The sequence below is a fragment of the Blennius ocellaris genome (genome assembly GCF_963422515.1).
Source record: "Blennius ocellaris genome assembly, chromosome: 5".
NCBI classification, from domain to species: Eukaryota; Metazoa; Chordata; class Actinopteri; order Blenniiformes; family Blenniidae; genus Blennius; species Blennius ocellaris.
This window is the reverse complement of record NC_137654.1, coordinates 24,532,309-24,820,666: the sequence shown is the minus strand read 5'-3', so window position 1 is coordinate 24,820,666 and position 288,358 is coordinate 24,532,309. Positions and strand designations below refer to the sequence as shown.

General features: G+C 41.3%; 8 protein-coding genes across 23 annotated transcripts in view; 4 read left to right on the top strand and 4 right to left on the bottom strand.

The window, feature by feature from the left end:
* The window catches only part of bltp3a (bridge-like lipid transfer protein family member 3A), a gene marked incomplete at its 5' end in the record, with an annotated part of 17,388 nt that extends 721 nt beyond the window's left edge, over nt 1-16,667 (top strand). Inside the window, 20 exons of the mRNA XM_080497489.1 lie at nt 1,485-1,647; nt 2,923-2,961; nt 3,203-3,294; nt 3,387-3,576; nt 3,900-4,040; nt 4,139-4,309; nt 5,728-5,908; nt 6,070-6,156; nt 7,686-7,856; nt 8,533-8,678; nt 9,897-10,038; nt 10,339-10,532; nt 10,632-11,827; nt 11,940-12,124; nt 12,211-12,350; nt 13,187-13,337; nt 13,741-13,991; nt 14,276-14,384; nt 14,545-14,633; nt 15,379-16,667. Of these exons, the coding sequence (XP_080353615.1) occupies nt 1,485-1,647; nt 2,923-2,961; nt 3,203-3,294; nt 3,387-3,576; nt 3,900-4,040; nt 4,139-4,309; nt 5,728-5,908; nt 6,070-6,156; nt 7,686-7,856; nt 8,533-8,678; nt 9,897-10,038; nt 10,339-10,532; nt 10,632-11,827; nt 11,940-12,124; nt 12,211-12,350; nt 13,187-13,337; nt 13,741-13,991; nt 14,276-14,384; nt 14,545-14,633; nt 15,379-15,495 (3,955 nt within the window). The 3' untranslated portion in view covers nt 15,496-16,667. The remainder of the gene's footprint in view (nt 1-1,484; nt 1,648-2,922; nt 2,962-3,202; nt 3,295-3,386; nt 3,577-3,899; nt 4,041-4,138; nt 4,310-5,727; nt 5,909-6,069; nt 6,157-7,685; nt 7,857-8,532; nt 8,679-9,896; nt 10,039-10,338; nt 10,533-10,631; nt 11,828-11,939; nt 12,125-12,210; nt 12,351-13,186; nt 13,338-13,740; nt 13,992-14,275; nt 14,385-14,544; nt 14,634-15,378) is intronic.
* Nucleotides 16,668-18,373: 1,706 nt separating this feature from the next.
* On the bottom strand, nt 18,374-20,173 carry taf11 (TAF11 RNA polymerase II, TATA box binding protein (TBP)-associated factor). Its single transcript, XM_080497227.1, has 6 exons — nt 20,047-20,173; nt 19,648-19,844; nt 19,176-19,306; nt 19,007-19,094; nt 18,839-18,935; nt 18,374-18,727 (listed from the first exon to the last, which is right to left on the bottom strand). The coding sequence occupies exons 2-6, from the start codon at nt 19,813-19,815 to the stop codon at nt 18,597-18,599; spliced, it is 615 nt and encodes a 204-aa protein (XP_080353353.1). The 5' UTR covers nt 19,816-19,844; nt 20,047-20,173; the 3' UTR covers nt 18,374-18,596.
* A 2,349-nt stretch (nt 20,174-22,522) lies between these two features.
* LOC308130306 (ankyrin repeat and SAM domain-containing protein 1A) lies at nt 22,523-99,628 on the top strand. Of its 8 annotated transcripts, XM_080496582.1 has the most exons (28): nt 22,523-22,830; nt 35,963-36,043; nt 36,250-36,406; nt 37,293-37,355; nt 50,218-50,514; nt 51,761-51,836; nt 51,938-52,039; nt 52,132-52,218; nt 52,325-52,494; nt 52,727-52,789; nt 53,686-53,818; nt 54,741-54,784; nt 55,422-55,515; nt 61,048-61,523; nt 73,142-73,211; nt 76,965-77,077; nt 86,255-86,353; nt 87,588-87,734; nt 88,886-88,993; nt 89,200-89,370; nt 89,457-89,597; nt 89,679-89,750; nt 89,844-89,930; nt 90,691-90,828; nt 92,255-92,437; nt 93,852-93,950; nt 96,001-96,095; nt 97,917-99,628. In XM_080496582.1, exons 1-28 carry the CDS (start codon nt 22,661-22,663, stop codon nt 97,918-97,920), a joined length of 3,540 nt encoding a protein of 1,179 aa, XP_080352708.1. In that variant the 5' UTR covers nt 22,523-22,660; the 3' UTR covers nt 97,921-99,628. The 8 variants fall into 8 exon arrangements, with proteins under 8 accessions (XP_080352708.1, XP_080352712.1, XP_080352707.1 ...); XM_080496586.1 differs by lacking the exon at nt 93,852-93,950; XM_080496581.1 differs by lacking the exon at nt 97,917-99,628 and having other exon boundaries at nt 89,460-89,597; nt 96,001-97,045.
* A 4,182-nt stretch (nt 99,629-103,810) lies between these two features.
* Nucleotides 103,811-111,815, top strand: LOC308129983 (specifically androgen-regulated gene protein). 4 transcript variants are annotated; one of them, XM_080496140.1, is made up of 4 exons: nt 103,814-103,886; nt 107,851-108,042; nt 108,557-108,680; nt 109,401-111,815. In XM_080496140.1, the coding sequence occupies exons 2-4, from the start codon at nt 107,938-107,940 to the stop codon at nt 110,897-110,899; spliced, it is 1,728 nt and encodes a 575-aa protein (XP_080352266.1). In that variant the 5' UTR covers nt 103,814-103,886; nt 107,851-107,937; the 3' UTR covers nt 110,900-111,815. The 4 variants fall into 4 exon arrangements, with proteins under 4 accessions (XP_080352267.1, XP_080352266.1, XP_080352264.1 ...); XM_080496138.1 differs by having other exon boundaries at nt 108,557-108,719; XM_080496141.1 differs by lacking the exon at nt 107,851-108,042 and having other exon boundaries at nt 103,811-103,886; nt 108,557-108,719.
* A 7,480-nt stretch (nt 111,816-119,295) lies between these two features.
* scube3 (signal peptide, CUB domain, EGF-like 3) lies at nt 119,296-204,155 on the top strand. 3 transcript variants are annotated; one of them, XM_080496644.1, is made up of 23 exons: nt 119,296-119,681; nt 142,316-142,438; nt 146,701-146,826; nt 157,411-157,545; nt 169,161-169,307; nt 172,297-172,413; nt 177,793-177,840; nt 184,753-184,869; nt 186,324-186,446; nt 191,676-191,792; nt 196,850-196,972; nt 197,060-197,176; nt 197,265-197,360; nt 197,505-197,621; nt 198,948-199,109; nt 199,209-199,412; nt 200,115-200,276; nt 200,375-200,542; nt 200,648-200,809; nt 200,896-201,093; nt 201,239-201,391; nt 202,463-202,542; nt 202,877-204,155. In XM_080496644.1, the coding sequence occupies exons 1-23, from the start codon at nt 119,582-119,584 to the stop codon at nt 203,027-203,029; spliced, it is 3,048 nt and encodes a 1,015-aa protein (XP_080352770.1). In that variant the 5' UTR covers nt 119,296-119,581; the 3' UTR covers nt 203,030-204,155. The 3 variants fall into 3 exon arrangements, with proteins under 3 accessions (XP_080352770.1, XP_080352769.1, XP_080352771.1); XM_080496643.1 differs by having other exon boundaries at nt 197,505-197,630; XM_080496645.1 differs by lacking the exon at nt 177,793-177,840 and having other exon boundaries at nt 197,505-197,630.
* Nucleotides 204,156-204,995: 840 nt separating this feature from the next.
* LOC308130336 (complement receptor type 1-like) lies at nt 204,996-212,720 on the bottom strand. 2 transcript variants are annotated; one of them, XM_080496646.1, is made up of 11 exons: nt 212,611-212,720; nt 212,311-212,508; nt 211,069-211,168; nt 210,905-210,978; nt 209,901-210,125; nt 209,622-209,825; nt 208,915-209,011; nt 208,753-208,826; nt 208,025-208,204; nt 207,748-207,933; nt 204,996-207,034 (listed from the first exon to the last, which is right to left on the bottom strand). In XM_080496646.1, the coding sequence occupies exons 1-11, from the start codon at nt 212,663-212,665 to the stop codon at nt 207,012-207,014; spliced, it is 1,416 nt and encodes a 471-aa protein (XP_080352772.1). In that variant the 5' UTR covers nt 212,666-212,720; the 3' UTR covers nt 204,996-207,011. The 2 variants fall into 2 exon arrangements, with proteins under 2 accessions (XP_080352772.1, XP_080352773.1); XM_080496647.1 differs by having other exon boundaries at nt 209,622-209,813.
* Nucleotides 212,721-216,965: 4,245 nt separating this feature from the next.
* LOC308130245 (6-phosphofructo-2-kinase/fructose-2,6-bisphosphatase 2-like) lies at nt 216,966-230,328 on the bottom strand. Of its 3 annotated transcripts, XM_080496483.1 has the most exons (17): nt 230,220-230,328; nt 228,829-229,016; nt 227,854-227,979; nt 226,951-227,047; nt 226,641-226,707; nt 226,470-226,544; nt 225,700-225,756; nt 225,486-225,610; nt 224,838-225,045; nt 224,073-224,219; nt 223,887-223,991; nt 223,545-223,674; nt 220,565-220,627; nt 220,396-220,460; nt 219,201-219,401; nt 218,455-218,519; nt 218,004-218,135 (listed from the first exon to the last, which is right to left on the bottom strand). In XM_080496483.1, exons 2-16 carry the CDS (start codon nt 228,917-228,919, stop codon nt 218,499-218,501), a joined length of 1,578 nt encoding a protein of 525 aa, XP_080352609.1. In that variant the 5' UTR covers nt 228,920-229,016; nt 230,220-230,328; the 3' UTR covers nt 218,004-218,135; nt 218,455-218,498. The 3 variants fall into 3 exon arrangements, with proteins under 3 accessions (XP_080352608.1, XP_080352607.1, XP_080352609.1); XM_080496482.1 differs by lacking the exon at nt 218,455-218,519 and having other exon boundaries at nt 216,966-218,135; XM_080496481.1 differs by lacking the exon at nt 218,455-218,519 and having other exon boundaries at nt 216,966-218,135; nt 219,206-219,401.
* A 3,271-nt stretch (nt 230,329-233,599) lies between these two features.
* On the bottom strand, nt 233,600-254,910 carry dlgap4a (discs, large homolog-associated protein 4a; the record flags this gene model as incomplete). Its single annotated transcript, XM_080496475.1, has 11 exons — nt 233,600-236,093; nt 236,640-236,792; nt 237,451-237,542; nt 238,752-239,188; nt 240,255-240,352; nt 240,444-240,868; nt 249,498-249,717; nt 251,542-251,689; nt 252,261-252,338; nt 252,697-252,932; nt 253,702-254,910. 11 exons carry the CDS (start codon nt 254,908-254,910, stop codon nt 235,869-235,871), a joined length of 3,321 nt encoding a protein of 1,106 aa, XP_080352601.1. The 3' UTR covers nt 233,600-235,868.
* Between the last annotated feature and the right edge of the window lie 33,448 nt (nt 254,911-288,358).

Sequence of the window (288,358 nt, the reverse complement as noted above, 5' to 3'; positions counted from 1 at the left end):
CCTTGCATTTCTCTACACTTGATTGTTCCCCCTCTTCCGTTATTGACTCTGTTTCCTTACTTAAATTGTATTGTCAATAAATGTGTAGTAGTTTCTTGTGCTGACCTGTTTGGTACCGCTGACACTTGCTACAACGGTTGGAAGAGAAATGGTTCGATGTGCTCTAAATCCGTCTCTTACCTCCATTGAGTGGGTTAAAGGCCGAATATCGACCACGAGCCTGGACAATAGATGTCTGCTCCATCAGAAGCTTTTCTATTTGTGTGACTGTTATTACCCTCTTCTCTGTTGTCCTCTCTGTTGTCTCTGCCGCTGAATAATTAAAGCAAGGTTTTGCATCAGTAAGGACAGAGTGGACATGTACTTTTAAGGTGGACATGCTGCTGCGTCAGCATTGCTGCCTGAAGCTTGTTTTAATCTCTGAGCCATGCTGTCAAGTTCATTCATTGATGTAACAGGAAGGCCAGTTTGAGTAAAATGAGACAAGAGCAAATAGTATACCTGACCCAGATCACCCTGCCTTCATGCTGATTGTATAAATCATCACATATCTCAAGGTCATGTTTTTAGCTTCAGATGTTAAAATGGACATCTGACATCTGGACATCGATTTAGGAATTGCCAGATTAAAATGCATAATCATTGACTAACAATTTAGATTTTGTTTAATTGTAAAACCAAACAGTTGTGCGTTTGATCAAGCTTGTACAATGACCTCTTTATGATCTTTAGTAAGCTCCGGAATTTCTGTTTTCTTTAAATCATGCTAATCTTAGCGCCCGCCATGCATGGCTAGATGTTATGAATGTGGATTTGAACCAGAATGCCATTGATTCACTTATTCATGTGTGTGTTTGTTTGGGTTCCAATAGAAATACTGTCTTCCTCCCAGAGGGAAATTCTTGAACGCAAACTCACACAGGTTTGACTTGATGTGTACGGTTCATATTTGGAAAGTTGTGGACCTGGTTTTAACCACAGGGCCATGTCGTTGTTGCGCAACATTAAAAGGGAACTTGTGAAGGGCTCGTCGGGTTCATCAGAAGTAGCATGATATCACCCCTGATGACTTAAACTTCTACAGTTTAATTCATATGATTTCCACTGGGTCCTGTCACATTTCTCCTGCTTCAGCCATGTCTCGCTGACATGTGACAAGGGTTCTGTATGTGAAATTAAAATGGCCAGCTAATGCATTCGCTCGGCCCTCTGCTGCACTCGCCCTCTCTGAGAGGTTACCCATGATGGTGCAGCTATGTATCTCTAGTAAAGGAGGCTGCCACGGCCTCTCAGGATGACTCATTCAGCTGCACTACTTCGAAAACATCTTGCCTGCATAATTTAATCTCAAGTATTTCTGTCTCCCAGATCATCTGTGACGTACACTCGTGTTTCCCAGATAAACGCTCCATGAACCTCTTTCAGATTTAAGCCGTGAACAATCATCCGACTTTCTTTCTTTCTTTTTTTTTCTTAAATTGCAGGTTCACCAAGAATCTGTCCCCAGACAAGATCAATCTGAGCACGCTGAAGGGGGAGGGGCAGCTCTCCAACCTGGAGCTTGATGAAGAGGTCCTGCAGAACATGCTTGACTTGCCTACCTGGCTCGCAGTCACTCGGGTTTACTGCAACAAGGCCGCCATCAGGGTAAAGCTCCCATCGACTAGTCTAACCTGATTGTGTAGCGGTTGCAACAGAGAAGGCAGGCTCCCTTTTTTTTTTTGTAACGCCACTGAAACACTAAGCTGGGACATAAAATACGACATCAAGTTAATTGTCATGTGTGTTTTGCAACTGAACAAAAGTATCGCGTTTCTTGATGCTATTCGTGGAGTCATAGAGGAAATAAATGGCGGTACACACAGATAAGCAACGCTACAGGCAGTGCCGGGGACACTCTGATCCTTCAGACCAGCTCTGGTTGTTGATAATAGACGAGCGCGCCATGATTCAGAGGGACACAAAAAGCCAGAGGCTGGAGTGATCCTGAGATATACTGGCTGCTGTACAGTGAGCGGTCGTGACGGTTTGGTTGTGTTCACCAATACATCCAGGAAACCGTGGAACAAAAAGCTTTTCTAATAGTTGATGACAAATGACGATGTTTGAAATGTATTTTGTGTTTATTGAGCCTATAGGAGGAATTCCTGGTGCAAATGTGAAAAAATAAAAGTTTCTCTAATATTTTGGAGGATTTCCTTGTTGTAACACCATAACATAGTTTGTAATTATACATTTTTAAAAAAATATTTAAACTTTGACTGTAATTGTGTTTGTTAATATAAAGGAGTGTCTTCTCTATGTAATTATGGTGAATCTCTGACACGTTTTCACATGCACATAAATAGGCCAGCATTTTTTTTTTATACTTTGTGTTTTGGCTTTTATATTTGTTGACATTCCCACGATGAACTGCTACACAATGTAATTCAAATCTTTGTCGTGCATTAGGTGGCAGTGCTCGAAAAGTTGTCAAAGTTGTTTTTGAAAGGACTTTAGAACTATTGCTTTATCTCAATCTAATGTTCAATTTTACATTCAGCAAAAATATTTCAGCTTGAATGTGGTGGCAATTGTAGTTTTGTGATGGTTTTTAATGCGAACATCCATCTCAAAGTGGCATCTACAATCAGTTTGTAGTACAGAGCAGTAGTTTTTTATGTTTGGATTAGAAAAAACTGTTAAAACATAAAATACAATCATATAAAGAAGTGTAGTTTTTGCATCCTGTTACTGGATCAATAAACACAATTAATCTGTGTTGAAATGATTTTCTTAGTGTTTCTGCCGTTGCTGCTGTGTCATGTTTTGGAGGTCCTCCTCTCTCGGTCTCTTTGTGCCCACTGAATGATAAACAGGGCAGAATGCTGTGGCAAGAGTTTGCTGACTGACTCCTCTGACCTTGCTGTCCTCTCTTCACAGATACAATGGACAAAGTTGAAAACGAGCCCAATCTGCTTGGTAAGAGTGATGTTATTTCTGTCCTCCGCCGGCACTCTGGCACATTTCCGCTGTACACTTTCCCTTCGCCTTTCAACTGAAAATAACACCGCTTCGGACTGATTCCTGCCTTGTTTTGTTAGTTTACTGTTCAGTGTATCGGTTACTTTACTGTGCTCTTTCTCCACTTATCTTCGTAAATATTAGCCTACTTCTCTATTTCAATTCAAACTGTAGACCAGAAGTCTTTTCTTTTGTGTAGTTCCTGGATAAGGTGGAGGTTGAGATGAGGACGTGTGAAGAGCCCCGTCCGCCCAACGGCCCTTCTCCTATCGCTATCACCGCGGGCCAGAGGTGAGCCTCCGTGTATCTTGTGCAAACCCAGCATGTCTGGTGTCGGACGGCGTACTACCTCCTGTGTCGTGTGTGTGTTTGTGTGTTCACAGCGAGTACGGCTTTGCTGAGAAAGTGGTGGAGGGCATGTCGGTTCGGATCAACTCCATCACCATCAAGGTGCAGGCGCGCGCCTTCCACGCCTCCTTTGAGCTCTGGCAGCTCCAGGGCAACAGCCTCAACCCCAAATGGCAGCGCAGCGACCTCCGCTACACCCGCGTCACCGACCCAAAGAGAGGGGAGGTACGCCGTAGACACACGCAGCAGCTCAGTCACTTGTGGAAGTCATGTGATGTCCAGCCGAGTACACTGCCCCACCACAGCAGCCCTGTAGGCTCATTAGGACTGCAGTAAATCATTTAATCTCGTCAATCATTTGGGATTTATTAGTTGCAGAGACTACTTTCAGATTAACAGGATTTCACCATGAGTGCTGCAAAATCCATTTAAGAGTAAATGTGTCCGCTGCCTTGACTTGTTTAGTCACAGTTATTTCATTTAAATGTGGCAACGTGACGTTTTTCCGTCTCAATGGAGGTTTTTCGTATCTTTACCGTTAAATTCAGGTGTTGACGTTCAAAGAAATTAACTGGCAGAGTCTACGAATTGAAGCAGATGCCATTGAGGGCGACGACCAGGACCTCGGCAGCACGCCGTTGCGCCTCATCACCAACCAGGGTCGCATTCGCATCGCCCTGAAACGAAGAGTAAGTGTCGTCCACTTTTGTCTCATGACATCGAGAACAAACGAGAAGCCGTCTGAATCGCAAGTGTCGTGTCCCCGTGTCTTCATTGTTCCGTCCAGATAAAGGACTGTAATGTGCTGGCGTCCAAGCTGCTTTTTATTCTGGACGACTTGCTGTGGGTGCTGACCGACTCTCAGCTCAAAGCCATCATCCACTACGCCAAATCTCTCAGCGAGGCCATGGACAAGTCCGCCCAACAGAGGAAGAGCATGACGGCGGAATCCTTGCAGGTCTTAACATCCGTTTTCAATGCTTTCTTCAAAGTGCCAGTTATCCAGTTCCTTGAAATGAAAATACATTTCCCCAATTTTCGTCTGGTGTCTGTGGGCTATTTTTCCTTTTCATATCCCTTAAAAAGGAATGTGCTCACCTCATCTGCAGTTTTGGATTGAGGGACAATTTAGCATTTTTTTTTTTTTTTTTTATTGCTTCAAAATCGTGAAATTAATAGAATCAGCTCGGCAGCAACTGAACCCCGTTTGTGATCAGGTAACAACCCCATCATCACAAAGTGGCTGAAATGTCAGCGGTGTGGAAATATTTCAAAGTGCAACACTAATGCAGTCGAACGGCCCCTTACAATATCTAGAAAAGCAGTATTTTAAGTGGGGGAAGCAGATAATAACAACTCAGTTTGGACCACACATACTTCAATACATATAAATACAAGTTTAAAATCATACAGAATCCAATATTCCTTTGACTTTGTCGAGGAATGTTATAGCTTTGTTATTTATCTACTCATCTATATCTGATTCTAATAGTCTTATTTACTGTCCATAAAGTTTATTGTGCACAAGTTTTGATCATGTTTGGAAAATATGCTGGAATGTAAAATGACTCTCATTAATAGAAGTGTCAATTGCTTCCATCAACATGAGACAAATGCGTATTCAGTGTGACCATTATTTGAATTGAGCTTTTAACTTTGTACTACTGTGTACTAAATCATGTAGAAGACTTAACTTGCTCATCAATGAACAGACCACAGCTTTCCTCTTAATCTTTCCTTAAGCTAGATTAATTGTGGACACATTAGCGCTCCAGGGCAATATCCTGCTTTGTTGCACTATCTGAATAATTCACAAATATAGAGTTTAGAGAAGCAAGTTGCAAACAGTAGTTTGCCAGTAAATTTCCACTTAACCCGCAACGGTCCGTGCCAAAACAAACGTGTGGATCGTGTAATGAAAGGTGCTTAACTCTTATTTGCTACATTGCCTCAACAGCCAGCCACGTTGACAAAAGAAAATACGCGTTGGATAATTTGTTTGTTTTTGTTTTTGTTGCTTTAAACAAAACGGTTCGTTTTGCTTTGTCCCTTTTCGCCAAGGCAATCCATTGCAGCAAAACTATCGCATCAAAAATGTAAAGCGAAACCATTATCAACATGTGAATCTGTTTGAAAAGAAAATGAATACTTGACTATGTTTGCTTGTTTCTTGAGTTTCTTGTTTGGTGGCGGTCTTTTGTGAGTATGTAGTTTTAGATATTCACTTTGATACCACTACAGCAGTGTTTGCAAGTTGCTTTTCTTAACAACTGGCCACAATGGTTAGAAATATGTCGCTTTGTGGTCATGATTTCAGTGAGTTGATGAGTGCTGTACCTGTTAAATAATCTCTCATTTTCTGCCTCTGTGATTCAGACCGCTCCTCCATCCCCTGGCTTCCACAGCCTGTGGACAGAAGGACCATCGACTCCTGCAGGGACCGCCAGCAGCATGAATCAATACTTTGATCTCTATGATGTCAAGGAGTCTTCCTACCACACCTTCATATCACGCCTGGACCTGCACATATGCAACGACAGTTCTTCAGTGGATGAAGGTTAGCTGAAGTAACTCGCTGCGTGCTGTAATGATGTGATACTGCTGTTTCACACAAAGCTCAGACTGTGTCCTCAAAGTAACCGGCAAAAGACGGAAAAGTGTTTTAAGGATAATTGCCGTCAAGCTGCTTTCTAACAGCCGTCATGTGACACTGCACAGATGAACCTCCCCCACCGGGTTTGCAGGGCGCCATGCAGCTGACTTTCAGGAAGCTGGGCTTCGACTACTATCCCATCCACAGGCCTGGTGAGTGTGACCGTCTGGGCTTTATTTGACTGTAATTTAACTGCAGTTTAGCCTGAAGCACTTTACTGTACCCGCTGTAACCACAGCATTCATTCAGGACTAGCTTGTAAGAGGATTACCATTCAAGCAGACTAATGGCATGGGAGAGTGGACCCAGGGCCATTCGTCTTTAAGAAAAGGCTCCCAACAGCAAAGTCTCCCCCCCCCGTGGGGATCATTGTGGTTAATTAAACAACATAAAAATAAATGCTTGGGTTTGGTTTCCTCTTTAGCAATTCCAACTCTTTGAAGTCGATTTCAAAAGAAAAAGAAACATCTATATGAACAAAGTACAGGATCAACTCCAGTCTCGCCTCTCACAGTGAACATAAATACTGTGGTTGGATACTGTCTTTGTTTTTTTGTTGCGCTGTTACATTAATCTTTTGAAAAAGAAAAACTTTTCATGAGACTGACAAAGGTTCAGGCAAACAATGGCCAGTAATGCTTCATTTAGTGCTGGATCATAGCGAACTGTGGGTGAAAGCAGGGTACACTCTGGCCAGGTCACCAGACGACCACAAAGATTTGTAGTCACATTTGGAGCCATATAGCTCAACCACATGTTTGTTTTAGTTTTAGTTTTTAACTGTGGGAAGAAACCAGAGTAACTAGAGAAAATCCACACATTTGGACTCAAACCAGAGTTATTCTCATTGAGATACAAATTCATGAACCGCAGCAGCCTCTGTTTAGACATTCATAATCCCTCTCCATCCCTGGTTGACACTTTTGACCACGATTGCTCCTTGTGATGAGTTATATTCTCATTTATGATCATGGATACTCATATAGTTACATTATGAGGTCAAAAATGCATTTGCTCTTGGTTTTATGTCATTTCTATGACTCCATAGTTCAATATAAAATGTCTATTTTGGGGTTAGTGAGCAATCTGCATATAGATCATAATGGGCAGTTTGGTGTTGAATTGAGGGAGACAATGTTGAGATGGTTTGATGATGGCCTTGTCGGAAGAATGATGCTGAGCTGAAAGGCAAGCGGAGGAGAGGAAGGCCAATGAGGAGGTTTGTGAATGTAGTGCAGGACGATACAAGAGACAGGTTATTGCAAGAAGATGATCTTGATTCCTAAATAACTTGGAAGTGGGATTGGTTCCACTTTCCATTGAGGAACAAATACATGTGAGCTTTGTCAAGTTGTGAACTTCTCACTGTGACAGTGTGAGGTGTCTGAAAGGAGATGGTGCACGTCTCACTCGGTGTGCAAATAAGTTATTTTCCTATTAATTTTGCTCGTACCTATGGTAATAAAATGTGCTGCCCTTTTTTCGCTCCTTCAGTCAAATAGACTATAAAGCTTTTTAAGACCTGTAATGATTAGTAGATGCAATAAGAACAAAAAAAACAATTGATGGATTAAATACAATGTTATTACTGCTGAAGACTTGACAGTGAGATGCTCTCCAAAAAATAAGGTTTCAGAAAAAGTTTGTGAAGTATATTATCTTGTTTTTTGCTGCTGTACAGCTGATGGTTGTCGACACTGGGAGCGTCACAGTGGAGCCATGGAGGCTCAGGCCCAGTGGGCTGGGAAATTGCTGCAGGAGTACCAGAAAAGAGCCGAGGCGTCTGGGTTTCCTGTACCACCCAGTGAGACACCCCAGCCAGCCAAGGGCTCCCCAGCAAAGACGGTACAAGGTAAGAAAGAATATTATAAATCTTGGTTTCAAAGTTATTGTCTTAAAAGACAGTTGGATTTACTTGAGGTTTTGAACTTTAACCCAAAGAAAACCCAATGCTCAACTCGGCGTCTCTTTTCGGGGACATTGTGCTACTTCACACAGCACTTTATCAGCTGGGAGAGTTTACTCAGCTGTGGCAAAGATAAATCTGTTGACATGTTTATATTTAGGCTGCCACAGACCTCAATCCAAGAAGTGTTGTGAATCAACTATTCAGTCACAGCAACTCCCAACACAACCCAGCAAAGCCTTTTTCTGATGAAGCCAGTGTAATACGATCCGGGAGCAGGAAAGAAAAGTAGCATATGGATCTTTACCACAGATGTGAAACTATAGAGCACAAACATTGTGTCTTCACTACCAGCGGGCCAATTTGTAGGCGCTCTTCAACCACAATGATTTGACAAACCTATATTTTTGATATGTCCGTTCCTTAAATCTTAATGACCTTATTTTGACTCGAACTGACATAAAAACAACATCTTTTAGCGATACCGGCATATAGATAAAAATATTCCTCAGCACCTGGAGCTTATCATGATAAAGAATTGCGCTGTAAAAATGTCTTTGAAATCTGATGTTATGATCTTTGTTCTTGTAGCATTTAGCTGTTTAATCTCCATGTATCGCAGATGGACAGAACAGTCCCAAGCCCAACCCCTCCGACAAGGATCAGGCAGCCGGCAGGAACTCGTCGGCGCCCCCACCAGGGTCATCGCTGAAGAGGCTGCGATCGAGCTGCGTGGTGGTCAGGATGGATGACGTTGACATTCACCAGGCAAGCTTTATATCATCATCTGATATTGATCTGCTCAAACAGACGCGTGATGTTTCAGCCAGATGCAGCGAGCAATATCAATTTCTGTTTGTAAAAAAATATCGAGAGCTAAATATACATTGAAAAACACAATACCCAAACATCCCAGACAATGTTTGTGTGCGGTTTTCAGTTAACCTGTTTAGCATCAACTATTGCTGTATCAATCAGCACTTTATCCAATTCAGGGGGCGGGTATTGACTGATGAAGGCTGGTACACACTGGACAGGTCACCAGTTCACTGTCCGGGCAAACACAGAGTGAAAGACAATCACACACACATTCACACAGACAATTAATTTTGAGTCACCAGTTAATCTCACACATGTTTTTGGAGGTTGGAAGGAAACCAAAGAAGACACGTGCATGTATACCGTGCAACCTCTGCACAGAAATTCTCCCAACGTTGACCATCGTGCAAACTTTATACACTGGTTGAATGCTTACGGATCAGTGAGTTGTTTTCTGGTTCCAAGGTTGTCGGTTCAAACCTGTGTGTGTCTTGTTTAAATGAATGGGTGAAAATGAAGAATCATGAGAAGTATGTTGAGATTGCAATGTGCTTTATCTATAAGTGAGTTCATCTCTGGTAGTAGATATTAATTTACAGAAATTCCTAACTCGCACCAATAGTCCTGGATGAATTTGCATCACGAGCAATTGTCCTTTTGATATCGGCTATCTGATGTGTTTGATCAGAAGACAGATCTGATACTTTGATTACACCATGTGTTGAATTGCAGTTACAACAATGCAATCAATGGACATATGTCCGTAAAATAGCTAATTAAAAAACTAAATAATATCAGATATGCTTCTTCTGGTTCTTCTTCTTGAAATCAAATCAAAAGCCCTCGCACTTCAATTGAGCTGGTTCATATTTATTGTGAAGATGATGTCATTTCAGGGTTATTTTCGGATTAAAACTTTTGTAGTTCCCCATTTTATAGAGCAGGACATGCCCAGGGGAAATTATGTAGATGCATGGTTTTCACCTTCGGTTTGAGCTGAAATCGGTACAGTTCACACTTGGATGATTGAATTGAACACCTTTGTCTCTTAATGTGTTTTGAAAAATGGTAAAAAAAAAAAAAAATCTAAATTAATTAATTGTCATTCTCTTTTTTCTCTTTGTTCTGTCTTTCTCTTTTTTTTTGGCCCATGCTTCACTCATTCAGGTGTCTACGAGAGGCCGCCAAAACAAGAAGACTCAGTCTTTACTCTCCTGTAACCGCAAAGCTCTACGGTTGCCAGACAACGTGCCGGCAGTTCATCTGCAGTTTACTGAATACTACTTTCCAGACAACTCCAGTTTACCAGGTGCCTGTTAAATATACTTGAATGTATTTTTTTTTTTTTTACCATTTTGTTTTTGAAGCTTATATTTGTAAAAGAAATTCAAATCTATATCATGCACATATTGTCTTCCCAAATTTGCTTTGGGGGAGTATTTATGAGGAATGATCCAACAGAAGCCTTTGGTTCATCGTATCATTTTGAGCATTTACTGCAAAACTGTATTTATAAGGCTTTGTAATATATCCAATCAGCATTATAAAGTACAGCTGTGAATGATATTGTGTGTCTGTATCACTTATCGGTTTATTTTCATTCCTGCAGTGCCCACCTCCAACCTGTATGCTCAGTTAAACAGCCTCCAGCTGTGTGTGGACGCCGCCAGTGTGCTGTGGATCAACCTGTTTTCTCGAGGTCTCCTGCACACTCTGGACCAGGTCAAAGCTTTCTACCATTTGCAAGACAGTAATAAAGCTGAAGAACACATCGACATCCGCATGGATGCATCGCAACTCAAGGTGAATATGCACATTTTTTGCAAGTTCATTGTCAGTTTGAACTTCTTTTATGTAAATCTCAGCTCGTGAATTGTTTCTTTGTTGTTGTTTTTTTTACAGCTAATAATCCCTTTGGATTCTTCCATATTGGATCATCCAGAACGTCCGCAGTCCCTCTCCGTGACTGTACCCCAGATGGCGTTCAGCAACACTCGCCACTGCCCTCACGGCTCCAGAGCCGACCTCCGCAGTACCTGCACCAAGTTTTCCAGCAGCTCTTTCTTTCAGGCCACACCACCTTACTCTTACCCCAGAGACCTGAGTGCCTTTCACCCGGTCCCCTCCACCTTCCATCTGCACTCTCAAGAGGTGGACCTCCAACCTCTGGACAGAAAGCGGCTCCGGTCGCAGGACGTCTGGTCTCTCAGTCTGTCCCGCGTTGCACTCGGGTTTGATGGAGCGCGCCGATTCCCCAAAACCAAAACGCAGCCTTTTGTGGAGCCGTTTGCCGTGTCTGTGTGGATGTGTCAACCGTCTGCTTTCAAAAGCAGCTCACTGTCTTCCTCCTCCGGCCCCAGCAGAGCCCAGCAGCCTCCCGCGGAGCAGGAGCTCCATCAGCAAGAAGCTTCGTTCCACTTCTTGGCTCACACGATCACACCGGTGAAGTTGTGGCTTAACCACTACCAGTACGTCGCCCTGCTCAGGATGAAGGATGCCATGGCCCGTTTAGGGGCGGAGTTGGGCCGGGATGTACGAGACGTTAAGCAAGCTCGTGGCCAGAAGGTAAAGGCAACCACGGTATGTGTTGCCTTGCTGGTGGACTCGGTGGAAATGGGTCTACTTTTGCCGCCGGTCTCCACAGAGCCAGAGGAAGAGGTCCCCCACACTCCAGAAACAGACAGCCCCAGCTTGACAGATTCGGACATCTCCCCAAGTCACCACCCGTCTGATATCCCAGAGGACAGCGGCTTAGAAAATGGCTTGTCCTCCATCAACACGGCGGGTACCGCGTACGACCAGGACGAAGTGGTGGAGGAGGCGTGTGAGGCCGTGGAGGAGGGGCTAGGCGAAGAAGACCCCACCGTTCTCTCTCCTCCCCTCTCGCCGGAACAGTCTCCAGCCCTCTCCCGTGAACCGTCCACCTTCAGTTTGGAGGGAGAGCTGTCAAGCGCCATTAATGTCACGAAGGATGTGACCAAAGACGCCCTCAGTGCCTCGCTGGACCTGACCAAAGGGGCGTTTTCAATCACGAAAGATGCCTTCAGCATGCTGAGTCGTGGCTCGGGGATGAGCAAATTGTTCAGTCCACAGGCAAAGTAAGCACTGGATCTCTCCCGCTGGGCTGCTGGCAACTCAACAGCGTTACTGGAGCCCGCACTGTGTAGTCATGTTCTTGCTGGCTGCGTTAATGGTTGTGTGCGTTCACAGGGAGCAGGTTCAGCGTTCAGAGGAGTCCTCCCCCTCTCTGGCGTCCAGCCTGCGGCACCAATCCATGAAGCAGTCGCCTTCCCAGCATTCCTTCGATAGCGCCATCTTGGACGGCAGCCTCCCTGATGAGAATGTCTCAGTGGATAGTGATCTCAGTGATAACTTTATCACTTTCGTGGATTCAGGTGTTTAAAATGCTCCGATGTTCCCGAAATAGATTTCTCCGAACTGCTCCGGTGGCATCTGCTTTAAGTTCGCGTTCTATTCTCAGAATCGGGTTTGGAGTCGATGCGACCCAACAACACTCCTGTGGGCAGCAGAGGGAGTCCGGCTCCGGGGACAGAGGGGGGCTCCTCTGCTGATCTGAGCAGCTCCCTGTCCCAAAGCACCGATGATGTCTCACAAGATATGGTGAGTTCCTAACATCATTTAATAGATATTTTTCTGTGCAAAAAAAATCCATCAGTGAAACTTTATTTAGGTATATATTTTAAACCAAAAATGTAGCACGGAATGCTTTATAAATACAAGCACATGTTAAAAATCCTACAAGCATGCACCCAACCTCACCCTACAATTTAGGAATGTTTTATCGAGAATACGTAATATGTGGTGTCTATCCTAGTCATAAAGGCTGCCAGGGACTTGATTCATCCGTATGTCTTCCATACTGCTTTATTCAACTCAGGGTTTTGTGTGTTTATTGCCCATTCCAGGATCATATAGTCACACACACTCGCATTCATGTGTACTGGCAATTTTAGAATGACTAATTAACTCCAAATCCATATTTTGGGACTGTTGGAAGAAACCAAAGTATGAGAGAGAGTAATCAATCTCTTTCACCGTCCTTCATGTCAGGTTTATCGTTTTACCAGTAAATTTGACTGTACTGTATTTACAAAGCTTTAATCGGTGAATGAACATATCCAACATTTTCTGAAAACACAGAAAATACTTGAAAGTCTTGCTGGTAAATTTTTTATATTTTAGAAATGTTGATTTTAGAAATGGATAATTAATGTTGCCATCTTTAAAATGTTGTGAATTGAAGAACAAAACATTTAGTCTTGAAAATAATCATGGTATACGTGTTCATTTTAACAAGCCACTTGGCCTTAACATTGTCCTACATATTTACTCAAAACTTTGCATGTTTTTACTGCTGTGTGGTTATTTTAGAGTGACTGTTGTCTCCATTTTGAATCGTAAATGTTCCATGGTTTCAATGCTGTGCTGTTGTGCAGTCCTCTGTGTTGCTGCTGGTTCTGAGCGGAGCCGCTGCCACCGTGGAGGTAAACGGAGAGGACCAGGCCGTGGCTGTGGCGGCTCAAAATCTGGTTCCCGTACAGATGGGCAACATCAGGCTGTCAGACCTGCTGGCTGGTCTCGTACAAGGTAGAGTTGCTTGTTGCCAGGATGCGGAGAAACGGCATCAGGCCTCTACTGACGATGAGGGCAATTACTAACATTTGTTCACTAATCAGATGCTGCATTGTTTGTGGGTTGCTAATTATATGCAGGAGAGATCTTGATTTCGTTTGAGCTTCTGTAGTGGGTGGGCTTCAGGGAAAGGGCAACACGAGTCGGATAATTCTGATGATTGGATGTCTTTGGTTTCAAAACATAAATGGTTTTGAGTGCTGGCATCATTAAGGAAGCAGAGAATTGAAAACTATCATAAAAAAGCATTAAAGTTTATGTAGCATTTCTTCCACTGATCAAAGTTCAGAGAGTATATAGGATCTGAATACTTTGCAAAGTCGTCACATGGCTTCACAGAGGTGCCGCTTTCCTTCAGCTCCAGCAGAACCAGTCCAGAGTATCAGAGGCTCTCCTGTCCTCTGCATGAGGGCTGAATCGGGCCCATCGGCAGCCAGCCGCTCTGCTCAGCCTGAGTCGGTGGGTTGCCTGGACGTGAGGCTGCAAGACTGCCACACTCAGCTTTTGGCTTCTACGGTTGCAAACATCGGTCCTTTTCTGGAAGACGAATTCAGTGTCGATGGTCAGCCGGTGAAGATCCACATGAGGAACGTCACTGTCACTATGAAGGTATTTGACTGATTCTAGTAGTCTTCATCTTTGCAATTTTTTCAAAATGTCACAAAACACAAAATGTCTATTTAAGTGGAAAAACTGCTGTGAAGTATCCAGATGATTAACATTTTGAATCAAATGAGCCTGTACCATGTGCACCACGAACAACACAGCAGGACAACCTGACCTGTAAAAAGAATATACACTGTGAATATGAGTGTTTTCTTTGGATATAAGCCAATTTAAAATACTTTGAGACTTCACAAGAGTGACACTATGCTCCCCTTTTTTTTTTTAAGGACGATGGTCCCAGAATTTACCCAACAGCTCCTCAACCAGTCCCAGCCACGTTCATTGTAGATCGGCTGCTCCTGGAGCGCGGTGACGACGGCATCATGAGAGTCAAAGGTGAGCAAAAGAAACGTCTGCGTATCAAGATAATTCTACTGCTTTTGTTGGGGGGGGAATGCAGATATGAGCAGAAATGTGATGCTCTCAACCACTTTGCATCAGCTGTCAGATAAAGATGAACAGAAAGTGATCTTGACTGTTTCCTCTCTGGTTGCAGCTGAAGGCGCCGACCCCAAAGCCTCAGCAGGTGTTTCTACGCTCTGCTCAGACAAACTGAACGGTTTCTGCTCCAACCAACCGAATGAGGTGAGAACAAGCATGAAGGACTGTACTTGAGCTAGGAGAATATAGTTATGTGTTTCTATAGTGATGATTAAGCCACATAGATCTTTGTTCAGTTATAGAATTCCCAAATAAAAGAGCTATACTGAACCACATCACAGACAAAAGCAAAATACAAGGCCTCATTTTGGAAGAAAAAAAAAAAAGTTACTAATCGGTTTACTGCACACCTGCCCTGCACTTACATTCTGTCTAAATCTGTACATTGCACGTAGCAACAGGCTCTGAAAACGCCCCCGAAAATGTGAATCGCATGACCTCAGTGGTGTCTCTGTCCCCATTTGTATGCCAGTCACGGCGAAACACAACCAACTCTTTGTTCTGCACCGTGATGTGTTAAATTCGTATCAAACCAAATCAAGATAAGGCTGTCTAACCAATTTAGTGGCGTTAAACAGACTGTTATGCATTGTGCTGTCATTAATATATCCCGTAATGTAATGTGTCTTTTAAATGTTGCTTTTCACATTATATATGCAGCCTTGAGCTGGATTACCGTCACAGTAGCTGCTGATGTCTTAGGTGTATTAGATACAGCTGTAGTCCTGGTGCCTTGTTACTGAGTGTTGTGTAGCAGTGCTGTGGTTACATCTGCATCTGTCTGTTAAAATCTGATATCGGCCTTCATGGTGTGTGTGTGTGTGTGTATCTCTGAGCCAAAGTGTACATGAGCTGCAGTTAACCGGTCCAATGACCTCGCTTATTGCAGACACGAAACCTGGAGTCCCAGCTCGTTGATGCACAAGCGGCCCTCACTGAAGCCCTCGGAGAGCGGGAGCGCCTCCTTCTGGAAGTCTGGAAGTATGACCCCTCGTTTAGTCTCTGAGGGGCTCCAGCGTTTGACCTCTGACCCTGCTGCTGCATATTAAAAGTGATGGGATTTGTCACAGGTTGAGTATCAGAAAACCAGCTGGACTCCTTCAAAGCATGTGTGGACTATGTACATGTTTTTCTAAACAAAAACAAAAAAACTTAACTGAACTTAAGATCACTCTCCACTATGTCCCATACTGATGTGACTACGAAAAAGCCCTGATAACAATCGACTCAAATGGGGAAAGTAATGAACTAACTCGCAGGTCCAGATATTACTCACTGCTTTTACTAAACACCCATCCTCCTCCTGGTTATTTCTCATTATAGTCAGTGTAAACTCAGTGCGTGGTTTTCCCGTGTTTCTCACGTAGCATGCAACTCCACCAAGCTTTAATTCTCTCTAGGTACTTGTTTATGTGTTATGGAAATGTTGAGTCTAGTACACGCCAAAACCTCTTTTCTCACATGTACTCTCACTGCCGGTCCGTCAGTCTTTCACTCCACTACTATCAAGCATGCCTTGTCAAGTGTGCTCATTTACGTGTAGCACATTTACACATCTACAGTCTTTAGATGTAGATTACTTGAGCTAGAAACATTTGTTTCTTCTTTATTTAAAGGTATTGTAAGTGATTGAAAAATGTGCTGTGAAAGGTAAAGAAAACAATGCACTTTTTTTTTTTTACCAAGACAAAAAAAAAAGAAAAGAAAAAGACAGACGCCCTCTGCTTTCAAGCAGACTGATGCATCTCAATGTCCACCTCAGTAGTTTTCTCAAGTTCTCGGGTTGAATCATTCCCAGGTGTTATTTTTTATTTTTTTATTCTATTTTTTTTTTACTTCACGATTGTGAAGCATGGATTGTGTCTGTTGGTTAAATAACTGAAGATGGTACATTTTTCCATCGCTCCCTGGGCTGCAGGGAGCGGAATTGCACAGAACTTCCTGTTTTGTTTTTCATTTGAATTTTTAAGTTGAAATACTTGAGCTCTAAAAAAAAAAAAAAAAAAAGTTGTTATAGCTTGCCAGGGGACAGACGAGTTACATGTTTGTCATGTAGCGTTCCAACATCTTGAAGCTCATTCTGTAGATTATTTTATTTTATATTTATTTGGGTGTCTTTTTTTTAACACATTCATTGTACTAAAGCCATATCAATCAAATAAGGTGAAACAAAACAACAAACAATGGTACAGTACATTTACAGTAATGTACATAATATTACTGATCTCTATAAGTTTGACATTTATTTTTAAACTTTTGTCACTTTCCTTTATGTACACACTATACATGAAGGCAAAGATGAATTTGTTCATAAACCAGGTGTATTTTGTGAATGTCATTATGGAAGACGCTTCTCTGTAACATTTTATCTTTTATCTTCAGTCGGTTAATCGGTGGTTTGGTGTTTCGCCTTTGGCACACGGTATCTGTTTTAGTGGTTTCTGAAAGTGTTCAGCTTTGCTCAGATGTCATCTTTCACTTCCAGTCATGATGGATCCAGGGTACTTGGGAGACCTCTGGTGGTGATTGCCTGCCAGTGTTTGCTCCTTTTTTATTTTTTTTAAAAGTTGTATTCATCAGTGTTTTGTTTTGTTTTTTAAACTGTGGTTGCCTTGCAAGCTATGAATGACAGATTTGCATTCTTATTGAGGAATGTATTTATCCAAGCAATACAAACACACCTTTGGTTTCACCAAAAAGATGACAAAAAGGGTAACACTACTCATTTCTATGAGGTTTTTTTATTTAAGTGACCAATTACTTGTATATCACATGTTCCCTCCCTTGCATGCATACTGTTAACCCCCGTCAGCCTTTCAATATAACGCTGCAGAGATTCTGCCCTTTAACCTCACTATCGACTAGATGTTCCATTTTTCTTCGCTTAAGGTGTTTCCTGTTTTGCATGGCCCTTTCTAGAAAACATTCATTGGTACCAAATTGAGCGTGCCATGCAGGATGCCACATGTAGCTCTGTAGGTTTGCCCAGTCTCCCCGCTCTTCACTCGGACATCTGTGTCAAGTAGCATCTTTGCCTGGCTGACAAATCGGTGCCGAGGTGAATCTGCTCACATCCTGATAATCGACTTCCTCGGCACTCCGGAGCGGGCTGGAGTTTCCATGACAACACAACTCTTTACCCAGAGTGCCATGCCAAAAAAAAAAGATGAGTGAAATGAGATGCACTCCGAGGTGTGTTGTTCTCTCTTTACGTGCATGAACTAATGTTGTATTGTAAATGCCTCGTGGATTACTTGCACTCGTGAGGTAAATTCACTGGAAATTGCACTTGTTTTTGATGTAAATCACTTCGAAAAGATGGCATTTGTGAAATCTCTTTAAATGATGCAAATGTGGAAAGACTGTGGACAGTTTTTTTTTTGTCAGTTGTGAAGAATTTTGTTCAATTTCTAATGTTTTCATCACATCATTGAGACTAATCAATTGGTTCTGTGAACCAAAACTAGTGTGTAGAAAATATTTTAAGTGAAGAAAATAAATGACTAATTGCTCAACCGATTTTAATTTGTCTGCATTAACACAAAATGTTTTGTTTCCACAGAATATCCACTGCCTAATGGGTTCTTTCTTTCAAACTTTCAGTAGTGATATTGTTAGTTGAAAAAAGAAAAAAAAATTCAGGAATGAAAGACAATTTCTGAAGAATTGAATTTTCTTTAATTGTAGAGTTTTACACTTCAATGAAATTTGTCCTGATTTGTTTTCACCTTCATACAGACGAGTCACTATTCAGATGAAGTGAGTATAAATGAGTAACTTAAACTTTTTTAAATGCTCCATCCAGAATAAAAAAAGTGTAAACAATATATTTAACTTTTTGAACTGAAACAGAAGGGTTTCAATAAAATAAAAATACATACGAGTCAAACATGAAAAGGTTTAATGTATGACGTCTAAAACTTGAGGCGATTTCAGTCCAGAGGATGAACACATTCGAGCCGCATCATAACGTTCAACACAACAGTATGAGAGTTCCTAGAAATAAGTCTCTGCGTATTCAGCTGCAGCGTGAGTGCAGTAAATTTAAAGAAGGGCTTCAAACGTGATCCATCCATTTTCAAATCACCGGCGTCCACATTGGGTCTTTCACTGAAAGAGTATGTTCTTGTATTTGGTGTTGGGAATCTGATCTTTGCTCTTCAACCTCCTCACTGCTTCCCTCATGTGCTTTGGCTGAAGAGGTGGGGTGTCTCCCCACTTCTCACAAACATCTAATGCTGCAACAGAAAATAAAACTATTCAACCAGAAAAAAAACGGAGCATAAACTACAAAGGCACTTTGAAATTAGTTGTGTTTTATCTCGCTGATTTTTTTCCCCCCCACTCACCTTCTTCAACTATTTCACCAGCAAAAACTTTGGAAATGCCAGACATGGCAATCACCACATTCTGGGACACTGAGGATCCTGTTATAGACTGGATCAACTAAAATGAATGAAACATAACATCAGAATGACAGTTTGAAGAATTAAAAAGCGCTTTGACAGTTTCCTTACCCTTTTAATGGCAGCTTTAGGAAAGGCAGAACGTCTGTACATCTCGTATCGATTGAGCTGCTCTTCAGAAAATGATGATACCAAAACCCTAAAAGACACAAAAGGGTGAGACATTTTTGCATTATCTTAGAAATTATAATAATGATCTGTGATTATAAAAGTCCCTTACTGCATCTTTTGTATTTCATCTTCATCTACTTTGTGTCTTTTCTCCTTTTTCTTCTCTGGTTCGACTTTAAGTCTTTTGTTAGATGGCTGACCAGATGTTCCTTCTTCCTCGTCTTCTCCTGCTGCAGTTTCCTTCAGAAAGAAAGACAGAACTGTTTACTTCCACCACAAACAATAACATGCAGTTTGAAAACCACAACGTAGATACATAATATGTGATCTCGCAGTTTTTGGCACTCTTGCTTCACAGCGAGAAGGTCGTGGGATGAAATACCATCCAGGCCTTTCTGTGTGGAGTCTACATGTTCTCCCCCTGCTCCCGCTAAAAACAAGCATGCGAGGTTAACTGGTGGCACTACATTGACTATCACATGTGATTACTGCTAATAAACTATATATCTGATGTCGTATTTTGTTAAGACATCCAGCATAAAACCCCTCCAATGCAAGGCAGATAAAGCAGGGGGACTTACAGATTTTATCTCCTGCTTCGGCTGCTCTTGCGAGGATAATTCCGTGCTTCCATCGGCAGGTTTTTCTGTGACGGGCACATCTTCAGTTTTCTCTGATTTGGGATGGTCCTCTGCTGCAGCTGTCCTCTCCGGAGCGCTATTGGGTTTAATCCGTGCAGGGTCTGCCATGATCACCTGGGTCCACTTCGCTTCAGATTCTGCGGATATCAGTGATGACGTTAGTGAAATAGCTGAGTGGATCGTTTACCTGGGAAATATGGAGCCAAGTTTCTTATTGGGAAGATACGAGTTGTATCTCTGAGTTGGGTTCGAGTAAAAAATGGAAACAACTACAAACAGGCGGCAATTAACAAGACGCGCGTTAAATCCTGAATGACGGTAATCTACAACATGACATACCGATGTTTAAGATACAAAAACTTGCAAAACTTCTCACGTACTTGTTAAAAAAAAAGATAAAATCGCTACTTAAAGCAGGAAAAACAATAGCAACAAAAACGAATGTTGCTCATGGAGCACAGGAACTTCCGGTTCCGGTTTGTATAAACTTTATTAACACTATTGATGATGCGTTCACGTGAAGTCGCAATCTTAGAGATTGGAACGCATGAACATTAACTAAAATTAATAACATACCACACACAAAATTTTACCGTGATAAGGAAGCTTTTATGAAAGCTGCAAGTTGAATTAAAATTGTTTGGGGAAGTTGGTATTAGTGCAGGCAGCTCTGTCTGCACACAGTGGATTTTTCCGGTGACATTTTCTTTAAAAGTCGCCAACTGAAGCCCCTCGTATCTGGCTTTCATTGTATGCTCTGAAAATACAAGCACGTTGGTGTTGTTTGCACGTTTCGATTAAAGTGCACGTAAATGCACCAAAGTCAGAAGAGTGACTTAACAAATTATCAAACGCACCATCCGAAGAACACTTGAATGCAACATTGTACATTTAAATGACCCGTACACAGAACTTGGCAAGCATTACTTTCTTTTTTAAAACGTTTTCTTTTTATGAACTTTTAAAATGCCATGCTTAAAAACCTATTTGATAAATACAATGTAACTCTTATGTTTTATTTCAGCAAAGCCACCCTGCAAACATTGTAACATGTCCCATTCATTGATCAAGCATTTTACAAATAATTACATGTACAGATAATCTTGATTTAGGAAAGAAAAGTAATGTGAAATAGGGTAAGAAAACAACAAACAAGGCAAATATGTACAAAAAAACAGCACATTGTTATTAAACTTACATTTTATTATCTCTTTAATTGTTACATGCTTATAATTGTTTTGATCAAAACGGTAGATTTATTCAATTGACTGAGACTGTTACAGTTCATCTCTGGCAGCAGGTTGAATGCTTACAACGAACAATGTTTAGACAGCTCTTCCCACAGTTTACTGTCACACAGTGTCTGCTGTCTCCGGATGAGATGCTGTGAAATACTCTGATTCATACCCGTCAAAATGACACTTGAAGCTTGCAAAACTATCATGAAGTCATACAATGTGCAACTCATTACTCATAGTCACAGTCACTTCAACGGTTGTTAAATGTGAAGAATGACGAGCTCAGGTTTTTTTTTTTTTCACTGACTTCCTCTCACACAAATAATTGACTTCAGTTCACGAAGCTGTGAAAAGTTTACATCCAAAATACATGCCTGGCTTATAATTTTACTCATTCAGTTAGACCATCTGGAGCAAAGCTGCTTTCTCTTCTCACAGTCAGGACGAAATAAGCAGAAGCATATGTACCAAATATTTGGAGCAACCTCTCAACCCGAAATTCCTTTCAAATAAGGTTGAAGTTTTTGTCAATATTACAATCTATCTCTAACTCTTGTACTCTCATCTATCTTTTAGCACTTATTTTTCTCCTGACTTAAATTTTTAAGAATCCTTTTATGTTTTTATGGTAAAAATTGTAAATGGATTTGACCTATAGCGCTTTTCAGCTGGGTGAGCAGTGCTTTTACATCGTTAATCACCTTGGTTCAACTTCCCTTTGTTTGATGTACGTTTAAAATAGAAAAACCTTTTGGGATTTAGTGTGTTTTCTTCTCTAAATATTACACAACCCGTGTTGTTATTTCCCCTCAAATTTAAAACTTTATCAGTAGATCAGACTTCATTAATCCTGCTTGGGGAAGTTTGGTCAGCAGCTCCATAATGTACAATTACTTAAAAATAGTTGGGATAGTGACCCACAAGAGAATGTACTATATATAGCTAAGTAGATAATTAGATAAATATATATGCATATATACACATAGAAGTACAGAGACCAAAATGGAGGGAAAACACACATGGGAGCATTAATACTTACAATATTTATAGGATTATCTTCACCTTGTAGAATAATAATAGTAATAATAATACTAATAATAATAACAATAATGTTATTAGAGTCATGTTGATTATTTATAAACATGGATAATTGTCCAGGGGTTGTGATTTCATTGTAGATACGAGGGCAGATATAAAAAGCCCTGGATGTGTTTTTGAGCGTGGTCTCGCGCTGCTTCCTCCCATCCAGATGCTGTGTGGAGCAGCTCGGGCGGCGGTGTGAGCGCGCGTGTGTGTGCATCTGCGGGCTCTCGGATTGGAGATGAAGAAAGAAAGGGCAGTTTCGAGGAAGTGACGGGCGGCGCTCAGGGGGACTGGTCAGAGGAAGTTTGCTGTATGCTGGTGCGGTGCCGCCGAACCAAACTTTTCCCCCCCTCAAGCGGGCTGTAGCACCGGGGATTGGGACGGACGGATCCAGCGGCGGCGGAGGCGGATGAGGAGGAAGAGGAGGAGGAGGAGGAGGGAGCTTTTTGTTTCCTCGCCACAACACTCGCAGCTCTGAGGAATAACTCTACCTAACCGGGGGGCTCGCACGGGAGTTTCACTCCTATAACCTAAACCTCCCCTCCGTTTTTTTTTTTTTTAACCTCCTCGGCTCCCCGCGCCTCCTCTGATTTGTGTGGTGGGTTTTTTCCTCTCTCTCTCTGGGAGCCGCGATGGGGAAGGAGCAGGAGCTTCTGGAAGCGGCGCGCACGGGAAACCTGGCCGCGGTGGAGAAGCTTCTCTCCGGGAAGCGACAGTCCGCAGGCGGCGCGTCTGGAACCGGCGGAAGCGGCAACAGCGGCGGCCACGGCGCCACCTCTCACCCGCTCTCCAGTCTCCTCAGGTAGGTTGTGTGTATGTGTGCGTGTGTGTGGGAGGGGAAATAAATAAACAAAAAAATAAATAAATATGGGAATGTGTGCTACAACTAAATGAGAGACACCCAATAACACCGCCTCAACCAAACATGGTGTAATCCCTGATTGTAACATCTCCGAGCGGTTTGGACTGAACACACAGTTGCGCTTGTTTTTATTGTCAGTGCAGCGCAGCAGCAGCAGTGGCATGCTTCTTTGTTAGCTCCCACAGCTCCTGTCTTCCTGCCACTTCTACTGTAATCTGCACCAGCGGCCTGGGAGGCAAATTATGCAACTTGATGAGAGCAATGTGCAACAACGCAGCCGGCGATCTGCTCCCGTAAAAATCCTGCATGGATGTATTATTCATAGCTTACATTCAGTCTAGACCCGAGCACTCGTGGGAGGAGGTGGAGGTGAAAGGAGCCTATTGTCACAAGCAGGTTGTCATATCTGGACAGGATTGCGTCCTCACCTGTGCAAACCAGGAACCAGTGAAATAGACATTTGTGTGTGTTTAGAAGTTCTATCTAAGGTTACAGAAGTTTATTTTTCCCTTTTAACCATTTCGTCTTTTCTCCTCCACTTTTGCACCTCCAAAAAAATGCAATTCCCAGTTACCACACAGAATACCGACAATATTTGTTTATTAATGTATGATATGAACCAGCAGCGCTTCATCTAATGCCTCAGTTCATAATTACTTAATCTGTTGATTGGTTTCACAGTTCAGATCACTTGATTCTCTGCACACACTGTTTTGCATCTCATTTGAAGTGATGGTCCATCATGACAGGACTCATTACCTCTCTGGAGTCACAGCCCGATTTCATCTGTTAATATTAAAAGCAGCCACTTCTAATGAAGCATACCTTACTGCTCTGAGCAGATGCTGTGATGTCAAGTAAGCGGCTGAAGTATATTGAATCTGATAAGCTCAGTTTCATTTTGTCCTGCAGATGTAATCTGAATTACAGGCTTACTGGAGCAGGATTGTTGATTTTCCCTTTGTGATTAAACATATTGCTCTGTACCCCCTCCATCAGTTTTTTAAAGTCACCATTGTTGAGACGGCCATCTGCGCTGCACTACACAATCTTGGCACCTGCCATAAAAGAAAGGAACATCTTTGTTGTTGGGAAACGGCCAACTCTTTAAATATTCCTGTATCGGTCTGTCGCTCAATGGAGTGAAATATAGCTACTCCGCTTTACTAGATGCTGCATGTCACAGCTCATAAGTGGCATACCTACCTGTGTATGTTTTATGGATACTGACAGCAGGCAGATCGATAATCCCTCAATCAAAACATTGACCTGCTCCTCTTGGCCCTCCTCTCGTAGCCACCTCTAGCCTGAGTGTGTTAAGGTGAAGCTGGAAGTGATGCATCACTGTGTTACATAGTGCAGACTGCTCAATGTACTCAAGGTAATTACATTAAACCTTTCTAATCGGAAATCCAATTCAGAGATGTCATACAGTCGAAGTGGACTCCGTCACTCCCTCGCAGGTCTGTGGGCGGCACAGAAGAGCCCATTGTGTCATCCTGCGCCGTCTTGAGCAATCACTGTTTGGCAATGTTAGCTCTGGGAAATTATTGGCCAGGCCATGTAGGGAATGGAGATCAAGGAAAGTCCTGCTGCCTTTGGACACCTCAGCTCATAGGACGGGCTCTGAGAAAATGACAAGTCGTAAGAGTATTGACCAAAGGGCAGCTTGAGGGGAACTGTTGTTATTGTGCATGACGTTTGATTGAATTTGCATAATCAGAATGTCAATACCTTAAAGGGCATCACGGCGAACAGCTACAGTGATTCAGACTTTGGTTTTGTATGTGATTTTACCAGAGTCTCTCTGTTAGTTATTCATCATCCATTGTTAGAAAGTGGAGGCCTCTAATCCTGTCAGAGGAGATTCAGTTGTGGTGGGATAGATTTGAGGCTGTATTGGTTGTAAAGTCTGTGTGTTTTAAAAGTCAATATTATTCTTGCTATATCCCACATGCAATGACTTCCTCATAATTTAAGTTTTTGGGCCCAAGCGAATAAAACTCCATTCATTTTTAGAAATGCCTAAGTGTGCATCAAATAGTTCGGAATACTTTTTTTTTCTTTTTTAATTGTTATAGATTTTATATCAATGATCTGATTGGCTTCATTCCTGTTCTCTGAAGGTGTGTGTGTCTGCTCCCACTTGATTTCAGACGTTCTTTCTCTGGAATGGGATGCATGTTAAGACTTGTGGTGTTTTTGTAACCAGGCCGTTGTACAGCTCCACTCTGCGGAATGCCTGCTTTCCCAGGAGGCTTCGTCCCAGCCGTTGCCATGGGACAAACAGTGACCCCGGCGTGTTTTAACATCACTGCCGCCCCCCCAAACATTTGTTTGGTGGTGCTCCATTAACGCCAAAATGAGCTGGGAAGGGCTTCCTCAAGTGGTGGGGTCACGGTGTAACCTTGATAGGAGTGCATTGGATTTTCGATGACGCAGAATTAAGTTTGATGAATTGACGCTGTCAAAAGGCCCCCTCAGTGTCTATTTTAGCTCCTATTTACAGGCGATACACCAGCCGTGGTTTGTTCTCTGGGCCCCATGACCGCTTTTGATCCCAGAGGTGAACAGGAAGTCATAGTCACTAGCACTTCCTGGCCCAGGTTGTCCAAACACAGGCAGCTGCTGGAGTTGGACCGGAGGTAAGACAAGTCCCTGGCAGGGAAAGTGCCTTCCCACTGAGGGGAAATTAACAGAGGAATGCATGGAGGCCTGGACAGACGCTCTGAGAGCTTAGCCAGATGAGGTCTCGTCTCTCTGCTTCACAGCCATGTCCTTTGTCCCGCTGACAAAGCGCAGAATGGTGGCTTTTCATATTCATATCACTCCCAAAAGACTACTCTGGAGCTTTTCTCTACCTTTTAGATTTAAAAAGAAAATTGAGCTGTCATTTGGACAGAATTGGACCACCTATTAAGAAGAGTCTGCTCATTAAGGATGAGGATTTCCATTCCTGTAGCCCGAAACAAGTGGCGCCTTTGCAGTGTTTGGAGCTGAAGCTCAAGATACTCACAAAGGTCTCTTGAGATTTATTTTCTCTGTAACAGGAGAGTATTTTATCAGTTTGATGACTTGATCTGCATTTTAAGAGTCTTGGCACAACTCGAGATCATTCCATTCCATTTGCAATTTCTGGCTCATACCGAGACGACCCGAGCTGTCAGACCGGTGTCAGTTGAGACAATATCTGCCGCATGAGAACCATCACGCTCTGCCCTCTCAACAACGCAGCTCGCTCTTATTTTCCTTTTCATTAGGACCGGTGTGCGTGTATGTGATGAAGGTGCCCTGCAGGACTGGTGTGTGTACAAATGACAGGCTCACAGCAGGGGCTCTGACACTCTCAGCACCTCACTCTTCAACACAGAAACTGACTCACGCCAACTGTGTCTCCCTCCTCGCAGCTTGTGCAGATCAGTCGGTGTTAACACGCAGGTTTCTACTGTCTTTACTCTACTGCTCCCCCCCCCCCCCCCCAACGTCATTCCAGTAGTGGCTGAACGAGCTGGGTAAACAGGAGGCATGACAGTCACATTTCATCATTTGTCGACCTCTGAACTCTGAGGAACTGTAGCTGGTTCGACACAGGAGAGAGCAGGAGAAGCTGGGAAATCTAACACCACCGTGTTAGCATTCCCCGAGCATCTGAGTTGGGGATGCTCTGCTCAACGTTTTATGTTCACAGTTCACGTTTGTGTAGTCTGAGAAAGCCGACAGAAAGACATTCGGTAGTGATGAATTCCACGTGTGTGTGCCTGTGTGTGTGTCTTGGGAGGAGCTGAAACTGGCATCTACAGTGTCCTCTTCACTTAGTATCACTTTAAATTAATGGCACAGGACTAAAAATAGATTTCTTCCCAGTGGGCCAGGAAACTCTCTCTTAGTTTGTCACGGAAAAGGCTACTTTGAAGATCTCTGAATGATCAAATCTGTCGTGTCATGTGAGGACACCAAGCCTGTCTTGATGGCAATGCGTTTAATGGATGTTTTTAAAGTATTACATATTATGTTGAATAATTCTTGTTTGTCACCATTCAGACTGTACAAGTAGTAATTGAAGTTTCTATTTGGCTTCCCCAATTTTTACGGGCGTCACCACAGCAAATAGATTTGGCCGTTTGTTTTGGAGTGAAAACTGAAAAACCTTTGTTGCGTTTTGGGTGTCTGTTTGCACCACAATGGTGTTCGGAGCAACTGGAAACGCACCTTTTTGAAAATGGCTCCGAAGATTAAAAAATGCTCCATCTCCGTGGAAACAGGGAGGAGAAAAGCACAACTTTTCAAAACGTTTTGACTTTGCTTCTGTGAGCCGATGGACAATAACAGCAATAGCGGCCTCCAGAGTGTCATGACTCCCAGTCCATAGTCTCCTGGGACTTGGTAGTTTTTTTTAGTTAATGAGAATCACACACACATTACACGCACACACATTAAAAGAACATAGTTCTGAGTGCTGCTCCTGTTTCAGTGTCAACAAACATTGCTTTCAAAATGTTGAAATGAAAACACTAAAGTGAGGTGTTTTCACTGTCTAAACGGGGCCTGAACCAGGATTTGATCCCGGGTTGCAGGGGGCGCTGGAGCCAATCCTATTTTACAATGTGTGACAGCGAGATACGGTGAAGGTCAACTTTTCAATGTTGAAATGAAAAGTATTTTTATTCATACACAGAGCATTAAAATTCTTAGACCAATGAGTGTCAGGAGAGTCAGTTAAGGAAGCGTACAAACAAACACTGTGACTATTGACAGATGAAGTGAATAACTGATTATCTTTATTATTTTTCCTCTTAGGAGTTGATTGAAGCATAAATTGAGAATGCCTGTGGAGTTTGTCTGCGTTTCTGCAAGATCCTAATGTGAAAAAAGTACGAGTCTATTATTTTTTGTTTTTTTTCTTAAAGAACATAGCATGCTCCACGGTTTCCTCCTAAGAAACAGACGGCTGATATGAGAGAAACATTTACCGACTCGTACATCTGCTTATTTACGTGAACTCTGCTTCACCCCTCGCTCGAAAAAGACCTTATCGCTACAAATGGAGGAGATAAAGCTGCTGTGAGATTGTGGTGCTTGTTTTTCGTTTTTCTTTCTCTTTGTATGGTGTTAATTCGAAACCCATTTATAGGCCAAGAGGTACCACAGCGACTGTGTGATGTCAGTCATGGCCACTCGTCTCCCTCAGGCCTACATGTGTTGGCTGGCTGGCTGGTCCAAAGCAACCCCCCCCAACCCACCCACCCCAAACCCCAGACACTTTCAATCCGTCTGGCCTCTGCTGGCTGGCGTCGTCTCTTCTCTCCCACTCTGCTGCTCTCAGCAGTCTTGTTGCCCACCTGCTGTGCCCACAGCAACCTCTACTCCACCTTCAGACTTCAGATTTGTGGTATTTGGAGCCGGGGTATTGGCGCAGTCGGTGGGTTGAAACGGGAAACAAATTAGCCCAGTTCTTTTCAAGAAGAAAAAAACAAAAAACACCTTATTGTGTTGCGGTTTCTGAGCACCCATAAAAGAAACCTGACTGGAGTGGATTAGCATGAGCATGACTAAGCAGATCGGCAATGGAGTGTAACGGTGAAACACACCTACTTATATATTTATACCTGCAGCCTGTCATTAAACATTTTAGAGGAAGATAATATTAGTGGTCACAAGAAGGCAGAGACTTTTTTTTTGGAATATCCAACAAAATCAGCCATGAAAACTAGTTCACACAGAAACCCTATTTCCAGAAGTGGGTTGTCAGCATAACTGAAAATAACTGCCCCTCAATTCGGTGGGATTTTTACAGAAACTAAGCCCGCTCCTTCAATATAAAATGCCCGACAGACACCAGTGTGAACGCTCAGGATCTGTTGGATTGCGCTGTGGCATCTGCTGTGAAATCAGTGTGGGAAATGTTTGAAGGACAGGCTGGGATCGAAAGTGTTTTTCTCATGCATACACACCCACATCTCGTTTCCTCCTCTTATTTTTTTAAAAATTCTTTAAAAAAAAAAACCTAACTCATACCACTTTTTCAGCCTGCCGCCAGCATTTTTCATGCTTGTCATTCTGATTGTCCTGGATCCCTTGGGACCGCTCTGATCATGGTCTTGGGACGTATGTGGTTTATTCACACCTCCTGCTCTGGCGCAGATGCACTGTGAACCACTCACCATGGGGAATTTGTGAGGTCTGAAGACTCAATCAGGCTGTGTGGACGCCTAATGAGTGACTGTGTCTCTGCTGTTTGTTTCACTGGATCCTAACCACTTTTATTTGGACTTCTTAGCATGTATGCTTGTCACATGCTGCATTTCCGGTTGTCTGAAAGGGATGAATAATGATTTAACCCTTCATAACGCACTCTTAGAAGAACTATTAATTTTAAGGGTATTTATTCCAACACACAAAACCAATACAATTAGATATCATAAATTTTTTTTAGGAGTGAAATAAATCTTATCGTTTAACAATCTAATAGTGTCATCCTTTACGTTTTGCAAATGTTGCAGAAAAGCCCTTCCCAGAATATTGTTGTGTTTTGTAATTGTCATTAACTTCACTTATGACAACCAGCTAGTAAATATTGTATAAAATTGTGATATTCAATTTGTATGTTTACATTATGGACGAAAATAGACAAAATGTGCTTAGGCCCTTTTACACAACAACATTTCAAGTGAAAAGGAATCAAATTTGTGTTTTTGTTTCTGAAAGGTTTTTGCGTTCAGACGGAAACATCGTTTTGAAAATGATGTCAGTTTACACGGAAATGTCAGAAACGTTAAACAATGTTGTTGGCATACCAGGCCACGAGTTGGTGCTGTTGGTCGGTTTTGCAATGAAACCACACACATGCACGCAGAAAACAATATGCTATCAACAAAATAAATAAATAAATAAATAAAGGTGAGTACATGGACATCCATATGGACAGACAATGAAGTTGGATTATTATTTCAGTGACGAAGCTGGATTGTTATTTCAGTGACTGTCAACTATAGAACTTATTAGAAATTAAGAGCGGATCACATGATTCCAGAATGGAGCAGCTGACCTGCATTACTACAGCAGCACTTTCACTTTCCATTTTGTATTATTTAGACACTGAAAATAATTCTCAATATAATTCTTCTTGAGCCTTATCTGTCATCATTTCCAAATGCTTTTGTACTTTTTAATGACCAACCACCTGCAAAACTCATGCTGCCACAGATGAGCTGGGGGAAGTTGCAAAACAAACATGTTGCCACATTAATCAGTACATTGTGGAACTGTAACGCTCTGTTTCTCGTCAACAGTTGTGCTGCCTAATGCAATAAGAAGCGATAAGGAACTCTTGGAAATAAATAGCTTAAGCAGCCCCAAACGTAAAGCACATGATTCGGACGCTCTCTGAGATGAAGTATTTTGAAGACATGCCATTCGTTGACTTCCCGTCATGGTGCCATATTTCAACATGTGTTTCCTAATTTGTCTCTCTGTTATCTATCTGCATAAATGGCTCTAGATTTTGAGATTCCACTTTAATCTGGCCTGCAGCAGTTTATTTAATTTTAATTTTTATCAATATGTGCAACTTAATTACATGCATCAGTCCTGCCATGGTGTCTTCAGAGTTATTTTTCATATTATTATTAAATCAGGCTGGGGTAGACTTTTGGAAGTGTGGTGTCTGGCAGGTACTCCATCCTCTGCTGAGGAAAAGATGTTCAGGTTGGCTGTTTGGCGGCGGGGCATCTGGTTTCAGCGCCCGCCAGCAGTATGCATAATTAGGCACAATTTCCCTGACGGTGGCTGACATGCGCTAGTCACTGCTGGGCTCGGTGCCCCCGGGCCACACTAATCCCTGGCAGTGTGGTCGAAGCGCTAATAGGCTGCAGGACAAATCTGTTTATTTGACACCCGGTTCACAGTCACCTGGTTTTTTTTCAATTTTATTTGCTTGAAGCTACACACTCTCCATTTCCTCCAGGGACCCATAAATATACAAGCTTTTATTTGTTCATGGGTTTTTGACTAAGACCAGAATTTGTGGGTTTTCTTTGGGCAAAACCGCCATAAAAACTCGTAAATCTCATTATTTGTGATCATTACCCAAGAAAATGGCCAGTACGGTAAATGTTTGGAGTTTATAGCTTAATTTAACTTAGGTTTACAAAATATGGAATAAAATCCTAATACAAATGAAGATTGTCTACCTTTCAGACGACATCATCCAAATATCGTCTGTCACTGGCTTGTAATTTGGACCAATTGATCGGAGACATTTTTATTGGTGGACAGTCACACGAGTTGCAGCTGTGACTGTGGAAACATTATTCCTGGAGCACTTTCCTCAAGATTCAAGCTGTGATTCCTATTTTCTCATCCATCCATCATAAATACTGTCCTGTTCAGGGTCGGGGGAGTCGACTCCATCTGACAAAGGCAGAGAATTCAGGTCACGGTCATCAAACACATTCACTCTTGGAGACAATTACATAGTCATGAATCAACCTCAAACACTCTTATGCTCAGGTACAACATGCAAAGAATACATAGAAACCTGATTTATTGGACTCAAATCAGGGACTTTCACGTTGTGAAAAGATTACATTATGATTAAAGTCGTCCACACAATATTGCGTCGGACATTTTGAATTGCAGGATGATAAATCTTTACATATACCTGAATAGTTTCAGTTATGATGATGATGCACCACTGTTTGCATGAGGGATACTTTAAAGGCCCCATTTCGATAGAAAATCTCTGAGTTATAAATCATGTTGTTTGTCAGGATTATTTTTAGAGCATGCCCTGCGGACCACTCAAAAGGTCCCGGTGGGTTATCGGGTGCCCGAGGGTGCGATGGGTGCTTCCCCCAATGCAACACCACCATTCATCTAAATGCATCAGCTCATATGATTGAACTGGACAAATCCACTGGATGTGAGTTTAAAGGCTTTGGAATTCACGAGCTCATTGACATTTGAAACTTTTATGTTTCAATCTGCAAATTTGGCCTGTGAGACTCGACACAAAATCTCTTTAGCGCGTGTGACTAATATTAACAAAAACCTATGTAAACAATACTTGAAAGAGGGAACATGTCTTCCTCTCGTAATAGCCAGGCTTTGCACAACACCAGAATAACAGCCCCCCCAGAATCTCTTTCAAACTTCACCCTCATCCCGCTGATATTCCCTCGGGCAGATTGAGGATTAGCTCGGCCTTTTCAAACAGGAATTCCTCAGTCAGTTCCCATGAATGTACCCCCCCCCCCCCCCAAACCAAATCAACTCTGTTTTGCCCATCGCCGGGCTCCGGGGCCTAAGCCCCCGTCCCTCGGTTAGGTTGGTTGTGAGCCGTAGTAAGAGGATGAAGTGGATTGTCGAGCACCACTCTGACTCATGCCCTTGAGTGCCACGCTGCCAAAATGCTCAGAGGACGTAACACTTGTAAAGCTGCTACTGCAGGCAGCTCTGCTAATAGCAGGTTGAAACACTATGACAGCGCGCACGCATGCAAAAAAAAAAAAAAAAAAAAAAGTAGTAGGCAGACATCTTCATTTGGTCTGCAAGGAGGTGGTTTGATGGGATTAATGAAGAGCCATGTATCTAATTAGAGCTGTAACACTGAGGCGATAAAATAATGCTGCTTGTGATGATTTACTGTGGTGGATGTGGCACTATTGCAACGTCTCCGGGTGGCATTTTCAATACTATCGCTTCTGAAAATGACAAATGAGTTTCGATTAACGAGGGAGGGAATGTGCAAGTAACAGTGACTGTAAAGTATAGTAGGACGCATAATACCAATAATAGGAGTGATACTAGCTTAACTTGGTTAGCAAGACGGTGACAAATGGCCACTTTGTTATTTACATTTTTTTATTTTGTGAAAAGTAACATATTCTAACACTCTACAGCATAAAAAAAACTGTGGTCAACTGTAATAATCAAAGTTCTTCATGCAAGTTCCAGGTGTTAATAATATTTCATTCATGTTTGCATTATGCACATGTTTCTGAGTAATAGTAATGACAATTATCAACTGAAATAAACAAGTTATTAATTACTGATAACCTTTAATATACTGGCAAAATCTTTTTCTAGCACGAGTGTAAATTAATGGTAGTTAACCATGTGGTATTTCTGACTTGGAAGCTTATAACATATTACTGCCATTAGACCAAACACAATACAGTGATCACTTTTCTCTTGCAGCATGCAGCATGCAGCAAAGGTCAGCATGTTCTCCTGCATATGACAATCGCTGCAATAGCATCAAAACGACACATTAATCAGGTGAATGATCGTGCATTGCTCCGATCATCGTTACTGCCCGCTGGCTGATTGGAGAAATCCTCCAGTTATAGTGACTGCTCTGTTTGGGTTTATGTTAATTTGTATATGGTTTTTTTGGGTGTTTTTTTTCCCGCTCTAAGCAGTTACATAACTATTTTATCTGGGACAGCAACCAGAGGTCTGTTTCTCTCTTGCTTCTCACCCGTTTGATGTTTTCACCGGCCGTGCACAAGACACTTCTGCGGTGTTTTCCCCCGCTGAAAGAAACAATGAATCGGGAGCTATGTAAGTGTATATGGTGTGATGGTTTAAGAGCTGACATAATCGCAGCTCACACATTCCCCCTCCTTTGACAGAAAATTATCAGTCCCCAGCATTTCCTCCCATCACATTTTCCCGCTCAAGTGTTTCCTCCCAGCGTTGCTTTTGATGTCCCGTGACTGCATGGCTGCATGACTTGGTAAGATGAGACCCAGCAGGCCCGCTGTAAGAAATAAACAGCTTAGGTTATGAGTCGTAGCATGCTCTCATCCCCATGTGTGTGTGTGTCTGTGCTCTGTCAGGCCTATTGTTCTGCAGGCTACAGAGCCCTTCAAGACACTTATTTAATGAGACGGCTCTGACTGTGTAATTGCAGGCTGCTCCGAGAGCTATTGTGGGAGATGTATTTTAGGGGGACAAAACAGCCATTACTGCGACAAAATCGAGCTGCGCGCGCCGAGCAAAGTGACTCGGTAGCAGTGGAGCCGATATACGTGCATCTTAAGCATCCCGAAGCCTCACGTACAGTATCTCTTGCTGAATATGTTGTAGATCGGTTTATACTGTGTCGGACTCCTGGAGCCGGTGCTTGACTTAGTTTCAGCTCTAGAACAATAAAAAAAAAAACATGGTCTGTGCTGCTTTCTTTTCTCCAAAGGCTTCATTCATAGAAATGACTCTCTTGCATCAAATCTGACGGAGAAATAATTCATGAAGCTCTTCCAGCAGTCCAATCAGGATGGTGCTATGTTTGTTTAAAGAGTTTTCTATAATATATTACCAAGTGTTTTTTTTGGAAGAAAAAGACCAAAAGATGTACCCCAAACTCTGCCTCCATATATGATTGATTCTCTGAGAGACCCAGCTGTTTTGCTCTAATTCTCTTTCTGTATAGCAAATGACTCTGGTCTCAGATATTTGGTTCACCAGTGCTGGGATTTCCTTCTCGCATGATTTATTTAGGATGTGTTAAGGTCTTTCAGAGAGCCTTGCATCCCGCCCCGGCACTCAGTCTCACCGGACATGCTTCTTGAATTACTCGCCCCGTCCCTCTCTTTTCTCCTCACCACGCCGCTCTTTGCAATTTAAAAGAAACAAACCAATCCGAGCTGACGGACGAGTTCAGCCCGTATGAGTGAGAGGTCTGGACCGAGGCTGCTCGTCCCTTTCGGTGCCCTTTGGCTCCAGACCAGCGCTTTGTTTGTTGTGCATAACAAAAAGCCTTTTTTTTTTCCGGTCCCACAATAGGCAGGCTTTGGTTTCGCAGAGTTATTGTAAGATAAACACAATTAGCTCATCTTAGCTGCTGCTCGGCAGCGACAGTGCGCCGTTCTCCTCCTGGTTTCCTGCTCTGATGTGTTTCTCACTGCCGACATGTTTCTCTGGGAAAAAGTGCACTGGTCTGAACTCACCTACATACTTGCTGGGCTGTGATGTGAAGCAGCAGCTGTGTGAGAATAAAGGCCCCCGAGATAGCGATCACAGCGTAATCGGTCACACCCACAATTAAAGACTTTACAGGAGGGATCGGCTGTGTTTGTTTGGTGCGGCACACGTGTTTCGGTGTGAGGTGAACACACCACTTCATTTAGGTGCACAGTTTTCTGACTTAACTTTTCCTTTAAGTGGCCTTTCAAAATTGAAAATAAGTAATGTCACAATTATGTCTACTTACAACCCCTGTTCCACAAACTGTTGGGACGGTACGACAAATATCAAGAAAAATAGAATGCAATGATTTGCAAACGTTGGACAGTTTGGTGGGAAAATGAAACGGATGAGATGTTTTTGGTCTGTATGTAGGTCAGGAAAGCAGAGAAGACAAAAAGCAGTGAGAAGATTCATGAATACACTGAGGGAGGGACATGTTAAGATAATGGAAGAAGTTCCAATGTTGCAACTCCTCACTGAAGAGAATCGTTTGAAAATAGGATCAACCCATCTTTTATTCCCAATAGAGGAAAAGCCGCATATTAGATATCAGATCTGGCACCAAAAGAGGCATCCCTCTCAAATCTGCAGCAACTGATGTAGCACTACAATCATATTGAATATCAGCTGATGTTTTCAATGAAAATGCATTAATTTCAACAACATCTAAGATGTCTGTGTTTGTTTATGAGGTTTGACATCATTGCTTTATTTTTATATTTGTGCATGGAACAGCTTTTCAGTATTTTTTTGGGGTTGTTCATGTTTTATACATATAGTCCAAAAGTTTGAGAGAAGTACTTTGGCTTCCTCTAATGATCCAGAGACATGTGTTAAGTAATGGACGTCCCCAAGTTATTTGTTGATGTGTGTGTTTGAATTGAGTTCAGTAACATCGGATATGGCTTCTTACAAAAACAATCTTCTATATAGATAAATCAAATATCGGTCAATATGCCTGTCTGAACTCCCCTCACATAATTAAGCAAATTGAATTCCTATTTTGATTCTTTCATATATAAATACCTGTTTTTTCTACTTACTAGTCCTCTTTGTTTGTTTGTTTGTTGGAAGCTCTAACAATCCTTTCTATCCTCGACAGTATCTGGAGAGGACCTAATGTGAACTGTGTGGACAGCACTGGATACACCCCTCTCCATCACGCCGCCCTTAATGGACACAGGTAGATCCATGATAAATAACTTTGGGAATTGAGGGAAAAGCCTATTTCAGCTCTGGTCTTTATGCCCTACATTAAATGAGGTCTTCCCTCTCAGACAATTGGCCCTTGGGGAACACACATCTATTGATTGGCTGTTTGCTGAGGCCGTGTGTGTGTGTGTGTTTATGTGTATTTATTGTCCTGTTCTTTCATTCTTTCATCTTTAGCGACGTGGTGGAGGCGCTGCTACGAAATGAGGCCTTGACCAACATCGCAGACAACAAGGGCTGCTACCCCCTCCACCTGGCTGCGTGGAAGGGGGACGAGCATATTGTAAAACTTCTCATTCACCAGGGACCTTCCCACCCGAAACTCAATGAGCAGGTCTGGAACTGCATTCGATTCGTCCCAGTCAGCATGCGTGTGTTGTTTCTTTCTGGTTACACTTGCAGTTCTGGTTTGTTAGCTGTCACTGTCTTCAGGGAAGTTACTTGTAAGTTCACATTAGTTCTAAATTGAGTTGTTCCGCAATTTTCTGCAGACTTTGTCAACTTTTTTTTTTTAAATCTTTGTGGTATTGTCTTAGTCATCTTTTTATACCAGTGACTCAGATTTCTAACATTCGTTGGCCTCATCTAATGGTGTCGTAACAGTTTATTCAGCCGTCATCGGAAGATGAAAAAAAAAAGGTTACTTTTACAAAAAAAAATTTATGTCAAGAGGATCTTTTCGACAATTTCTAGTTCAGCATGGCATGATCGCTATTACAAGATGACTTCAAAAGAATGTGAGCGTGCGTTAACCTCAGTGCATCATGAGTCTGACTTCTCCTTTGATAATGTGACTCTTGGAAGTGCTTTGACGCCATGCTCGTGTGAAAAGTGCCTGTTTCCCCTAACCATTATAACTCCTATGTTTGACATGTTATTTGGTTGCTTACCGCACAGACCGTCCTCCAGACAGAATCCATCTCTGGCCTGTCCTGTTTGGAGTGAGGAGAAATGACCCATTATGAGCTTTGTAAACTCATAAAAGTGACACAGACCACTTTGAGATGTAACTTGTAAGGTCAATTACACGGCACAGTGTCTCATTTTGTGTCATTTCTTCCTGCCTGTTCATGACATCTGATTGTTCATTAACTCAAAGCTGATATATTTTTGTTTCTTTCTTCTTTTTATTCAGTTTGACTCATTTGTGATCGTCACTCATTCGTTCATTGCTTGTCTGAACCAAATCCATCGACCTATCTTCTCTTCCTCCCTCCCAGAGCTCTGTAGACCATAAAGAGTTCAAACGCTGTGGGCCCTTTGACCCATATATTAATGCCAAGGTGTGTACACAGTGCTGCAGAAAACCTTTCCCCCTCCTGACGTGCCTCTTTGCTGTTCTGCTGTGTTGGCTTGCTGTGCTTGGGTTCGGTCTGGCTGCTGCTTTAGGGGGCCATTCTGCTGAAGAGATGTGGGGAGGCTTTTAATTTCACTCACTATCAGTCGATCTCTGTTCTCTGCTCTTTCCACCCATGTTCACCTGAGATTTCCAGTTTCACTTGTATTGTTCACTCAGGTAAAACTCCCAGCTATCACGGACATTAATCTGTTTGCATGTTCCGGGACTGTTTGTATCAGCCTTTTTATCAGGGTCAGGAAACTTTTGTGCTTAAGATAGACTAAAGGTATCGGCATATGTTAAAATATATCAGCGTTGTGAGCAACCATACAGCAGGTTGTAGTGAAATATCTTCTCTTTTATGACACTTTTAAGATTGACATAGTTATCATGTTCTCCAAATGTTGATATATTCTGGCTACCATTTCAATAGAACCATTTGCAAAATGACCAAAAGTCTCACACCTTCCACCATTTCTATTCTTAAGTCCTTCCGAATGGGTGTTTATACATTATCAAGGATAATAAATGCCTTTTATCCAATTCATTAATCGAAAAGAAAATGACGTCCATCGCAATAATTTGCATTACCTCCCCCCCAATTCATCATTGTCAGTTTTGAAGAAAACATTTAGATACACACAGGTACAAGATTGTACTGTGACTAGGACTGCATGATGTTCTGCACATTTATTGTTATTGAGTGACTGAAGAGCAATGAATGATTTGTTTCCATGCATAAGGTTGTGTCTGGTTAAAATGTGAAAAGTAATCCTGGTGATGAATACAGGATTCTAAACTAATATTGTACAGCTCTTATTGTAACCAATTTCATGCATGTATTTAGATCCAACCTTGCAGTATTTGGCTCTAGGATGAAGTCTTTTTTCTTGACTTGCCATATAATTTCACGTTCTCTGATTAAAATGAACCCTCGTGTGACTGCGGCTTCAGTGCAGTCCGTTTGTGAAAGTGTGAACACTGCAATGTGAAACATGGTGTTCAACAAACAAGAGCAGTTTGAAAAGCAGGGCTCAGTTTGCTCAGAAATACTCAGTGGCTGCAATACAATTGAAGTCTGAATGCGGCACAGTCTAAAGAGCTCCACAGAGACCAAACACAGGATGCTTCAGAGGCACCGTGTCCTCGCAGTAGATTATATTTGATCTGCACAGTGGAGGAATTCCTGCTGGAGTTTTGACACATCCGTACATTTTCTAATCCGAGTTTTTTTGCAGGTTAATACGTCCTAGTGCAGCGGCATTACTGTGGAAGTGATATGGCAGAATGTCCAGCACAACCGTACAATGTTAAAACTGTTGTTGTGAATGCAAAGCAGACCAGACCAGGGCAAACCTTTTGAGTTCTTTCTTTTGGGAGCTTCAGTGTCTGTTGTGATGAGGACTGCACAATATACCGCAAATGTATCCACATACACAATATACAAATATTGCAAAAATACGTCATAAACTGTGCATTCATGCTCTACATGTCCGCGTATCAGAATATGCCCTACTGCTCTAAATGCTTGCCTTTAACATTGTAGACACATGTTATTTACAGGAATTAATGTTTTGTGTGCTTTTATTTTATATTGTTATTGTTTTGAATAATCTCTTTTGCATTTCTCTTATTCATCAAACTTTCAAAACTATATGTGTGTACAGGGTCAGAGGGATTCTGAATGTACTAAATGGAACTGAACTGAACCCTGACCCAGTCCTCAGTTCTTCACACACAACCAATGCCCCAGATAAAAGTTTTAACAACAAACAACAACAGCAACGACACAGAATTAACAAATGACCATGAGCTGATTGCAGACGTCCAAACATTCGGTTTTGTCAGATCCGCAGTAAAGAAAGTAGCTTCTAGTTGACCTAAAAGTACCTCAAAGTCAATGGTAATGTTCATGTAGTAGTAATTGATGCTGTAGCAGAGAGTTATAATATAATGGGTTTTTTTTTTTAACTCTGTCTTCAGATGACATGTTTTCTAAATGCCTCAGTGTACACAGGATAAATAACATTAACAATGACATATTGGGGAAGGCTGCTTTGGCCACTGACTCTACCTGATTTTAGCAGCGCTTCTCTAACAGATTGTACCTTTACTTCACCAGCATCAGCAGAGACTCATTTCTTACATCCACCAGATACTGATTGGGCCTATATTTGGACTTGAACTTTACCGCTTGAGCAATCCCATGATGCTGAGCAGCCACTGCACATGATCCATCACATTCACACAGACACACTCGTAGTGGGAGCGACCATTATGAACTTGAGGTTTGGTCCAATTTGAGGACAATGTGACTTGAGGGACAGGGTGAGCTGGGAGAGTCAAACCCACAACCTTTCAGTTGGAAGCCACACTGCTCTAATAACTCAATCAATCAATCAATCAACTTTATTTATAGAGCGCTTTTCAGCAGCCGCAGCTGAAACAAAGTGCTGTACATTGTAAATAAATAAAAATATAAGTCGCAAAATAAAAACATTTAAAACAATAAAAACAATAAGATGTTAAAACAATAAAAAAAACACAAGAGGTTAAAACAACAAGAAACGAAGGCACTAAAACCAGACCAGAGTCTCACGCCGGGGTAAAAGCCAAAGAATAAAAATGTGTTTTAAGACGAGCTTTAAAAACGGACAGTGAGGAGGCTTGTCTAACAGGGAAGGGGAGGGCATTCCAGAGGTGAGGACCGGCAGTGGAAAAGGCTCTTTAGCTCTTTAACTGACCTGCAACCTCTCAGTGAAGGACAAGGTAGTTAGTTGGTGGTTGACCGTTTGCGTCGTACTGTTCTCTGCACATGAGCGGAAGGTTGTATTATGTATGTATGTAGATAAAAATCATTGAAGTTATTAAGTTGGCAACTTTTCAAATGATGTTTAAATAGCATCTGCTTTACCTGCATCAGGTAGTCAGTGCAGCTCAAACTGTTGTGGGCGTCACATTTTTACCCTGGCCATTTTCGAAAAGATAAACTGTGGTTGACCACGAGCTCCATCAACCGAGTCTTCATTATTATTTTTTTAATATCTGAACATTTATTGATGGAAAGGTTATTTTGAAATTTTTTGTTATAAAAAGTGCATTTTGATATAAAATATTTTTCCAGACAAGTTGTATTTACATTCGTGTTTATATTTTGGCCTGAAAAATAGAAAATAAGATGACTTTAACTTTTGGTCTTGAGAGTTGCATTAATTACTTTTTCTATTTCACTCAATGTTTTGTGCAAAGCAGCTAATTTAACAAGCAAAGAGAAGTGGCACTCTTTTTTTTTTTTCTAGCTTATTCATGTTAAAGCATCACCTTTGGTGGTCTTCCAATCCCGAGGTTGGTGGCCAAGTGTCCTTGGACAAGTTACCGTGTCTCAAATTGCTCCAGGAGATCAAACGCCTTACATGGCGGTTCTGACCTCGGATGTGTGTGAATAGGTGAATGTGATTTGAGGTGTAAAGCTCTTTGAGACTGCTGGAGTTGAGAAATGCTCATTCAGCAAAAAAGTCCATTCAGCACAATCCTTTAAAATAGATTGTCACCAGGCAGCTGACATGACAGATCAGTGTTCTTATCATATCGCTCTAATGCTCATAAAATGGATTCATTACTGAAATTATTTCAGTGTCTATAATTTATGCAACCCATTCATATCAGGGACATAGTATTTTTTTTTTTTTCTCCACTGCAGCAGGAGCACATGACGGCTTTCTATGAAGCATCTGTTATTTTCCAGGAGGGAAGCCCCTGTTGCACCCTGTCTACATCGGCAGGATGGCGGAGCTGACAGTATCTCTGACAGTGTCGCCCTCACAGTGAGTGCGGCGAGCAGCGCGAACACGCTGGCCGCTCGCTGATTTGATTTTCTGCAGCCAGAGCTGGCAACCCACCCCGGGCCTGTAGATAAAGCTGCACACTATTTTTGTACATTGTCACATTTTCCCCCAGGACTAATCTTCTTAGCGTTTGGAATGGGGAAGGCTGGACTTCTTAAATGCTGCTGCTATGTGTCGGGTTTCAATTCTCCTGCAGTGGTTTTCATTCAATGTCCGTTCAGCCTCACTGATGAATTTCAGCTGGTCTCGTGTTTTGCAGAGATTTTGAACGGCGTCTTGAACTCTTTTCGGGTAGTTTGGGGGCGCTGCTACCTGGTCATGAGACTGAATAATTGATGCCGCGTTATGAATAAATCACAAACACGGATGCTGTGCGGATGACCCGGCCCCGGTTGTGGTCATGGTTGATGGCGTCATGTGACTCAGTGGGTGTGTCCTGCCTCACGTCTCATCACACTCCGGGACCAGAGCGCCATCTCATGAGGAGGAGGAGGAGGAGGGAGGAAGATAGGAGGTTTTCAGTGTACCCTTCAACTTGCATCAGCATCAAGGAGATATTGCCATGACACGCTTCTCTTCTGTATGTGTATGTGTGTGTGTGTAAATGGGTATATGCCCCCTCCTCCTCATCCTCCCACCTCCCAGAGCTTCCTCTGCTGAGGAGAGGAAGAGGTGGGACGTTGTCATAGTAACAGTGTCACGGTTTATTGGTCCTCCCCTGGTGCTGAGCGACCCAGTGGAGTGATGCTGTGTTTGTGCAGAGTAAGCGTGTGTGTGTGTGTGTGTTTGCGGTGAAGCTTTCCAGAGCTGGTGGAGGACGACAGTCTCACTGCTCCTTATCATGGACACGAGAGAAATCAGTTTGGACTGGATCCACTCCTCTGTCATCCTGGCGCAGGAAGAGAGCCAGACTGATGTTTATTCATTACACCTGTCTGCTCTATTTTGTACTGATGATGTCCTCTGTGGGTCGGTCACTTTGATGATGTTTGAAGCACCTCAGTAGGAGAGCGCTGACCGCTAACTGCGGGATCTGACCTGTCCTGACCCCAGCATTTGAATATTGAGGTTACACAAGGTCGGCACATCGCGCCCTTCAACAAGGCTCTTCGACTTTTCTCACTAGATTAGGCCTTTTTTTTTTTTTTTGTTCAACCTTGAAACAAATAAAATTTGTCTGTAGCTGTAACCTTCAAAATGAGGATAACACGGCTCATAAAGTTCTGAGTACAGTGCATGCCTCTGACAGATATAGGAAATCTGTATCTAAAGTTACATTTATGGTGTTTCATAATTACAATTTATAACTTTAGACATAAAATATTTAGCTGTTTTAGCTTTTGTACCCTTTTGAGTCCTGGTCCTCTTTTAAAAATATATTTTAGTTTTAACCATTTCATTATTCTATTAATTTCTTTCTCTTGTTACCCTTTCTGTTGATTTAAGATTTTTTAGCTATTGTGACTGTTTTAGCCATTTTGGACATTTCTGTCCAAAGGCTTCATTTGAAAAATTCAATCTGGCATGCAAATAAGGAACATCGACATGGGGTAAAAATATTTTTATATCATTGAAACTAAGAGGAGATTCAGATTCTTTTGAGGGGGGGGGGGGGGAGATATTTCCAGGCCCGAATATGAACAAAATAAGCGGATGCACTTTTATTTTACTTTCACTTACATTAGATAAAAGTCCAGTGATGAGCACGCTGTTTAAATCCAAAGTGAGCTGCAAGGCAGTGCTGCCTAACCCGGTGGAAAGGCTCCTCAAGTTGATGGAGATCAAGTCCATCAGTCACAGTATTTAAGTGTCTTTTCTTCAATATCGTGACTGATGGTATTAATAAAGAGCCACATGTAGCGCCAGAGACGCAGGTTGGAGACTCTTGCTCCGGAAATGTAGCTGAAAGTAATTCTACAATCTTAAGCTAAAATGTATGAATCGATCATCAGGAACGGATTAAAAATCACTTTGATCATTTCAATGTTGTCATATATCTGGGTGTCCATGATAAAAAAAAAACGTTTGTTTATATTTGAGAGGATAGGCTGATATATTTGTAGGTGATGGTTAATGATATCTGCAATATATGTTTAGTTAAACTATATTTAATGACCTGTGTCAACAGGAATATGTGATTCTGCCTATTCCCAAGATAACATTCATACATAAAAACATACATGTAAATGTACATGGTACATTTAGCTCAGTTGGATGGGTTTTTTTCTCTGAAGCATTGACTTTGTAGCCGGTTATTTGACTAGTAAAAAGCCCCTTTGTCATGCTCATGTTTTATGCCCAAAAGCCAATGTTTTTCTGCTTGTTTTTTTTTTTGTGTAGATGAGCAATAATAAATAGATCCATGACTAACCAGGCCTCATGCAGACATGGTCTTATTTTTAGTATAAAGTTGGTGAACCCTGTGATGTGTTCCTAAAGAATTGATGTCATAATTTAATAGTTCAGCTGCGCTTATTATGAACTTCAACCACCGAAGCGTTCACATATGTGACATAAAATATGGAAAAGCAGCTCCACATTGAATATCTAAATTATATCACATTTAAACCAGATTTTGTCTTCACACATTATATTTTTTTTACTCCACTCTGACATGATATGGGTAAGCCCAAACTATTGATTCCTCAGTTATAAATATGATTAGTCAACATAACCTTATAGAATTGTCTTTTGTCTTTTATTGTGTTTATAAAAGCTCTTCATAAATATTCATCAGCATAGTCATTAAATGCAGAGTTGATAGGAAGCCTGAACAGATGCATGTGGTCTTCATTGGACGATTCTCATCGCTGACCTCCTTTTCGTTAATTGCCATATCTTCTGTATAGTAATAAGTAGGGATATTGCCTTTGGTATTTGCCCAGACTCCGATCACGCTCCCTCTCACCCAGTCCTCATCTTCTTATATAGGTCACTCATCTAATACTAGATATTTCCGGGCTTAAACACATTGCACAGGATCCTGCACACAATCGGACACCATCAAAAAGCACAAGCATGAAAAAGGTGAAAGAAATTACAATTGGAAGGGATTTACAAACTGATGGAGTAGAAGAAGTGACAAAAAAAAAAGTCGTGACGCGGCAGTCTTTCGGGTCGGTGTGCAGCTTTTCAGAAAGCTGACAGGGAGACGTTTGTGATGGCAGCCACAGGGGTATATTTTTATATCTGGTCCGCTCGTTATCAAGTGGAGCAGAGTTTCCCTTCCCTCCTCTGGGCGCGATGTTTGCAGTCTGACAGCACACTCATTTATCCCCTCCGTCTGTCACCGTCCTCATCATCCTCCCTCCGCTTACCTCCTGCTCTTCACCCGTCCTCCAGCACTCCTTCTTGTCTCTGTCGTGCCAAGAAGTGCTTTCTTGAAGAGCCCTGGAGGAACTATTTTGTTATTTAACTCGAGGATCACAATTTTTCTCCACTGTCATTTTGCGCACGTGTTCTGTGTCTGTTTTACCGGAAGAAGAGAGATGCTATTTACTGTAACATCTTCATTGTTTATACATTCAGTAGTTGGGCATGTTTGCAGATTTTGTCCCATTTAATTAAGGGGATATGAAGGGGAAAATCAGGTTTCCTGTAAAAGTCAGGGGGGGTTAGTCCATTGCACAGAGAATTACAATCTATGGCAAGGAGCCAGTTACACACTCATTTCATTACAGAAAGCCCCTTTACAGTGCAGGGCATGACTGTTCACATAAATATCCACCATTAGAGCCAGCTTTTTACATTATTGCTGCTGTGCATTTATCAGAAATAATACCTTGTTTACTATGTCACACTTACAGATCAAATAAAGAAATATACTCTCCCTGCAACTCGCTTATTAAACTAAAATGGCAGGAAAACCTAAAAGAAGCATATTTAGTCAGTGTATGATTCAAGATAATTGAGAAAGGAAAATCTTAAGTCGGCAGTATCAAAATATGACTTTTATAGGAATTAGGGTGGCACAATATATTGTAAAGTCATCAAGTTTATTTGTGCTTTTTGTGTTGTTGAGGATCATGATGTTTTTATGCACTGTGATCTGCACGTCCACATTTTTGGCCAATCAGATGAAAGCCCTACTGCCCTAGATTGGCTGCTCATCGTATTTTACTGCATTATTTCATACCTGGTGGCAAAAATCAAGGAAAACTGACCAAAAACAACCAAGTCGGCAGACTGCTGTGCTCCTGAAAGTCTGCTGGTGAGAGCCTTCAGATGTGCTCTTGATTTGAAAATATCAAATAAATTAGATGCGGCACAGGTGCGTGGGGTTACAATTGGAAGCGCGTAGTAAAATAACCCATTTGGAAGTGCAAATCTCAAAGCACAAAGGCATCAACATCATATTCCTAAGTGTTTGTTTATTTCACATCGTGATCGGAATCCTTTAAACCATTATTCATATTGAGTGATTAACTAATATAGTGCAACCCTGAGTGTAACACATTTTATATACATAGAAAAGCTTTGCTTTGTATGTCATTTGTTTTTATATTGATTACAGAGCGAGAAGACATTGGAGGGTCAGAATCAAATTATAAAGGTATTCCTACAAAATGAAAATCGGAAAAATACCTTCTGACAAACTGAAAACCTTTTCCTGCTTCCTTATCCGAGATCTCTGGTTTTGAATGAATGCACATGGACGCTGGCTTACGTTGGCTGCGGGCAGCCCTTTGGCATACTCGCTGCAACAGCTGCTCGGCCCACCCCTCCACCACCACCGCCACTACCATCACCACCACCGGGGGCCAGGCTGACGTAACCGCTGCCTTGCTCGGCTGCCAGCCAGCGCGTCACGTGACGGGAGGTCGCTAGTCAAACCGCGTTACCGTCTCCCAGCCCCGGGTTGTGAGAATCATAACATCCTACTTTCTCTGTGTCACTCTGCGTCTCTTCCCCGTCCGTCTCGGGAGCGCAGGCAGCATGAAAACACAATGGGCCGTAATCTCCAGATGTTCTCGGTTAGGGCAAGGGTTTGTCAATCGAGAGCAGACAGCGGTGGAGATCTTAATCTCTTCATGTTTGACATGCGCCGAGGTTCTAAATCAGGATGAGGTTTTATGTCGTCTGCAGCTCTGCAGTGAAGATGGGATAAAAAAAAAACTAAAAAAAAACTCGAACTGTCCAGGAAGTCTTAGCTGTGCAGTATGAATCCTAATCTCTTTCCCAGCGAGGCTACGAGTCATCGGTGCCATTTTGTGAAATAGCTTTCAGATTTTTTTTTTCTCTCCTTCTTGTTGGTACATGATTGTTTGACTTCTCATGATGCCTGCACTAAGACGGAGAGGATAACACTGATCCTGGTTATTATGCAGTGAAATGTAATGTTAAAACCCTCCCATGGCTCCTTATATAATAATATGAGAGCAACTAAAAGGACAAATTAACTGAGGACACCAGTGTATTGAAATTTTGAGAAAAAAGGATTTCTTTGCCACAGGGCAGTAAGTCCACTAACATAGGATTTGGTACCCTTATCCAATTTATATATATATATATATATATATATATATATATATATTTTAAATTCTATTACTTTAATGGCATTATTCTTCCTATTGAATGTGGGCGTGAATCTTTCACTGCAAGACAATATCAGTCAAATACATAGAAGTGCAAAGAATGCATTTCATCTAGATATATCGCACCTCAGGAAAGGGAATGGATTATAAAAAGTGTAATTTCATCAATTTATTTCAGACACGCATCAAAATTACAGACAGAAAATACACACAGCACATAAACATTCAAGCATGCCAATGCTGCATGCACGTCGATCACAATAAGAGGTAAAACGCAAGTGTACGACATGATTTCCTCCTGGTTGAGTCGACTTTAATTTCCTGATAGATGCAAGTTGCATTAAAAGACGGAGCAGACGTGTTGAGGGTGTGTGTGGAAGGGAGCGTACCCTGCAGTGGACGGCCTCTGCGTGCACAACACGCTAAGCTCCGCTGACATCAGAGGAGGCAGAGCTCAGTGTGTCAGCGCTGCTCGCTTCCAATCAGTGAGTCAAACGGCTGGTCGGCCATGTTTAATGCGATCAGATGCCGGCTGACACATTGCTGCTGCGCACTGACCACAGCATTGGCACTCGGACACTCAGCGTTAACATGATCAGAAGCACTGAGGTCATAGCGACCGTCCACTCGCTGCACTTTGCAGCACTCCTGTTGGACGCCGTGAGGAAGCGGCTTCGCCTTTGATTGTTGTGATTCCTTTCGGGCCTGTTCTTAACAGCTCTTTGTGTGGCGTGTCTAACGCTCGACACACGACCCTCCTCAGACCTCTGGATGGAGCCACGTGTTGGAAGGGAGTGAATCATGTTAATGGAATCACATCATGTATGTCTGCGTGCTGAGGTCATCTTAATCCCTCCATAAAAAGCCGTGGCAAATGTGCGACGGTGCACCGCGGCCTTCTCTTTTCATGTGCAATCTGGTTTTGTGGAATTTGCATATGCGTGTACATCTCAGTCAGTATTTCGAATAAAAGTGAGAATCCAACTGATGAAGACACAGTGAAAACTGGTTTTTCTTTTTTCTTTTTTTTTTTGTGGAAATAAAGAGTCTTTAGAAATCCTTTTTTGCATGTGTTGTTTAGCTCGATTCACCCGAGAAGTTTTCATTTTCTTTTTTTTCCTGGGTGTTCCTCTGTGTCCCGTCTTTTGATAAGCAGGTGTCGTTTTGTTTCTCTTGGCTCCACCTCCTCTCTCTTTCTACTCAAGCTGTGACCTGCTTTGCCAGTGGAGTGCAATCCTCTCTCTCTCTCTCTCTCTCTCTCTCCCTCTCTCTCTCACATTGCAGGGGATACCTGCTGATCCCAGCTGGTGCCAGGTCTTTTGTCAAAGTATCAGTGAATAGAAGAGAGTGACACCTGTCTGAAACTGCCCCAGTGCCCCCTCCACACACCGTGTCCCGTCTTTAGCGGCACAGCTGGCATTGGTCCTCTGGGACTCACCCAAACTGGCATCATGCGTGTCCATGTGGGGGCTTCTCACACCAGCTGTCAGCCTTTTGTAGGTGGCTCTGATCGCCTGGAATGACCGACTCTCTGAGCATGTGGCTCCACAATAGCTGGTATTTTCTACCACACCCATCTGTACTCGGCAGTAGAGTTGAGTTCAAGAGCTCGTGTAGTTTCCTACCTTTCTTCTTCATGTGGCTGAAACACCTTGAAAGGCTGAGCACGGTGACATTGTTGCTGTTTGAAATAGTGTGATGACTGGCAGTGTACTCTGTGTGTAATAGAGATTTTGGTCAGCTCTGCTCTGCCAGTTCATATCCAGAGTTTCAGCAGGTTGCCCCCTGCTGGCTGCTCCCTGTACAGATCATTACCAATGCTGGAGCTTCTGTTGTCTATTAGACATTGATCTTGTTACTGCACAAGAGTCATTAGAGCCAATAAGCGGCACTTACCGAGTTTATGTTGTAATTACTGCTTTTAATTGCTGCTTTCTCCATTTGCCTGTGAGTGTTTTACTGCATTGCTGATTTTATTAAAGACATCACCAGCTGTTCAGTTTAATTCTGCGCATGAGAAATGAACATAATCTTAACTTAAATGGCACAAGTCTATTTCTGGCTGTATTTGAAGAATCCTTTTTCAACATGTTTCTTTTAGTTATATGTGCGACACATAAATATGGAGATTTGTTTATTTGCTGCTTGTTTTTGTTCGGAAACATACTTTTTATTATGTCTCATCTAACTTATTGTCAAACTACTTTATTCGAGTGATTCATTGATTATTCAATCACATTCATGGGGCTTTGAGTAATACGTGGTTAGTTATGAGGAGTGTCACACAACAAAATGTGATGTACAATTCCACAAACTCCAGTAAAAATGATCCCCAAAGGACTACTTTTCAGGACAGAAGTGCTCTTTTTGTCATAGTTGTCATAAACTTTTATCCGGTAACAGAATCAAACATATTTATCTTCACCTTTGTCTTTTCTAACATGTTGACTCTTAGGTTACAGTACTAAGTTATAGGCTCAAAAAGTTAATTTGGTACTTAGCTGCACAAAAATCACAGAAAATGTATATATGTAGATTAAAAAAAAAAAAAAAAAAATCCCATTATTTAAGTAAACAGCATTTTGTGCTTGAGGTTGCAGCAGTGAGTCATCTAAGCTCTCATCATAATTTTTTACTTTTCAATGCCACGTTGTCGTTATGAAGGCAGAACAGGTTGTACATTGAGTCAGTAACCCATCTTGGACACATTTCAAGACGAATGACAAAATGAGCCTGTTTCTATACGTTTTTAGACTGGCGGTTTTGGACCTTTTGAGCTGTTTGATGTAATCAGTGGGAAGGTAGCATTTTATGACAAAAACAGAGTTTCTCTTTTTTGTTAGATTCGTGAAATCTGCTTGGCTTAACACAGAAACAGCAGTCGGTTTTCCTGAATAACATGTAACTCCTTGTTCTAACCAATCGTAAATATTTTCTTTTATTTGCTGTTGAAAGTTGCTGATCATTGCTTCATCTTACATCCCCTGCCGAGTGAACAAAAATAGAAGTATTGCATATGTATCTCAATATTTGAAACTGCAACGCTGGTGAACTCTGACATCTTGTCAAAACAGCCCGTCTCTGATGCTCCCCTCTGCTTCCAACATGCCGCCCCTGAGTCCTAGTGCTGACAACAACACATGTATTTATTAGTTCATGCATGTTTGGTAGTCATCCTCCCAGACTCATCTCTTCCTCACTCTGCTCCCTACAGGCGTCACTACGGGCCTCTTGTGCACCTTTTAATCCTCTAATGTGGCGGGCTCTACGCACTGATTAATATACCTTCACTGTGTTCTTACCCATTAACACACTTGATTCAAAAATGTATTCAGTTTTTTCTTCTACTTGTAGCTTTACTATTTTTTATTTCTTTTATTTTATTGTATCTCCCGTGCTTCCTCTCACGTTCCTCAACTCTCTACAGAACAACGACAACGAGACGCCGCTGCACTGCGCCGCCCAGTACGGCCACTCGCAAGTGGTGCGACTGCTGCTGGAGGAACTGACGGACCCCACCATGAGGAACAACAAGTTTGAGACTCCACTGGACCTGGCCGCGCTCTACGGCCGGTTAGAAGTAGTCAAGCTGCTGCTCAGTGCCCACCCCAACCTGCTGTGCTGTAACACCAAGAAACACACGCCGCTGCATTTGGCGTCCCGGAACGGGCATCTGTCTGTAGTGGGCGTGCTGCTGGATGCTGGCATGGACATCAACTATGAGGTGTGTTTTTGTTTTCTGGATGTATGCATATGTATCCAGGCCATTCGGGTTTGCGCCAGTGTTTCTTAATGTACTGTCATGGCCCAAATCATGTTGGGTGTAAGTTAATCTGCTCTTGCAGCACTTCCACAGCCTGCCTCCCACTAAAGCGATGAGATTAAATGTAAAACTCTTAAGCCCTCAGTTTGCAAAAGGAACTGCTGTGTTATCAAAGCGGAGCTGGCCTTGCTCCCCCTGGTGGACCCTCGGGCTCTGACTGACTGGCTCTGATCAAACTGTGCCACCCATCTGTTTGGAGATACTCTTTCCCCGATTCCCTCTCAATTCAAGGTGTGGGGTCTGTTCGGCATCCTCCAGGCCTCTGCATCCTGCAGGTTTCAATTATCACGGCCCTGTGAGGTATAAAGTGGTCTGCTTTGATTCCACACCCACATAATTGTCAATAAAAGAAAGTGGCCCATGTGGCAGGCATTAAAGCAAATGGTGCTATATACTGTTTCTTTATTCAAGTGTGGCTACTGGGACGTGGCTCATTTAGGTAACCATGTTGCAGTCGGGACTCATCAGCAAGCACACAATAAGTATTCAGGAGCATTCGTTTACTTATATTGCCACACATGAATCTATGTAAACCTGCCTTCTTCTGCTGAAGAATGTAACCTAAAAATGTCTTTTACTGTCCTTCGCTGCCACCATGATTCATACTTAAAATATCCAAAACCGACTATTGCAACGGCATCCTCCAGATCATAATCCAAACTCCTCAATAAGCTGCAGCACATACTGAACTCTGCTCTCAACTCTCACCTGTCTGTTTCTTTGATCTCAAGAGCATCATCTGGCTCTCTGCCATGGGCATATTGCACTTAAAATGCTGTTCATCACCCCAAAGCCTGCCTCCTCCTGCTTTTCTAATCTTCACCACCTCATACGGGTGGATAATTACCCCAGGATTTGTCACTGGACCTCAGAGGACAGAGATTTTTGCCTCTTAGGCCGTCTCCTGAAACATTACCAGAGACTAGAATAGTTACATATCAGTCTGTCTTATCAACTGCTTTTAAGATCTTGTTTGTACGTAAATGCATGTGATTTGGGTGTGTTTTTATTCTTTGTATTTCTTCTTTAATCTTATTTAGCATCTTCTTTAGAGTTTTATGGAAAATTTTATCTTATATTATGTGCTTTTACAATTAATGTAGGATCTCTTTGCCTCATCTTTGCATGTTCTTGCTTTTGTGTGCAGACGGAAAAAGGCAGTGCGCTCCACGAAGCAGCGTTATTTGGCAAAATAGACGTGGTGCAGAAACTTCTCAGTGCAGGTAAGATCTCAAAGCCATGCCAGGCACAAATATGCCTTTTGGAGTTCATCAAAATCGCTTTGCTGCTGCCTGTACTGATTGATCCTGCTGTGATTTGTCAGGCATCGACGTGAACATCGTGGATCAGAAGGGACTGACGGCACTGGACACGGTCAAAGACATGCCATCTCAGAAGAGCAGGCAGATAGCTGCGCTAATCTTAGGTGACGACTCGGTGTGCTTGGAGAGCTTCGGTGTGAAATATCTCCTTTCAATCACATCAAAGAGCTGCGATACAATGTCCCCATTGTTACAGGTCACATGACTGGGAAACCCCCCGATATCGACCTCCCGCCTCCACCGATACCTCCACCTCAGGAGAGTCCCAGCCCGCGGAAAAAGGGTCAGATTCACCGGATGTTTATACCCTCGCCATTTTGTCATACTTTCCCGATGCGTTTTCAGGGCGGAACTGTTTGCGGCTGTGCTGATTTTGTTGTGTTTCACAGGAGACCTGGAGAGGGTGAGCGAGCTGATCTCGGGGCTGGCCCCGGGGCCCGAGGAGGAGAGTCCATATGAAGCTCTGTTTGAAGCCACCTCTTGCCACTCCTTGGACAGCCTCACCAGTGGAAAGTCATCTGACAGAGATTCAGGGCGGCCCGATAGCGAAGCCGGCAAGGTCAGCAGACATTTAGCTCGAATGCACACTCACACACAATTCGACAGGCAGCCACAGGTTTTAATAGGAGGTGGATCACAGAGTCCCCACTAGAGGGAGATGGTGGCCCTCTGTTGAGAAGACTGGGCTACAGAAACCTTTCAGAATAGCTCAGAGTGTGCCTCAGAGTGTGATTCCAGTCGTGTCTGAATTCAGATGTTTTATTAGATCTTAAATTTCTCAACGTTTACAGAAGGACCGCCTGCTCCACTCGTCACATCATGTACCTGGTCATGACGAGGAGGTGAGCTCAGAGGTGAGGAGCAAAGTTCTTAAAACTAGAAATATATTGATGTCGGATGACACAGGTTCTGTTTTTAGTAACTTGTGGGCCTTATGCTTTTTTTTAAAGTTAAATGAACTGACATTCTGCTCATGGTTTGTCAGAGTTGGAATATGATTATTTGTCACTTAGAACTTGTTTTTTTTGTTGTTGTTATGATTCTTTCTTCACAACTTCTACACTGTTCACTGGACTTACTGTGTGTCTATGATGTATCGCATTTAAGGTTGGATGAAAGGGAACTGGTTCTGCAGTTAGAATATTAAATCTTGTAGTTTAATGAAAATCAATAGTACATTAAAGAAAAATTTTGACTGAGATGGCAAAAAGAGTTCATGTCAACGTAAATAAAGTTTTGTGGATGTTTCTCATGAAGTACTTGACAAAGTCAGCCAATTTTCTTTCCAGCGAGTTTAATCTTGTAGTACAAGTTCACACCACAAGGGTGTATTGAGTCACTCAAAGAAGCTGTAGGAGGAATTATTAACACCGCAGTGGATGAAGCTCTTGGCTACAGCACAGTGATAAGCAGGTATAAACCGTTACTGAGCCCAATTAGAATTCATATCATAAAGCCAAAGACACAAAACTCTGAGAGCCATGTGAAGGACGGACTGACGGTAAAATGACTCAACGCCACCGCCAAGTTTACAATAGAGGCACGATTTCATACCTGCAGCCTCGGAACTTTTGCCTGGGAAAAGACACATTTGATTTTGTTTAGTTTGTTTATTTGCATATGCAAATTATGCATATGCATAATTTGCCATTTCATTTAATGGACCATTCTTAAATGGTCCATTAAATGAAATGTTGAATAAAATGTATGTTCTCGCCTTTAGCTTCTTCTTTTTTTTCTCTCCCTGCAGGCATTCTATACAAGAAGTAGTATTGATGAGAGAGGTGAGCCAGTGGAGCAGGAGGAGGATCATACATACGAGCTGTTGCTGACTGCGCAGACCAAACTCCCAGCGCCGAGCCCGGAGCCCCCATCCCACAGAGGTGACTGTGTGCCTTTAATTTAATCTATAAAGAGGAGCTAATTAGAAGGGAAAAGTGTAGTTTTTCGACAGTGCTTTGCTGAAAGAGGCTTTTCGAACAAAGAAGCACTGTAGAAGTGAACCTGCTGGTCACCCGGTTGCCTTAATACAAGCCAGTTTAGAAAAACAAGTTGGTTGCACATGTATCTGAGCTTTTATTGAAAGAAAGCAACAAAAGTAAAATAGACACAGTGAAATACTCCAAGCTGCAGGTTTACTCAGATTTTCAATTGATACAAACAAGCATATGAAGTTCAAACCTAACTCGTTGCAACAAATCAAAAAATGTCTTTGTGAAAATGAAAGATTGAATTTCTGATCAGCAGCTTGTGCACATGTACTTCCCTCGCCTTCACCAAATGTGCCGGACATAAGCACACCCAACCCGGTCGTGTCTCGTGAATGGCACCGCGTGTAATTGGATTTAATGGGATTAAATTAGGAAGCCATTCTGATCTGTAGCTGTTGATGTTTTAAAGCCGTCCCCTCAGGGCCTTCTAGCTCCGTCAGCTTCTCGAGCACTATTAGAAAACGTCACCGAGCTAAAGAGATGGAGCTCAGCCGCTGGTGTCGTCATGCCTCCGTAATTGGTAGTGTTAGAAAAATGAAACGACCTCTGTTTTTTTTTTTCTTCTTCTCCTCTTTAATCATCCGGAACTATTAAATTATATGTTTTTTCCCGCTGTGTGAAACTAAGGGAGATTAATCTGGAGTTAGTCTGACATGTAGACTGATAATGTCATCACGCGCTATACATGATTTTATTATATATCACTTTCACAATGTCTCTCCAGACAATCAGAAACTGGAATAGATCGTCTGTGACTGAGCGAATTGTGATAATCATTCATCTGGCCTGACTCTGATGTTCTCTATCTCCTCAGATGACAATAGAACGATCCAGTCGTCCAACAGCGTCCTACCTCAGGTATGGAAAACACACTCACACACACACAAAAAAAAATCGCGCTTCAAAAGAAATCCATCCAACTTTTGTTTTCAATGTTAAAGTTTTGATTGTCCCCAGCTGCATGTCTGACCATAATCACCATAGCAGGTTATATATTGAACCTAATTTTCTCTTCATAGTCCCAGATTGAGTTATATGTCTGCAGGAGGCGGAGATCATCTTGAACCAGCCTGCTTGACTGTGTGTCTATATAAACCTGTTTACTCTATTTATTGTGGCCATCTTATTTTATAGCCTTTTTATACTCCGCATCCAGTTAGCAGCTTTCTATTATTATTGCTGCCACCCACCTATGACCCCCACCTGCTGCCCACAATATCTGCAAACGTCCTTTACTTGTGGCGTCTATTGGATTAACGGTGCCTCTCAGCTGCCCAATCATAATAAATGTGCAGCACTGTGTCATCCGGGCTTTAATCTTCAGCCTCCTGAGCTCAGCCACTCGGCACCGTCTTTGCAATACATGCAATGAAAACACAGCTTTGGGTTGTTGTTTTTTTTGGTTCAGAACAGGTGGATAATTAGTTTGATTTATGAAATGGTAAGTAATTTGCATGCATATAGGAGTAAACTCAGCTCTTCTGTTCTTCTGTAGCGCAAACTCTCCACTCCCAACGACCTCAGAGCCCCGAGTAAGACGAAGGACAGTCTGCACCCGCCGGGACGGGCGGGCCACCGAGCGAGCGAAGGTGAGTAACATCACTGTCGTGAGACTTCAGCTACCTAATAAGGCCCAGCTGCTGCTGCTGGCAGCACTGCGAGGCGCTGAAGGAAAGATGAACTGGACACGTCAGACGAGAGAAATCACAAGCCAGGCGTGTCGGTGAAACGGGAGAAATGCATCCGAGTTTGATGCATTCGAGATGGGCCGGCTCGGATTAGCGCCGCCGCGGAATGCTTGATTGGCGTTCTCGAGGCAGCCGAGCGGATTTGGCTTGTTGGGGGCGGGCTGATTGACATTCTCTGGCAAGTGGGCAAAACTCGTTTCATTGCCAATATGAAACCGTATCCTTGATCAGATTGTGGCGTTCGCATCTCTGAAGCAAGGACCAGCTTAAAGCTGGATGTGCCACGTCATCCAGTCAAGCATGCAGCGGAGACGGGGAGTAAGGCCTCTGGGTTCTTGCTGACACACATACAGATATCTCCATTGAATAAATAGGTTTTTGGAGAATTTTATTGAAAGGAGCAGCATGTTGAGCTGGTTGATATTCTCACTTTACAGCAGGAACTGCCTGTTTTCAAAACAAATAGTTTTGTGGTGATTGCTCGTTTGCTTTGGGCGAAAGGATGTTTCTGATTTAAAAGAGAAACAATAATATTAGTGGTGATCTGTTTCATTTACATGCTCCCCACAAGACGCTGTCAATGATGAAATATTAAAAGACAAATAAAAACACAGGAGTTTGCAGCAGGCTGACATTCAGCTTGTTTTAAAAGATGAGTTTTGAGGTGGATTTAAAAGTGTCTGAAGGCTCTGGACCCCCCCCATGGTGATGCCAGCAGGCTGACAGGAAGGCACATCTGAAAGTTATTATGAAATAATAAGGTTAGCTGATGTAGCTTGACAAATGTATCAATCATCAAACAGTTTGAAATGAAAAAAGTAAAGATGGAGACACTCAAAGCAGAAGATAAATGTGTTCATTTGTACCAAACATGAGCCAATATGTCTTGAACATTCAAATAGAGATGGAATAGATTTGAATTTTTCTTCGTGTGTCTGTTTTCTGTAATTGAGTGAATGTTTGAGATAAAAAAGATTATATACAGCTGCCCTATTCACACTCATAATTTGACCAATAACTCATCCTTAAATCAGACACATTGTCAAACAGTTTGACAAACTCGCACGTCTGGATACGCAAACTAAAAAAAAAAATCATTTACATTTATATTCTTATTCAAATTCATTCTAAACCATTATTGAGCACCAGACTGAGAACATCCATTCTGTAATGCATAAATGCGTGACTGTGTGACTTGTCTGAAGAAAAATACCTCAAATCATCAGCTATTAAATTATAACCAACACCGACGTCCTTCCAGGATAATTGATAGGGAAGTGATAATGCTTCTGCTGCTCATGTTGGAACACGATCAACATTTCTTCTTTGATGATCCACATCAAGATCCGGCTGCTCTCTGGTCCTGCAGGCATTTAAAAATCTCACAGGACATAGTGGTACAAACGGCTGCACGCGACAGTGAGAAACTTTAGAAAAATACGAGCGAACGCTGCACCATTCCCATAAATATAACCTGGTTAAAGTTGTTCAATAACACTTTTGGTTTTGTCTTTCTTCTTCATATATATAAATGTGGCTGACAAAGCTTTGTTTTAAAGCCAACTTGCCGTTGAACGCGCAGATGGGTATTTGGAATGGAAAAAAGCTCCAGATTGTGAAAATGACAACTGAAGAACATTTGCAGAAACATTTGCACTGCACTTGTGGTCGGGCGTTCAAATGTGCACACAGCTTAGTTTTTGTAGAGTCATTATGAGCTGATACACGACCCCCCTGTGAACAGCCTGGCCGTCAGCTGGTGGACTGTAATGAGTTTAAACATTAAAATATTATTATTACCCAACAAGAGCAATATTCACATTAGTGAAATATGATTTGTCACAGGAACACATTCGGGAATTGACGAAAGGGAGTGAGAGATGTCTGAAATATGTCTGAAAATAGGGCAGCTCATTTCCTTTATCATCTGTGGTCACTGTTATATTCTCCTTTCCATCCTTTCTTAAAACCACACCTTTAAATTCTTCTTAGATTGTGTCTTTTGTTGTTGTTGCAATGTTAAAAGTGTTTTTCCCATAAACCCATGAAGTTGGCTGATCCTACATATTTCGCTTCACTCATGTGGATATATATACATTTGTGATCTGATGTGATTTTTTTTTTTTAAAGTGTGGTCCTGCACCTCAGTGTGGACACGCTCTGCAGCAGGTGGAGGATATATGCGCAGTCAGCAATATGGTCTCTTTTTATTACCTGTCACAAACGCATTGCAGCTCTCAGCAGGAATGTAGTGTTTCCCAGTGAATTCCTGCTGCTCTGTGGTGTTTTATGTGTTTTCCAAAAGAGCTTCCTTGCAACGAGAAACATCCCATAAATATCCACTAGATAGTATTAGGGGGGAAAAAAACACATTGGTTTTCTATTGTACACGGTTATGAGTGGCAATAGAGAAGCTTGAATATTATTGTGTGCTCGATGCTAATTTAATTAACAGTCAAGGTGTCGTTTCATCCGTTCTGTACTTTGCAGCCATTTTACAGTTTCTGATGCTGCTGGGTATTTAGTTTCAGAGATGTGTATTTCCTTGTGTTGCTGTTATGGAGTACAACACTCCAGAGGAGCTGCAACAGCTGGATGTCAAAGCGATCAAGACAGAAAGTACTTGTTCAATTGTGGCACAGTTGTACTACATGATCTTATTAGATGCTCAGCTGAAAATGATGTAAGTGGTTGATCATGTTGCACTGAGGACAGAGACAGCTGCTTTCTATTGACTGTTCAGTCGTAGTATTTGTTTTTATATAATTTGATGCACTTTGTTGGGGCATTTCTATTTACAGGTTATTATGTCCTGTTTTTTTGTTTTTTTTTTAACTAATGATTGTGCACTGATTATATCAGCTAAACAGTATTTTGATAAACAATTCAGTATAACGTGCTCTTTTTCTTTTAAGACCCAATTTTCTATGAGGACAAAACAGTACTGCATTCATTGTTTTTTTAATATTTTGTGCCAGTCACTTGTGGCCTTTTGTCATTAGGTATGGTGTAATGTTGAAGTGATAAAGTTAAATATGGCTCTATCTGATAAGCAGAGCAGAGTGTGCAGGCACAGTGTAGGGAAATGTTACAGCTCAGTTTTTTGGGAAATATACTGATATTGCAATGACAAAATGTATGGATTTGTCAAATGTAGTACTGACCAAATCGCAAATGCACATTACATGATTACATTGTTGTGTTAAATATCAAGATCAATGGTGCTGCTGATACGTTTTCCCTCTTATTTGGCGTCTTTCCCTTCCAGTCAGTCCGCCTGCTTAATGAAATCATAAGTGAAGCACACTTCAGCAAAGTGTTGTAAGCTAGTACAGTATAGTAGTTTGTATTTTTTTGTCTCATTATCCTTCAACTGAAATTCTACTGAATCTGTGTTGACATGAGTGTCGAGAAAAGCCCGGACTTTGTTGTTGCTGCTGTTCGAAGGCTAATGTAGCTTATAATGTGGTTTTAGGAGTCCTCCACTATGTTGCACAGTATCAATGAGCTGGAGTTGTGAAAACAGGCTGTAGAACAAATGAGGGCTGCGTCCTGTCACTACAGTTCCTCCTTTCACGTCTCAGTCAGAGACTTGCAGTGTCTCTTAAGGAAATAGAATAATGGAAAACTTCCTTGGGTCTGTGAACACAGATATTTGTCAAAGTGAAGTGAACAAAGTGGCAAAGTCTTTTGAGCTCTGCAGCCAGCAATGGCCATGAGTCTGCAAACCAAACATGACATCAGTAGTGAGAAATGAACCTGTCGCTGCCAAATGAAATGCACGTCACATCTGTAGTGACCTCATCCATCTGTAAGCCCTACGAGCACATCGGGCTGTTTTTGTAGAATTTCCTGCGGATTTTCCACCATAGTGTCGAATAAATGGGGCTGTCGTGGTCTCATGGGTTAACGCTCCATGTGCAATTGTTGGAACGACTCTGATGTGCTCATAGGGCGTTCACACTCCCTCGCTGCCAGGAGAGGGTGGGTGTTTGGCTGCAATCTTGCCATGTGTGTGCAGTACACTCACTCACCCCTCATAACACACACAAACACCCTCTCATGTACTTTATGTGTCCAAGTATTCACCAACTGGTGAAAATGGAGGTCAGGGCGTTGTTTGGCCCACACCCTCCGCTGCAAATGGTCCCTGAGAAGGTAATGAGGTAGTTTAGAGACCTCAGTAGAGATAGTGCACTCTCCCAAAGTACTCTTTTGAAGTTTTCTCCCCTTTAGGCGATAGCACAGCTGAGCATGTTCAACACAAAAACTGTTGCTTGTTGTGAAGGACAAACAAAGTGCTACGACAGGTCGCTACTTCCCTGTGGTGTCACTGCTCCAGATTCCCTGTCACCATACACCCCTGACCCTGTCACCCTGAAAGAGACAGAGACTGTCCCCACACGCATACACACACGCACGCACACGCACACGCACATGCACACGCAAGCGCGCGCACACACACACACACCGGACAAACTCCTGCACCATGTGTCACAGGACTAATTATCAGGAGTCTGCCTGCTGGAGGATAGGGTGATTCAAATTTCCATTCCTGAGCCACCATTACGATCCAGAATTAGAAGGCAGAAAACACTGAGGGTTGTTGGTCACACAGCAGACAACAGCACGCATCACAGCAGTGCAAAGAAAGAGGACTACACTAGTGGGCACAGACTGGTGGGAGTTTTTTCTCTCCCTCTCTTTTTTTCTTCCCTTAAAGCCAGAGTGTAGATGACTCCAGGCGCTGTCAAGCCGCGGCTGATTTGATTGCTGAAAAGAGGCTTAGGTGGCTGTAATTCCTTTGGGAGAGGGAGGAGGAAAATCTAATTGTTTTTAATTGCATTGCTGTTCAGTTTTATCAAGGAGTTGTTTTTCATTGGAGAAGGCACCCACGTGTAAGTTTCACTCCTTTTAGTATCATTTTTGTGATCAGTTTTGTTTTGCATGTTCTGCGCTGTCAGTTGTGTCGGTACTAGGTGATTGTGATTCATGTACATGTTTGTATGAGCGTTTGGTCTGCTTTGAGGGGTATCTTAGCTCAGAGAAAAAGAACAACAGGGCCCCTGAGGTGAAACTATGCACGAATTTGACTCGGTTCAACTCCTGTTACAACATACATGCAGCCAGGCCCCGGCAGATAGACGTCAGACGGCTGCAAGCTGTGTTTGGTATTCAGTTATTTCTCCAGCCAACGTACGCCTTCTCTTTGCTCAGTCTCGTCCCTCTCGCTGTTTTTCTCGCCGTCACTCCTGGTAGGAAACAATTACAGATCTGTTTCAAGGCTTGTGTGGGTGGCTTCTTATTAGCCCTGCTCTAAAGAGCAGCCCCTCAGTTAGAAGTCCACTTTTGCTGCCATTACAAGCTGATTTCCTTCTATCCGTGCTGACTTTTCCTCCTTTTTTTTGTTTTTCTCGTTCCTTTTCCCTCCAGAGAACACCCAGGCCAGCCAGGATCAAGGAGCAGGTGTCCCGGAGCAGTTCACCGGCCTCCTACACGGATCTTCTCCCGTCTTCGACTGCTGCGACGAGCCCTTCAGGCTTCCAGGTGTTGTGCCACCCAAACAGGGCCAGCCAGAATCCAAAAAACCTGCAAAGGTCAAAGAGGAAGTAGCAGCAGCGCCGCCACCTAACCGTCCCAGCATGGCCGCCATCCTGACAGACTGCGACCCCAAAGCAATATATGCCACTGTGAACAAGGAGCCCAGAGACTCTGGGGCTGGGAGGATGCGCCCGCCCGGGGACCTGAAGCTGGCACGCAGCCTATCCAAGTCGGACTCCGACTTGCTCGTGTCGCCTCCTAGCGAGGAGGAAGGCGGACTGGGAAACCGAAGCGAGTCTGTTTCTAACTGTAGCGCTGGCAAGAAGAGGCTGGAGAAATCTCCATCTTTCACGTCGGAATGGGACGAGGTAAGTGTTTGCACTCGTGATAAAGCACTTTCACTTCCCATCATGTTGGGGCTTTTGTGTTTATTAAGTATTACACTAAACTACAGGGCAATAATAACTGGGAAAAAAACTCAACATGGTTAAATTCAGCATCTTTCATCTGTCAAATTAGAGAAAATACAAGATGCAGTTATTCAACTTTGTTTCTTAGAATAATAATCGATTTAAAACCAAAGGAGGGACTAATATTATGGGAAACACATGACTAATGTGAACAGCTCATACACATAAATATGGTTCCTGTCATCTGGAGACATATTGCATAACCCAAATTGATGCCAGATGTTTGAGCACATTGTCTCAATTTTCGCTTCTGTGCAATATCTTTTTAAAAGAAATTAGTTTGAGCTGCAGGCAGAAGATATTTCACCTCAAAAACCATTGCATGAAAGCTGCAAACAGCTCTTGTTTACTGTAAATATTCATGTTCTCGTCCTGTTGGCTCAAAGCCCACCTGTCGCTGTTTAGTGGGAAACACTCAGTTTTAACTTCTCTTGCAAGCAAACTTTCAACAAACACAAAGATTAATAGGAAAAGTAGTTCAGATTAGGGACTTTTTGCTGCTCGTGGTGGTTGATACATGGCGCATGTTCACATTTGCACACACCGGTGTCGATGGCTGCTATGAAAAAGGTCATTTTAAGCTACTTGGTGTTGAATGTCTTGCTCATGGACAACTTGATGGCGCAAGATGTGAAATCAAACCACTAACCTCATTACATGAAGCTGAAATTACTTGGATGAATCCGTGAAGTTTTTGCTTTGGCCCGTTATTTTCAGTTCCTCTGGGGCATTTCATGTCTTTCGCCACAGTTTGGTTCTCATAACTAAATATATCAACACCTTCATTCAGTGCTGTAATGCTTTGTCTGGGATGCAGATAAAGAGCCAGCGAGAGCCGCAGTCAGGAGAGATTAGGGAGGACAAGAAGACGGGGATAAAACGACTGAGAGGCTGAAAGACTGGGACGAGATTTGGAACTTTAGATTCAGAGAGGAGTCGGGAGGCTGCCGTCTCTCTCCTCAGCTCATCCCTCCTCCTCCTCCTCCTCCTACTCCCTCCTCCTCTTCTAAAGCCTCCACATTAAAACCTGAGTCTCGGTCAAGGCGTGTACAATCTGTCACACAAACGGCACAGGAAGCACACGACTGAACAAACATTTTGGAGAAAACAAAATCTTATTCTGATGTACGTAGGCCGGCTTCTGGCACTCAAGTGAGCCCTTTAATATATAGCACTCATTGGTGTGATTTGTGAATTTAGGGTTTTCACCCTTAAAAGCTTTTTAAAGACTTGACTTTTTTTGTTAACAGTCAGTGTAAACAAACACCTACGAATGCCTGTTATATTAGAGAAAAAAATGTTTTGGGCGATGTTCTCCCAAACTCAGATTTCTTAACTTAAGTTGAAAAATTCTCAAATTCACACTCTTATTTTTACATCCCGTACACTACAAATTACTAGTGTCCTGCAAAAATACATGAATATTTGTAATTATCAATTATCCAACAAGGACTCTGCCTCGTTGAACTTTGAGTTTTACAGTCAAACAAGCCTGAGCAGCTGACCAGACTTTCTCTCTGTGTTTTCCTCCAACAATCATTTCATTGTTAGCAGAATTAAGAAATGTATGCTAAGCTTCTCAGCTATTTTTTTTTTTTTTTTTTTTTTTTTTTTTTTAAGCTAAGCTTCCCACAAGTGTCCCGGTAATTGTCCCTTTTATTGTTTCTGTTCTGCTCTGTCTCTCTTACCAAGAACATGCATTACACTACGTTACAGCTGCAGCCTCATCCACATGAGACGGCTCACATTTATTTAATTTTATTTTTTTATAATGCTTCCCCATCTGGAGCAAATCGTAGGCTCGGATAGCAGTAAAAATGCTTCCCTTTTCCACAGTGTGGAGATTGTATTGCTGCCTAGTGTTGCTTTACATGATCCCATCCGAGCAACCACAGAGAGCTGAGATAATAGCAGCCCTGAGGTCGATATCTTGGCTTCTGTGGGCCGGGGCTTTTACGCAGGTGGTCAGAGTCTGATATGCTGCTGACTTGTAACACTGATTGAATAATTAGATTTAGGTGAGCTGAGAGTCTCAAGCTTTTTTAAGGCTCTTTCTTTCCATCATGGTTTTTCATTGCGTTTCGACTGCACACAAGTAAATATGAATTATTCATCATCGTTGCAGCTTTTTTTTTTTTTTTGCTTTGCCCTATCGTGGATATAGCCTCCTCAGAAGACACAATATTGTGCCTGCTCCTCTAATTAGCTCATTTACTCATCGCTACTGCGAAAGTGGGACATCATTATTTGCCACGTGCGTCCATAAACTGCCAGATGTTGAGTCGATGCCGCAGCGGCTCCGTGGCTCTCTGACAGACGCTGATGACACCCGCCATCTCACAGCGAGGAGGCTGCAAGCCCAGGAAGAACGAGGCTTCGAGAGGCATTTATGTGCGGCTGCAAAATGACCTGATGTTTGCTCTGTCTGTAAATAGTCCTGTCAACACTTCCATCTTTAGTGTCTTTCTGATGCAGAGAGGCAGTAAAAGTTCAAACGTATGTGCAGCCCCAAAAGGGAATCACAGCGCTTTAGGAGCCTTGCTTACTCAATATTGTGTACAGACCGTGTAACCGTGTCTTTCATTAAAATGAGTGCTACATTTTTATTCTCGCTATATTACACTGTTTGCATGCATTAGTTTATAGTTTTTTTTTTTTCAACATCAGCCAAGGATACGCTTGGAAAATTGAAGATTTGACTAAATTACACACTGAAACCAACCCTCAGTACGTTTCTGTTTACAGTGAACAGTTACACACGGTGGTTCAATATCCACCTACAATAAACTGTATAACTGTTCATTCTTCAGGCTTTAGCCGTCATCCTGACAATACACGTGAAATGTTTGAATAAGCACTGTACTGCTTTGACATGAAAGGTTGCAGCTGAATATTCAGTACAGGCTAACATCCTGAGCTACTGAATCATATGTCTCCAATGTTGTGGTTGGTTCATTCAGCAAATCATATCCAGATGGTTGTTTATTGTCGAGAACTGATAAAGAAATGGCATACATATCAGAGGTAAAATGGAATATATCTCAATATATTGGCATGTTGTAAACAAGTCAGTATGTTGCAATATTCAAATTAAGGAAACACATTTATTACACATTAATGAAGGTTTTTGGGAAAATGGAAGAGTGAGATTTGAATCCAACGTCAAACAGTATCATACTCTGTGTGATTCAAAGGAATGCAGCTACTGTATAATATAAATATCATGAAGTATGCAACCAGAATAAATGAATGAAATTCCAAAATATAAGAAATGTCAAAACAGATGTGGAAGAAGAGAATAAAGCATGTTTAAAAAATGAAAAAAATAAGTTACAAGACAGACCAAAAAAAGTGCACATTGTGCCTGTTTAAAAAAATGTTAACATCCTCCAGCAGTTCCTTCGATAAACTTTGAGCATGACGTTGGAAAGCTGCCATATCATGAGGTTTTCTTCCTAACTTTTGAAATAAATAAAAGGCTGGTGTCACATGGCATATCTATTTTCATCTGTGAAAACCAAGCCTGATAATCAAATCAAGTGCAAATCATTATGACATTAATTCTTATCCTGAAACACACATGAAGCTAATGCATGATCTTAAAATATGTGTAATCTGAACTCTTCTTCTGGTCAACAGATGCATACAGATGATTTCTGGAGTAATGCGAGACCGGAGATAGTATTTTTGAGGGGACCATATAGCAGAGCTTTGCAGTAATCAGGACTGGAAACAAATGCATGCATCAGCTTCTCTGTGGTTATCCCAATTCTTTAGTGCATTTTAGGACCTTATCTTAAAGCGTACACATGTAAAAGAATTGACAATAACTGAAAAAAAATCATTAGATGATGTCCTCACTCGGCAGAATTTGTGTGCTTGAGCCGTTTAATCCCTCTTTTCAAAGTCTCTGGCTTCTGTTCGGTCATCGTACTGTGTAATTATCCAGTTTAATGACCACCTTTCCCCCTCTTCAGACTATACCTGACGGATGTGCCCATTGAGTATGTGACTGGATTAAGGCGGCCATGCCAATGCTTGTTTACAAGAAAAATTCCCAGCTATCCTCAGCAACTTTAAATCTACCTTGAGCGTCTCTGCTCTGGTGTCTTCTCCCGGGTGCTTCAGCACAGACGGAGTAAATAGCGCGAACATGAAAACCGATCTGGTGGGTAACGCTACATGCTTGTAGAGGAGGAGCTTCAACAGAAGGTATCGCTGTCCTTGTGCACCAGCGTGACCTCCCATGATGCTGCAGAGCAGGTTGCACCATCGGCTTCCAACCCAAAGAAATCTTATCAATGAAATGGAGCCGCACTTCAGGCAATGGCCTCATTTACAGTATGCACCACATAAGCGTATGTTACTGAGGGAACTGGGCAGTTTTAAGTTCATCCGAATGCCTAAAGGCTTCTTTGAAGTCTTTAAGTAGGCTGCTGGCAGATTGCACTGCAGTTGATTCTTAATTATTCATTCATCCCCACAGGAATGCATTTTATTTACTTTCCAGCCAGTGCTACACAATGACATTTTTTTGGAGTAAGAATAACAACACCATTGACCTTGAAAATATCAATTTTTTTCTTCTCTCTCTCTCTCTCTCTGGATATCAGTGTTATTGCAGAATAAAATACATTTGTGCCCCAAAGGAGGCTGTTATCCATAAGTCCTGCCTCCGAAGCCTCATATATATGCAGGTTTCTGCATGTTCCCTGTCGCTGCATATACAGTCCACTGTTTTTGGGTGTGAAGCAGACTGTCAACCAGACCAGCAGGATCTTGTATTCATGCTTGTCATTGAGAATGAATTTAAAATGTCGCAGCCTTGAGCAGAAATGTACAAACCCCAGGATTTGTGCCTCTAAAGAAGTGCTTTGAAAAACCTGCTTGCTGTGGTTAAATCTCCCTTCTCCAGTATTACAGTTGCCCTGTTGTGGTGCCATTGAACAACATGTAAATGAGACTGGATATTTTTCATTCAGTAGATACTGCTGTTTATCACATGCCTCAGTGAGCATTCAAGATTCCTGAAACAGATATTACTTTTGAAAGGTTTTGGGTTTTTTTTTGTTCCCGTCCAACTTCAGAGCCTTTCGTAATGTTAATGAACTTGGGAGGCTATTTCTTCTCACATGAATAGCGATTCAGATGTCTGGGAGTAGTGTGCTCTAAGCAAAAGCCACGAGCCACGAATCTTTTCTTCCCTATTTCCTTATTCGGGGAATATGCCTCCATTTGCTTGAAATGGAAATATTCACACCCCCGACATAAAGTGCATATCAAATGAGGTGTGTGTGTGTGTGTGTGTGTGTGTGTGTGTGTGTGTGTGTGTGTGTGAGCGCGTGCAAAGTGGTTAAAGTTTGATTGGGCATAACATAGCGCTTGCACTCTCTTTAATGATGTTGCGGGTGTCCTCTGGAAATTGAAATCTCTCTGCTCGCTTTGTTATTTCGGCCTTCTCTGTCCATCTGCGCAGTTCGGCTTCACCGTCACTTCTCCTGTTGCAGCCACCCTGCCGGTCACAACTGGCCACTCTGTGACAGAATGTGGCTGACGGGTCCCAGAACATCACCCGACACGGCCTCCTATCCATGCACGAACTCCCTTTCTCAAGACATCTTTTTCTTATTTTAATCCGGTTTGCTAAATATTCTCGTTCTCACCCCCTTCTCTTTTTTTTTTTTTTTCTGTATCTGGCTTTCTCTTTCTCCCCTCTCCTTTTGAGCCCCATACACCCTTGGATGCTCCGCTTCTGGTTTCAAGACAAGCAGATTTGACTTGCATGAGGTCTTGGCCTATGCCTCTCTCCATTTAAGGAGCTCTCGAGTGTGTGTGCATGTGTGTATTTGTTGCCTCCGTGTGTGTGTGTGTGTGTGCGTGTGTGTGCTGGTGTGTAAAGCGCATGCTAATGCAGGGCTGGTCTTGGTCCATACAATCGCACTGAAGATGACAATCCAGGGGGCACATTGTGTGGGCCAGCGCTCTGAGCTCCACAGATGGGAGGAGAGAAAAGGAGGCAGAGAGCTGTAGACTGAGACAGAAGGAGAGGCCCGCTGTCTACTTCCCCTCTTCTCCCCTCTTAACTTCATTTTCGAGTCGAGCTCCACAGATCCAATAGCCACTATGAAACCAGCTTTTGTGAGTATTGATTCACTTACAGGCAGCAGCTCTGCCTGATGCTCATTAATCTTGTCTACCTGCTATGAATGAATTGAATGGGAGAATAATTAATGCTTTCAAGGCTTTTTATGGATAATATACTTCTTGTTAAGCCTCTTTGGCTGTTATGCATAGATAACAGTGGTTTTATTTGCAAAGCAGTAGAACAGGCAAAACTTACGCTTCTTGATTTGCCCATTTCTTTTAGGTGTACGTTTTAAAAACGTTGATCCTTTTTGGTTTTGGAAACGCTTTATTACCCGTTCATAAGCTAATTGTAGGTTTGTTGTAGTATTTGGCATTTGTTAAGTGTGGCCTTTCTGTTTACTTGGGAGAACTGTTGTGTATTTATCCTGCTGAGATCAAACCAAAAACTGTGGGTGTGTGTCAAAGACCCGGTGCAGCCGGCAGGGGAAATCTATTCTCTAATCCCCACCAGGAGGAGAACACAGGAGCACCGGGGGGGCTGAGACATGCAGCTACCACTTAAAGTCTTACTACAGTCCACTGGAAGGAAGAAAAATGTTTCTTTGTTGTGTTTTTTTCAGCTTTTTGAAAAACACGAAGAGATATTAGACCTTTGGGAATGTGTTAAGCCTTTATAGGGCACATCCTGAAAGCCTCCGATGTGATCAGACATGATGAAATCTGTTTGAAATTTATTTACAGAATTTAAAGCTCAGCTACCCAACACTATGCTGTTATTTTAAAGCGCAAAGCAACAATCTCTTGCTTTGACTGTAAAGTAGGAGAAGTTTCCTCAAAGCAAAGAGTCACTGTTACTGTTGCTACTATAGTGTTTAAATATTTGTGTTTATTTTGTGAGATCCAAAGTGGTCTGCATCATCAAAATCTTCCCTGATTCTCAGGTCGCACCTGTCTATTAATATTCAAGCCGACCATTTCAGCACTTTAACCTGTTAATGTGCAGGTTAACGGATATATTAATTTGCTTTATTTTTATTGCAGTTTTGAGAAAACTGCTGTGTTTTTAAAAATGTCAGCATATGACATTGGGGCTATTTCAGGCCGATGTCGACGGTAATGCTGACAGGGCTTTGTCCCACTGTGGCATTGAGATGTTGGCACCTGCTACAAACGCTGGTGTGTTTGTGTTCCCCTTGATGCCATTCATAAGTCCACAGTTTTCATCCAAGCCTTGTTTTGGTGCCAGCTCGCCCATTTGGGGCCAGAGGTCTGGGCGCACTCCCCCTGCAGCAGCCTTTTGTTTCAGCCTGAACATGCTGTGCCAGGCATCCTTTAGCTCACCCAGCACCACTTGGTCTTATCTTCAGTTGGGTATTGTTTGAGGCGGTTAAAAACAAAAAAGACAAAAAAGTTTTTTTGTTTTTCAAATCCCGGCAAAAGTAGCAGTCTTGCTGTTTTGCCCAGTCGTCCAGGAGTAGCAGACCCGCTGTGAGAAGCGTTTATAAATGGTTTCATGTGCCTTTAATCTCATGCTGACCATCTCCCATCACCGCCAGCTCTTCAGCTGTCGACCTCCACCTCGCCGGTGACTTCTGACCCCGCTCTTTGTGTCTCCCTGCCGCTCTAACAATGGACGCCTCTCCATTTCAGCACTTGTATTGATTCGATTCTGCGACACAAAAACACATCCCATGCTAGCTTTTCTATTAATTCTCAGGGCGCTGAGTGTCTTAGTCTCTGTTCATGAAATTCAGAGGCTTTTTTTTTTCTTGTTTTGGATGTGAATTACCTTGAAGAAATCACTGGTGCCTATCCCCTGATAAGGATACATTTACCCAGCTACCTGCACTATATCACACCTGCCTTTCACGGTAGCTGCTTCTAAATCTCATTGGACCGGCTAGTATTCCCACTTCCATTATACAGGGCAAGTCGAGCCGATGCACCGAGATGGAGTGCAGCTGTGTGGTTTTTGTTCTCCATATGCAGACTTGCATTTTGTTCAAACAAAAAAAGCTTGCGGCTTACTTACAGTCTGACTCTGTTGGAAATGTAACCGGTTATTTTCAGCTCTTCCCTCTTGTCTGCAGCAGATTGAGGCGCACGGCAAGGCGTCCTGAGGTCGTTCCATATGCTACAGTCCAGGGGCAAAGTATTACAACCTCGGCAACGTCGTTTGAAAGCACACTGACACGTCTTATCTCCCGAGAGCAACCGAAATAAACTTGACAGCTCGATTGCATGTCAGAGCAAGATCTCTGCCCCTTATTGCCCCCCTTTTGCTCATTGCTGGAGAGTGATGCCACTGTCAGAAGCGTTATCCCCCCCTGTGCAGATCGCTGGTCACTTTATGAGACAATAGCTCTGCCTTGTTCTAATTAACTGTACCGCATTGTGTTTGAGTGCGTGTGATTTTACAGGTAAAACTCATGAAGCGCTCATGTGCGGCTTTATAGTCAACCTCTTTCTGCAGAATACTAAAAATATGGCATATGCGTTGGCTTAAATTTTGACTTTGAGTGTCAGGACACAGGCTTGAATCACGGTTTAGGCTGAAAGGGCATTTGGCCCTAAAAAATTTTTGCAAAAACAGTGCAGAGTTGCAAAGACTGGCTTTGGGGCCCCCTTGTCAAAATGGAGTGGCAGACATTCATCAGACAGACGTTCATCTTCATTACGAGAACTCATCATCGTATTGGAGCAAAAGTCACTGAGGACAACTTTAAAACATCATCTGCTGGATCCAGTAACTCGATAGAACTTCATATGGCTCATATTTATTTGATGGTTATTCTTTAAACACACATTTTAACCCATTGGAAATTCAGTGAATTGGATGTCAGAGTGAATTAAGTATAAGGGGAATTCCTGTAGAAACAAAAAAGAGGAGACACTTTGATTTGCTTTTTCGGATGCAGACAGGTGTGTTTTGTATCCACACCAGTTTGAGAAGATTCCTCACAATAGTAGGGATAAAGAAATTCTTTCTGAAGAGAACACTGTACATCTCGCTGTAGAAAAGTACAGAGCTTGCATTTTGGTGTAATTACTGTGATGATAGAAATCAGTGGAGGAACTGTTCTTCCTGGTGGTGTGGTAAGCTTTGACCTTGGTTCTAATTCAACTTATGACAGGAAGGACATCCAATGTAAACAAAATAAAAGACTACTAAAATAACATAAGAATATGTCCACTTGAATCCAGTTTTACTGTCTTGAATGAATGACTCAGGTCTTGATGCATGCAGAGACTGTTTTGTACAAACTGGCCGTCTAATTCAGCTGAGTCATGCTTGTTTTTTTTAGGGGGGGGGGGGGTTGCTAAGGTAGGAATGAGGGGTTGCCTGCTCTTCATTATCACTCCTCTTAGATGAATAATATGGTAAATGTGCAGCTCTGGATGGAGGCAAAGATTATTTGTGGGACTAATTTACCATCTGGTCAATATGCAGGAGTTTCTTCAATAGTGTGGAGAAGTTACATCAGGTGCAGGGATTGTAAAATTAATGTGATCAGCAAAATTCTCTTTGTCTCATGGTTCATCCTTTTTTTCCTTCTGCCAGCAGAATGAGGTTGTCTCAGAACATGAGAAGCTTATAAAGAATGCAATTTGTCAGTATTTTAATTCTCTCCCCATAATCTTCAAATCCACTAATTGTTTAACAATTTTAACCATACAAACAAATCTTCGGTTTTCCACTTTTTTTACTTCAATGTTTAATTCACCTGTGTAGTGAGTCTTTGGAAGGATAAATACTGAAATACCTGGCTGAGGGTAACAATCACATGAAAGGAAGACAAAACACAAAACCCTGAATTCTCTCCCAGCAGAAACCAACGACTTCTCCCGCCACAAAACAGCGAAGATCTAATTCCTTTGACAGCGTAAGACGGCCATCTTCATATGAATACCTCCTGGTCCTTTTGGGGTTTGACTCTGTCCTCTTCCGGGGAGTTCTTTGTAGAATTAGATGGGATCCTTTCAGGCTTTATGAACCATTTTGAAATGACATAATCTCACTGGTTATTCATTTCTTGTTTCCAAGCAAGTCCAGCAGCCTCACTTATGTTTCGGTATCCAGTTTGAAAGCAGCACACTGAAGCAGAACCGTCGTTTCTCAAGGTTAAATTTCTCTCTCTCCCTCAGTCAAACATTTTCCTTCCAATTACAAACAATTTTACTACTTAACGTCCACATGCTGATCGATGATGAACAAATGTAGTATTTGGGCTCCTGATGGCACTTTATTGCCATATATAATTATAGTAATGGGGGCATAAAACCTGTCTGGGGGGCCTTTTGAGCAGAAGCCAGAACAGTCACTTCGATGTAAAATAATTCCAATCAAGATGCCTCTTCACTCCACTTTGTTCATGTGGCCTCATCCTCAGGACAAGCTGCAGTGACGAGAGCATTTCTAATCTCTCCCTTCTTTATTTAATTCACTCACACTGTCCGTGCATATTCAGCCCCGGGCTGTCTGAAAGGGAGCGTCATGTTTCGGTTGTGTGACAGGTGTGATATTGCAGCTCCGCGGCTCACTGCTGCTTTATTTCCCCCATAAATGTTTCTCGAAAGAGGTGCAAGTTGTTCTGTTTGTACAAATCTGTATGTGTGCATGCGTGTGACACGTGGACGTCTGTGGATGCGCTTGAAAACGACATGCTGCCGATGTCCACATGCATAATGTAGTGATGCATGAAAGTATTGCAAGAAAGCATCAATATCTGGGGTTTTTCCAGCTCTTTCTTTTCAGTCTCTCTGTGCATTTAACTTCTTTTTTTATGCAACTCGAGAAATGTTTATATCAAAAGAATCTTGGTTGCCTTAAAATGATTGTTATTGTTATTGGAGTAAACCATGTTTTTTTTTTGTTTTTTTTGTTTTCTTTCTTGGACTTGATGTGTTAGAATGGAAGTACCAGAAGTAAACAAAAGGTGTCCTGAATAAATGGTGAGGGTCACATCGTGATCCGGCGTAAAACCAAAACAAACACGCTGATCGCAAACAGGTCGACCTCTGTGGCGACCCCTGGAGGGGAGCAGCCGTAAGACAAAGTGTCCGGCTGTAAGACTGCTGAAGCTGGATTCTATCGACTGCAAGCAGCAGCTCAAGCCAAGCACCAGTCACTCCTCAACTATGACACAAAAACAAAAACAAGGCTCAAAACTCATATTGAGGCCATAAATCAGACTCAAAAGCAATCAACCATTGTTTCTTAAGATACCCTTCAACATATTTATATCCTCATAAAGCCACATTGCTAGTCTCTCCTCTTGTTGAAATATGCTGTCATTAACCTCTGCAGGGTGACTGTGACGTCTGTTTCAAGCATGGGGGGGGGGCATCTGTCAGTTTGTTTGCTGGTGGAGGCTGAACTGCAGCGACTCCTCCAGTTTCTTATCTCTGTCCTCTGTTCCTGTCCTCAGATCGAGAAGATCATGACGCTGATTGGAGCAGGCATCGACTTTTCCAGAGATCAGCAATATGCTACACCAGGTACTACCTCATTGTTTTGTTTTGTTTTGTTTACTATTTATTTCAGAAAACTGTTAAGTTCAGGTTCATAAATTCAAATGAAAGAAGAATTCTCAAGAAAAGCTGAAAGTTTGATGTCAAATTTAGTCACTGCTGTTGGTGTGATTTATTCAGAGACTAATAAAGCATCGGGTCTTTAGGCTTTAAGCCGTTAACTCGTTTGCCTATTTGACTTCAGTCAGAGATTTTAAGACTGCAATACTTTACCTGCAATCCCCTGAAAGCCTCCATCAGCCTCTGTTAATTTAAGTGTGTGACTCATACAGGACCTGGAAATCTATCTACTATCGCAGAAAGGAGAAGACCCACTGGTGGAAGCGGGTTGCCGTAACGGAAAACGTAGACGATGGGGAGGGGAATGCATTTTTGAAATTCTTTAAAAAAACACTAGTATAGTAGAGGCTATTTAAAATAACAAAATAAGCTTCAGTGCAAAATCACAAGGTTAACCAGTACTACAGTTGCAGACTGTATATAAAAATTAACTACATGTTTCATATCAAAGTTGGGAACGGTATTGTCCATGGATCCCAAAAGCTGTTAACAATAATATGTTGTGAAGTGGAAACCATTACCAAATCCAACCAAAAACTACTACTTGGTTGGGGGGCAGCTGTCAGATAATGCGTTGACACTTCTTGTCTTGCTTCACCAGGGTCTTCAAAAATTACTACTTTGGAACTTTATTGATAATATACTAAAAACTATAAGAACATTATTGACAAATTTGCATTTGTCAAATATACCAAAACTAGGAAGAGATGTTCTCCACTGGAAGATTTTCAACGTAAGGCCACATAGATGGAGGCAGACAGAAAGATAAGCTGCTTACAGCTGACAACAAGGACTCTGTTGTCCTGTCTTGTACTGTTAATTTTACCAACAACGATGGAGAGAAAGCCTTTGCAGCAATCTTGTCTACACGAGAGGCATTATCATTATTATATGGATGTCATAAATGTTCTAGGAGCTGTGGTTATGAGAAATATGCATGCCAAATCCTGCCAGTGAGGACAAGATAGGAATATAAGGGTTGAAGTTTTGCTTTAAGCTTTGAAGGTATATGTCTAGTGCTTCATAGCAAATTAAATATTGCCTGGTATTCATGGTCCGTATAGGAAGCATATGATTACAAACTGTGATTCGGTGAACAGAGATTTGGATGCAGAAGGATAATCCAGGGAGACAGTTGGTCTGTTTTATTGGACTGATAAAGAAACGCATCCAAAATGATTCTTTTAAGTAGCTTTTGTCAGTCTGTGTTGTAAAGCTTATAGAGGAAGTCCTCTCCGTTTATCGTCTGAGTCTTTTGATGCTGTCTCGATGCAAACCAAGCACTTCTCTCTAAACCCTACCTCAGAAGGTGCCGGCATCTTCACTTATTCATTTAAAAGACCAGCGTGCCTGGGAGACTCTTCATTACGTGAGGTGTCGGCGGTGATGTTAAGAATTCTGCACCTGCTTTCCTGTTTTTCTTTTGGCTCCTCAAAAGCCTGTCGTCAGCGTTGATGGATGGTGCAGCAACACTCTGCTGTAACCCAAACAATTGACTCCTTCCCTTCAGATTTCCTCTCGCGCATTATTCAATATTCACCTTACGTTTATGCCCTGCCATAGCTGCCTATCAACATATTTAGCAGTGCGTCAGATTCTCAGGTCTTTAGCCGCACTAACTTGTCTTATTATTCCATCTCCCTTGTTTGTTATGGCCTGAACTGGAGTGAGCTGTTAAATTATTAACCACAACGTATGTCGGGGGCTGAGCTCATTTCGTTTTGGAGACTTGAGGAAAGCTGACACTACTGCAGTCAAGTAGTTGGCGCCCCTTCACAGGCTGGATCCGCCCGGGCTGAAGTTACCACAAGTCTGAATCCACTCTTTTGCGACTCGCAGCCTTTAAGCCACCGAACCCACTGCTCCGGCTCGATGAAGCTGCTGTCAGGAGGCCATCAGGAAACCGGCTGTCCGTTTGATGCAATATGAAAAGCCACATCGCTCCCTCCCCGCTCCTCATCTCTGTGATTTAGTCCAGTGTTTGCCGGTATTTGATTGGCTCTGTGCCAGCAGTCCCTTGTAATTTCACCACTTTCACTTATTAACTTCTGCATCAGATTGAGAGGCATGCAGGAAACCAAACAAGAGAGATACAGATGCTGCAAATGGAAGTAATGAGGGATTGGGGGTCTGTCGCTGAAATGGTAGCTCACACTGACAAAGAGCAGCCACCTGCAGTGTTTCAGAGAGGGAGAGAGAGAGAGAGAGAGAGAGAGTGGGGGGAGTGGAGAAATGTATGCAAGGAGGGGAGAGAAAGAGAGAGAGAGAGCCGGTGAGGAAGGGAGGGGAGAGGAATTGCAGGCAGCAGGATTGTGAACAGGCAGGACAATGACATGAAGGACGCTGCTTCGGATTAGGTGGTCTGCTCTTTAGCCTGGAGCAGATGAGACAAAGTCTTTATAGAAAGTGACTGCAGCTGGGCTTGACCACACCTCAAAAAAAGAAGGGAAAAAAAGAATCTTGGGACTCTTGTCTGCTGAAGAGTTCATTTGGGGAGCAAGCTTTCACTAACTGCATGCTTTGAAGTAGCTGATTGGATTCGTAACTGGACTTCTTTTTTTTTTTTCTCTCCCTGCCTGACATATTTCTCAAGCTTATGAGGAGAGGCTGAAATGGACTTTTAATGTGGAAATCTCATCTGGAACGAGACTGGCTCTGTAGCAGGTTGAGCAGATGATAAAAAGAAAGAAAGAAACTCTAAAATGTTTTATTTCAGCTCCTTGATATGTTCACTGCTCTAAGTTGTGAGCTTCCTTCATCAGAGTTTGTCCTCAAAGTAGAAGGATTAGTGTGTTTGTGATGCAGTTGTCAGATTGAATCAGACATTGAATTTAGAAAAAAGGCTGTAGCTGTGTTTTTCTTCTTTGTTTCACTCATGTCTGTGACATGTTCACAGCGACGGAGGCATTTGTCTGACTTTGCACAGGTTAGGCTGCTGCTGCTGCTGCTGACAGTTGTCAGTGTGGCGTCGGTGTGCGATCAATCTCAATTTATTGCAGTCGTGTCAGAGGATTTGCTTGACTCCTTCTGCTTTCACTTTGCATAAGAATTCAGGGATGTCTCCTGTAGATTCCTGGGTGGACAGCTTGCGGAGGGTTGCACCTGAAGTAGCCTGGATGTGTGAATTGTTGATGGATAAATTCACAAACTAACTGATGGGATAACTTTGCTCCTTGGCGAGATAAAGCACCTTTATCACATCACTGAAGAAAGAAAGTTATGAACTCTGCTTTTTCTCTGAGCTTAGATGAGTAAAAGTACAAAAACCTGGACCATAAAGAAATCAAGTCTTGATATTGAACACAACTTTTTTACATTTGCAGTTATAGCTTGAGACTATTTTGAATGTTTTTCTTTGTGCATTTCCTTCCTGTGTATCTTGTGATGATTAGCTGGTAATCTTCCAGCTCGTATCCCCCTCCTCGCCCCTCCAGTCAGGGGTAGTTAAGTTCATTCTGTGCGAGTGTGGTTCGGCCCCCGCTGCCCCGCGGGAGCCGACGCCCTGTGCCCGGAGGACACTGTCTCCCCCGCCGTCCTGTTGCTGGTGCGCTCGGCTCTGCTGGCCGAGAATGATGTGGCAGTGCCACGTCTCCTCCTCGGAGTGCCGCTGCTACCGGCTGAAAGGTTTCTCCCTCCTGAAGCGCTTCCCCCTGTCGGCAGGTGCTGCAGGCCGGCTGCTGGACCAGCCCGTGGGGGACTGGCTGGAGCACGTGGGGCTGCCGCAGTACGAGAGCAAACTTCTCCTGAATGGGTTTGATGACCTGCACTACATGGTGAGTTTTTCCAATTCCTTTTTTATTATGGTTCCCTCTTTGCTGCTACTTCCTGTTTTGTTTTGTTTTTGTTCAGGTTGTCCTTTACTCTCAGGGTTGTCTACAATTTCATTATATTATTCATTTCTGTTTCTATCTTTTTCACTTTTAAGAAACACGTTTTTTTCCCACATGCTACCACTTCACATCATCCCAGCTGATGTTACCCTCGATTAAAAGTGAGATGATCTCATTAGTTTCATCTGATGTTCAATTAGCTATAATCCCGTAACGACTTGGGTTTCAGCATTAACAAGATATTAATTTGGGAATCTTTTACTGTGAGTGGATTTACCCCCATAACTCAATTTTACAATCGAATCACATCTCCTCTAAGCATTCGCATTATTCAGTGTCATAGGTTTTCCTCCTGTTGATTTTACAGGCTTTTAAGCAGAGCATCTATTGATGTTTGCTGTAGCTCCACCATGAGCAGTTGGAGTTGATCCAATGTCAAATACTGAATTTCAATGTCATCACAGAGGCTGTGTGTGATCAAATGAGGTACATTCTACATCCCCAGTTTGTTTTCAACTCAAGAGGCCATGGGGCTTCAACACACACACACACACACACACACACACACACACACACACACACACACACACACACACACACACACACACACACACACACACACACACACACACACACACACACACACACACACACACACACACACACACACACACACACACACACACACACACACACACTCAGTCAGTCAGAGAACTAGTTGCCAAAAAAGCTCGGCCAGATCTCGGTGAGCAACGAGGCGCTGTTGCCAAACAGACAAGTTCATGACGCTCACCGGCTGCAGTGACACTCCAGGTTGGCTTTGCAGCTTTCTTTCAGTAATGAGTGCTGATAGAGGAGAGAATAAGGGACACAGTTAATGGGCCGAACTGTTGTGCAGGTTAGCAGGGGAACAACTATACTCGGTGTCAGGATAAGGCTCTTCACGCACCTTCTTTTTGAACACTTAAAAGAGATTCATCGGTAACAGGTTTTCATCCCACGAAAAGACAATGTCTGAATGTGCTACAATCCTTCTGCAATAAAACAACAGGCATTGTGTTGCATTGAGCCCAGCAAAATGTTTTGTTGTGGTAGTCACTTTGCAGAATATACATATAACAGCTGTCCAGCATGCTTTTTCAGCCCAGGCTCAAAATAATCAGACTACATAACAATCCACTTATTTCTTCTCCAGCTTTGGTCCAAAACCTGGTGACATGAATACAAAAAGGGTTGCATATGCACAGTAATATAAGTAAAAATACTTAAAAACATTTCAGTTAACAAATACTTCATAAATCATTACAAAATCATAAGTGTTTGAACTGGTAAAAACAGAAGGGATCAAATAAAAGAGAATTTCATTTATGTATCTTGTTTATGTTTTATGTTTTAGACACATTAACAAGCACAAAACAAATGAACCTCCCTATTTATCATCTTATCAGGACACATTAGAGATTGGTTTGTTTTGATCTTATTAAGGATACTTTGTTCTTTGAAAAATAAATAAAAGCTCTGTAAGGATAGAAAAGGAAAATGTAGGTGATTTCTTTCACTATTTGGAAGGTACCAAAAAATCTTTACTGCGTTCTGTTACACCAGTACGCAAAAGGCATTTTAAATCAGTAGTTTCTTTTGGAAGGATTTTAATAAACTGTGCTCGTGAAAACATGACATGGCATCAAATCTGTGTTTGAAGCACAAATTGTCAGATTGATAGGCATCAATAATTTGAGGATCTTAGAACTTAACTTTTTGATTTGGTCAGATAATGTTCCCCCTTTAAATGAAAAAAAAAAACCACATTATCTCTAAAAACTTAGAAGCTGTTACCCTGAGTTGGGATGTATCTGAGATCTCGGAGGCATTTCTGTGATACAACAAACATCACTTTGTCTGCTTTGAAAGATAAAACGTTGACCCAGAATTAAATGGCTTCTTTCATTAAATATTTACATGGATTCATGTGCAATTATTAAAATAGAGGAAAACAGTTAATGGCATGGAGTGGAGAGGATATGCACTGATTGAAAAGGTGGAATCCCAGAATAAGAACACCCAAGGTTTGTATGCAGATTGAGGGTTTTCTATTTGGCCTTTGTGTGAAGGGGGTGGTGTGGGATTTTCCCAGATAATCTGGAGTTTTGATTTGGAAAATCCATTATGTTGTTTCATTTTCATCAATTAAACCATCAATTCGACTACAACAAGACTGATAGCAGTCTGTATTAGTTGATTCTGCGCGTTTTCACTCCATGTGCAGTAATGACAATGATTGGAAAATTGGCCGATTGTCATTACAGCGAGGATTCTCCTGTGATCAGTGTCAGCTATTGTGAGATCATAGGGCCATAGAAGATAGATGGATGGATGTATCTATCCAGCACTTTGCTTCAATCAACACTTTAGTAATGCTTTAATGAGGTTCCATTGTATTACCCTCCCCTGAAGTTTGTGGTCCTTCTGTGAGAAGTTACTGCTGTGACAACATTATGTTTACGCTGTGCCAAATGAAGGTCAGTATTGATTGTCTAATGGTTTTAGTCATTAAGGCTTTTTAATTTGACAAAATTATTATAAATGAGAAAATTAGATTTGCTGGAGCCGAATTCCTTTTGTATGATGAATAGCACCACAATGCCAGAAAGTTCTCCCAGAATAAATATGAGAATAACTGTGATGTATATGCACCTCTTGCCATGGAAATGTATGCTAGAAGCAATGCTGGCTGACTAATTCCCCTGCACGATGATACTCACGTGAACAATCTTTTAGTCTACTTTACATAACCCCAGAATAGAGTATTCATCCACTTATCTGCCTTCTCCTTCCCACCCGGTGTAATCAACACTCGTGCTTAAGTCTGTGTTGAAGCCTCTGAAGTTACTCTCAGGGTTTAATCTTCCTACTGTCTTTTAGTCTTTCACACCCTTCTTCCTCAAGCTTTGAGCCCCCTTTTTTTTTTCCCAAAGCAGAGAGCTGGCAATATTTCTATCTTTAAACGCAGCTTACAGACCACCTGGCTTTCTTAAAATCACTGGAGGATTTAGTAAAAAGCTGTAACCTTTAAACGGCGTGTCCTCCTCACAGCAAACGACGACCTTTCAAGAGTTACAATTCGGTCTCAATTGGAAATGAGCATTACCCTCCGAGTCACCTTGTGCTTGCAAAACATCTTTAATTGTGTTGAATGTGTGTGCATTGTGCAATAGGAGGCCAGGTGTCATTGAGTGCTGAATTGCTTTAAGTCTGAATATGTACTGAAGCTCTGTGACGGTGAACATATGATGATGCTTTCAGCAATTCATATGAGGAACATTTCAGGAGTGGAGCACTTTGTTGGCTTTCTTGGTTTTTCTCATTTCTGGATATTTTTGTTTCTGACTTCTGCCCTGTTGGCCGCCAGATGATGAATAATTAAACATTTTTAATTAGTTTACAATTATTGGCTCGAATAGTGCCATAACATCTGTACAGATCTGGCGCATCCTATCATCAGACGTAAAATTCAGCATCAATTGAGAAGCAGAATCCTGACTTGTACTAGTCTGTTAAAACCTGACTTTTAATCTTAATGTAGATAGTAAAGAAAAGATAAACCATTAGGTGCAAGCCTGCTGTAGTCAGTGTGCAGTGAGATCACAAATTAAACAGTGTTTACTTTGCCACTCAGCCCACTGTGGTCTCTGTCTACCCTACAGGCTCGCTCCAGAAGTGGATCAATAACAGCAGTGATTGTATTGTGTTCAAGCAGCGTGGCAGAGACAAGCCTCTTCTGAAACCAATTAGATGCTTTTTATCGACTCTGGGCGCAAATGTCCCCGCGAAACAAGCTCTGTGCAGCCGTGCCGTTCTCCGCTGGCTCCGGCACTGACAAGTTCACGGAATGAAAACGCTCCCTTCCCTCTGTTCCCCTGCTTCTGAGTAAAGCTGCTGGTGGCTTCATCATCAACTGTGACAGTGTCGACCAACTCGGTTTGTATTCGAGGCAACTGTCTCATGGACGTGCTCCTGCAGGGCGTCTCTCTCTCTGTCCCACGTCTGCTTTGATATGGCCAGCTGAAGGAGAACAAATTTACTTTAGGATTCAAGGCAGCTGAGGTGACTCAGAGCTTCTTAGAGGCGTTAATTTCTCCAGGAAGACCTTGGCTGAACGCAAAAGTTGCTCACAGTTTAGGCCAACGTCATCTTGTTGTTCCTCAACGCTGTTTTAATTTTTACAACTTTCACCTGTTTTCAGCAAAGTGGTGAAGCTGCAGTGAGTCCTTGCAATCAAGCCCTCCTGGAAAATCCCGTAATAGCTCCATTCATTAGTGGCTCAAGGATTGGGAATGGATTAATTGATTTGTCTGCTGTGTCACAGTGATGGATTGTACATTTATGCAAACAATGCGGCCATCGCTTAGATCAAAAACACGTCTCATTGTCTTCTGAGGCTTCCTCCTCAGGACTGGTTGCTGTTATGGCAGCTGGTTTAGGAGGACAAACAATGATGTCCGGCACTGTTGGTTCACTGTCCTTTTCAATGGGTAGAGAGTGTGATCCCTGCCCCCGAGCAACGGCCTGAATTCAGAGTGGCTTCACACCAGAGGGACCGCTGCGGCTGTTTTCTGGGCAGGCCGAGCAGGGCCAGCATTTTAATGAGACGATGGGGGATAACAGAGACGGATGGGCTGCACAAGCAGAGACACAAAACCACCCAGCCTAAACTACTCGAGATGCGTTGTTGTGCTGACGTTGGGGTTTCTCCCAACAAATGTAGTCTCGCTCTTTTACACCCGTCGAGTCTGTGATGGAGAAAAAGTGGAACCAGATAAGTCCCCGCAGAGGTATCACCACCGCATCACTCTGTTTGTGTTTGGAAGGTCTTTGAATGGGGATAAATGTCTTGTCAGGACACGGCAGAGGTGAATCTAATATTTATAATGAAGACAATGAAATTTTTATTAACCTGGGTGCTTATCGAGCGTCTCTCTCTCTCCTTCTTAAGATTTACCACCCGGTGCTATAAGGGATGGAACTATATGAATCAGTTATTTCAGTTTTCTATTAATGTGGTCATTCGAGTGGATCAAAATGTCATGAATCAATAAATAAATATATAAAGCAATGTTAGCTCAGGCGTTCATGCTCATGCACAGGTTTCGCGTTGAGGTCTTACCCAGAACTTGAATTGCTTCATTGCTCTGTGAATTCTATGTTGCATGGTTTTCACACAGCGGTGCTCTTGTTCTTATTTTCATCCCTCAGTTTTGTAAACTAAAACTTTCCATTTTCCCGTCAAGCAAAGAGTCCTTGTTTATTCCATGTGTCATTCTGTTGCTGTCTTCAGCCACTTTCTACACAGGTGTTTGTTGTCTGATACGTCTCCCATGGCAGTATTATCAGTTTACCGGGAGCTGAAAGCACTTTCTCAGGTGCACCGAGAAAGGTTCAGTGTTGGATTATAAAACTACTGTGCTACTAAGTCAAATGCAATCTGTTCTATTTCCAATGAAAAATTGTTTCATTGTAACATGGGCATGTTTCAGATTTTCTCAACGTTTCCAAAAGCAAGTCCTACTAGATGTGTGTGTGAGACAAACCCTGCCAGTTCAAACGTTTATCTATACCCTGTGTGTCTGTTCCAAAGCTGCATGTGCACTTTTATTGGTTTCAAATTTAGTAAACGCCCTCCTGTGCACGTTGAGTCATAAGGAATTGAATCTACATTCAGCCAATAGACTCAAAAGGAAAATGTCAATTCACTGGGTCTCAAGTTATACAGGGGTAAAAAGCAGAAAAAAAGATGGGCCTTTTGTCAGTGCATTAGGTAGTTAACAGTTAATCGATATTGAAATGGTTGGCGATTGATTTCATTAAATTGACCAGTTGATTAACAAGCCGGCCGTTTCAGTCGTCTCCCACTAAACCACTGAACCCAGGCGACCTTTTATTGCTCTTTTGTTCTGTTAACATGATTACTTTATTTGTGGAACGACATCCAACATAACTGAACTTTTAAGATACAACCAGGTATGAAGGATGCCTGCTCACTACATGAAAATATAGGAGGCAACACAAGACAAACAAAGAAGCCTCACTGAGACTTTTCTACTTACCAGGAGAAAAATGCAGACAATAACCCAGAAAATGGATGCAGAGTGTTGAGCCAGTCTGTTCAAGCCGCATTTCCCCCTCCAGAGCCATTTATCAGTTAATCTCCAGTGGGACAGTAATGCAATGATCCATGCGCGGTGAAAGCACTATTATCCATCCAGCTCCCCAAATAGTTTCAGTCCTCGGCTGGAGAGGCAGCGATCAACGCGATGCTGCTCAGAGATAATATGCTTTAAGTAGTCAGTTTAGCGTGCACTAAAGGGATAGTGTTCAAGAGATGCATCATGGTATATTGCGTTAAATGCAGCATTTATAAAATATAACACCTTATTATCAGACTACTGACATCAGTAATGCAGTTATTGTTATTGTTACATTTGTCAGACATGAAAAAAGTTGCGGAGCTACTGTCTCTTTCGTTCCTGCTCATTGCATTTAGCTTTGCTTTTAGCGAATATTGAAAAACGGGTCCCGTTAAACTGGACAGAAAGTGACCTTATTTTGTAACTTTCTACTCAAATATCAATGTTAAATTGAATGAAATATAGAAAAAATAGGAGCAGTTGTATTAATCAACATATACGGTCATTTATTTCCATTTCCATACTTTTTAGCGTACAACCAATGAGTCAAGTCATATTTAGTATACTTTCATTGTGAATAGCAGTATGCATCAGGCATTATCCTCAAATGTTTAGAGACAGTCTTTAAAAACTTATGTCTATTATGATAATTTTTTACTCAGAAATGTGTATGTATGATACATATATGTATGATTTCATTCACATTTATGCCACTTTGCAAGAGATTTGATTGTAGATATGTATGTTCACTTTAGGGTTTGTAACCCTTTCAATAACCCCTCGATTTGAAATTCTCAATTTACACATAGTTCTTCATCTCAGAAACGGGTTCAAGTTCTTCATCACTGCAGAACGTTACCCTTTCTTATTCACTTCAGCACCTGCACTTGAAAAGAGCAGATTTTAATTTTTGTCTTATTGCCATTAGCAAAATGACAAGTGTGCACCAGTATTTCACGAATGAGTTGTTAGACTGACTCGCATGACGCTTACGGGTCAGGTAGTGGGTCACAGCACCAATCCAATAATCACTTTGTGCAACTGAAAAGTTTCAGGGAGCTGAAGTCTGAATAAAAAGTGAAGGCAGCGTACAAGGTCACCAGTCCATCTCAGGAACTGAGAGATGATCAATCACTCACATTCAGACTTCACATGCAGCCTCAAAACTGGATTCAAACCTGGGATGTTCTCACAGTGAAGCAAGAATGCATTAGCCAAACAGTGAATGGGAGCACACAGATTACTTTAACTTCAATGCTTTTGAAAGCAGAAACAAGCAACTGCAACCATCAGGCACTTTACTTCACTAGGCAAATGTGAGTAGTAGCTACTCACAAACCAACAAACCAACTTTCCCAAGCAGTTTTTGTGTTCCTTTCTAACTTTTTGTTTTCTCACCGTCAAACAAACCAAAATCCTAACAAAAAAGTCAGCGGTGGCCTCGAGGTTAGACAAGCTTACTTTGGCTCGAAAGTTTGAGTCGAGTAGAAATACATTTTTAATCCTAGAGCGGAATTCCTTTAAGCATTGCTACACATAGAATAGAAAACACAGAATAACTAGAAAAGAAAGTTGAATATCAAATAATGAAAAAATTATAGGGTATAAATTAAATAAGTAATATTAAATATCAACAAGACTTAGCATATTAATATTCATCCCACTGCTGACGAGTCGCCACTGTGGCTCCCTGAGCAAATCTGTCAACCCCGAAGGTGATCAATTAAGTATGCTTTCTTATTGTTTCTTCCGACAGACGTTACCTTCTCGTATGACATACAGGATCGATCAGGTCAAACTTTTTTGTCGTTGTCATACTCGGCAAAATTGCGAGGGACATTATAAATCTACGGGAAGCATTACACAGATTACTCTGCAGTTTTTAACTCACCGACAGCTCACTCCTGCCTTCAAACCTTTCCCCCTCACATCTTCAACAAAATCAGCCTGTGCAACAGACGACTTCTCCTCAATCCCGTTACCACTTTGTGTGTTTGTGTTGTGTTTGCACAGAAGTGGGAGCCATAGGATTAACTCCCGGTTTCTTATTGACGAGTCAGCCACATGGACCCTGAGCTGTCACAATTTGTTCCTGAGGCAGCAGTTCCCATGAAGCATTATGATACTCACACAGATGAGATTTAGTTGCTGACCCCGCCCGTCAAAGCAGCACCGCTTGCATTTATTACTCATGGATACCAAGCTGGAACCAGCAGCTCTCGCCAACTTCCTACTGGTCAATCTGAAGTAGTTTCGCTTTGTGAGAACTTGTTTCGAAGCGTGAAATCAGCCAACAAGATGCTAACATGAGGGATGTCCAGGGCAGAAATAGAGGTTTTCCTCTCGCATGGTGAAATGTTTTGATTTTCCCCTGTAGCCACAGGCTACAGTCGACTATTGACGCTCTCGTTTTCCACTCCTCCATCTCATATCGCTGACCACTCTGCAGCTCTGACATTGATTTATCGTGGCTTTCTCCATTATCCATTACCTGCCACACAGTCTCAAAGGTGATATTGTGTGTAACCAAAGCCTGTTTTGACCATCATTCACTGCATCCCTGTCGAACCCCCCCCCCCCCCCATCCACACATACACACACACTCAAGGCTCATTTAAGGGCTTATCGATGCCGCCCTCTCTTACAACAGTCTGTAGGCTGCCTTGTTGGGAAAGATCTCAGGAGTGTAACTGACCCTTTTCTGCAATGGCAGCATGCTTGTGATCAATATTTACTCTGCTTACACATGCTCTTCTCTTTTGAGGATTTCAGGTTTCATCAATGATTTCAATAACCTGTATATGCCTCTAACTGTGCGATTATGCAGCTTCGTTGCAGGATAAGTTGATTAATCCTAAAGCTTCTGAAGGACGCACGTATTTAAAAAGTCATGCAATGATTGACAATGATGATCTTTTCTATTTTGATTCTGCAGGGGAGTAACGTAATGGAGGACCAGGACTTGAGGGAGATTGGAATCACAGATCCAAGTCACAGAAAGAAGATCCTGCATGCAGCACGTTCATTTCCAAAGGTGATAAATCAATGGCCAGATTCTACAACTGTATTTTTTCCCAGTGGCAATTTGATTGCAATCAGCAGTCTTGAATGTTAATAATCCTTGATTTTATTGTTATTCATCTGACCTATTCCCACTTGAGGATTTTCAAGACAAAAGCTCATTAAATTTTTTTGCAAATGACGAGATGCCTTTCTTCCCTTTTGAAAAGTAAATATAAACATCTGTGGCATATTTTCTTTTGTGGAACAGAAATGTTATTCACACCACCAATCAGGGAATGAGTTCTGTGGGATTTTAGCAAAATGATAGTTCATATTCAAAAGAGGATCTAAAGATATGACCCACTAGTTAAAAATAAGTGATGTTTTCTTTCTTTTTTGCTTTTAAGCCCTTAAACCAGCCAGAGCACAAATCCTCTTTCCTCACATGTTATAAATGTGTCCATGTTCAGTTACATTTAATTCAAATACATTTGCTGATCATTAAATATACAATATATTAAAAGTTTAATATCAGATCAATACAACCTTAAAGAACAAGCAGAATGAGACAAAATGACAATCCAGTTGTCGTGTCATAGAAAATCTTGTGTTGGATTGTTAATGTATCTAACCAGCTGTCCAACTTGCTCCAGTCTGCCCAGTTGTGTAGTACAAGTTTGGACCACAAGATGGTAGATTGAGTCACTTAAACAACCAGCGGGTAGTAGGAATAATATACACAACAATGGCTGAAGTTGTAAGCTTCAGCACAGTGTCATCTTATGTTAATTTAACAAAGAAAAATATGCAACAGCAAAGGATAGACCGATGCTTACACTACCACCTGAAGTAGAGAATAAGCTTGACCTAAATTATATGTTGTGCCTCTTTTAAATACAGCAGAAGTTGGTTGCCAAGCCACATAGTTGAATCAAGCGTGTTTGAACAGAAGCAGGCCTATAAAGATCCACTGTAATCAGGATTCGAGATCAATGCTTGAAAAAGCATCTGACTTGATTCTGTGTCACTTGTCTTATTTTTTCACCATTTCCCCTTTTGAACGCGCCATTGAAGAGTTTCCACTGTGTTAGCATGTTTAGTTAGTCACATAACTAACGTTTTCTGCAGGCTTGCTTTAGTCATATACGTGTAAGGGGAAGTAAACAGATTCCTGTAGGGGGAATTGATTTAATGGCCATTGTCCTTCAAAGTGTCTGTGAATAATGAAGTCCCCCCCCCCCCCCCCCCCCCCCCCCCCCACACAGGTGAAGGCGCTGGGCTGTGACGGGAGCAGCTCACTGTCCTCCTGGCTGGAGAACCTGGGCCTGCATGAGTACTTGCACAACTTCCTGGCCAGTGGATACCACTCTCTGGACTGTGTGAAAAACCTGTGGGAGCTGGAGATCGTCAATGTGAGTCACAGCAACACACAAGGACGGCGAGAAGTTATTGGAGGGTGAAATTGGTTCTCAAGTTTGTCAGAGAAAATGTGGGACGGGGAATGAGCTTGACAGTCTGGCTTCGGTTTGGGTGGAAACTGTAAACAAAGACTTTGTTGGTAGATCCATGAATAGTTTTGATATTTGAACTTTATATCTTGACAGGCTGAAGAAAGCAACACATTTTCATGTTTCACTGCCTGAAAAAACTGTTAAAATGCCTTTTGATGTTTCATGAGGACAAATAAACGTGTTTACATTTAGAACTACTGAAGACTGCAATTTAAACATCAAAATTGTGTCTTGGGATGTATTCCTGTTTTGAAAGATATTTAAAATCTGTAGATATACAAATGTTCATCATGTAATGAACACCAGTATTTTCATCACTATTTATTCTTTGTTGATGGACTGAAACTACTTCTTCTGCCTGTCATAGTAACATGACCTTTAACGCATAAATGCCCGACGCTGAGTGCTGTGATGCATGTTGATGATGGTGTAAAACAATCACATGTGGAACTTTTTCACCTCTGAAAACAGGAACAATGCTACTTTTAGAACATGCAGAACGCAAATGAGAGAGTCCATCTACCTAAATAAACTCTTTTTGTAATCCAATTCTCTTAAAATATTAAACTTTTGAACAAATTGTTAATGTATCAGTATATTTAAGTCCATAAAGGGCATCAGGAGTTAAAAACTAGCCGATTCTACAGTGCAACTTTGAAAGACTTTTGACAACCCCTATAAACAAGGAAGCATTTGAATAGTCACAAACTATTGATATACGCAACATCTGTACCTGCAATATCACATACTGAGTATCACACTGGAATTAAAATCGGTTGCATTGCACAGAACAAATCTGCACTTCTTGATGAATTATAGCCGCTTGTATATCAGTAAAGTGGTAATGAAGCATTGGCAGGAAAATAATACCAGGTCACCTTTGTGACAAAAACAACATTAACTGGCACAAAATGAAATCCGCAGCCGCTCTTTCAAGTTTGTTTTTTTTCTTTTATAATAGGCCCTTGAGACAGAAGTCTTGTTTTCTAGTGTTTCCTTAAGTATCTGCCCTTTTTCCCCCCAAAACATAATGTCTTCCTTCTTTTCTTTAGGTGTTGAAAATTTCCCTACTCGGGCACAGGAAACGCATCATTGCTTCTTTAGCAGAGAGGCCATATGAGGAGCCTCCAGTCAAACCTCCTCGATTGTCTCAGATTCGGGTGAGGACACGCACGCAAGCAGATCTACGCTGTGTTCACCTATCCAAGTTTACTTTTCACAGACTTCTAATGTTGTAAGATGAAGGTTTTGTTACTCATGTCATTCGTTTTCAGCATTCAATCATTTCAATTGGTACAAAACATGTTTACTTCACAATGTTTTTTGATAGAGAGAGATGTAAACATCTCTGATTTGTCACCTGCAGTGCCAAGACCTGCCTGCTTCCCAGAGTTCGTCTCCACTCAGTCAGATGGAGCCCTACACCGGACGCTCCATGGACCCTCTGCTGCCTGCAGGAGAACCCAGCCGGAAAAAAGTGGCAGATAGTGAATACGACGCCTCCCAAAAGCATCGCAGTGAACGACACAGGCCTCACGTATGTGTCTTATCAGTGTGGGATGTGGTGATCACAGCGAATCTCTGCCAGGTTTTTTTTTAATGTGATCGTGATTGCCCCTCCAGCAGGAGCGGTACGAGGATTGGCATCGGGAGCCTCGTCTGACCCTGCGACCGCCCAGTCTAGCAGCTCCGTACGCCCCGGTGCAGAGCTGGCATCACCAACCTGAGAAACTCATCTTTGAATCCTGCGCATACGAAGCTAATGTACATCCACAACTTCAGTCTTCCTGTTTTTACACTTTTCCAATACAAAATGTAACAAAATCTGTTGTGTTGCTTCTACAGTACCTGGGTTCCATGCTCATTAAGGACCTGAGGGGTACCGAGTCCACGCAGGACGCTTGCGCCAAAATGCGGGTATGCAAAAAGAGTCTTCAGATCCTGACGATAAATACAAAACATTCTAAGTGTGTTTTGACTGACCAGTCGATCGTCCTCATCTTCCTCCAGAGGTCAACAGAACAAATGAGAAAGGTCCCAAGCATCATCCTCTCCATCACGTACAAGGGGGTGAAGTTCATCGATGCAGCAAATAAGGTCAGCGGTTGGACACACATGCCCCATAGGAGGAATTGCAGTTCCCAAGTTTTGGTTAATTTCTCTCTTAATTTATGCCAAATAGTTTCAAACCAGTAGTGAAAGTATGTCAAATGTTTGATGACTCATCCAGGGTCTTTCCGAGTGCATCCATTAGAAATCCATATGTTGTTTCTCCTCTGTCGTCTCGTCCGCATCAGCTGCCGATTGATATTGGCTGCTGTTGGCAGGAACTGGGCACAATTGGCTACTTAAAATGTCGATCAAATCTCGAAAGTGCCGACTTCACTTTGAAGCATTTTCACTGGAAATACGCGAACATGCATGGAATAAATGTTATTCAAAAAAAATCTTTCAGGGCTGTCCTTAAAGCCATATGACACATTGTATAAATATTGTCATGATTTCAACTGGAATATTATTTAATACTCCTTTATATTGCAGCAAACAGTTGTAAATGTCATTCCCGCAAGTTTTCACATCTGTCCGTGGCTTTCTTCTCTTGCTGGGAACAAACATGATCATATTGGCATTTATTTGACATTTATGAATAAAGACATAAATTCAGCCAGTTCAGTGGGATATTATTTTCTATTATACACACATTTTCCTGTGGCGAAAAGAAAAACGCAATCTGCACCTCAGTGTTTCGTCTTCATTCGGTCTTTTTGTCTGGCACAGCCTGATATTGTCTCAGCACTAGGATGACGCCACGGTTTGACGCAAAGCTTTCTTATGCTGTTCTCTTTTCCTGTTGCAGAACATTATTGCCGAACACGAGATTCGTAACATTTCTTGTGCAGCTCAGGATCCTGAGGACTTGTGTACGTTTGCCTACATCACTAAGGACCTGCAGACCAACCACCATTACTGCCATGTATTCAGCACTGTAGATGTGGTGAGTCCATCCTTACGCTCAATATTATTTGCCTGGAGTAACGTGTATATACTCTCCAAACTCCAAACACTAACAAAACTGCGGAGTACATACGTTTTTAAGAGAGACAAACAAAGAGGAAACCTTCTTGTGAATATTTCATCAAGTGCTGACAACTTTTCTCGTCTGGTTAAATTTGAATTCCAACGTCATCTCCTGCAGCCGCACTCGAGAAACGTGTCAGTCTGCAAGGTCAACACTGTTATCTCGAGCCCGCCCTCGCTCTTTGAGGTGTTACGCTTTCAGTTGGGGTTTGATTGCTCACCCCCCCCCCCAATCCCCATCCCCCCGTGGATACATTGGCTCTGCAGCCATGATAACTGCCCCTCCATTACCTTGGACGTGCCCCCAGAGAGGTGGTGAATTTTGTCACTGATCTGCTTCATAAGGGTCCACATCAGTTGGACTGATCTCAGGTTTCTGTGTGGATTTCTTCCGTGTGGCTGAAAGCAGAAACCAGGCCTCAGCAGGACGTGCTGCAGCCTGGAGAGTTGGGACAACCGCGAGACGTGATCACTTCATTTATACTGCATCCACTTCGCTCTGTTTGGCACAGTGCGTCAAGGAAATATGTGCTGGTGTATATGATGTAACTGCCTGAAGGCAGGTCTTGTTTTCCAACTTCACAACGTATTTAAAAAAAAAAAAAAAAAAAAAGTGTCTCCTCTTTCTTTACTTCTGAGGGACGTCACATTTTTCCAAGACAAACATAATCCGGCAGGTTTGAAGCTGAGCTGAAGAGGATATATCCAGTTTAGAAACTGAGCAGTGCTGAGCTCCACAATACCACTAAGATTACTGCCACTATCTTCCATGTTATGTAATTTAGTTTTGAAGACTTTTCAGGGAATACATTCTTTGTTCTGACATGTTGTACCGTCTCCTCCAAGCTGGGTTGAGTGGTGACGTTCTCAGCGCTGGAAAAACTTTGACAATACTCATCTATGATTCGATCACTGTCCACTGTCCAAATTTAGTCAAATTTAAGAACTTGGGTTCATGATTGATTTTATATTTATGTGATATGTACTGGTCAATAATGAGAAAAGAAGTCATACTATCTGTTAATTTAGTAATTGATTGAACTCCTAAACAAGCTGATTAGAAGAAATTCAAACTTATATTCTTGCCTCCCTGTTTCTTTATTTTTCCTATGAACTGAAATTATTTTGAACACTTTCTTTTTCATCTACAGTTAATGGACAAAAAAAAGTCCCTATTTTATATGACATTTAAATTGCATTCCTAAATTATTTACAGTGATACTATCCATCCACCCATCTTCTAGAATGCTTCCTGAGCATTGTAGGGTTGAATTCTATTAGTTTTGAAATCATTATAATCTTGGCTGTCGGTTTGATCTTCCTCCGTCTCTGTTCGTTAACAGAACCTGACCTATGAAATCATACTGACCCTGGGTCAGGCCTTCGAGGTCGCCTACCAGCTGGCCCTGCAGGCCCAGAGGACCAAACAGCACCAGAACTTCCCGGTGGGACCCGGTTCAGAGGTCATTGAGACGAAGTCCAGCCGACCCGTCCCCAGACCGCGGGGCAGCGTCCGGAAGTCGGGGGTGAGTTGGACGTCAGACGTTCTGCAGACAAACATGAACACAAAACTCGTCTCGTCTTAAACTGAAGCAGGAATCGGGGCAAAATGCCAGAAACTATTTGAAATTTGAAGAATTTGTCTGCAGCAACTTAATTATTCAATTAAATGTTTTTTTAATTTTCTTTTGCTTTACAGTCACATTAGAATTTATTGTAAATTAAAGTCCTCAGATATGAATTTTACCATCTGGTTGTTCAGTCTAAAAGATTCAACTACGAGTTACATTTAGTAAAATCAGTCACATCATAAGTTACATCTGGTTTGATAAGTTTTAAAACCAAGTAAAAAAACATTTTTTAACAAAACTTAGCAATTTGTAAATTAACATTTTAAGAGACTTATGACATTTTAAATGTAATGCTGACAGTGATTAGCTCATTTAAAGCCACTTGAAAGCTATAATTTAAGCCAAGGATGGGAAACGGATTTCATCCTCACTATCATAAAGCCACATTTTAACACAGCATGCCAACCGCAAGGAATTCTGAGAACAACGACTTAAATGAAAATGACGCATTGTGTGTTTCTCAAGCTTCACATATGCATAAAAATGAACAATTTTATTCATTTTGCAAACTGAGCCACAAGGTGTGTTTGCGGGGGCCGTGTGTGGTCCACGCACCAGCACTTTCTTATCTCTTATAGAGGCTCTGACGTAAACCAGGAGTGTGATAGTTTCTAATAGTAATTGTAGCCTTGGGTTATTATATCTTTGAGTTACCTTGAGAGACCTCAGAAATTGTGTCAAATTAAAAAAAAAAAAAAAAAAAAAAAAAGGTAACAAGCTTTTTCTTTTTTTTTCTCACATCACAGAGCAGCTCTGACACCTGATGTAATTATCACCCCCTCATGGCTTCATACGTCTCACTTTGTGGAATCAGACCCTGAAAACACATTTAGCTGGAGGTCATTTGTACCCGTCGACGTCTCCTCACATCATTATGGGTACACTGTGCCGAGGTTCATCAGGCCATTAGCATTAAACCATTAAAGTCCTGAGCTGGTGCTGAATATAAATGAGCGGACTTCACCCGGGGGGGATGCGTGGCTCGCCTCCAGCTCAGAGGGGAATCGTGACGCTTCCTGAACTCTCTGCATGCGTTTCACTCATACCTGCACATTCTTCCCAAGTCGGTCGGGATAGTTCGACCCCCTCCATACTCTCACAGTTGCTCTCACATGTAAACTTCCCTGCACTTTTTTTTTTTTCTTCTTTCTACAATCAGACTCTTCTTGTCTCATGCTACTCAAAAGTGTGTGTTGATTTCTCTGTGATTCTCACTCGGCTTCTCTCTCTCTTGTCTGCCGCTCCCCTGTTTCTCCCTCCGCTCTCTGTCCGACTCTGCTCTTGTCCCGGCGGTGCTTGTCCCTCCCAGGACTCTCCTCCTCTCGACAGTCGTTGCTGTTACTGTTACACCTGCACCACCCACCGTCCCTCCTTCCTCCCGCTGCACTCTGCCAGCCCTGCTGCACAGGTGTTGCCTCCCGTCCCATACACACACCATTCTCACCCTTTTTCTGTCGTCCCGTTTCTGCTTCTGTCCTCGACTGCAACGGAATCCCCCATAAATCATTTTATGTTGTGCTTCTTTATGACTGTGGTTCTTCCAGAAGAAGGTTATGACTGTGCTTCTTTATGACTCTTAATACTTTGTGGAGAAAACGAGTTAAGAGAAGAGGAGCGTGTAAATCATTTTAGCATTATTTTTTTTACTCTGGCGCCCTCTAGTGACAGTACGATAATGGCTGCCAATGTTTACTTTAAAAATATTGTCTTATGGAGAGAAAAAAGTGTAAGTGATGTGACTCCAAAGCTACCACTTTCGTGAAAGTCTCATGTAAAGCTTGTGAAGCTTTAATGAATCCCTTAATAAAAGCTTGGAGAAAAGATTTTAAAGCTAATTGAGCTTGAAAGGTCATTCCTGAACTCAAAACTTCTCATTCCGCTTGTTACTAAATGGACCTTGATGTGTAGTTTTATTAGATTCGGCTTTCAGGGTGAGTGCTTTGAGGGAGTTTTAACTTTGAGGCCGACTTCTATGAGAATCCTGTTGAGAAGGAGAAACCGTGTGAGCTACAGGAAATGGATGAAATTCCGTAAGAGGAATGTTTTTGTCAGGTTAAGCTTTATATAAAGGAAAAATGTACAAAACGTGAATCAAATGACTGAACATTTAGGTACAGTTTTGCTTTAAAACATTATATTTAGAAATAATAAGAGTATTCAGTGTATTCATTGATGATCAGTTAAACTGGAAACCTTGTGTACATTTTACAAACATTTTCAAAATGCCAAAATAAAAGCCATAACAATTATAAGGAAGAAAAGATTTAGAGACTGTTCTCGTGGTGCTGCATACTGGAGGCACAAAGTGGGACGAACAGCTTATGATATGATGGAGGTAGAAGAGGATTTTCAAGCTCTATTCTAGATTTTTCATGAAGCCAATTGAAAGATACCAATATGGAAAAATATGATCTCCCTTCCTGTCAGTATTCTCCTTTGAATCAATTGGAGATTTTTTTTATACTTGTTTGGACATCCAATAATAGGGAATTTCAATAATCGAAATGTAGTGACAAATGCTTGGAAGAATAAAACCCGATGAAGAAGAATAACTAAATAAATAAGAAGAATAACTGAGTCTTGTGGCTCCCAGCAACACTTTGAGATAGTTTTGCTTGCTTCCTGATAAGCAATGAAGATATAAATTATGTTTATTTGCACAGAAACCCAAAATCTAACTCAACTAATGTAGTGTTGCTGTTTACATAAAATTCAAACGACACCAAATGCATAAAAATTATCATATAAAACATTTATTAGTTTCTGAGTGTTTAAAAAAAAAAAAGTACATTTCTCCCAAAACTCCCACCACACTGACTCATTTGTGATCTTTTAATGTGATCAATGGTGAGGCCCATCTCCCACTTTAAAAAGTTAGGCTTAAGATACACTTTAACTTTAATTCAGACTCAGCTATGTTTAATTAACAAGCAGAAAAAGGAGATAAGTCATAGCTTTTAATATATAATATTTTTGTATGAAGCTTAGCAGTCTTTAACATACTGTATTCAGAAAACTTGAACTTAAACGACCAGCATCCTAATATATCGGCACTCATTTTTCTTATTTTTAATACAGTATGCAGGTTTTCAGATGTGATGCCGACTGATATTTAAAGTGACATTTTGAAAACACTTACAACAGAGTGTAATAAAATTGGAATCCTCAAAGTGCTGCTAAATAAGATAAGCAAATAGCTTCTCTGGGTTTGTGTTGAGCTTATGGAAGCAGTTTATTGAAGCTAAAACTTAATTCTAGGTGACACAGTTTCCTGGATTACTTTTGTGTGAATGTCAACACGGGGATTTTACAGTCCGATTGGCAGGTGAATCATTACATGAATACACAAGTGCTCTGTTTAGTAATGCAAACTTAATGCAAACAGCCTCTGTGAGAGTTTTCAATAAACAAATGGCCCAGCAGGCAGGACCTTTGACGCCGTCTCTGTGGACTTTCAGGGCGACGTTGTGGACCAAGAAGGGGACGCTCAGTCCCAGAGCAGCGCCACGTGGCTCGTGGATCCCAAGGAGTCGAAGCGCACCATCAGCACTAAGTACGAGACCACCATATTCTGAGCGGACCACCCTCTCCTCTCCTCTCCTCTGCTTTCCTCTGCCTGCCGGGCCCGGCCTCGCCCTTCCTGCCTCCCCTCCTTCTGTGTGCCTTTCACTGTGACTCTGCCTCCCTCCAGCCGTCGCTCCTGTCCTCCTCTGACAGCACCACTGTGACAACCGGCCGACCCGCCCCCGCCCCTGTGTTTACGCTCAACCACCATCACTTCTAACACTCTTACTCGTGCAACCTCTCCTGCTTCCCTCCTGCAGCTGGTTTCACCCAAACACCACAAGCCCGCCGCCCACCCACACCGCTGTCCTGCTCCCTGTCCACCCACCTGTTCTTCCTCAAGTCTGTGTGCGGCTCTACCCTTTATTTCCCCTCCAACCGTTATCGTCCTGCTCGTGTACTCTTGGTGACGGGCTCTTTCTTCTTTCTCGGTGCTTTTCCCCCCCGCTCTGTTAGGCGACGGCCGCTCTGAGGCTTTTCACTCTGATCTTTCATCTCCCGACTCCTCCGAGCGCTGAGAAATGTGTGATTTACTGCAGCCAGGAGTGACCCGCTGCACACATCCGGTACCTGGATGGACATGTTTCCCGAGGAAACTGTGAAACCAATCCTGTAATTCTATGCACCAGTCAGATTGCGGCAGATGGTTTCTGCTCAGTGAGTTGCAGGTGTTGGAAGAGATTACATATTTAAAAAGAAAAAAGAAATACTTGGAAAGTTTTATTTCTGTCAGTCTGTGCTTGAAGCCAAAGGAGGCTAAAATCCCAGCACTGTGATGAGGCCCATTTTGAAGTCTGCATTATGGAGTCATTTTATACAATGGCCAGAATAGGGCACAGATAAGGGCCTGCATGTTAGTGGTTCTTACTGCTCCAGTTCAAAATACACACCAACGGGGTCAAACATTCAGCCTGTCGACTAAAACCGGCCTTAAATGAAACGCTGACTTCATTTTTTTAATAAAAATAACTGCCGTTTCCACTTTATTTACAGCGGCTCACATTTTTTTCGGAAAAAGTAGCGTAACACAACTCTGAGAAGTTAGGTTCCATATTGCTACTGTGGGAGTTAATTTGTGAAAACGTGCACTAATGCAACATTAGTCTGAAAATAATCGACTGCAGCAGATATTTCTTCACACATTTCCTGAATGAAGCACAATGTTGATTCATTTAATTCCTCGAGGAAGTGAAACGTTTGGGAGGTTTTGAGGAGGAAATTACGAAAAGTTACCAAATTTAAAAATTGCACTTTTTTTCCCTTAAAAAATAGGTATCATGAAAATATACTAGGTCAAATTATTAATAGTCGCTCCTCCCTACAATAAAACATAAAAAAATTTGAAGTCATTATCAATTATTGGTTTTTATACACGTATACCACCCAGATCATATGTGGCCACTGAACCAAAAATGAATCCACACCCCTGGTTTCTTTAAAAAAAACAAAAAACTTTAGGCTACTTTATCTTCACCAGTGTTTCAACCTGGTTGTCCTTCTGGAGCAAAGTTTCACTAAGCACTTTTACCAAATCCCAGAGCATGTAAAAATAAGTGCATTTCTTTTCCCCCTCGTCACGTCTTTGTTTTTCTTCTTTACGTGACAAATGCCTTCAGCCTTCATCCTGTCAGCATTGCCTTTTATTTACCAAGTTAATATCTCACGCCTGCTGGTGAAAACAGTTAATCATTATAAAGTGGAGGTAATCCATCACTGTCATGCTGTTTGTATCCATCATTTAATTTTTTTTTTTTTTTACTGTGTTTTAACTGTAATGTTCTGCGTGTGTGTGTGTGTCCCTCCCCTGTAGCTGAACACTGTGGGAACTCCCAGTCAGTAAGAAAGGACAGGAGTGAGCTCTGTTGCATGGTGTTGGTAAGAGTGTTTTGTTGGAAAAGAGACCCTCTTCAGCGTGTACCAGGCGGGATTGCGCTCGCAGCTCAACCACAATAACACACTCCAGGCCCGGAGACCCCCCCACCCACCCACCCCCCTCCACCCGTCTCCATTCATATCATCTCCTGTCCATCAGTAAGCTGTTTGGTCCGACGCGAGAGCCGGACGGGTTTTGTTATTCTCTGTGCATTTTCTTCCTACCAGCCTGACAGGCCGTCGCCGCAGACGGAGTGTTTACTGTAAATGTACCTGCAGGTTTCAGTGCAGAACTTGTACGTGAAAGGGGAAGTGTCAGATGAGGAATGAAACCTTTTCACTTTAAGCTTTGAACTCCCAGACCAGAGACCTCACACTGTCGGTACACACTCCTCTCCGACTTCTGTAGCAAACGTTGTAGCTTCCTTCCCTCCTTGACCGTCGGCTTCCGTATACATGTAACCGTAATAAACAATGTGATTGTGCATGGGAGGAACTTCTGAACCAAACACACAGAGGCAAAGAAACTGACACTACAAAGATGTTGTTTTTTTTTATAATGATGACATTGTTACAGGGGAATGGCTTTTTTTTTTGTTTGAATTTAAAGTTGTGTCTATTTTTATTTGTAGGTTTTAATTGTTTTACAGGACAATGATTTGTCCTCATTGCTGGAACTGGATCGGGTGTGGTTCATTGCAGCTCTCTCTCTCTCTCTCTCTCTCTCTCTCTCTCTCTCTCTCTCTCTCTCTCTCTCTCTCTCTCTTTCTCTCTCTCTCTCTCTCACCTGTTTTCATGCCAAGATTCTTCACCAAACCTGCCATGCAGGCTGGTACGACTTTAGATTTTAGCTGCAGAACAATAGAGGCACAGCATGCTTCTCTATCTAACTCCCAATATGTTGACTGTTAATGGTACTGTCCAGTCCACTGGCGTGCGTGCGTGTGTGTGTGTGTGTGTGTGTGTGTGTGTGTGTGTGTGTGTGTGTGTGTGTGTGTGTGTGTGTGTGTGTGTGTGTGTGTGTGTGTGTGTGTGTGTGTGTGTGTGTGTGTGTGTGTGTGTGTGTGTGTGTGTGTGTGTGTGTGTGTGTGTGTGCGTGGTACGTTGTCTGGCCAGTACAATAACAATATGGTACACTGTCTTCAGCTCGCTGGTTGTCGGCACCTTCAGCCATCGGCCCGGTCCCGTTCTGCTTTTGCACATTGCTAAAGATCAGGAGACATTTTGGGACTAATCTGATGACAAATATGATGAGAATGATATTGTACATGAATCTAGCGGTCTGTATTTTGATACTTGAATGATTTTTGCTTTTATAGATATCTATATCTATATATATATAGATATATATATAGATATATATATATATATGAATATATGTATATGTATGTACGTATGTAATTTTTTTGTTTTGGGGACGTTTTTCAAAAGAGAGAAAAGGACTATGTCTTATAAACTAAAACATATCGTGAATAAATACCCTGTGATTTAAAAAAAAAAAAAAAAAAAAAGGCTGAGAAAATGACTCAGATGAGGGACCTCACTTCAAGTTGAAAAAAAAGAAAAAAAAGATTGTAAATAACCTTGGGCTTCCAGTCTTTTTTATGATTATTTTTCATAATTGTACAACTAATAAAAGGCGCAGTTAGAAACATTCTTCTGTCTGCCTGCTTATTTGTCCATTTGTTGTGCTTGTTTTAATTTGTTCTATGTACTTTTGCAGGATTTTCTGTTATCTGTCATTATCTGAGCAGGAGTAGCAGCACAAACATCTGAAATAGTGACTTTTCAACATCCTATAAAAGAGCGGTCTAAGTTATCCGTTAAAAAAGTTAATGGTTGCAGTTTTGTGCAGAATTCTACAAATGTGATTTAATTCATTCAAAACTCTCAAAAAAGATGGAATAAAACAGTGATGTGTTCACTGGCAGTTGTGTCAAATAAGTAAAATATATAGTGTGTGTGTGAATCTGTGTTTTGTGCTCAAATTTTAACTCGCTAATCATTTCATATATTAACTGGCTGGTTGAATTTATTCTGCAGCAGAAAAAAACAAAACAAAACAACAATAATCCCAAACTTAACAGCAAATGTTTATTACAAACTGCCTTTGTGGGGAAAAGAAGAGAAAACGGTTCCAGAAGTGTGATACCTGATTTAACTATCAATTCTTACTTTGGTGAGTCAGAAAGACGCAACAAATGATCTGTGCTTAATTCTCTCCGGGCAAATGTGCCGAGACGACATGAAGCTGCTTTGGACGCACGGTCGATTGAACGTCTGTAATACAGACTCGCGTCTCGGTTGCTAATTCACTTTGCAGTTTGCATGAAGTGTTCTGGGTCTTTTATCCACTCCCATCATACGGTATCGCCATCTCACCTTCAGTGATAAACTATTAACACGTAGCTTTGGAAAGCAGTCAATTGCTTCCACATATATACCAGCCTTAAAATCTTTTACAGGGTACTGTATATAGATTGTTTGTTCTCAGTATCATGACACTTTATAAGTGAAAGTCCACAAACGCATTGGAATGATGTGTTTTAAGGTAAGTTAACACATTATTGTAATCCCATTTCTTTCGGCTATAATGTGTGACAGATTACTATCACAGAATTAATAACAGATTTGTTTCCGTTATTTTGGTCCTTGATGTTTTGTTGTCAAGCTGCAGAGCTGCTGTTTCTCTGTGTAACTGCTGTTTTCACTTATTAATTACCGTCTCCCAATGCTCTTGTTTTAAAAAAAAATAAAACTGTTTTGGTTTGTGTCAATACCAGATAATGGATGACAGCGTTTTTAAAAATAACTGATGTAACTTCAGCTGGAGTTCCTGAGTGATTCAGCCAGGTGAGTAACACACAGCTAAGCTATCACTAATACAATACAATATGTTATTACGTGCACAATATTAGAACAGCCCTGACTGAAGGCGGCTGTTCAAAATAATACAAAAGTTTACTTTACAAAGTAACTCTGCCTCTTGTAATCTGTTATCAGTAACTTCCTCTATACTGCTAACAAATAAGCTCAAAACTCTTTTACTACTCTTTTGAGTAGTTCAGTGAGTATCAAATACAGTTTTGTCATAAAAAGGTTTGGTCAAGAAGCAAATTCTTGACTATCGTGTATCAAAACAACATTTTCTAAAAAGAAAATTAATATAATCTTAATCCATCTATCTCGTTTATCTGCTATCCAGGTAAAATAAATCCCAGAGAGTTAAGGATCATCAATAAATGAAACGAGCTGCAAATAAAAGAAAATGGCAAAAAGGGTCATTTAATTAATTTAGTCTTGAGATATTTTAGTCTGCATCAAAGTAAAGACCAACATTATTTCCCCGTTAGGAACTGAGTTATGATGTTAATTTTTTTTTTTTTGCAGGGTGACCTAAGTTCAGCATGAGCAACATAAATTTACTTTCACAAAATGTTCATTATACCAACTATTTCTATTACTGAGAGGTCGAATGCCTTTCTGTGTGTGTGTGTGTGTGTGTGTGTGTGTGTGTGTGTGTGTGTGTGTGTGTGTGTGTGTGTGTGTGTGTGTGTGTGTGTGTGTGTGTGTGTGTGTGTGTGTGTGTGTGTGTGTGTGTGTGTGTGTGTGTGTGTTGGACTTTGAGAACAAAGCCGTCCTGTTTGTAGGTCAGTTTCACAATCGGCATCTATTTTCCAGGAACACCATGAGACAACATGTGTATTCATATTCCCAACATCTTCTGTTCCTCGGATCTTTTCAACAAACTCCACTTATTCAATGTCCTGCTTTTCTGTGGATTTTTAAGCCTCCTTTTCATCTCAGTGCCATTATTTTTCATGTTAAGTATTTTAACATTAATTGTCCACATAATCATCATTTAAGGCCTGAAGCACTAAAAAACATGTGTGATTTTTTGAGACCAACAGTAAGATAATCATAACAGTGTCTTTTATTAACTTCATGGCTATTAGCTGCTTAAAATGCACAATTAAAAGACTGATGGGGAAAAAAGGCAAATCCTAATTACCTTGTTCACTGTGTTGGGAGCTGAGCTTGAATCCAGCATTTGATTAGAAAAACACTGAAGCCTTTCGTCCTCCAGATTCTGTTTACTAATACAAACATTCTGCTTATTGAAGGCAGCTGCCACACAGCTCGTCACTGCTGATGTATTTTATGGTATTTGAATTAAACCTGTAGTAATTTCCTTCAGTTGACTTGTTTCCTTTCACAGATAAAACAAAAATAATTGGGTAGGCACAGAATGTGTCGAGGCAATTTGAAAAACAGTGTTAGACTTTAGTTGATTAAAGTAAACAAACACAAAATCCAACACAGTCGTTCTAACCGTTTTATGTTGTTAAAGATGAAAACTGTATTAAAGGTGTCAGGTGTCAGTTCGGAGTGACAGAAGGGATAAATATTGACAGCAAAAAAAAATATTTTTGACAAATTACGGTAATGGACAAGGGGCGAGATTCAAGTTTTACTTATGTTACATGCATTTTGTTTATGCATAATTGTATTTATTATCATTAATAACTATTTGGAAACTGTGGCATTGTCTGAAACACCGCAGGCTGAGATTTTATTTTGCAAGTAACCAGAACGGACCAGATTAGAAGTGAACAGGTCATATATACAGTGAAATTTCAACAGTTTAGCTATAAAGCTAGAAAAACCAAGGGACGATGATTTTATGTGCGTAGGATGTTGGAGATAGATCGATTAGAGCAAGACCTCAGAGAAGAGTCATGGATGTGGTGAAGGAAGACATGGAGGTGTTTGGTGGAACAAGGGGAGGATAAGGTGATGAAGAAGTGACTTTTTACTGCATTGAACTGCATTAAATCCATCTCAACGCTGTTCTATATGTCCCGGAGCTGGTGAAGCTGCTGCCATCCATCCTTCTGTAAGCAAAAGCAGATAACTGAGAGCAAAGCTTTCATCATGGCAGAATCCCCGACCTTGATTGAAGACACTCTGAAGCAAGGGTCATCAACCTTCTTCTTTTTCTTTAATGGTAAATGATAAAAGAGCTCACCCTTAAGATGGGGGCCACGCCGTAGAGCAGAGGTTAGTGCTCTCTCCTCACAGCGAGAATGTCATGGGCTCAATTACCATTCGGGCTTTTCTGTGTGGAATTTGCATGTTCTCCCTGCGCAGTCTCAAAAGTAGAGTCCAAAAACATGCATGTGAGGTTAATTGGTGACCCTCGAATTACTCCAAGGTGTGAATGTTATTTTGTGTACTTGTCTGTGTCTCTGTGTTTGCCTTGTAGTGGACTGGCGACGTGTCCAGGGAACACCCTGATCCTGCCCTCGCTCCATTGGGCCGTGACCCTGCAAAGGATAAAGCGGTCTATAAGATAGATGATTCAAGATAATGTGTCACCTGATTAATTCGACATAAACAAAAGGGAATGGTCTGGATATAATAATTTTCAATCATTCACTACTCAAACCTTCCGCAGCCTATGGGCCATGTTTATTTTAGATGATAGTAGATTAGATATTTCTTCATTTGTCCCACAAAGAGGAAATTCCAACAGCTTTTGGAAAGGGTGTGGGAATTGGTTGATGTATCATGTAGAAAGTGAAGAGAAGAAAGATTCAACAAAAAGACAATATAAGAATAAGATACATGCACGAATTTATGAGCGATATTTCTAGTTTACGTCTAGTTTTAGGTTGCGCCTCTTTATTTGCCTGCTGTGATTTGATTGGCTCTTCCTTGACACCGCTTCGTCATTCTCTCGTCTGATTGGTCAGACGGGCAGCCAGTCCGGAAGTGATGAGCCTCACCTGCAGCAGGTAGTGAAGTTTCTGTCACTGACGCACTTCAGAGAGAAGCTGAGCGGAGGAGGACAGAAGAAATGGACTGAAACATCCCGCAACGGAGCTCCTGTTTCAGTGTTTGACCGGTAAGTTCTTTCAGGAAATCATTTTCACCGTGGTTTAATTTGGGTTTTACTCGCGGAGGGAGAGAGAAAATATTTTAAAATCACGAATCAGGGATCTTCTCAGAACTGATCTGATCTGTGAGTAAACTCCACCACTGATTTATTTAACCTTTGTGTGTTGTCTCAGTACACTTGTTTGAACCGATGTTCGCACCTGAATTAGAGACTTAAAAAAAAACAAACACCTGAAATGGTTTGCAGAAACCTGCATTACCAATCATTCTTCAGACTTTGAAAGTCTATTTTTCAGAGATGATGCATTGATCAGGTGGGTTAGAACTTTATGTGTGAGGGGAAACTACAAACACTTGCAATAATAAGTCTTTTTTTTTAAGTGGGACAAGCTGCCAAGCTAAACATTAATGAAACATTTCTGTTCTCAGACTGAGAGTTGCACAAGTTAGTGTTTGCCATGCATTTGTGTTTACTGTAAATCATTAAACCAGTTTCGAGCTGACTGGCTGCCCTTCAACACATACCCAACATATCTTGGACCCCCCCCCCCCCCCCTTTCCCCTCTACAAATACGCCTGCAATCATTAGACTATACATACTGGTGTGTAATAAATCTGGTTCACACACTTTCACAACTGTTCTGACATTAAAGAGCAGATCCTCTCAAATTTGTATAAGTGTTTCATCTCCTCAGGTGTAGTTCATGTGGAACGCCCAAAAGCATCAGAACGCTCTGCTGGATTTTAAGAGTTGTCTGGGAGACGGGGAAGCAAGCAAAGTGACATTCCTGTCACTATTAAATCCTGACTCAGCTGTGGGTGTAGTGAGCGCCACTGCCGCCCTGCAGGTTTGTGGCCCGGTTCAGGTGTGAGAGGTGTTGCCTGCTCTCTTCATCTTGAATGGACTGATGGGAGGGACTCTAATGAGCACTTACAGAAGATTTTTGCTGAGACGCTGGTGTGTTGTGTTTTTTTTTTCTTTTTCTCGTCGACCAGCTTTTTGTTTCCACAAAGCATGTGTGTGTATGTGTGTGTGTGTGTGTGTGTGTGTGTGTGGGTGTTGGTCCCCAAGAATGTTTTCGTAGGCTTCATGTCAACAGGTGCCAAATGTCAGAGCTGCCAGTTCCTTTTCACTGCTGTATTGCAGTTTCTCTGAATATTTGTTTTTAACATATTGTTAAAGCGTGCGATTAGATCTTGCAGCAAAGGGAATCCTTTTGTAACTCGATAGCCTCTTCTAAAAATGGAAAATAAATAAATATTTCTCCTGATGACTTGGTGGGAGAATACATTTAGTAAATTATTGCATAAATTGTGATTGTCACTGGAACAATGTGAATGTTTTTGAAGTTTTCTGCACAATGAGGAAATGTAGGTCTGTAGCAGAAATACTGACTTTTTTAGCCTCACATGTTGAGTCTTCAAATACTTCAGTTATTCACTATGCGTTGCATTTTTTGAGAGGTTGTGCATCCACCTGGGGTCACAAGGACACTCGAAGTCTGATTGGATTTGATCTGTTCTTGTGAAATTCCACTGCAGAGAAATGTTCCCGAAGCCCCTCTCGTTTTTCTCGGAAACGCGATTTGTACTGAGGATAATTGGAAATTGGAGCCGTCTCGTACTGCAGGAGGGACGTGCCGTTTGTGGTGAATGAAATCCTGCCCGTGTCGCCTCAGTGGAACCTCACGGCCCCACAATTCACTGCTTTACTCCTCAACTGGCGCTATGATGGACAACCTCGCGTACTCATTTGAAAACGGAGACATTGACTTCAGAGGGATTTTGAATCTATTGTTTGTAGATGACTTCTTAAGAATGATTACACAACAGTGAAATGACTTTTGCTTTGCTTCCACACCTGAACTCGACTGTGCTCTTGAGCCACACAACAGGTTATAAAGCCTTTGTTTAGAGATAAACTACATTGTATTTGTCCAAACCCTTTTTCGACTTTTAACTTGAGCTCATCCAATATTTTCATTTCACTTCTCCACTGTTCATTGTACATGATATTCCCCCTGTTGACTTGCTGATGAGCAACAGTAGAAATCACTTGTCTTTAACTTAAAATAATTTATATATTACTTAGATTTTTTTTACATCACTTGTACATTATTGAATTGGAATTAAGAAAAAAAAAAGGACATTTAAAGTTTGAATCCACACAAACGAGTGAAATTGAAGTAAAAACAAAATATTCACATTGCAATCAGTCACCATCCAAATATTATTTCATGGAGATAAAGGAGCATTTTGTGTCGATCTGCAGGAAGCAACTGCTGCACAGAGCCACAGAAACTACAGTCACTGAAGACATTTAGAACACTTATGTCAAATTCACTGAATACATTTCATGACTAAAGTGCAGTTCATCGTATTAAAAAGAAAAAATACGAATTGAAGCAGGAGAAATATCAATTGAGACATTGTAAAGAGTAGAACACATGAAAAAAGGAGTCAAATTTGAGCAGTAAAACAAAGTCAGTTGTCCTGAAACTGTTTCGAGCTCCTTCTTAAAACTGACTAAAACTTGTCTATTACAACAATCCTCCATAGTCCTGAATAATCCTTCTTGGTGTTCACCGAATGCAGATCCACCAGTAGGATGAACAGTGCAGCCTTTATAGTCCGTCAGGCTTTCGTGGATTTAGCTCACAGCTAAAACTCAAGCCACTTTAACCTCTACGTTGCCACCTTTTCATAATGCACTTTGGAACAACCAAGATTTTCCATTCATTTACAAAAAGTGGAGCAGACTTGTGCAACAGGGTGTGCCACCAAGTTAGTTGTTTGACTCATTTCAAATTCATTGTAAAAATGTGTCAACTATTTATGAGTGTTTGTTTTGGAAATCTCACATCTGTGTGTCTGTGAGAGGTTTTCATGTCTTCTTTTAAAACGAAAATCTTTAATTTGACTTGATTTGCTTTCCTCCTGCATGACTTGCCAGCTGTAATATTCACCACCTAACATGTTGGAATCACGGGAATGCGGTAAAATGCTGCAACACGACGCATTAACTTTGGACAAATTCAACATGATGTGCAGGGTCACGAACAAAGGGTTTTTAATTGCTGATTGCTTGAAGCACAATGACGGGAATACTTGTCGATCAATGGCGCTTCGAGCACCGCTGTGTGGCATCGCCTGTGTGAACCTCTTCCAGGTCGCTAATAATTTAAATCATCTGATCCAACATTGGCTATGTTACGACTATAACCACTTCTTTTTTTTAACACTATGATGTTGATACTATGAGCTACTAAGACGGCTTACATTTGATATGTTCTGGTTGCCCATGTGTGGGTGTGTGTCATTCTCTGGTCTCGATTGCACAATAGAAATAAACATTAGTCAAAAAAGAGGACATACTAGTCTTTAAGACACAACATGGCCTTTCATCATTAATAAATGGACTTTGTTTCCTAACAAAACTAACTTTAGATAAATTGGTCAGTGACTTATGACTTTGGTATTTCTAGCGAATATCTCACGAAATGGCAAAGGAGAAAAAATAGAGAAAACTGTTTTCAACAACTCGTCAGCATCTGTTGTGCTTCACATCCAAAAGGAATCAACTTTTCTGTTTGAAAGTATTTTGGTTTTCGCAGAAATGTCCGTGTACTTCCACCTAATTTTATTCCAGGCTTCATCTTATGTGCAAATAAATGTTTGTTTATTCTGCAGTTAATTTATTTGATGGCTCAATTTGCATAACTGGTGATGTTTAATGCATCAAAGCGACAGGATATTAGCTTCTTGTTCCATCAATGAGACAGATATTACTTGGCTATCGGCTTAAATTTATGGTTTTATCACCACAGTGGAAATACTCTTTTGATTCCTAATTTTGTATCTATTTTTAGTAAAGGGGTGAAGAACATGATATGAGGAGAAATCATGTGGAACGAGATTGGATCTCGTTCCACACTTTGCCCTGTTCTTACGTTCTCTCTTTGACCCCTAAGATCCTTCCTCAATCGGCGTTTTGAGATTCACGCCATCGAAAGACACCCGTGGAGTGCAGCTCCGGCAGTCGTCGTCTTCGATGTGCGATGTCGAAGAGTGACACGTGGCCGAGCCACATTGCCGTGGAGTCCTTGAGCAATATGGACAGTGCAGGAAGCTGTGACAGCGTAATCAGCATGAACTCTGGCTACGTGAGTGTCGCTGTGGCTCTCCGCCGCCCTGTCATCTGCCTGACTTATCTGTGTGCGCAATATCTCCACCTGTAGACAGTCTTTATCTGGCTTATCTCACTTAAACACACTTCGGGGAGTGCTTCTGTCCTCGGTCACAAGACAAAAATAAAAGAAGTGAGATTTCTACACGAGGTTGACGGGGACGTCCCCGTGGACAGTCGCAGTCAGTGTGAGAAGGTTCAATGAGTAATGACAACGTTCAATAAAAACCTGTCAAGACCTCAAGCTGTTCCCAGGCACCTGTAGTCATCTGAAACAAATTTTACTGACAGGCAAATGAAGGACAGACGAGGAACAGCGAGGCATGCGAGGGGAAGTGAGTCGTTCCTCTATATATGAACAACCAGCACCTTTTGTTCCTGTTATAACTCTCACACTGTGTGTTTAGAGTTAATGGAGGTCTGTCATGGCATTATAAAGATATTTATGTATATAGATGATAAACTGCAACAATGTTTTCTTTTGCGAACAGAGTGAAGACAGTATGGAGCACCTTTCTCCGGAGGAGAGAGCGTGTCTCATGTATCTGCAGGAAACGATCGAAGCCCTGGAGGTGCAGGACGACAGCGGCTTGTCCAATGAAGAACCAGATCACGGTGTGTTTGCAGAAAAAGTGGGACAGATGAGAGTGAATGGTATGCAAATCTAACCAAATAAACGTAACAACTTTACTTACTTGATATTATAGTGTGGAAACCTTTAGCAAGTGAAAAGTAGAAGACACATCGGTGCCTCTAGAGGACAATAAAGTACACCTATCCTATAGAATAGGTTAGTTGGGGACATGTGGTCAGGGTCAGCATGTCATGAAAACCAAATGTTAAATATGGAATTATTTATTCATCAAAAGTGCCAAACTTGCATCTCTTCTGGTAAAATAGTGGTTCAAGACACCGTGTGACTCTGCTCCCAGCTCTCGTTCACTCACATTAGTCTTCAATAGAAACTGAAACCTTCGGGCTGAACATGTATCTTCTGCTTTCTCACGGTTTGCCACCAAACTCATTGAAAAGTTTATGACGTGTCCTCACATCCCAAAGAAGAAACAATATATGTCATAGATACATATTTAATGAGACATTCATGCTTGCTGATTTTACTTTAAATTGTCACTAAAAGGGATGCATGTGCAATTTGACAAAATTATATATTTACTTCAATAAAAAAAGTATAGAAGTAACAAAAAGAATATTTTGAAAAGTGAGCCAGCCCCATACTGAAAGGCTTAGTTTGACTTGTTTTCTTTGCATTCTAAATGGTAAATAAATACTAAACACATGAATATTAACTGCAGAAACTTTTTGGTTTTGTTTTAGACGGTACTGCTTTGACGTCCAATGAGTCCGAAGGAAACAAGAACTCTCTGCTCAGCGATGAATTCCACACATCGTTCTCACACCCAGAAGCAGAGCCTGCACCCATCATTAAAAGCAAAACCGCGTATGATATTCTGAATCACGCCTCTGTACCAGAATCGGCCTCTGTCCCCGACCCTGGTACCGTAGATCTCAAAGCAGGCGACCTCATGACGCAAAGCAGTCCTCCGCCTCCTGATGTCCCCTCATCTGGTCCAAAGGGCAGTGCGGCTCTCATCCCACCTCCCTCGGACTTCATGGACGTACCAGATTCTCCAGTAAAGCTGGAGAAGGTGAAATTCCACCCTCCGTCTGTAGGACCGTCCAAGCCCATTGACGTGGAGCAGCTGCGTCAGCGAGCCATTGTTCCGACGGTTAACTTGGAGCAGCTCCGTCAGCGAGCCGCATTGAGGAAAACCTCTCTGACCCCCATTCTGACTGAGGAGTATCTCAGCAAACCTCCACCGGACTTCACTTCCAGCCTCAGCCTTTCTTCTGTTGACTCCAGTCCTCCGGTGAGTCCTCTGCCTGAGGCCAAAACGCCTCCTCCTGTGGCCCCGAAGCCCAAAAGACTCCCCGCTAACATTCTGCTGAAGTCGCTCAAGACGGCGGCGCCTCCCCCTGAAGGAAACCCGGGGCTGCCGTCGCCCACCAACCCTGACAGGATGCATTTGGACCATCAGAAAGTTCGCATGGAGGCTCTTAGAAAGCTCGGCCTGCTTAAAAGCTACGAGGAAGATACGAGTGCTCGCACCAGCCCCAAACTCTCACCAAAAAACAGAAGGTCGTGGGCAGCGCCGTCAACTCCCGTCAGTTACGCGTCTTCAAACACGCCACCCATGACGCCGTCATACAAACGTGTCAATAGCCCAACTTTTACCTCTGCACGTCCACATGTCTCTCCGGCTGCTTTATTACTCTCCGCTACGTCTCCTTCTCCTCATGTTCCGCCTCCTGCTATCCTCCCGGCCCCTGCTGCATTCAGTGACTGCACCGATTCCTTGCCTTCAGATGGCGAACTGTCTCCTCTCACCGACGTCCCTGATCCTCTGGTTAGTCGGGTGACCTCGTCTGCCCTCATCAAACAGCTCCCCCCACCCCGGGCCAAAGCAGCCACCTTGGACCGTGGCCTTCGCCTTCACAGTTACGTGGCTGGAAAAACCTCCTCCGGTTTCAGAGAGGAGGAGCATGTCTCCGGACAGCTGCATAACAATTGGCCACGTCCTGCCTCGCTGGGATCCAGGATAGACTTTTCAGCCGCCGATCCGCCGTCGGATCGCGACTCCAGCCCTGAGGTTGACATGTGGACGACCCCGCCCACGACGACGGCCTTCTCGAACTCCGACGACTCCCACAAACTGCCTCGCTCTCAAGGCATCAGTGTGCTGATCAGCCCTCGGGAAGATAATGAAGAGGACCGGCGTGAGGCCCTCAAGAAGCTCGGACTGCTCAGAGACTGAGCGATAACGTCGCACACCTCATCCAACCACCGCTGACGGAAACCTTTTCGGGACAGTGCTGAAGATTTACACATGAATGATAAATGCACCACAAAATGTTCAGAAAGCAGCTTAAACTCGGTTATGTATTTTTTTTTCCGCTGAATTAAGTAGCATTAGAGCATGTCACATGACTCAATGTCATGTCGACTTTTGAACCTACTTGATAATGTAAAAAGATAACCCCCCCCCCTCCCTTTTTTTTCTTGCTTAGAGAAGTGGCAATCAAGGACTTTTAGGATTTACATTGACTTTCAGTGTAGCTGTAGATTTTGTAAATGAAATGTTACTGTAAACAATCAGTAATAAGGTATTTAGTCATTTCAGTGAGTATGGATCTTGTGTCAATATATGTGCTTTTATAAGTCATTTCTGTTCGGGACGCCGTTGTGTTATGGGGTCACGTTATACTGTAGGTCCCCTGTTGAACGCTTTGACAGCTTGCTGAGGTAAAATGTCAGTCTGACATTTTGGTTGGTTTTTAGCAAAAACTGGCTCGTATTCAAAGATTTTGTGTATTTATTATATGCATTTTAATAGAGGGTGCTTTTCAACTGGATTAAAATGAGCTGCGCTGCCAGAACACGCCTTCATCTATCTCATAGTCAAGGGCCACTGGGCGATAAGAATCTGAAACATGTGGTTTGCACGGCTGTACAATGACGCACAACAAAACGCATAAGCTGGTTACCCAGCAGCGCCTTGTCTGGAGTCACTACGGGGCCAAACATTGACAGCTTTTTATGAAGAAAAATGTTTTATTAAACATACACAGCCTTCATCTAGACCTCAGGTCATTAATCTAAACCCTTGGGGAGAAAAAAAGTTGGATTTGTTTCCTTTCTTAATTTATGACAAACTGTCTCTCGTGTCTCCTGTCAAATCATAAAGTGACTCCAATGTTTTCTGGCTCAGCTTCATGATCTTTGTCTGATGTGATGGTGAAAGAACTGGTGCGACCTGTTTTTCATCTCCAGGTTTTGGCCTCTATAGAAGATCCCTGCCGCTCAGGACGGCTCATTTACGAGCCGACGGGCTCTCTGAAAGATCACTGCTGCAGGCTTTCAGAAAACTATAACTCTACTCTTTTCTGTAATCTCATGTTAAGTTCACCTGCTATGACAATATCGGGCTCAATTTGAAATACATTATTCTGAATAGGTGTTTACCTCGGGGTTTAACTGTGACGTTCGTTAGAAAACATAACTTTCTGTCGAATACCAAAAGAGTGTCACTCCCCAGAGTTTCCACCACTTTACTGGTTATGTTTGGAAGTTACGACACTTGACTCATCCGTAATTACAAGTGGTCATAACATTAAGGTATGCTCTTTCTAAATGGCTGCGTCAAAGCCAAGTGCCACTTGGCATCATTGTTGTGATTGCTTGAGCCCTGCCCTGCCGTACTACTTCAGTTCATTAAAAGTTGTTGCCTTCATCACACCCACAATATTTTCCCAGCATGGGTTTGGATGCAGTGTCTGATTTGCATATTGTACAAACAGAATATTTTTACATGTTTGGTTATGTTCTCCCAAGGAAGTACACCTCAGATCAGTATTTGTCAGTGGGGAACTTTTAACAAGTACCAAGTAAAAATAAAATAAAAAATGTAATCTTGCTTTGAATATCTCAGATGGGAAAAGGTGAGGTGCATGTGCATCATTTGCATTTAAGATGAACCAAACACTAGTGTTACTACAAGTGTACTCGGAGGGAAACTATCAGAGGTCTGCTTGTACCAGTTTAGCTTTTTCCGAACATCTTCTTTCTCAGTAAAGCAAAGGGAGGGAGGAAGTAGCTGCACACTGTCAGACGAACACAGGCAGCTTTGTGCTTCTCTCTGGCACGTTGGTATGAGAGGCATCTCTCCTCTCCACCTGACAGGAGACCTGATTGATGAGGACTCTGTCACAGCACCGGCCACTTTCACTCTTGACCTTGTAGGCATCATGGATCAGTTGAAGTGGATGGTGTGCCACTGCAGTGTGCACGCCCCGACCCGGGTAGAGCAGTATAGATGGAATTTGAAACGAAAAGGAAAACACATTTTTGAGAATTTTGATGATCGGGGAGGAGCGGTGTAGTATGTTGGAGGGCTGCAGTAGAGTTAAACGAGGACAAAGTTACAAGACCGTAAGAGGTTATTTGTTACTGACTGGCTCGATAAATAGTTTACAAAGATAAAGCGTGAAGAATGCTGGACCTTGTCTTCAAACCGTTTGATGCATAACATCACTTATTGATTTACGCGATCATTGTCTGACTGATTTAGTTAATAGCATGCAACATTGTGAATACCTGTTTATCAGATTAGGGTGCACGGATTACTGTGTGGAAAAGGGGGTCAAAGTTGGTTGTAATGAATTTGCGAGGGTGGATTCTTAAACAAATGAGAAAAAACTTTATGAGTATCTTAATTGTCACTGTTAAGCAGTGTGATTGGTTTGGTAGGCGGGTGCAACAGCACCTGGATTTCAAACTGCATGTGCTGCACCACCTCAGGGGAGCGACGGTTTGAGCCAGTGATAAGGTGTTTGTCATTGATTGGCCTGCTCGGTGAGAACACATTGTAAATGAAACCACATAATCCGAGACAGAATAGGAACAACCTTAATGAGACATTTGATTGCTGATGAGTTCCCAGTCTGATTATCTGTTTTCATTAGGCGTCAGAGGTTTTCAAACTGTGCGCCTCCTAACGTTTGACAGGAATCAAAACTTTGAAAAAGAAGTCGGCCGCTAGAGGGCAGTCTAGATTCATTGCACAAACAATGGGGCACACTCCCTGGCTGTGGCTGAGAGGCTCATGTCTCACACTGTATGTCAGACAGAAGTTGTGTGTGTGTGTGTGTGTGTGTGTGTGTGTGTGTGTGTGTGTGTGTGTGTGTGTGTGTGTGTGTGTGTGTGTGTGTGTGTGTGTGTGTGTGTGTGTGTGTGTGTGTGTGTGTGTGTGTGTGTGTGTGTGTAGACGTGCTTCCCCCCCCCTCAACATCCCATTCTTATAAACACGCTGCAAACAAAGTCAGACCATGACCCACAGAGGGAAGTGATACTTCTGCATCTTACAATTTACTGGAATCCGAAAGCAGAGTGTGCCAATGATTCATTGTTGTAGCTTTGTTTGCATATTTCTCAATTGTCTTGATGAGTTCTGGCAAATTCCTGACACCACAATCATTTATGAATCAAATGAGGTCATGACAGCAGATAATTTGTTGTTAAAACACTTCACAGGGGAGTCAAGGGCGTCTGCCACAGATCAGGTTTTTACATCCGATATTTAATAATAAACTGTAGGATAATAATTGGATTATTAGAGTGAGGAAGAAGACACTGTTCTCTGTCATTCAGCCAACAGGGAAAATGTTTACTTTGAGTGTTTCTTTCATCAAAGGTTAATAAATGAAAAAAAAAAAGAAAGAAAAAGAAATCTAACTCGGTTTCCATTTTATGACATCATACTTTTATGTCTTTTTAATGCTCTGTCCTTTTCAATGTGGAAAAAATGTTTCTTTTCTTTGCAATAATGAAATTCGGTTCACTTATTAAAAAGTATTTGGTTCAGCTGTTGACCCATGAAACTTCTCATAAACATGGCATTTGTGGGAGAAACTGGATCTTTTGCATTTTTTTGTCTCGTTTTAGCCTTTTCAGACGTTGACGTTGTCTCCAGATTTAGTCTGAGTACATTTTTTTCTACTTCCACTGCATCTGAAGCAAAGAAGCTCCAATCATGAACTGCAGTTTTGTTTTTTTTCTTTCGCTCTCTAGCCCAATTTGCTTTGTCTAGTTCAGCCCAACAGGAAATGATTCAGGTCAGCATACAAGAAAAGAATGTGAAAACTGAAAGGGGGGGCGGGTGATTAGCGGGAAGGTTTTACTCATCAAAAAATGTCACAGTGACCTTTGACCGCAATCATGTGGGACGTCTGAAACGATTTTTAACAGTATTGGAACTTTATTATCTAACTAGACCTGACAAGGATTTTGCCGACCTTGGTGTTTTATGATAAACAGATGAGCTGATTCTTGGAGGCGCACCCTGGGGTTTGTCTCTGCACCAGGTTGGCGAAGATGCAGCGAGACGGTGAGCTCATGGGACTTCCCCACCGTCCCGGTCCTGTTCTGTACTTACCTACTTACATAGTGTCTGTCTGAAAGAGAGGCTCTGAAAGCCCGGGCCCTCGCTCCACTCACGAGCTGCGTGCTGAGGATTAGTGCAGACAAAATGGCACGGAGCTACTGCTGAGTGTGCTGGCGTTTGAGCATGCCCGGCCCAATTCTGTGTCATCAAAAGAGTTTACTTTAAAATATACAGGTATTATCCACCTCTGTGTGTCTCGACTTAAGTGTGCGTGTGTCTTCAGACAGGCAGTAAGCACAGTCATACACTCTGTGCTGTATGATGATGATTGATACTTTGAATGATACAGGCTCGGTGAGGATTAAATATGAGATCTCAGGACAAACTTTTCCCCTCCGTCTCAAACGATCTTGATGAGTCCGTGTGATTATATTGCCAGCGTATTGCACACCGCATCCTCTCCAGTACCTGCACGCTCGCTCACGCGGCCCAAAAGCCATGTGCAAACCTCAGGTAACAAGGTAAGAAACCCTCCGAACCAAGAGCCCATTCAGCACTCATTAGACAATCCTATCTATGGAGAATTGTTTTTCTTTTTTTTGACATGTGGAAATAAATGTTTCGGTTACTCTGGGTGTCTGTGTGAGACACTTTTTTTTCCTTCTCCCCCTTCTGGCTTGATAACTGTATTTCCTTTCTTCTTTCTCTCCCCTCTCATGCTCCCCTTTAGTGCCAGTGACTGGGGCTGTGGTCGGAAGGCATTCCTGGGGCAAGCCCGCAGCCTTACGCTGGGATGCCTGTACTAAAGTGTGGAACTCAGCAAGCCACTCTGCTCCCCTGTGGTGCTGGCATGGTGAGTACCAAGACATCCTGCTGGGCCTGCGGTGGTGTTGGTAACCTCGCATATGAGGAGAGGGGAGAAGAGAAAAAAAAAAAAAGAGGAAAAAGTTCTGCGCTTTTGATGCTCGGCTTTTTCACACATAAATCTTTGAGACAATTGGGTAACATAAATGTCGAACCTGAAGAAAGTAAATGAGGAGCCGAGGTGATGTGTCCCTGTGTATGACCATCTGGAGGAGAGCATTAGGTTCTCTGCAGGGATCCTCATGCCACAGTTCATTAGCATGCACTATAGTACAGTGGAGCCTTCGAACATGCATCCATCTTGCATTTATCTTACGGCAACAGCTGTTGGAGGTTTTAAACAAAAAGTTGAAACAACACCGGCGACAACAACTGCTTACCAGATTTTTTTTTTTTTGCCCTTTTATTTTCCAAAAATGGAAATTTTGGAGTTTCAAAGTATTTTCTTGTTGCAGAGAGACCAGCTGTGACAGTTGTTCAATGTGGTACATATTTCACAAACCCAATCCTGGTTTGTGGAGGAAATTCTTGCAAGTGATTGCCATATGTCTTTTTTTTTGGGGGGGGGGGGGGGGTCCTATAGGTTCAACCAAGGCAGACAGGACTGGAATGAAGACCAAGACAAAAATGTCCAGAAATATTCCATGCAACAAATCATGTGCTTTTTAATATGGATGGATGGCCAGCAAATAAAAAACAAACAAAAACAAATGGCATCTTGAAGGTGTTCTTTTTGAAATGAAAATACTAAAAGTGAAGTTTGCTCATTGCAGATTCTGCTCATTTTGCAGCAAACCTCACAGGCATGCAGTGAAAAAGATTGATCTCAATAATAATTTAACTTATGGTATATGAGAGCTTCTCACTGCTCTCTGGACACACCCTCACTCTCTCTCCACCCAGTGTGTAGCCTTTTCATGACGAGGATCATAAATTAAACATTGCCTGGGTTTCCCTCATGTGTCTGTAGGTGTAAAAATAGCCTGGCTTGGTGCACAGTGTAATGCCCGTGCACGGCCCCTCTGCCTTTAATGAAGTGCTACCATGAAAAGTGCACTGATCCTCCAGTGTGACTTGTGCTCACAGACTCTGTGGCAACTGTGTGCTGACTTTCTCAAACTCCCACAGTGACTCTGAGCTCATTTGGTTATACAAGTGCTCACAATTACCCTGAGATTTGGACACAGGGACATGAGATATTTCCATATCCCTGACGGATGTTATTTTAATTACAGCGAACTGCTTGACTTTGCGCTGTGGATTTACATGTTTTTTCTTCTCCCGTGGATGCTAAGGGGGATTTTTTTTTTTTTTTGGAAGGTTATTCTCTTGTACTGAATCGCTCATTTATTGAGGCCCTTATTTTCTGGCAAAACATGGGAAGCCATATTAAATTACACTGTTTATGAACCATCTGTCTTTGAATCTGAGATTATTACAAGCTCACAAGCAATCTTTAAAGCACAGGTGACAAAACTCTGATAAGATACAAGATAATAAAAAATTATCCTCTCTCCTCCCGTTCTGCCCGGGGCAATTTCACACTGGGTGTTTCAAAAATCCTCGGCATCATCTGAAGAAAGCAGTGTTATTATCTCCAATCAGCCTCATTGTGAGACCCTAATTATCTTTGATTGAGGGAAAAAAAAATGCACGTGGGAGCAGGAGTGATAATTATAGGGTGGAATCTGCTCCAGCGTCGAAAAATGCAAACATAAATGCATCAACACAGCTGATTAATTTAGGTGATAATGCGGAAGGAAGGAGCAGGTGTGCAGATACAGATGCTTCTTCCTCTGCAGGACTCTCCCTGAACACAAATGTTTCATGTGTCATTGCTGGTGAAATGCGGCGCGGTGGCTCAGTGGGTTGTGCTCCTGGTATTATAAGAAGGGTCTGTTTTGATTCATGTAACACCTCAAGCTTCATCCCTCTTCGGGTCTTGGGGGTAATGGTGTGCAAAGAGTAACTCATGATCAGCGCTTCACAGGGATGGCGACTGATGGAGCATCTTTACCTTGCGATTCGCCTTCAAAGCTAGAAAGATGGGAAATGGTGCAAAAAGATTGCAATATTTTAAGAAATATTGCCTGGAAATGTTCCGTTGTTTTTCAACAACATGTTTCAAAATATAATTTGCATCCAGGTTTTTGTTTTTGGTTCCTTTATCAGATGATTCTGGTTAAACTGTCACTAATGCTCCTGCAAACAGTGGTATATTCTATCTGATTATACCTGAATAAATTAATGTATCATCCTATATTATTACATCTCGTGTCATAGAAAAAAGTGAAATTCATATGCACATTTTCAAGCAAGTCACAGGTTCATTGGATTCCAGCTCCTATTTCAGGTTCAGATGAGCTTCAACATGGATTGAAATTGCTTTGGGTCTCAAATTGACCTTGAAATGAGGATCATATGCAAGGGAATCAGTTGATGTATGAAAAAAAAGAGATTTCATTTCATCACATTCGATACGTTTTGCAATTTATTGCTTGAGTGTGTGTGAGTTGAACCTCCAACTTCAGCAAGTGTGCAGACATGACTCATTTATTTTCAGATTTTCTTCGCATAATTGAAAGAATGACCTCATCCTGCGTGTTATTGAATAGTTTTGTGTTATTTGACTGTTTACACTGAGTTTTCTTTAATGGGAAAAAAAAAGAAGATATGCTATTGGTTATTGTGTTTTTGCAAAACATACATAAGGTTGCAGACATCATTTCTGCACCGAACTCGTGAAAACAGGCACTTATTGGTTTGTTATTGGTTAGTTATGGACTGGATGAGTTCCACAGTCTGAGAACAAAATGCAATCTCCAGGCCATTACTTTTTCCATCCAAGTCATTTATAAACTCATCCGCCTTCTTGTTCTCTTTTTTCCCCCCGGTGTCTATGGCCACTCTGTCCGTTACTAAAACTTCTCTCTCTCTCTCTCTCTCTCTCTCTCTCTCTCTCTCTCTCTCTCTCTCTCTCTCTCTCTCTCTCTCTCTCTCATTATTATTATTATTATTATTATTATTATTATTGTGCAGGTGGCACAAAGTCCGGGCGACCACGCGCGCGCGCGGCGTTGCACATGGTAAATGTCCACTTTGAGCCACTCAGGCAGCACCTGTGCGTGAAAAAGACAAGGAGAGAGAGAGGGACAGAGAGCGAGAGAGCGAGAGAGCGAGAGAGCGAGAGAGAGAGAGAGAGAGAGAGAGAGAGAGAGAGAACAGTCCGGAGCGCAGCGCAGCGCAGCGCAGCGCGGACGCTCCTTCGTCTCTCCTCCCCCTTTAGACCCCGCCGCCACTGCACTCCCATCTCTCCCTCTTTTCCTCCCCCTCCCTCTTCTCTCTCTCTCTCTCTCTCTCTCCCCCCGTTTCTTAAATTGACATTGGTCTGGCTCGAAACATGATAACAGAAAAGCCTTCCTCCGCTCCGCGCCGTCGGGCAGTCCTCCTCAACCCCGATCACTTCCAACTCACATAAGCGTCAAGAGGAAAAAAAAAAAAAAGAGGGATCGCACAGGATCCTGTCAGCCGGGGAATAACAAGAGACCTTTACACCACACACACACACATCTATATATATATATATATACACACACACACACACACACACAGACACTCTCTCACACACACCCTTATATGTGCTCCTGCGCATCGTAGATCTTTAGAAAGTGTTGAACTCCAGTGAAAGTGAACATGTATGTGCAGGCTTTGATACGCGCCAGCCTGGGATTTGTAGGTTTCTGCCTTGTCGCCTTTGTCCAACAGTCAGCTTCAGGAAGTAAACCCACGCAAGGTAAGTTTTCACCTTTAAAAAAAAAACGTAAAATATAGTCTTTATTTATCCCAGTGTGACTGAGAAGTAAGTAGTTAAATTGATGCTTACCTTATTAAGATGTGTTTATTGGCTGGTGGTGTTTGTGTGAATGATTGTGCATTGAAATGAGTGAAAAGTGGAACATTTCTTAAATTAATGAGGAGAAGTTAAGTTTTTTTTTTTTTTGGAGACTTTGATCCATCAGTTTTCTCTCTCTTTGATTCAAGCAGAAGCCTTCTGTTGATTCGGCGCCTTATTTCTCAGTCATTTAATTGCTTTTTTGTTGTGTCAGTGTGCTCAGTTGCTTATCTTCTTGCAGACTTGCCAAAGCAGAAGAGAGGGAGAAAGAGAGAGAGAGAGAGAGAGAGACATAATAAGGCTCAAATGAAGTTGCACTGAGAGTTTGCTGCTGTCAGAGAAAAAGCAGTTGTCTTTGATCTTCCCACAGTATCAGGCAGTGTGAACAGTTATGTTCCATAGCTAAATCCTGCAGGTAAATGTAGTGAGACTACCAGGAGGTATTTGTCACAGTTCAGACAAGTATTTGACACTGAGCTGCAACACACACATGGAGGAGCCTCTGTCTGTCAGACACTGCAGCTACAGTACTGTCCTGCCCAGCTGGCTGCCCTCTTGCTCCCCTTTTTTTTTCTTGAAAGAAATGATTCAGACCAGACAAGGGCAGTCTGAATTAAACAAAACAACCAAAAAAACCCCCCAAACTCTGGCACCTTATGCAGGACAGACATGGTGTTCCACATTTGGTTTCTCAGCCTACTCTGCCTTCTCTTTGCAGGTTTTCATCACTTAATTTTCCCACAATACAAATGCCAAGGCAGGGCTGCCAGAAGTATTTGCATGCAAAGACACATCATGGGTTCTGTGTGAGTGTCGACTGTGGTCGGTGATGTTTTGCACTCACAAAAAGACATCTCTCCGGCGGTCGACAAGGCAAAAAGAGAAAGGGGGTGGGTGACTATTTTGCATCCTGGGTGGTCTGCCCCCACTTGTGGGAAAACTCAATATTTACATTTTGCAATTAGAACTACTTTTTTCTCACTTTATTTTCCACAACATCGATTACACACTTCCTTGTAGCGTGGTATGCTGCCGTGTGAGAGTGGGACTCTAATGGCATGCACCTGTTTGTTGGTCACCGAGTGAAACGCAGTGGATGTCCACTCGAGAGGCTTCTCCTCCAGTTCCTGTTTATCATTGCAAGTGGAGCAGCTCTGCAGTGACACATTATCTGTGTTTGCCTCTGAAGTTATTTGTGAGCATATTTTTGAGTCCAACTGCAAATAAATACGGTGCTTGATGTCTGTGGCAACTCTGTGGCACTGATGGCTCTGCAGGCTCTGAGGAATTTGGAAAAAAATAGAGAAATGAACAATGACTGGGAGAAGAAAATTAAACAAAACAGTATTTGGCAGCTTAATATTTATTCATTGCAGATGTTGTCGCTCATCAGTGCCAGTCTCATCAGTCACTACTCAAGAAAACAAAGTGTGACGAGTGAGAGAAGAGTTGAGGACAGTGGCGAGAATGACAAAAGGAGGGAAAAAACGAGAGACCGGAGAGATTAAATGTGCAGAGAGGAGAAGGTTTCTTGGTGAGCGAGCAGCAACAAGCAAGGAAAAGGGAGCGAAAGAGGGGAGCCATAGACGTCATGGCAAATCACTTTCCCTCGAACAGAGTCAGGAGCTCTTTGCTAATGCAGCAGCACCAAGGCAACGGTTGGTGTGGGGCTGACATGCTGCTGTGACTGGCTGTGTTGGTGTAACCTCTGCTCCGGGGCCTGGGGGTCTAAAGACGCCGGGCTGCTGGAGCGGGGAGGAAGGCCACATGCAGGCCCTGACACACTGTGGGAACCAAGCAGCCTTGGCAATATGAGGCCCAAGTGATGGGGAGGCTTACCTAGAGATGCTGCCCGAGTCTCCACTGTAAGCAAGATGGGAGGGAAGAAGAAATCCCCCAACTCTCGCTCGCTCACCCCTTTTTCTCTCTCTCTCTCTCTCTCTCTCTCTCTCTCTCTCTCTCTCTCTCTCTCTCGCTTTTTTCAGCCAACTCCTGCTTTGTTTGCTTTGTTCTCGCTTCCTCTCCTTTGCGCTTAATGAAGTAGCTGTGCTTTTTCTCTGTCAAACACAAGCAACGACGGCATTACACCCACCGTGTCAAAAGGACTCCCTGTCAGCCAGTCTGCTAATTATATTTTTTGCGACCCAAAAAAAAAGCAAAAAAAGCTGTGCTGTGTTCTGCTCCCGTCACCCCTTTTCTGCAGACCTGTCCGGGCCATTTTTGTTGCTTAATAAGAAGCCTGGTTGTGTGCCGCAGTTGTGAGTGAGCATGAGTAAGTGTCAGTGTATGCATGTATGCTGCAGGAACCGGGAGCGAGTGCTTAGGCTGAGTCTGGACTAATTTGGACCGGTCTTTGAAACAGTATGTGAAGCCACATGAAAGAACCGTTTAAATGCAGCTTCTTCTTCGTCTTCTATCACTTTGGCCTTGAACTTATCCGAGAGTGTTTTGTTCAGCTGAAACAAAGAAGAGGGAAGAAAAAAACAACTACCTTAGCCAGAGACTGTGCCACAGTCTTCTAAATACATAGCCATCGAAATAGATGTCTCTTTCATCGTCTTCACCTCTTTTGTTCCCAATACCTGTGTTGTTTCTGCATTTCCCCCCGGAATCTTGACAAGCTCTTGCAGGGGTATTTGATGAGCTGTAACACTTATCCCCTCAGACACTGTATGTTCCTTGAAACAAGCAGTCGCTAAAGTCCATATTGGTCCGCCGAGGTGCCTGGGACTGTTTTTGGCAAAGCAATTTGTAACAACCGGAGACTGGAAGATGTTTTCAGGTCATCCAGGAAGACAAGACTTCTTATGTCATGAATGAGCTGCTCTGTGACTTTGACACATCAAGGGCATTGCACATCAGCATAATACTGTTTGGATTACATGTTGGCTAGACCCTTCCCACAACTTCTCACCCAACCCAAATAAATCAGATGACCCATAGATACCTTCTTTTTTTTTTTTTCTTTTACCTTCTAGATAAAACTAGCTCTTGTGATACGAGCCGAGCTTGTCTCGGTCTGTCTTCCTGCTCCGCAGCAGGCATGCAGTGTCAGATAGTCGTGTTCTCGTTATGATCAGAGAGTCTGAGGCAGGTTGAGCCTCGGGGTAGCCCCCGGTCACTCGCGGATGAGTGGGTGGAGGGGACCGATCCGGCTTCACTTTACCACTCAGCAGACACAACCGAGAAAGGATCTGCCAGACGAGTGGTGCTCCAGTCCCACTGTACGTGTTATTACAGAGCAACCGAGAGAGCAGAGAGATTATTATCTTGGCATTACTTGAGTGGTGAAAACACTTGATAACAATTCTGACCGAGAGCAATGCGGAATGAATCACGGAGACGACTTTGATCTTTGGGTGTGTTGCGAGGATAAGTGAATGTGTATGACTGCGATGAGTGATTTTAGACTGGATATTAATGATTGCACTTAGCAGGCAGAAGTGCTTTCACTTCCCAAGATGAGACTCCATTATAGCATAAATCCTTTCAGAAAAGGAGGCTCAGCTCCATTGTGAAAAGTCTTTAATTCTCCGGATTCTGTGTGGCCATGCTGTAGCTTTGATACAAGCATTTTAATTTCATTTTAACACGGGCTGCGGGGTGACAACATGTTTACAGGCACATGTCAAGTCAAAGCTTTGACCTGAGGCGATTCAATGAGGCTTCGTTCTGGACAGCTGCTCACTTTCATCCTGCCCGATGGAATTCAAAACCAAGATATTTTTCCTCTCTGCAGCTGAGTGAGAAAGCTTCTGGCCTTAAAGGACCTGTCCTCCCTACTCAAGGTCTCCAAATGAGTTTTTTGAAGTTCTCACCAAATGATTATATTTAGTCAATATATCTCCGCTGGTATTTCTTTTTTGTCATGAGATACGTATTTAAATCCACTAAAGTTGCCATAACCACTCTAAATATCAATGTTTTTGTGGTTTTTGGCAATAATTAAAGAACTACTATCAGAAATCGGAAACATATTCTAATTTTATTCTTTTGCATTAAGCATGGATCAATTAGCTTGATCCATGCTTGAGTATCGACAGCAGCTGGTGAGCGCAGCTTTGAAGAAAATTGCCATGAGCACATGGGACCGGATTGTCTGTCAGATGGTTACAAAACGCACCTATAAGAACATCTGAAGCTCACTAATTAATACATTTAACCTTGTTTCATTAATCCTGACTGGTACCCTGCTTAATTCTCAGCTGGTTGCTTGGTAACTGCTGGAAGCCACGGACCAGTTTGACGCGTAACTCCTCAGATGAGCTGAATCGTTTCTCTTACACTTTGACTTTGGTGCTGGATGAAGCAAACACGTCAATTAGTGAGCTTAAGAGCTGCAATGCAGGTGGGAATTAATGAAACCCAACTCCCTTTTGTTTTCTTTTCTTTTTTTGTAAGATTCTTGATGTTGAGCTCAGCAAAACCAAAAGAACCAATAGACGGCATACGTTACAAAATCCTGCCCCCTAAAAAGCATATGTTCTTTGCTGGTCGGCTCTGGTCTGATGTTGGTTTACATGAGGTGGCACCCTCAAACCAGCACCAAAAACACACCCTATTGTTATCATGTAGAGTTTTGTGTCTCTGTGTCTCTTTGGTGTCTATAACTAAGAACACAAAAGTCAGGAGAGGACTGCGGAATATGTTTGTGGTTATCGTGTGGCCACAATTTCCAATGCTTCTTTCATTTATATATCTCTTTAATGACTTTTCATCCCATTAGCTACCTGCACTTGGTGAAATTGAACTATTACCTTCTTGCCTTTTGCTCTTTATGCAAACGGTATGAATGCTGGGTCACAGCCGAGCAAAATCATAACTGGAGGACAGTGCAAATTCCCTGTTGCTGCCCAGGGGAACCCATCAACGATTGAGACCCCTCTGTCATGGCACCTTTTCTCCGTTCCTCGAGCGGAAAATCACTTTATCAGCAGCTAGCGAGGCCCTTGTGACCACTGTTTGTCACCTCATTTAGAAGGGTTGCCGAGCTGACAAAGCTGCAGAATTCAGGTGCAGCGGGAACGGAGAGAAATTCTCTTTAGGACACTTTCCTGAGAACACAGGGACGACAGATTTGTATGCGACACCGGCATCCAGTTGTAGAAAACTTTTAAACCTGCGTGGATGCTTGTTTAGAGCTTGTTTATTTAGCACAGCTTTAATTTGAACAATATGTTCCCAATGAGGCCTGTGATGCTTCTCTCAACTGTCGCACTGTGGTTAAAATTAGAAAACTGTCCCTCCCCTGCTCCCATCGCGTCCCCTCTTTCCCCCTCACCCTGTCAGTGGCCTTTGTTCCTGTGCAGATGCAGCACGGTGCCGACAACGTCCCTGTTGGTTTCGGGGGAGGATAGAGTCAGTGCTGATGGCTCTATAACCCCCCCACCCGGTATTAGACTCACCTCGAGAGCTCCCTTCTCAAGTGCTGATGGCTCAGTGAGGAGCCTCGGTGCCGTCCCTCAGCCAGCTGCAGCGGCTCTTGGATCATTAATCCTCTAACCCCCCACCACAGAGCCTACATTTGTTTTTCTGTTCCATTACTCACTGATTGGGGACCGTGTGATTCAAGTGAGGATATCAGTGGGACTGTCATCCCCACCGTCTGTACTTTCTTTACAAACCCACCATCCTTCCTCCTCGCTCTTTTCCGCACTCCTTCCGCTGACCTCTCAGCTGAATAATGGGGCTGCGTCTGTCTTTGAGAGTTTGGCGGGGTCAGAGAGGGACGTCATTAGGCTGGTCTGCGGTGGTCAGCGTTGTTGGAGGGGGGTTGGGGGTCAGAGAGAGCCTTGTTTACAGACTGCGTGTTTACATTCCTGATGGTGAGCGCCAGCTTTGGAGACTGCTGGAAGTGAAAGGAAATGCTCTTATTCTGCTTAGTAATGGAAAAATCCAGCCCAATACATCAAGGAATCCAGATGAGGAAAAAAAAAAAAAAGGCCAAGTTATTTATTTGGTGGGTTTTGGCCAGTGCATTCTGGGTAGAATGGGGGGATGACTTCACAGACGAATCTGAGACTTCCTAAATGGACAGAGACGTGGGGGGGTGGAAGCATTTGATCTTCTGCAGTATTTAGTCACCCCCAGTGAACTCCAGGTATAAATTTATCGCAGACTGTAACAGCTCAGTTTGTTGATTAATGGCAGATTGTTGCTCAGGGCTTATTTATTTACAATCATTGCGGCATCCATCATGCAGGCTTTCAGGGTTGCGTCTAATTAATGTTTTTGTTGTTGATTATTTCATCCCAAATTTTCTTCATTTATCATGTTCTGTTTGAACTGCGAACGAATAACAAACAATACAAATGACAAATCTTGATCTTTCCACCCTGCAGAACAAAGCCCAGATTTTAATGTTTCTGAAGAAAACAGGAGATTGGGAGATCTGCAATGTGCTTGATACACAATATTATACAAGAATTCTTTTTTGCGATTTAATGTACAAGGTCACACTGGAAATTCATAGTGAATCTCAAAAGTCACAACCGGAAAACATTTTAAATAATCCACATGAAGTCAATTTTCTTACCTTGTTCTGTTTCATGCAGCTTTCTGCTGATCTTGTTAAATGAGATTGTATCCATGTAATTATATGCACATTAATGGCATGGGCAGATCCTGACATGCTTTGGCATCAACCAGTAATTTAGCTGAGTGGTTGTCAAATAGTTGAAATTTGAGAAATGGAAAATGCTGCTTTTACGGGACATTTTTATAATCATACAAGCCTATTCAGAGTCACTAAAAGAGGGGGTGTCTGACTGACCAATTACGCGTTGAGTTTAGTCTATAATTTAGTTGATGAATGATAGCTTTTAGAAATGAACATGGAAACAAGGCTAGGTCAAAAGTTGTCTCATTTTGTGTACCTCCCCTGCTTACTTTTGCTATTTTGACAGTTATGACTACCTGGGTGGTAAAGTCATGAAGGTCAAAGAGACAAGCGACAAAAACTGAATGCTCAAAATGCAAATGCAGGATTCTTCTGCTGCACCACAATGTAGTTTTCATATTGCATGAAAGACAAAAGCTCTGATTTAAAATTAAATTTGGCAAATATAGCTGCCGCTTTTTGGTAAATGACTATCAAATGTTGGGCTAAATGCAAAAGGGTAGTAGTGTCTGATTTCAGATGATTGTAAATCGACACAAATCCGATTGTATTAAAAGAAAGATTAAAAGATCCAACACATGAAACAAGAACAGCTTAGAAACACAGCTAACCCAAACCCACACACAACTTTTTATAGTTATTTTTATATGTAGTGAAATAAGGAAAATATTTCACAATTTGCTGGTTTTAAAAGGAAGGATCCTGATGGCTGAAAGCTCTGATGAAAGCAATCGGTTGATGCAAATCAAACATCCTTCAGTCAGTAGTATTAATTCTATGTTAGGTTAAACATATATGCCTCATTAAACAAAATATAATGTGACAAATGATGAAAAATTCATATCTTAATTCTTCTTGTTTCCCACCCCAAATAATTTCCCCACTATTCTCTTCTTGTAAAGCAGTGTAAAATGTCTGATTACTCATCCTGCACTGGAAGGAATTTCTTCATTTTGTGTCTGTCTGTGTCTAAAAAGCACATACAATGTTGACTTCTAAAAGTGTTCCACAAAATATTTAGATCTACAGAAATCAAATGTCAAAGATAGTTTTACAAGCTGCTTTGTTCTTGACCTGCATGTGGCTCGGTTGGTTGGTCCTCTTCCAATCACGTCACATCCCTCATCTTACTCCGTCTATGTTTCAAAGTATCCTTGTCCTCCATAATTGTGTGACTGAATAAATGATATGACTGTGATGGACTGGTGACCTGTTCACAGGGTTACCCGCCATCACCAGTCGTCTGATGGGATTGGCTCCATCTTCTGGATGGCTGATATGAATCATGAAGTGAAGTGCATAGAAATGTATTAAAGTTTCACTTTTGAAGCTGCAGCATTTGGTTTGATTAGTTAGCCATGTCATTAGTAGTTTCTGGTCCCTGATGGTCTCACATAAAGGCTTTATGCTTGAATAACTAGTTTGTTATTTTCAGCTCTTAGAAAGGTGTGATTGCACTGAATTATTTTGCAAATTAATCAAGGAAATTATTGTTGAATTAAATCAACCGACAAAGTAAATAACAGCTGTTACCTTGAAGGTTTAAGGACTTTTATGTGGACAGTGCAACTGACTGCTTAGCATTTCTTTCTTCTTGAAGGTGAAAGATTTCAGACTTTACCCGCTGATGTCTGCATGAGTGAGGCGTTAGTATAAAGTGACTATGTTCTCTCTCTCTCTCTCTCTCTCTCTCTCTCTCTCTCTCATCTCTCTCTCTCTCCCTCTCTCTCTCTCCTCTCCCTCTCCCTCTCCCTCTCTCTCTCTCTCTCTCTCTCTCTCTCTCTCTCTCTCTCTCTCTCTCTCTCTCTCTCTCTCTCTCTCTCTCTCTCTCTCCATTTGAATAAAGCATATGTCCAGTCAGTTCCAGCCCAGAGAGCTTCACGTTTCCGGGCTGTAGTCGTTAATGCCCGCTTCATAGCTTACACAGAGAACCATTCACTTTATACCTCAGTTTGACAGGAAACAACTAAAAATATCACACTTGTGCTGTAATTGCTACGTTGCCATCTTTATAGTCAGTACTGTATCTGGCTAAAGCAACCACCAATGAATGTAATTGCTGTGTGTCGAGGGGAGAGTGTCATGTCAGTTAGCTGTGGTTGTATAAATATAAGGCATACAGCTGGACTAAGTGCCACCCTTCCCGCATATGAAATACTCTGTATGAGGCCAAGGAGTCATTAACAGTTTGAGGACACATGCCAGGAAGGGTTAAAAAAAAAAAATCACTTGAAGGGTACAAATGAATTTCTTGTCACTTTGGCTGCTAATGTGAAACGGTGACATGCTATGCTCACTTATTCAGTGGGTGTGTGCATTAAACCCCGTGACACTTTTAGAGTGTCATGTCAGGCTCTCGCTGTGCCCTTTTGGTATTACTCTATGATTCACTTAATTACTGTAATAAGTGTTTTCCTTCTGGAGGTGGTCCGGAGGTCTGTGAGTCATACTCTATTAAGGCCACACGTGCATAAGGAGACATGCAGCACCAGATGCTTTGGTCCTACGATCACAATCAAAGAGAATGGCCGTTAGTTATTCACAGAGCCGGAGTTACCTTGGGAAATGTTTTCGAAATCCACTTGCGCTTCAGTCGGCGGTCTCTTAAGCTCATCACTGCCGCTGTTTTGTTGGGAAACACGTGCATGTTATGAAATGTTCACGGAGGCGTTGACAGATTAAAGGACGAGATACAAAGGCTTTGTGAGGTAGTTGAGCCGTTCTAATGACGATGCTGTGAATGCACATCCATTATATATCAGTGTTTGTCTAATACAGAGGGTTACTGTGGAAAAAAATTACCCTTTCAGGGTTTTGTTTTTTTTTCAAACTGCACAAGCTGAGAATTATCTCAAAGCTTTAGGAAAAAGATGAAATAATAGAGGGTTGCCAGTTAAATCAGGAGTCATCCACCATTTTGAAGCTGAAAGCGATTTCAAGGGCACCTGTTAATACAAAAACTACTTGTTCTGAATAATACAAGATACATGTCAGCCTAATGATGATAAATATTCATAGGTGTGAAATATTAACAGTAATGTACTTTGATAGGAGAAAGCACATTCTTTCCATGACTGATGGAGAAGGTACAGGATCCAGTAACATGGTACTTCCTCCCTCCTTTTCAAATATGTTTATATGTTTGCGTTCCTTTTATATTTGAAATGAAATATGCAATTCATTTTGATTTATTCCAGGTTTTGCTCCTAAATATACACCTTTGAAGGCGTAATTACCGGACATTGCGTGTTTTGATTAATTTCAACTGGGAAAGCCAGTTTAGTTACAGATACAAGCTGCAAAATAAATAAAAAAGTGCCTGAAATAACATGATAAAAGACTTTGCTGTAGAGACAGTGGTGTGTTCAGTAAGTGTCTCATATTCAGGTGTTTTAGTTGCTCTGTGCAACAGCGCTGCATGAAAGTCAAAGGAATCTGTGTGGAATACAAGTATTTTATGCAATTAATGAAAACAAGAAGTGATGTGCAGAAAAGAAGAGCTTGATTTAATAAGCTACAAAATTATTTTCCTTTTTTGATATATGTGACATAGTCTGACAACTGTGGTGGTGCTTTTTTTGGAGGATGATTTCTAATCATTCTTCAAGGAAAACACATCATTATCATTCAGTTGCAAAAACAAATGTTAGCAATACGAATTAAAGGCAATAAATTACTTTAGTTGTTTGATTTTTAACAAAGTTGAAAGATTTAACAAAAGCACCTGCAGGACAGCGGATCCTTTATATGGAACGACCTTCAGCAACACTAAAAATTACTTTCTTTTCTTCTTGCAACTCAATAGCAGCTTTCGTTCAACATTCTGTGTCTCTGAAGTGCCAACATTTTGCTGTCTGCTCAATTTATAAGCTATTTCTGCAAAAAAAACAGTTTTCATATTCTTACATCAAAAGTATCTTATTTTCCCCTCGAACTATCAAACCTATTTTTGCAAAAAAAAAAAAAAATGGAGTCCGACCTCTTTTTTTTTGAAGGGATTAAAATGACACAACAAAGTGTAATCATTTATTACTGTCATTAAAACATTACAGCTAACTGACATTGTACATAAACGATTAGTGGGCGTCGGTGATTAAATGGAAGGCATCTAAAGCTCTTTGCACACTTTGACCTATAATCAAGTAGAAGGAATTGATGTGTTTCGACTTGTAAACATGATTTTGCTGCCGTGAGTTTGCATGTTTCTGTCTACTTCTCCCGTCTCTCTCTCTCGGATTAATCTCAGGCTTCATGGTTGGTGGACATGAGCAGGGAGGGACCCGACGGGTTTTTGAAGTTGCAATGATTTTTTTTTTTTTTTAAAGCACAGGATCAGTCTGTGGTCATGATTCCTAAACATTTAGAGTGTGTGAAGGATGAGTGTAAATATCCCGAATGGAAGCAGTGGATATTTTTATTCACAACTTTTTAGAGGGTTGCTGGACAGCCAACAGTGTGTCCCTTCATTAGCTGGAGGGGGATTTGGGCAGGAGCAGTGGTGAGAGGCTAAATTTTGTGTTAATGTTGACGTCTGCATTTCATCAAAACCTTTTTTTTTTTCTTTTTTTTTCAGGAGGTTGGCGAGTCTATTGCCCTGCAAAACTTTAAAAAAAAATAAATAAAAAATCCTTGACATTGTCACAGTTTGTTGTAATAATTGGATATTGTGTTTGTCCTCTGCACAAACAATGCCCTCACATTCAGAGTGACTTTGCATTAATGTGTATATTTGCACATTCAGCGCAATCAATTTGACATCTATTTTGCAACCGAAACGTGTTGCAAAATGCATTCTACACACCAGTGTGATGGTGCAACCGTAAGCTTCGTTTGCACAGGAACTGAGGATGAGTTTTCCTCTAAGATATGCTACATCTTATGTGCACATGTTAAAATTTGCAATGAGTAAGACTTCAATATTTATGAATTTTGGACTTTTCTCAGAGGAAGAGGGAATGGATGCAATACTAAGAATTTTTGGCGAGATAAGTAGATAAATAAAGTTTTTGTGAATACATTTTAAATCATGCATTTATTAATGCTAACGCAGATGCATTGGGAGAAATATCAGAGGCTTGCATTTTTTTCTCTCTCTTGCTTTGTGCAGACTTCAAGTCAGCATGGGGTAAATGATCCAGTTTTACAGACGTGTTGCTCAGCTTTACTACAAACTGAGCTTGCTTGTGAGGTAAAAAAAAATCCTATGGGTCATTTACAACAAATGCAGCGCAGATAAAAGAGGTGCTCTGTTTTCATACAGCCTGCCATTCACACTGCTGCTCTGTACCTGAAGTAATTATCCTGACCTTAACCCCATCCTGCTTAACCGCAACCCAAACTATAGTGTAAGTGTGGTTCTGGGATGGATAATTACAAAACTTTCCTTTGTAATTACACACAGTACGACAAACACTGTGATCCCAGGAACTCATTTTTTATGGCATTGAACCCAGCACCCTTCCTCCTCTGGCACAGGGAGCTCACGAGAATGAAGAATTTCATCTGAAAATGACTTTGACGAGACTTAGCATTTTATTTTTGTTTTGTAACCAGGAATGTTTGCATGTTGCATGAAATCGCTCAGTCATAAATGTTTTCTTCATATATAGTGCTCTTAGAGACTGAATGCATACATAAACATTAATACAAAATTAAGCCAAAAGCAATCAAAACAAAACACACAGGATCTAAATAATTGAAATCCTCACATCCTTGCTACTCCCACCCTCTTAGTTTGTAACATAAGAATAATACAAACATTTATAGATACGTTTTTAAAAAAAAAAAATAGATTACCTGTTTTTTAAACAACAAAATTCACACGATCGAATGTTAGATACAGATTATTACCTTTATTACAATAAATCACATTAAACAGATGAAAAACTTTCCACTTGCCCAGTATTTCTGACTATTATTTCAGAGTTGGCTGCAGGCGGCACTAGTAAAGCAACACCTTTGGGTGTCCCAGCTCCAATCAGTCTATTTCTGTACCTGAAGGAAAGTTGATGGGTTAGGGGGGCAGGTTTGGGGCAAAGCAAACAGCGAGGGTCTCAACACTCAAAGTAAACATTACCCTATGTTTGAACTGCACACCTTCGGCACTACAATTCTCCCACACACTCGCGCTCGCCCCTCTGAGTCTTATTCGTGCTAACACCCCCTTGAGCCGGCCCAGCTAAATACACTGCTTATCCCAGGGCCTTCTCATAAATCAGGGAGGAAAAGCACCTCTGACAAGGTCTCACCTCCACAGCCAGCAGCTCTTAACCGGCAGCTCTTTGCTTACATGTGGGGCCTGCTTTGGACGAAATGGAATAATGTGTTTTCACTGTGACTTTATTAATCGCAACCTCAGAAGCCGTCCGTACGTTTTCATCCTGTAAATTTAATACAATCAATCCCATTTATGCAGCCTGCCTCCCTGCTGCCTCTGTCATGCAGAAATGAAACGTCACCCTCCTCAGAGTGAGGGCACACAATGATGAATCCAGGAATTCACAAGTCTGAGGCATTGGCAAAGTTTAAAGTTTTATTGAGCATATAGTACAGCAGGAAGCAAATCAGTTCCTTCATTATTGTACAACTTGGTTTCATCCTGGGGAATCATTGAGTTCACTATACAGAGGATGTCAGTGGGTTTAAGCACAAGCTCAAGCTGTTTGTGGCTTTAATCTGCTCGAGTGGCTGAACCGGCAGAGAGCAGCAATATTCAAGATGACACATTCCCCGGAGGAAGCTGTTTAAACATTTGAGCATTGCCCAACATATCTTTCTTCTTTGGTTTTCTTGTTTTGACTTTGTTTATTCATCCTTGTCTCGAAGCGCCGGCTTCATTCTCTTCTGCCTTAACTTGTTCCCAACAACTGTGATTCCTCAACACAAAAGAATGAAAGAAAGGGGAAAAAAAACAACCTCTTGATGAAAAACACAATCTTTTCATCTTGGGCATGAGTCAATTACCAGGACAGCATAACTGAACTCGCGCCATCTTTTTTTCTGAAGCCTTCTGAGGATCGTCCCTTGGACTCCATCAAAGATTGTATTGACTCTGACATGTTTATTTCCATGGCAGAGGCAATTTGGCTTTCCAACCAGATCGGCACATTTAGCTTTTGTTATCCATGTGTCCGCTGGAACGCTCCCTGCGACTTACAATGGGAGGATTTCAAAAAAAAAAAAATGTTTTAACCAGTGCTTCCACAGAGAGTTTTTTGCTGGTTGTAAGGCATCGTTTCTTCATTTGCAAATTCCTTCTTGTGCAGCTTTCACTGAAGACAATGGGAACATTGATTTCATGTGTGATCTTTGATTATCAAAGTAGATTTACAGATTTTCGTCAACGGGTTTCTTTGTCTTCCTCGGCTGATTTTTTTCTCACATGCAGATCATCGGCGTCGGTGAGGTGTTACCTGATTCTGTAACTGTGCCGTGCGACAGGAGCGGATATTTATAGGGGATGTTTGCACAATGATACAGCTGTAGTACAAGTTAACCCATTTTCGTAGATCGGTCGGGGAGAGATTTTTGAGGAGAGGGTAGGTTTTTGCAAGGTTACATAATCCCTCCAGTTACTGTGGTTTGATCAAACATAGTGGCTGTCTTGTTTGTTTACAAGCCCAAAATGCAGAGCAAAGCTGCTTCCTGTCATCATTTATATTTCCCTACAGTTAATATGCATCGCAACGTGGTGCTTATGAAACATTTGAGGCACTTGCAGTTCAATTTCTGGCGTTACTCCTTTGCACTGGATGCCTGGAGCAATAACTGTATCAGAACATCAGGACTTAAGTTTGATTTGAGAAAAAAAAAAAAAAGAGCTGTGGTGAAAACATAAATGTATAATTGACAGCTTTGCTGCAAGATTTATATATTGTGTGAACGTTTGGCGGCTTCCTGAAAATTAGTAGTTGATTGCCACCGTGTCTTTGAAATTAAGAAGCAGTTTTACTTAATTACTGAAAATAAAATATAAGAAAGTCAATGTTTTTCTTCATAAGGTGCACATAGTTAATCGGGGGGTGGGGGTGGGGGGCTGTCAATCTAATGACTCATTAACTCAGTTCAGTTCAGTTGAAGCTGCATCAGGGAGCTGGAGGAAGATGCTCTATAAAGTATTTTCAGCCATTTAAGGAAATTGATTTATGAATGAATGAATAAGCAGCAACAGACATGCTGATATAAAATGCAAACACGTAGATGTGCTGCTCACATCCCAGGTACTATAGGCACTGGTTTTAGCTGCATTTTGACCAAAAGTACCAGGTACATCTATTGAAGGAATTAAAAACATTCTTGTTCCAATTCTTTGCCTGCAGCCTGAAGCAATGGGACTGCTTTGCAGTTCAGGCTGATGACAAAAGCAATGGCTGTAAATACTCTGAATCTCTAATCGAAGAGAAGTGATAAGGAGAAGACCCTAGTCCAACAACAACAGCAACAAAAACAACAACAACAACAACATAAACGTGATGGAGAGGCCAGCATCCTGGTTTAATGGATTGTAAACATGGAGGAGGTTCAACTTGAGCTGATTTTAATTATACTTTATTGTACTGTTAATGAGTTGATTGAGACAACATTGGAAAGGAGAGGGGCCCTCGTTGCAATCCGGGTCCAATACACCCGAAATGCTAGAGCTCTCCATTTGACCAGAATGGTGGAAGATGAAGAAAAACACTTAGCACACAGCTAAAGAGTTCTTTTCAATCTATAGTAAAATAACATGCGACTGTCCTGAGATGTGCAAAGCGCTACAGACCGACCGCTAAAGTTTTAGAACACTTTCAAATGTTCATGACCAGGGACTTTTTATAGGGTGATACAAATTGGCTCCAAATTTAGACCCTGGTTCCATCACTTAAAATGTTGGGAAAAGTTACTCTGGTCAAAATGCAGGAAGTTGGCCTCATTTTGACCAATCGCAATGTTCCCATGCAAGGTGCTAATACACACAGTCAAGACAAGGTGGGGGATCAAACCAAAACTTTGTAACTGCGAATAAATAAGAAATGCACTGAAAATGACTTAAGTTACTGTAACAGCTCCACAATAGTCACAATAATCAGTGTTTAACATGTTACTACCAAAAATATGAAATATGGATGTTAGAAATGGTGTGAGAGTGGCTCTATAATTGTGAGAATCTGCAGCTTTGCATACTGGCAAGATAAAGTGAACCGATGCTCCAGATCACAACATTAATAAGAAGACGGAACAGGCTATTCTTCTGGGTTTCTGTCATAATGAGTATTAATTACTGCATAGATTTGGCACCAAGAATCTCTGACAATAGGAAGATATTTCCCATGATTAATACTGCTGCCATTGTAAAGCACTTCCTCACACGGCTTCTCATGCTGGAAGACAGTCTGTGAGGGGGGAGGGCCCAGACTTCCTCAGGAGAATCCATATTGTTCTCACATAATATAAATCAATAAGACTCAAGGAGCTCATAAATGGCTTTGTTCAAGCTCGACAAAAAAAACAAACTACAAATGTCTTAGGGGCTCCTCAAAATGTGGCAAAGACACTAAAATACTCGAGAGGATTACAAGACAGGGCGAGTCGTTACTGATATGATACTGATCGTTGAAAGCCTCTACTAATGTCATCATCTCTAATGTAACCTCAGAACAGAAAGGCAGCTTTCAGAGTGCATGTGGCTGTTATCGCCTTCCAGAAAAGTTTTAATTCTCATGTTCACATGACCATTAATATCAATGATTCATTTCAAATAAGTGTTTGGCACCAGATTTTTTCCTGCATGTCTGGATTGCACAGTGATTTGTGTTCACAGATTTCAGGAAATGTTCCTGAGTACATGTCGTGGTTTCCCGTAGCGAATCGTGTTGATTCTGAATGAAGTGCCGCCTGAAAGCCCAGAAATCATTATTAACTTGTTTGAAGCTTGAGCCTCAACTGAGGTAGAAGAGTTCAACAGAGTTCAAAGACACATAAGATGGTGGGATCTTCTCAATCCCTCACTCACTCTGTTGAAGACCTTCTAAAATTGCCCCACAAGTTTCAGTTTTTTTCTCAACTATTTATACCTCTAAAACACAAATCATAGAAATTACGTTATATCGCAGGACTTTTATTATTGTACTGTCACTAATTGTAGTGTTTCTTCAAAGAAACACCGCTCACTGGTTGTTTTTCAATGTGTTGTTCCCATTAAATTAAAAGTTAACAATTTTATCCAACTTAAAAAAAAAACTAAATAATGACTTCATGATAATGGGGGGAAAAAAGCATCTTGTTGCAATTTTCTTGAAAAAAATCGAGAAAGTTGTGTAAACATTTTTTTTTAAACTCAGTGCTCATGCAGTGTATTATAAATCATTAAGGTCATATGTTTAGTAACATTTACAAAACCATAACTGCTATTTTAAAATGTCATTATGTTGCTTAGGATTCAAATTTTGAGTGAATTCTTTAGATTGCGCTGAAAATCAAGAGTCTCTTCACTTGCACACTACAGTCATGGAACAACAGTGAAAGTAAAGAGGAATGGATTTAATTCTTGGATCGAGCCTCGTCTGCATTTAGCTGTTCAGTCTAGATAAGACTTGACAGTGAATGCTGAAGTGAACTTTCAGGGAACAGTTATCACAGACACTTTAACTGGGACGAATCGGGCGCAGCCAGTTTCCCATGCAATTCCTCGAGGTGCCATGCAGTGCAGACAGACTCTAGACCCCTTTTCTGCAGAAACAATCTCGCAGGTCCATTCAAAGAAATTCATCTTGTACAATGTGAAGGTGTCAACATCTACTAGCCACTATTAAATGGATTTTGGAATCTACCAGGTACTCGGTACAGACTCATTGTGATTGAAATCTGCAGGAGAGTATATTTTTATGGCTTGTAGCCAATCCCAGTTTCCTTTGTGTGCATGTGTGTGCTGGGTTTCCCCAATACCAGGATTTTCAGGTATTTAATTCAAACATGTGGACTGTGTGACCTTTTATGTGCATGCACTTATTAAAGCCTTATAGTGATAGTGTTCAAATTCATGGGGTTGATGATATCTAAAACTTGCCAGAATCAGAAATACTGAAGATGTAAGATAGAATTCTTTTTTTCCCTCTTTTTCTTTGAGAAGTTATTTCCATCATTCTGTAATTCACTGAGACTCTCCTCTGCAAGACGACCCAGAGTTCAGCCTCGTCTCTGTAAGCACCCATGCCTCAGAGCACGTCTGAAAAAGTAGATAATTCAACACTTTGCAAACATTTTGCAAACAAGTGTTCAACTCATGAAGACCAGGCTCTTAAACTGCACTGTCCTTGTGCCTTTGAGCTCTTCCTGTAATAATATCAAACTGCTGTTGTGATGTTCACGTATGTGTGTATATCCAGTGTTGTTGTACTGACTCCCTCTATTATGCGGCTCCCTGCAGTGACATCATCCTCTCCTCAGCAGACTTCCTGTCCTCCAGGAATAGGCAGATATGACCGATATGCTATGCTCTAAGTTTCAAGCGAAAACACAGAATTTTTGCTTTTTCCTGTCAGAAGTGTTTCACGTTTCCATGACAATGTTTTGAAATCGATTTCTGTTTATTCAGAAACCGCAGAAAGAAGGAAAACAATATTGTTTTGTTGTTCGGCCACAAGTGGGTACTTTTGTGTGTTTTTGTAATGAAACCACACACAGGTGCGCAGAGAACAATACGTTATAAACATTAACAATAGCTAGGCCGCCATTGTTGTTATTTTCCATCCATCGATGCATGTGCAGAAGAAATATTTACTTTAGCTGTGGTGCGCATGTACAGTAGCGCCATCTACAGGGAGACGGGTCCCCAGGGTTTTCAGAAAGTTGCATTTTCTCCACGTTTACACAGAGACGAATTGGAGCGAGTTCTAAATTTCCACCTTGGGGGGCCGTTTTCAAAAAGTTGCGTTTTCAGTGGTATGGGCACTGTTGCCGTGTAACTGGTCACCTTAAAACACAGTGAAAGTTTTCACTTGAAAATGTTGTGGGTTGGTGGGCCGCCAACGTTATATTTGAAAACCACGTGCCATTTACCTTTGACATCACAATTATGCAACATGTTGTGGTGATTTATTTACTTAAAATCATATTAAAATACATTTACATGTGTGGGTGCAATGTGGCAAAATGTGGAAAGATTCAAGCATCGTGAATACTTTTGAGAGCCACAAAACGTATGTTTTTTCTTTTTTAAATGGCGATTGATAAATGTTGCCACGTCATCGCTGAATAATTCAATTCTAATTAGTAAACGGTGATGAAAACTCCTCAGCGGGGGATGAAAAACTCAGTTAATGTGATTCTGCATGAAGAGGTAAATGCTCATGTGAGAAACTATCATCTTAAGATAATTTGAGCTGATTAAAGTTTCGTCTGAAGAACTCCAGGACGCTTTCAGAGAAAGATTGTGGCTGTCATGAAGCCTGAGAAGGAATTTAAAAATATCTCCAGATTTTCTGTGACAGTCGGTGCTTGAAATGGACTCAACTGCGGATACATTTCTTCACAGTTTAATTTAATGCTGATAAAGCCTTTAATAATCGTTTATTGAGAATTGCGGTCCAAAAATCCCCAGAACAACTAAACAGGATCATTACCTAATCATCTTTGGATTTATGACTAACATTTACTTTTGTACGTGACAACTTTATATAGTTGAACATTTCAACGTCTACGGTCACAATTGACCATCTATGTGACTTCCTCAACAATTCAGCTGGTCAGGTCGTCTGAACTGTCCCTACACGTTTTATGCGGCTGCTTTCACCAAATGCCGATCTTCGCTCGCAGGTCATTTCCCAGTGGGATCAGCCGGCTCCTGCAGTGGGCTTCTGATAAGAGTGGATATTGGAAGCTATGTAAACCTTGTTAAGCTGCCCTTCCCCTATGTGCAGAGGGGTAATCCTAAACACCTGGGCTAGTTAACTGGGATTTGATGGGATTAGGGGCTCCATGAAGGCAAACCTGATCTTGCGCCTGCTAAAAATCCATTTCCATTCTTATCTGTTCGCATTCTCATCTTTGTAATTCAAACTCAATTCAGAAGTTACACAACTGTTACCTATTTTTTCCCTGCCGAACAGCTTTATCTTGGATCGTATCGCTTAAACATGCCTGATAAGTGTGTGCAGGTTTGGTTATTTGGGGTTTGAAGTTCTCTGTTTGAAGTTTGCACTGAAACGTGTGTTGTTCTAGCTCAATGAAGGCTGCTGCTCACAAAGCCTTTTTCACAGTGTTGGTTACATTTTTCAGCACACTGGCAGCTGGCAGGGATGGTAGAGTTAAAGTAGAGGTCGACATTTGAAGTAAACTACATTAGCTTCACTTGCATTAAATGTAATATGAGATTTAATGTGGGTATTCATCATGTCTTTCAGGATGATTCCTCTTTGTTTTCTCATGGCACAAATGAAATGACAGTGGTAATATGGTTACCACTGCCCCAAATTGTTTGAGGTTGTTTTTTTTTTGGTTTGTTTCCTACATAAAAGCTCTTCTAATTCCAAATTTATTTGAGAAAAATGTCTACTCATCCATCTTCTATGACCCGTTTGATACCGTTTTCGGTTGTGGGGTCGCTGGAGTCAATTCCAGCTGAATATGGGTGAAAAAGTGTTCAATCATCAAGCATACAAATTAATACCGACATGCAATTTATCTGGAAAAAGGGAAGTATGCTCAACAATTATCCTTACTGATGTTAGCTGTTATTCTTGCTTTCTCACTTTTCTCAGCGAATGAACTAAACTCACCGTTCAGATGCGTCAGATTATGTTTTGGATCACTGAAACCATTGATCGCAAAAAAAAACATGAATTTTCTGATACAGTCACTTGGGCTGTCGACATTAACAGAGGCACATTAAACTGCTTGTTTAACCTGTTAATGTCAGTGGTGTAAATGCCTCGTCACAGACCAATTAAAAAAAATGGCTTAACTGGTCAGTTTCACTGTTAATTTTGTGTGAATGATGTGCTGTTGTTTATTTCTCAATAATCTCCAAAATAATTCAATACTAAATCACAACCACCAAGTGATGCATTCAGCTGCAGTTAACAGGGATATTAGCAGACTGAGGCAGACCTGTTTGTACTTGAGCACATTTCTTCTCAAATTAAGTTGACAAGATAAAGACGTGTCACCTGAAGCCCCCTGCTGTTGTTGGAGAACTGTTCTCTACTGACTATAAAAACACATGCTGGAAATAAATCCCTTATATTATTAGAATAGACTGGATATCAACTGAAATGCAAAATTACAAATGAAAAAAAAACAAAAACTTTTTAAGAGTTTAAAATGTGATTCATTTCAATAAATTCACCTAAAATAGTCAGATTAGGTAATAGAAAAACGTATATAAACAGTCTTCATATTCACCCTTTTACACTGCTGAGACAATTTGGTTTCTATTGTTTTTATAACCATAGGTTCAAGACCATTTTGGAGATATTAAACAATTCAAAAACTAGCAGGAAATAAAGCTTTGCAACCATTTACCAGTCACTACAGTGAGTTTTCAGTAAAACCGCCCAATTAGAGAGAAGAAATTGCAAGCTTATCACACATTTGTAAAATGAACTTCTTGTCACAGCTTCACAGTAAAACTAAAAAAACTGCCAGATATTGCACGTTGTCTCGAGGAAAAGGGACAGAAGCACTCTCTTGTTGCATATTCTCACACAGTTCCACAGCCATAATGATAATAATAATAATAATACATTTTTCTAATTTAGAATGGCTGTTGTATAAGTTTTGATATATCGCTGACCTCCGGTGAAGCTTTGATCCTCCGTTTTCTGCTTCTCTCACCTTCTTCTCATGATGCAGGAGCCTCGACTGTCACAGTCAGCTACGTTTCTCATGCTCCTCTCATCCAGCTGCTTTGTTCATACATTTTCACGGCAACTCCTTGCCCAGATTTCAGGGAATTATGAGTTGTGGGACGCATGGCAGCAGTAAAACTGCATTTCATGGTTGAACTTTGAAGTTATTTCACACGAGTGTAGAAGCGTGAGGGTTGAACTGAACTGGCATCCTTGACACCACTGGTAAATATCATGCTTGCTCTTCATCTGCTCGTTTGCATTGCGTTTGCATTGCGTTTGCATTGCGTTTGCATGCTGGCATCAGCCACTCTGCTTGACTGAAACCTCACGACATGAGTTTAGATTTTATTTTGCATCAATAATATTGCAAAGGTTTATTTGGGAAAGTTGAAGGATTTCAAGATTAAAGTGAGAGTGATCATTGATGATCATCTTAAGTTTTTGCTTGTGGTTAATTCTTACTTTTGCTATCTTTAATGGTGATTTCTCACAGACATAGTTATTTCATAGCTGAGTTACGAGCCTTTTTATACCCTTGGTAAAGGTTAGGTTTAAGTCAATTCACAACATCCAAATCGAGTGCTGAAAAGTGCATGAGCACATTTATTATTATTTCAAAAATGACATATTAAATTAGATTCATTGTTTCAAATCTCCTCACCTCGAAAGGATCTGAAAAACATTAAATACCAAGAAATAGTACAGAATTGTAAAAACATCGCAGCTAATAAGCGGTACAAAGTTACCTGCATTGTTATGACTTTTACAAAGGTCAGGCATCTGCTACTGATTCAAAAGTCATTGCAGAGCAATTAATAAACAGCTTGTGTCCCTTTTATATTTGGAACAAAAGATCTTCACCTCATAAAACGTGTGAGATGTTTTAATCTCAACCCATGTTTCTTTGTGTCTTTTTAAATCTTTTTTTTTTTTTTTGCAGTCGTGGTGAAATGTATCTAAAAGTTGGTTTTAAGAGTGAGGCTCTGTGGTATTAAAAATGACATAAAATAATAGAAAAATATGTTTGAGCTTCACGGACTAACAGGTTTTTCCCTCCTCCTCCTCCTCCTCCTCCTCTTCCTCTCTAGATGTGGACGAGTGTGCAGAGGCGCTTGACAACTGCAGCATCGATGCCATCTGCCAGAACACCCTGAAGTCATACAAATGTATCTGCAAGTCTGGATATAAAGGAGACGGCAAACATTGTGAAGGTAAAAGTCCGACTGTGGTGATCTGCTCCTCTTCAGCTGTGGTTTGGAGGCACAAACTCCTGCTCCTGCGAGCTGGAGGGGGCGGGCGCTCCCCCACTACATTCAAGTGAGAGTCACATTTCTCAGGTTGATTTAGCTTCTACAGTATCTGCGAGCCCCCCGGGTCAATGACAGGCTGGATAAAAGCTTCTGTCTCAGTTAATATAACTCATTAGCTTTAAGACTTTCCTGAAGAGGGAATCGAGGCAGCAGATAGAGCCGTGAACGGAGGGAAGGGGGGAAGCCAGGTGCAGAGGGCTCCTCTGTGACAAGATGAAATGAAGCAGTAAATTTCCTACACATGTTGGAGGAGAAAATTAAGATAGAGGCTGAAACGGCAGTCAGAGGCCCCTGCCAAGCCGTCGGGGATGTTTCCACAGCCAGAGGCCGGCTTCGCAGACTGTCAGACACAAGTCTGTTTTTCTAAGACTTTTCAGTGTGCCCAAAGCCTTCGGATCATTATATCCCACAATTTTTATTGCTATTATTACAAAACCGTATTTCACAATGCCATTTTCCCCCCCCTCGACTATTATTATTCTTTCATTTACTTGACCGAGTGCTTTTCATGGCCTTCTGCCTGTAGGTCATAAAAGTTTGCTTTATTGAATCTATTGTAAAATATTTGCCAGGATGGGTTTGCATCTCTCTGACGGTGAGCTGATAGCTCCTCGGGGCCGATGTTGTTGTAAAACACAATTCAAAAGAAACACTCGTAAAGTACAAACAAAAATGTGTCATTTACTAACTGATAAATTTTAAGGAGTTCACTGCCTGGCTGCTTGTCGAACGTTGTCCTTCACAAGTGAAGTGCTTCAACCAGACAAGCACTCACTTGAATTTAAAAGGGAGCAGTGGAAAGAATAAAAATGGTCAAAACTGGAAAGCATGTGTTATATTTAAAGGCAGCTCAGAGTTCTCGTGCTCGCTGCACCACTGTTTAGCACCTTTGCCTGGTTTGAGTCCGGGCTTGAAGGCCTTTTTGTTTGGACTTTGCATGTTCTCCTTCTGCTTGATGGGTTTTTCCCTGTTTCCTCTCAGAGTCTCATATGTTTTGAGGCAACTGGTGATTCTGAAATTGCCTGTGACTGTGGTTGACTGTCTTCCTGTGTTTACCCTGTGATGGACTCGCTGACCTGTCCTGCCTTTGCCAATAGATAGCTGGGATTACCGGTAGCTGTAGCCCCCTAAAATTATATAGATCGATGGACTGGATGGATGTATTTTCTTTATTTTTCAAACTTTAAAATGTGACAATATCCTTCTGTTAATCAACAACAACTTGAGGGCTTGAAATTTCTATTTACACAAAGTATTTTAGTGATTGACTTGTAAAGGAATCAGCCCTTGATCAGTGGGCTTTAGATGACGTAACAGCGTCGAGTTGTCGTCTCATTAATGTCTTTATTTCTTCATTTGCGTTTTAACTGGAACAAATCTCTCCTTTAAAAACATAAAACAAGATAGTGCTGTACAGATTTTTAGTCCATTTTATATTATTCTCCTTGATTAGTTTAACTCTAATACAAAGGGAGATTTCATCTGAGGTTTTTTTAATTTGAGCAGATTTATTATTATTCCATTTTGGTTTTTATGCCCTGCAATTCAGTTTTATTAAATGAGGTTTGCACAAGTGTGCGCGTGCCTCGATGTGTGTGTCTTTGGTTTAATGTTACTTTCTTTTTCATTGCAAAAGTTTTAATTTGGAATATTTTTGTTTGTTTGTTTATGTGTTTAATATTTGAGACCAGGAGCAGTTGTGAGGATTCTTTTGTGGGCTTATAATGAAGGAAAAGTCTTACAATTAACCCATTCGTCGAACATATATATATATATATATATATATATATATATATATCTGTGAGCGGGATGCTGCATACATCCAGATAGGACCCATGTTTTGTGCTGAGATTGCTGGACTTGGCAAGCATTGAATAAAATCAAATTTAAAGCCAGTGAAGGGCAAATCAATGCTATGTTGCCATGTGGTGGGTGTTACAGGTTGAGAGCAGAGCAGTGATTGTGCGCTGTGGTCGGAGAATGACAGAGATGTGTGGGAAGTGAATAAGCAGGAAGCAGGAGAGTGTTTCTTTGTTTCAGTCCCATCCCTTTGCTGTCAAGTCCAATTAAGCCCTGTGAGAGGCAGCCTCAAAGAGGAGCTGAACAACCCGGATCATCGGCCCTAAATGGGTCTGTAAGTGCTGAATGGAAGTACTCTGTATTCTCAGTTCACCTTGTATGGGTCTCCATAGTATGGGCCCTTCAGCAGTCACCATAACCATAAAAGACAATACCACTTAAGCTGTCATATAATTTCTTTCTAATCTGTCTGCCTCTGCTCTCTCATTTGATGTGTCACATTTCTTTTGTTTTGCCTATTATATTGAGTGAGCTCTTAGGTTAGAGCAGTATGGCCTCATAGTCGGTGTTTGCACTTTAAAGTTTTAACTACCAGTGTGTGTAGTAGCAGAAATGCTCCTGAACCAACTTGCAAGTCGGTCTGACAATGGGTGAAGATACAAGATGGCATGGATGTATTGGTTGAGCGGTTGTCTCCCAATCGGGTGGTTGCAAGTTTGATTCCCATCTCTACATACCGAAGTGTTCTTGGGCAAGACACTGAACCCCAATCTGTTTGGGTGAATAAAGAATGACAGGTGGTGGTCAGAGGGGCCCGTTGGTGCAGTTTGGCTAACAGCCATGGCTACATATGTAGCTTATTTCAGTTTGTTGTATGTTTGCATGACTGAGGAGTGCCTGGCTTGGACACACAAGGAGAACATGCAAACTCCACGCACTTTCATCTGAAAACGCTTTCAAGATCAGACTTGTACCAGGGGTATTCTTGCTATGAGGCGAGGGTGCTCTACACTCCACCACAGTGCAGTCTGACAGGTTTAGCATGAATGTCTGCATATTTTGCTGCATATTTTGACACTGATCCTATTCCCAGGAGTAAAATAGGAAAAAATGTCAATCAAACGTCTTGCCAACAACGAACTTCCAAGGAGAAAAGGCGACATCTTGGCACAATACAGAACAAATTTTAGGCTCATGAATATACCCCCCCCAAAAAAATCATTGGCTTTCAAGGCGATACAAAACCAAATCAGTAAATCTTTGGCAGTGACCCAAATTATACCGGCAGCAAATGAATCGACTAATTAAACAGCTGTTGTCGCTTCCATTTCTATCACAAAATTACTTTTATGAAAGATGTTAACATCCATCTACTTCATGTGCTTTATTAATTCGATGGACAGATCACCAGTCCATTATAGGCTGAGAGGTACTAACAATAGCCCCCACACAGTCTTCATGATGGCCAACTCTCAATCACACTTTGAAATGTGCAAAGAAGATGAGGCAACCCATGTGGGGTGAACATACAAGACCCCTCCACTATCACATTACAAACATGATCTTTCATTATAACTCCAGTGCAACCCGCTGCACTAATGTGTGAACCCTGAAATCCACAAACACACAGCAACAGTAAGGATATGGAGATCAGATTTTCCAAAAATAATCTCAATATTTTGCAGCATATTGATATCTTTCTTATATTTTAGATATTTTGTTGGACGTCCTTCCTGATGCAGTTGGGGGCTACGCGTCCTTTCCTCAGGAACCCACAGTGGAGACTTGTTGGCAGTGGGATTCAAAACAAATGGAATTTTTACTCTTGACTCTGGAAATTGCCCAAAATTAAAATGAAAACAAATTAGATAATTACCTGTCTGATTATAAATATATCAAACAAAAGTTCAGTGTTCAGTTTTTTCAAATCTCCTTTTTTCCTGGAAAGCAGACGCTGATGAAGATGATCAAATTTGACCAATGTCAAGTTTACATATTCTCCTTATGCAAATATGGGTTTTCTCATGCAGCTTATGCTCTAAGTCCAAAAACATGCATTTTACTCATATCTTGGGGTTCTGACTTTGGTTTATTAAGTTCTGTCTAATATTTTTGTTATAATTAGTGTTTCATCAATGAAGCAAAACGTATCTGATTGCGTGGCTAGGCCTTATACAGAATTAATACTTTTCTTTTTATTCTATGTTTTAAGTGCTTGTTCGAAAATGCTACTTTCTTTCAGACTTGTCCAACTTTCCTTCCTTGAAAAAAAAAAGAAAGAAAGAAAAAAAAAGTAAAAATCAGAATTGCACCACTGGACTTGTTTTCATATGCTCACATTCTTTTTTGTCTTCTTTTTGCAGATGTCGACGAGTGTGCAACTGAATACAATGGTGGTTGTGTCCACGAGTGCATCAACATCCCAGGAAATTACAGGTGCACATGCTATGATGGCTTCCGCTTGGCACATGATGGCCACAATTGTCTCGGTGAGTGTGATGATGTGTGTGCGTGTGTGTGCGTGCGTGTGCGTGCGTGTATAATTGCAGTGGTGGTGGGTGTGACATTTCTTTCAGATTTAATACCGAATGTAAATGCGGTTATATAAGGAGCTTTTTTTCAGGGAAACTTCCATGTCTGTTAAACTGCATGCGTCAAGTTTCAGTCAAAGATTGACACAAGCAATGTGGCTGCATAAATCCTTCACATCATGGATGGTAATATATTTTTCAAGGCTGAACTGAGGTGTTATTGGACGGCTGCATCAAATATTAGCTATTTCCTCGTTCTCATGGCAGTTAGCCTCCGCATGTGTTTTGGAGAAAAAGGAAAATGGAGACCTTTTTTTTTTTAAGTATGTGTAATGAAAAGAGGGAAAATTTAAGAAGAGCTTGACCCTGAGCGAGAAGCTCTGAGCGAAGCCGTCAATTGACGTACTTTCCCATGGTTTAATATTTCACCAGTGTGCCAGTCATATTAGCCTGACAGAGGACATATTACACTTAAAAGGTTATGAAATGAAGAAAAATATAGTGCTCTTCCTGCTGCGGGGAAGCTGCTAAACATAGGCATCATCTACCCCCCTCCAAATCCACCCACCATGCATTCCTTTTGTTTTGTTTTTAAACCCGAAAGTCACTTTGCTCCTCCTCAGAAATTATCTCCCTCTTGGTGTTGCATCCCCAGCATGATGTGTTTTCATTTGAAATTGCAAACGGCAAACCGTGGTAGATGCTGTGGGTTTTTTATGCGGGAAAAATCAGAGGCGACTTGCTGCAGTGTGTTTCACATTCAGGTGAAGAAGCGATGACAGAAAAACTTATCAGTACTTAACAATGATTCACTGTGAAAGGGGCTTTTAGATGCGGGTACACATGCTCATATCAATCCCATATTTACCTGTTGGGCTGCGTCTATTGCTGGGCTTAAAGAGCACTGGAATTGAAAATGCAAGCATCTTTAGATCGATAATGAACCTGTTCTGACTTGACGATACCCCGTGATTCTTCTGTCTGACTTACTGTAATCCTGTCCGCCTCCTCTTCCCTTTGGCTCCGTCTTTGACTTCTCATCTCCTGTTCCACTTCTATCTGCACTGTGAAGCAGAGTTATTTTCCAAGCCATTTAGCAACAGCGTGCAGTTGTGCGTGGATCATTTGCTGTACCGTGGATGGCCTCATGCCTTGCGTGCAGGTGTGTAATTGCAATATATGGTTGCTGCTGTTGCATCAAACAGACCTGCATCCATTGATCCTTTTGTTATAATTTGTGATAGTGAAACACACATGAGCAAACACGGAGCGAGCTTTCAAGTTTCTCTTTTTTTTTGCCATATGTTATTTCCTTCTTGGCAGTAGCCTGCATCAAAGAAGGCAGACTCCTTTTGGAAAGCTTGGGATCTGTCTCAAAAATTGTCTTATATTTTTGAAAAGATATTGATCCAATTAAATAATAAATGAGTAAATATTTTTTTTTTTATCTCAGCAAAGCAGACTGAATGGTACGTATGCAGCTGTCAAGTACAAATATCGACTCTTGCCCGGAGACCTGAAAGTACTCTAAAGACTTCTTTTTCTTGAGAATTTAATTCATTCTAATACCCCTGCTCTGCTCCGCTAAGGGAATAATCCTCAGCACAAACACAAGAAAGGAGAGGAAGAGGTATAGCAGAGGTTTCATGTTAAGGCCCCAGCTTCCTCTTCCAGGTTTAAGCTTCTTTTGGCCCCTGAGAAAAGATTAGTCCCCTCGGCCCCGGAATGGAGAGCCTAAGCAGCTGGTTCCCAGACGAGGTCAAACCCTCAGAGCCCTTATAGACCAGATGTGCCCGAGGCTGCGAAGGAGGAGACGTTCACCTGATCCCCAAAAGTTCACTGTGAGTTTAGCGTTTTGAATTGCATCTTATTTTTGAGGATATACCTGCTATTGTTCTTCCACAAAAACTCCTGGCATTTGGTATGATTTCGCTTTCTAAAGGCTACACAATTCACTGGAATCTCACAGAACTGCACTGAACTCTCTGCCTGGAGACCTTGGAGACTTCTCTTCAGCCAGCAGGCAAGAGTATGTTCCGCTGTCACCTCAGGGACACAAGTTGAGCCAACGCGCACGCATCCCTGTCAATGTCTTCTTTGTTTGCTCGCCGCTGCACGTGCCACACGGCTCCTTGTAATTGGATGTGTTGGCAGCATAATGACATTGGGCGGTGGCAGGAGGCAGCAGAGCATGAAGCAGAACGCTGCTTGGTGTGCCTCGCCTGGGACGCTCTTGTTTCGGAGGTCTTCCGCTTCTGCCCTAAACCCCACAAAGATGTCAGAGAGTCAGCAAGGTGGAAGCAATGCAATATCACAGCACACTGCTCTTGCCTGTGCAGACTGAGATGTCACTCACTGTATAATTTACCTCACCGGGAGCTATTGTACCGTCTGAAAAACTCAAGAAAGAGACGAAGTGAAGCATATAAGAACTTGATTACATCTTTTATAACTGTCATGACTATTATCGTACAGAGGTGAGAGAGGGATGGTATTTAATCACCGCAAGTCTTTCATGGTGAGGCTGTAAAGGGATTTTTTTTGAGGCTGAGGAAAAACAGAGGAATCAGTGTCAATTTAATCCAAAACACACATCCTCTTTACAATGAAAACCAGATGCAGGAAGGCTATTAGTTCCCCACTGTAGCACCAGCGTCCCCACATTTATGACCTATGTGTTTTGGTTTGGGTCCTGCAGAAACCAAACTACATTCACTTATCACTGGTAGTTTGGTAAACTCTCGCAAGCCTCTGCAGATATACTCCCTTTCCGTGCATACACAGATGATAACATTCTCTTCTCTCCGCAGCTAAAAGACACAAATAAAGGTATGTCTTATGTTCCCATAACGGGAAATGCCACAGTTGAGCGCAGCGTGCGTGTGACTCACTGGGACTCACAAAGTCAGGCTTGAAATAGACATTACAGATATTTGACAGAGCACTGCCGAGCTGCTAAAGGATAAGCTTTTGTCATTGAATTGTTTACTCACATTCGTCATTGTGCTCTCTGTCACTCACAACGTGTTGCTCCCTTCTGCTGGGGAAACCAATTCAGAGCTCCACATACTCAACGCACGGAGCCTAAACAGGCCACTTTCCTTTGATTTCTATTGACCAACACTGATTTGGTTTGTATTGATTCAGCAGAACTCAATTCCCTGTGCAATCTATAGGGAAATGAACGCCCTTTTGCTTTAACCTTCCCCAAAGACGTAACATGATCTACAACACAAAAGCAATGTCATTACAGCTATGAAATGAGCTTCTGAAGGACAGCTTTGGAATCACAACGCAGAAAAGGCCACGTCTGTTAACTCTATTTATTGTTTTGTTAATGGATATACTTTCATGGAGACTACGTTTTTTGTTGTTGTTTTGTTTTGTTTTTGCTACTCGCATTGAGAACGTATAATAAAGACTTTTGATAGGAACATTTCCACCCTTGGCCCATCTGAGCCGTATCACTGTGCTTGTAATCCTTTGGGATCATATTGCAGGGTTGTCTAATCAAACAGACTCTTTCAGACTGATGTATTATTGACCAGGTTCTTTTGAGGAAGGGCGGCTCATCAAAGACCTTCACGCTAATTTGCTTTTGACTTTTAAATGCATTTCCTTTAAGCACATGTGGGCCGCTCTTCTATGGCGGTTAAGGACAACCTCCACACGGCGCACACTGGCAAGAAAATATATGATGACGTGCCAGTTACTATTCCCTTCAACTCAATTATAAACCTAGCTCTCACTAAGTTTGATCTAATTCCCAGTTATTTCTCATTTTGGACACAATGTGCTCGCCATTGGTTGTAGTATTACCTCACATAAAATTATTTTAAACAAGGTTTTAGATCGTTGTTGTTATTGTGAAAGATGATTAATGTTTTTTTTCAACCAATATACCGAGAAGATTTCAGGAGATCATTGGGAAACCCTTTATAAAGAGCACTTGATACTTTTACCTTACTACAACACATAAACAGATGATGATGCACAAAGACCTGTGTCTCTCAGTTTATGTGAGTGACAGATACTATAAAAAAAAAGACATGGAACTATAGTAAGCAATTTGATAATCAAGTGTTTTGAGGCTTCTACAGATTATGCAATTTTATCAGGTTTTAATACTTAAAATGCAGATCGTATAAATGGCAAAATAATATACTCTACTTAATTCAAAGTGTTTACTGTCAATATGTAATTCAGTGTGTAAGAATAACAAGGTTATCCTGTGTGTTACTTACGCATGTCACCGATGCCTTCAGGAAATAGATCAGCAAAGCGAACGAAGAATCGAGCAACTGCTTTAGTAGCAGTTATGTGCAGGGGGAAAACCTTGGTATGGAAATAAACTGAGAATGTGAACGTGGTCCAGGATTTTACCTCCTTGGAAATCAGAATTTTTATGTCGCTTTGATCATCACGTCTGTTGAATTTATTTTTCGGTTGCGGTTAGCTCGAGCTTGTAGCAGCGGTCACACTGTGCGGTGTAGCGAGACGCAGGTCGTGAAAATCTCCGACACAGTCTGAAAATAGTCTCGGTCCATCTGTGGCCGCACAACAGTAACAACGGCCGTTCGCAAAACCTTCCTCATTTTCCAGACCACAGATTTTAAGCCACAATAACGGATATCGCCACAATTTGCTTCCCTCTCATCTGCGACAGAATCCTACAGTGTGAAGTGGGCTTCGTGGTGCAATGAACCCCAACTGCAGAACCTTTTATTTGCATTCAAGGTGAAGACGTTTAATGAAATACAAATTGTGAGCATTACAGGATTGATACGCACACGTGTTTTAATACCAATTAGATTTCAAGAGCAAGGGTTAGGAACATTTAGATATCATAAATTGTTACCAATTCTGCTGGCAAAGAATGGCTCCATGTTAATTTATTTTTCTATCTTATTTTTTTAAAGTGTTTTAAATACTAATTCAATACAAAGATGATCCAGCTTAACAGCTCTCTAATTACACTCGGAATTATCCGGGACAGTGCAGACATCCCTGGGGTTTAACACTAACCCTCCCTGTGTCCCTGCTGCAGATGTCAATACCCAGCTGTCTCCCTTATAGGGTAGAGTCGGTTTGCATTTGTTGTGTGACGTGAACAGATCGGGTTGGGACGTGAGATTTTCTCCAGAGTTCAGAGGAAAGGAGCTGGAGTGATGAATTAAAGGGTAGGTTTGAGATTGGTGCATTAACTGGCTCCTGAGATCAATCAACTCTCTCACTCACTCGCACTCTGTCTTCTCTCTGGTTGTTCAGTCCCATCCACCATGAAATGAACAATTCCAGCTGAGCCCACTGGCAGGGCTTTGAGGGAAACTCAAGCCTGAGATTGGGCTTATGGATGTAAGCATGTACCAGACTGGGAGCCGTCAGACGTCAGTACAGGGCCTCTCGTCTCCTTGGCATAGCACTGTCCACCCAAACACTTATCCTGAGGTTTAGATTTTTTTTTTTTTTTTAAATACTTCCAGACTTGTTTTGGAAGAACAGAGGAATACTACCATTTAGCATGATCTTAGCTCATAGTTTTTTCATTCGGGAAAGTACTCGGCAAGAGATTGAACGTTTGTGCTTATTTACTAAAATGGTTACCTGAGAGACGGGTCTGCAGTCGGCAGCGTCTGAGTTCAATCAAAGCTGCATGAGTTTTGTGTATGGAGCAGCATAGAAAATCAAGCCTTGCTGCTGATTTAAGAACAGATGTGAATCAGTGAGCTGCATTGAAACAGTGGGTCAGGCAGGCAGGAAGCACTGGAACTAATAAATTGTTCAAAGCTAAATACTGTAAGTGTCTCAGACTCCCAGCCTGCGACAGTCACCCGCACTCCTAATGATTTAAGAGAGTGTGTGTTCCGCAGATGAAAGATCAGAGCTTCCTGCAAAATATCAATTCATAAACCCTAAGCTGCCAGGTGGCAGAGTGACCGGTCCACGTCTGTTAAAACAAAACCTGCTTTCAGTGGACTTTTATCTTTTCAGATGAGGTTCAAATCTGACATCTTGGTCCCTTTTCAGTTGATTTGTGTCTCGAAATTTGTCACTAAACTCCAGAAGCGACGGAGAGGAAGAGAAGGAAATCCTGTAATCCTGTTAGAAATAAGAAGGGATCTTGTTTTAATTGGACCTGGCTGTGTGCATGTGTGTATTTGTGTGCGTGCCACTCCTTCCTCGATGATGTTAAGTCGAGCCGAGCTGTTGCCTGTTCATCTACCACAGCAGCTCTGTCGGCTTCTGGAGCACCCCAGCTGTTTTGCTGCCTGTCGCTGCACATGGCTCTGTTTTGCTGTCTTATTAAAGAGTGTGCGTCTCTTCAACTCTTGTAAATGAAATGCCCAAAGAGGCCAGTGCCGGTCCACTCACCTCCTTGTCTCTGGTCTGTCTAGACCACAGAGACATTTCTCTCTGATGCAGACAGAAGCCAAGCAGTTGATGCATGAACAGATTTAATGATAGATACCAACAATTTTTCACTCATGTCATGTAAAGGAAGGTACCGGTCAGCAATAAATACTTGTCAAATTGGTGCACCTTTATGTGAAACTCTTTTTTTTTTTTAATAAGTGTCCAGGAGTTTCTGTGAGGCAACCACCATGTTTACATGGCTCTAACGCCCTGTGCAAGGCCAAATGTTACATATACAATCAAGGCTATCTGTGAAACCAGCAGACATGGCCTCTGCAAACACAACCAATCTCTTAATCTCCCTTCATTTGAACCCTATGTCTCCTCCAGCGAAGGAGGGATGGAGTCAGAGACGAGTCTCATTTTTCAGGAGTGAGGCAGCCCTTTCAACTTGATTAAGACTTTTTTTTTTTTTCCGTTCTCCCCAGAGAATTTTTAAAAAATGTTTTAACTCCAAATAACACGAGCACTTCTCCTGGTCGTGCCAGAAGCCCTTTCCGCTTGGAAATATTTGCTTTGGACGCCAGCCTTGCCCAGCACACAACACAGGCAATTATGGGAGCTATTTAAACAGAAGAGATCTACTGACAGGCGACGCCTCATTTGGAGGGATGAAGGAATCAGGAAATGAAACCTTCATTGATGCGCTGATAGTATGGAAAGAGAATTCCCTCAGGCCCACTAACGCTGGTTGCATATCTCTTGGGTATTTTGTGCATGAGTTGAGGACTGTTGTATTTGTGTAACTTCTACATGTTTGAATTTTTTGGGGGGGATTAAAGGGAAAGAGAAGCACACAGAGAGAGCGAGAGAGCGGGTTTATCCAAATGTTTGAATGTTTTCCTGTGAGTTGTGGAGGTTTTTTTTTGGGGGGGGGGGGGCTGCTAACAGTTTATCTGCAAAGGTGCAGCTGTAACTTGCTGCCAGCTTTCCGTCAGCTCAAAGGTCTTCTCTCTGTGGCTGCCACTTTCATGATGGAGAGATGAGACCACGGGCTCCACACCAAGCAGCCAAATCAAGGCCCAAACAACTCGTTTTCCCAAACTGCCCTCCCTTTTACTCTGACTTTAAATGTTAACTTTTTTTTGTACTTTTTTTTCTTTTTTCTTTCACAAGACAATGTTTAACTTGCTTTTCCCATGAAGCTCAGCTGACATGACATGTTGGTTTTTAGTGGCAAGAACCCGTTGTGGAGATTGGATGTGAGGATGGGACGGCAGACTCCACCAGCTGACGAGGGTCACGAATGTTGCCTGCCACTGACCTACCTGTCAGCCCCTTGGAGTTGTGTGTAGATAGGTGTCACTTTTGTGAGTGCAGTGCATGTAGGAGTGGGTGTGGGTGTTTGTGCGCGAGCGGCTTCACATGTCTGTATACTGTGTGGTGGAAAAAAGAAGAAAGAAGTGGACAGACTGAAGTTTAATTTCTAACTCTGCCTGGGCTGAGAATTCCCCAGAAAGGAAACTTTATCTAGAGGCCTTCTCAGACTGGACAAATAGACAGCAAATTAGTTTCGCATGATGGTTTATTAAAAGAAAAAAGAAAAAAAAACCTTGTATATACAGAAGATTATTAATGCATTGAGCAGAGGAATGGATAAGGTTCCAGTGTGGTCAGTAGGAACGAACCGGGAGCGCAGGTCTCCGGGGGAAGGCAGAATAGAAAGAGTGTCATCTCCAGAGCTGCACGAGAGTCACGTACAGGAGAGCAGGCGGCACTAAAACCAGCCTCAAATGGCTCTGTGCAAGACATTTCATTTTGAAAATGAAATGGATGTATGCAAAGATTAATGGATGTCCCACCGTACATTCATTTCTTTTATCAAGTGACACCGCGAGTTGTGGGGAAAGTTTTTGTGCTATTAGGACCGAACTGCTGCGAGGGCAGAATTCATTACGAGTGGAAATGAAGTCAGCCGCTCTCGTTTGTGGTCAGTTTCTCTTTCCTGCTTGGTGGCAGAACGGAGCCTCAGGCGACACCTCGGTAAATGCCCTTCCTCTCTGTGCGCTTGAGGTGAATTCACACCCACTGACCCCCCCCCCGCCCTCATTCCTCTTTCCATCTCTACTTTTCTTTTCCCACCTCCTCCCTCTCGCTGCATTCCTCTCGTCACGGGGCTGACAGACACTCGTCATCAGCAGGTACTCTGGCCCAGGTGGATCAAGTTTCCCACTTGCCAAGGGATTGTGCTGCCTGCGCATTTTTATGGCTTAGTGCTGCACAGTTGGAGGTTTTCAGTGCAGCTTCAGTGTGCTGCCATGTCAGATAACCATTAAGACAGACACGACCTCTTCAGACAGCTTAAGACAAGCTTCTCTAGTTTTTCAGCGTATCCATTTTTGGAGTCTTGTGTGTTTTGTTTTTTTTTCTTCCTCTGTACTACATTTGCCTTCAAACCACAATTTCTGGTTGTCCTGTCGAGCTGTGAATTCATTACTTTGTACTACGCAGAGTTGATGAGCTCTTTTGGATGCCACTGCAGCACATTTTACCAATTCAATTTCAGATAAGCTTTATACACCGAACACATTTGGCAAATTTTAATCCCTGTTGCAGTTGTGTCTTCAGAAACCTTAATTTTACTGTTTGGTTGTTACACAAACTTTAGCCCACATTGAAGTATTTCAAACATGGCCGTAGTGCTATTAAAAATAACCGTGACATTCAAGTTCACCAGAGTAAATATTCACCAATTGTTTTCTTTTCTGTCACTACCAGAGTAAAGTTGTTGTTTTTCTTTTGTTTGATTTGTGATTTTTATGAGAATTTCAAGTGATTGGTGAATTTGCATGAATCTTAAGAAAAGTTTTTCATTAAAAATGGCACACCTCATACTTCATGATATTTCTCTAAAGCGATTCTATTTATACATTGCTGGTTTGAATTTGACTCATGTGTCACTGCTGTGGGTCACTGAACACGGCACTAAACCAAAAAACTGTCCTGAAGATCATTCAATAAAAACAGCTTTTGCCAAATCAAACACTGTGCCGACCCCAGAAGGGAGTCGCCGATACACAATCACATGTCGTAACGTTGTATTGATTGTCATCTATATAAATTGTGTTTACACAAAGACTGCTATGATTGCTACATTAGAGCAGCCCATTTGTAGAAGTGTTGATGCTGCCATCTGCACCCTGGTGCACATCTAACAAACAGACTTAGTACACAAGTTAGTCCTCAGTACTCTGGTGCAGTTTGATGGTCGTCAGAACACAGTATGTAGCAAAAATCTGTAAGTGAAGCAAATTAATGACTTGAGGAATGCGATATTCATTGTAATTGATCTGTATAACAGAAGAATTCCTTTTGCTGTTTTCACTCCATCAATTTAAATGTTTGTTGATGCTCACTGACAAAATTGCCATCGCAACAATCTAATACGTTGAATTTAGCTCATCACACAGTGTAGTTATGGAGTTATGTTCCAGAATAAATATCATAAGAGCCGTTCAATGCGTATTTTGTTTACATCTTACCCTCTGAGATTGAAAATGGCGGCATGTAAAGTGAACCAGACCTGACTTTATTCCTTTTTTATTCTCAACTTTGGACACCACAAATTTCAATACTAACTAAATTATCTATAGTATTCCATACTTATCCATATTTAATACTGTTAACCTGTAAAGTTTGATTATACTCTCTCTGGGGTGAACACGGTGGACATCAACTAAGTTGCAGTCTGACACCCTCTCGAGCATGGCTGCTGACTCTTGGTGATATACTTTGTTAACAGACAATTCTATATGCAATCAATTAATTTCCAGCTGAATAGATAATATAATGACTCACAGCTAATTCCATTGCTACAGTGTTGTTTTAGCCCATGGCGATAAACATGTCCTTTTTTTAAAAGTCACACGTAAATGTTAGCTTTTTCTTTCATTCTGTAAATTGTTACTTGTTCGGTACTTCTGAATGGATACAATGTATTTGCATTCCTGTCATTCATGTGAGACGTTACTGGTCCATTAAACAGGCTGTGATTTGATCCCAGACGTCCTTCAGACAAGCACTAATCTGCGGAACATTTGTTCTGTGGTGGAAGAGCTCTTTTTTTTCTCTCTCTCTCTCTCTCTCTCTCTCTCTAAATTCTGTTTTGTTTTGTGTGTCTCCTGGCAGATGTGGACGAGTGCTCAGAAGGCAACGGTGGATGCCAACAGATTTGTGTCAACATGATGGGCAGCTACGAGTGCCGCTGCAGAGAAGGATTCCTCCTGAGTGACAACCAGCATACCTGCATCCAGAGGCCCAAAGGTTAGAGACACACACACACACACACACACACACACACACACACACACACACACACACACACACACACACACACACACACACACACACACACACACACACACACACACACACACTGTGTCTGTTTTAGATGGCAGGCTTTGTATTCCCGGTTGAAGCACATGTTTGAAGAACTATTTGCTCCTTGATATATGATAAGATGATGAGTTGTACACATTTGAACTCAGAGTGGGATCAGCCTTAACAGGCCCTAAATGAAAAGTGAAAAAAGTTAAGTCTTCAGTCTGAAGGAGAGGAAGGGGGGAAAAATAGCAGAACGAGGATAAATCTCTTTTTGTTTTCCCCACACCATTTCAAATTGAACCAATCTAGTCGTTGGCAGCATTTTAAGGTATCTGTGGTATGGGAATGGCCTGCGGGGGACTGTGAGCACAGAAAACAATTAAAGGTGTAGCTTCTGGCAGACACACCTCTTGTTTATAGAGCGTTCCTGTGGGATGGAGACGTGACTGGCGAAGAAGAGCTAACCTGCTCCGAGGTGTACGCACCACATACAGGAGCTCCGTGGACATGTGTACACGCATAATGCCCTCGCTCTATATGGAGCCACAGGAGCATTTTTGATTAACGTTCTGTCTTCTGGCCAATTTCCTCAGTTGCTAAATTTACAAACCTGTGTGCAGTTTGCAATAAATCCTCTTTAGTTAGACAGATTTCGCTATAATTTTAAGAATCCACAATTTATCAAAATTAATTGCTATGAGGTTGGGTTGCCACTTGGTTGAGTTTATTATTTGACAGAGAAACATAGAGTTGGGGAGTGTGGAATGCAACAAAAGGATATTGCAGGAAGGCAGCTTTGCTGCATCGAAAATATGAACATCTATACATACAGAGAAAGGCTTAAGATTACTATTTCTAAGTTGGCTGCCATCTTCTAAAAGAAAACTTTGGATTTACTGGAAAACACTAAGCAAGGTACTGTAAGATACATGAGATTCACACATTTGAATTTACTCTCTTATGAGTGTAATAATTAAGTGCAACTCATTGCATGGCTTTTCTTATGTCAAACAGCACTTTTTAGCTCAATTAACTGTGTTTCCCATCGGAACATTCTATTTTGACCTTTTTGTGAACTCTGATGCCAAATTGACAATGGAAACTCAATGTGTGCTGACTGGATGTATTAATTCAACCAACATAACTTGTTACATAAAAACACTTTTTCCACTTTTCCAGTTTCTTTAATAATCAAGATATCGCAATGAAACTCAGGGAAGGTGTATCTCTTTACTAAAAGTAAAAGGAAGAGTCTTCTTTAGTAAAAGCCTGAGCCCACCTGAACAGATGATGTTGGAAGAAAGGCATTCATGATGCTGACTCAAGCATACAATAATCCTTCAAACATTGATCTGAGAAGTGTTTGTAACAAGGCCATATAACACTAGCTCATGCTTTAGTTTGACCCTTTGCTTTCTATATCAAACAGATTAGCTGCCACTTGGAAAGTGGAAGCTTGTTAACAACCTTGCCGCTGTTGATGCTGACTCCCTGTAAATGCACATTTTAATTTGTACTTTCGACACCTGCGAGGAGAGATATCGGGAGCTTCGCCACATTCAGTTAACTACCTTTCTTTGCTGTAACAGTGAATAACCAGACTGTCAAAACTCACAGCAGCAGCTCTTTAAAGATACTGTATATACTTTTATAATTTTTTTACATGGAGAAATTGGTTATGGACTCCTTGGAGCCAGACCTCTCAATGCATAGGCATTGGTACATTAGGTTAGCAAAAAAAAAAAGAAAGAAAAGAATTTACTGAACAAAATAAATAGATGTTAATAAATGTATTGAGTAATGTTTAAAATATTTCTATTGACTATTTGTAGCTGTACAATGCAGCAGCAGTCAGACTGTTGGTTTTGGTTTAATGGCCCTTGTGAAAGGTCTGACATTGTGTCAAGTTGCACAACCATCAACACAGATTTTAAGCCACGATCAAATGTTGCTGGTCTCTCTCATGAGATGGACAAAATCGCGTGTGCATAACCACCTTAACACTGATGCACAGTGTCGATGTTTGCCTCCATTCAACCCGACATACATCTCAAGGTTGTGGAATGAAAGCAAAAGTATTTATAATAAACCAAGGAAGGCATAGGGAGAACATGCTGTCACGGAAATGTCTCGTCGTCCAGCAGATGCAGGGGTGAAGGGCTCGGCTCAGGTCAGTGACATTCAAACTTGCAAGCCTCCAATCACAGGCTTGTTTCTCCCCCCTCCAGGCCACTGCCCCAGTGAACCAGGAGCACTGTTGCGGCGGTGACTTTGCTGACCACCGCTCTAGCAATCTGCCCCAGCGCAGTCATCCCTCACATAATTACACTTTCAGCCTGATAAAATGACATGTTTTTTTGTTTCTGTCCATCGAGGCATGTTTCTTTGACCTCCATACTTCTGTGAGCAATGGCACAAAGTAATGGACAGTCGCAGATTAACATGGGGAGCGCTCTGAGCACAGATGGGACCAAGCATCGGTTTGGATGTCAGACCTGCAGATGGTGTGGGTGCTGTGCGTTCTGGTCTTATCGCTGCAGAATTATACATACAAATTTTAGTTATTGAATGAGTCTAAACAAACAGCTTTGACTTCTTGGAAAACATACATTTCAATTTAAGTTGAATAGATACATTAAGAGATTTCCGCTGCAAGAATAATTAGTTTGCGATGCTGCTCTGTGTTGTGCTGGTGCTGTGAACTGTATATTTATTCTGCCTCTGTTCTGTATTCACAGCTTCGCGCAGCAGCATCAGATAAAATGAACAGTTGTTTACATTGTCACAAAACGCACTAGTTCAAGGAATAATTGTCCTGCTGTGTACAGATTACCGGGCTGCTTCACACTGGGCTTTGTTGTGAATGTTTTCTCTTGGTTTCTGGGGGTTTACGGTCAACATGTGCAGCATGAACCAAGTGTCTCGTCTCCTCTGCCCTCCTCGTCGCTCTCACTCTAATTTTTTTTATGAAATGAGTGCTCATGCTGGGAGTCATTAGATTGTGATGTTCCTAATTTCCCTGGATGATGAAATGAGGATCTTGGAAGTCTGGTTTATGAGAGTAGTCTGGCCTAGTGAACTGTCAATGTTTGCATTTCATAAACGCAGTGTTTTTTGAGTGAGGTGAAAAGGCAGATCATGTGTTCCAAAGCAGTTCTACAATATCGACGCTGTCAGAGGCACACAGTTGAGCACCAGTCTGATCCACCGAGCCCTCCATCCCGCCTCCTTCTCATTTGTTCTTTCTTGATAAATGTCCCCAGTTCCTGTTAGTCTTCCAGTTTAATATTAATTTTGTCTTTATTGCTTCCAGATGAGATCCATTTGGATCAAGAGATTAAAGTGGATATAAATCTACAAACTTCCGTCACCCTTTCAGATAACTGCCCTGTCATTGCTTCATTGTTTATGAAAGACTAACAGACAGAACGACCACTCATCTGCTTATTATTACTGCTCTTATTACAACAGTGTGTGTTTGAAGGAAATGGAAATGGCTTTGTCAAGTTATTGGGCAACAATTCTACAGAATTGCTGCAAATCTCATTCTGCCAGTTCACTGAAAAATTATGCACATGTGACTCAGAAAAAAAAAAAAAAAAAATCATTGAGGGAATGAAAGTTGATTCAATCTCCCAGCCGAGTCGGTTTAAATGCCCGGCTTCATCCATTCTGCCAGCCCTTCTCTTAAAGAGCAAAGCCTGGGGTGCAGTTTGCTCATGAGCTTTATTGTTCTCATTAAAAAGACATCAGCTTTCCATTTCTTCCATCAATGGGTCAGGTGTTCCCTGGGCAACTACTAGTAGCCTTTCTGTGGACGGTGCAGCGCTGGTCACTGCAGAGCCCGGCTCTACCAGTCTGTTTCCCCTGCTGGTAGCGAGGCCTTGTTAGCAGTGTGGTTGTGCCAATTAGGCAGCAGGGGTCTACCAGCCTCTCAGCTAATGACAAGGCTGCTGCTGGCTGCCTCTTATTAGACCTGCCCCTGCCCCCCTCAGCAGGAAAAACTTTGGCCAAATGAAGGCTCCATCGTCTCGCTGGCCAAAATGTAACAGTTCATTTATTCTCTCTAAACATTTCTTCCAGTCAAGAAATAATGCTTTTCAAAGGCCAGGCAGGGTGCTTAGCGGTTAAAAGGAATGCCAGTTAGGTCAAGAAAAGGTTCCACTGCTTTGCATTTGATTTATTATCTCTTTCATACAGGAGGATGACAGGGACGTATGTGTGTGAGACGGGATCCAGCACATTGGAATTCAGGAATTTCAGGCTCAGTCAACCCACACATCCATAATTTCTGTCTGTACATTTCTGAATATCCAGTCAGGCAATTACCTTTAAGTGTACACTGATGGAAGATTATGTAAGTCACGTATAGTGACTTATGTATTCAGTACCTTTGTCTGCAGTCCTGAATACATACAACACAGTTATGTGATTTGAAAGTCGGAGCATGCCCCGTGCAGAGTCCATGTGCAGCGGGGGAGAGCTGAACTCGCACAAGCTGGAAAGAAGCTGTCCTCAAGATCATATTCCCCCATCACTGCCAATCAAAATAGACACATGATGAGCAGGATTGCGAGGAAAACTGCTGGAGATCACACCGGTTTGATGATTATATTACAAAGTGTCTAAAGCTCATAGCGGAGAACATTTTGATTATTTGAGCCTCGGGGCTTTATTGTCACCTTTCTCTGCTGCAGGAATCTGCAACAGGCAGAGCAACTTCAGTCTCCAGAGTGCACAATCAGAAACAGATGAACATAAAACAACAGCATGCAGGGTTTGCACTCACAAAGAGGGCAATTGTGAACTATATGGTGTATCTTGCATCGACAGATAAGTGAAGGATGTTCTCTAATGAAATCCTACAATAGATTTTATGTCAAAATTATAAAAACCCAAACAATTAATCATTACATTAGACAAATGTAGAGCAAAACAACCTTGCTTTTAATCAGTCACCTTAATATGTGTCATTTCTTTGAACAATATAGTTTTTTTTTTCTCCAAGAAATATTTTCTCTGCCCTTGCAAACCTTTTCCATTGCTTACAACTTTTAATTAGTTTCTCTAAAGGGTTGTCGCCCCTTGTTCAGCCCGTGTCCCATTTGTGCTTGTTTTCTCGCATTCAAAACAAAATATAAAACAACATATAAACACAGTTGCACGCACAAGCACACAGCTCAATAATGTGCAATTTAATTCTGCTGGAGGCACATTCGGACATGTTGTGGTATGACATTTAAGATGCAGACTGCGGTGTGTCGCCTTCAGGACGTGTGTTTTCTGCACTGGTCAGAGTTGCAGCAGAATGAGTAATTTACCCATAAATTCCATCAAATGTAGAATAAATGGTCACATCATGTATCATTAGTTATGTATGCTTTTCATGCATGTTATTGCTCTTTATGTGCAGCCAAGCACAGTCATTGAACCCACTTTTATTGCTGCTTGTCTTTCGTATTGTAAATGGATCAGTTAACTGTTTTCTTTTGCCAACACTTCGTGTCGTTTTAGTGATGCAATGATTAACGTTTACTAAAATGAAATGCCTTATTAAACATTTTGAATTCTTGAAAATAAATTTCATAAGCTTTTATATAAGCACATGTGGTTGTCCCATTGTGCTGGAGCCTGCGTGTTTCTTGCATGTCCCTCCTGTTGGTTCTCAGTAGGCCTGCCTGCCCGCCTGTCTGTGCATTGGCCACAGAACTGTTTTTACAAGTGCAAAAGTCACTGCTCCATTGCTCTGCAGCCCAACCGTATAACCAGGCTCTTTTCCTTTTCTGGGGAAGTGGAGCAAAGGCTTCATGCTGCAGAGATGGAGACATATGGGGCACCTTATTGTGCCCTATGTCTTTCTTTCCACCCCATCCCCTGGTCTCTCTTTCTCTCTCTCACTCTATGTATCTATGTATTTCTCCCCCTCTCCCTTCCTCTAGTTTCTTACATTATTCCCCCCTCATATTCCCTCTTTGTCCAGACAGTCACAAGGCTCCATGCTCCGACTCGCTCTCCCATCCCCACCCTTTAACAAATATACATCAGTGGCTTGGGCTTTTGCAAATGTTGGCTGCCTTGCCACTGAATTCTCCATACCTCATTTGAGATGGGCATCCCTTTTCCTCGTGGGTTTGTTGAAGGCCATCTCTAAGCCGGCCAGCCCAGCATGCTGCTGCAGACTGCCAGAGTGCCAGTGGGGTTTTTCCACTAACACTTGGCTGTCATGGCTTTAACCAAAGGGCCAGACTGAACTCTGCAGAGACAGATGCCTTCTTCAGCTGCTTTTTGCTTTGATTATTCAAAAGAATGCATCGCTGTTAGAACACACTGTGTCACATAGCTTTTGTATCACCGCATTTAAGTACGTTTTTAAGTTGGTGTCCTGGATGTGCTTTGCTGTGTTGTCTGTGCTCGAGTGAGGGTGCTTGGTTCCTCTGAGACTCTTCAGCTATAGGTGACCTTGATAAAATGAGAGGAAGAGTGACGGCAGGAGTGGCAAGTCCCCAGCAGGTGCTGCACAACTGTCTATGACAGAGATGGGCAGACGTACACAAATACGTGCACCACATGCATAAATTATGCAAATACTCTTGTGTGTTAATGCCTACTCGAACTTTAATGGATGCATACACCTAGTTTCCGCAGTGCAAGACTGTGTCTACTATTGCCGTTATAAAGTAGAAGAGATTCTCTTCAGCTCATTTTCGTTTTTATCCTATATGCTTTAGTCTAAACTATGATCGGTCCAGTATAAATAGAAAGTCTTGTTTTGTTTTGGCCTGCTGGGTAACTGTACATGTCTTGTTTTTTTTTCAGTGAGTACAATAATACTAAGCTAAAGTTGTACAATAAGTCCTCTGGCAGTGAAATGTATCGGTCCAGAATCCAGAGACTCTGCTGTCTTTTCCATTCACTGCTTGTTTATGCCTTTTGCGGCTCCCCTCTGAAAAAGGGAGTGAAATGAGCAGCCTCAACAAGGCCTTTGGGATCTGCAGAAAATCAGACAAACCAAACAGTAGCACTTGGATGGATTCTCTCCGCTCTCTATAAGGCCAGAGTCAGCGGGGGAAGAGTTACTTCCTTGACCAGCTCTCTGCCCTGTTAGTCTGTCTGACCATCTGCGCCGCGGCTCAGCCCAACCCAGTCCAGTACTTTCCCATTCTCCTTTCCATGCGTTGACATTTTTATCCTCCTATTAAAACTTTTAAGGGCCCATTATCTAAGAGGAAGGAATGTTGCTTTAATAGTGTGGTGGCTCCATGTTTAGGCCCCTTCTTTTCAGTTTGTATCCACCCAACACTCGCTAGCTGCTTAATGTTCTCCAGCAAAGAGGGGACCGTCCCCCCTCTGACATGTATGACAGCGGCTCAGAGCGGACTGTGAGCCCTCTTTTCACTGCCCCAAGCACTCAGAGCAGACTATAAACCCTTGGCATGCCTTCCACTACTTCAGCCCCATTGTTTCAGTCCCCCCACTACATGGTTCTCAGGTTTAAGAGAGCTTGCAGTGCTCTGGTGAGGAACTTGTGGCCTCTTTGGATCTTTTGTTTGAGGATCACAGAAGTTGGCATCCTAGCTGGAGTTGTTAACTTTCCTTCTTTTTTTTTTTTTTGTTGCACAGTTCCTCGTGTTATGTTAAAACTCATACCCTGCTGTTGAAAGTTTATTGTTGTTTATTTTCTTGGTAGGCAGGTTTTTACCTCAGAAGGAAAGTCATACAGAGTCTGCAGCTCCTGTGTGGAGCGTGCGGTCCACCGGAATTCTTTGTGGTGAGATACAGATGTTTTACTATGTTGGGAAATGGTACGTTTTCAGTAGATTTTTTAGCAATTTATGAAAAGCTGCTCTGGGTTCTGAATAAGCAGTAGGAATTGCTCGTTTATTTGGAGCTCACAAACTGCCAAGTTTACATTGAAAGCCACTGGCTGATATACTGATTTGAGCTTTTATCAATCTCTCCCCACAGGTTTCCTTTAAGGCTGAGTTGTTCATGGGAGTTTCAGTCATTTGTAAATCTTCAGCTGTACACCCGATGGTTCTCAGTAAGGCAGCCGTTCGATGTGACCTGCAATCAGTGCCACGTCCTGCAGGCAATGCCACTGATCTCACATATTAAACTGAGGTTTCAGTAATGCAGTAATAAAACACAAATAGATTTTGCTCCTGGAGACAGAAAAAGAACTTACCATGCCAATGTTATCCCAGAGGAGCATGCTGTTATTTCTTTAGGTGTGACCATTTTATATGTAATCTTAGCAAACACATCTTACATTTCGTGCAGAGCAAATATGCACTGAAAACCTTCAAACGAGTCTCATCTTGAAATGTAACCATGTGCAATTTTTTTTTTTATTAGCACTTTGTTGGCATTTTATCATCTTGTGTTCTGGTAAACTGTTTTGGTAGTTTTGCATAATAGATGTTTGATTTTTTTTCTTCCTAATTTTTCATCTTCAGTCAGAATTGTGCCACATGTTTCTATTAAAACAAAATAACTAAAACACAAGAGACAGTGTACAGTGCTGTTTTCATGCTCCCCTTGGTGGGTGAAGCGTTCGTGTGAATGTATTTAATTGGCGTGTGGAGCAAGGGGCGGTTGATCTATCTACCTTCCAAGTTTGATAATGGATCAGACTCTGATCGGCAGTAACAACTGATGATGTAAATGTTGACGGCTTAAAATCGCATCGGTTATAATGACTCATTGTCAATAAAAAAACATGCCCTTTACAAAAGAGTGGGTTGAAAATGTATCAAGATATACTGCAAATATAGGCTATAGTATAAAGCTCATTCATGAACTTGTGAGATCTTGTTTGGCTTATTTGCTTTAAAAAAAAAATAAAACATCTGCATAAAAGTGACATACCATGGTAATACAGTGAGGTTTCCTATAAATATAATCTGGGGCTGCTAAGATAATTGGATGCTGTGGCTTTTCAGTTTTTACACATACACTATGTTTTTCCCAAAATACCAATTCGACCCTTCAACATCTATCTGTCATTACGTATAACATTCAGAGTTATTCTCCTCTGGCAGCAGCAGCAGCAGCAGTGTATAGTGTTTTGTTCAGAGGTCGCGACCTGTCCTGGGAGGATAAAGTTGTGGTTTCTTTGCAGCAGGAACACTCTCTTTTGTTTTCTTGGTTAACTGCAGTGTTTCCTTCTTGTACCACAAGTGCAGTGGTTTCGATGACGCTTGTCTGTCTCGAGCTGTGTGAAAACCCATATCCCTTCTGGTTTGTTCTCCAGCTCATATTGGACTGGCTCCCACCCAAACGTTGGACTTTATATCCTGTCCAGCTTTCTGCCTATGAAGTAGTCTGTGATGGCTTTTTATTAGTTTCTACATATAGTGTTATGTTTTATGGGTCATCGGATTGTTTTAGTGGATAATGGCATGTATGAACTTGAGGTTGTTTAAATCATTATTTCTCTTCTTCACTTTCCCATCCACCTCCATATCGAAGGATGTTTTTCTTTCGGATTCCCACCATTTAGTAATGATAAAAACTGGAGGCCTTTGGCAGAAAGTTGGAGGGAGCTACACATGGTGGATGATAGTCTAGCCTGGAGAAAAGGGCTTTTGTGTCAACACTTTTGCTTTTATTAGTCCTCGGAGAGATGGAAGGCCCAGGTTCTGGCCTCAGCCCGACATGCTATTGATGGATGGGTCTGTAGCATTTGGGTAGAGGGGCTGCATAAAAATGCAGAGTGAGTGAAGTGAGGTTTGGGATGCATAATGCAACCTTAGAAAGTAATCGTTAGTCCATAGGGAACTGGTTGGAAATTCAATCCTCTGTTAAGTTTCTTGCTGTGGCCTTGGATAGAGACACAGCCAAGAAAAAGCCTCCATGAATTCCTCATTATGCTTAAATATCCACATGACTCGCTGTGAAATTCTCAGCACTTTAAAGCCTTTGCCCTATTGATGCTCATTCATGGTCACTTCACTCAGTTCTGGCGAGCTTTCTGCTCCTTGGCCCGGTGTTTGCTCAGTGCCGAGTCTTTGTGTGACTGTTGTTGCAGTTCGCGTCGGATAAATCACTCATTCTGCAAGAATGTCAACAGCCCAGGCGAAGAAAGTCTGTGACCTTGTGACACATGTTGACAGACTTAAAGTGATGGACAGTATATAACCAGGAGGATGGAATTATGTGCCAGATTCGCATTGTCAGCTCCTTAAAGTATAAAAAAGACAGAGATTCCTGACATCAACCACATGTGGAAACACATAAAAGGGGAGGTTTTTTTGGCAAAACATATATAAAACAAGAGGGCATCATTAGGGAAGGTTATGGAGGCTGTATTTGAAGTACACAAATAAGTAATTGCGGATGGAATGATGTAAAAATCTTGTTTCTGTCAAGCTGAGATCGCTTTCCATTTGTAGCCCTGGAGGCAGGCACGTAGAATTTACTCTGTCACAACATACAGTTACTAAAACTGTTTCATGATATTTAAAGTGTATAGGAAGAGTGCACAGGATCATATGCGTTTACTAGGAGTTGACACTTTGACGCACATATGCAAATACTTCAATTCTGGCTAATTAAGAAAGTTAGACCTCCAAACGCCCTACAGTGTGACAGTGCGCTCGCTGCCTCCCTGTTCGCCAGATGAGACGGAAGAAAGAAGGAGAAGTGTTTGGTTTTTAATGAGCCAGAGGGCTGGGGTTTATCTGTGCATCTGTAGTGCGGCAGAGCTTCTCAGTGAATAAGTCAAATATGAGTCTTCTCCCTCCAAGGTGCTGGCATTGTCACACTGGGAGCAAAGCAGACGGATCGCTGCGTGCGTTTGCCTTATAATTCATGAAACAGGGGTCTCAGTCATAGAAATGTTTTGCTGTGTGCTTCTTTGCCAGGTATTTATACTCCACCGCACAGAACTGATGCATTTGTGTGTTGTGTTTTGTTCAGCTTTGAACAATTAAAAAAAATAGTCTTTTTCAGCTTTCTTTTTCAACTTTTCTTTCATTGAAGGTTTATCACAATCTCTGTGAACTGCTTCAACCTTGATGACTCATGAAAATGTGCACCCACACTCTTATTTCAGTGCAATCCCTTTTGATCTTTGTCTCTGCAGAAGGATTTTAACCAAGCAAGGTTTTTTTTTTTTTTTTTTTTCACCGTGTTCCTCCTTTCTATTCTTTATGGGGGATTACCTCAATTAAAATTACAGGTCTACGGGATCAGCTCCTGCTGGGAGTTTTATTCTTTTTGGAGGCAGCCTCCTTTTTATAGCCTGAAAAGAGCGAGCATGTTCCAACAAGTGCTGGGATCTTTGTAAAGGGGTACTGGGCATGTCAGTCACCAGCAGTAGGCATAAGAGGCACTGAGAGGTCAGAATGCGTGACAGGCATTTGAACATTTTTTAAGTCCTCTTACCATCTTTCTGATAGTTAATTTGAAGCCAAACTGCTTTAGTTTACTGAACGGTCTCTGGCTTTAAAAACACTGTGTAATCTTTCTGTGGCATTTAAAGATAAACTACTCCCCCTAATCCCTTTCTGTTGCTCTCTTTTTCTTTCCTGCTCCTGCTTTTTGCTTCACAGTGCAATCAGAAGGAACAAAGGAGGGACCCACCTGCATGGACAAGAATCACGGGTGCGCTCATATCTGCAGGGAGACGCAGAAAGGTGGCATCTCCTGTGAGTGCCGACCTGGATTCCAGCTCACCCGTAACATGAAGGACTGCAAATGTAAGTCAGCTCAACCTCAAGTATAGTCCCCCCTCTGGGACACACACACACACACACACTCACACACACACACACACACACACACACACACACACACACACACACACACACACACACACACACACACACACACACACACACACACACACACACACACACACACACACACACACACACACCCCTGCAGAAATACATCAGAGGGAAGGTTTATCGGCTCCTCCTGAAAAGGTGAGCAGGGTTGCAAACTAGACGATGATGGATCATTACACTAATTCCACAGATGCCGTCGAAGAGATCAGAAGCTGGCTACTGACATTTATGTTGCATTACCAAGCCGTGACTAATCTCCTGAATAGTCCTCGTAAAGAAAAACATGTTTATCAAATGGGGAGCGATCATTTACACAACCAGGGCAAGTGTGGAGGTTACTCGAAGGGGACGGCTCTGACGGACAGCGCACACTTCCTGTTGCTGTGCAACAGAGATCATCCTGTCAGAGCTGGGGCCAGGGCTGATGGGGGATTTGTCTGTGTTTGGATAAGGATTGGAGAAGTGTTATTCTATAGTTTTTCTGTGACAGCCCAGGAAAAGGGCAAAAGGCGCTGGGACGGTAGGGTGCAGACAGGATGGCTGTGGAAGCCTCGGTCCGATCGTGCTCTGTCATCACAGGTGTCCGAAAAGCGCAGAAGTTTAAGCTCCCCCACACCTGTGGGCTTATGAATTTATTTATACTTGAACCTGCACAAGAAATGATCATTTTCCTGATATTCCTGCAATGACATCAGTCTGTTTGTTGTGCATTCAGGAAAAAAAATGGTATTTGTTATGATGCATGAAATTACTTTTACAGCCTGCTGACTGTATCCATTTTGACTTTTAGTGAGTAGTTTCGGTTACAGTTTTGAAATGTGACCTCTTACTTCCTCTGCAGCTGCAATATAATTCTGCAGTCAGTAAGATAAAAAGATTAAGCCTGAGCAGTAACGAATTAATAAACCCAGGATAGTGGTTTATGTAATTAGCATAGATTGGACACTTGAGGTGGTGAATATGTAAATCAATGCATGCCCTTCTGTGCATTATATTACACAGATTTGCCCTTAATTTAAGCCCAGCTATACATAGCCTTTAATAACCAAGGAGATTTGCTGAACGACAGCTAAAGGTCACATACAGAGCTTTAATTGCTATAAGTTGTGCAACTCAAGGTTTGAAGCAGATAGCTTGCCTTTGTAAAAAATATGAGGCCACTTTCATTATGGCAGCGTGTTGTTTAGACTCAGGGACTGAGTTGTGTGTTTGTTTTTCACCTTGGAAAAATCTTTACTATATATACGTTTGGCTCTTTGAAACCTTCTGAATGACTGAAGTGTGAACTAAGTCCTCAGTATGTACGTCTGGAGAGCATATCGCCTTGGGAAAGAGAGCGCACAACTAAAAAAAGTGCCACTTCAAACCGCTGCAGAGCTGTGAATGCCAGGTGCTGTTGCTCGTATTAAGATAATAAAAAAAGCAAGTGAATATGATTTGATATGCAGACCTTTCATAATACAGCACATCTTAAAGTTAGCTGAGAATCGCTCAACTACCAGCTCTCTCATACTGTCACTTTTTAGTGTCTTTAGTGTACACAATGTTCACTTAAGACTTGTTTATCTTAATTCAGTCCAATACTTAAAAATGTCACTTTATTTACATCATTGGAAAAAAAACATTATCGCATGCACAAGCATAGCCGATGGTGGAAGAAACAGGGAGAAACGTCCAGGAGAACCAGAATAGCAGGTGGAGCCCGTCTGCCTTGACCAGTTGGTGTCAGGAGATAGAAAAATATGAAAGAACAGGACAGAGAACCAAAAAATCTAAATAATGAAGGCTGATGGGACATGCACCACAGATGAGGAATTTTCACCCACTCAGCCTGTAGGAGAATAAAGAGAGAGTTAATATACAGGGGCGAAATATGAATAAACGGCAGTGACATATGAATGCATGGGAAAATAGAGGACATTTGTTATTCTAATGATATTTAGCTTTTACTACACACATTTGAATACAGATACCTGTGTTTCCACTACTTACATTTTCACACGGGCGTGTTACTTATTTCAACCTCTCAAGCTTTCATTTCAGTGCAACAATGAAAGAATTCAAAGCAGATGGATGTAACTAACAGTGAATCATCCAGAGGCTAGAAAAGGTGACGACAATAACATTGGTTAGTCTACATCAGGAGTGGTGCACGTGTACACCACCTAAACAAAAAGGTTCAACAGTGTTGATTTTGTACTTCAGGTTATTTAAGTATCATTTTATTCTTTCACATAAGTAGGGAAGCTGAATTGTTATTTACATTTCTAAGTGGTTTTTTTTAAGTATGTGCACTTCTACTTAAGTGAATATTGTGAGTCTTTTTGGCATCTCTGTTTATAGCAGCCAACCTAAGAGATATTCCAGATTGACCTGACACTGATTCCTTCCCCTTGACAAATAGAAAAGCTTGAAGCTTAAAAGTTGAGATGATAATAGTCTAAGATGGAAATTCAAGTCCCCGAGACCAGAGTCTGATTAAATTGGATTGAAACATAAAATGTGAATGTGCAAAAATGTGTATGAGTGCTTCAGCCTCTTTTTTTTCCCCCAAGATAAATTATGTTGCTGTGTGTTTATACCGTGAAGCTTGTATTAAAATTATAGTGTAAAATAAACTTGTTTTACTTGATTTGATCTTAACTCCTAGTAAGTAAACATTATGTTTGTAACTCTATGACTGAAAAAGTGCATTTGGAAAATCTGGTTAGAATAAATGTTCCATTATATATTAAGCTAGACAGTTTGATTCTATGGTAAGGCGTTAACCAGATACATGTTGGTTGTTCACTCACTTCATTTACATTCTTGTCTCGACACTGACCTTCTTGGGGGGGGGGGGGTAGAAAAAGGATTTTCCTGCAAGCACTGTTTGTGTTAACCGTGTACCCTTTGATAGTGACGTGTAACTACGGCAACGGGGGCTGCCAGCACATCTGTGAGGAGACGGACCACGGCCCCAAGTGTTCGTGCCACATGAAGTTCGTCCTGCACAGCGATGGAAAGACTTGTGTAGGTGAGTCGTCTCACATCAATACGACTGCCAGAAGCAAGAAATAATAGGTTTTCGATGAGAAAATGTAGAAGTGCGCTTCATTAGCTTAGCGCCCAACATCCCGACAGCTAATTTTAATTAATGTCTGAAATGAGGTTTATGTGATAAAGTGCACGGCGAGAAACGGGCGACGTTACAGTAACTGTATCCTTAAGCCTTTCTTCTCATGAACTGTGACATACAAGGACAAAAGGCTACCACTCACTGTGCTTACCTCTCTGCTACTGCTGCTCCAGTAACCTCTCAGCCCCTTGCATCTGCTTTGGCTTCTCCTCTTCCTCCTCCTCCTCCTCCTCCTCCTCCTCCTCCTCCTCCTCCTCCTCCTCCTCCTTCTCTTCCTCCTCCTTCTCTTTCTCCTCCACCTCCTCCCCCTCTTTACTGGACACTGTGCCTTTACCTCTGCTTTTCCTCAGTCATGTCAGACACACACCTTCTATTAGTCCTTGGGTCATTTCCTCCACTGCTTCCCATTGGGGATTAACTCACACACCTGACCTAACCTTCCACTCGCATTTATCAGTGTTTGCCTCAGTTGACTTAAGTTGAGTGAAAAATCATTCAGCTGCGCAGGCATATTGAACCGTTCTGAAGGGCAGTTTTAAGTCAGATGGGTTGTGCGAGTGCAGAGGAATCCAATTGGAGGGCTTGATAGATGTTAAGCCATGCAGAAATGCAAAGATTTTTCATCAAGACTTTAAAAGACAATTCAGTTGATGTGTCATCTCTGCTTTGCATTAACAGCCCAAATCCATTCTAAACCAATTAAGCCTGTACTTCGTGACCTTTGTAATGGAAGCCTAAGTCGACTAAGACTTTTTTTTTTTTCACGAGGTTAAGCCCAGTAAAGGACGGTGCGCCTGCAGAGCGGACTGGTGAGGTGGTTGCTCGGTTTCAGTGGCTGTTAAGTTTGAGAGCTCGGTTTGGGTAGCGGCTGATTAGCTCAGTGTTTCTGGATCCTCTTTATGACCGCAGGCCTGATGAGAGCCAGGCCCATGTCAAGGTCTGGTCACCCAGCCTGCCATTAATGCCGCTACCCCCTCGACCAGAAGGATACCACAGAGTTCACCGCAGCCAAATTATATGTCTTTGCCAGCCTCAGTCAAGACGGAGTGAATGTACGTTCAACGTGCCAGATTACAAAGCAGTCGGCCAGTTAAAGTCTTTGATTTCCCCCACAGAGTATGAGGTTACAGCAGCATAGGTGAAGCTTCTCTGAGGTTGACATGGGGGCGCCCCATCTCTCAGACTGCAAATTAGTTAATAAAACCTCAATAAAACAAAGGCTCTGCCAAATGAACCACAGACCAAGGAGTGAGTGACAAGAGGTTCAATAAAACCATAGCCACATGAGAACAAACTCAGAGAAACCTCTTCTATAAGAGAAAATAGCTAAAAAATAATATAGATGCTGAAGCTGCTGTTTATATATGGAACAGTTAAAAAGCCGAAAAGGGGTGCACTGCTATTTCAGTCTGGGGTTCCAGGTTTAATATAATCATCTCTCTGCATAAAACAAAAAAACAACACTTCACTCTGTTTTGAAGAAAAAAATTCATGTTTATGTATTTCTGTGCAGAAAAGAAACAAAGAAATCACGTTTTAAAAGTCACAATTGTAACAAAATGGGCCTGCTGCGTCTGTTGTATTTTTACACGCGTCTGCATGACACATAGCGATAATTAATGTTCAGCCGACGCATTCGGAAATAGTAAATCATCTATAGAGTGTCGAGGGTATCCATAGAAACAGGACAAAGTGAAAATGCAATCTGTTTAGCTCCGCTATCGATTGGAATCGTTTATGATTCATTCAGTCTCTCTATACCCCATCCAAAAACAACACGACACTTGATTACAAAACAGCTCTTGCCTTGTCAGGGGCTTTGTTCTTCGGTGGGTGGGCTCCTTCAGTATGCTGTACCTTCACTCTTCAGTCCAAATTGCCGGGTGTTTCGTATGCATTCTGCCACATTTTCATTCATTCTGTGTGCATTTTTCCAAACCCAGACTGGTTGTGCATTATGTGCCATATACTTTTCAGTTTGAAAGTGTTTCTCCTTCATCCTTCCTGACTCGCCTTGCCGTTACTTTGCCGACTGGAGGGGGGGGGGTGTATTTGTGGTAGGAAGGCTTGCATGGGTGGCACAACATCGACTGTCATATTCTCACAAATGCATACTCTTATTGGGAGCATTTCTGACTGAAACTATCCTAAAAAAAAAAAAAGTCAGGTCTGTTTGTGGGTCTGTGTGTCTAGTAAGTTGAGATATGAGGAAAAGAGCAACCATCATGTGGAAGCATTCATGCTGTTAGCACAGCAAATCATAAACATTCACAAATAGTAGGCAGATGCAGACATGCTCAGGAGTTCAATCATCTGAAGAGTTGGCCACAGTGCACGCGTACAACACACACACACACACACACGCACGCACGCACGCACGCACGCACGCACGCACGCACGCACACAGAGTGAGAGATGCATTTTCTAATACAAACCGAAAGCTACACAAACAACCACACGAACACACAGTACATCGTGTATCCTGCATGCATGCATCACATGCATGTAAACACATGGAGTCTGCAGGCATATGCCCATGACATAAACATGTTGCTCTCTTTTCGGGTGGTCTGTGCATTCATGCTGGTGTAGTCAGATGCATCTCACAGTGCCCTGTCCTCCAACTGCTGAGAATCATGGTTTCTGGATGCTGCACGTCAGGACTGGGACATATTGGTGGAGCTGTGGCAGTCCTTCTGAACTGTGCATGCTCTGTGGTGTTACTGTTTGACCTGCTGCATCTTCATCTGCTTCTTCATCTGGTGCCTCTAAAGAGCCGACTGTGGATGCTATAATAACCCGTCAAAAGAGTATATACTTTGATTACACTTTTTTTTCTTTTAATTTTGAAATTACTATTTTTAAGCTGCGTTAAAATGTGAAACAACTGATTGGAATTTCAAATGGTGATTTTTCTACCTCATCCATGTAGCCAATCCTTAAGTCTCACTTTATCGGGGGCACATGTAAATGTAAAGGTCTGCGTACTGTGGGTCTGCAGCTGAGTGTGAAAAGCTAAATATTCACTCAGAGGTGGGATTCGCTTTGCAGCTTTTGCTTGTACAATTAGTCGAGTTAAAAGCCTTCAATTAACAGCCATAATTTGACATAAATTATACAGCAGCTGAAAACAGCACAACGCTAATGCTTTCTCAAATACTTTCTGAGTGACAGCACATAATTTATACGGTTGAGCCACTGTCAGCGTTGAGAGACTTGACTAACGACATCAATTCTGAAATGATCTGACCATAAATAGACTCCATAAAGTGCAGAAACAAATCTGGCTGTCCCTGACTTTCAGCTCGCAGCACTAACCACCACTTGCTTCGTCTGTCAAGGTTCGCAGTGCTCATACTAACTAGCAAAAGCCTCCTCTCACACGCAAACAACAAAACCACCCTTTGTCTGCGCTGTGCGGAATATTTGCATGACTGCATGTTGCAAGGTAACACTTTTGCCTTGAGATGTCACCCTTTTCAGTTTAGAACAAGACCTGTCATTATCACTTTGTTGTCAGTATTTGGAAAGTAATTACTGCTGTTTGTTCAGTTGTTCACCACTGAGACGTCGTCTTTTCTTTTGCAACAGCATAATGTCATTCTGTCATGTCATTATCACCTCCTGCAAGCATAAATGATCCTTAATGATTTGTTAAAGGCAGGAGAAATAATACCTTATCAACAAAGCTTTCCACCTTATTCCCTGTCCACTGATGCCTTTCATGAATTGACGTTGTTTACTCCCATAAACTGCCGTCTGAAAAAAGTTGGTTGAGCTTTTTTGGGGGGGAAAAGTGTGCGAAAACAACTCGTCACACTATAAATGAGATAATGTGATCATACCTTAGCTTTCTGTTACTGAACATGAAGCGGACGACCTGAAGAAGTGGCTTCAGATAAAATTAAAATGTCTCTACGGTCGTGCTGGGTTTATTTTTTAAGTCTTTTGAGATCAAGGACAAGTTGTGCTGTTTGTGGCGTCACCAACACTGGAGCTTAACGACGACAGTGTGTCAAACATAAAAGGAAAATGAAACTTGTTCGTTCTCTTCAGAGACATATCCAGTACAAGTAGCTTGTTTAATGTGTCCTTTCTGATGTACCTGCTTTTAGAGTCTAAAATTTAGACGCTAAAGATTGTGAAACTCTGTTTCTTAGAATAGAGATTTTCCAGAACAGTGTCTCACTGGTCAATGCAATTCCTGTGGAAACTAGTGTGGCATTGATGCTTCTGATGTTCATGATTCGATTATTTCATTTATTCGCTGCTGCAGAGTCAAAGCTGAATGCTTGGTATGTTTTTAAGTCATGTCAAGTGGGGCTAGTGTCAATGAACTGCTCTCGTGTTTGTCGTTTGAATTCTTTCCGATCAGAAGGCCATATTGTCTTGTGTGTTGGTCGTCTTGGTATTTATATGCACCAAGAAATCCCATAATATTTCGCATACAACCACATGTCAAATTCAGGCAGTTGAAAACAATGGGATTTACATGGACACTGATTGGAACATTAAAAGGGTGTCATGACCTCCTCACATCTGATCAGAATTTCAATTAAATTCGAGGATGATGTAATCAGACGGATGTTAATATGCCATCAGGATTCAGTTGCATTCATTATGGTCCGTGTAACCTCAGAGTTTTGGGTCACCGTACCTCTCGAAACCTCTGCTGTTTTTGCTAAAGACAAGTTGCACGTGGGTGAGATGTTAGAAATGTTGATGGGCACACAAGCTCATAGCACACTGTGTTAAAACAAACATAGTCAAGAGAAAAACCTTAATTTTTCAGCTTGTCATCAGGATTTGGATTTTAATTCATAATAAGGTTTTAACATGATCACTTTAATGGGAACTTTGTTTTTGCAGTCGATCATGAAATAATTCCCCAAATGGTCAGTGAATGGCAGTTGTCATGTTAACAGATCTAGTCCCTGATATTCCACGGTCACTTCTTTCGGTCGCCTCTTACAGAAGTTAAATATGGGCACATTATACATTGCATGCCAAGTTTATGGCTGTACTCATCATGGCATACTGCATTTTGAGAATCGACATGAACTGTCGCAGAAAGGCTGAGAATAAGGTGGACATCGACTAAAACACAAGAAACTAGTTCTTCTCTGCTTTCACACTCGAATACTGTGTGGTTCAAGTGTACGGAGAACTAAAGTGGTGTTTTTGCAATGTGTGCGTGCGTGGTGTGTGTGTGTGTGTGTGTGTGTGTGTGTGTGTGTGTGTGTGTTTGTGTTTGTGTGTGTTTGTGTGTGCATGTAGGAGAGAGGAGTGTCCAGTCCCAGGCAGCCCCACAGCTGTTCCCTAATGGTAAATATGTGTTCTTCTGACTCCTCTCTCTGGGGGTCTGTGGGTGTGTGTGGGGGGGGAATAGAGGAAGCTAACCTAGCAGGCACTGATCTGGCCCTTCCCCTCCCCACAGGGGCATCGTCCTTCTTGACCCTCGACCTCTGACTCCCCCACCACCTTCCTCTTCCTTCTCTGAATGCCCTCTCAATAACAACCACTGCCCATGTCAAACCACACCTTTTGAAAACACAGCTGCAAACAGGGAGCCTCTGACTAGTGGTATGAGCATTACATAGCCAGATAGAGACACTACAGTTTATACCACATCATAAAACTGGGGGTTTAGGCTTGTATATGTTTCAATCATTTATACAACAGGATCATTTTCACTTGTTTTGTCTCACTTGGATGCAATGTTCATCACTTCCTGGACTGTTTGCAAACACTTTTGTTTACAGAATTGGGAACCTCTCCTAATCTTCAGTTTGAAAAAAAAACCTCAATCTTTGATTCAAGCAATATGTTGAGAAACATTTGGGATGGTTCATTTCCACCTGTGCAATTTGCATGCAGATTGTTTTCCCGGAATGGTCCCATTCCCCTCCTAATCTTTACTTTTTATAAAGACTCAGGCTTCCTCAAATATTATTTTTGTACCCAAATGATTTCACTCTCAACGTACCCAGCAGTTGTGTATTTAGTTTGATGGGACTCTGTTAACACATTGCGGCCATCTGCCACAGCCATTTTGGACCATGTTATAAATTGAAACTGGGACTATATCAAAATATTTAATAATTTCTACATACATATGAATACATCTTAAAATTTGATATTAATTCTTAGCTTAATTACACATAAAGGGAGGTAATTAAAGCTTTTTTGTTGTTCTTTAGAAGCTTTCTTTCAAAATTATAAATAATTTTACCATATGGATCATGAAAATAGAGATTGCTAAAATATTTTGCACCATTAGATTTTTTTTTTTTTCATTTTTTTTTTTTAAACTTGAGGCCATGATTATCACAAAAAAAGTTTGACGCTTGGAAAAGTAAGAGTTATGAGTATAGAAATAGCAATATAAGGCCATTTTCATTGACATTCATATTTGAGATGCAGCTGTACAGAGTTTAAACGATGTACACATTTTTACTCACACTTTGCTTCCCATTTGGGGTTGTTTGTGACTACACCTATAGTTAGATGCAATATAGTCCTTTCTTGAACGAGGATGCACTGGCACAAGGGCTCCAAGGCTTCGCCCGGGAGTCTCAAACATCACCGGTTTGCCTGTGATGGCTTTCGGGAGGCCGACCAAAGACTTCATTATTTGTGTTTTGATATGATTGAAATGAGTGAAATTAAGCTTGCGCCGTTTCAAACACTCGGCTGCGGTGTTCCCGGACTCGTCGTCACGGCCTATTAACTCTGTTTAGGGAGCCAGTAATGTGCACGTGATTTATACAAAAGATGAAACGCAGGGTCCCCCCTTTTTTTTTTTTCTCTCTCACGCGTGTCCAGCAAATGCTGAATATAATCAACTGAAGCGGTTTCTTCTCCCGTTTTGTGGCCAGACGGCATTTTGTTTCACGATGGAGCACGTGAAGGGAAATGAGAGAAGCGGTATTGAAACTCCGATTATATCACTAATGCGATCCAGCAAAAAAGTTCAGGAGTTGTGTTTTAATAGAAATGGCAAAGATACCAGGAAAAATAAGCTCATAAATCTGTGAAGACGTATCAAACCTTGATACATCAAAGAGATTTACGATTTAATTATACCATGTGTGGGGAGGCTTGATCTCAGAGGAGTAGCCAATTTAAGGTAAGAAGTCGAACAATGCTGTTTTAAGTTGGGAGTCGTTACTACTGTATGTACATGCACACCGCATTCCCTCATACTACAATATTACAGTGTGACCTATTTCAAGAATTTGTGTCCTAGTTTGTTTTTTCTTTTCTTTTTTTCTTCTTCTCAGAAATAGCAATAAAAGGAGCAGGAGATATAGTTTGCATATTTTTCTTCTGCTTTTCTGTGCTACTGTACCGAACCTAAAGCAGCCTCACGGCCGTACCTGGAGGAAATTTTATGAGCCCATAATATAGCTTTTTTTATTGTGTGGCATACACTATGAGGAGGACACTCACCTCAGAGATTTAGTTTGGTTTTAATCAAATAAGTGCTGCTCTTTTTGAGTGAATTTACTCTGGTTGCATATTTGCTGTTTGGTCAAGAAAATCCAAACATCCATCCGTCATCTTCTGTGAGTGCTTGATCCAGTCGCTGGTTGTGGGGGGTTGGAGAGTATCCTGACCAACGCCGGGTGGGAAGCAGGGTATTCAGTGGACAGGTCTCCATTGGAGAGTTAAACACCATCATCCACATTACTGTGGGAAATTTATAGTCACCACTTGACCGAGAAAGCATAAAGAAGAACATGCAGACTCACCTGCCAGTAGGTTCAAACGAGGAACATTCATAAAGGGAAGTACAAATACCTCATTATTATTTCATTTCACCAGTACTTTTTTTACTCTCCCCCAGTGTAGTGAAGATTTAATGATTTAATTCGTATTGCACAAGGGGCTAAACTGTTGAACTCTAAGTAAAACGGAGTCGTCACAAGATTAATTCTAAACTCATGCTCCAGCTGCACACCGGCTCAAACCAGGTGGTAAAGTTTGGTTGAATTCCAGATTTCCTGTCATTTCCAAATAGAGGCTTTAATCTTTATTAGCAACTTCATCGTCACTTCATGGCGTTTATTGACTGGTGTCAGTTAGAGTTCAGGGTTAAAACTATATTAAATCCCACAACGAACCAACCAACACTGCCGTGACCTTTATTATAGTTTTGCATTGAATTTAATAGGTACTACATTAAATCAATACACTGACTTTTAATAAAACATGAAGCTTTAATGACATTTGAATTACCTTTACCATTATTTGTTGTTTTAACTTGGTTTTTTCCTGTCGTCTGAAAAATCCCTCCCTCTCATCGTACGCTGAGTAATTCAACTCATTCAAACTTATGTGTCGACGGTTGAGAGAATTGGACTAAACCGGAATGACTTCATATAAACTGCAGTACTTTGCTATATTTTAGGGAACCTGGGTAGCTCAAATATGCTCTCTATCACATAGAATTACAAAAAAAAAGGAAAGGGCTTATTTAGTAGACAGAGCAAAGGGGGGAAAAGGAGCAGAGTAATTGTTTCAAAAACGTTACGTTTTTACGATGTGGGTTAAAGAAAACATCCCATAAATCTCACGGAGGCGCAAGCCAACCACTTCCTGCTTCATGCCTTACTCTTCACTTTTGTGTTCAGACTCCCCAGATAAATCAGTTCCTTTATCCATCTCTCCAACAATGTGGAAGGAAACATATATTTTCAAGATCACAGCAGGTCAAGTATCAATGGTAGAAGCACCGCACCAGTGTGCTGCCAAAATCCAAACATCCATCAGACGTCGTTTAAACCCTTTTATCTGACTGATGACCCCAGCTGGTTATGATACACACTTCAGGCACCAGTTAACCTTGTACGCATATTTTTTGGGCTGTGGGAAGGAAACCACTATGCAGGAAGAACATGCAAACTTTACACAGAAAGGCTAGCAAATCTGAACTCAAATCTGTTTAAAAGATTCTTTTGCATTTTTTTTTTTTTTTTTGACACGGGGCATCGATTACCTTCGTAAAACTGTCAGTCTTGTTCCTTTTTTGTGGGTAAATTCACTTCTTGATGTGTTTGGATCGTGGCCCACCTAAATGGCTGATGACAAGAGGCTTGTCAACAGTCCTGATGTAAATCTAGAAGTGCCGCAGCTTGAAATCCTGTGGCTTCTGCCAAAAGATGATGTACACCGTCTGACCCTGTCTGTATGAAACCTACACGGTAAAGTCTCAGCATTAGACCAAACACCCGGCGTGTCATATTAGAGAGCATTTGCAAAAAAAGTCGGCCCGCGATTACAGTAATTGCGTGTCCCAACGCGGTGCACTGCACAGGAGGTGGCTGGTGTTCATCCAAAACACACAAACCCACACACATACCAGGGCATGCATCTCCACTCTTTCTTCACAAAAACCATAATGTCAAAAATGTTTCTTTGCTCTCTTAACACATGATCATTACCGTTCGGTGAGATGGCTGTCTGACTAAGCGTTTTGGAGGCATGTCCCAACATTGCCTTATCAGCTCCTCTGCCAACCGTCTCTGCTCACACTTTGCAATTATGTGAACCCGCAGTGCTTCAGTCTCCAGTCTGGTTTGGTATGAGGTATCGTGCTCCCTTGTGATCGTTTTAGCTAGACAGAATACGGGAAACACCTGACCGAAGAAGCTCTGGCGTTAATGTTGATTCATTGGCTTTGAAGTCAATAAAAAGGCATTTTTATCCTGTCATTAAAATAGTGACGATTATGGAGCCTGAATATTGTCTACAAAGGTTTCACAGTAATATTTATGAAAAGTTTGCAATTATTCTGATTTGTGATTATTGTGAAGGTACTACATCTGAGAAAAATAGTGGAGCTACTAAACTAATTAATTTAAAGGAAGGTTACCAGCTATTGAACGAATGACTTTGGCTTGTTTAAATATGTGCATGTTGCCATATTCAGGGGTTGTGAGGTTAATAACATCAGTCCCAGCACAGCGAGACGTTTCCATTGTTTTCAACATTACAAAAGGTCGAACAGGTGTATATTTTACAAACGTACATATCCCAAGATTCATAGCACTAAGCAAACGATCTTCTTTGCTTATGCACCATTCTTAACTGGCATCAGAGCCACAGGACAGGAAAACCCGTTCGAGTGCCAGCCTCGGCTTTCAACTCAAATTACAGTTAAAATGAATGAAACATAAACTTACAGTTATGTGATATTACTTGTGCTGAGTGAAACATCTCCAGCAAGGGTGTAACCAAAAACACAAAGCACGACAATTCCCTTCTCCCCCGTGGTACGGTACTGACGCTACGGTTACCTAGCAACCAGCGTGAGGCCGGGAATGCCTCATAAATCATCTCGTCTTGTTGGCTTTACCCTGCAAATTACCCAGCCCGTAAAGGACTTGTCCTCCAAAGACGACCAAGGCCGCAGCGTTCAATGGACTCAGCCCCTGGACACTGCAGCTCTATAACCTTGTTTACTCGTAAATAACACTTTTTTTTTCTTTTTTTTTAACAATCATTTAGTTACCGGTCAAACAGTTATACAGTCTTACATGAGGAAGCGTTGAGTTTCTAACCCTAACCCACTTTCTTTAAAACACACATGACACTTTAAACCTGGTGAATTCAAACAGGTTGCAATTTTTGAGTGTTTGGATAATATTCATTGGAGATGAAATGTAATTAATTAAGACTGGCGACCATGAGATCAGGAAGCAGTGAGCGATTGTGCGACGCCACCTTTTTCGAAGGAAGGAAACGGTGAAATCCTGACTGGTTGAAGTATTATATTGTGAAAGGTCCACAAAGGTCACACCTTATTGAAAAGCTTTAATTTGAAATAAAATGTATAAAACCTACAGAAACATCAGTAATATAAATAATTTCAAATAGTCTAGTGTAACACCATGTACCGGCATTTAATTCTGTAACATCCATCATATCTTTGATGCCACTTCATCTTGTTCGGGGTCTCAGGGTGCCGGAGCCAATCCCAGCTCTCTCTAAGAAGATGTGCAACCGAAAGCAAAGTCACAGATGGACAAACCCAGCCTTTATAACAGTATATAGCATATTATTTCTTGTAGTTCAAAGTTAGTGACCTTTGTCGTGACGATTTCATTTCTGAACAAAGCTCGCTGAGTATATACAAACACTGTGTTTACATGTTTTGCTTTAAGTCAGAGTGTCCTCTGGCCTCATTGAAAGCACCTTTATTGTTTTGATATAGGCGATATTCCAAGGTTTTAATGATTGCTGCTGTTGGCTGTCGAGGATCACATGGTTCGTCAAAGAGTGTTTCATTATGTATTTAAAAAAAAATAAACGAGAGAGAGGAAAAAAATACAGCTGCAATCCCAATTTAATGTCATGTGCGAGTGGCCATCTTCTTGCCAGTGTGAAGTTGTGGACTGTGCCAGCTGTGCTGGCTCCTTTTCAGAGGAGCTGCCAGACAGTTTCCTACAGCCCATTAGAGAGATGTGATGAGCTGTGTAGATGACCACTCGCCTCGCGGCAGTTTAAAGCCGCTGTTTCACAAAAATTGTTTTGTTTGTTTTGCTCTCAAGTACGTGGAGCTTTTTTGGGGTGTGTGGTTGGGGGGATTTTTATAAAGCTGGTAACTAGTGAGGCCCACCTGGTCTCTGAATTGAGGCCAAATGTCTCCAGATTTCACCATTGCTTAAAATGGAAAAGTCTGTGAAATTTGTCACTGTCTCAGAATCAGACCTCAGCCATCCCGTCTTGACTGACTACCTGCCTCTTTCAAATCGGTGTAGCCAACACAAGGGCCAGGGAGCTGAAATTGCTTTTTTTTTTTTCCCCCCCAACTTCAAAATGCCTTGAAGGTTTTGTAAAAACTAGGGAAAAGTGTTTTGTTCGCATTTGTCTGGAAGTGAAAACTACTTTGATAATAGAGAAGAGACAGATGCCTGAAGTAGTTATAAGGACTTTTCACCTTGACCAAAGATAAACAAGCCCACACACTCGCTTTTTACTCACAATTTTAGAGGAAAAATTTGAAAACCCTTGTTCGGCAGTGCTTAACATTTCTTAACAACTCTGTCCTGTTTTCTATCTTGATTTCCTCTTTTAAAACTGAGCACTGCAATAATGATCTGTGTACGTAACGTCCCTTCCTTTCACTGTGATGCCTGTATGCATGTGTGCCGTTTCAGTGTGGAGGAATAAGTAGGCCACCATGTTTTTTTCTCCGGGAAAACGTCTGACTGAGTGCTTGTTTCACTGCAGAGACCTGTGCAGTGAACAATGGCGGCTGCGATAGTACGTGTCACGATTCGGTGACAGGAGTCCGATGCAGCTGTCCTGTTGGCTTCACTCTGCAACCGGACCGCAAGACCTGCAAAGGTAACCCGCCCGCCGCCCACAGTTCCAGGCTGAACCTGTCCAGCTGTCACCAAATTCATCTCCGCCGCTCGTCGCTTCGCCAGGCACGCTGGAGCCTCTCTCTGGCTCCACCTTGAGCTCGCAGGAATAACTGTAGAGTTAATCACGCTCACGCCCAGTTAGCGCCTTCCCAGCCCCACCAGTTAGATTTCCCCTCTTATTAACTTCTGTCTCGCTGCAGCAAGAGTGTTGCTACGGTGTGTGACACCATGTCACCCATCTCCGACTATTACCTCCTCAGCGCTGACGTGTTTTGAGCAATGTTTTGTCATGCCATCAATTTTTCTGACAGTTTTTCCCACTGTAACGCCATCGCCTCCCCGAATGTCTGCAGAGCATCCATAGCTCAGGCAAGCTGCACATTGTAGCCTTTTTTTTTTCCACTTATCTTGCATGTAATAAATTATTATAAAAGTTTATGTGTGCTTTTATTATCATTAGAGAGAATGAGGATGATTTGAGTTTTCAGGAAAGTACAGATAGGACATCACTTGCTTTCTATGTTTTCTTTTATATGATACTAAATGCTGAAAAGGTGCATTGTCTTATATTGGGGGAGTTTGAGAGAATAGATGAGGAGAACAAACCCAGGCAGCACTGGCAAACGAAGACAGGAGCTCGCTTCAGGCACTTGTGAGGAGCGGAGACGAAGATGGAGCAAGGAACGGATTATTTAATTCCATCTCTCATGCATTTATTTCAACCAGATGATGATGACTCCCTCAAGAGGCAGACGCCTCATTTACGATGATGATTCAGAATTAATCAGGGCCGCTGCCAAATTTGTCAAGAGAGGGCGCGGTCATCTAAAGCAGGCATGAACACACGGCATATCGATTGAGTATTGGCTGCAGAAATAAAAGAGCAGGGTAATCGGAAGGAGATGGACAGCGGTGATTTAAAGGCTTTACTGCCTCAAGGCCTCGCTGTGTGGAGCTGCAGCCCATTAAAGCCACACGCAAATACATTTTTAGTCCATCTGAAGACCACTAAATAAATCCCTGCAGCTCATTTCAAGTTTTAATGTTTCCCATCAGAGATTTTTCCAATGTTTCACCATAATTAGCTTCGTACAGATATCTTTAGTTCACTGTCATGACATGATAAGCTGTCATAATCAATATCTTTATACCAGAAAATGGTATTTTGTAGTGATGAGACCACCAAGAATGACATGACTCTGTATACTTCTGTAAAGCCCTTTTGAGCACTCGGTAAATCCTTTGCTAAATGTCTGCAAGATGTGCAAACGTCTCATACAGAAAGCCTATTTATTACGATATTCGCAGTCTGTTTTTACTCGCATGTGAGGAAAAAAAGTCACGTACCCTGGGTTTAAGCATCATTTTCTCCACTTTTCAGTTGCCATAAGTGATTTGCTTTATCCACTCCTCATTAAGATTTTGTATTCACAGACATTGATGAGTGCCGTCTGAACAATGGGGGGTGTGATCATGTGTGTCGAAACACAGTGGGGAGCTTCGAGTGCAGCTGCAAGAAGGGCTACAAGCTGCTAACCAACGAGCGAACTTGTCAAGGTACGCATCTCATTTCATCTTACTTTTTTTTTTCTAAGTCATTAATCATAATTTCTGATGTACATTAAGAATGCACTAAACTGTTTTTATACAACAGACATAACTGTATTTTTGATGTGTACTGTTGGTAGTCTTGTGGAGATCCTTCTTTTCATTCTAAAAGCAGTCAAAGCCTTTAGACCTCTCAAGGTGTGCTTTGGTATCTGGCACTGGAAAAAAGGAGTATAAATGGCATGCCCACACATGAAATCAGCTTTTTCTTTTTTGTGCCACTTTTAATAGACACAACTGACAGGGAACACCCCACAAGACGTCCAGTTTTCAAAATGCTCTAATGTAGTCATCGAAATATTTCAGTTGGTTTTTTGACAAAGTTGCTCAAATACTCAGACTGCCCCTCTTTTTTTTTTTCTTAAGGAACAAAATTTACTTGCAATCATATATCACACCTATTAACAGGTGTCATGATTAATGTACAGGGGTCCACAACCCACAGACACACAACACTCACACTTCACTCCTACAAGAAAATCACCAATAAACCTGAAACCTGCATGCTTTGTGTCCATGACGGGAAATCTTCGAACCAAGAAAAGACAGACCCACACGCAGGAAGAACATGCTTAACTACTGAGCAGCCATCAATAAAGAGATTCACTTTATTACCTGTCAGTGTTGATAATATTATGACTGATGGGTTCATAGTCACTTTCTTAACACTAGAAGGATGGGAGGAAAACAGGAAGTTGCATATCTTTCAGTTGATCCGTTTTTCAAACTATACACAGGAGGGTTCTTAATTTAAGTGATTTATTCCAAATCCAACAGAATCATTCTTTTGAGAATTTGGGAGTGCTAAACCAGCTGTATCCTCCCAATTGCACGAAAATATGCTTCCAGTGTTTTTGAGGTTGTCGCGACGCCAAATCAGGCCTCTCTGGCTTGTTTGCCGGTTACGGTCCGTGGTAGCCATCGCTCAGCAGGAGGTGTTGGCGAGCTCGCTGCAGAACAAAAAGGAGTTTGCCAAGCTCGAACACAGGTGTGGAAAATTAAAGTTGTGACTGAAGAAAACTGCTTTTTGGATGAATTACACCACGACAGAAAAACTCTGCTGAGAGAAGACAGGCAGGCTAAGAACTGTGGAGCCGCGTCAGCCTCTCTCCCAGTGGAAAAACAGATGACATGCTTCTCTCGCTCTTTTTTTTTTTTTTTTTTTCAATTTACTCCCTTTACTTTATTGATGTGGTCAATCAATATTCAGTCTGGTACACATCACTGTCATGCAACGAGCTGCTGTACTGAATTACACAACTCGGTACACAGTACGCAAACATCACATGTGCCCAATGAAAACACTCACTGTGTCACCATGCCCTGCCGCCACTTTCTTCTCTCTCCAAAATTATTTTCGATGGGATGCCTTTCTTTCATTATTCAGAGCCAAACAATGCAAAGTTTATTTTTGCGAAACTAATGCAGATAACTGGGAGAATGCAGTCTGTGCATGTAGGAATGTAAATCGCTGCTTGTTTTCCGTGGCACCGTGCCTTAACCAACTCAGCCATGTGCTGTTTGGGTGCACAGTCAACTTTGGAACAGTGTTGTCCTTGTTTGGTGCTGCGTGTTTTGTCTAGAGTGAAGGGCTGTGATAAAGCCCACCTCCTGTCAAGTGAGGTGTTTCCAGGCTCTCGCACACTCACCTGCTCGCCTCTCATTCATATCATATTTATCTTCACACTTTGGTAGAGAGCAGGGCAAAATATCAGTGAAGTGCCTCTCAGGAAACATTAAGCTTCCTCTTAAATGTTTTTGTTCTTACTGTGCTAGCCGCCTCCGCCACTCTCTTGTGTTTTGTGTTTCATATGGGTCTGTATACACTCTCCTATTATTTGATTGTAATATTTGTTGTTTAACCAACAACTCCTGAAAAGAAAAACAAAACTGTTATTTTAGTACAATGTATCATGGATTAGCAAACTGTGTTTTTCCTTATAGCACAATGCATACTACTGCCTAATTGCAAAAAGGTTGTGGAAAATGTGTTAAATGGGCATTTGAAAAAAAACCTAACAAATATACATTAGAGCAAATTAAACTAAACTAAATAATAAAGTAAGACATTTACTATTACATAAAACTTTAAAAGGATTTAAAAAATCGTTTTCCTGCAACCTTCCAATCTGTACCTTATATTGCTCCTAATAGATTGACAGAGCCTTGCATGGCAGCAGCTTCCATTGGTATGTGAATGTGAATGGGTGAATGTGATTAACGATGTAAAGTGCTTTGGCGCGGCTCATGCGGTTGAAAAGCGCTCTATAAGTGAAGTCCATTTACCGTTTACTGTGTTCAAATGACACGGTACATCTCAGAAAAGCTGCACAGAGGCAACAAAAGGCTGAAAAAGTAGCATTTTGCAAACCGATTAACTGAATTGGCTGCGGTTTTTGTAATATGACCGAGAAAGCATTTTAGAGTGGTAAAGTCTCTCAGAAGTAAAGATGGGTGGAGGAGGTTTACCAATCTGTAAAGAATTGCTAAATTACTCAAATGTGGGCTAATCGTCACATCATAACTGCTTATTTAGATGATGTGTAAAACTGCAGAAATCGTTAAGCTAATAGTGTTTGATGGTTGTTTATGTACATAATCGTTCAGGTTGTCCACGTCTTGCCGAAGGCACTTATTGCAATTTTATCGTTTAAAATCAGGAGTAGTTTTCTCAGAGTTCGCAAAACTCCTTAATAGTTGCAGATTGCATTCTGCTGCTTCAACATCTCAATGCCGAGGTGCACAAAATCTTTGTGTGTGAGTGTTTCTTTAAATTTCCTTGTCTGACATTTATTTATCACTGTAATTGACAAAATATCCAGTAGAATTCCTGACGTGCATCACACTCTGTAACTCCAGATGTGAACGATGAAGAGGATTAGGTGCACTTGGGGTAAATTTAATAGATGCTCGGTTTTGTGTGGAAGTGCTCTGAGGTATCGGTTACTCTTAAATAGACATTTGCCGTCTTTGCGATGTGTTGAGATGTGTAAACTGAACTCTGGGTTTATCTCGGTTTAAACAGTCATGGTGTTTCCCTGCTGTCAGTGGACCGTGGCCCATAAGTCAGGACGGGGCATGTCCGCTGAGCACCCGTCGACATTCCTCCACCCACGACACCCTCCACAGTCTCCTCCTCATCAGCTCCTCGCTCTTAATCCATATGAGGGCACTCAGGGAGATGTTCATCAGGTCTCATGCTTTCTGCAGAGGGAACATCTACGATAGAGGGATAATCCATTTGGAATAAACAATACTGCCCTTTAAAAAAAAAAAAAAATTCAGATCACCTCAATTGACATTGTTATTCTTTCGATCTTTCTTTCAGTATGTGCAAAGTTACAGTTTACAGTGATGGGGGCAGGAAACGCATTAAAAAAGGCCTGATGTTATATAATTTCTCATCGCTCCTTGAGTTTTTAGGTGGCGCACAACAATGTAACCCGTTTTGCACGTACATCCCCCTCATGATGTCGTCTTGCCCACCCACTGCATACTTCACCCTCGCTGCCTTGTAAATAAGGGTTGCAGGACTCCCAGATGTCATCACACATCTGCTCCCTTGCGTGGCACAACACAAAACAATATAATGATAAGTTACAAATCGTCTTCTGGCGTCACTTCTCGCAGCATTTTTTCAGGATAAACTCAGTCGCCACGCCTAATTCCCAGAGGGGTTTTTTTTTTTTTAGACGCTCCCTTTTTCAAAAGAGTGCTTGAGTAAACTTTATTCTTAATATGCCAGAATACCATCACTTTTGCAATGACTCATAGAGCATGTGCCAACCCCCACTGTGCTACTGTTAAGATGCCTCCACTGGGGACGAGTTTGAGTTTGTTTTGCTCATGTTTCATATCTCTTGGTACAGAATTATAGGTTTTAAGATATATTTTTTTTATTCATTAAGTTAATCCTCAATCGATTTAGCTTTTGCTTTAGAAAAGACGATGAGGTTGGTGTCAAATCAGCATTTCTTTGTGTTGTTTTGAATGGGCTTCAAAAGCTTGTGGACATTTTTGTAAATTGATCACTTAATAAGCTTTTATTACATATATTTTTATAAAAAAAATATTTTGGAACTCTGACAATCTACATGCGAAGCATGAAAAACTCAAAGTTCAACAGTGAGTCGATGAAAGATTATGCCCCCTTTGCGAATGTGCTTCTTAACCATGCGTGATTTGTGCCGACATTTATCAGTCTGTCTGTCTCCCTGCTTTCTTCAAGGCAGCCCATTATTTAACTGAACTTCTGTAATTGCTTTGAAATACCTGTGTCATCTGTTTGATGGCAGCTGGCGCTGCCTCGTAACCCAGAGGAGTTCAGATTCAGCAGATGAAAGCCTGATATTCCTGGGAAAATCCAGAGAACCTTTTCTAAATGAACTTGACGCAGATTATGACCAACATTAATGGAAACCTTGATCATTGCAGTACCAAATGTCAGTCTCCTGTAGCTTCATGTATCAGCCTTCACAGTTTGCGAGCCTGTGACATTTAAGCAATGCATGTGTAAAAGAGGAGAGAAGTGTAAAAAAGAAGAGATAAACCTGAGTGGACACTGACAGGAGCTGTGGTCGCTTTGCAGATGTGGCTGACATATTCAGAAGACCAGAGAATAGCCTCCTCCTGTCCGCTGTTGTGTGTTTATAAAAATACTAAAGTGATGCTTTATGTTTATGGTGATGATTAAATATGCATTAATCAAATCATGTCAAAACCAAATTAAGTCAAATAATAAACATCGCGTGTCATTTTATCAGTTGAGAAAAGGGAAAAATGATTGGCAGGAACAAGATAAAAAAAAAATAAACCCTTGACTCTTATTATCAGGTGAAGAGCAGACTTTCTTTTGACTCCTGCTGTGGGTGCTTGTTATTTTGAAAATACTTGAGAAGTTTCATTTCGGTGCATCGAAATGGAAAACTGCTTGACTGCCAGAGGTCGGCCACTGTACCAGGCACCAAACAGAAAGACGGCTTCCTTGGAGGGGGGGAAGAAAAAAAAAAACCTCTTTTCTTGTTGTGACGTGTGATTTGACCCATTGCAATTTATGACAAACAATGAATACAATACAGAAGAGGAAAACAGGAACACATGTCATGATGGATGGTTGAGAAAGCTCTGTTTGAAAACAGAAACTTTTGTGTCTGACAGCTCGTCTTTCTGTCTCCACAGATATCGACGAATGCTCTTTCGACCGTGCCTGCGACCACTTCTGTGTCAACTCTGCTGGCAGTTTCCAGTGCCTTTGTCATAAAGGCTACGTCCTCTACGGGCTGGCGCACTGTGGAGGTGAGCCAACACATCTGTTCCCCTTGAATACTGTCCGTAGAGGTGAATCTCCTGTTTATCACTCTGGATCACACACCTCTTCATCGATCGCTCTTTGTATGCAACCGACAAAGACTTTGTCAACGCTTTCTATGAAACAAAGGTTTTATATGAATAAGTTCAGGTCGAACAGTTTTGAGTTAAGAGACACCAGGTTGAGATGTGCTGAGGATGGATGGAAAGATGTTTTAGGCAGGAGAGAAGAGGAAAAAAAATCAGATTTCATGGATGTAGTGAAGAGGAAAATGACGATTGTTGATGTAACAGAAGAGGGGGCCTGACGCAAACCCTGGAAGGAGGAAGAAAAAAAAAATGCATGTTTTTTTATTAAATCAATCAAATACATGCATTATTATATTGAATATTATTAAGGTTATTGCAGAAATGCATCTAAATATTGTATAAACTATTAATGATTATCAAGTTGTCCAAGAACTTTGCATTAATTTTCACAAATTACATGAGTATTTAATAATTTTTTATCAAATTGATTCATTGAATTTGGAATTACTGTTGATCATTATTCAATCAATCAATTGTTAGTCTTTAACAAAACTTAACTATGGCGGCTATTATAAACCATTCTCCTATTTTTGTTATTGCATAAAGTGTCATCCTTCATGTTTCTTTCCGAAGAATACTTTTGTCATTTTAGTTTTGTTTTCTACTTTTCAGTCACGTGAATGTTAATCTTAGCCAACGACTCTCAAAAAGAATGCCATGAGCAGAAATTCATCCTCACGACGCTTCGTCCTTGTGCCCGTGCCCATAATCTGGTGATGAGCTTCTTATTTTGGGGTTTAATGGAAATGTGGGAAATAATGTAGAAATATAATCCTTTTTTTTAAAGCATTATTTCCAGAATGACTTATGACTTGTTTTAAACACTATTCATCAGGATGACAAGGACAGCAGCCATTAGCCAATAACCAGCTGAAACAGGCCACCACTCGGCCCATGGCAGTGCTAAAACAGTCGGCCATGTGCACACACCTCTGGTGAATTTAGAGTCATTTATTAACCTTCCAAGCATTTGTTTGGATTACGGGAGAAAGACTGAGAATGGAAAATCCACGCGGGCACAGGGGAAATAAACAATGCAGAAGCAGCAAGGATGAACCGTTCTTCTGTGAGATAATGGCACCAACCACCTCTCCACCATGCCGCCTTCAAAACAACAACACTGAAACTGTTTAACCATTAAATCTGATAAAGACTAAAAGAGCTATACGGATAGCTGTAGACTTGTTACATCGTGTATGAAACAACTTGACAGATTATCAAAGTTCCAGCTGCTGGAAAAAAAACAACAAAAAACATGATTATGCATGTCTAGTATCTGTGACTTGAGTGTCTCTTGCCTCCATGTGAACGAGTTCGATTCAAGAAACAAGCAAATCGACATCATTGTCTCACAGTAACAGCACACACTAAAAAAAAAAGAGAAAAGTCTCTGCTTGCAGCTGCATTCTTGGACAAAAACAAGATGTGTGTGACTGCCTGCTCTGATGGATTACCTATCACGAGCCAGTTCTCAGTCTCTGCAAGTTGATTTTGAGACTGACTGAAATGGGCTGAAACAGGTGGCTGCCTGGAAGGCAAGAAAATCAATCTCGGAACGTACGCTACACTTGGCAGTAATGTAAAAAGTAGATAATTTGTGCCGTGCTTAATGGACTGAAAACGCAAAATAACACTGTGGAGACGTTGGTCCTTCGAGGTGGCGTGCGACCACGTCCATCAAGAATTAGCAGGTCGCTACTGTACTGTGGCGTGGAGCGGATAGCAGCAGCCGCCTTTGGTGTCAGGATGAGGCGTGCGGGGGTGCGTCAGATCTGCCAAGAGGCCCGCCAGAGCACATCAGGGTGTTGCGGCAGCCCTTTGATGGAGTGTGTATCACCAGTTAGAATCTGCTGCTGTCTCCAGCGCCTCAGGGCCTCACAGTGGTTGTGGGAGAGGCACAGAGAGACAGCATATGCACTTGAAATACATAGCTTTGCAGTGATTTGTTCTTTGTTTTTTGTCTGTAGTTTGACAGGTCGACTGATCAGGAATGTTGCAACACAATGTATCACACAAAGTGGGGGCCCGTGCTCGTATAGGATCTGGAGGTGTGTAGGAACAAGGCCGTGTTAGTTACGGCTTCCATAATTAAAAATGATACGCGCATTCTACCTATGCTGGACAGGCTCGACGTAGGTCACTGAAAATGGTTTACGTATCATCCCAAGGCTTTTTTGGAGCTGGAGTTGCAATTTCAAGGAAAAGCAGATTTATTTCTATTCAGACACAAAGGAATTCAGAAAACAAAACCTGGTGAAAAGGGAAAGAAATATACTTCAAGTCACTGCTCAAAACAAACATTCACCAACTGTACGAATGTACACTAACAAGAAATGTGATACCAGTCACTTGTTGTCTTGTGACCTTAAATTAAACAAACATCTGACAAACTGTTTCCATACCTTACTTCGACACACTGAGGGCCTTTGTTATGCCTAATACTCTTGAATGAATCTCTTCTGTCACAAAATATCAAATATAAAAATGCTGTGTCCTAAAAATGGTATATAACTATGCAAGGGCAGCTCCCTGGCAGTGGACAAAATAACTCCAAATTTTATGCACTCCATTAAAGCGAACCAGTAATAAATACCAGGTTTTCAAAGCTCCTGTCGGGGCTGCGAGGCGGATGCAGTGCTGCTGGATTGCATTATACCGTAAGCCGTTACTTAATTTCACCCACCCGCTGTATATATTTTTGAAATTACATCCTCTACTATATTTCCAGCAGGTTTAATAGGTTCAAGGGATCCATTCCACACATGGATAGCTGTATTAGCTGTCAGTTCAGGGAATAAATACACCAGAATTGGATTTGTAAGGCTTTTACTCAGATGATGGACTGTGATCCGGCCACACTGAGCTGCTGAGAGGAGAGAAGATGGTCAGGCCTAAATGACTCTCTATACCATTGTTGAGAGAGCCGGTGATGAATGATTTCCCCTCGCTTTTCAACGGCGCCATCGGAACTGTTAGATAACCCCAGAGATTTATCGTGCTCCCCGTTCTACTTTCTTCATTCCCGGCCACAACCAAGGTTATGTTACTCCCTGTGTGGCTTATCAACCGAAATATAGCTGCCAAACAACCTAGAAAGCTGTTGTCAGTGTTTAACAATAGACTCACCCTAAACAAACCCAATTAGGTCAGTGACCTGTTGTCAAGTATTGTGCCGGGGCCTGTCAGCATTCCTCCCATTCTCCCTCTTAGCAAGCAAAACAGTCTGCTCATTTCTGCTTATCTGGTTAAAAAAAAAAATAGACTCGCAGCAGTTGTGACTAATTCGTTTTTTTTCCCTACCTCATATGAACCGCCCATCACTGAGTTTAACAGTAATATGCACTTATTAAACTAAAAATGAGTCGTCAGATGTTATTTAAAAAAAGACGAGCAATGCAAAGACAAGCTTTAAGTAGTCATCTGCACTCGACTTGAAGGGTAATTGAAAAATAGAATTGAGAAAAAAAGCTGTGCGTGTGTCTGAAATGTTTGGTCACATTTAGAACTTGGGCAGTGGTTCCCAATGTTTTTTCTCTGAAAAAAGCCTGCAGATCTACTGCACTTTTAAGTTTTACATTTGTAGAGATGTGTCTACTCATACAACTATACAACGTAGTGTTTGATTGTGGGCCTGTTCTTTGTGCAGTTTACATGTTCCTCCTGTGCTTCTGTTGATTTTCTTTGGGTGATCTCCTTCCACAATACATAGGCATGCTCGGTGGGAGAGCGAGTGGCTCTAAATTGTTTATAGATGAGAATGTGTGCACTTGCGATTGCCTGTCCCTTTGTGTTAAGCCCTGTGAACGTGACCTGCTGAATGTTAAATGGACTTCACTTTTAAAGTGCATTCTCACCACTTTAGCAGTCTCGGCTTGTTTTACATGATCAGTCACATCACCTATCCACTCATAAATTCATGCAAACACAAACACACACACACCAATGCCAACCACTATTGGGAGCAGCTTGGAGTCCAGGGACACTTTGACCACCAGGGTAGAGATTGAATAACAGCTTGAACTACAAAATGAGCTAAAGCCTCCAACCCAATATACATTGCTATACGCATTAGTCTCCAGCTCAATCCAACATTTCCAAAAAAAACCCAGACACATTCTGAAATATCTCTACACTGCACAGTGTTTAGTTCCATTTCAGGAAATGAAAACACGAGTTACAGGCACATGAACTTCTCTTGTATCAGATATTCATTACGGTTCTTTGTCCTTTAAATCGAGTGCCTCGATGTGGAGGATAAGCAGCACATCCTTCACTACACTTCCAAGCCACTCAGCAGCGCGATGCTGATGAAGTCATCATCATCTTCATGGAGTGCGGCGGCACACAGACTGTTTTTATTCAGACTGAATAATTGGATGAGACAAGGAAGAGCATTTCATATCAGCGGGCTGGATCATCAATCACTGCCATTATCTCAGCCGCTCTCCTGGTCCAGTGTCTCTGCCACTTGTCAGCACCCGGCCGAATCCTCCGTTCTGCTGGCTGAACTTAATTTTCTTGTCTGGCAGCCAGGCTGCATCTGGATCCCGGATGCTTTTAGTGGTTTTAACTCGGCATGTGTTTGAAAAGGTGATTATAATTTACTGCCGACCACAAGTCTTCCTCTCTGAAGAGCACAGAGATTCTGACCATGAAATTGAATGTGGGTGACATCAAAACGAGAAATCCCCTCTGTTTACACGCAAACACATTAATCTTCACGTGACGCCGCGCTGATAGGATGAACTGAACGGAGTTCACTCGCTGGTTCGACACATCAGTTTTAGCAGTGATCACATCGGTTTCTTGATGTTTTTTTCATGTGTGTCAATGAGAAAATCATTCTTCATTTAATTTTTTTTTTTTTTTTTATTTCTCAGAATCCAAGTGAATATTTATGATTATCTATTAGGTGGTCCCTCGAAACACTTGTACATTAATTCTTCTATCCGCAGATATTGATGAATGCAGTATAAATCGAGGAGGTTGTAAATATGGCTGCATCAACGCGCTGGGGAGCTACGAGTGTACCTGTCCACCTGGGTACAAGTTGCACTGGAACAGGAAAGACTGTATTGGTATGTGACATCATTGCCCCCTTGTGGCGACACCACTGACACACTCACAGGGCATCCATAGATCTCACTCTTCTTATTTCCTCTCAGAACTGGTGAAATGTCCTCCTGGACTCATAGCGCCAAAGGCAACTCTCACCTGCAGCAAGACTGGAAAGAAAGAGAGCTGCTCTCTTACTTGCGCTTCCAAAGCTCACTATTTGGCAGGTACACTGCCGTCAGCGAGAGTGCATCATAAGGTGTCCAACATCCAGCATTTTCTCAGCCTGTTTTTGCGTGTGTGTGAACATTTCAGAGTCTGATAACAGCTACTCAGTCAGTTGTGGCATCCCCATCCTCAGAGGGAAGTCCCTGGCCAGACTCAACACCAGCAGCAGTCAGAGCTGCATAGGTTTGTTTCCCTTTCACCTTCTTCATGTGAGATTCTTCAGCAATTCAGTCAGTGTCAATCACGGCAGCTCAGGCAGTTGTCTTCACGGTGATAACGGTGCAGCATTTAGTGTCCTTGCACCCACTGGGCTGTGTTTGTCTGTAGAGACTCTGGCCCCTCCGGTGAAGCAGACGGCTTCTTTCAAGATCAAAAACGCCAAATGTCACCTGCACCCGAAGCTGACGGGGAGGACGGAGGACAGGGGGCGGACTCTGGGACCAGGTCGGTCAGGTATCGGAGTGTGCTGCTTTGTACATACAATGGATTTGCGGTAGCATTTGCAACCTTTGTTCTATGAATAATGGATTTTTAAGATGTTAACGTTCAACTGATTTCCAAGTGTAAAAACTTTTGTAGTTTGTTAATAGAGACAGTGGTTGCGAGTTCAAGCAAAACATTTTTAAGTAAATTGCTAGTTGGGGTTGTAATATCACCCACCAATGTATCCCAGGGAGTTATCTTTAATGCAACAGAACACTGAAATAGACCACACTGTATATAACCCCTCGCTCTGACCCCCCCAACACCCCCACCAAAGCATCTTCCACCAGCTTCCACTCATTCAGAACTCAGCCTCCTTGTCAAATGAGGGATAACATTTAAAACCCTACTGTTGACATTCAAAACATTATATAGCAAACTTTTGATAATCAAAAAGTCGCTTCTCCATTCTGCTTCAAACGTCAGAAACACTCTCTCACACCAAACACATGATGGACTCAATTACACATTTAAAGGCTGCCATTTAAACTGACCTTTGAAATTAGCATACTTCCATATTGCTGGAGGTATTTGTGAAAAGAGTGGGGCCATGTTGTATTTGGGCTCCAATATTAGGCTCTAATATTCAGCTCCAGGCGTTGAGTGGTGAGTCGAGGGGAAAGTGTTTGAGCGAACAGCGAATAACCGACAGAGCTCGTCAAATGTAAGACGTTGTACGCAGTAAATGGTCATTTGCTGGTCATACCCAGGGGAAGGGTATAAACAAGTTTAGGTTCACAATTTTTTTTTCTTTCCATATACCATATGTACCTTGTAAAAGGCAACCTATAATTAGGATAATCTTGTATCTGAACCATTAGATAAATAAGGTTAAAAACTAAAAATGATCAAATCATAGGTATCTTTTATATTTGTTTTGATTATGTACATTTGATGTTTTTGGATGTAAAAGGAACTTCAACCGTCCTGACATTTATGTTATTATTATTAGCTAGTCTGCTAACTACCTTAACAGAAGATCTGTCAATTTCAGTTATTTCTATCCTGTTGTGATTGACAGGATTTAGTATTTCTTCAACTAATCTTCATATAACTTCAAAACCCTCCGGGAAGCAGTGAAATAGAGCATTATTGTAATACCAAGGGTGTCTGCAGTACTACCATCCAATCCAAGACAAGCCCTTTTACTTTTTTACACATTCTTAACACAAGCGTCTGATACTGAAGGATTGTCTGATATTAACAGGCGATAGCTTTCACTCATTGTGCAGTTGTTCTGTCGCACGTTGCTTCTCTGATACACTTTGTGATGCCATATTCCTGCAGGAGGAGGGCAGCCTTGCAGCAACTGCTTGGTGACGTTTGTTAACCTTAAATGTGACTCCTCCAAGAAATCCAAAGGGCGGCGTGCTCGCAACCCCTCTAACAAAGAGGTGACACGCATCACTCTGGAGCTTGAAGCTGAGGTCAAACCTGGAGACACTACAGGTCGGCGTCACTGAAGAAAAAGATTTTTTAAAAGTTGCGAGCTTTTCTGTTGCCTGAGTTCAGCTTGAGATTTTCTATTGTTTATTCACATAAAACCAGGGAGCTGCAATCTCAGCTGCTTGAGACAGCGCATGGAGAAGCAGGTGAAGACTTACATCAAGGCTCTGAAGAAGTCCATCAACCAGGAGCGCTTCCTGATCCGAGTGGCCGGGTTGGAGTATGAGGTGGCCCAAAAACTTCCCCAGGCCAGTCCCAGTCAGGAGAACTGTGGCCCGGGCTGGGAGAGGGACAGCGGGCGATGTGGTAAGACCAGAGAGCTGGCAGTGTAATAAACACTAAAACCAAATGATTGCACTGTCACAAGTATGTTTAAAACAATTGTATTGTCGTCTGCACAAAAAACAATGAGAGAAGGTGAAATCACTTTGAAATCTATCTATGGAGGAACATTTAATTGTCCTTCATAAATAAGGAATATCACACATGCAATGTGATTTCCGACATCTGTAAACTTTTGTCTTGCATTTTTCTTTCTTTTATTTGCTACAGTAAGATTTACATGTTTATAACTTTGGATAATTTCCTCCACCAGCACATCCATGGTAATACATTTCATGTGCTTGTTGAGGTTGAACATCCAGTCATTCTGTGGTGAACACAAACAAACAATAAGCGATACCATTTCCAGTCGATGCCTCTCCTATAAACATGGCTGAATGTGTGTGAAACCCTAATTTGAACACTCCTGTTTGTGCATGATGTCACTATTGGTGTTATTCTTGATTGATCACCTGCAGAACACATGTAAACTGAAAGTCTGTTTGTGTGAGCACGCAATTGGGCGTGCTTTATACAGTACCAGATCTTCTCCACTATAAACTGAGGAAATTGAAGGGTTTTTGTGCAGTTCAGATTCCTTCCACTTGTTTTACTGACTTCTTATAGTCATGACAGGTTAAAGTGCGTGTCCATCTCTGACCGGAGCAATTGTGCATATTCTCTCAGTCAGATGTTTGTCCGGGTCTTACTACCACGGCGAGCAGGAGCGCTGTGTCCAGTGCCCGCCCGGCACTTTCCAGGAGAAGGAGGGGCAGCTGGCCTGCGACCTCTGTCCTGGCAGTGATGGTCACGGGCCTGTAGGGGCACGAAACATTTCCTCCTGCGCAGGTAGTCACTCAAAAACAAATTTAAAAAAATGTCCTAGCCTAATGACAAACAAACTGCTTTCCCTGTTAAATCTGGATTGTCTTTTCCTCCAAATCCAGGTCAGTGTCCGACAGGGTACTTCTCCAGTGACGGTTTCAAACCTTGTCAGCCGTGCCCTCAGGGAACCTATCAGCCAGATCTGGGACGGACCCTCTGTTTCCCCTGCGGGGGCGGACTGGGCACCAAGCGGGAAGGCGCAAGCTCCTTCCACGACTGTGAAGTCAAAGGTCAGTTTGAGCCTAATGTTTTGTTGGGGTTTTTTTTTCCTGAAAAGACTAAAACTCTCTATGACCCTTACACTTAATGCAATCGCTCATTTTCCCCACCCGCAGTTCAGTGCTCCCCCGGTCATTACTACAACACCACAGTCCATCGGTGTATCCGCTGCCCCGTGGGAACCTACCAGACAGAGTTCAGACAGAACTACTGCATTTCCTGTCCAGGAAACACCACCACCGATTTTGACGGTGCCACGAGTGTCTCACAGTGCAAGAGTGAGTATGGAAATTACTGTTTTTGGCACGCCGGTGTTTCATCAGCGCGAGCTCGGGTCTAATTTGGTTTGCTTGTGTACGTCTAGACAGGCAATGTGGTGGTGAGATGGGTGAGTTCATGGGTTACATTGAGTCACCTAACTATCCTGGTAATTACCCTGCTAATGTGGAGTGTATTTGGAACATCAACCCACCCAGCAAGCGCAAGATCCTCATCGTAGTGCCGGAGATATTCCTGCCCTCTGAGGATGAGTGTGGAGACGTGCTGGTGATGAGGAAGAATTGTGAGTGTCTCCTTTCAGCGCTGGTTAAAGGGTTGTTTTTTTTTTTTGTATACGCGCACATAGAGCTGCACAATAAAAGTGGTTGCTCTCAAAACCCTGATCGCTAGTGTTGGTTTCGTTTCCTCCCCGCCCTCCTTCCCTCAAGGGTCGGCTACGTCCATCACCACCTACGAGACTTGTCAGACCTACGAGCGGCCCATCGCCTTCACAGCTCGCTCCAGACGCCTCTGGATCAACTTCAAGTCCAACGAGGCCAACAGCGCCAGAGGCTTTCAGATCCCCTACGTCACCTACGATGGTATGTCACATCCGTGTTTATCTCACCTGCTATAAACTAGTATATATGGCAAAGTAATTAATAGCCTCTTTTGAAAATGTATCAGCAAAACAAAATAACAATTAAACTTCCTCAAGCAGTATTTATATTACTCGGATTACTTGTTTTTTTTATTAGTGCAGCTTTATGACATATTCAGCTAAGAAATGTACAACTTTGCCCCTATTCTAATTAGACTGCTGACAACAGCAACCTTCACAACAACTCATAATGATTTTATATCGAGATAAGAATGAATTGATTATTTTCCATTAACCCCTGTAGCCAATACATTTCTTTAAACTAATTGCATCTCTAATTAAATCTGATAAATGTGCTGCTAATAAACGCGCAGAGTAGAAGTCACTTTCAAAACTGTCATTAATTAATTGATTCATGAGCCTCACAATTACAACATTGAATTTTACTTTGTATGACAAAGGACCGTACGATTTCAATTTCAAGATTTTGTAAAGCTTTATACAATTAATTTATACAATTAAAAGAATCAAGATTATTTCTCTGACTTGTCTTTATTACCGTGACTAAGATATAAAAATCTAAAAAAATCTATTACATCTCGTTTTTTTCTCCTTATGTCAGCGAGGCTTTGTTCTTTAATTGTCATAGTGAATATAACAACAAAATACATTTTTTGGGGCATTCATACACATTCTTTATGTTCTGATAATATTTCTTCATACATATTGAAATTATTTTGAAAACTGGAAATTACAGTGTAAAAACACGTCATAATATAGTATATGATCAGACATTAAAACAGGTAGAATATGAATCCAATCGTACTTTTTTTTTTGTTGCTCTGGTTGATCATCCTGTCGTCAAAGTGCAGCCTCTGGGTATGAAGCCCCGTCAGATCACAGAAGGAATTTCTTACCATCTGAATTTGTTCATTCATGGTTTAATTGTTTTATTTTTCTGTTCCAGGGCATAATATTATTCCTCCTACTGATTTGTTTTTGATATGCTTGATGTATTATTTCATTCATGTCATGACAAGTTGGGTTTTTTTGGTGTGTTTTTTTAATCCAGAGGACTACGAACAGCTCGTCGAGGACATAGTGCGAGACGGAAGACTCTACGCCTCAGAAAACCATCAAGAAATCCTCAAGGTTGGTTCGGCTTTGCTTTGCGTCTCTCTACAGCGTGTAGCGTTTGCTTTGTTCCTTGTCGGTACATTAGACCTCCACCACCTGGGGGTGGTGATTCAGCGAAGCACCAGGCTGTTCATTAAAGCGGTTTTAAGGCTGCACAAACAAAGCATTTTGCCAGTAAACACTGGTGCTTGAATGAGTCAGATGGCGGATTATTATTATTATTTGTCGTACAGTTGCGCAATTTGTTTCCCCGGCGCCAAACGACTGCCTCCGCTGTAAATCAGAGTCGTCATGGACAACGATGCGAGTTTCGGTTGAATATTTTATGCCCGTCTGCTCTTCTCCGCAGGATAAAAAACTGATTAAGACTCTTTTTGACGTGCTGGCTCACCCAAACAACTACTTTAAGTACACCACTCGGGAGTCCAACGAGATGCTTCCCCGCTCCTTCATACGTCTCATAAGCAGCAAAGTCTCGGCTTTTCTGCGACCTTACAAGTAAAAGTGACCCGGCTGTCGACGCATCGGACCAAGATTCCACCCCCACCCCCCCCACCCCCCCAACCACCACCACCACCACCACCCCCGCCGCCTCCGCCCCACCCCGACATCTCCCACCACCTTTACAGGCCACACCCCGGAACTCTCGCAGGACTACAGACACAAACATACCAGTATGTTTGCCTTCTCGTTTTTTCACAGCCTTTCGACAATAAACACTATGCAGACCTGAGAAATATTGAACATTATCTGTGTTTTTAGGTTTTCTGTCCGTTTTCTGTTCAGCGCAGGTCTGCAGCCCCGAGTTCAAACATTTAGTGGGGATGTAGAATTTGTGAAGAGGGTTTGGTTTCTGCTACGTTGTGCAGTGAAACCACACACAAAAAAAAAGAGGGAAAAAAAAAACAAACAAACAATAGAAACGCCTATTTCAGACAGTAGGAGTGATGTTTTGTGTGTGTGTGGTTTGAGCTTGATAGAGCTTGTCGTTGTCGTATTTACTTAAATGAGCGGTCCGAGTTCCAACTCCTACCATTAAGTATGACTGTAAGTGTTGTGCAAGTGTTGTGTAACTCTGCTTCCATCTTCAGTGCGTTTGTGTGTGTTAGTGTGAGGGTGTGTGTGTGTGTGCGTGTCTAGTCCTCGAGGAGGAGCAGTTGTAAAATTCTTGTCGCCGCTGCGTTCCAGGTCATTCAAAGCCTGCTTATACCTGAGCTCTTAGAGCAGTTTGCAAAGGTTTTTACTGTTAAAACAGTCTGTCTGTGTTTGTCTGTTTAGATTGTACTGGCGTTTTTTTTTGTTTTTGTTTTTTACAACCTTCAAATAACTATTCTGTCGCTCTTTTTAAGCCAACTCAAAGCAAATACATAGAGAAGAAAAAAAAGGTGGTTTATCATTGTTGGAACGCAGTGGACATTTGGGGAGATGAATAACAAACTAATAATTGTGAGAGCCACAGAAAAGAGATAATGTGATGTCTAGTGGAACATGTCTCAGAGAGAGAGAGAGAGATGAGAGAGAGAGAGAGAGAGAAATGTCTTTGAGGGACATTTGTTTGCTGCTTCTTATAAAAAAAAAAAAAAAAGGTCACTTTAATCCTTCGATCTCATTGTCTTTCTGATGTACTCTACACACTAATAATCTATAAGTTTAAAACAAAGGGAAGCTCCGAACCTGAAATACTTTAGTTCTTACACCCAGTATGTCGATTATCTCACATTGCCTGTCTGTGGACTTACCAGATTTATTGTGTTTTTATTTCAGTCTTGTAAATATTGGAAGAAGAAGAAGGAAAAAAAAAAAAGGAAACTTAGACGAGGGTTGAATTCATTAATCCTAATTTTTTTTACGCAGGACCTCCAGAATCTTTTTTTTTTTGTTGCCCCAAACACTTGTCCAAAGACGCCCTCCCCTGCCCCCGTGCCCCCCGCGCCCCCCCCCCCCCCCCCCCCCCCCCCCTCCCTCCCTCCACCACAGTCACGTTTCATTCTGTCCCAATGAAGACAGCTCTTCCAAAGACTGCAAAACCAGGCGGGTCAAGGTATTATTTGTGCACTAGAGTTATGGTGCGTTCATGAGTATGGGGGGAAAAAAATCCATTTGAAAGCGGTTGAACTTTAAATTTCCCATTCGGAAAGTGACACATGTAATGGCATGGCAGGTAGAAATGAAAATGAAAAAAAGAACTACACTTCATTACCTGAGCATATGTAGTCAGTTAAACATAATTATGTTCAATTTACATGCATCCTTTCATCTGAATTTTTTTTTTTTTTTTTTTTTATATTCCATGCTCCTAACATAGAAGTGGGAATTTCCCCACCTGGTAACTTTTCCAACCTTCCCATGAACGCACCATTCAAACGAGTCATCCTTCTCAAGGTTGTACAAAGTGCAATGGATGAAAAATGGCCCACACTCATTTTGGGACCCTCAACAATACTTTGAGTTTATGTTGAGACTCATGATGCTAAATATTTATCAATATGGGTGGAAGATTCTTCAGCGCGCTACTTCCTGAAGAAACACACACTTAAAGTTAAAAAAAAAAAAAAAAAAATTAGATTGAATTAAACAGTAGTTGATGAGTATATAGAAAGAAAAACTTAGTGACCAAAACAGGGTAAAATTATTTAAATTTTGTGAAAGACATTTTCCTGTTACGTCAGGATTGGCCGATAGAAGAGAAAGCTTGTCAGTTTGGGAAATGTGCTTATCTGCCTCATAAATTGAGATTTTGGAATTGTTCACACTTGTCCAAGTATGTTTATAGAAGAAATTTACACTCCGAACTGCTGCTCAGAGTGAGAACGTCGGACCAGAAGAATAAACAAAACACATGGTGGACAGATGTTATGACGAAACATCCACATCAATGTTATACAAGTTAAATTCAACATTGCATGTTGGATGCTTGTGGTGAGATTTTTTTTTAACCATCTGAGAACTAGTTTTGTTTAAACATAATTCAAGAGATCCTCCTGACAGAGTTAAAACTTCATAACATTTTGGGACTGACGCATTAAAACTGTCAAGTACGTCTCACAAATTGTAGTAGTTTCTAAAAAGTTTAAACACACACACACACACAAGTTCTGGAACTCACACATTCAAATTCTGACAAATTCCATAACATTTGAAAGTTTTGGAACTCTTACATACACTAAAAATCCTTCCAGAGATTGGACTCACACTATGGAACTCAAGAAAATTCTCGAATTTTAAATGCCAACATCTAACCCACTTACTTCGTCCTCTATTATAAAATATTCACAATCACACAAGTATAGCAACTATTGAGCCTTCAGTTTGTGTTCAGACGAGTGTAAACTGGGAGGAACGAGGCTTTCCTGGCTCGTACACGTCGGTGGTTTATGGAGCTGTAATATATTTGAGCATATTTCCCAAATTCTGCAGGTTATTCCTTTAAAGGCTTGACCAGTTTGGTCATCGGACAAGTGACCGTGATCATTTCCACTTTTTACTTGCGAAGTCAACCCCTTCAAGATTTATCTCATACCTTTTTTTTTTATATCAAAATATCTGAGGATGTTTTGTCCCCATAATGTAAATAAAATTAAGAGTATTGGTGTACAATGTATTAGGTGCCAAATTGTATTTCGAGAATTAAGATTTTAATAAGACGACACAAAAGGGAATTTGTCAAACTTGGGGAGGACATTTTGGGCCAAGGCAGAGAAAAAAAACAAAAACAAATGTTTGATGTTCATTCAGACACATTTTATCTGCAGTCACAGATCTTTGGCATATTTATGTATATACCAGCTTCAAAGTGACCTCCTGCCCTCGGACCCCCCCAAAAAAATCTCCCTCAACCCACCAGAATCACCTTCTTTCCTGCAACCTGATGATTTTGTTTTTTTGTTTTTAAATGTTGCCTTTTAAACGAGAGTTTGCTATGATGTATCGGAGTTGATAATATTTGCACTTGAATTGTTATTGCTCATGTAAAGAAATGTCTGGATTTTGTATTGTCTTTTTAAAATGAATGGATTTGGTGTTCTTATTTTCTTGTAGCTTGTTTGTTCATGAAATGCTCACTCACCGTTTAGTCCATAGAAATGATACACATAACATTATCAACTGTAAAAAAAAAAAATTAAAAAAAAGAAAATAAAGGAAAACAAAAAAACTATGTAGAAATGAATGAAACAAGTTTGTACTTCCCAATGCTTAAAAAAAAACACTTATCATAATAAAACATGTGCTTCAGCTTTATTTCAAACATACTTTAATGTCTGTACATTGATGGTATGAGAAGCCGAATATCACAGCACATTAAAAAAGGTGGATTTTTTGTAGGAATGTAGAGGTGCTGTTTTACTACCGACATAAACTTGTATAGTGCGTTATATTGGCAATTTGGGGTTCAGTGTCTTGCTCAAGGACGCATAGACTCAAACTTGCAACATTCCGATTGAGAGACGACTTTCTTTACCAACCGAGCCACTGCCACTTTCATGTTATCCCCTCTTGGCGCTTCGTACTGGGGAAGAAAAAAAAACAATCCAAATTGAGTTATGATCCACAAACTTTTTTTTAAAATTTTTTACCCCGAACTTGCAGAGTTCAGTTTGTACGTTTCTATAATAAAATAGAGCCACAAAATAAGCATGAACTGCTAAATAATGATTCTAACTATATAAATATTGAGTTTTCAGTCTGCGTACTGCACAAAGTGTTTGTAGCCTCCATAATTTAAGATCATTACTTAGCCCACATCTATTTATTTACATGAGTCATGAATCCAGACGGGTGTTTTTTGTTTTTCTCTCTCTCTCTCTTCTGTCAGAGAAATCTGTGCATTTGAGCAGTGGACTTTCACAAAGTGCAAAGTGCCTCCATCTTCCTTCCCACTGACATTCATGTGAAACCTGATGTAGGAGGTATGAAAGACACCCTCTATGTTTAAACGTACATTAGAAAGACCTGAAATTTTATCACTGGAGTCAAAGTGTGCAACACTTTTATTTTTGCTATTTTCTTCCTCAAATGGAGACTATTTGTTTGAACGTTGCCTTTCTGGCCACTTGACAAGTCAGAGTTTAACAAACAGCACATTCATGTCTTCAGTCTCCTGGTAAAAGTCTCGTCAGCCACGATAAGGGGCAGATAGATTTGAAATTGCATCTTGCCTCCAAGTGCCAACATTGACATTTGAACCTCAAGGGGGGGGGGGGGGGGGGGTGGATATCTTACTTTTGCGGAGACATATTGGCAGATCCGGTTCCCACTGGCTGTGAACGTTACACGTGACCGAGCTCGGCCCCTTCATGTAGTAGCCCCTCTTACAGCTGATCGATATCCTTCTTCTGTATTCATAGATCCGATTCGCAGGTTTCGTCCAGTAAGCATTGAGCACGTCTGGTGATGGACATGTCAACTCTGCAAGGAAGAGAAAAAAACCAAAACATATTTATTTTTATCAAGAACAGAATCAAACTAGAGTTTCTGTGTCAGGAGTCTGATCCAAGACCTTTGCACTGTGGAGGCGGGTCACTCCACGTCCCGTTCTTGGTGCACCAGAGCTCTTTCTGCCCAACGAGGGTTCCCGACAGACACTGATAGCGAACGACACTCCTGTACTTGTAAGGTTGGTCTTGGAGTCCTTTCTTCTCTGCGTTTTTCACCTCTGGAGGATCTTCACACTCCACAGCTGCAACAAGTAGAATATTCCTCAGATAGAAACCAAAAATCTAGCAAGACTGTTTCTAACTGAAGAGCGATGAATATAAGAGTTCAGGTTGATCAGCAGGTTTTTTTCTTGAGGCATTTACTCTTAGTGGAAGAACATATCATCTATTCATAAGGAACCTTCTGTTTGAGGTAAATTATCCAGTATATTTCATTATAAGTTAACTTTTTCCAGCCTGAAGTACTTCCTATGACAGGCTTATATTAAACAGCTTTTTTCTTTCAGTCAGGATTTTGTATATGTTTAGATACACAATGTTTAATATTACGCCATTTTACTAAAAGCTATAACTATAGGAAAGACCCTTTTTAGGTGTAATAGATCTAATGGCCAACCGGGGGGGGGGGGAAGGAATATCATGCAACCTCAATATCCATACGTTCATTATTCTCTTTTTCAAGATTTCTAATAGCAAACTGCATTTTAATGTAGAGGTGAATAATGCCTCTTAAAAGCGCCAACAAAACCAGTTCACCATAATCTCAGAGACTTTAGTTGATCCACTGCACCTTCACACTCAGGAATGCGTCCATCCCAACCGCCGCTCAAGCAGTTTCTGGTTGCGTGTCCGACAAGAGCAAACCTGACGACAAGCACAAATGAATACGAGTGTGTATTAAGCTGCACAGTGCTGGGAGTTTTGTTTTGTATTGTTTTGCAGCTAATCATACCCTTCATCACAGACTGCTGTCGCCGTGTCTCCAAACTCCAATCCAGAATACATGAACTGTCCATTGTCCAACTCTCCCGCTGAGCCACAGAGCTTCCCTTTGGAGGCAAAGACACAGGAAGATTTTACAATTCAAGTTCTTTACATTTCAATTAAAAAAAACGTGTGTACTTAATCTGTATCAGTCACATCAAATATAATAAATTTAAAGTTTCTAATTAACATTAAATACACGTTTTTGGACTGTGGGAGGAAACTGAAGTGTCCCGAGGAAATTCCGAGCGCACAGAGGCAGAACGTGCAGACTCTACACAGGAAGGCCCACAAACTCAACACAGACGAGAGCGGAGTGCAATCTTACTATGAGAGAACAGTGGCATCTCCTACAACCCTGTATAATAAATCTTGTTTCTGGATTTTGTGAGATAGATTTCAGAGACAATATGGTGCCATTTTAAGGCAAATTAGTGTCACATTGGATGGACATTTTCCACACCACCACACGAGAAGCAGTGTTATCTACAAAGGGTAAAAGCTGTGTTTACTTTTTATACAAACACTTTACTTTTCATGAAATAAATAAAGCCTTTTTCTTGTGTAGTTTAAGAAGATGAAAATGTCTAGTTTCCACTGCTTGTCCTGTTTGAATGACGTAGGTTTTGTTAAATAACATACATTTGAATATAAAGTTATAACAAGTGTTCCTACGTTCACACTTGAGCTTCAGAGGCGTCCACTCTCCGTTGTGGCACAGCCGAGTCCTGCTGCCCGTCGCTGGTCTGTATCCAACCTCACACACATAATGGACTTTGTCACCCGAGTTGAATGACGTCTTCGTGATGTACTTATCGGCGAGGTTGGCATGCGAGTCTCCGCCGGCAAGAGGTACGCCGCATCCGCCTGCCGAAGAGACTTCACAGAGAAGAATCGATTAAATACTTGTGAGTTGAGATGATTCAACACGTCAGAGGAGAAAAATTAACTCACCGTCGTTGCCAGAAGACGGTCGAGTCGAGTTGGACGATGGCAGACACAGAGGAGGTTTTGGCTGCCACTGACCATCGGGGCCGCAGGTCGCCTGCTTGGCGCCGTCCAGCTGGAAACCCTGAGCACAGGCGAAGGTCACGCTCTCTCCTGGCTGGAACGCTGAAACATTTTCACTTCTGAACACAGAGTTGTTCACAGCGGGGAGGGGGCAGGTGGTAGTTCCCTCTGAAAACAAGCAGGAAGAAAAATATATGAGAATACTTTCTTTGACACAGTAGAGGCTCCAAACGGTGTATGGGAAATAGAACGTTCTGCAAATATTCAAATAAACATAACTAAATGCTCAAATATTAAACTTAAGGGAGCAAAAATGAACTGGAACTATAAAATGTTAATTTGTACAACAAACTGTCATTTTTCCATCTAAAATACACTTCCACATTTTGTAGTCATCGCATCCATTCATCAACAAAACTCTTTAAAAAAGTGAAATTGATTTTAACAATTTTAGGAAGAGAGCATGTTTTGGACTCGTCTCTTCTGCATTTTTAATTACCTTTTCTTTGTATTGATCTTTTAGTTGTAACAAGACGAGATGAAATCTTCATTATCAACAGTTCAATACGCAAGATCACACCGCAGCACGTGTCTCACTGCACCATCTTGTGGTACAAAGTGGAACTACACAGGATAGGCTCAAAATTCTCAGGAGATCAAAATGATTAAAATACGTTTTTTTTTAATTGTGTCTCACTTGAAGCCAAGCACCTTCATGCTACACACAATGACTTGTATTTCAGCCTATAAGTGTCATCAAATTAACTCCCCTTCGTGAAGTCTGAAGGCAAAATGGAAAAGTAGTGAATTTGAAGAGATCACATTCACAAAAGGAGTCAATCTTTCCATCATCACACTATTGAAGGTATGACACCCATAAAATCTAAGTGATACGTCTGTGTGCTGGATGAAGCTTCCGGTGACAATACTTGAATTCCTTTACTCACCGACACAAGACGGGAAGTCACCCGTCCACCCAGATCTCTTGCAGACCAGGTAATCTAATCCCTTCAGGGTATATCTGTCATCATGGAGATAAAGTCAGGTTCAAAACAGAGCGTGTCAACAGCTCTCACCCCACCCAGCCCCAAACCTCACAGGTTGAACTCACCCCCTGTTGCAGACGGCATAGGCTTTCTCGCCAATATACGAATTCCCTTCGTACAGAAGCTGGCCGTTTGGTACATCACCAGCGTTGCCACAGGATCGCTCTAGGAAACAAAAACATTGGGTGTATTTTCTTTTAAAATCCTTTACCTTTCTTAAATGAACATCAATAAACCTAAATTTGATTCCCCAAAACATATTTTTGTCCAAAATGCAAATATTTTTAACCTACAGGTTGTATGAAGGCCAGAAATGCCACATTATTGTTTACCATGTGTGCTTTAAGTCACGTGAGGAAGTGAAAGACATGCAGCATCTTTTACTTTAAAACATGTAATGAATCTACTACAAATGGATTTTGATATCCTTCATAATAAAGGCGCACAATTAACAAGGAAATAAGACTGGTTAGTTTCTGGACTGTGGTTGGAAGCTGCACCGGTAGAGAGAGATCATGCAAACTCTGCCCACAAGGGCCTGCAACTGTGTAACTATATTCAAATATTTAGGAATCATAAACAATAACAGGCAATTGCAACATATTTTTCATTATTGAAATGGTTGACTAAAAGGACAAAATTTTAAAAAGTGATTTTCGGTGGGTTGCTACACTAAACTGGCCCTGGATCTCAAGGTAAACAAATGCAGCAGCATCAAATTACCACTCCTTAACTGTAGGTATACAGACAATGCCTTGCAATGGCAGAAAAATCAACAAATCATTTGTTGGGACAGATCCAAGTTTGTCTGCAACTGCTAAATGAGCAGAATGAGATCTGTGATTGAGTGAGAAATTGTTTTTTTTTTTAAACCCTGTTTTGTGCATTGAGAAGGAATCCAGTAACACTGAAGCAGCAGGCTTCCTTAAATTTATGTTTCTGCATGAGTTGATTCTGTTGAAGGTTAACGTTATAAAATGAAAAGTTTGGTTTTCACTTTAAATTCTTACTTGCTGGTGATCAAATCTTCACATTAGGAATTAATTCACTCCATTAAACTACATTATACCTGTGAATAATTATTTTCTATTTTATTTAAGTCAACGCTTGTAAATGTTTTTTTCTCCTCAATCTTAGTATTTGAATCATCAGAATTAAGTGAAATAATGACCGACAGGGGGCGCCAAACTGCTGCCGTCTTTAAATATTCCCTTTTTTGGCGTCGAGGCAGTTTTTAATCAAACTTTGTTTAAAGAGTAAAGGTTAACCGAGTTTTACCGCAATGAATCGTCGTGTGATGGTCTTACTTTCGCATTTGAGAGTGAGTTTGGTCCATTTCCCCTGCTCACACTGCACAGAGCGGCTTCCTTTGGATGGACTGAAATCCTCCGCACAGTTATAATAAACTTTGTCTCCACTGTTGAACTTCAGCCTGCTGCTGTACTTCTCATCCAGTCTGGTGTGCGGATACTCCACAGGGGCACTGCACCATTTCTGGACCTGTGCTGTTTCCAGTGACAAAAATAAACAAGAATCAAAAATAAAATACATTTAAAATAAAAAAATAAAAAAAGCCACATTTCACAAGCATCATGTGAATGTTTTACCTGATGAGAGAGTGAAAAGAGAAAAAAACAGAATATTCCAGCTGACAGTCGCCATGTTTCCTTGCAGTAAACAAATCCTCAGAGGAAGATCACAGGAGTCAAGAGGAGGATCATAATTTATAGACTGAGGGTGGCACAGCCCACTGAGCCAGGCAGCACGATGGGAATCACACAATCCCACGAGACATGGAGGCAGGAACAAACAACACATGCTGAGATAAAACCAAGATATGGACAAGGAATTATAGGAATGAAACCTTGAGATTATTCTACCGCAAATGTGACACATTACAATTTGATTGAGTCACTTCTTCTAGAAATACATGTGTAATTTTGTTCTCAATTTGTATGAAAGCTGAAAGAAAACCAAAACATATTCAAAATATACATGTAACAAACATATTATTATATTATACAGAAATCCCCCAACATCACATTTGAGTCGGAATGTGTGTGTGTTTATGGAAGATTTTAAAGCTAGAAAATAACAATTGTGGTCTTTAGTTTGCAGTGAAAACATTGAACAAGAAAAAGAAAAATGTGAATCTGACAGTTTGCACTATGTTATTGTCACCACTTGCTGGGACAATAAACATAGAGTGACCTATAAAAGAGAGAATTTACAAAGAAAAAGTCACATTTCAACATCATATCATTTTTAATGTTGCATCCGAGAGCAGAGCACGGTATCTTACAATTTTGTTGAACATCAAAACTGTGACAAATTACTTTCTATTTGTAGGAGATGTATGTTTGACGCAGTACAGTAGCCTCTATAAATCTAACTGTTCAAACTAGAATATTGGCCTCACAGTGAAGACATTAGAATCCAGTCTTTCTGGGCAATCGTCTTCATCCTGTGAAGAAGCTTTAAGACTGACTGAATGAAACCAACTGACCAACATTGTGGCACCGAATCAATGAAGGTTGCTTACCTTGTTTTTGACCAAATGAGAGCATTTGTAAATGCTAAAGTTCAGTAAAGGTGACTGTAAAATGGTTAGCGACATTGTCCTTCAGGAAAAAGTGTGTGAAAGTGTCTGCCTGTGTAGTTTGCATGTTCAACCTGTGCATGGAATTTTTTATTTTTTTTATGTCATCTACCTTCTTCTCTCACAACCCAAAACTCGACATTGTTTGCGTGTGATTTTAACCTTAACCTGTCAAGGTTGTACCAGCACTCCACCTGATGTCAGATCAGCTGAGGTCAATTTCAGTTTTCTGTAATTTGTTTGAACAAAACAGGTGAAGAATTGAAAATTACTCAATGTTGTTACACTTCAATGCACCTGTTATTTTCCTCGCACATATTTGAACCATGGAATGCAGACACGATGACACACAACATCACAGGATTAAACACAATTGCACCACAAAAGATTAAGGATCAATGAAGAAAAACATCTCTGAATTGTTTTATTTTTTTTTTTGTTTCGTATTTTTTAGAAAGACCTGTATTGTCTAAAAACGTATTGGAATTATTGGCTGACATCCACATCTGCATACGCCTGCCTCGTCTTGTGACCTATGACCTGATCAAAGATTAAGTTTTTCTGCCCGTTTGATCAAACCACAACACTGATTCCTGAGTTATTTTTTCTGAATCCCCACAGTGGTGGTTTTCCTGTTGTGTTGCAAGAACCGTAACACAACTTTGCCCACATAGTTGTGAGTCACTGCTTAAACACCCAGACAGTGGCGACAGATGTTGTAATCATACCTTTTGCTTAATGAAATACCACGAATCAAATCAAATAGTAAATGAAATAATAAAATGAAACATTGATTATAACAACAATTTCTACCAAAAATTTGAAAAATGTTCCCCTTTAATCCAAAATTATATTTGCACGTTGCGTGAGCTGCATTTTACAGTTGTGAATGTGCAATCAGTGTTGTGTAACAGTACATTTTGTGGCTGTTGTCGATAATCTGTCGTTTGGGAATTCTTGTAAAAATCACACGACATCCGCTGAGTCATGATCTGATGAAGCAAGCCACTGTTTTTCTTGCTGTCTCCATGTTAAGACAAATGGGACTGATTCACCCTCTCACGTCACGCTTTTCAATCCAATCCTTTATCAGGCACGGACGATATCATCACTTAACATGTTTCTTTAAAACAAAATGTGATAAAACAGTGAAAACACATCACCGTAAAGAAAGTAACATATTCTCTGCTGGACCCTAATACTGTGGAGTGTACAGGATGAGACGAGTAGTGAGTGACATTACAGTTAGAGCTGCACTTTCTTAAAGATTTTATGAAATATGAAGATATATTGCTGTCCACTTTTACTGTTTTAAAATGTAAAACTATATATAATCAATACCACACAAGGGTAAAAACACAAGTGATTTGTTTTCATAATGAGCACAACAAATGAGCCATGTGACATTAAGCGAAAGGTACGTTGTTTTTGCTTATTTTACGGAGTTTAAAATTGAGTTTTTTTGTATGATTTCTTCATATTTGATGATGTAACATTCCTAACTGGAAAGAAATGGCAATATAATCATCAGACACGTCAGAAAAATATAGCTGGAGTTTAAAACTGAATAAAATTAAGTAAGAAACTAAATCACAAATATTGTGTTTAAAGAAGGAGTATCCTCAAATGTATGTAGGTATTGTTGAATAATTGCATATTAGGAAGATAATATCTACTATACAAACCAAGTATTTCAAGCTCTGCTTCTATTTTCATTAATTCAGCCAAATTCTATTTATACAGCATCTTTCACAGAGGCCGGTACTTTTTAAATTAAAAATAAATAAATGAAAGTGAGAATTAACAGTGATTGTAGAAGAACTCATTAAAACTGACTAAAGTCAAATTGAAATAGCTCTGAGACCTGACCAATGATGAGAACTGACTGTTCACACAAGTTATGAATATCACTGCCTGAAAACATCTAAAATAAACCAGAGTCACTGTGAGTAATATAGCAGTTTAAAAAAAGACTGTATGTATTTAAACACAAGTGTGCACTTCTTGTTTTGTGCAGTGATTTCATTCCTCTGCCCTCTATAGGAATTAGCCTTTTATCAGAGTCCACTCAGATTTCCTGTGTTAAAACAACGTGACATAAAGTTTACTGAATTCTCCTGATTATTACTTCGTCTCCTCCTCTTTCCTCCGATGACGCACACAGTGGCCAGTAAAACAAATGAGAAGACAAGAGCAAAAAAAAAAGAAAGAAAAAGAAATTGACATCTTGAAGCTGAAAGTCTATTTGAACAGTGTTTAAGTGAAACTGCAGCTGTGAGGGGAACAAAATAACAGTGACGGTGCATCGTATGGACAATACAAGCAAATCGTTAGTTGAGTTTTGAGTGTAAAGTTGTGTCTTTGCTTCTGCAATCAGACATGTAAATGTACAAATCTGAATGTTTACAATATAGCAGTAAAAGGCGCTTTGCGTACATAAATATAGATTCGATTGGTAACTGGCGCCACACGTGTTGTAGCGCCAAACCAGCGGCGAACTACAACATCTTGACAGTTAATATGTGTGACAGTGCAACATTAAATCATGCTGCACGTCTCGCGGACTGTGATTCGTTTTGTGTCGGTGTGGTAACGAGCGTCTGGTGGTTTAATCCAGCAGACGGTGCGACTACACCCAATGACTTCACGCACTTTAAAAAGTATTTATCTGGACAAAAGGATTCGAAATACTCTAAAAACAAGTTTTTATAGCTTCACTTGTGACGTTCTGTAAACCCTCAGTACAACCTTAGCAATTCCAACGAAGAACCTAAACCTTCACCCTATTGTGACTTTACACATAAAGTTCCACTTCACACTGTAAGAAAAACATGCAAAGATATTGTGCAGACTGCATCGATCGTTTATTGACATAAAATCTACTCGAGCAGCTGTTGTAGGTATTGTAGAGCCTGTAAGTCCCATGTGGCCATGAAAAGCATTGAATGAGCAGAACAGCTGATAGTTAATGATCGTCGACTTTCCTTCACCGTCTTTGACGTTTTGAAAGATTAGAATTTCAATTAAGCTTATAAGTAAAAAAAAAACTATTAAAAAACTAAAAAGCTACAACACATTTAATGCATCTTGTCAAAACTGCCATGTGATATTCTGACTTTTAAAAAGAGATGTACTGATATATTGAGCAAAATTGAGCATAATTGAGGTTCGACCGTCCACAGCAGTTTCATAAGGCCTACTGGGAAAATAATTTTTCAAACTTTAATCTGAAAGAAAATATAGTTTTCAGTTAAGAACCAAGTTTCTTTTGTAACCACATAATAAGAGTGTCCAAACAAATCAAGATGGCCTCCATAGCAGTAAACAATCATCCACACACAGAGCCGGACACGAAGGAACAGTCCAATATTAACTTTATTAAAAAAATGTGGGGGGGGCACAACATGAAATCTTTTTTTCTTTTAATTTATCACAAACTCTTTAATTCGGAGGTAAATTATTTGCATAATTTAAGCATGTACAGGTACATGTAACTATACTTTAAATACTTTACTTCACCATTACACAGCATTGTCTTCCTTTAAATAAGGGCACTTGAAAATGCCTGATTAATTACCAATAATAAAACAATTTTGGCGCGAATGGATGTTCTATATATGACAAAGTGTCGTTGATTTGTGTTTTAGTCAGGAAAATAATTATTTACACTTGAGACACTTTGTGTCAAAGAAACTGCTTTAAGTGCATTCATTTTGACAGATTTCAATAGTGAAATCGTTGCAGCATCACAGAAAGGGGGGGGGGGGTGTCAGAGCTGCACAGCGCTGAGAGAACAAATACAAACAATCTGCAGCAGAATAATAACTCAGAAGTTTCTGCACTATTTTTGGACTGGACAAAAAAAACAAACCATTTTTTTATTACTTTATATCTATCCGCTGCAAACTATTTCACAGCTTCATTTGATTATATCACAGCCAAAAACCAATTAACTACATGTTGTCAAATGACCTGGGAATGTGTGAAAGGAGTGTTAAAAAGAAACAACGCGAGGATAAATTAAGGCGCATGTCTGGAGAGGCACTCTTGCTCCAAAACTGAAGGCAAGACCTTGTACCGAGGTTGACTTTCTGCAGTGAACGTCATCAACAGAATGCATCCTGACGCGACTCTACCCTAGAAGACGTGAGCTGGTGAGCAGTGGACGGACATACAGAGTCCCTTGCTACAAACGTTTGATTTGTATGTGTGACGTGGATCTGAAGGCAGTGAGCTCACTCACGACTGTGCACATGAACTAAGGCAAAGAGATCTCACACACACACACACACACACATTAGCTCCTATACAGATGGAATGTTTCTAACTGAATGGCTGAAGCGAACGGTTCCCAGAAATAATGTTACGCAAATGAACGTTTCAGATAAAATCGCAAAACAAATGTATGCATTGAATGAATTAACTAAGTCTGGAGTGTCTGGATGCTGCGCGTGACAGATTCCTCTCCGTGTGCTTCCTTTAACTTCGAACGCAGTCCTCCGAGTCTGCAGCACTGAAACTGTTCATGGAGTCCTGCGACATGGAAAAAGGAAGGAAGAGAGAAGTACTTCAGCCAAAAAACAAAAAACAAAACAGGAATGGTGGTGGGGGGGGTTTGTTTGGACTGGCACCGACTGAACCGGAGCTAATATTAAAGTCTGAGCTCACAGGCATCACACACACTCTTTTTTTCTGTCTCTTTCCAGTTTCTGAAGTAAAAGGACCATTAACAAAAGTCAGCCTGTGGGCAAAGAGCTGGTAACAAAAACAGTGGGAAAAAAACCTGTAATCTTGTCACTAGTACACATTCAAGGCAGCAGGTTGAAGGGACATTACTTCGTTGTTCACATACCAGAGAATCACAGTTGTTTTCTTTCTTTTCTCCATTGGAATATCTTAAGATAGGGGGTCTCTAGTCTGGAATTTGTCATCAGATAAAATAGAAAAACAAATTCACTGTAAATCATTAATCATCACTTGTACTGTTTCTTTTGTTCATTCATAATAAATGAGATCTCATATCCCAATAGATACAAGTATATAGTATACAATATACTTTGTTGGGATACAAATTAAAAGAAAAAAATGCATGCAAGCTTTATTTAGATCATAAAACAACAGCTGTGGAAGTTAAACTGCTTTAATTCTGAATGAAATATCCCATCTCACCCGGTCACTGTGCCAAAGACACTCGGTAGAAGCAAATATACTGAAGCCCAGGTCACTTCCTATGGTGTGTGTACACTGTGTGTGCTGTAATCACTGGTGTGTGTGTGTGTGTGTGTGATTGACTGGCAGCCTTCCTGTGCCCAAAAGGCTGCTTCAGCTCCAACACCCAGCGGCGCCGAGGCTGGACGAAGCAGTGTCGAGGGTGGATTTATGAGTTACTGTTACACGATGATTTATGACGATGGCCGACTCAGTGGAGTGCGTCGCGGTGTTGTTTTTTTTTAACTAAAATAGTATCAGTGCCCGACCCCGCATGCAGTTTGTTAATCAAACCAGTGACTTTGTCACCATTCGTCCCCGTGATCGAAAGCTGCGCATTAGATGCCTGCATCTCTAACAGAGATAAAGCATTTGGGGAGAAACACGGACCTCACTTTCCAACAGCTCAGCTCCCTCGGATGCCTCAGAGCACTGCATTCTGGGTAAAGTGGGGGCCTGGGACACGCAGTGATGTGGAGGGTTGCCTGCGCTGTAGAGTCGAGGCCGTTTGATCTGGTCCTCGCTGGACAGCGGCGTGAAGCTGTTCCTCCGGAGGAAAAGCGGCGGCACGGCGTCTGACGGCATGTTGTTCTGCTCGGTGAAGACGACGCAGAAAGAGAGGAAACAATCAACCCAAGAAACTGCTTCTGTGTCTAAAAATCATCGACTCCCATATGAACATGGGAGGAAGTACAGAAACAGAAACAGCTGGTGACAAATGACCTAAAATATAAAAAAAAAAAAGTTACTGGCATGTTGGGTTCTATAGACGGGATGTTCCTCGTCAGTTAACAGGAGCTTTCTCACTAAATGTGTTTCTGTGTCAACGCTAACTCTGTCCAGGACCCCGGCTTTAAGCGCTCGTCACTAATCAGCTCAAACAGCAGAAAACACATTCAGAACTCGCCGATTAGGAAGGGAGGACAAAAGGCACTGTACTGTTTATGTGCTGCTGATGTTCTCATTTATATCTCACACTTTGATTAAAGTGTCTGCCTCAAAATAAAAGCTTTCCTTCATTTAATGTTTCAATTGATATTTCAGAGAATTCTCACACATATCGACCACCCAATCCTGAAATTGTTCATTTATATTATTATCATGCAAGTAAGTTGTTACTGTAATGCCACTTCAGATGTTGAATGAAAAATAATGTGGTGGTTTAGTACTTCTGTTTCACAACAAAAATTTGCCAAGATTCTCATCTCGAGCAAAACTCAAACATATTCACATTGAAGAAGCTCATTTTAGGGGATTTCTGGTAAAAAAAAATAAATCTCAGAAACACGGAGTGTTTTCAGAATGCACACAGAGTTTTGATTGTGACCCTGCAGAGTTTTCAGCTTCCTGCCAAGCCGACTGGCTCCTGAGAGCTGAATGCGAAGCTCTATCGGGTCATTTTGGTTTAAAGTCTTAAAAATAGCCCTGGTCAGAGCGGTGTGTCCAGTCATGGCTGTGAGGGGGTTTCACTTGGTTGTTCAGGCTGTAATTCAGAGCATTCTGTGAAGAACACACTGTGGCAACTCTACCATTGAAGTTTGACCCACAACATGATCAAATAAAAAATTACAAGTCCGAGGCTTACGAGTTCTCGGTCCCTGTGAGTGTTGACAGCCTCCACCTTCAGGTCAAACATGTCCACTTTACAACCTGTTAAAAAAAAAAGGAGACAGTGTAGAAATGTATCACAACAGGGAGACAAAAAAAAACAAAACAAGAGGTTTGTTTGGAGTAGGAACAGAGTAGTGACTCACCATAAGCCACAGGAGTGAGTTTCAGGACAGTGTGCAGGGGACACTTCAAGTAGGGGAGGTCGTCTGTGCCAAGAGAAACAAATACAAAATTACTTCTGAGGCTCGGCTCTGTCAGGGCGTGTGGTGTTTTTGTATCCTTTTCAATATTTGTGAACATTTCTCTCATGCTTGAGATGGCACGCCCGGCGCACAGCTGCACAGCTTATGCTGCGCTTTATGACGCACGGTAGGTGTTGCCGAGTTTAAGTTGCTCTGCTCCAAGGCACATGGGTGGAGGCAGAGTGGGCTGAGATGGCCGTCATGGCGACAGCGCCCACACTCTGGGTTTCTACAGTCATCAAACTGCGGTTGGATCTTGAAACAGACTCGACAGCAGCAACCACTTCCTCTGCTGACTGCAGACACGCTCCGTCTGCCCCGCCACTATTTCTGGCTCTGATTTCACCGAACAATATGATCCACTCCAGCCTTTTGGTTTGGAGCTTACGTCTGTTGTTATCAAACATTCATGCAGATACGTTTCGCTATATTTCAGATTTGTCCTTAGGTGATGAAGTTGGTTTTTCAAGTGAGACAACCTTAGACTTGGTGTTTTGAATTCTACAAACTAGGTTATCGTTTTGCCTCCGACCGCTTTATTAACATTGCTGTTTATTTTCCATTCGTTGCTGGCTCAATGCTTAATCCCATAATGTGGAACATTCTCTCCCTCTCAATATATTACAAATAATATACAAAGAGGAGGATTAAGCAACTGGGCTTTACTTCAAATTGAGCATTTGATTCAATAATAGTAAAATAATCTGGTTCCCTTCACTTGTTTTCAAAGGAAATGAATCCTCTCTGTGACATTCATTAGCCTGTTTTGTCTTTTCATATTGCCTGCTCACTGTATTTTGGTTTTATAAACACTATATTATCACTGTTGAATTTCATGTTAATCAATCAAATTCATAGAGGACTTAAAAAACTATAGTTGAAACAAAATTCTGCACATTAAATAATCATAAAGACAATTGATCCCCTTGAAACTATTTCTCTGACAGTATTGATAGTTGCACACATACTTTTCCATTTATATTTCACACTTTCAGACTTTCATAATAGACTTCAATTGTACCATATGTATGATGTAATAAGTCAATTTCTTTGTTCTCTCTTTGTTGATTTTTGTTCAGGGACATTATAGTTTGCATACAACTACTTTCTACTCTCCTCAAGTCCTGAATGCAGCTTGTTATCGACTTCACTGACGGTTTTCGCTTAGACTGATTAAAGACACTATAATCCTTTGTGTCTCCATGGAGGAATGGCAGACCCAACAACAGCAGATAATATGCAACATGATCAACAAAACAAACTGGCATGTGTGTCAAGGTCTCAGGAAACCCTACCGAGTACACAGAGAGCGAAATTACTGCCTCAGTCTTGGTTTAACACACAGGTGTTGCTTGTATGGCAATATAACGTCTCCAAGCTCATACCGACCTCAACAAACATCTGTGCAAAATGTATTTGAGACAGCATCTCTTCACACTCACTATTCTCCACATTGTATTTTTTTTTCTATTTTCTGGTCTTATGCATCTTTATCACACTGCCTGTTTAAATTGGCATTTTGCTGCAGTTATATCACATCACAAAAGTCTTCATGAGCTTCATTAGATCCAACTTTAGAATTTTATTTAGAAATTCATCACTGTGTAGATCTGGATCATTCTGGTCTCTCAATTCTGGGTCACATTTGTTCTGTGTGAATGAACATGAATAAAAAAAAAATCTCTTTAATCTATTTCTTTTATAATATTTGAGGCTGGTCATCAAATGTGTACATGCACATTATCTATGATGGCGTGGCAAACCTATAGATTATCATTGAATCTAATCCAGCCTGTAAGATGACCTTCTAGCGTGTAAAAAAAAAAAAAAAGAGATAACTGAACCTACTCTGAGGAAATTGTGATGTTTCAGCTGTAGTTTCTCTATTTTACTTTAAGGGCGGCTGATCAGAATTACAGGGTTGAAATTGCACAAATTTTTTGAGAAACCAACATTTTCAAATTTTGTTACAAGACATTCGCTTAAATACATTTCCCATATGTAGCTTTAAAATTTACCTCAACCTAAAACAAGGCAGGTTGTACTTCCCCATCAAATAAGATGAGTTTGACACTAATGCTGGACAGCAGCAATAAAGAATCTGAAAACTTGCCTTTAGTGGCCCCATGTGACGGCAGAAAATAGGTCCGCTGTTATGACAAATGATACGTTTCTCCCCGTGCTCAACACAGATTTAGACTGACAGAAGCAAATATCTCTAAAAGTTGCCTTCCAAGGCTGGCGGTTCAACCGATGCCTGTTTATGTCTGCGAGTGTCCTTGGGCATGACACCGAACCCCGACTTTGGCGGGTGAGCACCTTGCATCGTGTGCGTGAATATGCAAGTGAGTGGATCATGCAGATCATATAAAACTGAGCTATAAAGGAGAAGTCCATAAACATTTTATGTTTCTATTTTTATGTTCATAATTCTGCAAAGGAAAAAAATTACCCGTACCACATGTGCATGTTGAGGCTCTACAGTGTGGACACCATGTGTGTTGCTCCAGGTCTTACTGGGTTCACATCATACATATTGTTTACCACATATTTACCTGCGGACGTTTGCTGCACATCTGTCAACTGAAGTGTTTAAGTGTTTACTTAGCTTGATTACAGTGGCCATGGAGGCCTCGGGCTGGAAGTGAATTGTGTTTTCAGTGTGTGTGCAACTGCATTCTCTAACCCGTCTTGTTTCGCTGCTTCTGAGTGCTTGAGGGGGAAACTGTGGCCTTGAATATCGTCTTCTAATCTATTTGAATGGCTGGATTTGCCTTTAGAATGCAACTTGTACATGATGACCAAACAACACTGGGAATGTGTACTTTCAGGATACTACTTTAAGCAATGTAAAACAGTGTCATGTTTCTGTGCAGGTCACCTGCGCCCTTGTCCAAGAAATAGGCCAGCAAGCAGCGCATGACAGCCTGATGACAGATGACCAGCACGTTTCCCTGCCGCTCCAGCTCCATGATGACCGGCTCCAGCCGCTGAACCAGGTCCTGGTACGACTGAGAAGGCGGAAGAGATGGGTTTGATTCAGGCTCAAATCAAATCAAAAGTGTCTTTTAGAAGGTCAAGAACAATAAATAAAAAGTGCCTTATTATTCTTATTCAATGTGAAGGTGCAATTCCTCAAATTTGTTCAAAATGAGATGCATTCTAATCATACGTCTTAAACATACACTATATATATATATATGACACTACCAAAAACACTTACCTCTCCCCCAGGGTAGCGGTAATGATACTTGTCCTGGTCTCTCATGGCAAACTCCTCTGGGTACTTTTCTTCAATCATTTTATAGGTCATCTCTTCACAGACTCCCTAAAATACAGAACAACAACACCGAGACTCGGTAAACTGCGTTTGTTTGTAAACATATCCGTGAAACACCAGAGGACGTACAGCATCGATCTCATTCAGGATCTTCCACTGCTCGTAGGGAACGCCGAGCTCCTCCGCCGTCTGAATGGTGCGTCTCAACTGGCTGGTCCAAACCTTCAGGTCTGACAGGTGGTGCTCCTCCACAAACCCCTTCAGTTCTGCTGCAAACTGTCAAAGGAAGCACATGACACGACATGGCATACCATGTTAATACAGAGTAGACGTCACACACTGAAAAACACGACAAAATCTTTCCGTAATTACACCAAAATTGGTTTGAACTGACAGGACTATGGTGAAGCTGCACTTAGTTACATCTCCAGGGGGAGATTTCTTTCGACTCTGTTGAATAAACATTAGTTCAGAGGATTATATATCTAAATTCAAGATGATTGACATATCTAGACAAACTGTACAATGACAATGAAAAAAAAACATTACCTACAGCACGCCAACTCTATAATAAAATAATGAGTTGTAATTATAATGTTCAGCCACGTGTGTTAATGTTGTTTCTCTTCCTTGTTATCCTGGCTTTTCCTGTCAGACTACACTATTAAAAAACCCCACTAATGTTGCAGTTAGCAGTTGGCTTAGCGAGAGATGAAACTCATAATCTAATAATAGTAAACATTTACTCGTGTTTAACAGACACCTGTGAAAACCTTTCTGGAGACTTTGAAGTGAAACTTGACAAATTTAGTCAGATTTTATGTGCATTTTTTTATTTTATTTGAAGATAAATATATTTGCTGCTGTAAAATTTTGCTTGAGTTCAGAGTTCACCTGCTTTCCTCGGTCGGACAGTTCGGAGTCGCCGCCGATGCGTCCCTCCTGGTTGTGGTGGCTCTCTCCATGGCGACAGAGGTAGATGGAGTGCGAGTGCACGTGAATGTTCATGAGGTAGTAGACGATCTTGCTCTGGATGTAATCCTGCACCCTGTTGACCAGGAAACGACGGCCGACGTTGATGACCTGGATGAAGGAAAGGTTCCTGTCGGCCGGACAACACAAAACAAATCTATCATATATTCGTCACTGATAAAGCTCAAATGCAACTTGGGGATATGAATTCATATGCTTCAAAAGACCTCTGAAATTAGACAATTTCTCACTTGTTGGACTAAAAAAAGTTGATCTAATTTACACTTTTCCCAGTCATCATCATCATCAGTGACCCACACCTTCCAATGAGAGATTACTTGAAGAATTCAAACAAACTACAAGCAGAGACGCTGGTTTGCAAATGTTCAAAAATGACCTTTAGATCTAGTTTTCATCACAAATGAGTTTCTATTTCCACCTGCTGGGCAGTTTTTGAAAGTACAGCGCCATATTATCTATGATGGCCTTTAACCCAGATGAATACGTAGATCATTCGCATGAAGTAATGCAAGCGGCAGTTTTGTGCGTGTGTGTGATTAATCTTATTACTTGTCGTGTTCGTCTGGATCTAAAGGCTGGTAGGTCACTTTATAACATTCAATTCTCTTGAGAAAATCCTCCATGACGCTTTCCCTGTCCCTCTCAGGGTAATCTGGGCTGGACACCTTCACGTCCTGTAGGACAGAAACATTTGAGACAGTGAACTTCAACAACTCAGGGACAAATGGCTCATAATGATCATTTTGATAAAGTCCTTATTTACCATGATATTTTCTGCAATGACATCCGGGTCGTCACAAACTGACTCGACAAAAAACACCTGAAACAAAGACATTCATATGAAACTTATTAGAATTACTAAAAAGGCTTTACAATGACAATACAAAATGAATGGTTGCTTGATAATTAACGTCCTGTGTAAGTTAGCCACATCACATGGAAACACTTTTCTAGATTAAGTTTTAGTGGAAGTTTGGTTAAAATATTCAAATAACAATTAAATCTTATCTTGTATAACTGTATTAAAAAAAGGCATTAAATGACGAAAAATCTTATTAGATCTGATTAGGTGACCTCGGTGTCACTAATATCTGTGATTAATCTGTTTGGAAACCAACTTTGATTGGAAAGTGTTTTCCTGAGAGAAGATTAGAGCTACACGTGTCCCTCTTCGTAGCCTTGCACAGGCAATGGAAGGGCAGTTAAAACAGACCAGACTTCCTGTGATGTGACGGGTTTCTCTCACAGCTTTAATAAACACATTTAATTAAAAGACAACGTTCGGGGTTTGGTAGAATTCACCAGCACAAATTAAATCTACTATTCATTATAGTGTTTTCATTAGTGAGCAATCAATGGAACCTAAGAGCGGCAGTGCATTCATCACCTTAGAATAACCTTTCGTAACTAGATAAAGAGGGGGTTTTCTTCCATGGAGCTCACGTTGCAGTGTTTTCGTGAAAAGGTTCTCTTTCATGCTTGAAAACTTTTTTTTTTCCTTTCATTTTCATCTATCATTAGTGGAAGTCTGACCTTGTATGCATTATCAACTGCAAAGTTAAGGATGAGTTCCCTCCTCTCTCTGGTGGTGTTCGTGGCATCGAACACCTAACAGAAAAACAAAAGACGCAGAGCGTGAATCAAACTGACTTTGACATTTCTAAACAAATAATACAAACGCCGTTGAACTTTCTGTGCCCTTACAGCAATCTGGCCTCCCTCTTCATTCAGATAGACCTTGACGTCCTGCAGTGCCACGATGGCACACTGTCTGTGGAAACAAAATCACACATAAGTCAAACATCCGATGCACGTATATTTCGACACAGACAGTAGTTCTTCAGAACAAAAGTAATAACATTGGCTAAACAAACACAGATGGCATCAGAGGATGAATTTGCATGATGGCATGACCTATGTGCAAAAGGAGCCAGGTGTCCATATTGGCACTAGTAATAACAAATCGGTCAAATAGATCAACAGAAGGGTCATAAAGTCAGAAACGCTTACTCACTTTCTGATCTGCATCGCTTCTTTATTGTCATGTCTAAAGAAGTCATAGGACTTGTATGATTTCACTGCTTTTCTCCTGTAGACTCCGAGATTAAACACTGCAACAGAACCAAAGCAGATTTCAGTTTGTGTGTGTGTTCTGTTAGGGAAGTGACTTTATGTGCCTCAGCCAAACCGGTTCTCCTGCGTTCCACGAAGGTAAAAAACAAGAAGTACAACTACACACAGGGCTGCACTGGGGAATCGGGGGGGGGGAGACATAAAACAAGCGTAAAGACTATTGCCTGAAGCACAACACCTTTCAATGGAGTCATGTCTTTCAACTCAACTGTGATATTCACTGCAGGTGTATGATGATGTCACCATCCTCATTTAAATCTGGTATACTGGAGCAGAAGTGAGAAACATTAAGTTTAAGGCGCATTGTATAAATTTCTCTGTTATTTCCACTTTCACCAACTCATAATAAGATAAGAAAAAAAAAACACCTTTATTTCTGGGTTTTTTTTTTAACCAAGTTGTTTTTTTATTTCCTACATATCACAAAACATGTTTGGTATAAAAAATTTAAAATAGATTTAATAATACAGCTATGACATAATAATACCAAATAGTATCAGGCTTAAACATGGTTAAGACACACAGCACAGCAGTGTACTGGTTAGTACTCTCGTCTCAGACAGAATTTGTCCTGTTTGGGCCGGAGAGCCTTTCAGAGAGTTTGTGTCTGTATCTCTGGATACTCCGCTTTCCTTGCACGGTACAAAAACACAGCCTTAAGGTTAATGTCAGTGTGAATGTTACTGTATGTGAATGAGCCTATATTGTACTCCGTTTTCACCCATTCATGTCCTGTGGATGACTTGAACGCTACAATGTGCATGACGCTCACACACATACTGACCCTTCGTTGGCACTCCGATCCAGTTGAGGTAGCGGGTCAGTTTCTTGGACATGTACGTTTTACCTCTGGCAGGCAAGCCAATCATCACTATCACCGTTGGAGAGTTGGTCATGTAGGAGGCCCAAGCTGCAGGTTACACACACACAAGCATCAAGATTTTAGTTTTCGAGCATGCAAGGACAGTTTGTGAGCGGTCAGCTTTGTTCTAAAAAATTTTAAAAGGGCAAAGATGCATACAGTACACACACAAGAATGTACAAACTAACAGCACACAGACAACAGGTTGTGTAATAATACAATGTCACCTCTAGCATTCACAAGTTAACATTTATTCTAATCGGTCAGTGTCACCACCAACTTGCAGATTAATGTTTATCAAATAAAGCCCAGTAACCCTGCAAGGCTTTAGTTTTCAGGAACATGAAATGGAAAATCTTTGCTTTTTTTTCCCCCTCCTCCCTTTTTTCTTTGGTGTCTGTGAAATAATGTCCTCTGCACGAGCAAGGCAAGTCTGTCATAACAAAAACCTGGCAAGAGGGGACTTGACGCCAGATAGTTCAAACAGATGTCAACAGCTGCTTCACAAAGTGAGTGAAATAGAGATTTTTGACCACATTCCTCCAGTGTACGATAAGTTTACCCATGTTCACTGCTGTATTACCAATTAGCACGGTATGGGGAGCCTGTATTGAACAAATACACATACACCCTGTAAAAACCACAAGTCATTTGAAAAGGCGTGCCAGAATTGGCAATTAAAAGCCAACGTATGCTGCAACCGATGCCATTCACCCATGACCGGCTGAACAGGTATTCCAGTTTGAACAACCATCATGTGATTCAACGACGGCCATATCCTTTGAAATACTGCACAGCGTTCAGTCATTAACAGAGGAGACCGCTTCATTTTCACATTTCACCTTCAGAGTTTAGAAGAAAGGAACAAAAAAAAAAAAAAAAAATGAGAACACTCACAGCACTTCTTCTCTTTGGCCCTCGAGTCAGCCCTTTTGGCCTCCGTCATGCCGTCTGAAGTGGCTGCAGGTTTCTGCTGCTTGGCAGCCATAATGAGGCTGAACGCAGTCTGTCTGTCCTGTCACCACTGGTCTGAGGACAGCGAGCTCTGATCCCCGCAGGATGTGGTGTCACGTATCAGATGCCGCCTGACGACACAGCATTTCAGAACAGTGCGTCAGATGCCAGAAAATCAGATAATTCTGTAAAAGCACACTGAGAACACAGTTAAAACGCCACAAATACTTGAAGAAATTAACTTCACGTCCCTTTTAAACAATACTGGTAGAGGGAAGAATTACAGCATAAACTTCCATTATTGAAACCACAGGAATTAATCAGGTGACAATGAAAACCACGATGAGAAGCCAAGAGCCCCTCGGATGAATACATTCTTGTGCATGTCACTCCTACATTTCAGCAAATATTATCTCCAGCCAGACTGTAGCAACAAAAGTTATTCATTGTCCAATGTCCTGACATTCAACAGATTTAAATCTTGCATCTTCCCTGCACACGGTGATTTAACCCTGCAGCCAAATTTGAAAGTAAGAAACCCAGATCAGCAGTAATAAAGCCATGAAAGAAAATAAACTTTTACAAAACACTGTTTCCCATGTTATAATGAGCTCACAGCAAATAATATCATTGTTGGATTTCTTACACAGGGTTTCCAGAAGAATTTGGGAACAAATCAGGAGAAAATCACATCAGTTGAGTTTATGTGATGTAATAGTTGATCAATTATAAAGATCTATCATTTTGTTGTATATGCGACACCTCTATTAGTTAATGTATTGGAGAGTTGGTGGGCTTTTCTATTTGGTCCATAGGTTCAAGGAAAAGAGATGAAGTATAATTCTCAAAGGATATGTCAGGTTTAACAAATATCTGACATATACTGATAGTTGTAAAGATTTCCAATAAACAGTAGTTTTTACTTATTGTATTACCTTTAGAATAATCAAGTTCTTCCTTTATTTCTTCTCCTTCCTCGCCCGCTTTGTTTGAATGAGTTTCATAATCTTAATCTCTTCAGATTATGATTCTTAATCGCACACTGAATTGTGTCGGAGAAATGCGTTGGTCTTGCCTTTCAGCTTTCATTAATTTCATTGTTTGTCACAAATGAGCGTCAAAGATAGGAACCTCTTACCGAGTGAGTAGCTTGTCTAAGGGTTTAGTTATAATCTGTATATTTAGTTGTGAAGCTATGAAGTTATATGCTAATGTTGAAGTTAAACTGGACGTGAGTCGTCGACCTGGAAACTTGAGCACTTCCGTTTTAGCCTTCAGGCGGAATAAACCCGCTACAAAGCCGCAGCGACATACACAAAAAAACTTAAACTCACCGAAGAGCGAGCAGGTGTTCATGTTTTCCCGTTTTACAGTTGAGTTCAGCCATCAATGACCGCCAGGAAGAGCCTCATCCCGGTCCTCCTCCTGTTCCTCCTCCTTTTTACTCTCCCCGGAAGTTTAGGCTCTGGCTGCCGGTCTGAGATCGGAAGTTCATTGTCGTCTTCAAAATAAAAGCTAAAAAAAAAAAAAAAAACAGCTTTAGTTTCCAGTATTTAATTTGTTTATGTATATTCATGTATTTTTTGGTTGGGTCCGTAAACGCATTATTGGTTTTAACTTCTTTGTATTCGTGAGGCACTTTCATGTGTATTTTATGGTGGAAAAACTCCATGTTCTGCACTGCTTCATTCAGAGGCAGGATACACCAGCCAACCACAGGGCAAACACACAGAGACAGACACATGGGGAGAGCATGCGAACTCCATGTCTAGGTTCTATATGCAGAAAGTCAATATGTTTGTTAGAATTAAAGACAAATAATCCACCAGGGTGGGGGGTAGGGGGACATTCACTTTCACACCACAGAGGAACATATTGCTTGAAGCAACTATTTGTCATTTTACAAGTTATACCTGTTATCTGTACTTTTACAAAGAATATGAAATCAAACATCTTAATTTTTTCTGAAAAATATATATTCAGGAAAAAACACTAGCTTCACAGATGTAAGACTTTTCTTAATGAGCATATTCATATATAAATATGTTATAATATAACGTGGTTAATGCACAATTAGTATATGGGTTAGGTCTTTCATCAGCAGACTTTATAAATGTGGTTTATTGAGCCAGGAGGGGGCACCAGAGTCAAAGAAGATGGTGTTCAGACGCTAGTGACCGCTCATGGCAGTGATTTGGCGCGTGTTTATTCAAATCAAGTGAACACAAAATCTACTTTTGTCCTTCTGTTGGCAAAATGACTGTTTTGAGTGAGTGTAGGTCATTACGGTTCTGAACATGAATTAGATTTACCATCATGTTAGGTGTTTTTATCATCACTGCTGCTTTGCTGTTGTAGAGTGACAATGTCAATGAGGAATAATATTAGGGCTGTGTAGGGATATATTGGTGGGATGCAGAGGACAGGTGGTGGATAATCACTCTTTATTTGACAGCAGTTTCGAATTTGCCTTGTTTTGGTGTTGTGTGTGCCATTGTAGTGCACTGCCAAAATGATGGGGATTTGATTCACATCTCATCCCAAATTAGAAGAATAAATATAGATTATTACTGGAACACAAGCTTCAGATATGCAAAGGTTTTATGCCTCCGGATAATGTTTTTTGTTTGTTTGTTTGCATGTTTTTGGACTGTGGGAAGAAACAAAGTACCTGGAGGAAACCCACACACACACATGGGAAATATGAAATATGCCAACTTCACTGGCTTGGATTTGAACCCATGGCTTTCTCACTGTGAGACAACAGCGCTAACCACTGGATCATCTTGCGGCCCTAAGCTGCAGAGGTTCAACATCAAAATATGAAAAACCTGCCTGTGTCTGGTACATGATTTCCTCTTTCCATCCTCTACCATTTGATCCGAATCAAGGATGTGGGATGCTGGATAAGATACAGCCTGACAGGTCAATAGTCCACCACAGAACAAACAGACATTCGCAAACACTCATGTATGTTTTTGATATCCAGAGAAAACACACACATGCACATAGAAAACATGAAAACTCCAAACTCGGACTCACTGTAAGAATACAAACTAATAAACAATTGTGCATGCATGACAGCCGGCCAAGTCAAATATGAAGATATGCCAACTGTTGTTGGAAAATTTGGAACGCATTGACGAATTGTGAAGAAGAATACTATTTAATAACTGTAACTATAGCAATATGGCATTCACCTAAACTCCTTCCCTCTGTTAACAGACATGAAGTGTGTTCAGTTTGTTTTTTCTCATACATTTCTACTTATCTGATCTCGGTTGTCTAAGAGACGCTTATTTCATGAACACTGATGGTCAGTGCAGAAGTGACAAATAAAATAGCCCAATTCGGGATGCTTACTTTGCATATAACTCTTTCCATAAAGCACATGTGTGCAGACTGATGTCAGGATTTCATAATTTAGTCTGGCAAAGAAGGCCTCCTGACCAACTGTTGCACTGTGTTGTTTTTCGGCTGTACTGTGAAAAACAGGAAGGGCCAGCAACGGGTGGTGAAGATGGCACAGCACATCATGAACAGACCATGACTTCAACAGACACATTCAGATTGACTACAAAAGAAGTTGAAATGTATTGTAAAAGACCTCACGCAATATGGGCATCACCCAGGGTAAAATCAGCCTTTTCAAAATGTCAACAAGTGGAAAAAAACGCAAATTTTTCTTCAAATCCAAGAACATCCGCTGAAATAGAGGTTATTTCTTTAAACATCAATGAGAAGCGAAAAAAGGCATACATTTGTACATTCCAGAATTAAGCGGCATTTCCCTTTATTTGTTCATAGTTGTTCTTATCTAAAACAGAAAGTTTGCCACGACTCATTGCAATCACAAGTCTTTATTGTGGTAAAAGAAATTAGCCTCACAGTGTCTAACTAATACACCAGAACATCAGACAAACCTTCATCTGTAAGATATGTGTGCTTATTTTGTAAAATAACATCAGTAGAAGATAATCCAAGATCCTGTCATTTTTGCTTGTTTTCCTCGCCGGACCTCTGAGAGGACAGATATGTAGCCGGAAGGGGGCGGGGGTGGAGGGGTGAATTCAGCATGAACACATGATTATCAGAGTGTTTCTGTCCATCAAACACACCCCAACGACCCAATTTATAGTCCAAAGGTTTTCATGGCCACTGTGCCCAACGACGCTGTAAATTCCGGGAATCACTTGGCTGGAGAATATTGCCTCGTCCACACAGTGGCTGAGCAGAACATCCACGGAAACTGTTGCACCTTCTGGTCATCGTTTGTCCATTTTGTAGCCCTTGGAAACTCAGGAAGTACTGGTAAACAAACTGTCTGAAGATCCCTGATCAGGTCTCGCTCTTAAAGTTCAGTATGCGGGCAAATAAAGGGAACCGGCTCAAAATGATATGAAAAGGAAAAGAACTGTCCACGGTTTGTCACAGTTAATAAACTCTTACTTACAGTACGTACCCTGAATGCCTGAAACAAAACTGAAGCGTCTTGGATCTCTACCCAGATCCATTTAAAGGAAAACTCACTGGATCTTTGTATACTTTATATGAAGGAAGGCCATGCTTTTAGAGATTACACAGTAATGATGTCTACTCTGCTGTAACATGTATGGTTTTATGAGTAATATTAACCAAGCAGCTAATATTACCAATGTCTCATGAATGAGTAATAAAACAGAAAAAAATGACCAGGACATGTTGCAAAGGGATCTTTAATGATTTCTTTGGACAATGAGATGCACATGTCCAATGTTGATGTAATACAAATAAGAGAATAAGAAAATTGACAACTTGGTGTTGTATCAGCATTCCCAGTTCAACTTCCTTTCTCAGTTGACGTCAACTTAAAATGTAAAATGGAGAACAAGATGTCTGGAGTGCCATGCAAGGACTGACCAGTAGGGGGAGAGCCAGCTCTTAAAACTAAACAATAAAAATTACAACAAAAAAAAAAAATTAAATTGATTCAACCTACACTTGTGCATGAGTTTCAGCGATGCCCAGTTCCACTCAAATACCCTTGGCACTTGTGTTTCCCTTTGAGGAAACGTGGAAAACATTCCAGCTCCATAGTGGAAGTGTCACGAGTTGACAGAGAGAAAGCATGGCAGGTCTGCAGTGAGCACAAGCAGCTGAAATCATTCGATTAAATAATCACTTTAAATAAGTGCCTCATTAAAAGAGGCTGAAATGTTGATGATCGCTGCCATCTTGGCACAACAGGAAGTTCCACGCAGCACCTTTAATTATTGTAATTACAGAGTCAAGACGTATTTCGGTTGACCTCATTTTAGACAAAAGTCATAAAAACTTGTTACATGACATTTAAACTGACAAGAATAAAAATGTACCACAGCTGCTCATTCTTGGGAAATAAAAAGGAACAGGTTAAAAATGGGTGGGAGTGCAAGCTGCTAGAAAGAGAAATGATGAAGACAACCGATTGTAGCCAAGCAGACCCCAGAGTTCCTTACAGAGAATCACTGAGCAGGTCGAGACTAAAAAGGAAAATTTGGCAAATAGCTCTGAGCACATGGCCAATTCATCCGACTTCATATAATAAATATCCCATCAATAGTGGTTCTTACTGTTGAGATCAACCTGAGATTTTGCTCATTTCAAGGAAAGCCCGTTCATGAAAAAAACTAAACATTCATCCTTGATTGAAAAAACAAAACAAAACAAGAAATGCTGATTAAAAGATTTAAGACTGGGTACCTACTGCCACTGCTTGGTCTAAACATTTTCTGATTATTGCTTCGCTGTTCCATGGTCTTTCCAGGAGCAAGTAAACCCCCACCCTCTCACACGTGGTCTGGTTGAACGGGAATGCCATATCAAGTGGTGAATGTCTTGGTCCCCTACATCACGCCAGGATGCGGTGAATGATTGAAAGGAAAAAAGAAAAAAAGAAAAAAAAAAAGCAGTGAAGAAACTTGATCCGAGTCGGATGGAAAAGTGCAGTGATCAAGTGGACATGAGCTATAGACGCACATGCTTCATACATTCCTCTGAAGCTCTCTGGCCAGTCATTCTGCACATGCCTCACCAGAAAACAAACTGATGTTAAGACTTTAAACAATAGCTATTCACAGACAGACTGTGTGAGTGTGAGCGTGTGTGTGTGTGTGTGTGAAACGAGGAGAGGAATAGAGAGAGAGAAAGGTGGAGTGAATGATTGCATCAAGTGCTAATATATCATGACAGTAAATGTACTCAATCTATAAAAAACTACCTTGGTACTGAACACTGACCTCTTTCTAACAAATAATTTGGTATACAACATTTACAAAATGAACATTTTAATAGTGTGATATTTAGAATATATATATAGATATATATATATATGCTACTGCCTTCCTCTGGTTCTCTTGCATTTTAAACCTCTGAGTACATTAACGCCATCTTAGAACTCTTCCACAGTAAAGCGTACACACCACAGCCGACGAGTGGCAGCCTATTATAAAGAGAGAACAGGAAGACTCTGTGGACAGTGAGTACACCTGCATGTGTGTCCTGAGTGTGTGTGGATGGTAGGTCAGTTCGTAAACCGGGCGGCCGCGACTCGCCGGTAGACTCAGCAGTGACGGGGGATTTAAGAGTAAACTTCTGGGATACCATGAATCTTCAGCTCACAAGGTACGCGACGTCCTTATCCAAGATACTTGCACAATTAAGACGGTCTCAAAATACTTTAGGAGATAATAATTATTATAATGTCAATAACAATAGTAATAGTATTAAACATCTGTCAAGGTTGTTTCTGTCCCACAGCAGCCGAGCGACGATCTGGATTATTTTAAATGACTTCAGTGCCTCGTGTTTCCCATGTGCCTCCTGTCATCAAGCTGTGCTGCTATGAGGGATATACCTCTGTGCATCCGTTGTACGTTTTTGTTCGTCTCAGATCTGCGTGTTTGTGTCAATGAATGCTTGAAGTGAGTCAGGATTTCTACTCGATGATCGGTGCTGGTTTGCTCTCAGAGGCGGGTCTGGGCCTCGGGGACGTAGATTTCGATGCTGTCAGCGCTTTCCGTGGCGGAGTTCTGTCGTACTGACGCCGCGCGCTTTGCTGCCATCAGCCGTTTCCTGGCCTCTTGCCGCTGCTTGTCCACGGCCGAGTCCACGCTTCTGTCCTTCCCCGCCGACAGCCTCGGCTTTGACGGCTTCTTTGGCACAGATGATGGAAGCTGCTTGTTTTCATCCTGAGGGACGGCAGAGGCGAGATTAGACCGCGTCCCGTGAGAAGAAGATAATCAAATAACACGTCACTTATAAGCAGTTTGACAACATATTAAATCGAGGTAAACACAAACGCCTTTAAGGCATTACAAACCGGGGGTGTGATGATTAAATGACACTTTGATGCCAGCAAATGTTTTACATCACAACTGTGCTTCCCAGTTGACATGAACATTTGTTTCATATATGTAAAAACAAAATCATACCGACCAGCTTAAGAAAAGAGATGACTCAGTATAACCCCCCCCCAAATTAATCTGTACAATTTTTTTTAATGTATATATTGAATATTAAGGAATCGTCAATATTTCTGAGCCCGTCCCATGCATGATGACTTTGTGTATATTTCAACTGCAAAGCTAAAAAAAGAAAAAGTTTTAGTGCCATATAATAATCTATTAAAATAAATTATGATGAGTTGCTGGATTTATGATATGTAGACAATTAAATTACAAGATCAATGTCAAATCGCCTATTGTTGTGATTATACTTTTTGCACCAAGCATCACCTTTTTTTCCGTCTTCTCTGGAAGCTGCCAGTTGTTGGCCTTTAGTTGATAAAGCTCGTCAAACTTCATGCTGATGTCTTCTATCGAGAGCTGCAGCAGATCCCAGAACCCCGCGAGGTCCTGTGCTGTCGGTCGAGGATGGGCATTTATGTTCTAGGCACAGGGGGGGGGGGGGAAATTACAGAGATGAATAGCTTCAGACAAATCAGAAAATTATTCACATCCCTCTATAGGCACTCACTTCTCGTGACACCAATCATCTTTCTGAGACTATTAAATTTCCCCAATAATAGACTTGTAATAGAGGATGTTTGACAGGAAGAAGATTGAGGAAATTGAGTCAAATAGGACTCTGGAACATCCATTAGGGTAGATATGGCTTTTGTGCATCTGAATAAAAGATAAATTGTTCCTGAACACCGAATGAAAATTAAGGAGCACAATACATGCTCCAGTTATGCTAAATGTAAACCTTAAAAGGACACGAGTGTCTTTATATCCATTTCTATTGAAGTCAATGGTAACACCATGTCATGATTTGTGGAAAACAGACTGCTGAGTGAAAGTAAATGACATTGTGCACCAACACTACTTCACACAAAATTCCCCTCACAAGAAACTGAAGCATAGCTGCATCTTCCAAATAACGTGCAACACACTGCTTTTACACTATACATATAGATGTATTAGTTCTGCAGAATGGAGTGGAGCCTGAGGCTTATCCATCTGTAGCAGTCATAGTTTGTGTGACCCCACAGTGAAATCATTTGCCCAGCCGTAGGTCTCCACAGGATGTAATGAAGTCACTCACCAGGTTCTCATTACAGAGTCCTCTGAACTGCTCAAACTTCTTGGAGATGAGGAGCTGCGCACTGCCCACTGCACTGCGGATGGTCCCCAATACTACAAGAGCAAAGAGAAGTCAATTAACTGAAACAACGTGGAGACTTATAAATTTAAAAAAAAAGGTCAATGCAAGCATTTATCCCTCTCAAGTGATAAAATATGTATACTAACAGTTGGCAGTAAAGGAGTTCCTCATATGTAATTTATCAACCCAATCTTACCGAAGATAACACATTTATATCACTTTGCTGCTTTTTCCTGCGCAATAAATGTAAATAGAATCGTATAATGCAGGTCCACCGAGAACAGGCAGAATGACAATCTGAAGGAGCCTTTACTGCTACTCTGCTTCATGCTCATTCATATTTCAGACACTGCAGAGATTGATCTGCTTAAAAGCCCAAATAGGTATTCTGGGAGATGAAGAAGTGAAATGACTCTGCAGTGGCACTATTACAAGGTACAACACAGCCGACTCCCACTCTAATGAGCTGCTGTATTGTGAGGCAGTAATGAATGTGTCATGCTTTTTCTTGTTGTCCGTCGTCAGCAGCGATGAGCTCTGACCCAGTCCCCCGCCTGTGAACTTTACTAACAGGCACATGGCTACAATTCTTCGTGGCACTGACTGGACAGACATTTACTGCTTTTTCTTTTCTGTTAATGTGAAGCACTTAGCCATGCCTGAAGTAGGAAGGTACTGACCAGAGCAACCGTTAAAAAAGAAAAAAATCTTTGATCCATTTACGTCAGTATGAATCAGATGTTCCAACAGTAACATCTCTTTATCCTTGGTTACATCAGATATCTTAGGCAAATTGGAAGCACGGTGAAAGAAATTCAAACTGAAATTCCTCTGAAATCTAATTACACAGATCACATAGATTAGCACATTCTCATTTAAAAGTTCAAACTATATGAATGGCTCAGTCTCACTGAATTATAAACAAGATGCGTATTTGCTCGCACATCCTTGCAAATTTGATGTGAAGGAAGCTGGTGTAGAATTCATCTGATTGATAATTTGCGTAGGTCTGATGACGGTGAACTGTACAGGTGATAAAAAGACGTCACAGCCTGGTTTGCATGTTTCCAAGGCAAACTAAGATAGTTTGCAAATAACTATTGTTATCTTCCCAGCAGGACAGGTGAGAGGGTAAATGAAAGTTTTGTACACCTCAACTCATATTGGACTACAGAACAGATGCCTCAAGCACAAAGGACATAAAAGTTTTGAGTGCTATTGTATATAAATGTGTTGCTCACCCTCCTCTGAGAGCTTGTTGTCTTTGGTCTCCTGCTCCATCTGTTGACACCAGCCCTCCATGCGGCCCGTCTCTGCTTGCAGCAGCTTCAGGAACCAGTTACCATCTCTGAGGCATGCCGGCGTGCCGGATTGAACGGTGTCTCCTTGGATGCTGCAGTTTCCAGACTCAAGGCTGGGATCTGGCGGTGGCAGCGAAGACGGATCTAGAGCCGGGTCAAGAGTCTCTGGAGGCGAGTTGGGTATCCTGGATGGGGCTGAGGTGTATTTCAGAGGCTGCTGTTCCATGGCTTTGTCCTGTCCGTTTGGTGCAGTGGCATTCACTGTCTGACTGTTGGTGCAGTTGGTCGTGTTGTTTTCTGTGGGCGCGGCATCCTGTGGCTCCTGAGGCTCAGTCTCCGTGTTTTGTCTGGAGGCCATGCTGCTGTCCCGGCTGAGACTGCAGAGAGACGCATAAACATCAGCTCCCAACAAACCAGCCGATAAATGATCGATCCAACATTTTACAGCATAGCAATGTGATGTCTGGAGATTTAACTGGCAGGGCTTTGAGACAGCTATTATCTATTGCAAAGAAACATGAGTTTACTCATAAACTGTATTGTAGATTAAAGGATTAGCAGCAGATCAGGTATATGGCATGAAAGCTTAATGGATATTGGAGATAATGTGCACGACAAAAAGAAGAAAGCTGTCAAACTAGGCTGAAGGCAAATTACAGCGCTTTGCTAAAATGGAGAGGCTCCTCACGATGCTCAGCTCCCTACAGTCAAAACAAGAGTACATGGACATCAATCAGAACATGTTGCCACTGCGCTGCTGCCAGGCTGACTGCTGAATGACCTCAACCACTCGCTGCTGCAACGGCAACAGATGCTCCGGCAACACAGATGAAACAATGACACAAGGGGAAACCGTTGCGGAGGAAAAAGCAGAGGAAATGCAGTCCATCCAGAGACACAAAAGCTGACAGTCACTTCAAAATCAATAACTGTTACTAACAATCTTTCCTTCTGACAATAAACTATACAGGTGACAAATGTGTGACAGAATATTACTAAATCTCAGTCAGTCACATTCACAGCAGGATGCCGTCACTACATAAACAGTGGAACTTGTCAACTTGCACTGCTGTTTCAATTTTCCACAGCAGGATTTCGATCACTGTCAAACCTGCCTGAAGAAACCCATCTCTCAACCCTTCACATTAAATTAATGGCCTGTTATACTGCCAATCCCATCACCTGATAAATCATGTATTTCATTAAAGACTAAGCACGATTGCGAACCAACAATACTCATTTTGTTTCACACTATGTAGCAACAATTACATAATTTGCAAGTTAGAGAAGTTGTGTGGAGGAGTGTGATGAATTTACTGTAGAGCAGAGCAACCAAGGCAGTTTCAAAGTATCTTTCAGTTCTCTACAATGCCTCATCAAATGTTATAAACCTATTCTGGTAGGCATGTTGAAGTTGACAGATTGTTTTTGGTGCATACTTACGGCCTGCCGTTCTCTACTTGAACTCCAATTGACTGAAACTTCAGAGGGGCAGCCAGAAGTAGTATTTCTTCTCTTGGAATTGGCACAACGCAATCCACCTACAAAAAAAAAAAAAAAAACCCAAACAGGAAAATATAAGAAAACTATTAAATTGCAACATGACACTTCTCTCCATCCAAAGATACTTGCCTGTATTCCAATTGAGGACAATTTCCTCTTGGGTGCAGTTGGGGGTTGCGCTACGGTGATGGCAATGCTCAGGGTATCATTTTGGGACTGAGTAGATGTGGATGTAGTGGTGGCAACAGTGGTGGTGGGCGGGTGCTCCCGGGGGGCTGGAACAGGAGGTATGGAGAGTGCAGAAGGTGCAGGAGTGGCAGCGGGGACAGGGGCTGGTGTCGGCAGGGTCCCCTTAGCCAGGCTGCTTGTGCGTATGCTACAGAGGCTGTCGGACGAGTTGCTACGTCCCGATTGGCTGTTTGCTTCGCTGCCGCGGTCCTGCTGGTCAAGGTAAGTGTCTTGAGCCGACTCAGTGCTGCTCTGCAGTGTCACTGAGATGAGGGGCTTGGAGGTGGTGCGGGGTGGTACTGGAGGAGGAGCCTTCCTAGTGCCGACTGTTGAAAGAAAGCAATACAGAGGAAAGAAAAAAGAGCTGAGAAAAACAGTTGTCATTTACTCAACTCATTTAAAACGTGAGTTGACCCGAGTCAGCTGGTACCCATCGAGTCCAAGAACATAAAACAATTACAAGGCCTTTGACAATCAAACGTGTACTTTGGCCTTACGACTGCCTCTATAAAGCGGTACTATAATCTATCCTGATGCAGTGTTGTGTTTCTAGTGGCTGTTTCCTATTGACGTCAGTGTGTCTCTGGGGATCCTCCTTCACGCGCCACACCTTCATGCTCTGGGGACTGTCAGGCAGGACAACTCTGCCTTCTCTGCCAACAAGCCTTTCCCAGGTTCACAGACAAAAAACCAAGGCAAGCTCTTGCTTTGGTGCTTTGGGTTTGAACCACATCTGAATAATTAATGGTCAAACAAGAAGTCAAACAAATCCATCCATGCTTTGTTTTTTTAACCAATTTTCTGTTTGCGTGACATACTTCAGTTGGTGATATGAATAGATGAAAGGACATAAAAAGGGAACTGTGATGTATTAGGCACTTTCTTCCAATGCCGGTCCAGATCGCAACATGTGTTGTGTTTATTAGATGACATTGCGAACCACGGGGGGGGGTTACATCATCTTTTTTCCACAGATGATCGTCTTTGCCATCCACACCCTGGGGTGTTGAATAGCAGGAGCCGGGGTTTTAGAATTTCCCCACTCTGGGACCCGTGTTAAAAGAAATGTGGATGATAGGCCAAAAACAGTTTGTTTAGGTAAACTGGCAAGCTCATGTTGACGGCCCCTACATGAAGAATAATTGGGTCCATGGGTCATGAGGCCACAGAAATTACTTCATGTTGCTCTAGAAGGAAACTTGTGTAGACGTTGGTGTCAACATGTTCAAATACAAAAGCAAATAGACTTAAAGTTTAAGTTTGTATGAATAAAGATTGATTTAACATTATCAAATTAAATAAACCTTCTCAAACTACTTTTATACTTAACATGTATCAAGGAAAAACCATCAACCTTTTCAAAACTCATATCAAAGATTCAAATCTTGAAACTTACACATAGATTCACAAATTCCTTCAACAGAAACTGAACTGAGTCCCAAAAGTGGATTACCACTGAGCAAAGACAAACTGAGTCAGAGAGGAGGAATGGGATGGGTGCCTCTTTTTCTGTCATCAGTCAAACTGCAGCATTGTGGTAGATGATACAGAGTGTACTACTGTACAACAGGATAAGAAACCAGGAGCAACCACAGAAGGAGTAGAGGGGGAGAGATACAGTTTAAACTGCTTTTTAACAGGCAACATGACCAAATAAGGGACAAAATATCCTGTCATGAATACTTCAGACCAATTACAGAATTTACTCGCATATTATGGGTGAAACTTAAAAAAAAAAAATACATAAAGAATTAGCTGACTGAGTAACTCATGGCCCACCACTTTGGATCAATAATGAAAATGTGGTATACACTCTCTCCAACTATGGCTTCAATCTAAATAGCAACCCAACACCCTGTAATTCTGTGGGAGCAGCTCCTCCATCAGCAGCCAGTGACTCACAGCAAACCAGTAAAGCCATCATTAAATCCCACCAACATACACAAACATGGCTGTGGAATTCATTCCATGCAGACCGTGTGTTGCTCATGCAGCACCAGCCTGCAGTGACAGTGTGTCGTCAGGAAACGTAACAAAGGAGAACATTTATTCCAGAAGAATGTGACACTTCTTGTCATGCTCATAACTCGGATGCATGACATTCTTTAAGTTATTTAATGTGTCCAATTATGTCCGGCCAACACATGCCTTCGTCACATTTGAGTCTACAACGCTGCACTGTCTCTCATACACAGTTGAACTCATGCCAACTATCTGTCAGTGACGAAACACACATGTGCTGTTCCTATTCAGCCTTACAGCAGGAGGATTTGTGCAACAACAGCAAATAGGTTAGTGCCGCTTAGTGTTTACAAACAGTCAGCTATAGTAAAGTGGGCTAATTGCAGATTATTCACACCCTCAACAATCCTTTTCGCACTGCTTTTGCATTACATGTTGTGACGGCTGCCTCCCGACTTCTCATCCATGAGCAAAGTGGTAGGAGGTGATTATGAGACGGATGTACTTCCCAGACTCTTGACCCCTGAATCCAGGCCAGCTGACAGCTGGCTGAGCCCTGTGCTTTCACTTTTCAAAACTGTAAATGACACACTCTCTTCACTTATCAGGTAATTTTCCAGATTCAAGCTCTGGCCGATGAATGTATCCACAAACGGTACTTCCTCAATTGATTTCTGGAAAGAATTTGATAGATACAGCAATCTAAAATTACTGTGGAAGAAAGTATATGCAGACAACTGTAGGGCGCTCCCAAAAAGCAAAAACAAGCTGGATCTCTGACTTTCCGCTACCCAGTGCTTTGCTTGTTTTATTAACAGAAAGTAGTTGATGGTACAACATGAAAGTCATCACAATTAGGGCAATATCACAAGCTTGGAGAGCTTGTTTGAGCAACTTCACACAAAGGTCAAAAGATTTAACCAGTTTGGGTTGTGTTTGGAGTTTTATTCAAGCCCAGGGTAAATCACTCTTCAGCTTCTAAACTTCTATGAAGCAGGGAAATTCATCTCAGTAAAGGTAGTGAAAAATTGAAGGTTTTCTTTTAAACACCTTCATAAGTAGCTAAAACTGAGTGAATTAATCTGCTACTAAAACACAACACAACTGAGAGGAAGCTACAATATTTGGTTAAAATTCTGTTGACTTTTTAACCTGAACAACATATTCAACACGGCTTACATCTGTTTTGTTAGACACACTATGACCAAGGAGTTGCAGTGAGGAGGGATTCTGCATCTGTCATATGAAAGACCAAGGAGAGGAGAAGATAGAAGATGGTGGTTTAATTACTGCATTTTAAGGTAAAGACATTTCCCAACTGAGGGGGGAAAAAATACATGTTGGGTTAACAGAGGAATGCAATCGAGAGGACCTCCTGCCAAGTGGACAAGTTATGTAGACAGCAGCTGTCTGCAAATCACTTATTTCAGGCTGTTGAATCCTCTCCGTTACTGTGAAACAATTAAGATCACTTCCAGTGTTGTCAACACAACTGTGATAGTCACATGATAACTCAATTGCTTTCTCTATGAGCACTATGTAGTCTCCTTCCTATAATATGCTCTTGCTCCATCAGCAAGTCTGACTGAGGGCTATCAGATGACAACTAATGGGTCGTCCACACCAGGCTAAAACTTCATTTTGTATGACTTAGTATTTTCAGTGCAGTGTACTGCTGCCATTGTAACCATTTGCTTTGTTTTGTAATATAAGCTGCCTTCTCATTTTTGGGGATTTCGGCTGTTTAGAGTTCACGTTTCGGATTTCACCGTTTATTACAGCGGAGTTCATTCTGCAGGGATTCTTGCTTGCAGTTCAGTGTGCTAATTTGGCTTCACAGTAAACTCCTATGGGTGAAAGGTCTAGTTCTACATTGGCCTCTAGTAAAGCACCAAGTGGAAAACATTAAAAGCAAAGTACACACAAAGCTGTATTAACAGTATTGTAGCTTAGTGTAGAAGATCCTTTTGTATAACTGTGGATTACAGCCAAGTAAAATATAATGAAAAGAGGTGGGAGCAGAAGCTCTGCCTATGAATAACCAGTCTTACTGTGAGATAGTACAGCAGACAGACAGGCTGTGGGACTTTCAAACTCAGAGATTAAACCAAGACAGAGTTGCGGTCAAGCATGGTTTCAACCACATTCATTACACAGACAAGCATTTCGGCAAAAAAGATGTCTATTCAAACCTACATAGATCAAGTCGCAAAAGCTGTAAACTGTAACTTGGGGGGGGGGGGGGGGGGGGGGGGAATAGTTTGACATAAAACACAACTTGCCTTCAAAACATCCAATTGAGACAAAGCCTAATCTGAAAATGTTCACTGCTGGAGACTTGGTTTGTGCATGCTTACACGCTGTATTGTCTTAATATCTTTCAGACCTCCTGCGGTTCTTCATCCGACCTGTTTAGGGCAGCAGTCTGGGTTACCACCTAATCAGCTAATGTAAAGACATTAGTTAGGTGCCTAAGAGGTCAAACCTGTGAAACTAAAACTCTTCAAAGATAGAACATTTTCAGTATTAGTTTTTATACGATGCTCTGGGTTTGTGTGTTAAATGTCTTTAAATGAAATGGAATTAATCTGTTGGAAGTCCTTTTAGTCTATAGACCACCACAAAATATTTTTTTTTAAATAAAAGCAAATCATTAAAATAGAATGCGTCAAGTCTTGGACTCAAGTCTTTCAGGTATTATTTAAGGACTATTTTACAAATACAACCATATTTGGTCTTAAAATGAATGTTTCTGCCAACAATAAATAAGTTCCTAATTATGGCCATGATAATAGTGGATAAAGTGAACTTTCCCATACTGTGTGCCTCACAGTGAAACTCCCATGGCTTTGCCATTCAGTGAAAAGATTACCTCATCAATGAGTGTGAGCGGAATAGAGTGCAACACTGGAGGATGACTCACTGTCTATCCAGGGCAACACACAGACGCATCATATCTCCAGTAATTCACGTCTGACAACAGCAAACACGCCTTGTAGCTACAATAAAGCTTCAAAGACGGAGGAATTGATGACACTCAGTAGTTTGTTTAAAGAACTTGGCAATGTCGAACTTGGCTGTCCAAGCCATCAAACACATCCGTACCTGTTCAATTTGAAAAAAGACGTAGGTAATGTTACTGTGACAGCTTGCCTGAGATGTTACAGCCTGTTTTGAGTGCATACATCCTTCTCCTGTCAGTTGGCCTCTCTCTAAAAGCAAATTGGAGTGTCCAAACTGCTGAACTGCAAAGCACCAGCAGTACAGGAAGAGCATCAATTATGGATTCTGTCCCAAAGACTTAACACATGGTAGGTAGCTCCTGAATAAAAATGGCACATGAAACTGCTGGCTACAGGGAAGCCATTAAAGCTGTGGTACAAACCATTTCATAAGGTTTCAGAATATGTTGAGAAACACCAGTGTTCCTTTGTGTTTAATGAACAGCTGTGTTGATCCAGATCAAAATCAAAGTGAACACCCTAAGAAAAACAAAAAGGAATTAATTTTAAGTAATTATGTCATTTAAATTGTTTGACAGTTTATACAGAACTTCGTGAATACTGTCGGTGGGGGGAAAAACAGCTCTGGAACAGCGATTGCAACACATTTATCTTGAATCTGTTCAAATCTGAGTCTCCAAAGCAGTACAGCTGTATTACATGACATTTACACTTGACTTGATCAAAGGAGCTGAATAACATCCTCTTGTCTGGACGGACCTTTTGTTTTGGTGGACAAACAGGTTTATTTCTGAGTGATTCGTAGTCGCTTTCAAGCCTTACAACACTGACAATGCTACATGTTGAATCTATAAGAAAATCCTCGCTTCCTTCATCTGGCACTGGCTATTCCGAACATGTACATATCTGGTCCGCACGATTTTAGGCAATTTGAATATACAACTTGAAATTAAATTGCTTCTGAATGAATGGTCCGTGTCGGTAAATCGAGATTAAAACGCCCTAAAATGAACAGATTTGGAGAAGTGAGTTGTTCGTTCCTCTGGATGTATTGGGTAATATCAGCTATGTGCCGTGACAGATGGGCAATGAGGCTAAACTACACCGAGGTGTCCATACCCGGCTGTCGACGCCTCAGCGTCGGTTAGCATCTGCTGCTAACCAGTCCAACGCTCAGCGCGTGTTGCCACACCGGGCATTTAACGCCAGGCAACGTTAGCCCTGGGCGTAATGCAGCTGATACGGGACAGGCAACAAAAGAGGAGGTTTTCTGCCCCATTACCGCCTCTGTAACGACATCCGCCGCCGTGCTGCCTGCCTGTCTGCCTGCCAACCTCGGCTCGTCTCGCCTCGCCTCGCTGCCACAAGACGGCTCCCATCACAGTTTCATCCCCTTTCTTCATCCACGTTAGCTAGCTGGTTAACCCACCACACCGTTAACGTTAGCTCGCGCTTAGCTGGTCGCCGCTAGCGTAAGACAGCGACCAACACTCGGCACCTTAAACGAGGGAAAAACTGAGGAAAACCTTACTGTGCGGCGGACGAGCTGGTCATCCAGATTTCCAGTTTCATTCATGAAACGCAGATAAAATGAAGACGGGCTACGGTACAGAGTCCTGTCGTAAGATACACAGCTACGCGGTGAAGAAAAGATTTGTAGTACACGCCCTTGACGACGAGGATTGGAGTCCACGTTGCCCTCGTCACGGGTTTCTTGTCGCGGATTGGACGGCTGTGGGCCTCGAGCTCATCGAACACGGCGCTGATTGGCTAACGCCTCGGCATTGATGCTGTTTGTGAACGCGCTCATCAGGTGCGCTTCATTTAGCCTCTGACGCCGCGGGAACAGACTGAGGTCTAGACATGAAAAAAACCCACCACATATGCAGTCTGTTGTCATCTATTGTTGCCCAAACAATAGGGAGATATGAGAGAAACCAAATATGTGGGTCGCATAATAATAACAATAATAATAATAATAATAATAATAATAATAATAATAATAATAATATAATAATAATAATAATAAACGGGTTAAAAAAAATCTAAGTCATATTTTTATTATCAACTTGATTTGATTTATATAAGGTCTTCCCACATTACATGGCAGAGGGCCATCACAGACTGAGTGCCCGAAGGACAACAGGACTTCAAAGCAACACAACACAACCATAAAAAGACCCAGCATGAGCATAGCAGCACTTCAGAGGGACATAAACAAACCAAACACACAGAACACATGCATTAAATGTCATAAAACTATTACAAACCCCCTCCCCCAACAAAACTGCCATGGACGGACAACAGTTTTGAAAAGACACAAAATTAAAGACCAAAAGACACAAAACAACCTCAGGCGGACTGTAAAATGACAGCTACTAAAAAGACACAAAATGACCAAGACACAATTGAATGCACATTTTATAATTTTTTGAGTGGGGGACATTTACATAGCTGTGTTATATGTTTTACAATAAAGGTCACATTACAGAAATAGTAGAAAAAACTTTGTGTTAACTGAATAAAATGTGTGGCATGATATAATAAGCATGCTATCAATAATTTTATTCAGCTATAGAGCAATAAAGTACAGGGTTTCTCTGTGTGAGGGAAGGTGGACTTCCTAGAAACAAAATAATAAGTCTGTACAGTCATGTCCACAAAACATGCAAGTAGTTAAAAGTGAAGTTATTTTAAGAGTCTTCTTCAGCATTCATCAGCATTTCTGTTATTGTGAAGACTTACGGAGTCATTATTATACACAATCCCCTCAAGACAAGGCATTTCAACAAAGACAGATTGTGACATGAATTATTTGTACAGTTTATCCCATGAATACAAAATATACACACAAAACATTGTTAGCTGAATGAGGTCAAACTCTGACACTACGCTTGTCACAAAGCCTATGATTTATGTGAAAACTCCTATTGTATTGCTCCTGCATTCATTTATTCATACATTCAGAGGAAAGTTGCTCAGAGCGCAATATTCAGTCCGTTGTTGTCTGAATATTTTTTGTGTGAGCTTGCACTGTTAAAGCCAGAGTCGGAGCAACTTGTAAACAGAAAGTCCTTATTCAGACTAAAACTTTTTTCAAATACCATCATTGTGCCAAACTATCTTCTACATCTCTCACTCTCACACGCACGCACGCACGCACGCACGCACGCACGCACGCACGCACACACACACACACACACACACACACACACACACACACACACACACACACACACACACACACACACACACAATACAGTACATATATTATATATCATATCAGATATATGTGATTCCACAGCTTTCTTAGGGCAACAAACACAAGCAATAAAAAAATAGCTGTACCTATGCAAGGAGAAGCACAGAGTCCTGTACAATACTGCATGTGGCATTTATTACTTTTGTGTAGGTTTATGAATTGTATTTTTCTTTTAAGTCCCCATTGTGCAGAAGCTCTGTTTCAATAGTTTGCGCAATGTAATCACAGGGGGGAGCTATCTATATTTATTTCTGAGCCCATCATTTCGCACACATCATGTCTCCACAGAGCTGTACAAGTGCTGCAGAGCTGCACACTCGAATAGTGCTGTGGGTCAGAGTTGCAGGTGTTTATGGATTTTATAGGGGCAGGGGTATAACATATCAAACTGCAACTACAGAAGTATGAAAGTGATTTTTGTGGTAAAATACCTTTCAATTTCAGAATTATTAAGCAGCACATTAACTTCCAGCTGTTCACCCATGAGGTAAATGGAAAGGGTGGTTCATTTTCTGTGCTTCCTATGGAAACCATAGGTTCTTTTGTATGCTCAGGTGAGAATGGCAAGGAAACGATACTCAGTTGGTTAAAACCTCCACAAGATTCCATAAAATGCTGCACATTAGCCCTTTGTGTTCTGTGTTTCGTTTGCTGGTATAAAGAAGAACAACTAAAATATGTGTGTGGGTGGTGTTTAATGTGAGTTATTTCCTTCCATGTAAATCTTTTTGCCACGCTTGAAATGGTCTCCCTCTCACTGGTACTCACTGGTGTTGGAGCTGAAGCTGTAGCCTGTAGTGGTGGGTGGTGGTGAGTCTGAGTCCACAGAAGCTGTGTCCTCATCCTGGGAGCAGCCCGCCTGGATGGCCCGCAAGTAGCTGTGGCTGCGCGAGCGGAAGCATGTAGGCGCAGGCAAATCCAGAGCCTCTACCGCCTGCGATTCCCCCTCACAGTATGCCACAGCGTGCCCACAGCCCTGCCGGCATACCTGAAAGAACGTGTGCACACTCACATGCTGCGGGCTGAGGGCGCACTCAAAACTTTGCACTCAACACGTACACTCAGTAGTAGGGAAATTGCTTGAATAGTTTATTTCTGTATGAGCAGCTTAAAAAGAGAAAAAATAAATAAATCAAAAAAGTCAATGACAAGTCAATGTCATGTGTTGACAATTCAGTTGAAGCAAAATGATGCATCACAAGTAAATAAAAGCATCATAAGTTAAAGTGCTAATTCTACAATAGAATGATTTCTGTGGCCGTTAATAAAGCTAAATTATAGCCATTCAGTGTTTTAGGCAATGAACTGTGGCATAGATATTTGTGTAGGCTACAGTGATTATCAACATTGTTTTGGAAACAAAGTAATAAATAGTACTTTTCTAATACACTACAAGAAAAGTGTAATCTTTTCATTGATGGTATGGTGACTATGAAAATAATAAGCCGTGCAACATTATGTGAAATTCCCAGAATGGCTTTTCTATCAGTGTTGTATGAAAGTATGTTGTCGCTGTATGGTAGGAATAAACATTGTGATCAGGCGTTAGCCGAAGCGTTTGGTCAAGAAACATAAAAAGCAAAGAAATGAGCAGAAGTAGTTATTTTTATGTTTGGCAATTTAGCAGCAAGTATGAAAGTATCATGTGGTGGGTGGAACATTAACATAAAAAAAACAGCTCAATTAAAATGCTGTACTTAAATATCAAAACATTTTTTTCAGATTGATGAAATTCATTATTTGATTTCAGTCAAACATGTCTAAATATGATTACGCCTATTTATGAAACGTATTTCATCATGAAATGTTGATGGTCTGTAACTCTGCATCCCCGTCTAGTCCTGCTCCTGATTAAGATGTGCAGCAACCTCCCTCAGGCTTATACTGAAGCACATTTTCCACTTTGACATTCTGCAGCTGCTCTCAAACATTTTCCTATTCCTCTAGGTTATTCCCAAGAGGTTTATTCATCTGTGTCTCTGCAGTCTCAGATTTGCACATTTAAATATTCTCTCCCAGTACCTTTGAAATGGCAGAGCTTATGCAAATAAAAATTTTTTGGAACACACAAATCTGTAAAATAATACACTTTATCTAAAATACTATTTTGGGGTTTTCAGATTATTTAAAAAAAGCCAGTCTGTTAAAATAAAAGTCAACAGATATAAATAGTTGCACTCAGATGTCAGTGTATTGTGCTGACTCCGTTCAAAATAATGCTATTATACCAATCCTGAAATCCTATTTACCTCCATGAAGATTATCATGTTCAGTATTTGTAACTGTTTTAAAGCGATTTGCTTTATCTATTGCAGAGCTCATGTTAGTAGGTCTAAATTTCAGCTGCATCTTAATTCACTGACATTTATTTTTATTATTATTAATTGATATTACTTAGTATTATCTATTAATAAAGAGGCCCGATAATATGAACACTCTTGGGACTTTTAAGTAATATTCAAAACAATACACAGCGAAACAAATTCTCTCACCGTGTATAACTCCAGCAACACTATCCACTACCAACTATCCACCAATTCAGCCACCCATCTTTCATTATAGAAACACTAATTACCAAAGAGATATGTCTTTAAATTGAGGGAGGAAACTGGACTACCTGCAGGAGCAAACCCATACACTCAATAGTACAGTACATACAAACTCCACATTGAAAGGCTCCCAATCCTGGAATAAAGCTGGTAAACAGTGTGCTAACCACTCAGCTACCATGTGCTCTCTTCATAAATACAGTTAAGGTTATAATAATATTTATCCACCAAATCTCAGTTAGACCAGATAATAATGGACATACCTGAGTGCCTGAGCCTCTGCCCAGTGTGCCGATGCAGTGGCTGAAATCATTGTGCCTGTGGCGTGGAGGGGCCTCCAAAGGGCTCATCAGGCAGTCCAAGTTATCCAGACTCCGATTAGTGGACAGCTCTTTCAGCGATGGCAACGTGCTGCAGGAATGAACATTATCAATCACCCTCTCAAAAGTCAGGGAGTGGAAAGTGCGAGGCCTGTTTTTTAGCGACAGTATTTACAGGTCACGTTAAAACATACGCTCCTGGGTTTTTATTTGGAAGAAAGAAATGCTGCTTAGGATTGTGGAAAGAGATGTGTTAGGGTTTTAAATTGCAGCACAGAGGAATTAATTTACCATCAAAATGATTCAAAAAGATTTTTTTTTTTTTTTTGTGGATAAATTTGTGTTTTGAACAATGTCAGAAATTAATTTCCTCTGTTCTGGCTTGTCAATTTGGCTGCTTGCGTTAGTGAAAATGTGTGCGCACGAAGCGACAGGGTGTGCTTTCTTGGAGCGATTTCCATGGAACATTTGCATGTTATGAAATCGGGGCTTGAGGGTCTGACACACCATCAAAGTGCAAGGTAAGAGATGGAAGTGGGGGGCAGGAGGGAGGATTGCTGGATGGGTTATACATAAAAAAGAAAAGGTGGCGGGTAAGGGTGTCGAGGATTGTGGGGACGGTGGGAGGAGGGCCACACTGCCTGCCTATGATTGACACTGACCTCAGATGCTGCATAGAGCATGCACTCTGCAGAGGAGACCACAGATAATCCTCCCGCATGAGAGCGTAGCAACGAGGCCTGTCCGTGAGGATGGAGGGGTAAAACACAGGGCAATATTTCACCTCTGCTTTTCCAGCATAGAACAATCATTCCATATCCCGTCTCCAATAGCCGTATATCTTCTTCTTCTCACAGCTTTTATGAGTTTCTTTAACCTGGCGCTTGCGTGTCTGAACTATTATTAACAGGATGCTGCCACCTGCTGACTGCATTAAGGGATATAAGAGAGCTTTCACTCCGAATCATTTTTATCACACACTCATCGTTGCCTGTTTATGCTTGAATGAATGACAAAAACTCAACTCCAACAAAAACAATGGGTGTGACATTTAAAGCAATAATTCTCATACGATTGATTTAATGCTGTGGCACTCACTTGCGTGGAGGTGGCGGTGGTTGGTGCTCGCTCAGAGAGTGCTGGGTCGCCTTCAGGTAGCTCTGGCGACGAGCTGCAGATTTGGGGGAAGGTTTGGGGCTTCCCTCCGAGTCCTCGCTGTCTTCTAGGTCTCCCATAGCTTTTACATAGCTGCCACTACGCATCCTGCGACAAGGGATCTCAGTTCCTCTGGCCCGTCCGCGACCCAAAGTGCCTGCCCAGTCCCCGAGAGGGACCTGGATTAAACACATATAATAGTAAGACCTTTAAAGCTTGCGATGTTATAAAGGCTATTGTCAATGGAGATAGGGCTTCCGTCTGGGTTTCAGTAGGATATTGACCATGTGTAACTAGGACACTGAAACTATTTAAGCCATGAAAAACTAAACGTGTTAAAAATTTCCAAATCTTTCTGAAAGCTGTGAAGGTATTAGTACTGGAAATGTCATTAAAATATCAAAAATATCTTGATTTAAACTCATCGATGAGTAAAATAACTCAAATAATCGATAAGCCTCAAAAATAATTGGTTGAGCGCAAGCTGAAAACTGAAATAATGGGCACTAGTATTGGACTGCTGTGGCAACAAAGTACAAATTCACGTGTTTTTCATAATATTGGTTGTCACACTTATACATTTGCCACACAAAAGAAAATGAAAAAAGTTCAAAACAATTAAATTCAAGACATTGAGTTTGTGGGTAATTTATGTCAAACTAGTAAAACACGTGATAAAACTGGTGGATAACGTTAAGAAAATAATTGCTATACATATGAATGTTGTGATAACTGAGAAAAAAATATGGATGTGACTCACTATAAAGCATTAGGATAAAGTATACGTAGGGAAAAAGAACAGAGGTTGTGTTGATTAAAAAAACTGACTTTAAGCGATAAAATAAGATCAATAATGAAAATCTACCTCACAGAACTTATAGATAAATAAAGAAACGTGCAAACTTACAAAGAATGATGATGGAGATGAATACTCACTGGCCCTCCTACCTGTAGGAACTGTTGTGTCAGGTCTTGATGGCATGACTTTGACTTAAGCAGGGTCCTGTTGACGGTAGCAGAGCCCTTTTGCAGCACTTGCCTGGCCTGGCTGAGAGTGAGAGTGGACCAGGAGCCCCTCTTCACTAGAGAATCGTCCTTGCTTCCCCGGGTCGGTCCCGCCTCTTCCTTGCTTACTACCTGCGTCGCTTGGCATGCCAGGAACTTGAGGTCACTGCTGCTTTTCGAGGTCTTGAGAGTATGTGCAGAAATTGTGTTGTAGCCCTGTGGGATATGTCTCGGAGCAGCCTGGCTGTCTGACACCGCTCTGCCAAGAGTCATCATGCTCAGCGGATTGCGGTAACCTACAGCGATAGTGCCAGCTTTGGTAGTGTCAGTGTCCAGGGCATCATCGGAGCTCCAGAGGCCTAGTGTATTAGGTCTAGGTCTTTGCTTTTGCCCCTCGGTTTTAGCCCTGTCTTTGCTCTTGCTCCTGCGGCTTGGTCTACCACCGTCCTCACTACCTCCACTCGTTCCACTCCCTCCTCCAGCGGAACGGCCATTCAGACTACCTTTGATTGCGGAGTTTTCCAGGGACTGGGACTTGGCAAATAGCTTCTGGACAGAGTGCATGAGATGGCGTATGCGTCCTGGACTCTCACTGCGCTGCTTTGACATACGCCCTCTGTGGAACTGCAGTGTACTGAAGCCATCCCGCTGCAGGGGCAGATGCCTCTCCAGCTGATCTAAAAGGTTGGAGGGTAACCGATTCATCTTGGCGGCTGCTGCAGACGAAATGGTGGCTGATCCACTGGTGATCATAGGAGCACCAGTCAGGCCCAGACCCAAGCCCATGCCCATGGACAAGGAGGTGGATAATGTACCCGCCCTGCTGCCCTGCCCAACTCCACCACCACCAGCCATACAGCCCTGGGAGCAGTCCACCTGCTCAGCATGGGGGGTGAAATGTAGACGAGGGAAGGTGCTGCTGTTGGACATCTGGCTGAAAGGCAGCAGGCAGTCCGGGGTCATGGCTGTGGGGCTGGTGGGTTGACACTGATGGAGATGGGGATCCAGGGTGGCATAGTGATTTATGGTGGGGCTCAACAGGAAGGCGCCGTGAGGGTCAGAGTTCAAGGGACACAGAGCCTTTTGAGGGCATCCTGGAGGTTCACACGAGTCGGACAAATGACGACTGCGGTTGGCTCCTAACCCCTTCATGGTGGCTGTGGTGTCGTCCTTAAAACATGCCTCCAATCAGCGCAGGGCTACTGACCTGCCATCCTGAAATGGTAAAAGATAAGAGGCCTTCAGAATGTGACCTAATTATATATTTGAATACATAATTATCGCACATGGGGGTCAATAGTCAACAAGAATCTTACATTGAATCATAAACAAATAAACATATAAACAACAGTAAAAACACAAATATCACATATCTTGCACTCAGTTCAGTACAATAGTATTCGCCTTGGTCGACATATTATTGTTGTACACAGTCCCCCACACACAAGAATGATATATTTTAAACATGTACATCAAACGATTCTGAAAATATGCCATACATTTTTAAATACATGTACCATATATGTATTATTTAAACATCTTTTTTCAGTTCAGGACTAGTACAACACTGTAAAATTATATGATCTGATTTCATGTTTTCTTTTGGTCCTTTCTGTTTTGTTTCATTTTTGTAACCGGACTGCATTTGCTGTAAATAAATGTAAAACACACTTTGATAAAGTTATATTACGACCGTACTTGTTTTATCTGCTTGCACAGTTACTTGAGTGGTTGCAATGTTTGACCAATAAATTCTTGAATCTCAAATAGTTTTATTCAAGCTTTTAACTTTGGAAATACAGAACCTCTAAAAAGTGTCGGATAGAAAGGTTCACAGTTATAGCTTGTACTGGTTGAGAGAAGGATTTGTATATGTGAAATGAATAAAACATATCCATAAAATTAGCACTGCTGTTGAACAGTAACTCTGCAAACATTCTCAGCTGAATTTTTAATGTTTTCCTTAATTAATCAGTTTGAACCCATGTTTAGCAGCCAATTCTGCAAGGAATGTTTACTAAAATTGCCCGTGTGTTTGTCTCTTTATAGAGATTATAGTTAATAGCGCATAACAGTAAAACAGCCGTTTGAGCACAACATCAAGCCTCAGATGAGAATCTCTACACATCCATGCTTTAAGCTAATGAACACATTCCAGTTGGAGTATATTTAGAAGTGCTTCTCCCCATATGCCCTTGGAGTTTCAGAGTTGTAATTGAGCAAAAAAGGCATTACAGACGGACTCTGCTGTGTGGTGCATTTCAAAGAGGCAGCATTGCAAAACAGAGCAGAGAATGTGGAAAACAGAGCCAATTGTCCTCTGGAGAACGTTTTCACACACTGAGAGCAGCTTAACTAGACAGACCACCAGGTGGCGCACCAGTAACAAGAGCACAAAGGACAGTGGCTTTAAGGAAAAACACACACACACGCACACACGCGCACACACGCACACACGCACACACACGTTTCTGCACTTTATGGGAACGTTGCATTGACTTCACATTATCTACTCCAGTCTTACTCGAAATTCGGCACAGACAACGAGTTGTATAACTGTAGCATGACCTTAATCTGAACCTGAACCTAGAATAACCCTAAAATATACAGTCGTCGAAACTGCATTGATTTTCCTTTTGTGGACCTCCATTTTTGTCTCCACAGTGACATAAGTCCACAAGGGTGAATGTGCAATCAAGTTCAAGTCCTACCAATAATCAAGTTTAGGTGTCCATCAATATGCACGCGCCTGCACACGTTACATTATGTGCCTTATAAGAACATTGCACTGACTTACCATTATTTACTACAAACTCAGCTCTTAGTACTAGTTGCATAATTCAATTCAAATGAGATCATAAAATATGTATTCACCTCAAATTTTTATTTGAATTTCCAAATGCGGACATCTTTATGCCCATTTTGACATCAACCGCTTGGATTAATGTGCAATCCAGTTTAAGGTCGCGCCAGTTGAGAAGAACATGCACACTATCCAGAGCAAATGAGGCACAATTAAAAAATGAATACAAAGAGATTCAATAACTATAATTTTCATGAAACTATATATAGTTTCATGAAAATTGTACAGTGCCCCATATTGAGATATTAAAGGATTAAATGATGTCCAGAACACCCTGGTCTGGATTATATAGGAGGACTTCAGCCATAAATAAAGCTCAAAGGCCACACAACACCACATATTAATTTCAGTGAAGTGGACAGTCGATTCAGTTTACTATATTAATTGTCTCACCAAAGACAGAAAGCAGACAGCCAGAGGTGCAATATAGGATGTCACAGTGATGTACAACCTGGAGGTGCTGCACTGACAGTGCATAGGAGCACAGCTTTGTGACTCATACATGTAAATGAGCTTTATATTTAAGAGGCGCTATTTGTTCTAAAGCAGGAAATGAACCCTCATTTCCACGAATCATTCCTGGAGCTTCGCCATCCACTCAAATCTACTTACTGTGGCATGAATTGTGAATCCTCTTTTTCCCCTCCATGGGGGGGTAATAAGTCTTTCCTAATGCTCACTAACAGAAGAATTCCGAGGCCAAGGCATTTATTTAAAGTTGCATTGCATTGGCATCTATAGTGGGTGGAAGAAAGGTGATTTTAATCTGAAATAAAACTTAATATAAAAAATCTAATATCACTGCCAACTCACTGGTTACAAGGAGGGAAAAAAAGCACTGATGTACAGCTCATAGTCATTTTTTCCACAGGTTTTCTGTGCTGATACTAAATATAATGTAGCCTCCTGGTCAAAACTTTCTTTATACTTTCCATTGTAATCATCACAATGAATGTTCATACAGCCAGCGATACGTTATCTCTGTCATCGGGCAAGCAAGATGGCTCGGATCAGTGCCTCACATCAGTATAATGACAACGAGCACTCACTAAAGAATGGAGGTACAGTATTATACACTGAGCACTAATGGGCAGATAACATTTGGAAGGTAAGCCCCCTTTTCATGATACATATCTGTTCCAAAGAAGGTGGAACGTTGGATAAAGCATGAAAAATGACGGATGGATGTACTGTGTCATTTAAGTATTATGGTACATCATTATGAAATATTGAGCGATGTTTGCTTATAAGTAACTTGTATGCTATATTTGGATAGCTTTAACCAAACCGTGGCTTTGTTGTATGGCTTGATGTGTCTTTGGTGAAAATGTTCCTTTCACCAAGTTGGTGGTATGTCAACGCTTACATGCACTTATTTATTTATTGGGTTAAACAACCGCTGGGATGAATTGATTTGATTCTTGACATTTTGTTGATTAAACTCCCCATAAACAAGGAGCACCTTGTGTTGCTGCTTTTTCTCCATTGATGTGTGTCAATGGGTGAATGAGATTAAAAAGTACTGAGAATTATTATATATTATACGTGTGTGTTGCACCAACAGTGTTAATCTGCACATGTGAAAAAACTGTTAATACCATTAAAAAGTAACAGAAAACACAAGTATATATATATTAAAAAAAAGTATTTCTGTGGCACATGTATACACCAGCAGCGTCTCAGACAAGCGATGAAGAATTCCTTGAAAAATGTGCAGGGATGTGAGGTTTTAGCTTATTCAGCTCATTCTCCTCTGTCAGTTCAGTTATAATGCTGGGCGTACTTTAAATGTCAGATTTAACTGCACAAAAAAGATGAACTATTCCAGGAAAAGAAACCAGGCTGTCTTAATAACACAATTCATTTTTGTATTTTTACAGAATAACATCTTCACATGATTGTTGGCTTTGGTTAGATTTTCGACCATAGTCTTAAACATTTTGCAATTTTTCACGAATGAATTGGATTATTGTGATGAGGAAAGCTTTTTTTTTAAAGGGGGGGGTGTCTCAATTATTTCTACCACAGGTTTGTGCCCATTCTCCAATTCTCACTATGAGCAGACAGTGAAATTGCATCAGTGTTAAGAAAACTCATAATTCACACGGCAGAAATCTATGTTGCATTAAATTCACTCCAACAGATGCTGTCTGTATCAGAGTGGAGTGACTCACCGATCAGTCAATGGTAAGAGCCCTCTCCCTCTGCAAGCATGAAATCTTGCCTGGGAGCTGAATGAGGAATGTTAACTGCATGCATTTCTATTCCACTGTGTCAGTTTGCCACTTCTTACATCTCTCTGACCTCCCATACACTCTCTGCAGCGTGAGAGCAGCCACTTATCTGAGTCAGTGTTCCTGGACGGGCACAGCAGTGTGCTGACAAATACACCAGCGTTTTACAACGGCGCAGCCTGCTGTAACTCATCCGCCCGAGCTGACTGCAGCCCTGCATGTTCGCGTCCTGCAACACACACACACACACACACACACACACACACACACACACACACACACACACACACACACACACACACACACACACACACACACACACACACACACGCACACACACACAAATGTGCTAAATCGCCCACCCACCCATCCAGTGCACTGATGAAACCCAGTCAGGTGTTGAGCATCACAGGGGCGAGACGAGAAAGAAATAATGTTCATGCAGTTCATGTAATTCTGTCGCAGGTTCAGTGCGTCTGTCTGTCGATGTGATGGTGGCCAGCAGGCTCCTGAATAATTACAAGGTGAATGCATGTTTGCATGTGATGCTGGCAGAAACATTTCCCAGCAGGTTTTACAGATGTGCACACGCACACACACACACACACACACACACACACACACACACACACACACACACACACACACACACACACACACACACACACACACACACACACACACACACACACACACACACACACATTGGGAGGTAATGATTGACTGTGGGAATTATCTCAGGAAGTCTTTCACATCCGCTGAGTGACAAGAGTCTCTTTAAATACCAGCTAAATGTCCGTGTGCTCACGTTGAGCATTACAAACAGAGCCTGAAATACTGACGCTGTCACATTGGTGGCAGTGGTGGTGAGGTGTTCTGATAACTGTTTGAGTAACATGGCCTTGAAGCGGTCATTTGGAGGGTGAAATGTACTGCAATTCAACAAAAACAAGAAGTGTAGCATTAACAATTGACGGTTCAAAAAAACATTTTGACTTAAATTGTAAAAGGAAGGAAGCAGGAAATAAAATCACCTACCAATGGCAATGGTGTCTCCTGTCGTTAAGCAATCTTTATTTTATATAACCTTTAATATTCACTCCATGACGTAATGAAGTATTTGGCACTTGATTTAGAAGTTTTGCAACAATCACGATCAGATAATCACAAATAAATCACCAAACATATTAATATTTGGCAACAATGAATTCTTAAGAGGCAGAAGTGCCTTAGAGGTTAAAGAAGCAAGCTTGTAATTGGTGTTTTGCAGGTTCAAGTCCCACTGCTGACACGTTAGCACTATGGGTCCCTGAACAGGGACCCTGACCTTGTAATCATAGCAACTCACTGCTCCGAGTATGTGTAGTAAGGTTAACTAGGAATAATATCAATTCAAAACAGAGGAACAATTTCCCTAAGAGATCAATCAAGTATGTTTCCTTTTTAATTGAGAAGCCAGGATACAGAACCTTTCCACGAGAGGCTTATTGCATAGAGTTAATGTTTCTACGGAGACTATTTATGTACACACGTACTTGCTTAAATCGATTTAGCTTCATTACCCCTTCATCTAATTATTCAATTCAGTGTTGAATGCCTATAATTAAAGGCAGGGTATACCCAGGACAGATCACTGGTTCATTGAGAAAAAATGCACATGCATTGGAATAACATGCAAACTCAACACAATAATTTTTCCAAGCTAAACTCTACATGAGGCAGGACCATGAAAAACAACACCATCGTACACTTTTAAACAATTTTCAATGGCAGTTGCTTTTACAAACATAGAAATATAAGGAAATGTGGGGAATAACGACCATGAAGCAACACTGGCTCTTTTATTTCAACAAGAAAGTATAACATTGTTGTTTTACAAATCCTTCGGTTCAGCTGTCTACTTAATCCCAAATGAAAAAAATTGAAACATTAAAGAAAAAAAAATAATCAATAAGATAAATGAAATCAGGTACAGGGAACACATTTTCTTCCATCTACAGTCAACAGTCTCCCAGTGACAAATGGCCTTTTCTTTTTTATCTGCTCCAGCAGATGAAAGAATCCCTGCATATTCCCTCCACACTGCACCACATGAGTTAATTGTAAAAAAAACCAACAAAAAACTGGATGTCTGATTCACTGGAGCCTTCAAAGAGGAAAGGACTGTTTGAAGCAAGTGTAACATTTTGTGTATGTCTTTTTTATGGAGTGATAGAGAGTTCATAAATGCTGAGGTGAAATCCGGTTCACGCTTTGGTTATATTGCATCTGTTGTACAGAAAACACACTTAAAATCCTATTCTGAACCACACTTCCTGTGTACAGAATGCACTGACAAAAATTCCAACTGTTTGGCCACTTGGGGGCAGCTGGAGTAATCTGTAAACACAGAACTGACATATTATTACCTTTTAAGCTGATATGGCAAAAGCAAACTTGTTAGCAAACAGCTGCCTGTTTACACATCCTGCAGACACAGAGCAGCATTAACATTCATCGTGAGTTGCACCACTGGCCACCTGACAAATTTAAGTCCAATATTATCTCCTGTTAGCTGTATTTTATCTCGACTAACTCTGGAGGAAAATATCTGACTCGGGAGCAGCTTAATGTGATCACCAGCTGTCGAGCAGGTAACGTACAGCTGGATTGTGCAGCGTTCAAAATTGGAAACAAAAAACAAAAAACAAACTAAAAGGAATATCATGAGCAGTGAGGGAAATCCGACGGGAGCTGCAGACTCAGGTTACGCTTCTCCCTAGAAGCTCCATTCACATAACACACAATGATTGGATTCAGAATATAGAAATATCGATTATGGCTGCTTTAAACGCCTACGGGCAACAAATGTACGACCCACCGCAGTAACAAATACACACCTGATCAGCAAGGCATAGAATAAACTGCCCTTTAACTAACAGCACGTCTGTTTATGTCACTTTAATAATTACATATTTCACTACAGGAGCCGCATAAAACAGCCTCCAACTAAAGAGGCCACTTGAGTCACCCGGATCCTTTCACCCTAACTTTGAATAATGAAGCGACATTGACTGCGTATCCACCTCCTCACAGAGGTAAACACATTATAGTCTGCAACACAGTTGTTGAGTTCCTTCTCTTACAATTACTCCACGTGGCATTTGGAGGTAAAGGAAAGTGGATCAGTGTCCTGATTTTGAAGTTCAACTCGAAACTTGATCTTGCGCAGTTGAATGGCTGCATCAGCCAGTCAGGCTGTCGTTTAAATACACGCCTGTCCAAATGTAGTGCACACTTTGAAGGAGGGCTTTAAATATAGATGTTGCTGCAAGGAAGCTACGCTTTCTAAAACATTCATTCCTTCACACACATAATTCTTCCCAGCAGCACACAGACCAAAAAAAAATCCAAACAATCACCACAGCTTCAAGGTGGCTGCGCAAGGTTCGTGTCACCGACTGAGCTCCTGAACAAAAGTGAAATATGGTCACACTCTCTCCTTGAGTCATGGCCATGAATAATCACAAGAAGGGCCTTTTTAAAGAACGGTCTGACATCACTGTGCAGTTGACCTTTCAGATGTGAAATAAAATCGCCTCATCATTTTATCACTTTATATATCTGAGTGAAATTTGTCTCACTTAGTGCATGAAATATTGAGTTATGAGCACAATGAAGTTACAGTGAGGTCAGAGTGACCTTGACTTTGGGCTCAGGCGGCGCAGCGCTGCAGCGGTTAACACTGTCGCCTCACAGTTTGATTAGGGCCTTCAAGGAGGTTATGGGCTTTTTTTATGGGCTGCTCTCTACTACTTCACCCCTTGTGCATTTTCGATTGAATTCCAACTAACCATCTTTTATATCACTTTATTCAGTTCAGAGACTTGGGGAGCTAATCCCAGCTCAGTCAGTACGAAGGTAGGGTACACCCTGGACAGGTTGTTAATCTATGACAAGGAAAACTCACACACTCACAACCAGTGCATTTACACAAAGAACATGCAAACACAAAAAGTGCCTTTGCTGTGAGGCAGGAGCATTTGACACTGTACCACCACATGACTTCAAATATTACTTCGTGGGCGATTGTGGGACCAGCCCCTGAGTATATAAAACTGAGTCTATGATTCCTTATCACCATTAATATAGTCTGACGTTCACTGCCAGGTGCTTTTTAGCGATTCCAAGAACTCGATTAAAAGTCAAGGGCGGCCAGGTTTTTGCTCTCAGGACTTCATGACTGTGGTAAGATCAGTCAGATTAAATCAGGCCAGTCTCATCTCTGTCACCCCAAAAAAAACCAGTTCAATTTAAATAGATTTTTGTCATATTTCTGTTTTGAGTTGTAATCTTTTTAAGTTGTAAAAAGTGCTAAATGAGTATCATTATAATTTTTTGCATATTGGGTTGATGAAGTTGTGTGTAAGGTGTGTTAGCTCTGTGATGGAGCGATGACCCATCCGGGGAGAGCACAGCCCTGCAGCCTGTTGAACCAAGTGGCTGTAAAAGATGGCCAGATAGATGGACACCAGCATTGGACTGCCATGTTTAAATCATTTCATTTTTGCACTGAAGTCTATTTTTGTTCGAGAAATCAGGAAAGGACCAAGGTGCTGCTGAGATATTTGACTCATGACAGCGAAATGGAAAGATGGAATAAATTCAAATAGACTCGTATAAAATGCCTGCACTGTGATGTAGTGGTGAGCACTCAAGCCTCACAATGAGAACATAAAATTCGGGGCTTTCCTTTCGATATTGAGTTTGCGTGTCCTCCATGTGCGTTTGTGAGATTTTTCCTCCCACAGTCCAAAAACATATGTTTGAGGTTAACTGTTAATATTTGTATGTTTCTGTGTTGGCTGTGTGATCAAAACGACTCACTACTTCAAAGCTTTGCTCAAAATAAAATATGTGTATATTCGTGTATATCGTGTATACTTTTGCCTGAGCTCCAACTTCTCAACCAAAAAAACCCCCAATTAACTGCAACTGAGTTATTAGTCATAGAGGAACCTTCGGATTGTCATTTATTGAATTAAAGTATCTGTGTGAGGTGAAGCAGTCCTGCTAGACTGGCTGTAATTGCAAACTGCATGCTTGTGGAATTCCGATTGTTTTAGTTGGCTCTCGTACAAACGGTGCTTTCACATGCAATTGTGTTGGAAAATCAAAGCCAGAAGATGAACAATAAACATGCACAAATGTTATCGAGGCTGCAGCTTTGCAAACACAATTAATGTTCATTGTTGGAAGACGCCGGAGACTTTCCAAGTGTCTGGCAGTTATGTAATGTTACTTCCTCTGGAAACAGAATAGAAATCCCAGAGGGGGGAAATCATATTTATAGTCTCCTTTAAGTGATGTATCAGTTAGAGAGGTGTATGTTAATTGGGGCACTCCAGCTTGAATTATAGTGAGCCTGACATGTCCGTTGCGGATATATTTTCTATTGTTTCCTGCAGAAATCTTCTGTGATATTCAGTTTTTGTCTTTTTGTCTGCGTGTGTTAGGAAGGTTCATGCTGGTGGTAAAACAGCTCAAGTCAACCAGATGTGAGACACGAAAAAATGCTTATGACAAATTCTGATTAATTTAAAAGCTTAATGTGATTTAAAGCCATAAAATAATCAGAGAAATGTCTGTCAATCCTCATTTCTATACAGAGACGCACTGACATTCTCTGTATAGGGCACTCAAAGTATGAGAAGTAGTTTCTATCTGACCGCGAACTAGAATACCTTTATACCATCACGGAATCCCATCATGCATTGTGTCTGAGGAGAATAAATTGTGGATTAAGGGCAAACTTGTATACATATATACATGCATACGCAAGTGCACACATACACACACACTCTGCACTATACTTCCTATACTTTGATGTTTGATGGCAGAAATGAGCAGTTTTTGTACAAATATATAATATCTTGGTTTAATTTTTCTTGTTAGGCTGAAGTTCTTAAATTATTAAGCCTTTCTTCATCATGAGCGTTATCCCTTAACTAAACAAAAGACATGATCAGGGTGATATATTTAAGGATATTTGAGCTTATGAGTGTATGCATGTATTTGTTGATGGTCCACTGACGAGCATTGTTTACCTTCAGCTACTCTTCCTGTTGATGCAATATTATTGGCCCACACACATCTGTGCTGAACAAGTGCAATGATTCACAAAGCAAGCTACTGTACAATCTTATGTATTTACTCATAAATTATGTGATGCACTTTAGCATTTTGGCCTTTAACAGCTTAGATCCTGGTCGTTGTAGTATCTTCTCTGGTCTAAAGTCAACAATATTTGCTATTTTAACATTGCTTCTCGTTATTTTGCCCTTTGAACTCCTCCACCTGCCCCTATTGTTGTTGTATTGTCAAGATATAGAAATAGAAGGTACAAATTAGTTCTGGCTATAATATTGCATAATTACGTGGATATCGTCATCAATATGTGCAGTCTCCTGTCTAAATAATGAAATCTGAAAAATTATAAAAAGCCTTCACATTTCAATTGTTAATTATTTTAATAATCTGCAAAATAGTCTGTAAATAACTGTTAAATGCAGTTTAATTGACAAAACAGCAGATTTGCAGTTACTGCAGCTTTAAGCCAAGGTTGGATTATTTTCCTCGAAAGTTGAATCAGTTGATTAAGTCAAACTCAGAGTTAAAGAAAAATATTTGTATTTGCTAGTTTTGTAAATGCTGTCACGTGGCTTTCTTTTGGCAAACTAAGAAATATATGAAGATATGAGTTTGAACTTGGAGAACAGATTTTGGGATTGCCCCGTGTCTGAAGTCTGTAGTTTAACAGAAAGAGATATAGCTCTGTACATAAATGTACTTTGACAAAACAATCATCCTCGCGGGGCCGGTGAACTTGCTGCTCCTTTGTCAAAACCCTCATCATTGGCCCACAGGGAGGTGATGTCACACAGCCGGCTGCCGCTGACATACAGCCCCCTGTTAGAGCTACACGAGGCCTGCTAACAAGCAGAGCTAAGAGTTGGTCGTGTGTGTCCCACTGTGCCACCGAGTGCGCCTGTTATAAATGTCTCCTGTAGCTGTTCACTTCCCCTGCTGCCTCCGGTGATGAGCGAAGGGAGTGGCGAGGCGGCGAAGAAAAAGAGCGCGCCATCGATCCGGGTCTCGCTCCTTGTTCTAAGGGTGAGTATACAGCTGCAGGGTATTGGCTTCTGCAGTCTCCATCACTGATCACCTTTTATTCCCTCCACTACAATTACTGCCATGAGCACAGACTGCGTGTTTTGAAAAAATGATCGTCATCATTCTGTATTAATTCATACTTGTATATTTTGCTTGAACTTGATTCAGTAGAACACGATTCAATAATGTGCTGAAAGAAAGTGCTGTGATAATAACCTGTGAAAATGTGTCTGTCTTCCCCCGAGCTTCCACAAGTACAAAGTCCATGTTTACAGCAATAACACTTAAGATGGGCCAACACCATCCGCCATCCCCACTGTCTGGTGAGAATCCACTAATAGCTTGTTTCAGTCACAAAGTTATGTCATCGGAGCTTCCTGTGGATAAAACAAGTGTTGTTCTTCACTGCCTGAGGAAAGTGAGAGCAACAAAAGCCAAAAAACTACATCTTTGAGCGTGGCTGGACTAATCAGCACAGAAAACCTTTTGCAAATGTACCACACATATTCTGGACAAGAATTTAAACGATTTGCATCTGTGGGAATTTCAACAATTTAAACCTGTATCACTACTTGAATTATGTCTTTTTTTCCTGATGTCAAATGCATCACTTGTGTGACACAAGCGCTCGACCTGCAGCAACAGAAACATGTGACATTTGGATTCTTATTTAAGATTCACATCACAATCTAAAGCAAGCGACATCTCCCCAGTTTCAATTTGTACAAAAACTGAAGTCATAAAAATAAGAACTTCCTTATTTATGTTGTTGCGTCATTTACTGAAGTTTCCACCGGTTGCTTGGCAACTGCTCAGAGGCGAGAAACAATCCACGTGCCTTGTCAGAGACAACTTATTATAACAAGTTCTTGATTTCTAAATAATTTTCTTTTGTCTTTTATCAGTAGTGAACTTTGTAAGTCTCTGTTAACATGTTATTAATGTAATTAATAACTTCTTATCTTAAGATGATATGGTGTATTAACGTTGGTTTAAAGTTTTACTGTGTTTTCTTTTGCTTTGTTGTAACTTCCTTATAATGTTTTTTTTAAAAAAAATATTTGTACTAGTTTTTAATGTTCCTACTTGTTTTCTAAAATGTATTTCTAAATCTAGTTTTCAATGATTTAGTCCCGTCATAACTTTTTAAAACCTTTATATTCTGTTCTCCCGTTTCAATACATATTTTTAAAAGTGTGCTATTTCTTAACCCTATTTTTGCAGTTTATTTTTAACTTCATCTTTATTTTTATTCTGTCAATAATTTATTCAAAGTTAAATATATGGATTTTCTTAAATTAACATTCATACATTTGCTAACCTGCTTTATCAAAGTTGATCTACTCTCGGATGACTATGACACACCACACACACACACACACACACACACACACACACACACACACACACACACACACACACACACACACACACACACACACCCCTACGGGCAATTTCGGGTGACCAGTCAACCTTAAAGTCATGTTCTTGGAAACCGGAGTACCTGAAGAAAACCCGCACAGGGACAGAAAGACCCCTAACTGAACTCATACTCTGACTGAGAGGTGAGAAATCTAACCGCTATTATTATATAAGTTTATTTATCACTATTATTCTATTTGTTTTGCCGTACTAGTGTTACATCATTCGTCTGTCCAGCACTCTGAACTTCACTAAAGTGTATGCAAGGTGCTACATATACATTTCTAAAAAATATTAATATTTGTATATTATATAATTTTATTACACTACTACTTGTCTGACTGTCTCCACACACTCTGAACTGCAGTAACTTGTATGTAAGATGCTTTGTACATAGCATTTTATTGGTTTATTTGATTATCGGTTTATTAGTGTGTATTACTTTTCAAATGTTCGCTGGTCATATAAAATGAACCACCTTCAATTTATATAATGTAAAACATGTTTATATAACTCTTTTGTTAAGTGAAGCCCTTCTGCAGGATCATTTAGTTCAGTCATAGTAACAGACATACCCTTTTTAAACTTAACAACTGATAAATTGGCATAAATATTAATTCTTGTGTTAAACTCGTCTAAAATGTTTCTGTTTTTTGAGGATCGTTAGTAGACTCAAGTGTCTAATAAGACATAACAGATACTGAGGTATAACAGACTAACTAACTGACTGCAATGCTGTATCTAAAAGAACCCACTAATTTCCAAAATCATTTATAACCTCAAGGCTGAAGCACACTGATTTGCTTCTCTGCAGAAGGGATTTAACTGCCAATTGTTGGTCAATCTCTTCAAGGGAACAGGCAGAGACTGCCGAGAAGCAGCTCCACTCAGGAAAATTGGACTTAATGCGATGATATAATGAGATCGCAGCACAACTTCGAACAACATGACTGTTAAGGAATATTCCCAGTGGACCTGCAGGTGTTAACACTTTGGATGAGGTTTTTTTTTAGAACAACACTTTTACTTTTTAGGTAAAAGAAAAAGAGTAGTTTAGACTTCTCTACCACACTGCCCGTGTTTCCAAAGTGTTGGTGCATTTTAACATTAGATATGAATTGAAGATCGGACTGTTACTTTTGGACTCGACGTGTTTTGATTACGCTGCAGACCTTGAGGAAGTCGGATCGTCAACCAGATGGGGCATTTCACATCACAGCACACAAACTGGAGTGGCTGACAGCTTCTATAGTGCTCGCCAGTATTCACAGCAGCTCGGAGCCATCCAAAGGACCTGCTTGTGTCTTTCAGGGACCGGCTCGTCAGGGAAGTCGGTTCATGGCATGCACGCACGCCTTCCAAAATCTGAAAGCCTCTTCCTTTCACATTGTTGAACATGGAGCATGCTGCTCTCAAAACATGAAGGCTGCTGAAATATTCAGAGCATGGAAGCATTCTCCATTCATGGGATTCTCATCAGTGCTTTGCCCATTAAAGCGATCCCAATGCACCGCTCTACCTCGTTCACCACTGCACACACTGAAGTGTAATTAGAAAGAGAGGTTGCACATTTCCCCTGGGACATTCACCATCCTCACTGTGCTGCTGCTGCTGCTGGTTCGTTTCTACATTTGGTAACATCTTGTGCCAAGGCTTCAACATCACCAAACCACAAAGATTTACTGTGGTGAAAACAAACCATGAAGCTGGAGAGAACAATTATTTCTAAGCACAGCAGTGGTTTGTTTGGCATCTATGTAATGAGTCTCTGATGTGATTCACTGGTATGATTGCAAATCATTTTATACAAACAGCAAATGTTTATTGCCTCTGTTTATTCTGTCTACACAAAGTGAAAGTATAGCACAAGCTGTAAGGCAGGTTATGAGTGCTGTGAACTCTCCTCCCTGTCAAGATGACTTTGACACTGTACTGGTCTCAGGCGAAACAAGACATAAAGGACCCAATAAGCTGCACGCATTAACCTCTGCAGTCATGTGCTGTTGTGTCATGCATGCTAAGCATGCACAGTCCAGTGTCTACAATGTTAAAACACGCTACCATAAATTCAAAATAGGACTGGGGCCCCGGGGAATTATTGCATGCTATTGGTTAGTAGCTGCCAGCGCTCGTTTAAAATGCTGTCAAAGCTTTAAAAGTCCTGAGGGGGTTGGGCTTAGAGAGGAAATGCTTCAGTTTACTCTGGAAACCAAAACAGGCAGAACAAACAGTACTGTGCCACAAGAAAGAACAATGGCATTGTTTAAGCTTTGTTTGAGTTTTAAACTAAATTTTTAATCTGCTGTGGGGCATCACTGCATGCACAACAGTATTTTTAATAGCCTTTAGGATTTTCAAACCATTTTCAAACTATTGGGGTTAATTCTTTGCAGGCTGCATTAAATGTGCCTGTTCGATTTTGGGCTGTGCGGTTGCTTTCTGTGCTTGTTGACGCCCACCGTGGGACTGGACTCTTCAGTACGCTGCAGGACAGTGACCTAACAACATCTAATGTGCATAGACCCTTTTGCCTATGTTCAATGAAATCACAAATCTTTTATAAACACCAACAAGTCTCCGACTATCAAATAATATGATAATGATCTGGGCATTTGAAGTTTGTGGTCGTCAAATGTCCTCAAGAAATTGACCTACTGTGTAATCATGCAAATATACGGAGTCACACATTCATGCATTGAGGAGTTGCAGTTGCATTACCATAACTCACAGCAGCTCCAGCCATATTATATTCCAGCCTGGGGTGTCACATTAAAAAGATTTCTCAGAGATAGTCCCACATAAATCCTACAGGAGGCAAACTCAGTCCAGCTGAACATCAGCTGTTTGGAGCTGCTCAAATTGGTCTCAGCACTGAAAACAAGATGATATTAATATGCTGTTTTGCTCTCCTTAGTGTGGAAGGATTAGAGGATCCGACACTATCAGTAGGCTTCATGTTTACGGCACATGACCAGAGTGAGCTGTTTATCTGCAACACTCGGGCTTGGAAAAGGTAGAGCAGGAGCATTTCTGTTTATTAGAAGCCACGGCTAAACACAAGCAGAAGCTGTTGTGAGGATTACACTAAGGTCATATTAAATATGCTCAGATTTTTTCTTTAAAAAAAAAAGTGCTGCAAAGTGCTCTAATTACAGTGAACATTAAACTTGGAGAGTCAGCAGTGGGAGTAATAGGATCAGAAGAAGCCACACAATCTTGTTTATAATTATTAATAAAAAATATGGAGCGACATCAGCGTTTAACACAGTGAGACATGGTGTAAACAGAAGTCTTGACTGGATTACACACCTGGTTTAACACTGACATAGAAATAAGTCAACATAATCTCAACCAGAATACTAATACTCCATTTGGGGCCAAAAAATTTAAAATTAAATTTGAAAAGATGGAGTAACTGTGCCTGTAAAAAAAAACAACCCAAAAAACCCAACAAACAGCACTTCAAAATAGAAACTAACCTCTATTTGCTTTATTAAAAGATATTGTCCTCTTTTTATACCAATTCCCTAATTGAAATTTGAGAAAGAGATAATTGAGAAAACTGTATATCACTTACCTAAAATGACGTAGTACAACAACAACAACAACAACAATAATAAGTAACAGTAAGCACATGCACCATCTATATAACAAAACCACATTTGAGTGCTTCGGCAGTCTTAAGACTCTTTAATGTTCGGTAACCTTCACCCATTCCCTCCTACATTTGCTCACCAATAGCAGAAGCTGCCGTGCAAGGTGCTTGCACACTATTGAGGAAAAAGCCATGATTCAGTGTTTTGCTTTAAGACACTTCACCACAAGAACAACACCAGGAGGGGAAACAAGTCAGAAGGACACAACAAGAAATAACATTATGTGTTATTAGACTTTGGATAAGTAATAACAATACGCTATAGGTAACATTATAAAATCCAGTGGCACACAGTAAAAAATAGCAAAGTATAAAGTAATACTAAAGTAAATACGATTAAATACAGTGAAAAGAGTAAAGGTAAAAAGCCAGCACTCACTTTCAATACATCAAGCTGAGAAGTCAGAAAATGTGGTGGAGTCATGAACTCTGACCTGGTTCTTATTTTAGCCTCGGAATGCAGTTCAAAATTACAATAAAACCATGAGAACAATGAGCGTTACACACATGGTAGCACAGACAAGCCAGTCAGAATCTCTGCTACAAGTGATATATTTCCCCCCCATCAGCTGTGTGAAAAAGCTGATGATATGACCCTCAGGACTGTGGCGATTCGGCTGTGAGAGCGCTGGTCACGGGGTGAGCTGACTCTGCCATCCGAGCAGAGGCCCGGCAGCCTGCAGGGCCGGGGAGAAGCGCAGTGGCCAAGGCTGTTGTTCCGTACTTGTCTGTGCTTGCAGGCATGAACACTATGCATTGTCTACTGCACCACAAGGATGCATAAAGGACGCAGGTGTCAGAGAAATAACATCTCAGCTTTACTTAATACTGCTGGGTGGTTCAGGAGAACAAAGAGTGAGGCCAGGGTTGCAATCAAGCTCAGGGCTGGTCACTTCATTAATCTGTCTCGCTGTGTACTAGAATAGATTTGTGGCTGACGGCGAGACAAAGACATTAAATAGTTTCTGCTTGTTGGACTTCCGCACACATTGTGTCATCCTGAATGTCTCATTGATGCCCAGATCTGTGTACAGAGGTGCAGTTGGCTTTGTTCACAGATTAAAGATGGTTTTGTGTGGGTTCTGATTATCTTGAGTGACACTCACAGAGCTTGTGAGGTTTTTTTTGAGGGTTCCTGTCAATGTGCTGTGGCAGATCACAGTCGAAATCACATGTGTCCAGATGTGGCATCTGTAATAATAGTTGTATGTGCTGTTTTACTCTGATGTGAATATAGAATACAAGAATTTATTAAGCTTAAATTGCACATTTTTTGCATTTTTGGTGACTTAGCTTGGACAATTCAGTGAACATTTCTCTATTATATGTAAAAAATTACACATTAAGTGCACTAGACTTGGAAATGTGGATGACGTTTTAATGAACAATATCATATGGTAAGTATCGATTGTTAATCAAGCTTTGTGGAAACAACCTCTTCTTCAACTTAACCAAACAATGATCATTCAGTTGTGAAATAGGATGACTCAGTGACAATGACGGCTAAAGTTCTGCTCGGATGTTGTTATTCCTCTCCATCGGCGACGCTACCTTATGTGGTTTAGATGTAATGATGTGAAATGACACGGCGCCATGTGTCAAAGTGTCCTTGGGCAAGACACTGAACCCCAAGCTGCTCCGAATTGCGTGCGTCATCACTGATGTGAGTGCGTGCATGAATGTGCGCGTAAAGGGGTGAATGTGACTGATTATGTAAATCGCTCTGAGGCTGAAGAAGCAGCAAAAATGAGCTAGATGAAGTCCATTTATCATTTTGTCCTGTACAAATAATATCTGTCATTTTCTTTGAGTGAGTGGAAATTACATTATTTTGCCATTTCAGTATGAGGATGCGTTGAATCATGTGAGCGACATTATCCAACCGAAGCAGAGTGCACTTAATGGGTATGTTTCTGCAGGGCGAGATTAGTGAGAAAAGTAGAAGGGGGGATGTTTCCGACAATAAATAGAAAATCAAAACAATAAATATGATTAATTTCAGTATAACTTCTTTAGTCAAAAGGTATGTGTTGAATGTAATGACGAATCAAAAAGGTTTCAGGTGCATCGGTTGCAGAGACTTAATGTAGCCTCTAACCATAGCACCAAGGAAGGTAATTTATTCTGTACAGATCTGTACTTGACAAAAATATATTTTATTCAGAAAATACAAGAAATCCCCATTTCAACCAGAAATCACTGCTTGGCCTGAAATAAAGGATAAAGGATATGATGAGTGAGTTTCCAGTTAATCTCATGAGTTTCACTCTCAATACGTGAGAGAAATAAACTTTGCTTTAAAGATTTAGATTCAGATTCAGATCCTGAGATACTTCAAATATACTTATTTGATGTGCTGTTCCAGGCTGATGGTGAAGTAACATTATAAAGGGAGGGGGAGATAAGCAGGGGAGATAAGCGTTATTCTCCCCTTGGTTTAAAAAGATTTATAAGGGGCTACATGCAGGGGGATACATCCCCCAATCCCACAGCAAACTGTGTTCTGGGAACAGATATCATCTTTCTAACAGGCCTCTAACAGAAGTGAAGATAATAATGTTATCACAGTTGTAAACAATAACATAAAGAATATGAAGACGCCACGACTATTATTACATCTACTTGTAATGTCTAGTGCTTGCCATGTTCCTAATGAAAATATAGAATCATGCCATTTTCACTTTGACAACAGCAGTTTGTGGCTCTGTGTTATGTAAAGGGGCGAGTGTCCTGGTACAACATGTAGCCTGAAGTGTGCATGACCAAATGTGATAACAGAAGTCCTGACTGGCAGAAGCTTCAAGAATCGTCTTCCTCAGACTCTCTGATGTTATGCCCTGTGGAGACCCTTCAACAGGCAGCGGGGCGGCGGACTAGAGGTGGACTCAAAATGCTGCCTGGCCAGTGAATGGACATGTCTCGCAGATGACGCATGGTGACTCCATCTTGGAGGAACGCTGGAAGTACTTCCATCGCCTCTGCTGCCATCTCACTGTTGACAAAGCTCATCAGTCAGCGCACTCCAGCTGGTCTGTGATCCCATGCGTGCTTGACACCAAGAGACATGAAGCAGAGGAAACGTGGATCAACAGCAGCAACCAAGACGGCGAATGACGGGCAGCGTTTAGCCACCACAGCGTCAGACTAATTTATTCTTGACTACACTGTCATCCTGGAGCCGTGACGAGTGGCTAAGCCTATGGAGCGAGTAAAGTGGAAATAGAACATCTGTCTGCGGGTTTAGATGTTACAGTTGGAGCCTCGACCGGCTGGAGGTTATGTTCATGACACAGAGTTTTAACAGTCCTGTCCTGATGCTTGGAAGAAACACAATATCCCACATCATCAGCTTAATGTGTCCTGTACATTTCAGTGATAGACGGAGAAAAAAAAGGAGGAAAAAGGCCGCCTGGTAATGTTACCCAAACTCTTTCACACACCAGCTTGACTCATTTTCATCCACAGTTATATATACTGCATGCACATACTCACAGTTCAGGATGTGCTTGCCAACACTGAGATTATAGTACAGTACATTTACATATTCAACTTGCCCAGTGATGAAAGGAAGAGCTGCTTCATTATGAAAAAGGCTCTTCTATAATTAAAGCTTTTAAGATGAGAATAGATGTGAAGAATGGCATCAAATAATGAAAGACTTTCACTCTACTTGCACACAATGTGGCACAGACGTGCTGCTGCCCAACACTGGAGGTACGTTTTTTTCCACAGTAACATCCAAGCAGGATTCAGTTTTATGACTCAAAAACGATAGCATCATTGAAAAGCGAGGGAAGATTGCATATATGGCATTCCAGGTCTTAATGGATTAAAAGGGGAGGGAATAAGATTTAAGGTCCTTGTATAGCAGAAATAGATATAATATTTTAAAGGTACGTTTGCAAGAGGGTATAATCACCTGAGACGTTGAATCATTTTGTTCCTTCACAATCATTCTTTTTCATCTACAAAAGGAAGGAGTCATTTTCTGTGGAGCCGTGTTGCACGGTCACATTTCACCACGATAGACAAACTAAGCACTGGCTTGAGAGAAGATCTTTCATATGCTTTATTGTTTGCACGCACCATAAACCCTTCAAAGGGCCAGAAATGCAGTTGTTTGCAATCTGCAACCGCCCTGCAAAATCTACGAAATCGTTCACACTGAATCTTCAAGGGAAGATACCCATTTGGGTTAAAAAGGAGGATCTTTTGCGATTTAGTTACAATAATAAAACCCTGGTTCAGGGCATGAAACAGTTCTGGGTAAAATAAATGTTGCCTATGGAAGTCCTCTGCATTTTCTCCTTGGCTTCGGCCATACTTATTAAAGCCACTGGAGGACAACCTATATTCTTTAAGTGTGATAACAGCCTTTCTATAATTAAGGGTTATGATTTATTGTGAATATAACGGGAACTGTTTACTGTCTGTGGTTTCCATACTGTGTAGTAGGCACTTGTATGGTGTTTACTCTGATAAACACTGTACATGAAAACATCCAAGTCTGGAAGGACTGTTTAAAAATGAGGTATCCATCTATTTAACAGTGGATTATCTTCATGAATAAATAACGACGCAGGCCAAAAACAATACAATGTATTGTCTAATGAGCTTTAGTTTATGACAGGAGCAGAAAAAAAGCGCACAGTGCAAAACAGAGGACACGTTTTATTCGCGTCGTCTGTGACCGGATCGCCAGATGGCCCAATACAGCAGCTTTTAAAAGAAAAGCAGACGGGAAGCGACAATCTATCCCACGGGGACTGTTTAATGCTGTAGGACAGAGAGTCGAGCTGGGTCCGTCTCGGGGGTTTTCTTGCATCTCTGCGCCTGCTGCCGGGCACAAACACTGAGCGGTCCGTTACAGATACTGTATGTGCATGTAGACTACAGGATCACAGCAATTACTCAAAGCCATCGCAGCATCAAGTAAATTACTGCGACCCCTCAGACCAGCCATCTGGATGAGCTGACATCGAGTGATTGAGTAAGCTTTGTTTAGTACTTGTTGGACATGACTGAACTGCTCATCAGAGTCACCTTCAGAGGTTGCTTTAAGGCCAGTGGGTTGCTGTTAAGCTGCTGCTGACTCGCACACAGAAAATCTACGTTTGTCAGTTAAAAAAAATGTAGTGAGGGCTTTACCACATACCTTTGAAAGAGACTTTCTTAACATCAACACTTTGGGATGTATTTGATTAGTTGTGGCTGCAAAATCTAAATTCCAAGAATCCAAACACATTTCTTTGATCTTGAAAAAGAAGAAGGGACAACTGGTACAGTGAAAACAACCCAACAGGCATATTGATGCACAGATTTCCACAAGGACTTCTCCTACTGAGGCTGTGTACATGATGGATGGGAAACGACAATTGAAGTTAGTGCAGCCAAGAAACATGCACTGAAGTGACTCTGTGAGGACATAAAATAGTGAAAAGCTCACTCACAAATATATCACCACACATATTTAGTGTCAGAAAATAGTCTCACATGCATATATTTATCAGCTTAATCTGCACAGAAAATTCCAGAGCCAGGAATCAAACCCAGGTCTTCTTGCTGTGGGGTGACAGTGCTAACCATCATTGAACAGCTTTATGCTTATAATGAGTGAAACTATATGCAAAATCAGGTTAACCAAAGTGAGACTTCAATGATTTTATTTTAGCAAAGAGTGCTGTTATAAAGTGTAATTGATGTGCAATTACCTATTTACCTTTAAACAAGCAATTTGTAAACAATTTGTATATGTAAAGCAAGAGAGGTAGTGACTATGAATAAATTGCACCTTGTAAAACTGGTGGAAATTAATTTTCATTTGCTATACTTTTCCCTTGAGGCGCTTACCCTCAAGTGTTAGACAACTGCAGAAGCAATCGTAACTTGTTTTTAAGCCCGTCGATTCCTCTAAGATAATTAAAGTTACGTGTTAAGGCCAACTGGAGCACTTGTTTACATCTGCTGTTTAAAAGTAACACATTGTTTGGTCTGAGTCGTCCAGGGAGAGACAACAAAATGCATGGGGGAAAAAAATCCAAACACCCACTGCTCCCTGGACATTCCTGAAGAGTCATTCTTAAACAGAAAATTAGATTTTCATTGAGTATGACTTTGTGTATTAGTTCCATTAAAAAAAACCTATAAAAAAAACCCCCCATAGACTTTCATTAGGATCCAATCTGTGTATGATTTCTGTCTCTGTGATCGACGCTGATGTAGGACATTTACATCATTGTGTAGGCGCAGAGATACAGTAAGTCCTAATGTTCATCTCAGGAGTCTATTACTTATTCTCACTTTGTCATCACCACAAACAGCAACAAGATTGTGTCGTCAAGTTACAATACTCATGACAACAATGATAAAATCTTGGCTGGTTTTGCAATCCGAGCAACAAATCAGCACAAAAGTAATTCCACCAACAATACTTAGCCTTGACAATGGCGCCGTTCCTCTCTCTCAATCCAAATAGACTACAAACGATTTGAGAAAATAATCCCGGTGAAAAACTTTGGAAATGTGAGTGGAAAGCTCCTGAGAGATTCTATTTTACCTCCATGGCTTCAGTTGCGTGCCTTCTGTTCTTCACAATCAAAGTTAACCTGCCTGAATGTGACGGTCCAGATCTCTGGCTTACATTTGGATGCCTACCAAACACTCAGTTCTATCAAAAGAGCTAATTGTTGAATGATTACTGGAGGGGATGTTTGAAGAGGTTTAAAAGCAGCTAGATTTGCCTTGAGTGAGTTTCCCTCCATGTTAGCCCTGCATTGGACTGATCGTGTATCTTGATCTTTTACTCATTACAATCGACTCCATCTTCAACTTGAATATAGATTAAATAACAATCTGGCAAAATAGACTCCAAAAACAACATATATTGAGAGAAAGCTGGCAAATACAAAGAGATCATACAGCAAAGGGCACCTTGGACATGTGCTTTACTTTATAAATAGCTGTAATTTGTTTCTATTTAAGCAATAGAACAGATGATTATATTTAGAAAAGGCCATAGTTTGAATTTTGATGAAATCCTATATATCTTTGACAAATAAGAATGTGCATGGACAGATTTCATATTATAATTTCACTGTAATCTTGCGAATTGATTTTCCATGCATGCATCGATCTTGAAATCGGCCCAATCTCATCAAAAAGCCTTCATAATGAAGTGATTAATTCATTTTGGAAAATCCAGGTAGATGGAAAGGAGAATCTACACTATATTGACAAAAGTATTTGCTCGAACTTCAGTGACATCCCATTCTTAAAACATAAGATTTAATATGATGTCTGTCCACGCTTTGCAGCTATAACAGCTTCAACTCTTCTAGAAAGGCTTTCCATAAGGTTTAGGAGTGTGTTCATGGGCATTTGTGATTATATACTTCAAGACGGGCATTTGTGAAATTGAAAACTTTAATAAAAAAGTTTGACTACATTTGGTCGGGGATTCACTGATATCCTACCTCCATCACATGCCTCTGCCTCCTGTCTTCACATTGAGTCACTGTGCATCTGCATGCTATAATTGTAACATCCAATTAATTTGGCTCCCGTTTGAGGTTAAATCCAAAGCCTACTTTATGATCCATTATCTTTATAAACATCCACATTAATACATCTTTAATGAAACTTTTCACTGTATGTGTGACATTGCCATGAGAAGTTCCCTCAATCAGAGGTTCTTTTTTGATAACAACTTTGCTGAGGGTAAAAACGAATAATGTCTCATCTTAAAATGTAATTTCAATGGTGCGATTCACCCAATGTACAATGTAAATCAGAGGGTCCAACAATGCCAAAAATTTGAAATTGTCCTTGATAGGAGATAACACAATCGGCTGATGTTTGCAGCCAGACTGAGGTAAAATGAAGCGTTATTGAATGAAACCTTAATATGTGTAAGTGGACTGAAAGTGTTAATAGAATGACAGCTAAAAATGACAATACATAAATAAATAAAGTCACCAATGCTGGCTTGATCCTTGAATGGAGCAAATGGACAACTTCATACTGTAAGTAAATGGGGTCTAATTGACAGATTGAACCGTGGACCGCATTTGTTCAATTGCTTCTTTCTTCGATAAGCAAGTGTCGGAGCGAAGGACTCGAGCTGAACCTCTGACTGATGAACACAGAGCAGGCTGCGTTTCTCAGAGCACCCTCCGCTAGAAGGACACTCATTTACCAGATTGATGGGGCGCTTTATTGCCTGCCACCTCTCCTCCTAAGGCTCTCACCATCCCCTCATCTCCTCCCTCTCCCTTATACCTATTTCTCCTCTTATCTCCACCTCCTCCCCGTTCCCACCACAACTCTCTCGTTTGGTCACAAATACACACCGTAAATTCACACTCCGCCTCCATACACACACACACACACACACACACACACACACACACACACACACACACACACACACACACACACACACACACACACACACACACACACACACACACACACACACACACACACACACACACACACACACACGTAGTCATGCACACACACGTGAAAAGACTACAAGACATTCCTCTAACCTTTTTAACACCGCCAACTCCTCACTGGTGTTCAGCCACTCATCGCCATTCAACAGGACAACAATAGAGAACACACATACACACAACTGCAGCTGGCGATGTTGAGTACAATTTAGCCATCAAACCCACGATGATCTTTTTACATAAGTCCATCCATTTTTCATCACTCATAGCATTATGGGCCAGCATTGTGTTCATCTAATGTGGACTGTGGGGGGATATGATTCAGATTCCTGTCATCGGTTTCACTTTTAACTGCTAAATATGCATTTTTTTACCCGGTGTTAGAAAACAAATGTAGTAGTAGTCTCTGTCTAGGGTGCACTCTGCCTTCTCCCATTGTTACCTTAACGATAGAGCGGTGAAGAATAAAGATGGATTGACAGATGTTAATTTTCCTTTCTTTAGAAAAATCCCACAGAGCAGCTTGGAAGTTCACTTCGCTACTTCCGTCCATCTCTCTTTATTAATGTATGGAACAGTTTTGACAAGTCAGAAGTTAATCACAGGGCAAACACAGAGAGACAGTTTCACTGAGACATAACATGAACACCTATGAGAATATAAAGTTTTGGTTTTAGATCAAAATATCAACTTTTTCCGATAAAAGTGTCGTCTGTAATTGTGGAGACCAGAAACTTTAAAGAATAATGAGAGTGAACATTTCTATATGCCATCCCAGTCTCTCATGCACTTTTGAAAACAGTTCAGAAGGTCAAACATTTCAATATCCAATAGTGACAGTGAAACTGAGTGGAACAAAGCAGAAAAGAAATAAACTATCCAAAGGCTGCAGACAAACAAAAATTCAAATTTCAGAAAAAAAAATTGCTGACTGATAGATTTGCAAATGCATTCTCTGAAGTGCCACACATGCATTCAGATGTTGTAGCTGCGTGGATCAGGCATGATGACTGTGGCCGGGCATTTCTCTGAGGCAGTCTCACAGAGCAAATCAAATCAGTGATCAGCTGGAAAACTGTTGCCTCATGCATAAGTAAAGACCACCCCCAGCACCCCCTGTGTATGCCCACCTGATCTCATTCACATGCACGCAAACACTGGCGGCCTGATCTAAACGACTTGAAACGCTCTTCACACACATCTGCTAACCTATTCATGTCAGAGAACATGAAAGAAGCAGACCATGAATTGCAGGTGACATATGGATTTTATCCCCTGGGGGGGGAGAGACGGGAAGACGAACACATGAATGTGGCCATTATTGCCACTGAGCTTATTGCCCCTTGTTGACCTGAAAGACGCCGGGGGCAATGAGTGATGACTGAGTGTGTTTCTGACCCTGAAGAAACTGGCTACGGTACAGCATCGATACACTCTCAGCTATCTCACTGCCTGCCTCTCCCCTGTCTGCAGCACTGCGCCGTCAAAGTGACCAGCTGCTCTCACAGAACAGAGTCACTGTTTTCAGAGAGCCGCGGGAAGACAATGCAGGTTCTGTTTTCTTTTTGTTCCGTCTGTTTGATTTAACAAAAAAAAGATTGTGGTCGCAGATGTGAGTGTTTTTATTCTTTTCATTTTCGAGCCACGGGCCCCTTTCTCAAACCTCAAAGATTAAGTGAATCACCTGACACAACGCTAGTTCTAAATTAGAGATTCTTTTCAGACGGTGAATCTTGGCAGAACTGAACGTCGATGGATGCTGCTCTTGCAGAGGGACCATTAATAGTGTGGTGATCATCATCGATTTCCCCCAGGTAATCATCATTTGTCACATTTTAGACATCCGAGGGTTTAATGCGCCATCACAAATGGCTTTCTGATTAATAGGAACAATGCTCAGAGGAGGCAGCAACACAGAGGCCAGTCTCATAAGATCTGTGGCGCTGCTACTTTTCCGGGACAACCGTCCTTTGTTGCCTGTCCGCAAATTCAAATATACAGCTGGTGTAAAGCAGAAGAGTATTGTGGCTTTGAGCAGGGATGCAAATTCAAACTGGACGCCAGGGTACAAGAAAATTACATATTTGGGAAAATTATTTTCACAGCACACACACATAACTCCCCTCCAAATACTCTCTGCTTCGCCGCCTTCAGCGAGATGGTGTCTGAGGCTGTTCTGGTCTCCTTATAGACCTGTCCGCCAAAAAAAACAAAAAAAAACAAAGCCCATGTATTAGTCTATGATGTAACAATCCAAATGCACATAAAATAATCCCAGGACTGTGGTCTGTGCAAACCACTTGGGTGTACTACACTTTCTATATGGGCTTCAAATTGCAGCAACAATAGCAATGACGGACCTCAACAACGTCTGGACATCCTGTCAGAGTAAGATGGCACACGCTCTCACCGGAGTGGCAGGTAATTTATGTTTCATTTCTTGCGTTGCAGTTGCAATAAAAGAAGAGAAGCTGTTTTTGGTTCCCACCCATGTGTCACAGACGGTTTATTAAGATGGATGAGGCATCCTTGCTTTGTCACACAAAGTACAAAACAGAAGCTAAAATATCACAAGTATGAGCACTGCACAACTCCAACTCATCAAACAAAGGGACACTTGAGCCTGATTCACTAAGATATGTATCAAGTGAACAGAAGAAGATGCAGCTGCAAGTACAGACACGAAAAAGATCTGCAACTATGAAGAGCGTTGATGTTGTTGGCAACAACCAACAGCACATAGTAAAAACCAGTAAACAGTTACTTATGCTGCCAGCTAAAGCATAAAGTCACTTTTACTCACATTCTGCCACACATACCAGTTTCATTTTGAATATTCTTCGCTGAAATATAAAAAAAAACCCCAAAAAACAATTGTCTTCTCTAGATTACAAGCTCACTGCTGAAAATGTGCTTTTGGCCTCAGAACAACAGAAGTATAATCGCTTTCTCTACTGAGTGCACCAATTGACATATTAACATATTTTCATGGAGAAAAATAATACAGATCATCAAAATCTTTGATGACAGTTCCGGTTTGAGAGAAATAAAAGGAGTTCAAGGTGCTCTGAACCAAATGTCTAATAAGTAGAATACTTTTATAGAAGGAAGCAACACATAAAAGCAGCAGAGGCATCTATGCGCCCATAATTCCTCCAGGAATAGTGTCGTATAGCTGAAATATGAGGTTTCAGTTATCAGTTGTGAGATGGGTTTGAATGATGACATTTGGGGTGGCAGACGTGCTCTTTCAGCGTTTGACCTCATTCACGTATCTGTGCTTTGTGAAGGCTCAGAGACGTTGAACTGCCCACCAGTTCCAGAGGTCAGGACCCTGGACAGCTCCATCAACCCTGCTCTCTCTGATAACCAGCTAAACCGCTTTAGACTTCATCATTAGCAGGCACAGTCCTCGAGCCTTCAGCGGAGCCTAAACCTCAGCTTATACGCAGCTTCGTGACGTCATTGCTCCACCAGCTGTATCTCATTTGTGCCTTTGGGTTGAAGGGGTCAAAGGTCACTGCGTTTTTGTCTCTTCATCACACTTCAGATGACAGTGAGATCCAGAGATGTCAGCCATGGCTTTCATTTCCCGGGGCAGATTCTCATCTAAATTAAGGCCTGGGCTTTCGTCATTAGTTTTTATAAACACTCAGCTGGAACTGAAGTCAATCAAGTCTCAACCAAAGTGCAAAAACAGCAGTCAGCAGTTGCAGAAGTTTGTCCAGGCTGTGATCAGAGGAAGTGCATTACATCCACTTAAAAGCCCATTCTTTATTTAAATAGATACCCTCTTGAATAATAAGTTCATTGATTTTCTTTGATTAAATAATAGATTTTACCACAGCAGTGACTGCCATTCAGACTCAAATCAGACACTTAACTACACTTATCCTTCTGTATGCGTGTTGTATGGATGGATAGCAGAATACCTCTGTTTAGAGTGAATATGGGGCTTGTCTGCTCAGAGTTCTCGTGGTTCATCCAGTCCAAAAACATGTACTTTAGTTTAATTGGTGACCTTAAATTACCCATCGATATAAGCGTGACGATGTGTGTTATCTGTATGTCAGTCGGGATTCGTAAAGTAAGTAAAAAGATAAATAGACAAACATCCAAGACAATACAAAGTGTCTGAAAAGCAGTTGTCATCCACGCTCTGATTTTTTTGAAGCTTTGCAAATTTTTCGTTTGATGAAAATTTCTGGCAGCGACCAATACACGGCTCCTGAAATTCATCTGAACATTTATTAAATGAATCCACTGATCTCAATTTTAATTTTTTTTTTTTTTTTTTTTTACATTTCCTCGTCACTGAAAATAATTCTGACAGATATATAAATGTGGCAAATACAGCATGAACAAACAGGGGTTTGTCAGGAACTGAAGCAGGTACATTAGCATTTTGCATCTTTAAGAGCAAAAAAAAAAAACAAGAACACTGCACACAACAGACACAATAAACAATTTACTTAGAAAGCAATTCATGGTCTGCATAAATTGCGGGGAATAAACACAAACACATTAATCCCAGGAGACCTCAGCAAACCTTCTGTTATTGTATATGTATGAATGAGCCCTCAAGGTGTCTACCAACAATTCATGGCTTTCTTTTCCGTTTTTTCCACCCTTTGGTTGAACCAACAACTTTCAAGGCAGGGGATGAATGGAAACGGGAAAATAAAGCAGCAGAGAAGACTGAGGCAGGCCTACAGAGAGAAAGAGAGGCTATGTGAAAGATTTAGAGGGTGAGATTGAAAATGTAGAAAGGGGGGGGGGCTTAGCTCCAACTCCAGAATCATTTGGCTATTTCTTTCCTGACAGCCAGGACTTGGAATTGATTTTAAAAAGAGAAAACTGGTGGGGGGGGGGGGGGGGTCGCCAAAAACTGCATCATGCAGAGTAAGTGAGGACATTTGTAGCAGAATAGTCCAGGAGACAGAAGACCGCATTTTGCCTCTGCAACATGAAGCAAGTTGATGTGACAGCTTTGCGTGTTTTTCCAAGCAAACTGGAGATAGTTGCTGGACTTTATTCTTGCCAATGCATTTCTGTGTCACATCATAGAGCTGCAAGAGGTCCATTCTTGAAAAGAAGGGACAAAAAAAGCTCAGGGTTTAGATCCCTGCAGTACGTACTTGAATAACAGAAATGCGGTCACATCAAAAACTCCATCAATACAAGACAAGCACAGCTCTCTCTGTGAGCACCACTTCAAAAGACAAAGGCAGCCCTTCACATTTGACACCCGAGAGAAGACTCTCTGCAACCAAAAAGGAAAAGGTGGGAAGTTCACAAATCCTCAAGAACAAATCACAACAATACAATGGCAGTAATGGGTTAGTAACTGATTAACTTTATAGAATTAGTGACACTTTATATTACTTAAGCATCCTTGGGTGTGTTAGAAGTTAGATTACTTGAATATGGAAGTTGGATGTGTACAGATCTGCGTATTAGACCAAAACAGTGCAAACACTGTCTCTTTTAAAGTTTCCTTTTTGAGATAGACAGTTGTTCTAAACTTTACACTACTTTCGAAAAAAACCATTTTCTATGTGTTCACATTCGGTGGCCACAGCACATTAAGATAAGTTACTGGGTTAAAAGTATTACGCGTCCGTTCTTTGACGCGTTCAGTCGAGGAGCTTTATTAAAGTGAGCGGTTAAAGTTCTCTCCTTGAGCGTGGTCACGATCAATACTCCATACTTAGATGGTAAAACTGTCACGTTTAGCGATACAATGAACAAGGTAAGTGAAGTATGGAGGTGTGGAAGCGGGACTCGCTGAGCTGTTATTTCAAGGAGTCAGAGTTTGGTGCTTTGCTCGGGGGCACGATAGGTGGCGAGAACAGCGCTGCACAAAATGCTGATACAGTTTAACAAAGGCGTAGCCGTGCATGATGGGAAAATGGGTGTATAGGAGGACACGTCACTGTGACCCGAACATCTGTGATATACTGCGCTGAGTGTCGTTATGCTGTAAAATAAAGATTCAACACTGAGTGAAGAAGTATTTAAAATTTGCCCATTTTCTACCACATTAACCAATTACTTTTAACGTGATATATATAATGGCCATTTCTAGGAGCATTTTTTATGCTTACTTCCAAATTAACAAAGTCAATTTTATGATTTTTGATGAACACATGATGTTATGATTGTGATAAACATTTAAAACCTGCCAGTCAAAGCACCTGGGCACATGATGTATTGTTTAGATTTCACAATGTGGAAAAAATAAATTGTGAGACTACATTTGATCAGATACAGCTGGCAGATAAAACTCGCACAAGGTGACAGTATGTTAATTTTTCTTTCTTTATATGCACCCAATGACTTTAGGAAGTGTTGGGAAGGTAGTGCAGGGGTATTGAATAGCTCACAGGATTTGGAAATAGGATTATATAATAGCCAATAACAAAGTGAAAAATATTTCGAATAGAGAAATTTTAATAACAGTCAGTTCTACCCTTTTATTCATTATCTAGAAATGGAATACAGACGTGCTTGTTTTTATAGTTTTTAAGGAATCATTAAAGTAAATATGTCTTAAAAGTTTCCTCTTTTGCACTCTTTGGTTGAATTGTTTGAAGTACTGCAATGATTGCTCCATAACGAATTTTGAATGAACCACTGTTTTGTCTCCCCAGTATACCAATTAAAAACCAAGTGTTTACTTCAGGTCACAAACTTACAACAAAGACACGGCAAAAATGTGCCGGCTAAATTTCCCAGCACTCCGTAGCACAATGTCTTCTCACTTCTCCAGTTTCACATGAATTATTCATAGCGGCAGAGATAAGGAATTATGTAAAAGAAGCAGCACATAAATCTCTGTGGTTAGGAATAGTTAATCAGAGTATCCCAAGGGGAGGTGATAATGCCACGCGGTGTGCAGTTGAGATGACTTCTCAAAGTTAGATTCTCGTCGTTGCTTCTCGCTGTGTGTGTGTGTGTGTGTGTGTGTGTGTGTGTGTGTGTGTGTGTGTGTGTGTCTGTGTTGACGTGCTGATAAGTGGCTAATGAAAGGAGTCCTATCCCTTTTGGTTATGAGCTGTTTTATTTACAAAATATTTCCGTTAGTGGCAGAGGAGGCTCTTCTCAAAGTGTCTATACTTTCCAACTGTCCTTGAAGATTTATCAAGAGTCTGAATGAGTTGTGAGAACTTTTCACTTCTACTCCTTATGTTGCAACACAAATAACTATTTTCTCCTGTACACATTGTTAAAATTATCTCATCACTTGCTTTGTCTGTTTTACCTTTATGGGACATTAGAGTTACATTAAAAGATATAAAGCCGAAGACAGTAACAGTTATCAATAGGGCATCAGCAGGAGTTGGAGAAATTCAAGACTGATGAAGTTACATAATAATGTTTAAATGCTACAATGCCCTGTTTCAAAGAACAAGGTTCCCTCAAAGAAAAGTTTGAAATGAATTCAAACTGTTGCATCTACATTAAAAAGATACTACTCCATTAACTATAGTTACCATCTATCTATCTATCTATCTATCTATCTATCTATCTATCTATCTATCTATCTATCTATCTATCTATCTATCTATCTATCTATCTATCTAACTATCTATCTATCTATCTATCTATCCATCCATTGTGTATCTATATTTTCAATTGTATTTTGTCTGTGTGTGATATTGCAGCTGTTATGAAAGAATATGTGTGCCAAGTCTGCTGTTTCTGTTTGTAGTTTTTTAATTATTCATAATAACATACTGGATTATTCTAATAAAGTACTAACAGCGTGTTTTGGTTTGTTTAGAGGTCGCTCTCTATCTGAATCAACATTTGCACATGCTGGCTGTAATCAGGACACAGTTCTAATGAAATATGATATTCCATATGATCAAATAAAGTTTTTCAACAAGCCCTCAACTTCCATGTTGACTGGATATCAGCACCTGAATAATGTCAGTTCAAACAGAAAGACACCGGCAGCACATCGACCTCTAGCACGGTATCTGCTCTGGGAAATATCTCTCTGGTGGATTACGTTGACCCAGAGTGACACGGGTTACTGGAGCAAAGCGAGTGTCAAAATGTGACAAATCTTGCTGAGCCCTGGGTTCCCAAGTCTCCTTTGTCCATTCCCACCTCCACTCTAAAGAGGTACTCTGTCAAAAGAGGCTGTGCAGCAGTGGAGGACAAGGCTGATTTAGCAACAACACGGTGAGGTTTTTTTTTTTTTTTTTTTTCTGTCTACGCAATATCACTTTGCGAGCTTTGCGAACTTTGCTTCATCTCTTCCTTTGATGGTGGAAATAATTATACACGGTTTAAATACATGCTATAATGTCAGAGTACTGCAGCGAGTGCAGTGATATTGATGGTGAACACACTGGTACAACAGTTGGGGAAGTGCGCATCCGGCTACACCCAGAGGAGCTAACGCACTTAGGGCCAATAGATGAGAAATGTGCAGACAGAAATGGGTGTGAATGGAGATCTGCCCCGACACACTGGCCCTGAAGTGCGAGGCCACTGTGGGCACAAGCCTGTCAGGTCAGTGGCAGACATGCCTCCTCATTGGACTGGTGCTAATTTGGGGGCCAAAGGCTTTGCCAAGACAATTTATCATGATGAAACCTTTGGCAGGCAGTAGATACACTTCTTTAATTTAAAGTATATGATCCCTGTGCATAGAGGGAAGAAAACGAGGAATTTTCCAACACTCACAAGATATAATAATTTCCTCTTTTCCACAACGTGTCAGTTACTATTTTACAAACTGCAATGTCCGTCCGCTAAACAAGAACATCGGATAAGAGATTTGAGCTACACGAGGCTGTTGACATTC

Coding starts and splice junctions, on each gene's coding strand:
- taf11 (XM_080497227.1), bottom strand. CDS start 19,815: ATGGCAGACCCTGCACGGATTAAACCCAATAGCGCTCCGGAGAGGACA. Junction 19,307..19,647: donor CGAAGCAGGAGATAAAATCT/GTAAGTCCCCCT, acceptor TTCTTTCTGAAG/GAAACTGCAGCAGGAGAAGA. Junction 18,936..19,006: donor CTAAAGCTGCCATTAAAAGG/GTAAGGAAACTG, acceptor CATTCATTTTAG/TTGATCCAGTCTATAACAGG.
- LOC308130336 (XM_080496646.1), bottom strand. CDS start 212,665: ATGGCGACTGTCAGCTGGAATATTCTGTTTTTTTCTCTTTTCACTCTC. Junction 210,979..211,068: donor TATGCCGTCTGCAACAGGGG/GTGAGTTCAACC, acceptor CCATGATGACAG/ATATACCCTGAAGGGATTAG. Junction 210,126..210,904: donor TGACTTCCCGTCTTGTGTCG/GTGAGTAAAGGA, acceptor GCTTGTTTTCAG/AGGGAACTACCACCTGCCCC.
- LOC308130306 (XM_080496580.1), top strand. CDS start 22,661: ATGGGGAAGGAGCAGGAGCTTCTGGAAGCGGCGCGCACGGGAAACCTG. Junction 52,219..52,324: donor TCCCAGCCCGCGGAAAAAGG/GTCAGATTCACC, acceptor TGTGTTTCACAG/GAGACCTGGAGAGGGTGAGC. Junction 53,819..54,740: donor GGAGCCCCCATCCCACAGAG/GTGACTGTGTGC, acceptor CTATCTCCTCAG/ATGACAATAGAACGATCCAG.
- LOC308130245 (XM_080496481.1), bottom strand. CDS start 228,919: ATGGCTGCCAAGCAGCAGAAACCTGCAGCCACTTCAGACGGCATGACG. Junction 227,980..228,828: donor GGCCAAAGAGAAGAAGTGCT/GTGAGTGTTCTC, acceptor TGTAACCTGCAG/CTTGGGCCTCCTACATGACC. Junction 219,402..220,395: donor CTCACAGGGACCGAGAACTC/GTAAGCCTCGGA, acceptor TTCACCGAGCAG/AACAACATGCCGTCAGACGC.
- LOC308129983 (XM_080496138.1), top strand. CDS start 107,938: ATGTCGAAGAGTGACACGTGGCCGAGCCACATTGCCGTGGAGTCCTTG. Junction 108,043..108,556: donor TCAGCATGAACTCTGGCTAC/GTGAGTGTCGCT, acceptor TTTTGCGAACAG/AGTGAAGACAGTATGGAGCA. Junction 108,720..109,400: donor GGGACAGATGAGAGTGAATG/GTATGCAAATCT, acceptor GTTTTGTTTTAG/ACGGTACTGCTTTGACGTCC.
- scube3 (XM_080496643.1), top strand. CDS start 119,582: ATGTATGTGCAGGCTTTGATACGCGCCAGCCTGGGATTTGTAGGTTTC. Junction 142,439..146,700: donor AGACGGCAAACATTGTGAAG/GTAAAAGTCCGA, acceptor TTCTTTTTGCAG/ATGTCGACGAGTGTGCAACT. Junction 200,277..200,374: donor AAACATTTCCTCCTGCGCAG/GTAGTCACTCAA, acceptor CTCCAAATCCAG/GTCAGTGTCCGACAGGGTAC.